The sequence below is a fragment of the Equus caballus genome, chromosome 2 (assembly GCF_041296265.1).
Source record: "Equus caballus isolate H_3958 breed thoroughbred chromosome 2, TB-T2T, whole genome shotgun sequence".
Classification (NCBI taxonomy): Eukaryota; Metazoa; Chordata; class Mammalia; order Perissodactyla; family Equidae; genus Equus; species Equus caballus.
The window spans coordinates 19,972,952-20,254,863 of NC_091685.1; the positions used below are offsets into that span (position 1 = coordinate 19,972,952).

Here is a 281,912-nt window from a genome sequence, read left to right on the forward strand (position 1 = left end):
TCACCTGTCCCCACTCTAGGCAGGCTGCACCCTTGAGACTTCTCTCCTTTGGCATTGGAGGCTCCACCTCAGTAGGAGGGGGTCCTGTCTGCAGGAGGAAGGGCAGCATCTCCCCCAAGGAGTGTTCCCTGGCTCCTCCAGTTTTCTTGTCAATGCCCTGAACCCTAAGGTTCAGGAGGGGCGCTGCTGGGTGGCAGGCCGTGCTGGTGATGCTTGGAGCTGCCTGTGCCCTCCAACGGGGATCCCTCCTCCCAACCACAAGGGGGGCAAGCAGGACATAAGCCCTCCTTCCCCTCCATTCCAAGGCCAAGGGTAGCACTTGCTGCTGCTGTGCTTTTAGCTCTTGCCCTTCTGCAGGGTTGCAGCCGTGCGCCCAGCCCATTCCTACCCTCAAAGGAGGCGTCTGCGGGCATTTGGGCTGGAGCCAAGAGCTCAGAGGGAGGAGAGGGGGTGAGGAGAGGGGCTCCTGCCTTGTTCCCCACCCCAGGCTTAATATCAAGTGGGAGGGGAGGGTAAGAAGTAAACATTTATTGAGCACCTACTGTGTGCCAGGCATTGCATCAGGACAATACCCATGTTGGGACGTGTCTACCAGAATGTAACTCCATGAGGGCAGAGATTTTTCTCAGTTTGGTTCCGTGCTATAACCCCAGTGCCTAGCCCCATGTCTGGCGCATGGTAGGCACTCAATAAATTTATGTTGAATAAATGAATTTGTACCCATCCTTCTCTCATAACTCTATGAGGCAGGTACAATTATTACCTCCATGTTACATTATCTTCAATGTATCAGAGAGGTTAAGTGACTTGCTCAAGGTCACACAACCAAGTAAATAGCAGAGCTAGGCCTATTTGGCTGTAAATCCCTTGCTCTGTCCACTTCACTCCTAAGCAGGCCCAGATGACCCCAGCTACTCTGTGTGTGGGTGCCCTGGCACAAGAGTGTCATATGTTGGGGCGCATTGCCCCCACAGTCTCATGGATGCACATAGAAGTTCTTATGTGTTCTTGTGCCTCAGTGTACCTGTGAGGGCTACCACGTGTGCTCTGCATTCAGAAGCCTGCCCCTCCGCCAGCCTGGGCATCCATTTCCCTGGACACACCCTGAATATGGAGTGGACTCGAGACAGGGTGGATGCAGGACAGGGCACCCCGGCCTCTCTGGGGCACACTGTGTCCTCATCGGTTTTTTCTGTCTCTCTTGGACCAGTGCCAGAGGACATGACTGTGTGGGCACATTTGCACTCATGCATGGTGTGCACATGTGTGCACACGTCTGTGCACGTGCCTGTGTCAGTTGTGTGTGTATGCATGTGAGCCTGAGTTGCTTCTGCCTCAGGAACCCTGGCCTGCCACACCTCAGGGTCCAACTCTTCACAGACAAAACAGAGTCCTGGGAAGGCTGGATGAAGAAGCTGGAAGAAGTCAACTCTGGGCCTGGTGCGCTGGGTGGGAGTACATCATGAAGCAGGCAGGGGGTGGGTACCAGCTCGGGGAGCCCAGGGCGGCGGCAAGGAGAAATGCCTGGGCTGGGGGGTAGCAAATCCCAACCCCCCTCACCCCTCCCAGAAAAGGATGGCGCATCCGATCCAGAGTTGTGTGAGAGCACACGCACACTCTGATAGACACCGACACAAACCCACACACCGTACCCACCGACTCCCACGTAGACAAACACACACGGGTGCACATGTGCAAACATGCATGTATGCTCATGTCCACACAGACACAGACTCATTTCACTGGTAGCAGGTGGACACACACACACAGACACGCACATGCACAACTGACAAGCACACAGACCCACAGACACACACGTCACAATGAACAGATTCAGTCTCCTCATAGGTCCTGCCTGACTCCTCTACCTGCTCCAACCAACCTGTCCCTCCACCAGGATCCCCCGTTCCCCAAACCTGAGCTCGCTCGGGCCCTGAACTGCACTGGAGGGCTGAGGGTCCACTCCGCGGGGTGGGGGAGGGCTCTCCATTGCCCGTCCCCTCCCCAGAGTCCAGAGGCCCATGCGCCTGAACCCAACTGACTGCCAGCCTGTTCTGTGTAGTCCTGTCTGGGGCAGACTGGCAGAAGGACGGGCCAGAACCAGCCCTCCCCGGACTTGAACTTAGGCGGGCACACACACATATACACACACACACACACACACACACACACACACGCCCCTGCCACCCTGCTTACGTAGCTCCATCTCTCCCTACTCCCACCTCACAGTGCACACTTGGTCGTCTCCTATTTCCTTTGGGTCTCTGATGATGACCTACCTTCAGCCTCCAGGACTTCCCACGCGCTCTGCCCTCCATGTGAACCCTTCCCTCCCACTCTTGGCCTAACCAACATGTGCTCCCTGGGCCCAGCTGAGAGTCACTTTCTCCGGGAATCTTTATGGCTCTGCTCAGAGGTCCCACTGCCTCTGATTCATGCCGAAGGAAGCAGCATTCCTCTGAATGGTGCCTGCTGCATTACTTGTCCCTATTCTCCTCTGGGCTGCCCTCGAGGGCAAGGACCAAGTCTGTCTTGTTTGTCACTGTTTCCTAGTTTTGTTTTGTTCTGGTTTAGAACTGGACAGGCAGTGAGTGCTTCATAAATACTAACTGAATAAACGAAATGAGTGAGTGAATGAAGGAGGGCGGGAGCCCGGTCTCCTTCTAAACACCCTGGATTGGCGTGGAGAGGCTCTGTGATTAGAAGATAGGGCCGTCAGCTGGGAGCTGGGACACCCGGCTTCTAATCTCTAAATGGCAGTGTGACCTTAGGCAAGTCACCTCCCCTCTCTGGGCCCCGTTCTCTCCTGTGTGAGGTGGCTAGATGTTTCCTGAGGTCCTTCCAGCTCTGCCACCTCCTGTGCCGGGCTCACAGGCTTCCCAATCGCAGGCCCTGCCGTCTGGGTGGGGCTGGCCCTTGTTTCCTGGGAGGCCCAGGGATGTGGGTGGGGAATCTGTGGAGCTTTTACCCTAAGAATCAAGTCTGACTCTGGTTTGGCATTCAAGACCTTCCACAATTCATCCTCAGCCCCAACTGCTTCCTTATTTCATTCCTTCCCCTCATCCCGTGCAACACACACACACACACACACTTATGGACACTGGGCAAAACAACGGCTCTGCTCAGGCTGTGAGTCCAACCTGCAAGAAAAAGGGGTTTGGGGCCTGTTCCAGCTGCGAGTTACTGCCCTGGGCTTTGCCAGCATCTCAGTGTGATGGAGGCAGCACAGGATACAGGGGCAGACGAATCAAGTCCAGACCCAGGTTTGGCCGCTCCCAGTCAGGATGCTCACGGGCAGGCCACTTCACCTTGCTGTGCCTCAGTTTGCTCATCAGCAAAAGGAAAATGGTAATACTTCCCTGCGGGGGAGCCTTTGATCAAAAGAAGCGAGAGTGTCCACGAAGTGCTCGAAATGTCGTGTGACGCTGAAGAATGATTGATTAGAAGCAGGCTCTGTGCTCAGGCCCCTGGCAAGGATCTGAGAGATACACGAAAAGTCTGAGGCGCAGCTGCTGCCCGCTCGTGGTCCAACCAGGAGGACGATGCAGACTGAGGAGGCCTGTGGCACAGAATAATGCAATCTGAGGCAGGGCAAACAAGCCCCTGGGAGAAATACTTGCAATGAATGAATATGACGAGCCAATAAGTAATATTTTTGCCACATAGCAATCTTAGACAATTTAAGGGGAAAAACCCCACAAAGACCCCAGCAGATTAATGGGTGAATGATATGGATACAAAATTCACAGGAGAGAAATTATAAATGTTTAGTGATAGACATTTGTAAAATATATTCCCTCTTCTCAATCGTCAAAGGCAGATTAAAGCAATGATAACATTTCTGCATGAGCAAAGCTTTCTTTCTTTAATGAGAATACCCAGTGTACATAATATCAAATGAAAAAGCCAGCCTTGGACTCTATTTCCTTTTCCGTTCATCAGTTCAATATTTCTCAGGCACATTCTACGTCCAGGTGCCGTTCTGGGTGCTGGAAAGCAGGTTAGTAACACGGATGGAGAGCCTGAAAAACACTCTCACCAGCAAGGAGAAAAGAAGTTGTGTCTGAACCAGCCCTATTGGCCTAGGGGTTCAAGTTCAGTGGTCACCACTTCAGCAGCCTGGGTTCATTTCCCAGTCACAGAACCACACAACCCGTGTGTCAGTTGCCAGGCTGTGGCGGACGCTCCCACAGAACTAGAATTACTTACAACTGGGATATACAACCATGTACGGGGGCTTTGGGGAGGGAAAAAAAGAGAGAGAGAATCCCACTTCTTAAAAAAAAAAAAAAAAGTTGTGTCCACAGCACTAACTGACATGGTTGAGCCAGGCGGTGGTTCACGCAGATGTGGATCCAAACCCAGAGTGTGTCATTAGTGGCTGTGGCACCTCAGGGGAGCTGCCTAAGTGGTCAAGCCCTGTGTCCTGGTCTGTACAATGAGGATAATAATCTGCAGCTCCCAGCGCTGTCCCAAGCACTAAGCGAATGACACGCCTGACACAGCCGGCCTCAGGTGGCTGCCCCACCCGTGCCTGAGCCTGTGCAGTAACGACGTCCGTTGTGCGCTATTTATCATCAGGGAAAAGCCCACCCAAGCGCCCAGCAGCGGAGGAGGGTAAATATATATTGCTGCATTCGCAGCTTCACCCACAGAAACCATTCAAATGCTTCTTCAAAGGATCTTTAATGCTGTAGCCCAGGACTTGCAAAATGACAATTGATACAGAGTGTACTTGACAGGTGACATAATCATGGCAAAGCAGCACACCCGGAAGTAAGAATTCTCCCACAAATGGGGGCAGCAAGATTCTAACCCTCCTCTGGGTTTTCTAAATAGTCGTAATCGCGCTTATAACTGGAAGCTAGTTATATAGAATTAATATTATAGAATATAATTAATGGTTAATGTATTGCAGGGAGTCAAAAGGCTATGGCAGTGAGTAACGCAGACCTGTCAAGAGACTTCAGGTTTTTTGAAGCCAGGAACCATTTCTTCATTATCTTTGTTTTCCTGACATATTGCTAGAACCTAATCAATCAATCGATCATTGAAAAAATATGTATATGACTGCTTTACAGGAATTATATCAGTTCTCACAACAACCCTGTAAGGCGGAACTATAACTAATATTATTCTACACATGAGAAAACTGAACGTGGCAAGTTCCAGAGACTTGTCAAACTCACAAAACTAACAAGCAGAGCTGGCATTTGAACCCAGGTGTGTCTGGCTTCAAAGCACTGGACTTAGCCACTCAGCCCCGCCATGCCGTGGGCCAGCAGGCTCACTGACTCTCTGGTGATGAAGACGAGAGGTAAGGAGGAGGCTAGCCACTTAGGGAGAGGACAGGAAGGCAGGGACCTCTTCCAAGGCCCTGAGATGGGTGATGGAAGAGGCAGGAGTATGGAGCTGGGCTGCCTGGAAGAGGTCAGCTGGGTCAGAGAAGAGAACTGTGGACATGAACCACTTTCTGGGAGAAGAGCAATCTGGATTTTTCTAGGTTGAATTTGAAGAGAAGGCAGGCAGCTTGAAGGATCGACTGGTGTGAAGATAGGAGAACCAAGCTGGAGATAGATAGACCTGGGGAGCCAGAGAACCATGGGCAAGTGGAACGGAAGGGCGGTTGGACAAGGGAGAATGTTTGTTGAGAAGCGTGCTAGGTGCTCTGCGTTGCAGCAGACGTCTTTTGGGGGTGCCTGCCCAGTCATGCTCCTGTCTTTGGAATTGTCCCCCTTGTACAATCCCTCCTGAAGGCACCTGCCCCGGCAGCCACATGTGCCCCATGACCTCATCATCCCGCCCACAGGTGACTGCACCAGGGGTCAACGATGGACTTGATTCAGGGCAATTGGCCGCTGTCTTCCTGGAACAGGCTGGCGACCCTGGGAGACAGACATAGACTGGGTAGCTGTGCTGTAAGGTAACAAGGAGTGGAGGCCATGTTCGGCCGTGAGTGGCCATGTGTAAGCAGAAGCAGCTGGTCTTCAGAGAGAAGACGTGATGGTAAAGGACCATGTGGCCCCATAGAAAGAGAGATAGAGAATGGTGACGGTCCCTCTTCCAGTTCCCAGGAAGCAGCCCGTCTCTCCTGCATTTGGATTCCTCTCCTTGGATGCTTACCAGACTCCGGTTGCAGCATTCCAATAAATCTCCTCCTTGAGCTGGCTTGAGAGGTTCTCTGTTCTTTGCCACCAAGTACCTTGAATGAAGGCGTGAACATGCTGTCTTAAGTGTGAAGTTCCCGGTGCACTGCTTGCCTCATTATCGGCAATAAAAAATGGTAGCTGTTATTATCTCGTTTACTCCTCAAAGTAAGCTGATAACACAGCAGGCATTATTACACCCGCTGGAAAGATGCGGAAACTGAGGCTCACCGATGCATTCAACAAACACGGTTGAGCTCCAGAGCTGGGGATACAGAGAGACAAGTTCTCAGCTTTGAAGATGCCTGTGTTCTGATGCGAGAGATGGACAACAAACAAATAAACAAGAACATGAAAACATCAAGCAGAGATACAGTGCGATGAAGAAAATAACTTGAGGGGCCAGCCCCATGGCTGAGTGGTTAAGTTCGTGCGCTCCACTTCGGTGGCCGAGGGTTTCGCCGGTTTGGATCCTGGGCGCGGACATGGCACTGCTCATCAAGCCATGCTAGGGTAGCATCTCACATGCCACAACTAGAGGGACCCACAACTAAAAATACACAACTATGTACCGGGGGGCTTTGGGGAGAAAAAGGAAAAATAAAATCTTTAAAAGAAAATAATATGAAATGGCCTCTTAGAGGTGCTTTAGACAACGGAAAGCCTCTCTGAGGAGGTGACATTGAGCTGAGACCTAAATGACAAGAAGGGACAGGCCACACGCAGATCTGGGAGAAGAACACTCAAGGGAGAAGAAACATCAAGAAGAAAGGCTTCTGGCAGGACTGGGTATGGGGCACAGTGAGAGGGCAGAGTAGGGGAGCAGGGCAGGCCACCAAGAGCTTTGTGAATCAGGAGGAATGTTTGGTTTTAATCCTAAGTGTAGTGGAAGGTTTAACAATGCTGTGACAGACAGCCCCTCAAAGATGTCTGCATCCTGGTCCCCAAAACCTGACATGGGAGCAGGGATTTTGCAGATATGGTGAAGTTAAGGATCTTGAGAGGGAGAGAGGATCCTCGGTCATCCAGCTGGGCCCAATATAATCACAAAGGTCTTATAAAGGGTAGGCAGGAGGCTCAGAGTCAGAGGATGAGATGTGATGACAGAAGCGGAGGTCAGAGTGATGCAAGGAAGGGGCCATGAGCCGAGGAGTGTGGTGGCCTCTAGAAGGTGGAAAAGGCACGGAATCAGATTCTTCCCCAGAGCCTGCAGAAGGAACCAGCGCTGACAACACATGTCGGACTCCTGGCCTCTAGAACTACAAGACAATACATTTGCGTGGTTTCAAGCCACTCAGTTTGTGCTAACTTGTTACAGCAGCCATAGAAAACTAATCCAAATGCTATGATCTGATTTATAGTTTTAAAAAATCACTCTGGCTGCTGTGGATTGTGTGGGCAAAAGGGAAGCTGGGAGACCAGCATTGCCAGGCAGGCGATGATGGTGCTTGGGCCACAGTGATGATAGAGGAGATGGAGCCTAATACATGGGTCCAGGATCCCCCCTGGAGGTAGGCGGGAAACAGCTCGCTGCTGGACCAGAACGATGGCAACCCAGGATGCCTTTTGGGCTTTGCCTACAGTGGTCAGGTAGCTGGATGTGCTGTTTATTGAGATGGCAGAGACCGTGGGAGAAGCAGGCTTAGAGATGTCAAGGGACTTAGACTATATCATCCGGCCAGCAGGTGCAGACCCGTGACTAGAACCTGCGTGTCCTGACTCAGGCCCAACATGCTTGCATCTGGGAGTGATCTCACTAAGGAAGGGAGTTTGGGAGGTTTTTAGTTACCACTTACTGTACTAGTTAGAGTTCTCCAGAGAAGCAGAATCAATAGGATGTGTGTGTGCGTATATATTTTAAGGAGTTAGCTCACATGATTGTGGAGGCTTGGCAAGTCCAAAATCTGCAGGGTGGGCCGAAGGCTGGAGACCCAGGAAAGAGCTGGTGTTGCAGTTTGAGTCCAAAGGCCGCCTGCTGGCAGAATTCCTTCTTGCTCAGGGCAGATCAGTCTTTGTTCTGGGAAGGCCTTCAACTGATTGGATGAGGCCCACCCACATTATGGAGAGTAATCTAATTTACTCAAAGTCTACTGACTTAAACGTTAATCTCATCTAAAAAATACCTTCATAGAAACATCTAGAACAATGTTGGTAGCACAGTGGACACATAAAATTAACTATCACACTTACTTTTCTTACTTTCGAACATTGTTCAAATAAAGATAAATATAGATAAAAAGACTCAGCCTTTTGTCTAAAGTTGGTGGTTGAAGAGAAGGGCAGAGAGTCAGGAATCACCTTGAGCTTGCCCACAGTTGAGGGCCAGGAGGAGAGGTAGGCAGAAGGACAGGAGCAGGAACTAGGATGGTAGAGAGAAGCATTCCAAAAAGGAGAACGCGTCAAGAGTTGCAAAGAAGTAGAGAAGGAGGAAGACAAAGGAGTTATGGAATATGGTAATTAGGAGGTTGTTGTTGACCTTAGCAAGGGAGCATGGGGCAACGTGAAAGCAAGAAGGGCTCTCTCACAGGCAGGCACTGGGAACTGAAGTCTGGGAGGGGAGCAAGCAAGTAAAAGATTACAAAATACAACGTCTGATAAAACAGAAAGGAAGCTGTGATAAGGAAAGATAGGGGAGCCACTTAGACGGAGAGGTCAGGAAAGGCCCTTCTAACAAAATGATGTTCCAGCCGAGATTGGAAGGCGCAAAAGAAGTCGCCCACCTGAAGAACTATGGGAGGGGCAAGTCAACAGGGGACCTGTGCAAAGGCCCTGAGACGCAATAGAGTTTGGAGCTTTCAAAGAACTGAAAGAAGCCCAGCGAGGCTGAAGCCGAGAGAGAGAGGCGATAGACGAAGCCAGAGGGATGTGGCCTTATAAGGGATGGTTTTTGGATTTGATTCTAAGTGCGATGGAAAATCACTGGAAGGTTTAAGCAGGGGGGTGAGCGATGGGATCTGCTTTACAATTTTTAACGTTTTCTCTGGCTACTGTGTGAAGCCCGTGTTGGTGAGGGGAGAGAGTGGAAGCCAGGGAACCAGTCAGGGATGCTTACAACCATCCGGGGAAGCAGCGAAGAGAGCTTAAAGCGGTACAGTGAGGGGAGCAGGAGATGGGTTTCGGAAATGGTCTGGAGGTCGACCCAACAGAATTTGCCAATGGCACGGACGTGGGAGGCAAGAGAGAGGAAGAATGAAAAAGCAACTGCTACTTTCCTGTCTGTCTATCAGGTTCACTCTCTTGGTTTACCAAGAGAGGGGAAATCTGGGGCAAAAGAGGTTCTGGAGAGGGATCCTGGGTTTAGTTTTAGGGGCAGGAAATTGAAGGAGTCACTCTTGCCTGTCTCAGCTGTCCCGATGAGGTGGGGCCTGGGTGGCTTAAGGGGTCGCCATGAGTGGCCGAGGGCGCAGTGGAGGCTGGCGCTGTCCCAGGGAGCTGGGGGACTCTCCTGCATGATTCAGGGGGCAGAGGCAAAGGTTTGCAGGGCAGTGGAGATGTTGAGGCGAGGCCGGGGCAGAAACTATTATCGCGCAGTTAAAACATCAAGAATCTGAATTAGGAGGGAGGGAGCAAGAGGTTATGGTGGGGGTCTGGGGGGCTCAGGGTCTCAGAGTCTACAATTTCAGAGATGGAGCAGTTTGCATGAGGCCAACGGGCTGGCCATGTGCACGGGAGGCTGAAGCGAAGCGGACGAGAAGAGGAGCCCCGTCTGGAAAGTCCAGGAGGTGTTGGGAGTGGCACTGACACGGAGGGTGAGGTCCCCGAGATGACGCTTGAGCCTGCGATGGAGACGAGGACCTTGAGACGGATGTCAAAGTCCTGTGTGAGCAAAGAAGGCACCACAGGGCACGTGGCAGACGTGGAAGGTGAGGAGAGGACAGCGGTAGAAGAGAAGGAATGGAAAAGAGCAGGGGCGTTTGCAGGACAGTGAAGGGAGGGTCAGGAAGGGAGGGTGAGGGGGAAAGAAGCCTCCTCATGTGGGTGAAAAAGTGGTTTCTCCAAACCCTGCCCGGGGAGGGCTGCAGGGTCCCACGTGTGGGTTGGGGGAGCTGGAGCTCGTTTACAACCCGGTGGAGAATCCAGGAGGGTGGGTTTATGGTGGTAGTGGGCTTGCAGAGGACATTGCCGGCCCCCTGGAAGGGAAATTGAGAGAGAGGAAAGGGGGAGACCTGAGCTCCCACTGGGGGTCCTCAGCCCCTCCAGTCTCTCCCCTTCAAATTCAGCCTTCACACGGGCTGTCAGGGCCCTCCTTCTAAAGCACAACTCCAACCTTGCCTCTTCCCCACCTCATAACCTCCCAGGGGCTGCCTGCCCACTGCCCTCAAGGTAAAGTCCCTGCTCTTTAGTCTGGTACACAAGGCCCTTCCAGAAGGATCTCATCTGCTGCCCTCTTCTCCACCTCTTTCGTCCTAAATCCCCATGAAGCAGAACTACTTATATCTCCAAGGGCACCATGATGCATCACACCTCTGGGCCTTTGCACAAGCCGTTCCCACTGCCTGGAATGCCTTTTTCATCTCATGTGCCTAGGAAATGCCAAGCCTTTCAAGCATCTCCTCCTTGGAGCAGCATCTCTGACTCCCTCAAAGAGTCATGGTCACCCCTTCCTCTGTGCTGTCACGGGACCCTGTCTACCTTGTCTCATAAATCCGTCTCTCCCCCAGACCAGGAGCTCCTTAGGAAGACAGACAGTGCGATATTCATTTTTCTAGCCTCCATTCCCAGCCCGGGGCCTGGGATACAATAGCACTCAGTTAATATTTAATGAATGAAAGGACAAAATCACAGCGAACGATAAGAGCCAGCACGTACTGGGTACTCGCTGTAACTCCCAGGGCTGCGTTAAGCTCTTTAAACGCATGCCCCTGTGTTACCCCCAGAAGAACTGCGGTGGGATAGACATTGTTGCTCTGCTCATTTCACAGATGAGGAAACTGAGGCTCAGGGAGGTGAAGTGACATGCCCAAGGACATGGAGTTAATGGGTGGTAGGGATGGACTTTGAACTCAGGGCGAATTCCAGTGTCCACGTGTTTGACCACTGTCCTATGCTGCCTCCATGGACAGAGAAGGACAAGATCTCAGGGAACAACAGGGTCGTGGAGACGAAGGTTTGCATGCGAGTCTGCGATAAACTGACAAAAACCAGGTCAGCTTTTCTTCGAGTAACAGTGATGACCACAGACACTGAGGGTCACCTGCCCCAAAGCCCATTTCTCCTTCTTCAGTGCCGACAGAATTCTGCTCTTGTCCGGGAACACCCTCCTCACACAATCCAGGTGAATCCTGACTGGTCTAAGCCGATCTTAGGGGCGTCATCCCTCTTGGCTGTGATTGGTTCACTGGTGGGCATGTGATCCAATTAGCTCCTGTAAAAAAATTTTAATTGTGGTGAAATATACATAACATGAAATTTAACATTTTAGCCACTCTAAAGTGCCAGTTAACTCTTTAAAAAGAGACAGCTGGAGGAGCAAGCCTGGTGGCACAGCGGTTAAGTTCGCACGTTCTGCTTCCATGGCCCAGGGTTTGCTGGTTCAGATCCCCGGTGCGGACCTACACACCGCTTGGCAAGCCATGCTGTGGCAGGCGTCTCACATATAAAGTAGAGGAAGATGGGCACAGATGTTAGCTCAGGGCCAGTCTTCCTCAGCAAAAAGAGGAAGATTGGTGGCAGATGTTAGCTCAGGGCTAATCTTCCTCAAAAAGAAAAAAGAGAGAGAGACAGCTGGACTTGTTGCTGGGACTTGGTTGGTGAAGGCTGAGTGCCTGGAGCTGCTGCAGCTATCTTGTGATCCTGAGGATAGGAGCCAACACACTGAGGATGATAGAATGAGAATATAGGAAGGAATCTGATGTGGTTGCTGAGCTGCTGGATCGTTCCTACCTCTGCCTTTCTTCATACATGAGATAATAAACCTCCTGGCTGTCTAGGCTATTTTGAGTTGATCTTCTACTACTGGTAGCTGAAAGTGTACTGATACAGTGGCAATGCAGGAGGTAGAATAGTTCTTGCCTGGAAAAGGCTGATATAAGTATAAGGAACTTTCTCATCTCTAGGGGCTACTATCCTGGCCCGGGTCCACTGACTTTTGGTTCTAATGAGAATGAAGATCTCGTCCCGGGTAAGTAGTGATTGTGACCTGGGACATCATTGAATAAGCTTGCAGGATCTACCAAAGGTACAGTCTTGGCCGTCTGGGGGTTCAGTTCACCAAACATTGATTAAGTATGTCCACGGTGCTGGGATCATCAGGACGAATCGGACGCAGCCTCCGCCCTGGAGGGGCTCACAGGCAGTGGGAGAGACGATCGCAGGCCAGCAATGAGTCCTGTGTGGGTCTACGCAAGGTCCGGACACTGACTTGCAAAGTAGCGGGGGAACTTCACGCAGGCAGTTTGAAGGATGATAAAAGAAGGGTCAGAAAAGCAGGCATTTCTAGGTGGAATGAACAGCCTATGCAAACTCAGGGCGACATGGCTGTCTCAGAAAAAATTACAAGTCTTTTAGCCTCATGGCAACAGGACTGGCCACTTACATGCCGTCTGTCTCTGAGCAATTTACTTGACGTCCCTGAGGCTCAGAATTCACATTTATAAGAAAAAGAGAAAAGAAAGAAAGTGAAATGGTTGCGAAATAAGGTAACAGAATCTATATGCCAACCACAATGCTGGCATCTATTAGGTGCACACGAAATGCTCTTTATTATTCATCCATGCTTGTCACATGGTTCTAATTCATTATCTTCCCTGACCCAGGTGGCTTCCTTCCCTTTCTCACTCATTCCTGAGCCTGGTAGCCAGGGCCCCAGACTCCCGCAGACTTGTCCTCGGGCAGGAAACCCGAGCCCGCTGCCTGGCCCGACGGCTTCTAAGGCTGAGTGGTTTGTGTTATTTCTTCTCTTTTCTTTCTCTCTCTCTCTCTTTTTCCCTAAATGCAACAAAATAAAACCAAACAAAAAGCCCAACGCCTGGCGTGGCTCGTCAGGGAGTTATGCAAGTGTGTAAAAAAATAAAATAAAATAAACACTGAGTTTTCAGCATTTGGGGCTGTTTGATTAGGCACAGAGCAGCCCCAGCGGCCGGTGAGAGCAGGGACAGCTCAGGGCAGAGGGGAGAGGAAAGGGGCCTGGGGGGTGGGAGGGGGCCCAGGACCAACTCGGAAGTGGCACTTTGCCTCCTGTTAACTTGGCAATGCTCTGGCTGAAGGAGCCCAGATGCTGGCATTTGGGACCCAACAGCTCCACTTTCTCTGGCCATCAGGACACACCAGGGGTCACTCCATCTTTTCCTCTGTCACTGTGAAAGACCCTGTGCCCTCGTCTCAATACTCAGGCTCCCCCTCCTCTCCTGAGAAGGAGATTCCAGTCTGCCCTGATTACTCACCACCCGCCAGCCCCCACAATCAGTAGAGCTTTTCTGCTCTAACTTAAACTCCTGCTAACTGCCATTTTAGCCCATTTTCCTTTACCCAATCCGAAAGGAAGCTGGAGAACAGCTGTTTGCCACCCTAAGACACGAGCCTCCCTCCCTCCCTTCTTCAGGCTTGACTTCAACATCCTCTGGGTCACTGCAGGTGTCTGCAGCCCTTCAAGACTCATTCCACAAACATTTATGGAGTCCCGACCATTTTCCAGGCATTTGCATCCTTCATTTCACTTGAACCCTCAAAACAGATGAGAACCCTGAGGCTCAGAGAAGTTAAGTAACTTACGCATGGCCACACAGCTGGTAAGTGATGGAGCAGGGATTTGAAGGGAGGTGTTATTTCAAGATCTCTCCTACTCCTCTTAGGGCTCTGTGGGGAGGTGTCCTCACCTGGGTTCCCGGGATGTTAGAGCCTCACATTTCCTCTGAACTGGAAGATGCTCTGAAGATTTGACCCTGAGAGGAAGAGGGCGTGGCCAGGACCACAGGCCCTGATGAGCCCGTCCCTTGTCACTTTTCAGGTTCATGATAGGGAAACTGAGGTTTTGCGAGGCTCCCTGGCCCTGTTCTGACGCCAAGATGCCTGGAGCTGCAGCCGGTGGCTGGCGGCATGGAATCGCCAGGGTGCAGGGTGGGGTAGGGGAGGAGGCAAGAACAGAGGGTCTGCGCCAGGGTCCAGTGAACGTGGGGGGCTGCCAGCCCTGCGCTCCAAGCGCAGCACCGCAGCTGCGGGCAAGGGCTTGCGGGAGGGGGCTACGGACTCCCGGGCCTGGCGCTCCAGTCCGTTTTTTGCTGCGGATCCCGGGAAGGGGGGCCGGCTCGGGGGTGGGACTGCAAAGCGGGGGATTCCCTCCCTCGTGCGAGCGGAGGACCGGCCCCTCTCCGGGCTGAGAGCTCCGGCCGATCGGAGGCGCGACGGAGAGCACGAGCAGCGGGCGGAGAGCGGGGAGCGGACCGCGGGCGTGGGGCATCGCGGGGAGCGAGGGCCGGACCGGGCCGCCCCGAGGACCGATGCGCCGGGTGGGGCGCTGGCCCCGGAGGGCGTGAGCCGCCCGCAGATTGAGCAACTTGGGAACGCGCGGGCGGAGCGCGGGCGCCCAGGACAGTCCTGCGGCGGGCGGGCGGGCGAGCCGGCCGCGCCCTCGCCCATCCTGGGCCTGCACCCGCCGCGGCTGGCAGCGCGGAGGTGAGTCCCCCCTGAGCTGCCCGGTCCTCCTCCCCAGCGCCCCCTCTCCCGGGACCTGGGAGCCGCGGGCCCTCCCGTCGGGGCTTGGCCGAGGTGAGTGCGGGGGTGAGCCCGTGAGAGCAAGGGAATTTCTGACCGCTCTCTGGTCAACGAGTGTGGGAGAGGGCACCTCCTGGACCCCCTCCTGCAAGCCCTGCCACCCCCAGCACCCGCCGTCATCCCTCAAGCCATTGGGCAGTCCCCTCCTGGTTGCTGCCTCGGGTTCCCCTCAACCCGGCAGCCCCCTGTGAGCGTCCTTACTCGTAGTTCTGAATTCTCCAAGTCCACCAGCCCTATTCACCAGCACCCCGAATCCAGAAGCTCTTGATTCTAGGATTGTCCCATGGCCCCTGGTTACCCGCACCCCAGTCCCGTAGCCTGGGCCCGGGTCCGACGTGGCAGGCGGCGTGCGCCGCGGGCCCCGGTGCGCTGCGAGGTGGCGCGGCTGACTGGCCCGTGGGGTCGGGCGCTAGGGGAGGATGGTGTGGCTTGGCTGGGGAGAGGCGGCGGCTGTGTTGACCCGGGGCTCCCAGGAGAGCAAGGACAGATTCTGGGTGCGCGCCCTTGGGGGCAGGAGCTTTCTTATGAAACCGGCCCCTCGGACTTGCAGAGTTGTCTGGATTTGGGGGGGGGGGGCAGTCACAGGGACTTCAGGCCCGCCTCCCCTCCCCCTGCACCTGTTGGCCCTCCCTGGCATAGTGGGGAGGGAAGAAGCCCTTGCGCGCTTGGAGCGATGATGGAGGGACGTGAAGGAGCCTCTCCCCGCTGCCCCTGGTGTTGGGGCGCGGAGAGGGGGCCCAACACCTGGCTTGGCTCTGGCGGACACGCTAATCCCCACGGGTCGGGCAAGCACGTAGTACTTGGTCCCACCCCCAGCCCAGCAATTCTTCGATCCCTGCCCGCCAGCCCGCTCCATGGCCCAAACTCTCCACCCGCATCAGGTCCCGGGGAGGACTAATGAGAAATTATCGGGATGGTTTACATTTTTGGGTGCGTATCCGGCCTCAGACGGAGTACCAATTTGTCCTGATAGTGTTGCAGGCAGAAAGGTGAAAGTTATTCCAGCCTTCTCCAGGGAACTGAGTCCCGCCCTCAGCTCCACCCCCAGCTGTGTCCCCCTCTCCAGCCTGTGTCCTCCCCTCCCTGGACCACCTAGCAGGAGCCCCTCTCTCCTTGATCTCCTGCCCCAGCTCTGGCTCTGTCTCCTGCAGCCTTCCCGACCTCTGTCGCCTATTCCCCAAGCTGCGTCATGCCCCACATCCTTCAGCTCCTGCCCCTTGCCGGGCCCTCCAGATACCCAGTCCTGAGTGGCAAACCATTGCTCACTGACTTGATTGTAACCCCAAGACCTTTAAACTCTCAGCACCAGTAAAATGGGAATAATTCTGCCTTCCTCCCAGAGTTGGAGTGAGGAGTGAGTGAGGGCCTAGCACGTGGCAGGTGGTGCAGGCACGTAATGAATGTGGATCCCTCACTCCCACCCTGGCAGAGACAAAATGCCCTTCCTCACCCCCACGGATGCCTGAGACCTTGATCATTGCCAGCACTTCTCCTCGCTGGCTCTGCCTGTGCAGGGGAACGGGCCTCAAAAAGTGGACTGCTCGTGCTATATAGCCCACGGGGCAGAGGAAATCAGACAGAGGAACTAATAGAAATGAAACAGGCTACTTACAGACAGTCAGCAGCTCCCATCTCCTCTCGCAGCCCGAGTCTGCCCGGCAGTCTGTGTGTGTGCCCACTGCAGGGGGGTGGGAGGAGGGCAAGGATGAACTGGAGAGACATGGATGCAGGGGCCTGTCACCTTCCAGGGCTTGGTACTGCAGGGTCCCTAGACTGAGACCTGTCCAGCTTTTAAAATCACATTTCACATAAAATTCTGAATTTTCAACTTTTCCTTTAATAAGTGAGACTATCTGGTAATATTGAGCCATTATTTCTGCCTATCAACAATCAGCTGGCGTTGAACAGTACATGCTCCCTTGAGGCAGGGCATTTGCCCTCGCGTTCACCCCTTCCGACACCCGGCTTCCCTCCTCTTTGTTGCTTGTATCCCTCGTAAAGTGAACTCCTAGCTCCTTTTCAGGGTTGATTCCATAGGTAGACCTTTCTAGGGGCGCTTGGATCGCTTCCTATCCAGCGATGAGTCGGGGAGGCCCATGTCGCTTGCTCCAGTGAAATTCAGATCCAGATCCTCCTCCCCATTTCCTAGCTGAGATCAGGGTTGGATAGTGATTCCTGGGGGAGTGGACCAGGAGACCCTCACTGGCCGGGTCCAGGTGAGCATGGCAAGGGCTCAGGTGAAAGCTAAGACCCAGGAGGATGGAGGGAGAATTTAGAGAAGTAGAGGGAGGAAAAGGAAGGGAGCTAACCTTTGCTGAGCACTAACCCCGATGTGCCAGGCACCATGCAGGGTGGCACAGGGAGGGCAGAGATGCATATGGGACTTTTTCTGCCCCCAGGACCTCAGGGGTGCTGATCACACGGTGAGACCAAAGTCTCACTGAGGTTTAACACCTGATTTGTCTCCCGTGGTCTTCACCAGTGTTTGCCCCGTGTAAGGACTCACGGCACCCTGAGAGTGAATCTGCCAGGGGTCCTCAGACTTCAGTTTGAGAAACGCTCCAATTAAAAGTTAACCCTATCACTGAGTGATCACGTTGGGGCCGAGGCAATCAACCATAAAGACAAATGCAAATATGGAAATTGCATAACAGTGCTCAGCAGGAAGGTTCGGGTCCAGATGGATACAAAAAAACTGTTTATGTTGCTTTTTAGATGACCGTTGGAATGTAGACACAAGATGAAGTGTTGGGCATAGAAAATACGGCATATACAATTGAGCCCTCACTACGTGCCAGGTACCATTCTAAGCAGTTTCATGTGTTAACTCATTTAAGCTATAAAAAAACAACAACCCTCTTGGGGCTGGCCCCGTGGCCGAGTGGTTAAGTTCGCGCGCTCCGCTACAGGCGGCCCAGTGTTTCATTGGTTCAAATCCTGGGCGCGGACATGGCACTGCTCATCAAACCACACTGAGGCAGCGTCCCACATGCCACAACTAGAAGGACCCACAACTAACAATATACAACTATGTACCGGGGGGCTTTGGGGAGAAAAAGGAAAAAAATAAAATCTTTAAAAAACAAAACAAAAAACAACAACCCTCTTGCAGATAAGGAAACTGAGGATCAGACCAGCTAAGCAACTAGCCCAAGGTAACAGCTAAGAAATAGCAGAGCCAACATTTGAAGCCAGGCCATCTGACTCTGAAGTTTCTGCCCTTAACCATCATTCTCTACGGCCGACCTCTGAGACTATATACTTGGAGCTGAAGACCCCAGGCCGATACGCTCAGCCGGACGTCGGCAGTTGGTGGGTGATGGGGGAGTGCAGTGGGGGCTGGGGAGGATGGGAATGCTTTGGCAGGTCACGCAGGGAGTACTGGAGGGGCAGGTAGGGGCTGGCATTTGGGGGTGGCTGGGGGCATCTCCACTGGCTCCGGCCGCAGAGCCAGGTGGGATCCATCAGCCTCATGTAAACACTTCTCACAAGCAGCTTAACCACTTGAGTGTGTCTGGCCTTCAAAGCTGGTGGGAGAGGCAGAGGAGGGAGGTGCTGAACTCCCTCGTGGGATAATGATTTATCTCCCATGCAGGTGGGCTCTCCTGGGGCCTCCCCAAGAGGTGAAGGGCAAAAGGACTGGGACCGGGGTTGGGAGGGGCAGCTCCACGCTAGCGTTTCAGATTTCTCATTAGTAAGCCAAAATGCAGCCAACCCTCAGAGCAAGCCTGTGAACTAGGCTATTTATCCCCACTCTATAGATGAGGAAACCGAGGTTCAGAGAGGCCAAGTGACTTGTCCAAAGGCATCTGAGCAGTGGGTGGGAGGGTGATGCCTCCCTGGCATCTAGAAAGCTTCCCAAAGGCTTGCTGGTTTCTCCCGTCCCCGTGTGAGTGTGAGTGGGTGCGCAGCAAAGTGTGTGGGGCAGTGTGTGGGCGGGCCTCTGTGTGTTTGCGACCCTGTGAGTGTGAAGTGGGGTTTTCGTCCCCTGACTCCCAGGTTGAGCTCCAACTTCCCAGACACATTTCCCTGGGGAGGGACCAGCTCCCCCTGCCCCCACCCCCCCGGGCCAGCGGGTCCAGAGACCTGGCCCTCGCTGGGCCGGGGGATTATCCCCATTCTCTGTGACTCTGGCCAGGGCGGGCATTGCTGCCTCTTTTATCCTCTGACAAAGGCCAGGCCCGCAGGGCCTGCTGTGTCAGAGTTTCTGTGGCCAGGGGAAGCCTTACTTCCTTTTCTCCCGCCAAGCCCAGAGGGCCACGCAGAGTCTGCCAGCTTGTCAGGGGCCACTGCTCTAGCTCCAGGACAGGTGAAAGGCACAGGGGTGACTCAGCACTGGGAAGAGAAGGCTGAGGGGTCACTCACAGAAAGACAGATAGAGCTCCTCTTCGAGAGACAGGCTATTACTGCAGCGTGAGGTCTGCAGGGCAGACCTAAAGAAGAACTTCCAGCTAGAACTGACCAACATTGGGCAGGGGTGGGGTCAGCTGGTTTCCCGTGATCCACAAGTTTTATTTGAGTGTCCACCGTATTCTAGCTACTTGGGTAGCCGGCTCCAGTCCCAGGTCAGGGAATTCCACAAGATAGGAAAAGCAGTAGATTTCTTCTACAGGGGTGCCAGGTGGGTAGCTTGTAATGTCCAAACATTCTGAGTTCTCACAGTCTCCTAGGTAGGGGACATGGGAGGGTAGGAGGCATAGGTTGGGGGGCCCTATGGTACCCCAGAATTAACCCTTCTCTCTCATCCCTCCCTCAATAGGTTGGTTTTTGGAGGTGTCCCTGCTGAAGTGACAAAGAGTTATCCCATGTGACACCCCGAGGTGCCTTTGAGGGAAGCTCTCTGGACTTCCTTATGGGCTGATGGAAAAGTGGGCTCCCCGCACCCTCTCTGTCCCCAGCTGAGATTATGGTGGATTTGGGATCCAGCCCAGGCCTGGGCCTCCTGCTGCTGACCCAGCCCCGGAGGCGTTAGCAAGAGCCCTGCGCCGTCCACCCCACCTCCCCAGAGACCACCCCTCCCACCAGGGGCCTGGAGCTGGCGAGTGACTATGCGGCTTGGGCTGTGTGTGGTGGCCCTGGTTCTGAGCTGGATGCATCTCGCTGCCGGCAGCCGGGGGATCAAGGGGAAGAGGCAGAGGCGGAGTGAGTACTGGAGCGGGGCTGGACCACTGAGGGCCTTGGGGGTGGGAGGGGGCCTGTGCTAGTTTCATTCTGTGGTGACCATTGCAGATTTCTACTTTATTACACCTTTGTACATTACTCGGTAGATTATCCTGCTTGTGGATTATCCAGTTTGTGGATTAATTTGTTGAGATTACCCACTCTATAGATCACTCCTTTTGCCTATTTTCCCCTTTGTAGACTCTGCTTTCTAGATTAACCCCTCTCTTGTGAGAATCCAGTTTGTGGATTATGCCCTTTGACATGACACCAGCTTTGTGTGGTATCCATGGAGATGATTGCTGGCCCCGCAGCCAGGGATGCGCGGTCCCCTCCGCACTGACGGGAGTCCAGGGCTCCTTTCTTTTACTGGTGGCTCCTTTGGGGCAGGGAACTCTGCACAGCTTGGCGATGGGCAACTGCCTTCCCTGCCCAGATCATGGTTTTTAGCCCAGCCCAGTGGTATTCAGGGAGCTGCATGGTGGGGGGGGGGGGGGGGGGTGACGGGGAGGCAAGTGGATGGCAGTCTAGCCCCCCTGCCCTCCCAACCAGAGCGGCTCCACTCTTCCCTGCTTTCCATAAGACTCCGTGTAAGATGTCATTGGAAGAAAGAGTTCTCACAGCTTAAAATAAAATAAATCGTATCATTGTACAGATGGGGAAACTGAGGCTAAGAAAGGAGAAGAGATGACAGGCACAAGGACACACAGTCAGTGTTGGAACCCAGGTCTCCTAATTCCTTCGAGCCCAGTCTTCTTGAAAACAGAGCTTGATAAGAGTTCAAGGTTAGCCTGTCTCTACCGCCCTCGCCGCCCCTCGCAGATTCCTGTCCTAGGCGGTCCTGAGGGAGGTCCTCTTGCCACTGCCAATGTCTCCAGGGATGAGGGTTCAGTTCACGCACATTATGTTGGAGAATGGCTACTCTGTGTGAGCGACCCATGCTAGGGAGTGGGCTGGAGGCCTGTGCTGCAGACCCCAAGGCCTGTCTGTCTCTCAGCATCCCCGGTAAGGGAGAGATGTCACGCCCACAGGCAGGCAGCTCCTCTGAAATCTAGCCCAACCACCTCTTGCTCCGCTTTGGAGGCCTGCAGACCGAGGCCTGCCAGGAAAGGTCGAAAGGCAGTGGCGTTTTGTTGGGTCTCCACGGGAGCGGCCAAGGCCAGAACCCAGCCCAGGGAGAGAAGCTCAGAGAGCTGGTGAAGCTGAAAATCCCTGGCTTAACGAACAATTAGAGACGGTTACGTTTAATCAGCAGCGAGCCCTTCATTTTCCTCCCTTCTCATCTGTTGTGGCCAGTGTTTTGGACTCCCCGGGCCAGATGCGGTTTAGCGGTTTATAATCGGTCTCCTCTATTTCCGAGATGAGAGAGAGGACGAGAGGAGCCACTCACAGCCTTGTGGTCCCGCTTCCACTCACACATGCAGAGGTGCACACCCACCTAAACTGGGGGGTCAGAAGACCTGGGTTCGAGTCTTTTGTACTGAAAAAAAAAAGTACCAGCCGGGCCATCAGAACAGGCCAGTCCCAGTAATGCCCAATCAAATGCAGCAATTTTGATGTGTCTGCTTTGAAAAGCCACATCCCACAGCCTCGGCAGCGTGTAACCCCATCTTTATTGCCAGGTGGTGTGAGTGACAGACATCCCTGATGGTGAGATCTGAGGCTGGAGTGAGGTGTGGGGAAAGACTCAGGATGCCATGAGGGTCCAAAATGGACAGAGGCTCAGAGAGGGATGAGGATAGAGCTTGCTAGGCAATACTTGTTAAATAATGACCATAAACCACAAGCGTACTTAGATAGGAATACGGTAAGGCTTACCTGAGATGATAGGGGTATCTATCGTGAAACCTTTGTAAAATACCAAGTTCTGTAGAGACTTTGGGATGCATGTCATTGTTATATAAACAATGTGTGCACCTTTTTGCCCTAGGGTTTTAGGGGGGTGGGGGAGGGAAGAAAGAGGACTAAGACACCCGTATGTGGCTGCTCTGGCCTCCCGACCACGTAGAGAGGCAGTGGGCAGCCTGGGGGCAGAGGTGGGCTTGCTGTGGATACAGGCCTCAGCTCTGTCCCCCATCTCGTGATGGCACGTCAGGAGGGCAGCTGGATGCCACCGAGTAGAGCTCCGATTTGGAGCCACACACCAGTTCTGAGCTCAGAAATGACTGTTCTCCGGTCTGAGTGATCATCTCCCTGCCTGTTGGGGGAGAAATTGAGCAAAGAACTGTTTAGTGATGAGTTACAAACACTGGCAGGGCATCCTCCTCCTCTTCCACTCATGAGGACCCCTCCCCACCCTGGAGCCCCTCTGCCCTCACAATCTCTTCTTTGCTCGCTGCGCCTCACCCTCTGCTGACCTCCTTCCCATCTGGATTTCCTGCCTTCACCAAGGCCTCGTTCCCTCACCATCCCTCGCAGAGTGCCCCCTCCCCTTACTGAGTCTCTTCTCCTATCTGATTCCTGGGCCCCCTCACTCAGTCCTGTGCCCTTTGAAACCCCCATCCTTCACTGAACCCTGACTCCTCCGGAAGCTGGTGCCGCCTCTTTGCCCCTTCTCACTGTCCCATCCTCCACCCGCGCTGACCATCTTCCCTCACTGAAGCCTCATTCGTTCCTTGGGCCATTCCACAAACGTCCACTGCGAACCTACTGAGCCTGGCTGTGGGACACAGAGATGAGTCTTGAGGAGTCCACGGGCGAGTGGGGAGGAGACCATTTCTATCTGGTTTGTGAATGCGGTGACAGGAGGAACCGTGGGGGGCTGGGAGAGCCCAGAGGAGTGACTCCTGGCTTGTGTTTTGAGTAGATGATCTCCAGGCAAGGGAGTGAGGGTGGGTGAGAGGGAATGGCATTCCAGGCAGAGGGAACAGCATGTCCAAAGGTGTGGAGCCAGGAGGGGGCAGAGGCTGTTCAGGTGATGGTGTGCAGCTGGGAGTAGCTGGAGGAATGGTTCATAGGTGGAGATCTGGGGAGCCCTCGGGTTGTAACTGGAGCGGCTGGGCTCACATCTGTTTTATGCTTGGAGGGTCTTTTCTATTGGAAAGAGAGGTTGTGCTGCTAAAACAAAAAACCTACCACGCCTTAGGATAGAGCCATGAAAGCTGCCTGGGGCTGAGGGAGCAGAGCCGTTCTGGGCGTGACGCTGCGGAAGTGGGCAGAGGTCAGACGGGGAGTGCTCTGTACTTGCCGGGCTGGGGAGTTTGCATTTCACCTGACTTGAGCTGTGAGTAATGAGGAGCCACTGAGAGGTTTTAGTCAGGGGGCAGCACGGTCCAGCCGCAGGAAGAGGTCAGGGGAGGTGGCTTAGGTGGGAGGCAAACTGGCCAGTTAAAGGCTATTTGGGGCCAGGGGAGAAAAAGTGAAGATCTAAGCTAACTCCCAGCTGAGGTAAAGGATGCTGGGTCTTCTCAGGGGGGCACACCGGGGATGACCCTGGGCGCCACGAACAGACGCATCTCCTGGGAGAGCATGTCCCCTGAGAGGGGCCCTTGCCCGCCCACTTCCATGCCTCCTCACTGAGGACCCCATTCCCTGTCACCACCTCCCCCGCCAACTGAGCTCAGATCACTTACCAAATCGCGATCCTGCAAGGCTAGATACCACCCCAAACCAAGGTCAGCCCTCCTCTGGGTCATGGCAAGTTCCTCTCCACCCCTCATTGACCCTCTCTGAACCCACCCTGGGCCCCTCACTCCTTTCCAATCCCACTCCCCGTGTTTTATCGAACACTCAGTGACCTTCATCCGCGTACTCCCCTCCCGGAGCCTCTGTCTCACCACATCCTCAACCCTACCTCTGGGGGACCCCATCCCTTTGTGGAGCTTCACCCCTTCACTGGGCTCCCATTCAGAAAAAAGACAGGCTCCACCCTCCAAAGTTCTTTCTAGTGGGCGACAAAGACCTCTTAGCAGATAATAATGATGCGAGGTGCTATCTACTGTGATGGATTCAAGTCCAGTACTGGGGGCGGGGGAGCACAGAGAAATGCTCCATCTAGACTTTGCTGGGAGGTGTGATCAGGGGAGACTTTCTGGAGGAGGTGACTTTGGTTCTGAGGCTTGAAGGAGTTCGTCAGGCTCAGGAGGAGGCAGAGAGTGCTCCAGGCAGTAGGACCAACGTGCACAAAGGCACAGAGATGTGAAGTAGAGTGATGTGACCAGAGAAACAAAAATAGTTCCATATTGCTTAGGAGATGAGCCAGGTGGGATCAGCTCATGGGAGCCTGTTAGGCCAGGTGGAGGAGCTGCGTCTTAATTCTGCAGGCCACAGGGAGCTATTGATGGATTTTAGGCAGGGGGTGTGACACCATCAGAGCTTTGATTTTAGTAAGATCCTTGGAGGTGAGAAAGCTGGGGGAGAAGGGACTGTGACCAGAAGCCATTCTTAGGGGAGGCAGTCACTGAGCCACCCAGGGGCAAGACCTAATTAAAGGAACATCGACTCGAAAGGGGTTTGGACTAGGATGAAGGAGCCGGAGAAGCAGCAGAGAAACGAGGAGGGCACAGCCTTGCCCTCCTGGCTCAGGGAAGTGGGTTTCACTGAGCGCTTGGGATGGAGGGAGCGGGGGGCGGGGGCAGAGCTGTGAGGGGGCGGGTTTGTGAAGAAGTTGGGAGGGAGGCTCCATCTCTACCCTGAGTGCCCTTCCCCTCACTGAGCCCACCCAGCCTCCTCAGCCAGGCTACGACCCTGCAGGGCTGCCTCCCCTGTGTCATAGGTGCGGGAGCCAGATGGAGACTTTCAAACTAAATCTGAACACGCCTTTCTGTGGTCTCTTTCCTCGCCCCTGGAATACAGCCCTGTTTGCCATTCTGTGGATGCACTAGCACTTTTGGTGTCTCAGAGCCTTTGCACTGGCTCTTCTCCTGGCTGGCACACCCTCTTCACCTAGCCGGCTGGGTGAGGGAGTGCCCTCCATTGCTCCTCCGTTCACCACAGGGCGTAGCCAGCCCTGCTTCCCGCATGCCTGAGTGGGCCTCTCTTTATGCCTCGGCATCCCCAGCTCCTAGCAGTCCTGGGCATGTATTAGGTGTACAGGGAACGTCTGTGGAATGAATGAACCTTGGTTTCTCCTTTTGAATCATTCTGTAACCCCCCCCACCCCCTACCATACTCCTTGGACCTCCCCTGCCCCCCCTGAGACCCCCCCTCCCTCTGGCTCTCCATCCCTTCACTGCCCATCCACTTGCCTCTCTAAGCTGAGAATACCTTGGCTTCCTGTCCCCTTCCTCATTGAACTGACTCCTCCCCATCACTGAGCCCCTCTCCTCTTTGCTGAGCCCCCTCCCTCTTCCTCATGGGGCTCAGCTCCCTCAGTCCTTGCCCCTGACCACCCCCACCCCGCTGTCCCTCCCTCTACCCCAGGCCAGCCTTACTGCCTGAGCTCTGACCCTTGACCCTCTGCATCCCTGGGTCTTCACTCCTCCATCACTTACCCTGCCTCTGAGTCTTGTGAACACAGCCTCTGCTCCCAGCTGTCTCTCCTCTCTGTCTCTTTCTGTGCTCTCTGACCCCCTCCTCACTCTACCCTCCACCCTCTGTGCCTTCTGCTCACTCTTCAGCCCACGGTGGTTTGGCTCTCATCCTCACCACTCCTCCAAAACTGCTCATCTGCAGGTCCCCTAGTCAGCTCCTAATGCAAGTGTGATGGGACCTGACCAAGTCTCACTGGCGGGGTCTCCTCCCGGCCCAACTCCTGCAGACGTCTCCTTTCCAGCTTGGTTTCTCTCCCCACTCTCCTCAGTCTCCTCCCGCCTCTCAACAATTCCTTCTCAGCTTCTCTCTGAGCCCCTCTTCCTCTGCTTGTCTGTGGAACGTGAGTGTTGCCCCAGCCTCAGCCCTTGGCCCTCTCCTCCAGCTGCACAGCTTCTGCCTGGGCTGCCTTCCACCCCGCGGATTCAAACACCAACAACGGCTCCCAGCACGGACCCCTGAGTTCTCTCCCCGTCTCCACCGCCAATTTCCCGAATGAGATGGCTCTAGTCCTGCACCTTCCTTGGACTCCTCCCACTGCCCTCTGCTCTCCACCCCACCATGGGCACCAGCAACCTGTTTGTTGCTGATTCCTTACACGACGTCTCATCTTGGCACGTTGAGATGCCTCCTCTGTAGCGTGTGCTCTTCTCTTGGCTTCCATGACTCCATATGCTTTTGAGCATCTCCTACCTGTCTGCTTGCCCCTTCTCAGCCTCTTGACCCTTCCTTTTCTGTCCTTCTCTTCAATGTCTGATTCCTCTTCTCACCCTTGATCCCCACTCTCCTTGCCATCTCATGGCCCTCCATGCCTTTGATGACAGTTTTCATGTTAAGGACTCTGAGTCTCAACCTCCAGCTAAGACGTTTCTCTTGAGTTCCAGACCCACAGGTTCAGCTGCCTAATAGACATCCTCCCCTGGGGGTCCCACAGGAACCACAACCTCAACACATCTAAAACTTAGCTGGGTCTCCTCCCGTGGTCCCTCTCTCAGTGAAGGGCCAACAGCTACCCCGCCACACAAGCCCAACACCTGGAGTCACCCTCGACTTGTGCTTCCCCACGCCTTCACCCCCATGGATGGTCCAATCCATCACCTAGCCTTGTTGATTTCACTACCTGAATATCTTACATGTGTTTCCTCCTTTCCATCCTCTTGGCTCAGCTCTGTCTCTTTGAACCTGGCAGTCCTCCTGCCTCCAGTTTTGTGCTCCCTGTGATCCATCCTCCACACTGCGGAGCGATCTTTCAAAAATGGAATCCTGACCACATCTCCTGTTTTAAAGCCCCCAGTGATTTCTCACCGCCTTTAGGATAATGTCTGAACTCCTTTATACGGGTTCAAGACCCTTCCTTATCTTGCCCCGTGCATGCCACACTGTCTCTTGCTGTGTCACTGATAGCTCTGAAGAAAAACACACACAGAGATCTGTTGGTTGAATGGGAGGTGGGCAATGGGATTCTGGGAAGACCTTTTGCAAATCCGTCCTTAACAAAAGTGATAAGGGGAGCTGGCCAGGTGGCACAGTGTTTAAGTTCGCACCTTGTGCCTCGGCGGCCAGGGTTCACCTGTTCAGATCCCGGGTGCAGACATGGCACCGCTTGGCAAGCCATGCTGTGGCAGGCGTCCCACATATAAAGTGGAGGAAGATGGGCATGGATGTTAGCTCAGGGCCAGTCTTCCTCAGCAAAAAGAGGAGGATTGGCAGCAGATGTTAGCTCAGGGCTAATCTTCCTCAAAAAAAAAAAAGTGATAAGGAAGGAATAAATAAGTCCAGGAACATAGCTACAGAGGCCTGCAAATGGGACACCTGCCTGACTTAATTTCAACAATGAATTAACCAAAAACTTGAGTTACAATTTAGTGTCTTTGAAGTAGAAATGGTACCTAAATCTACAGTCACTTATTAATTTGTAATACAGCTGAATAAAGGCCCAAATTGGGAAAATAATCCCCAGAACTTCCTTATAACTTCAATATGACATTTGGGGTACTTTTGACCTTGCAATGACCAAGCCAGCAAGAACGATATGAATTTTTTAATTTATTGATTAATTAAATGGCAACATTGACTCGATACAAATAAATCCTCTATTTAAAAACAATCAGCCTCACTATACTTTCAGCTTCCCTGTCATCTCATATTGTCCTATCCCCGGCCTTCATAAACTTTGTTCCCTCTGCCTGGAACGCATACTGGCTGTGAAGCTTGTTCAAGTCATTTAACCTCTCTATTTCTTCATCTGTAAAAAGGGGGATTAAAAAAATAATACTATCTACTTCATGGGTTGTAAGGAATAAATGAGCAAATGCTTGTAAGGCACTAAGAGCAATGTCCGCCACAGAACAAGTGTTCAATGTTTAGTAATCAGCTGCCAGTGTTATCATGATGATTTTGTTGTTATTATTATCGTTGTGATGGTTAATCTCCTCTTCCCATCTCTGCTTGCCTTCCTAGCTCTCACTTGTTCTCCTGTTCTGAAATCAGGGACTATTCCCAGAGCAGGTGCTCCTCCCAACAGGAGTGGGCATCCTCATCTCCCTTTTTCGGTGGTGGGAAGGGAGGCACGCAAGAGGCAGTGTTTTGCCCTGGGTCCCAGGCAGGGGACTTGGTTCTAGGCTCAGCCGACTCTGAAGTCTGAGCTGTGGGTCCAGCACGCTGCCTGTTCTCCTATGGCTCTGTTCTGATTCCCCAGCTCTCTGCCTCCAGCCTCTATCAACAGCTCCCCGCTCCCTGTTTCCTCGTGAGTGGCTTGTGACTACTCTCCTTCCTGTTCAACTCGCTTCTCTTCCACAGGCTTCTCTTAGTGACTGGCCCCACTGTTCACCCATATTCTAGGCAAGAACCCTGGGAATCACCTCCCCCCTCCTATTGGTCACTCTGGCCATACCGATTGTGTTCCCTAAGCATCTCTCAAATCCTTTTATCTCCATCTCCACTGAACAGAATCTGATTTAAGACTTTCTCATCTTTCTCACCTGGATGATCATGTCAGCCTCCCCCCAGATGGTCCTTCAGTCTCTGGTCCCCACCCAGGCTGCGGGGAGAACCTTTCAAACATGTAAATCAGACCAGATCTTGCTGCTGCTTAAAACTTGCTGATGGCTCCCTGTTGTCTAATCACCTCTGAGAAAGGTCCCAAGAAAAACTCTGCAAAACGAAGGTTCTGTGGCCAAAATGTCTGGGAAATGCAGCTCACTCTGTCCCCCTCTTGGAGAGTCACTCTGCACAGGAGCGTAATGAAAGGGGCAAGAAGCCCCACAGTGAAGAATCCTGTTTAGACTTGTGGGTCCCAGTGGTTCCCAGTCTTACCTGGTGCGGTGGCCTTTTCTCCACATCCTCCTATGAACATCTAGGGGAATCGTGGTCCGAGGAGTACTCTTGGGGAAACGCTGCCTGGCAGGATCAAGTTCGAGTCCTTTAGCATGATGTAAAGGACCTTTCAAGATCAGACACCTTATCTTTCACACTCTCCTCCCCACCCCTCCTGCACCCCAAATTACCTGCACTTCCCCTTGGGTTGTTTGACGCCTCTGTGGCCTTGCTGCTAGAGGGCCCTTATTTCTACTTCCTAATGGACAAATCTCTACTAATTCTTCAAGAGTTGGCCCCAAGGGAGGGCCCCTCCTTTGTGACTCCTTCCCGTTCTTCTTTTTGAGTCCACTGTTGCTTGGCCTTGTGGCTGTCCGCATTTACCTGTTTGCAGGTCTCTCTGCGCCACTGAAAGACCAGTTCAGAGTGGCCAGGCGTCTTTGCCTCCACATCCCCAGCGCTCGCCCCACACATGGTACCTGGGTGGGATTCAGTGAGTGCTGGTTGGACAAATGGTTGAGGGACCTGGACCAGAGGTCAGAGCCTCACTGCCGCGGCTGGAGAGGACACTGCCTCCAAGGATGATTCTAAGCCAGGGTTTCTCAACCTCAGCACCAGATAACATTTTGGACCAGATAATTTGTTGTGGAGGCTGCCCCATGCGTTGTAGGACAGTTAGTGGCATTCCCAGCCTCTGTCCCCCAGATGCCAGTAGCAACCTCCTTCCCCAGTGTGACAATCAAAAATGTCTCTGGACATTGCCAAGTGTCCCCTGGGGAGCGGAATCATCTCTGGTTGAAACCACTGTTTAGACCTAAGTGACTCTCGGTGTCTTCTTATCTCTGGACAGGTGGTCTTTTTCTCAGTTTAATCCATCATCCCTCTTGTCCTTAAAACTTCCTCAAGGAGAAAAAAACCCTCCTCCCATACCTGAGGCTGAGCTTCTCTTCCTCTGGGGAGGGTAGGGGTAAATTCCAGGAAGGGCGCAGCTTCAGTGGCCTCTCTGGGGATGGTGGAGCCAGGCTGGAGGGTGAGCTTGTGTTGTCCCTGGCGCTAGGGAGGCATTTAGGATGGATGGCATCTGTGCTAGTTCCCATGAGAGAGGATCCTGGGGAGGTTTATAAAGCAGCCTTGCAGACAGAGAGCTGCCAGCCTGGTCTGTGCTTTCTGAGAAGCGCATCCATTCGATAGTATGAAACTCCTGTCTACTTACTTCCCGTCCTTGCGGGAGCCTGGGAAGGAGGGAGGTCTCTCCTCCAGCTGCCTCTCACTCCTGTTCCACCCTTACAGTCAGCACCGAGGGGAGCCAGGCCTGTGCCAAAGGCTGTGAGCTCTGTTCTGAGGTCAACGGCTGCCTCAAGTGCTCGCCCAAGCTGTTCATCCTGCTGGAGAGGAACGACATCCGCCAGGTGGGCGTCTGCTTGCCGTCCTGCCCACCTGGATACTTCGATGCCCGCAACCCCGACATGAACAAGTGCATCAGTGAGTGTGGGCAGGGCTGGAGAAGGGCAGTAGAGACTCTGGACTCTGGGGGTGGGTGCTTTGAACTGTTGGTGGCCTGCAGGAGGAGTAGAGGGGACGCTGAGGAAAGGAGAGAAGGCTTCTGATTCAAGCACCCAGCTGCTGGCCAGACATCTCCCCCAGATATCCCAGCCACATTTCCAACTCCGTGTGTCCACATCAGAACCACGCCTCCTCCCTCCAAACCTGCACTGACCTGTATTCCCACAGGTCACTCTCGGTGTCCCAAGCCATCACCCAAGGTACAGACCTGAGAGCCAGCCTCTCATTTGTGCCACCCCCCATCCATCCAATAACCGAGTCGTCCCTGCTCCATCTCCTGTCTATCTTCACTCCCACTGTCTTGTCCAGGTTTCCATCACCTCTCTCCTGGACCATCGCATTGCCTGTTGACTGTCCTCCAACCTCATCTGGTTCCCTTTGGCCTTCCCTCTGCACTGTAGCCATAAATGAGATTCTGAAACACACAACGTACGCAATCACACTTCCGCTTAAAAACCACTGCTGCGTCCATTGACAGCATGGGAATTCAAGCCCTGGTCAGCCTTCTCTCCCCCCACCCCTTCTTCCCCAGGTCTTCTTACACAGCTCCACTCTCCCACACCAGCTAGAGTTCCATGTGCTCCAAGGCACATGCTGTCACACCTCCATCCCGTCTCAGCTGTGACATGGTGGGGGACACACAATGAACACACTCCAGTGAATAATGCCAATGCCCCCTCCCATCTGTTCAGTGCCTTGGTGTTTAGAATGCATTCCAGATCTAATTCAGTTGAGCCTCATAACAGCCTTTGGAGGGAGCTGGGACCTAAGTGATGGTACCCTTTTTACAGCTGATAACATTGAGGCCTGGAGGGGAAGTGACGGGCCCAAGCTCACCCAGCTCCGGTTCTAATCCCAACTCTGCTATTTATTCATTGTGTGGCTTTGGGCAAGTCACAGCCTCTCAAAACCTCATCTTCAAAATGGGAGGACTAGTTTTTATCTCCTAAGGTTGCTGTGAGAGGCATATGGAAAGCTCTTAGTGTCTGGCACTCAAACAATGGTAGCTGCTATTGTTGCTATTTTTGTTCATCTTTTACCTGCAACCAAACCGGGAGTCAGGAACCAGGAGGCACAGGGGAGGGAGGAGTGGGGGCAGGGAGCTTGTGAGGATGGACGTAGCACCCTGGGGCTGCCCTCTTGGTCCTCAGGGTGTTTGGGGTAGGAGTTCCTGGCTGTGCCAGCTCCTGGGAAACTGGCAGCCCAGGCTTCAGGTGCCAGAGACTGGAAGGCAGGCAGCCCCACCCACAGTCTGGGAAGGGAGGGATCGTGAAACACCCTGCCTGCTTCCAGCCTAGCCGGCAAGCCCCCTCCCCACCCCTGCTACTTCCCCTGAGGAGGGAGAGCTGGCAGGAGGGGATCAGAGAGGGACCCAGGAGTCGGACCAAGGTGGTTCCTGGAACTTGGTCTTGCAGAGAGAGAGGAATTTGCCCTGAGATTGCTCCTGCCTCCTCCAAGCTGATTCTTTCTGACCTGGGCAGGAGGAGGACCAGGGTTTGGGGTGTTGTGGATGCCCAGCAATGGGGGAAGAGGAGACCACATAGCCACTCTTGGGGGGTCATTGTGTCCCTCAGTTTGATCCTCTGGAGTGCCATGAGATGCTGGGACCCTCCTCTATCACCCCCACTAATTGCAGAGAACCCTGCCCCCTCCTGTGAAATCGGCTCTCTTGGTTCCAGGGCCTGGGATTGGGTTGGGGTTGTCTGACCATGGCAGGAGTCCCAGGAGGCCCTCAGGAGTGGCCCCTTCAGCCGCCCCTCCCCCACCCCATCCTTGCCTTCCTTCCTCTTCCTCCCAAGGCTCCTCTGCAGTAGTCACTGCTCCAGACCCAGTCCCGTCCTGTGTGGCGGGGTGTGGATGGGTGGGCAGTGGGGATGGGGATGAGAGGATGTGTCCACTCGAGGCTGAGCCAGAACCCCCAGTCTGGTCCTCCCCTCAGAATGCAAGATTGAGCACTGCGAGGCCTGCTTCAGCCACAACTTCTGCACCAAGTGTAAGGAGAGCTTGTACCTGCACAAGGGCCGCTGCTACCCGGCCTGTCCCGAGGGCTCTGCAGCGGCCAACGGCACCATGGAGTGCAGCAGTCCTGGTAGGTGTGGGGGGCGCAGCAGAGGGTCCGGATCCCAGGGGGAGGGGCACGGCCAGGAGATCTGAGCAGGGACAGCCGGGCTGGGGCCCTGTGCCAAGAAAGCTTACCCCACGACCACCCTCTGAGGTTTCTCTCAGGACTTTCCCACCCTCTGGACCAAAGATGCCTCCAGCCCAAGGCAGGTGGGAGGGGCTGCCCTGGGGAGTTCTGGGCCGGGAGAGGAGACGTGACCCCTCCTCCTCTTCCTTCTTTCCATCTTCCCTCCCTTCCTGCCAGCACAATGTGAAATGAGTGAGTGGTCCCTGTGGGGGCCGTGCTCCAAGAAGAAGAAGCTGTGTGGTTTCCGGAAGGGCTCTGAGGAGCGGACACGGAGAGTGCTCCACGCCCCTGGTGGGGACCACACCATCTGCTCCAACACCAAGGAGACCCGGAGGTGCACAGTGCGGAGGATACCCTGTCCCGAGGGTGAGCTGCAGCCTCTGCCTCCCTGGGGTTGGGGGTCAGGCACAGCCGCAGGAGGTCTGGCCACCTGTGCTTCCTGCCTGTGGCCCAGGAGAGGGCCTCAAGCCAGGGCCAGATGGGGAACCCCAACTCAAGACCCTCTGCTGTGCAAACCAGTGCCAAATCCTGGCAGAGGGCAACCCCCAGAACTCTGTGTGGTGGGAGCTGGAAGATTCTGTGTCCATATCCTTCCAGTTTCTCCATTTCTTCTGAGCCAGCAGATGTTGGCACTGGAAGGGCCCCCAGAGGTCAGGTAGGGGTGTGGAAGGGGGTGCTAAGATCCAGAGAGTTGTGGTGATCTGGCCAAGGGCATACAGCCTGCATTGGCAATGATGTGGTGGCTGGCCCCAGAGGCGGTAGTGTGGGGTGGAGGAGTGGCGGGCCACCCTGCCTGTCCTGAGACTTGCCCTGAACATCTGGGAAATGCTCTTGGTCCATTGGATCCAAGGTCTGAGGAAGACCTGAGAAAGAGGAGGGTGTCTGGTTCATCGAGGGGTGGAGGGTGAAAAGGCTCTTGGGGCCCCCCTCTCAGTGCCCACATCACAGGGTCCTCTGAAGTGGCTGCTGGTCAGAGAAGACCTTGAGGGGACCCTGACTGTGTAAGGAAGCATCTCCAGGCCCCCCCCAGCTTCCTCCCCCCTCCTCTCCTGGGGCCCTTGGCCGTGCCCAGGGCCCCTCTGCTATGGCAGGACGCCCTTTGTTGACTCTTCCTGCTGTTGGGGTTGCAGGGCAGAAGAGGCGGAAGGGAGGCCAGGGCCGGCGGGAGAACGCCAACAGGAACCTGAGCAGGAAGGAGAGCAAGGAGGCGGGCGCCAGCTCTCGGAGACGCAAGGGTCAGCAAGAGCAGCAGCACCAAGGGACAGTGGGGCCGGTCACCTCTGTGGGGCCCACCTAGGGACATTGTTCAGCCTCCGGGCCCATGCAGAAAGAGTCCAGCGCTGCTCTGTGTGATGAAAGCTTTACTGAACGCGCGTGCTGGGGGCAACACGGACACACACTCTCCTTACATCCATGGACAAAGACACACACACACAGACCTCGTGTCCAAACATGCAACCAACATACATGCACACACGTGCACATGCACACACACAATCGAGGCTGCTGGAAGACACTTCTATCCCTCAGACATCTCTGTGTGAACAGGGTGGGGAGCTGGAGGGCTCATCTCTGCCTGGCAGAGGGCCCAGCAGCACACGCTTGGTTTGCGAAGCTCCCTGTGGACGTGTCAGAGAACCTCTCCCAGCGTCCAAGCCCAAACTCTGCAGAGCGGAGCCTCCTCAGGAGCTGCTAGGATTGGCCCCGTGTGGCAGACAGGAGCCAAAGCTTGGGGACTGTTCAGCATTTCCAGTTGTGTGACTTTATCATTAGAGAGTATTGTTACACACCCATGATCCATATCAGGGCTGCCCTGACTCTGAAAACTGCTTAAAGGTTTATTTCAAATTAAAAACAAAAACCAAATGACCACAGTAGCCACAGACACCGCATTCCTTTTCAGGGTACAGGGGTTGGCGGGGTGCGCACGGGAGCTGGAAGGGACGGGGCTGAATTTTGAGAGACCCCTAATGGCCTCCTAGGTGGAAGGTCCAGAGCAGGAAGAAAACTTTGGGGTTACTCAGGGTGATAAGCAGCTTTTCTACATCCTTGCTACTCAGAGTGTGGCCCAGCATCAACGTTATCCCTGGGCACCTTGTTAGAAATGAGAATCTCAAGCCCCATCCCAGACCTGATGGCCTGCATTTTAACAAGGTTCCGGGGGACTGGCACACACATTCAAGTTTGAGAAACACTGCTTTGATCCCCTCTAAGGACTGAGTGAAGGGTCTCGGCCAGCTTGCAGCAGGAGGACTTCTAGTCAGCTATAAAGGAAGACTTTCCATCCGGGAGGGGTAGAATCTACATGCTGAAGGGCGCACTCGGGGAGGGAGTGCTGAGGCTCTCTGAGACGGTTGGGGGATGGTCAGATCCAGAGGCAGAACAGTGGATGGAATGGCCTCGGGTGGCGTTCTGAAGTGCCCACTGGTAGCCATCCGTGCACCAGGCTCTGGATGAAGTGTTTGGTTTCCAGAGGGGAGCCAGACACGGACCTTGCTCTCATGGAGCTTAGAGGTGGGTGGAGGTGACAGGTGTGAATCAAGTAGTCATCCAGATAAATGTATAATTACAAATAGGTGGCGTTCAGGGCAGGCAACTCCTGGCAAACAGCTATGAAAGTGAATGAAACGGAATAAAAATAAAAGACTCTATCTCAGGGAAGCAAAGAAGGTGATGTTTGAGCCCAGCTCTGAAGGATGAGTGGAAGGAGTTCAGACAGAGCAGGAGGAGCATTCTAGACCAGCGCTGTCCAACAGGAACATGATATGAGCCACTTGTATAATTTAAAATTTTCTAGTAGCCGCACTTAAAGAATAAAAAGAAACAGGTGAAGTTAATTTGATCTTTTATTTAACCAAATATATGCAACATGTTATCTTTTCAACACGTTATCAGTATAAAAAAGTATTTATGAGATCTTTTACCTTCTTTTTCTTTTACTGAGTCTTCAAAATTCTGCATGTATTTTTACACTTAGAGCAGATCTTAATTCCGACACTAAATTTTCACCAGAAATATTTGATCTGTATTTAGATTTCGTAGAAATTCAAGTTGCAAAGTAGATTCATATACCCAAGATGTTTAAAGAATAGTTAACAGTTTTCCAGTAACTGAATTAACAATTCAGTTCTTCAGTTGCACTGGCTGTGTTTCATGTGTTCACTAGCCCTATGTGGCTAGTAGCTATTGTACTGGACAGCATAGTCCTATACAGAGGGCATAGCACATACAAATGTCCTGTGGCAGAAAGGAGCTTCGTGTTCAAGGCGCTGAAAGAAGGCCAATAGAGCTGGAAGGTCTGGAGGGCAAGTCAGGTGAGAGGATTCCAGAAAGGTCACATGGAGTTGGATGTATTCTCAGAACCCAGGGAGGCTGTTGAAGGGTTTTAAACAGCAGGCCAGCATGACCAGGTTTGCATTTTGCAAAGATCATGTTGGCTGTAGTGTAAAAGACAAATGTCAGGCTCCGGGGGGAAGGATAACTCTAGAGAAGGATGGAGAGGTGGGACAGGTGTGGGAAGGCTGGAAGGTTTGGGAGGTGGCATCTCAGGTCTGTGCACCTGACCTCTGTGGGGCTCATCCCCCCATACCTGTGAGCCCCTTCACTGCTGGTCAGGAGCCTAGGCGGTCACGGGCTGTGGCGGCTGGCTCCGGCCTCTCCCCCAGCTGCTCACTTTGCCTCCTCTCCCTGACCCTGGCTCTGTCTTTGCCAGTCTCTCTGGCCCTATCAGTCTTCCATCTCTGATTTCTGCCTCTCTGCCTTTGCCCTCCTTGTTTCTCTGACTCTATCCTTTCTCTCTCTAACGAATACAGTGTCTATCTTTTTGTCACGCTGTCTTTCTCTGTTCCCACCTCCTCAGCCTCTGACTAGATTTGCGTGCGCCATTTTCCTCTCTGTTTTCCTCTTTCTTCTGGGTATCGATCCTCAGTCCCTGCATGTCTTGGCTGTCTCCGGTTCTGAATTGTCCCAGTCTCCCAGATCCTTAGGTCCTCACTACTCAGAGCGTGGCCCCGGAGCAGCAACCTCGGCCTCATCTGGGAGCTAGGGCAGAATCGCAGACCCCTCCCAGACCTAAAGAATCTCAATCTGCCTTGTAACAGATCCACCAGGTAATTCACGCGCATGTTAAACGTTTCAGAAGCATGGTCTTAAGCTTTCCTCTAAAACAACGTCAAAAGGAAAATCCAGAACCTTAGCAACATGGAGTGATCTGGATCCTCCTGTACCTCCTACGTCATCCTGGTGAAGCTGAGACATTCTGCTTTGCTGCATCGCCTCCTAAAGCTGCTCCTGAGGCTCTAGGCAGTGAAGGAAGGGACCAGAACATGGGCTGTAGGGGGGCCTGAGCTCCCACATGTGCGGAATTACTGGTGAGAGGGAATTCTCCTAATACCAACACACCGGGGCTTCCGGGTGCCGTCCCAGCGCATCCTTGCAAACAGCGCCGCCCGGCCTACCCTGTCTGTCTCACTCCGCCCTTTCAAGAGTAAGCATGTTTTTTTGAGCTGGAGGTGGGATGTGGGTTTCAAGATGGGGGGCAGTTACCTGGTCACAGCCCTAGGAGCAGCCCACATTGGATTGATCCCAAGCCACATGTGATTTTCAGAGCGAGCAAGTGCTGGAGCGAGGGAGTCCTGTCAAGATTCCTAATCCTACTCCACGGCCTAGGCGACAACAGCACGTGATTTGTATGTGGCTCTTACCTGCCCACATTGTCGTTTGGAAAATGTTAGCTCTTTCCTCTCCAGAATCACAGACTTATCCAGCCTAACACATTTCTGACCACCATACCCAGTGCCAGCTCTGGTATGTTTCAAACCAAGCCTCCAGAGAATGGATTTGTTTTCCATTTCAACATTTTGGGCGATGGGGTTGTGTTTTCTGGGCTTGTTTTTTGAAGTGTTTTTTTCTCCCTTCTGCTTTGTTTGGTTTGGTTTGGAAAGACTGAGAGGGAATTTAGGAAAAGGGTCAGCTCCCCGGGCCCTGATTCAAGTCCCTGACACAGGGCCACTAATCCAGGGGCTGGCTTTTCCGCCCCTGACTCCTCCAGCTGTGGTCTGGACCAGATTTACGCGAACAACAGGTGGAAACTCTGGTGAAAAGTGGTAAGGGTAGAAAAACCACAGAGGGAACAGGTTCTGTTCGGAAGGATTCAGTGGATTCATTGCAAAGAGGCTGGAGGACTATCTGGCTGGTAAAAGCGAGGAGGAACAAAAGCCTCGTTATAGGAAAGTAGAGAAGATCTGAAGATTAGATGCCTCGGTGGGCGGGGGGGGGGGCGGTGTTTGCTGAGCCCGGGCATACCAGAGCTGGGTGCACCTGCTTTGGTGTGGCATACCTCCTGGCTCTCCGGGAGGGAAGGAGCCGACACAGGGTGAAGAATAAACAGGTTTTGGCTAGAGGCTTGGTTGAGGCTCCTTGAAGCATTGCATAGACCCTGGATGAGCAGCCACTGGTGGGGATGGTGGGAAAGCTGCTGAAGGTAGGCCGTTGCCTTTCTCTGGCACCTCTAGCTAACCAGGTTGGTGGTGAGAAGGATAAGAGACCCAGGCCAGTGGCTGGAGAAGGTGGCTTGGGTCTGACCCCAGAGCCTTCCAGAACTTAAGTAGGAAGTTGCGAAACAGGGCTACATTTTGAAAGAGAAAGTATGTGAAATATGGTTCCTCCCTCGCCCATTCGCTCTCCCGGAGCTTGTGCAGGGAGGTGGGTAAGATGGAATCCTGGCTGGACTCAGTCTGCTGTGGGAAAGAGGGCAGAGCGGAGCCCTCAGGGAGCCCTCAGGCCAGGCCACAGCAGCTGCCAGCCTTTGGTTATTGATCATTGTTATTGGGATGCATTTTTCCATCTGTTGAGCATCAGCCTGGCCCACAGAGAAGGCCGGCTCCTTCCTCTGGCTGAGTTTCGTCTCCCCAAAGGGCTGGCTTCTGAGGGATCCTTCTGCAACCCAAAATGTGCCATGGGCTGCTGATTAAATACTTGGAATGTCTTCAGGTCGAGCCAGGCCTGTCCATAAAATGGGAGGCATTTTGGCAGTTGCAAGGGCCCTGGCACCCAGTCTTGGCACTGGTGCGGCTGTCTTCTTCAAGGAGCTGGGGTGGGCCTCCCGCCAGCATGCTTCCCTGGGAAACATCGAAGTGAGTTAAAGTCAACAATGAGTTCATCTCCAAAAGGAATAAGCCGGCAGCCTTCAGGGCAGGGGAGCAGGAGGAGGGAGGGGCAGGGATTTAGGGGCAGTAGAGGGGGCTAAGTGATGCTGGAACGGCCACACCAGATCCAAGCCTGTCAAACGAGCTGGCAGCTCAAGGAACAAAGAAAAGTTCTTTCCCAGGCCAGCCCTGGAAAGCTCACTTGGCAAAGGTGGTGACAATGAGGGTGTCACAATCCTGGGGACCATGGGAAGTGTTCTCTCAAGGACTGGGAGCTGGAGCCAGACACTGACTGGGAAAGAGGCTAGGGCAGTCGGCTCGGTGGATCTGGGAACTCTGGTTCTGCTGGCCCCAGGCCTGCCTGGGGAGCACATGAAGATGGCCATCCGGGCCACTGAACTCCACTTTCTCATCTCGAGGACTCAAAGGAGGAGGACTCGGGTGTCGAGGCCAAGTGAAGAGCAGGCTCCTGATTGCAAACCCAGCCTTTTTGGCTCAACGTCTCTATCTCTAGCTTGATCTCTGAGGACTTTCCATTTGGACAATGGTTCCTGATTTGAGCCAGTGCCTCACTTCTGTGCTCTTCACCGCCTGGAGCATGAGGAGACCACATCCTAAAGGACATCGGACTGCTCTCCACTCACCTGAGCTGATACACCGTGGGACACAGGAACCAATGGCAGAGCGAAACCCAAAATGAACCATACTCTGGGACCCGCCCAAGGGGAGCCACCTCGCTTTAGGTACCAAGCGGAATCCTGGGCTGCCCAGCCTCCGTTCAAGGACTGGGCTCTGAGTGGAGGGAGCGGAGCAGTGCCTCCCTGCTTTGGACAGAAAAGCCCAATGATGGCCTGGCAGCTGCTTGTGCCAATGGAGATGCACGTAACCCATCTGGTTCAGACTTCAGCTCTGCCCCAGGGGCTGGGAGACTGGCAACAACTGCCTTGAATATATACTTGGCCTTTCTCCCAAGGGCAGGACCAATGCGATAGGCTATGTTTGATTTCTCTCATGCCCTCCCATTCATTCTCACAAGGTATTTTATTGTACGAGGTATTTGCCTACGATGCATATTTACAATTCTTTTCCCACCACCAAACCAACAAAATGTCCACAGACATTGCATCTCAATTTCTCACAAACACATTCTCATTGCATTCCCATGGTTTACCCTTCTCCTATTTCCCTCTTTTTAAAAACAAAAAAAAAAACCTGCTTCACCCTTCTGTTCTTTCTGATTCCCCTCTGTGTTGACTGACTTCGGCTTCTCCGCTCTCCCAGGGAGCTTTTGCGGCCCCCTCCCACCACCACCCTTTGTCTTCCTCTGCTTTTGCTGTGTCTCCACAGGTTCTTCAGAGCCATGGTTTGCCCAGTCCATATTTCCCCTGTATACTGGGCCAGTTGCATTTGTCATTTTTTATTAAGGCTACATGGTTGTTGAATGAATGAAAAAAAGTGAACAAATGAAAAGGTCCTGCTTGAATGGATTTAGTCTCCTATTGTTCCTGGAGATCATAGTTATTAATAGCGCTTACTCCTTTTTCCTTCTGGAGAGAAAAATAAGGCCAGCATCAAAGTTCGTGAGGACCCAGGACCAAAAGCAACCTGACTTTGATCTTTTGGTCATTTGGCCACAACTGGTTGTGACAACCCAGCTTTCCAGAGTCATCTCCCGCCACTCGCATCCCCCACCTCATCTACTCTTCTACTCAGAACACTTCAGCGGTGCCCAATACAAATAAACTTCTAAGTTTCAATGCCTTTGTCCGTGCTGTTCCCTCCACCTAAAATGTACTTCCCCATGCTCCCATCTGTAGATATACTCATATTGCATACCCAGATCGAATTATTATGTGAAGGAGCTCCCCTCATCGGTAGTTGCCCCTCCTTCTGTGTCTCTATGGACCACCTGTACACCTTTATCACATCTAGGTCTATGCTCCCAGTCGAATGTCAGCTCCTGAGAGCAGGGACTGTGGGATTCATTATTGCATTCCCTGACCTTTCCCAAGTCTGATGAAGCTGTGAGTGCAGTTGGAGACATACTTATAATAATGGCGAACATTTATATAGCACTCACACTCTTCTAAGCCCTTTACTTGCCTCACTGAATCCTCAACAGGAGGTGGATACCATTATTCTGCCCATTTTACAGATGAGAAAACTGAGACCCAAAGAAGTGAAGGGATGGGACCAAGGACACGCAGCCAATGAATGGTGGAGCCAGAATTTGAACTCAGGTCGTTTGGCTGCGTTACTGCCTACCTGTGTGGAAACTCACATTTTGCATGTCCTTTCCCCACCTGCAAAACATGACACCCAGACTTTTCAGAGCCTCACTCTTTTATTAGCAAGAGGAGAGGGATCCAGGGGGTGGATCACATGTGCTCACAAATAATGCTATAAGGTCCTCACCAGCATCCACCGGGCCCTGCCTCTCCACTCCAGCCTGTCATCAGCATCCTTTGTTCCTGAAGCTGCTTAAGACCGCCTTACCACCACGTGGCTGCCAGTGTGTGTGCCAGCGTGGGGCCATGGTGGCTGCCTCCAGACGCTCCTGAAGCCACCCATCCCGCATGCAGCCCCTGAAGACTGCAATGTGCCAGGACCACCTCGGGCAAAACAGAGAGTCTCTCTTTTCTACCTGTGTAGATCACCAAAGTGGGTCTCACAAAGACCGTGGACAAAGGGCTCACTGGATTTCTGCGTGAAGTCCTCTTCTCCTTTGGGCTCAGAACAAGTCCCGAGGCTCAGCCAGGGGGCTGGCAGACCACTGCTGCTCCTCCCAGACTCCCTTTTCTTCTCTGCATGGGCTCCCTCTGCCCACTTGCCCTGAAATTTAAACCTCTGCAGAGAGCCCCCTGCTGGTCCACTGAAGCATCATCTACTCTCAGATGGGTAGTGGACCCCCTTCTCTGAAGTTCCAAGACAGAAAAAACTAAATGTACCACCATATTGAAACAGGCAACGCTGCCTCTCGGAGGTCAGTGGCAAATGGACAGTCCACTGGTACTCAGTTACATGCCTAGTCACTGCGCAGAACACATGCCGGAGCCCTCGGACGGGGTTGTGGGCAAGCTTCTGTAAAGGGCCAGGTAGTAAACACTGAAAGGCCTCTGTTGCAGCCACTCAGCTCTGCCATCATAGTGCAAAAGCAGCCAGAACCCTATGTAAACAAATGATGTGACAGTGCTCCTATAAAACTTTATTTATGAACCCTGAAATTTGCATTTCATTCATAGTCTTCAGGTATCACAAAATATTATTCCTATTTTGACTTTTTTCAACCGTTGGAAAGTATAAGGACCATTCCTAGCTCGCGGGCCATATGAAAACAGGCAGCTGGTTGGATCCGCCGGGCAGGCTGTGGTTGGCTTACCCCTGCCCTCGGAGATGAGCTCGCTTTAGTCCTGGTACTCGGTGAGGTGGTGGATGGGGGAACACAGCAGGAACCTGAGTCCTCAGGTGCTGGGTGCAGAGGTCAGGCACCCTGGGGATTTGCCCAGCTCTGGCTGGAAGCAAAACTGACAATTCTCAAGTCTCTCAAATAGATGTTTAAAGCATCTAGAAGATTCCTCCAAACTGGTTACACAGTGAGTTGGAAAGATTGCTTTTCCTGAGATGATGGGAGGGGTAGACTTACCCTTTTCTAATCAAGGCTCTAAAAAGCGACATAAGTCAAGGTCTTGCTCGGTTCTTCCTCTGCTGCTTGAAAAGGTATTCGTCCTACCTTTCTTCCACACCTCAGCCTGAGTCTCTACTTCGGAAGTAAGATTTTGTTCCCAGTCTAGACTAGACTGCAAGGGAGCAGGAGGCCAAAGAAAGCCTCAGTGTCTCGCTGGGCAGAAGCTGCCCCTAGGGCAAGTCTGACCTTCTGACAGACAGAGGTCCCCCTGCCACATTGATTTCAGGAGTTGACTCTTCAGATTTTTTAATGTGACATTGTTCTTCTGGAAGCAATCCAATGGAACCGGTTAACATTTTTAAAAAGTGTCTTCCTAAGGAAAAGGGGGAGGTGGGTAGAAGATGAGGGGGTAAAGAATTACACAAAGATTTAGTCTAACGGCGTAAAAATCAAAAAGCTCATTGGACAGATAGATATCGAGCGTAATAGGAAACACGCCGATCCTGGCGAGATGACTTAATATGGGCCCTCCAGCCGCCCTGGAGCTTAAACAATTATCTACGATTTGGAATTACTCTTCAAATTCCCACATCAGTGTGTGTTCTGGATCCACTTCTCAGGATGCAGCCAGCAATCTTGAGTTATCTAAACCAGGCTGAAAATTAGAGGCCATTAATAGCATCTCATAAAATTGCTTCTCAGATTTTCTTAAGCAGAATTTGATGAGGACCACAGGGATTCAATAAGAGGAAGGAGCAAAATGCTGCTAGTTATTTTTCCAAAGCTTAATCTAGGGATCTTTTTGAAGAGCTCCCTACCCAGCAATGAAATGAATGCCAAGACCAATACAGACTGTTTTTCCCACTTAGAAGTGGTGACCAGACACATCATCCATGAAGAAGTTTCTTGGGGTTCCCAGAGGTGAGTCTCTTAGCCACTTTTCATAGCCACCCAGCCCGCCATCTTGTTATATCCTTGTCCAAAAACTTCCCAGGCATCCTAGACTGAAAGCTGAGGGCAATTTGGCCAATGAAGCTCCAATTTAATACATTTATTTTTCTCATATTCTCTTGTAAACTGTTGGAGTTGTATGACCAAGGACTCTCTCTTTTTGTTTTCTACAAACCAAATTAAAAAACCAAAACCCCGAAAACATATTCCGAATGTTTCTCTGTTCTTCTAGGATCCAAGAGCGTCTGCTTGGGGGCTATAACTGTTTCACATTGAGCAACAGCCACTCCAGGGGCCCAGCAGGCAGGGGTCAATTCATCATGGACTTGCCAGAGGAGACTGGCTAGAGAAGCCTCTGCTCTCAGTTCAACTGAGAAGGATGAACCAACAAGCTGGCACTAATTAAGGGCTAATGGCTTTACAATGGAGCATTGCCAAAGGATAACGACCCTCTGGCTGCAGCATAAATATCAAGGCACTTGGGGTAGAGCCAAGACATATATTTCCAGAGTGCATTAGACACTGCCGCAGCCTTCCTCACCATGGCCCTGCTGAGAAAAAGGGAGGATTTAAGATGGGTGGAAAGAGCTAGGTCTTACTAGGGCTGCCTTCTGGTCAGCTGGTCAGAAAGCCTCACAGTGCCTTGTGGGAAAGACTTTGCTTTTCAGGAGATCTCAAACTTTTGTGCATACAAGAATCACCAGAGGAGCAGGTTAAAATGCATGTTCTTTGGGCCCCACCTCCGGAAGGTCTGATTTAGGGAGCTCTGGGGTGAAGCCCAAGATCCTGCATTTTCAACCAGTTCCCCCACGTGGTTCCGATGCTCGTGGTCCTCAGACCACACTTTGAAAAGAAGCTGCTGCTGCTTGCCCATTAGATCCCAGTGAAAACGTCTTTACAGAATGAAGAAGAAAGTGAGGTCAAGATTCTCTTCTCCCTGTGAAAATACCAGTCCATTCTTTCCCTTTAGAACTTGGCACAAGGCTGTTGCAGAAAGGTGGCATTTTGAGCCAACTCCTGCTGGGGTCTTCCCATTCACCAAAAACCCTGTGGTTACAAGGAGCAAGACTCCAGGGAATGAGGAGCCAACTATGAGTCGGGAGGAAAAGAGAAAGCATCCTGTCTACATGGGGTGTACCATTTCTGCTATGCTTTCTTATACCATAATTCATATGATCACACCACAGTCTTTCAGGGTAGTTAAATTAATACATCTGTTCTAAAGTTGAGGAATTGTAGGCCTGGAGCATGTCTTGCTTCCTCTGGTCACTATGGCATCAAGAAGGAGAGAAAAAATCTGCTACAATTGTGATCAGCAGGGCAGGCAAACCAAATCAATAACTTCAGCTTACCTATCTTGATCAGGCTTAGTATCAGCTGGTAGAACTGAGGTTGGTTGTCAGGATCAGCAAATACTGTCGTAAAAGGATTGATGGATCTGATTATAAAAATAGATGGAAAGTTCAGATGATAAACGCAAGCTGAGTCTGAGAACAGGAGAGAAACAACCCACCATATCATCTGGGAAAATGAAACTCCTTGGCAAGACTTCACAACAGCCTGATTCAAAATTTCATAATGAAATTATGTCTCTGATCAAAGCCTGAATGAGCTCATGGGCTGATTTTTGCCATTCGTGTTTATTCTGGTTTGAACCAAACTGAGGCATCAGAAACACATTATCCTCGTCTTTTCTCCAGGAGTGGGCCATTGCACCCTCGCTTAGGGGACCAAAGGGACAGTGTGAGGCAGAAGGGGATATCTTTGGATCCTCACTGGGCATGAAGTTGTTTCTGACTGGCTTTCAGAGACCCCCTCCGACACCTTGTCAGAGTCAGGGCCTTTCTAGCAAAATTGTGTTAAGTCTCACGATACTTGCCCTTGGGGCAATAAAAGTGAGTCTCAAGGGGGAAAAGATATTTCCCCCTCTTCTCTAGGACATGGCCTGCTTTTGCTCTAGAAAGAATGTTTTTCAGTTTGTTTCCGACTCAGAAAAATAAAGACTCACTCCCCGCCCCGCCCCCCCAATTAGAGTTCCTCACTTTATACCAAGTTGTTTGTTTTTACTGAATGAGCTACACCACAAGCTGGATTCCACCTTCTTCCTGCCTAACCACCTCTTCTCTGGACCTAGGCACAGTGATGGGCAACCCCTAACAACCTGAGGTGCCAACAAAAGAGAGAGGGCTTCTTGGTTGAAACACTGGCATCTAGAGAGTTTATTTTGACTAATAGAAACAGAAATCTTTGGGTCTTACCACCCTCGTTTCCCCTCAAGGCAAGAGGTATTCCCATCTACTATTGATTAAATGTTTGTGTTCCCCTAAAATTCATATGTTGAAGCTCTCCTCTCAATGTCATGATGTTTGGAGATGGGTCCTTTGGGAGGTAACGAGGTTTAGATGAGGTCATGAGGGTGGAGCCCCCTGGATGGGATTAGTGCCTTTATAAGAAGAGACCAGGGTCCTCCCCCGTCTCGCTAACATATGAGGACACAGTGAGAAGACGACTATCTGCAAGCCAGGAAGAGAGTTCTCACCAGGAACCCAACTGTGTGGGCACACTGACCTTGGACTTTCCAGTCTCCAGCACTGTGAGAAATAAATATTTGTTGTTTAAGCCACCCAATCTATGGTGTTTTTTTTAGAGCAGGCCGAGCTAAGACACCACCTATTCATCCTTCATTCAATGAATATTTATTGAGTCCTTACTGTCTATGTTTCAAGTGTTGTTCTAAGTCTTGGAGATATAGCAGGGAACAAACTTACAAGGTCCCTGCTCTCAAAAAGTTTATGTTCTAGCTTTGGAGAAGTAGCCAATAAACTTGTAAATAACAAAGTTCAGCTAGTGATAAATGCCATGAAGTAAATAAAACAGAATAATGTAACAGAATAACTGCAGAAGGATGGGAATTGGCTGATTTAGATAGATTAGACAGGAAAGACTTCCCTCAGGAGGAAGAGTCGCCAGATAAAATATAGGATGCCCAGTTAAATTTAAATTTCAGAGAAACAACGAATTTCTAAGTATAAGTAGGCCCCAAATATTGACATATTTATACTAAAAGTTATTCATTGTTTATCTGAAATTCAAATTTAACTGGGCATCCTGTATTTTTATTTGCTAGATCTTGCAACCCTACCAGTAGGTGACATCTGAGCTGAGAACTGAATGAGCAGAAGGAACTAGCCATGCAGATTTAGGGAAAGAGTGATTCAGCCAGAGGGAACATTCAGTGTAAATGTCAAAATAACCAGAGGGAGGGAAGTATGCATGAGGTCAGATAAATAGCAGGGGCCAGATCCTGCAGAATTCTGTAGGCATGGCAAGAAGTTTGAGTTTCTCCCTCTCTGTCTCTGTCTCTCTTGAACTCTAAGAGTGACAATAAATTATTGGAGTTTCAAGGAGATGGGTGACAAGATCTGATTGATGTTTGGCTGCGGTGTGGTCAGCCAGTTTTGGAAGGGCTTAGAGGATAAATTCAGAAGATAATTAAATGGACGCTTGTGCCATTGGCCTGGGAAGAGGTTTCTGCGTTTACGGGTGGGCCCATCTGGGAGCTCTGGGCCGCGCGTCCAGGGTGACCAGGCGGTTGCTATGGACGGGCGGCTTGGCGGTTGCTAGGGAGAGAGAGGGGCGTGGGCCCGACGCAGGGCGACTGCTAGGCTGCCGGGGCGGGGGCGGGGCCAGGAGTGTGGCGGCGCGCCGCGCGCGTGCGCAGGAAGTCGCGCAGGGGAAGGCTGGGGCGCGAGCGGAAGTGACGTAGCTCTGCACACGTGGTCCGGTGTGGTTCGAGCGGGTACCCTCGGCCGGGCCTGGGGCGTTACGAGCTCTTTCCCTTTACGTAGGCCGGACCTAGAGCTCCGGTCCCCGTCGCGTCGGCAAGATGGTGAAGCCCAACTACAAAGGACGGAGCACCATCAACCCGTCTAAGGCCAGCACAAACCCCGGTACAGGCGGCGGGGCTCGCGGAGGGTGGAGCTTCGAGAAAGCTTGGGGGGAGGGCTCCGGGGAGACCCAGGGGGAGGAGGGACACCCGGGTGGCATTGCTTGGAGTGACCTCAAGCCGAGTGGCTATTGGGGGTGAGAAGGGAGAAGCTGGTTGCTTCATTCGGGGCACTAAGGAGTGCTGACATGATGCTCGCCAGTCAGGGCCGGGTGCCAGGCACCGGGTCTAAAGTCGGGGAGAGTGAACACTCAGGCCTGGCCGGCATGGGGCGTCTTCGCTTGTGAGATGCAGAGACTGGGAAGCTCTGAGCTGGAAGGGGCAGTTAAACTTGACCTCTTCTTATGTTCCTGTGTGGGTCGTGTCGAAGCCCCTCCCCCAATATATTTCAGTCTTGTGTGATTCCAGCTCTCCAGCTCAAGGATTGCTAGAAGTAAATTAGATAAAGTCAGATTAAAAGTGGTGTAGGCCGACCCACCTGGCCTTCTACACTTGACCACACTTGCTCCCACCTTAGCTTTGACTGTTTAAGTGAGAAAGGGATTGTAAGTTTGGCTCTTGGAGTCATCCCTTCAGTTCAAGTGTATAGAAAACCCTACAGATAAATAAACACGATCATTTCAATAAAGATGTTTTTGGAGATGTTTATGAGTTTTGTCGGGGTTCCACCTACAGGAGGAACAAGATAGCCTTTGGGGGAGTCCCTTCCATTCGGGTTTAGTTAATAAAATTTTGTTTTTAAATATGGTTTAAGTTTTTTGTGACTTTAATTCACGTTGAATGTTTACCCTGGATTGCTGATAAACTATTTGATTTGTGTAGACTGGAATCTTAGAATGTTAGACCTGAAAAGCTCCTTAGAGATCATGATGTTATAGGTGAAGAGACTGAGCCAAAATAGGGGAAGTGGCTTGTCACAGGTGGCACAGTTAGTGCGAGTAGAGCCGCTGGTCCTGTGATTTCAGCCTGTTTTCTGCTGCATCACTTTAAGAGTAGACAGGTGATTTGAAGGGATCCCCAAAGGAGAACCTAGGCTAGTTTTACTGCATTTATTTGTCCTTCTCTTTCTCTCTGAGATGTAAGGCCAGAATTACTGCCTGTCTTGTTATTGACTAAACTAAAGTCAAACATTCGGAAATTAAGAAACTGGTACATCAGAAACACTTAGGTACCAAAATTGTAGTTTCTGTGGTGCCCTGCATGTAGCAGGCCCTCAGAATTTGTTAAAGTGAGACCCAGAGGTAGATGTCTTTGTGGTTAAGAGCACAGGTGGTGATCGAATGCTTTTGTTAGCATTCTGGCTCTGCCATTTGTGACTTAGGGCAAGATGTCTGGCCACTGTGCCTCAGTTTCTTAGCCTGCAGAATGGGGATAATGTATCCCTCTTGATAGGATTATTGTATGGCTTACATGAGACGATACCTATAATGTGGATAGCACATTGCCATAATTAGAGCTCAAAAATATTAGTTCTTATCGTTATCAAACACAGTCCTGTTGAGAATCAAAGGTTAGATCAGCTTTGTCATACCATGTAGCTTCTAGTAGTAATAGTTTTGTTGGAGGAAGTAGAGATTTTGCACTGAGGCGGCAGCTCGCCTACTTTGAGTGAACTAGTTGATGCGTTTGAAGCAATGACCATACTTAGATTTGTTGGTTATCAAATGATGTGCGGTCTGTGTCTGTGTTTCCTAGATCGAGTACAGGGAGCAGGAGGCCAAAACATGAGGGACCGGGCCACGATCCGGCGCCTGAATATGTACAGGCAGAAGGAGCGCAGGTGAGCCCTGGGCACTGGCATCCTCTCTTCTTCCTTCATGCCCTTGACTTGTAGCTGAGACCTATTAAATTTTTGATATTCCCGCTCCTGCTTTCCCCACAAAGGAGTGGTGTATTTTCAAGTATCATTTTATATAGGGGTTGTTATGATAAATTGTGAATTTTTGGTTAAAGACATGAGTAGTGGGTGGTGAAATCGTGATTGTGTCCCAGTACAACAGTTAGAGGTCTTGTTCCTCACAGCCTCAGCCTCCACCAACGACATATTAAATCTCAAGTATCCGTCAGATAGAAATCTGGTTTTCTTTTTTTTTTTAAGATTTTATTGTTCCTTTTTCTCCCCAAAGCCCCCCAGTACATAGTTGTATATTTCTAGTTGTGGGTCCTTCTAGTTGTGGCATGTGGGATGCCACCTCAACATGGCCTGATGAGCGGTGCCATGTCCGCGCCCAGGATTCGAACCGGCAAAACCCTGGGCCCCCGAAGTGGAGCGCGTGAACTTAACCACTCAGCTACAGGGCCAGCCCCGAAATCTGGTTTTCTTTAACAAAACATGTAGGACTGTAGTCCTGAAAGCAGCCGGAAAACTTGTTTTTGAATGCCGGACTTTAGATCATAACATTGGGGCACTTGGAAACTCAACCCCACTCTGAGTTCTGCTGAGGCAGCCTCTGCCACAGGGACTTGCTGAGCGTGGCATTTTGCTGGCTGCCCTTAATTTGTTTGGTAATTAGATTCTCCATCCGTTCTAAAAGATGTGTCTAAAACACGAATGTCGATGAACTTAATGTGCCTTAGTCACCTACCCTGCAGTTTGTTTTAGAGTTTTGAGTTCCAGCCTTACCCACCCTCTACTTAAAATTCATTTAGACCAGCCTTCAAATAGTTACCCAAAAAACTCAAGTATGTGATTTTTTTTTTTTTTTAAAGCAAGCGAACAGTAAACACATTTTTGAACATCAGTGTTATTTGTTACTCATCCAGCAGAAATCATTACGTGTGCTGTTGCAAGAGGTTAAATGGCTTTTGGGCAATCTGTTTCAAATGTAGAAGTACTTTTTGTTTACTGAAATCTGTATTTCATGATCATTTAAAAGGAAAAAAAAAAAGTCCTTTTGATGGAAAGGGTATTCTGTAAACCAGACTTTGCAGTTGTTGCCTTTCTTCTGTCATCAACCCAGATCCGTTATTTCCTCCATTTAGGAACAGTCGTGGTAAAGTGATTAAGCCTCTGCAGTATCAGTCAACAGTGGCTTCTGGCACAGTGGCGAGAGTGGAGCCAAACATTAAATGGTTTGGTGAGTATTGTCCTCTACTCCTTTTCCTCTACAGAATGTGTGCTGTGTGGAAAAGGGTAGAACGTTCAGGTGTCTAAAGGGCAGGGGTTTTTGAGTGAGTGGAACTGTCAAGGATTCTATGAGGAAGGGATGAGATAAGTACCCGTGGTTGAAAAAGGGCTGAGAAAAGTAGTGGATTTCGTAAATAAGCTCTTTTTAAAAGAGCTCATCATCATTAACTGTAAGAGAACCCTCTTAAACCGATAGGCATCCTTAATGACTAGCATTCGCAGACCTTCCAACTGTCCTCTCTTAATTTCTGGTTGCCTGGAGAGACCACTGTTTGAGAGGTGCCCTGCAGGTGTGTTTGTGCCCTTAGCTTGTGCCTTAGCATTTCCCTGAAGTTCCTCTGAAACACTTTTTCTGAATGGAGTTGTATTTGAATTGAGTGACAGTGAAAGTTTTCTCATTGGTCCTTCCCAGGAGTGATGGACTGTCTCCAGAGTCACAGGGGGTCAGGGCTCTTCCTTTGGAAACTCCCCCTTCATTTCAGTCTGGACTTCCAGCCTTTCCCTTGGCCACCGCTAGTTGTGCGGGCTCATCAAACGGGCAGACCCCAGTGCGTGCCTGGTGTTTGATCTCTGTGCTTGGGGGCAGATGGCAACTGCCTTTGAATCTCTCTTACATCTTTTGATGGGATACCCCCTAGGAAGCTGCAACACAGAAAAGTGTCAAAGAAAACGCCTTAGAGAGGCATTTAGCATGGTGGCTAGGTACTGTGACTAGATTCAGACCTCCTGGGTTTGAATCTTTGTTCTGCCATTTCTGTGACCACGAGCAAGTTAAGTCTGTTCATCCGTTTCCTCACCTCTAAAATGAAGATAAAAATAGTACCTATCTTGGGCCCAGCCCTGTGGCCTAGTGGTTAAGTTCCGCATGCTCTGCTTCTGCGGCCTGGGTTTGCGAGTTCATATCACAGACATGGACCTACACCACTCATCAGCCATGCTGTGGCTGAGACCCACATACAAAATAGAGGAAGACTGGCACAGATGTTAGCTCAGGGCGAATCTTCCTCAAACACACACACACACACACAAATAGGGCCTATCTGATAGGCCTGTTGTGGTAATTAAATGAATATCTCCATGTAAAGTGCTTAAATAATGCCTAGCTAATGGTGAGTACCATATAAGCATTAACTGCTATCACCATCACCATGGCCGTAGTCATTGTCATCCTGAGTTTTGCATTTGTGCTCAAGTTGCCGTTTAGTTGACTGTGTTCTTCAGGATCTCTCACTTACAAGGTGTTCTCCAGGTAGTGTTACATAGCTTTAATTCGTTCCCTTGCATGCGTTTATCGGTTAATTTAATATTCCCTTCAACCCCTCATAGCCCTAAAAACAGTAACTGTGACCCTGGGGTTCTGTGCTTCAGGATTCTCTGTTTTGCTAACCGATCAGCTGTGATTGGCTCCCAGTTTTCTTTGCCAGATCTGTCAGGAGGTAGGACATTTGTCAGATCTCAGTTCTCTTCGGTGATGTTTATTTTTCAGTTTCATCCAGTCAGGAAATTGGGCTTGGACAGCTATCGAAACCCTTTGTGTGTCTGGGCTGATGGATTAGCTCAGAGCGGATGAGTGCAGGAGAGGCAGTTTTTTTGTTTTTGTTTTTTTTTCCTCTTTTAAGTTTGGAGATGGCTACATGGAATGGATGTATCAGGTGTTTGGTAATTTAAAGTCTTGCCTTTTGCTGTTTCATTGGGAAAATGGATACAGAAGCAAAAAAGAGTTGGTTATTAAATGGGAACATTCTTTTGTAAAACAGGAAACACACGCGTGATTAAGCAGTCATCATTACAAAAATTTCAAGAGGAAATGGATGCAGTTTTGAAGGATCCATACAAAGTTGTCATGAAGCAGAGCAAGTTACCCATGTCTCTTCTGCATGATCGGATCCGGCCTCATGTAAGGTGGAGGACACCCCTGGCCCTGGGATTTCTTTGGCAAACTCCGTCAGATCCCTCCCTGACATATTTGTCTTTTGGTTTTCGGTAGGGAACGGTGGCTGTAATGACATCCCGATGAGCTTTCTGAGACTTCTCTCTCCCCGTTGTTTGGGTCCCACCTTTAGTCTGGACTGGGTTCTGTTGGGGACGCGGGGGAGCCTGGTGGATCAGAGCCCAGGCTTTGGAGGGAGACCTGACTCTTAGTCTTTGCTCTGCCTCTTCCTGTGGCCTTAGTTAGGTTTCTCCCTGACCTTTTCACTTCTGTGACTGTGAAGTCAAGACAACCCCCTCCTTGGGTGATTGGGTGGAGATGAGACGTCTGTGTGGCACCTGGCGTGCAGTGAATGCATAGCACGCCACCTATGAGAGCTCCAGAGAGCGTAGCTGCTACTAACATTGTTTTTTGGTAGGCAAACTTGTTTAAGTGGTGATTCCATCAAATTTTGGGGAAATGTAGAATTAGGATTGGGTGGTAGGAGGGAGACCTTTGGTGCTGTGTGCTTTCAGCCTCTATGAGATCCTTGGGGATTGTTTTCAGCTGAAGGAAAGGCGGCTGGTCAGATTCGCTGTTAATGGCTCAGGTTGGAAGTCCAATAAGGACTGAGTCAGCCTCGAGTGGAATATTTCACACAGAACCCAAGAAATGGCCTGATTTTGCCTGCACGTTTTTACTTGCGTTGAATAATAATTCCCAGAAATGTAGCTGGGACATAACCTCCGGTTCCAGTATAAGGAGGGGAAGAAAACATCGACATGCATCCATGGGTTAAACAGTTCAAAGAGAAGTGTTTACTTGCAGAACAAAATAAAAACCAAGGCCTGTTATTGCCTCAGGTTTTGTCAATTATGCTTTGTTCTATGAAGGACGAGAAGAATGGCGCCTATTAGTGGAATGACTGTTTTCTTTCAGGGAAACACATGAGCATAATTCATGAACCACAGACAAGTCGCTCATTTCCCTTGTGCTCTTTGTCTGTTCTCCCTAAAGCCATCTTTTAACAAACGATTGAATCCTGTTTATGAGAAGAACAGAGAGGTTCTATTATGGATTTAATGCCCGTTCCAGTTGTTCAGTGCTTCTAAAATTCAGTGCCTCACCGTCTGATGGGCGGGGAGAAGGGTCTGCAGCGCCAGCCTCGGCTTGTATTTCAGGGCAGATGGGGACTCGGAGTAGCTGAGGAGTTTCTGCTTAGGACTTGAAAAACCTCACCTGTTTGAATTTACTCCCGTCTCTACGCCTTGTTGTAAAATCTCGTTCTGAGATTGCTGCACAGTGGAGTCAACTCAGATAGGCTTTTAATTGTTTACATTCCGCTCTATGTGTTGTGTAATTAGTATGTAATATACTACAGTATAATTCTCTACTACTGTAGCAATACAGTAAACATACTGTAACTTATTCTCTCTGTGCACTTTATTATATACTGCGTATTACCACATTTTATTTACTAATGTATTGGTTTACATACACAAATCCATGTATACTGTACTTCATAGGTTATTTAACAGATTTTTAAGGATCTTTCTTTTTTTTTTGGTGAGGAAGATTTGCCCTGAGCTAACATCTGTGCCAGTTTTCCTCTACTTTGTGTGTGGGACGCCTCCACGGTGTGGCTGACAAGCAGAATAGGTCTGCACCTGGGATTCGAACTCGCGAACCCTGGGCCGCCGAGGCGAAGTGTGTGAAACTTTAACCACCCGGCCACGAGGCCAGCCCCTTTAAGGATCAGTTTGATCATAATTTTCCCAGTGACACTGGAGAACCTAGTTCCCATGTAAAATGTGACCCCTGTTGGAGGGTAGTGAGTAAAACTAAACTAAGGTGGGTTAGAGAATCTGAGAAAATGATACTGCCTTAAGGATCTTTGGGAGTTGGACGGGGGATCTGTTAACGTTCTGAAGCCATGGGGATTGCTGCGTCCGTGTTTAGTAGCTGGTGCTCACAGAGGAGCTGTACTGAGGGCCAGAGGCTGCTCCTCTTTGAGGCGCTTCTCCGCCGCTCTTAACATTCCGTTACGTGATAGATCCTCGCTCAGACTTAGGCTTTGATCCGGCTTCAAAAATTCCTGTGCCCGTAACTCCTTTACAGGCACGTCAAGTTCTCGTTAGTATCAGGTTCCTTTTATCACATCTAAGCTATTATTTTGGACTTTTGCTCGATGTTTTTCATCTGAAGACTTTCCATGTGCATTTAATAAAAACGTTACCTAAATTAGGGAGAATGTTATCTGAAACTAAAATGCATCTTACAAAACAAGCAGTTCCTTTTAGCCATGAAAGAAATTAACTTCCAAGAAAAAGTTGGCATTTACAGTTGGTTTAAAAAAAAACACAAATTTGAGCATGAGGCCTTGACAAAAATCTGTGAATCTGGCGAATTTTATGCACTTGTTTGAAAGCTCAAAAAAAAATGGTCAGAAAAGATAAGTCAGTTTTCATCACTGGAGGCTGAATTACATTTGACTAAAGTTTATGATAAATGAAATAAAGCAGAATTTTTGGCAAGTCTTAACACAACTGTTCATATTTACTTTGACTCTTTGGATTGCTTTCGCATTTCTCCAAGGAAGCTTACAGAACGTCCGAGTCAGAGAACAAGTGCTTTTGCTATGTACGTCAGCGTCTCTGATTTGAAACCCAGCTGCATCTGTGTTGTAGACTTTGGTACGGTCTGAGCTCTGGAGAAATGAAAGCAGAAAGCCTTCCTCGGGTAGTTATGAACCTTTGCTCGCTCTCAGTGCCGTCCTTAGTCTTACCTGTAATTCCTCTCTTTTCTCTTTAGAACTCAAAAGTTCACATTCTTGATACGGAAAGCTTTGAAATTACATTTGGCCCCAAGTCACAGAGGAAGCGACCAAATTTATTGGCGAGCGATATGCAGTCTCTGCTAGAAAATGCGGAAATGTCCACTGAGAGCTATGACCAAGGCAAGGACCGTGACTTGGTGACCGAAGACACCGGTGTGAGGTACGGTTTTGAAGTTCGTGCAGGTTCCGTCATTTGCGCCTCTGCCAGAAAACCTTTTCTTTGTGCTTATTTTACCTCAGAAGCTCGGGGATCTAACTCATAGATGGAGAGTTACCCTCTTCCCTTAGAGTAGCAAGATTAGTGAAACTGGGACCAGACTGAAAATAATTTAAGGTGGTTTGTTTACTATAGGTCTCTTTCTTTGTCCCCAAAATAGAAAGAAAGAACATTTTCTTCTTCGTAATAGTGGTGTATTCTATCGTACACAAATTAGAAAATATAATTGGAAAAGTTAAATTGGAAATGCAAGAAAAAGAAAACAAGACCTCTTCATCCCACTACCTATGTTAAGCATTGTGAATATCTTGATGACTATCAGGGCTTCCTTAACCGGAAGTCTCTGGACCGCTGGGGAGTTCATGGCTGGCTGTGAGGTCTCTGTGAGCCTCTGAAGATAATATGTGGAAAATTTATGTACCTGCATAAAGGTGATGAGGTTTTTATTTTGTTTTGTTTTGCGGAGAAGAAAAAGGATCCATAACTTTCATCATATTCTCATAAGGGTCCATGCCCAAAAGAAGGTTGAGAATCAGTCCCTGATAGATATATTCTTCTAGATCGTTCTTATACTCGATTTTTATTTCCAAATATAATGTGTTAAGACTGTATTTTAACTTGCCTTTTAATATATTTTCCTAAATTATCAAGAGTAGATTTCCACGTCAGTAGTTAACAACGATGTGATGTTTAATGTCAGAGTAGTATTTTGTAGTGGCCAGTCCCACTGTTGGCTATTCAGCCTCTTTATAGTTTTTCCCTATGATACACAGCGCTGGAGTAAAACATCATTGTGGCTGAATGTTTCTCATCCTTAATCTCCAAAGACTAATTCCTGTGGGGGAAGTCAAGTGTCAGAGGGTATGCGTGCTTTTTGATAGGCAGCTGCCCCATTACCCTCCAGAAAGGGTTTACCAGTTTAGTTTACCCCAGGCAGTACTGGAGGGCCCCCCGTCTCTCCCTAGTGTCCCTTAAATGCTTCCTTGACAAAGAGGCGTTGTCTGTTGGCCGCTGCAGTGCCACCGCGGTGCTGTCGTCAGCCTGTCTCAGGCTCTGGGCGTCCCAGACAGAACGTCAGGCCATTTGAGGCCGAGCAGAAAGGCAGCAAGTTCATTTATTTGTGGAATTATTTGGACTTTCTAGCTGGCTTTGTATTCTACTGATTTAAATTTTTTCCTCTTCCAAAAGGCGAAACTATTTTTGTTTCAAAGACATTGGGTAAATGTCATTGAGGCTTGTAAATAAACAAATTCTCAAGCTTATCAGAAAAATTTCTCTTTACACAGGAACTATGGAATGTAGCTTATGGTTCAGGTCCTGCCGGTTCCTTTTTGTAATTCTCTGTGACATATCGCCTGATTACAGTTGCTTTTTTTTTAATAATTTTTTTATTGTGGTAAAATAGACGTAACATAAAATTTACCATCTTAATCATTTTTAATCACACAATTAAGCGGCATCAAGTACCTTCACCTGGTTATGCAACCATCACCACTACCCACCTCTAGAATATTTTCACATCATTCCAAACTGAAACTCTGTACCGGTTAAACACCAACTCCTCGCCCGCCCCAGCCAACCCCTGGCAACCACGTTCTACTCTCTGCCCCTCGTTTGACTCCTCTTAGGAGCAGTACTTCCTGTAAGTACTGTCATACAGTATTTGTCCTTCTGTGTCTGGCTTGTTCTCTTACATAATGTCTTCAAGGTTGTCCCTGTTGTGGGGTATATCAGTACTTTAGTCCTTTTCGTTGCTGAATGATACTCTATTATGTGTACACCACACTTTGTTCCCTTGATCAGTCAATGGACATTTGGATACAGTCACTTTTTAAATTGTTTGTTTTTTGGTCCATCCGCAACTAGTTTTGATAGTATTTTCCTTTGGTATGGGGTTGATTTTTCCCTAAAACATCCTTTTAATCTTCCTAGTGCTTCACTTGCTCACTTTGGGTGCTTTCTTTTTAGAAACGAAGCCCAGGAAGAGATCTATAAAAAGGGACAATCCAGAAGAATATGGGGTGAGCTCTACAAGGTAAGCCTTTGAATGCTCTCTCGTTGAGTGGTTCCTTTGATTTTCGCCATCTTATAGTGAGAACGTGGATTCTGATGTGTTGAAGCTCTGTCAGACAAAGTCACACTCTGCTGCCCGTTCCATCTCTTTCCCCCACAAAGAAGTGGGGTCGATGTAGTCATGCACGTCCTACCATTGTCGCGGATAACTACATTTTGTAATTGCTCATATAATAGTCACAGCTCCCATGTGTACGTTCATTTATTCTCTGTCAGTGTTTGTTTGGATTACCTGCTAAAATGGCATTCCTGTTTAGATTGATCATACATGGTTAGAGCTCCGTGGGAAGTTTGAGTCCAGGCCTTTCATTTTATAGAGGAGAACACATGTCTGGAAAGGTTGTGCTTACCCAGCACACCCAGCGGGCTAGGGGAGGAGTCCTTGTGCTTCCTGAGTCCTGGTCCAGTGCTCTTCAGCTGGGTCAGGTTCAGCTTCACACGCTAGTAGTATTCTCAGTGGCAAAGACCTTCAAGCCTAGTCACATAAACAGTGACATAATAGGAAAGTAAACTTTGTAAAATATGCAAAACCTATAAGAGTAGAAACTTTTAGAAGTCTGAGAAGTACATGATTCTGCTAAATAACGTGCAGTAGTTATGAAATAAGATGGATTTCGTCTAAGCTAGTTTCCTATTTGAAATTTGACAAGTTTCAGATACCCACAGGATGGAAAAACTTTGAGTTCTGCTCCCTGGGCGTTGGGATTGGCTACAGCCTGCCCTCCTCATAAGACTGCTTTGAAGCTGTCTCCATTGTTACTGTATTTCCTAGCCTCCCTTAAGTGCCACCCCTTTCATCTTGCAGTTGTAGCAAACCTTCCTGCCTCTTTGAATTTGCAGGTGATAGACTCATCAGACATCGTGGTACAGGTTCTTGATGCTAGAGATCCAATGGGGACCCGTTCCCCTCACATCGAGACTTACTTGAAAAAGGAAAAACCCTGGAAACACCTCATTTTTGTCCTTAACAAATGTGACCTTGTTCCAACCTGGGCAACAGTAAGTATAGCTGCTTATCCAAAGCAGACCACAAGGCCACACAGCTCGTGTGGGCTTTGAGTTCTCCATAAATCGTGGCTTCGAGGATTCGGGGCATCATTAGAGTGTTGCACTCTTGAGGTTGTAGTCATAGACGCGTTCTCATGGAAAACAAAAGTGTGCTTCACTGACTGTGGCCAGAGGTACCGTTTATCCTCTGATGGTTGGTGAGGGGACCCCTGCAGGGCCCACAAGATGAGTGATGTGTGCCCTTCGGAGGGAGACAGGCCACAGCCACTGGCCTGTTTCATATTATGTTGCATTAATTGCATTTAGTAGCAATGAAGTCTTTTGGGGGTTATTGTTTTGTGAGACAAAGCATTAACTATCATACTTGAAAGAAACACTTCAGAGAATTACGCTTAACCTTTTCCTTAGACAGCTATGTATGTGAGGCACAGTTCTGTGATTCTCGCTCTGATTGTTCCCGTATTGGAAGTAAACAAGGTGCAGTTGACCGGCCTCTTTTCTTTTCTCCCTGCAGAAACGCTGGGTTGCCGTCCTCTCCCAGGAGTATCCGACCCTGGCTTTCCACGCGAGTCTCACTAACCCCTTTGGCAAAGGAGCATTTATTCAGCTTCTCCGGCAGTTTGGAAAGGTGCTGAGTCCTGATCTCTGTCTCCTGGGGTTGTGTAGCTGTGGGTTTGTGTAAGAATTTCTCTTGCCAGGGTGTCAGAAAGTTACTAGCCTCGCTTCCCACATCTTGGTAATGAGAAATGTGTGTGCTAGAGATGTAGAAACTCACGAAGCCTCAGGATCTCGAGAGATTCTGAAATATTTTTAGCTCAACCATTGCCCCCATCCCTAACCGATGTTGCTTCCCTCTCTGCCATATCCCGGGCATGTGATGGTCCAACCTCTGCTTGAGGATGGACCCCTTCCCCCGTGTTCCCCACTCTGGGCTTTCCAGGCCTGCCAGGCTTCCTCCACCCTCGGGGCCTGTGCGGTTTCTGTCCCCTCTGCCTGGAAGGCACCCTGCCAGACTCCAGCTTCAGATCCCAGGTAAGATGTCAGTTCTTCGGGGAAGACCTGCAACCAGATCGCCCTGGCAGATGTTCTCAAAGCTTCCTGTTCTGTACCTGCAACTTTGTATTTGTGTATTTTGATTAATTCTACCTGGCTTCTAACAAAAGATACATGTCCTCTGCCCGCCCTTTCCACTTCCCAGAAGTGAACACTTCCAACTGGTAACTTACTTCTGTTACTTCCTCCATATTTTTAATATATGCACGTGATTCTGTTTGTTGATTTTTCCCCATCAGTTTTAGATATTTATCAAGGTCCTACCATGGAAAATGAGGATGAGGTTTCCTACAGCCATCCTCCCTCCACGAACGCTACCCTCCCTCTGTTCTTGCCATGGTGTTATACTGCGTTTGGCTAAATTGTTACTCATTCACTGTTTACGTTATTATGACTAAAATACCAGCCACAGCTAATCCACACAATGCTATGAGTATGATTCCTTTCTAGTAGAATCTTCTGTTCTCTCTGATGTTGATAGCTCTATTTTATTTGTCACTAACGTATCACCAAATCTTCTGGTAGAGTGGGAACTTTCACACCATCCGGGGACCTCCCTTCCAGCCGGGCCTGGCTGCTCCCCTGCTGGCTGCAGACTCTTCTTCCTGGGGTTTCCGTTCATCGTCATCTCAAGAATTCCCTCAGCTGTTTCCTGTGTTGGATCCCTTTGTTCATTGGGTCCCTTTTTTTCTTTACTCCTTCCTTGTGATGGAACATATTTTCCAAAAGCTGAGAAGGAGTGCTTAGAAGGAACGTCTTTTGAGACTTGCATCCTGCATCTTGCATCCTGGGAATATCTTTGTTCTACCTTCATACCGTCCTCCTCAGAATGTCAAAGTCCTCGCTGCGTCGTCTTCTGTCTTGTAATATTGCTGCTGAGAAATCTGAGGCCATTCTGACTCCTAATCCTTTGTGGCTGGGATCCCTTAAAGAATTCCTCTTCTAAAATTTCACTGCTATGTGCTTTAAGATGGGTCTTTTATTGTTCAGTGAGCGAGGCATTGTGTGGGACTTTCAGTCTGATTCTGTCCTATTTTTTGGAAATTCTCCCTCCCATCATCTCTGTTCTTGTTCAGGAATTTGGTTTTATCTCCTTTTTTAATTCTTGAATTTTCCTATCTTTTTTTTATTTCAGTGTGTTTCAGACATTTTGGTCTATTTTCTGGACAGTTTCCTTGACTTCATCATCTAGCTGCTCTGTTGCAAAATTTATTTTGCCTCTCACTTTTAATTTTTAAATCCCGAGAGCTCTTGTGTAACTCTGAGTTGTCCTGCCCCCTTTCACAGCCTCTCTTGTTTCACAGATGGAACGTCTTCTGGTTCTCTGAGAATGTGATGATGATAATGGTATTCTGAAATTTCCTCTCTCCCTACATTGACTCTGTTTCCTCTCAGTTTCTTTGTGTTTTCCTGTCTTTTCGGCTAGAGTCACACTTCAAATGTCTGGTTATTCTTGGCTCTCCGTTCATATTTAAGAGGGGGTCCTTTAAAAAAAAGCCAATAGAAGTTTTATGTGGAGGGTGGGCTTGTTGACTGGCAGAGTTCTCTGTAGGGTGAGTGGACAGAGCCCAGCGTTTTTTTGGAGGCCACCCTAGATGGCAGTGTGTGTAGGTCTTTACTCTTGGGCCTGTGAATTTCCCCAGGAAAGAGTCTTCCAGTCTCCAGCTCAGGGCTGCCAGGGTTCTGGGACTGCAGTGGGCATAAGGGCCTGGGGGGGGTCTCACCGTTCAATATTTAGACTTTCAATTAATCACTCTGGGAACACTTGCCTTTAACTCCCGTTATCTCTAGATCTAGGGTCCATTTCAGGTCTGCAAATTGAAGATATTTTCAGACATTTAGGGTTTCAAAAAAATCACTGCCTCCTAAGGCTCTGGGGTGGAGGAGTTGGTGCCCGTGCTGAGTGGAGGAGGGGACAGAGTGTGTGACTTCGTACACACCTTCCACCAGTCTCCTGGATTTCAGTCCCGCCCCTAGAGGCATCTGTCCTGCCCACTCTGGAGGTCTTTTGTGATTCATTGGCAGTGTTTTTGCTGGACTTTTAGGTTTTCTACCTTTGCAGCCACTTAGGTTTCATAATTTGTGGTGGGCCAAGGTCGATACTACCTTTTAGCTGCTAGTATTTTGTTAACATCACATGTTGGTTTTTATTGTCTCGTCTCTAGCTTCTCCTTTGGTTTTATGTATTTGGTTCTATGGGTTGACATTTGTTAATTCTAGTGAGGTTCCCGGAGCGAGTGGGTAGGCATGGATGTTCAGTCCACCATCTCTAATCAGATGCCCCCATCCATTCTAGACTCTTCTAGAGCTCTGCCTCCTTGAGACTTGCACCCAGTGGTCTGACTTTTGAGGTTGCTTTTTTTCTTTTGTTGTTTATTTTTGGCAGTGAAAATGCAGACTGTCTTGTGCAGAGAAGCAGAGGAGTGGGGCATGGGATTGCCAGTTGTTGCATCGGCCAGGGTTGTCTTCCGTGAAGACATTTATCAGTGGATAATGTTCTCCTAAACTGACTAACAAGCTGTTTCTTCCTTTGTTTCTCGACCTACATACTTTTAACCTGAAAACATTCGAGAATAATTTCACGTGGATGACTGAGGAAATGACTCAGCCCTGGTTTATTAAGTATATGTATCCACCCCATGCAGACTGTGTGGGTGGTGTGTGTGGGCTTTAAATCAAGTCGTAGCAGCAGCTTTGCATTGTGTTCTTTATCTTCTCAAAGTCACACAGCCTGTTTGTCCGGAGAGATATTCACGAGTGCATGTGTGTTGTGTATCCTTCTGTGTGAACAGTTGCACACTGACAAGAAGCAGATCAGCGTCGGCTTCATTGGCTACCCAAACGTCGGCAAGAGCTCTGTGATAAACACGTTGCGCTCCAAGAAAGTTTGCAATGTGGCCCCCATTGCAGGTGAAACGAAGGTATGTCTGGCTCGAGGGATCTTATTTACTTCTACGTATTTCCATGGAAGGTGATTGTTTCAGATGTGGAGATTTCTGTCTGCTTCTCTTGAATGCAGACCACCATTGGGAGTGTAGTCTCCATATAATAGTTTGGAATAAACCAGCGTTGTTTCTTTCTCTTTTGATAAGACTACAAGTACTTTGTATGCCACTGTGTGGCGTTGGCATGATTTGATAAGTGCCATTCATACTTAAGTCTGTCTTAAATTGTGACTCCAACCTTTTCCTTTGATAAACAAAACTAACCCAGGAATATTTGATGCCTGGGTTAAGAAAGCAAGCTCAATGTTAGGGTAGATTCTGACAGTTGGGGGTCATACCCTGGAACACAGGATGTTTGGGGAGGCCAGCATGATTCTGCAGAAAAGCAGGGAGGCCAAACATTATCAATCTTCCAAGAATACTTTTAAAAATCAGGGAAAGATTTGCTGGGTCTTATTGCACAATACTGGATGGAGATCTTGCCTCTGCATTATTTTTAGACTCTTCGCTGCTGGAAACTATAGTTTATACTTAGTGCACATGCCTCATGCATGGCGCAGGGGGAGCAGGGGCTTCCTAAGTTCCTTAGGTAGCAGGTTGCTTCTCTTCGTTTCCCCCGCTTTCTGGCTCACGAGCATCAGGGGTTTGGGAAATTAGACTCTTGATGTTTGACCTGGGAGAGTTTCAGGCTTTTTCTGTCTTCAGGTCTGGCAGTATATTACCTTGATGCGTCGGATATTCCTCATCGACTGCCCTGGCGTGGTTTACCCTTCTGAGGACTCGGAGACGGACATTGTGCTAAAGGGCGTTGTGAGTGTTCTCATCCTGCTGGCCTCTTTGTTTGCCTTTTAGGGGAAGCGTTCTGTGGGAAACACTGGATACCTTTGCGTTTTACTCATCTGGAAGGCAGTTTGGGGTCAGCCTGTCTCACCAAGCTTCAGGAACATGATGCTGTGCAGGGCGGCCTCTCCATTCCACTTAAGCCTGTTTGAGGAGTTAGTGGAACCATGGGCGTATCTGCTCAGTGTCATCCCACAAAAGAGTTTGTAGTTTCAGGATCCAGAGGGAAGCAGGGCTTGTGTATGTTTAGTGACAATTCATCTTCGTGGGTTTCTGGGTTGAGTCGTTTTGGAACACAGTCATTTCCTCACTTGTTTCTGAATACGACCGAAGACTTTCAATGGTTCCACTGAACCTTGGCCAGTGCTGCTGGCTGTGCATCCCGTGTGTGCTCCTCCTCTCCTTTCTTAACTAGCCCACGTTCTCCTTGTGTCCTGGGGTTGGCAGGCTTTTAACCATTTCTGCAAGCGAGTAGCATGAAACATTCCAACTTCCGGCTGCTTACAGAAGCCACACAGTCAGTTTGTGGTGAGCTGGGATTAGAGCTGAGTTCTGGGCCCCACGGCTGTGCTTGGCCTTCACTGGTGCTCCTTTCAGCTGACCATGTCTAGTCGCCTTGGAGACGGGCTCCTGCCAGGCTCCACTTGGTTTGTGGCTTGGAAATCTATTTTCAAATATTGTTAACGAAGAACACTGGGAACTTCACTGCTTCCGTAATGAAATTTGTAAGCAGGAGATTTCCTATTAACACCTAGGTTCAAGTTGAAAAAATTAAGAGTCCTGAAGACCACATTGGTGCTGTCCTTGAAAGAGCGAAGCCAGAATACATCAGCAAGACATACAAGATTGATGCTTGGGAGAATGCTGAGGACTTTCTGGAGAAACTGGCCTTCCGGACGGGGAAGTTACTAAAGGTGAGCCGGGGTTCTTGAGCATCTAGCCTGGGGCATGCCGCAGGTGTGTGCGCACAGAGTGTGGACCTTGTTATGTATGCGTTGTGTGGGCACTATAAACTTGGCGAGTAGATGGTGGTGAACAACAGGGACGGCTGAAATACCTCCAAACTGGGAGGTGGTCTGGTTCTCTGAATTTAACTGGGAGTCTTTCTGTGACATTGCAGGGTGGAGAGCCCGACTTGCAGACTGTGGGTAAGATGGTTCTCAACGACTGGCAGAGGGGCCGGATTCCTTTCTTTGTCAAGCCGCCCAATGCAGAGCTGCCTGCAGCCCCCCAGGTAAGAACAGGTGGACCCACCAGTAAGCATGGTTACTGACCTTTCTAATTGTCTCCCTTTATGGAGCGTCTTTTTTCTTTGGGGTAACTATCTCGGCTGCAGTGTCCCCAGTTCCAGAGTGCCATTGCTGTGACCTTATTGGGAGGTAGCATTTGGAGACCAGGAAGTAGATGTATGATAGAAAGCCAAGTTGAAATACCAGTCGTTAGGGCCTTGCAAAAAGGGGCTCACTAAATGTAAGAGTTCTTCCGGTACTTGAGTCTTCCTCCTGCTTGAGGAGCAGAGGCATTGGCAAAATGCTTTTGCTTAGCAAACACTTATTAGACCCAGCTGTGTGCCAGGCACAGGGAATATGAGAATAAATATCCTAGCCCTTGCCCCCCAGAAGCACGTGATCAGGTGGGAAGGAGAGTGGTACCTGATGCTCAGGGGAAGAAGTCCTCGACTGGGGCCCCAGGCTGGACTGAGATGCTGTCCTCCTGTTCCGATCCCCTCCCCCTGCACCTGCCTGGGGCTCCAATTGGAGCACTTTGTTTTTCCATTTCTGGGGTCTTTTTCAGAGCCCAGCCAAGTTTCTTAAAGAGATGGCTTTAAGGATCACTTCCATGATCATCTTTTGGGTCCGTATAGCTCTGGTTTCCTCTCACCTGAGCTCTATTCCCAGAGTTTCAGTTGTCAGCTAGAAATTTCCAGTTGAAGATTTTCTCCAGTATTTCAAAAGCAACATACCTGAAACTGATGCTAATCAACTTTCTCCCCCCTAAAACCACCAAACAAGCAAACAAAGCAATTCCACTCCCACCTTTGTATGTTAAATTGTTCATTCATTGATTAATTCATTCAGCAAAAATGTATTGAGTCTCTCCCATGTGCCAGGCGCTCTTCTGGGTACTGGAGGTCCTGCCCTCTTGCATTTTTATATATATGTGTATATATGTGCCAATGGAGGAGTGTGTGGGTTTTCTCATATCAGATATGTTTTGGTTTTCAATACCAATTTTGCAATTCTCTGACACCAACTGTGTGTCCAGTAATTCAATTCCATCCTGACACAAACTCCCAGAGTTAGCGCAGACCCCACAGGTCAAGGGCTCAGCCCCACCAGACTACTCCCACTTCAGATGCCAGCTTCAGGTCGCGTTCCCAGGCTGCTCACACTTCTGCCCCACTGACTGCAAGTTCAGGGGTTCCCAGGTTTGATAATCTGCTAGAACTCAGCGAAGTGCTTTGCTTACGATCACCGTTTATTATAAAGGATATGACTCAGGAACAGCCAAGTGGAAGAGAGGCATGGGGCGGGAGTTTCCCTGCCCTCTCTGGGCACACCACCCTCCCAGCACGTCAGTGTGGTCACCAACCCAGAAGCTCCCCAGACCCCATCCTCTAGGGGTCTCTGGAGGTTTCATATTACACGGGCGTGATGGATGACATCATTGGCCGTTGGTGATTACACTCAGTCTCTGGTCCTCTAAGCAAGTGCTTGGGCTTTCTGGTGACCAGCCCCCCTCTGAAGGCCCCACCAGGAGTTGTCTCATTAGCATAAACTGGTGTGGTGGGAAGGGGCTTATTATGAATAACAAAAGAGACCCTTCTCTTTCCTTAGGAAATTGCAGGGGTGTTAGGAACTCTTGTGCCAGAAACTGGGGTCAGAGACCAAATACATACTTTTACTATACTGTAGGGAGACAGACAGTAAACGTGAACATAGAACGTCAGGAAGAATTGATCGCGGTGAGGACGCTAAAGCAGGGGAGGGGCTTGGTGGGAGACAGGAGCGTTTCTGTGTGTGGGCTGGTCAGGGGCAGCCTCTGAGGAAGTGGCATCTCAGAAGAGACTTGAATGACGTGAAGCAGGAGCCGAGCGAATGTCTGGAGAGGAGACCGCTCCCTGAAAAGGGTACAGTGCACCCCCCCCCCGCCCCCGCCAAGCACCTGGGGCGGGAGCACGGGCGGTGTGTCCATAGTACGAAACAGGTCATGGGGCTACACCCTGCCGGGCAAGTGGAGGGTGACGTGGTGGGAAGCTGCTGGACGATTTGAGTTAGCAAGCAGCTGGATCTGAGGACGTCCATCCCAGCTCTCTTGGGACCCTGTGAGGAAACGGTGGCGTGATCCTTAACTCCTCCTCCTCATCTGGTCGTTATGTTTAGATAATTACCTCCCCCAGCTCTGTGGTTCTTCTCTTTTCCTTTTCTCTTTCTGGTGGTGGCAGAACCCCCCTTGAGAATCCAGAAGCTGAACTATTTCCCTTACTAGAAAAGTGTCTAAAAACGTACATACAAATTTTGTGTACAATTGCCTGAATTTTATGGATTCCTGATTTTTTTAGCACCTCGCTTAGCCACTCTTGCCTTTGGAAAATCACTTAAGTTCTGTGAGTCTCAGTTGCAAGGATAAAATGATACTACGTATGTGAAGCACCAGTATAAAGCCAGGCACACACTCTCTGCAGCGTCACCTAAAACAGGCCAGTCATTTTGGTGCTCCCGAACTCAGTGCTCCTTCTGAACTCTGCTCACGAGGTTCCCCTCCTCTTACGTTATGCTCTTCCTTCAGGATGCCTGCTCCTTCGGGATGCCTTCTCCATGCCTCTCCTTAGTACTCGGACACTTTCTACACTGGTCCTGCTTCAGTCCCTCATTCCACTTGGCTTCGTTCTCGTGTGGCTGTGTGCTGATTTTGGGTTTTTTTGTTTGCTTGTTTTATGAGGAAGCTTGGCCCTGAGCTAACGTCAGTTACCAATCTTCCTCTTTTTGCTTGAGGAGGCTTGTTGCTGAGCCAACATCTGTGCCAGTCTTCCTCTATTTTGTATGTGGGGCGCTGCCACACCATGGTTTGATGAGCAGTGTGTAGGTCTGTGCCAGGGATCCAAACCCACGGACCCCGGGCCACTGAAGCTGTGTGCGTGAACTTAACTGCTATGCCGCCGCGCTGCCCCTGGATGTGTGCTGATTCTGTATGTGCTTATCCCAACAGCCCCCTTCCTACAGTCCTCGGAGAAGGTGGAGGGAATCCCATGTCTCTACAGTAAATAGTTGATTGCTTTTAATGATTAAATCCTCTCGTGGTTGGTGCATCCTTTGGAACTGCAAATAAATTTCTTTGCTCCTTGAATACTGGGTTCTGGATTTAAGGCACCTTGGTTTACGTAGATTAATGACGTAATGCGAATTTGGGTGTTTTCAGCACTTGCCCTTAGTGCTGAGGAGAGGACTGCCTCATGTGAGAGCAAGGTGTAAGTTCAGAAATTCAGTTTTCATTTTCTAATTCCATTTCTCTCCCCCACCCCACCCCTTTTTGGCTTGAACAGCTTCCATCCTCCTCATCTGTGCAAGTTGCCACAGAAACAACCCAGAACAACCCAGAAGAGGAAATCACAGACACTGGAGGTGAAGAGTCACAGTCTGTCACCGAGAAGGAAAAGGAAGAGAAGGGTCCCTGTGACGCCAACTCAGAAATGCAGCAGATCCTAGCACGGGTCCGGCAGAACTTTGGCAAAATCAATGTCGTGCCTCAGTTTTCTGGGGATGACCTGGTTCCTTTGGAGATGTCAGACATCGAGGAGGAGCTCGAGAGCGTTTCCACAGTGGAGGAGGAGGAGCAGAAGGAGGAGGAGCTCCAAGGAGACGAGGAGGAGGAGTCTTACTCAGAGTCCCAGGAGGAGCACGCTGGAAACGACACCAAGGCGGTCATTAAAGCCCTGGATGAAAAGATCGCTAAATATCAGAAGTTTTTAAACAAGGCAAAGGCTAAGAAGTTTTCAGCAGTTCGGTAAGTGCGCTCATCTTCTCACGAATTGCGGTTTGCTCATTCCTTTCCCAGGAACTTGCCACGAGTATGGGAGCAGCACTTTTATTCAGGGAGTCATTGCCATTTTCAAAAAGTGGTCTGTAAATTTTTAACATGGAGCTACAGCCTTTCCCGAAGGCCCAGGAGCTGCAAAGACTGCTGGACGGGGCCCTCCCAGTGGTGAAGGCTGCGTGAGGAGGATGGGGTTTCTGCAACCTGCAAGGCGCCTCGGTGTCCACGCGGCACGGCACGTGGGCAGGCAGGGACTGTGGGCCAGCTTCGTTACGTGACTTTTCTGTTTCAGAATATCTAAGGGACTCACTGAAAAGGTGTTTGCAAAAGCTGAAGAACAAAGGAGAACAGCTGAAGAAGATGTAGAAGATAGAGGTAAAGTTAAATTATTTCAGTCATTTAGATGTGATTGTATCTTCAGAACTTTGGGACATCTGACGTTAATTTCCAGCTTCTCTCTTGTACTATCATCCACATGGGTATTTATCATACTTCGCCGGTTACCCTGGTTCCACATACTATTTATCATACAAACTGGATTATCCACTTTTCATTCTGTACACTTCTTGGGTTTAAATGGGTAATTCAGGAAACTTCCTCTGAAAAGAGTACATTATTAACCTCATAATCCAAGGGTGGATCCACAGACCAATTTTTTGTCGTGGGGAGGGGGGTGGTGGCGAGGTGGTTCTTGTGCTTATTCTTTACCCTGTTGGACTGACAGGTTCTATATCGAGCGTGTTTTCCTGACCTAAATGCACACCCTGCTGTGGCCCACGAGGCCCTTCCTGGTCCAGCGCCCTCCCAGCCCCCTGCTTTACTCGGCGCTTCCCTCGCCGCGCTCCGCCCACGCTCGCTCTCTTCCCCAGCACATAGGCTCATTCCCACCGTAGCGTTCATAGACACATTTTAAATAGAAAACGTCTCTTTCTCTTCTGTGTGTTCATGTATCGTTTCCAGCACCTACCAAAAAGGGAAAGAAGAGGAAGGCACAGAGGGAAGAGGAACGTTCAAATAAAACTCGCAGGATGCTTACATCGAAGGAAGTATGTGTTTTTGGTCTTAAATGTCACCCGGGTGTAGAACGTAAAGAGGAGAAACGCAGTTCTTAAGACGCGCTCTTTCTGAAACTAATGGTCTGGAGTGGATTCCAGTGACCCCAGTTCTAAGTGACCTGGTTGAGGCCAGTGCAGTAGGATCAGGAGCTGGCCCACTGGAGGAAGTCATGTTGGAGGAGTTCCTGACTGCTGTCCTCGATGTGGCCCCAGGGAAATGACACATGGTGAGCTGAGCTGTTTAGGCGGACAGGTCGCTGCCCTCTGCGAAGTTCAGCTTTGTAACTGTGTCCTTCAGAGCTGGAGTGGCCCTCTCGGGAGGTGAGGAGTCTGTCGGCAGTGTTCAGCCTTAGAACGGAGGACCACTTGTCAGGAATGCTGCAGAAAGGATTCAGGCCATGGATGAGGGTTGGACCAAGTGACGATCTGTAACTTGGAGTGGTCACAGGTCACAGTGGAAGAGCACTTGGGTCTGTCGCTAGCACTGTCTCCAGTAGTTGTGGAAGCAGCCTGAGGAATGCAGCACAGAGAAACGGGGGCCTGGCTTATGACTCTGATTGGTTTTTTGTCTTCTTTTTTCTCCCCCATCTTTTGCAGCGGAGGCGAGCAGCCCGGCAGCAACAGTCTAGAAAAGTTGGTGTACGCTACTATGAGACACACAACGTGAAGAACAGGAACAGGAACAAAAAGAAGACCAATGACTCAGAGGGGCAGAAACACAAACACAAAAAATCCAAACAGAAGCAGTAATGTTTAAAAAGTTTATTAAATTATACAAAAATATGCAGTTAGAAATTGTGTTGTTTCTTCATGCCCAGTTGGCATTTCTAAGGTCATAATGCATTTGTTCTGAGGTTTGACAGTCAAAACTCCTCCCCTGTGCTAGCGAAAATAAAGATAAAGCCCGCTCACCCCCAAGGAGTTCAGTGATGGAGTCCGTTGGCACGTCCAACACTTAAATTAGCTCTTAGTTCCAGTGTTACTGTCCCGTAAATGTCTGACAGAAACAGGGATGAGGTCTATAAAAGGGGAAATCTGGTATTTCTTTTGTACTTGTAGTTAGCACTTTGGAACAGAAGCCATTGGGAACAGAACTGTAAAAAGAAAACTTCAAGGATGTAGTGTACGCGGCCTGGGCTTTAAAATAAGAAGCAGCTCCAGCAGCTTCTGCTATCCTCCCTTGAGTCTGTTCAGTGGAACCATTTAGGATGTAAGTGCTTTACTGTCGAGTCGTGGAACGAGCACATCTCGGGGAACAGAGTTCTTCTCCGTGAAATGACAGCACAGACAGGTCATGTTAGTGGAGTCTCAGAATTTCTCAGGACACCTGGGTGGGGGTGAAAGCGCTGCCTTCAAGCTGAGGTTGGAGTGTCGGGCTGTCTGACTCGGTGGAGCACAGCTCTCGTCAGACTGCAGTTCTTCAGGGAGCCTCAAAGCCCCAGCAGGGCAGGTGTCAGGTGAGGTCCCCGCAGAGGGGAACGGAGTCCTTCGTGCCTCCTGGGGGTACTGAGCCCTTGAGGCGTTCCACCTGGTGGGGCTGTTAGAGCCTTCTTCCTAGGTATGTTCTTGTGAGATGTGGCTGAATGATGGACGTCACCCAGCTTGTCGCCCTAGCCCACCCTGGTCTGCCCTGGATTAAAGGTTTATGTCGCTAATTCATATTCTGGGTCTACAAAACCAGAAGAGTCCCGAGCCTCTACACTTTGAGTCTAACCTAAGAGGAACAGTAAAGTGCAGTTGTCCACAGGCCGTAGCCCAACTGCAACCATCGGAACTGCATTTGAGTTTTGGGTGCCTCTGCAGTTGTTGATTAAACATAGCTAGTCGAGGGGTAGTGGTCGGGGTTTGACTTTCTGCAGAATAAGGCGACCACATGAGTGGTGGAAGAGGAGGTGAGGTGCAGGCAGCTCACACTGGACACTGGGACTCCTTTGCAGCAAACACTGACTTTCTCAAAAGCCAGGGGTTTGCCTCTGCCATTGCTTCCTCACCCAGGCAGTCTGAAACTGAGGAGGGGGTCCGGTTGACTTGGCAGGTGGGGACAAGATGATACAGTATAAAACCAAAGCTCCAAAATGAGTTACTAGAACTGCATTGGAGTGGGGGCGATGAAAAGACAGCAGATAAGGGAAAGACGGGCCTGAGAAGCCCAAGTTAAGGTGCAAGATGAATTGTAGACCAAAAATGCCGGGGAGAGGAGCAGCTTCATTTGGCCAGAAACCAGGGACGGTGTGGAGTGATGCTGAGAGAGCAGCTGCTTCACCTGAGGGATGCGGCAGAAAGGGGTGAATTCTAAGTCTTCCTATCTGAGTTGGCAAATCCCAGGGTGGGCGAGGAAGCCACATACTGAGACTACCTGGGCAACACCTTCCACTGCCAAACGAGGAGCCTGCCAGCCAGAGCTGAGGTGTTTCAAGGCACTGGGGCAATGGCGTGACTTCTGACAGACAGGTAGGTGGTGATCAGGGGAGGGGGTAGCTTGTTCACTCAGGAAACTAGCTTTTTATTACAGAGGGCTTATGATGGGGCAGTGGTGCTTGCTGAGACCCATGTGGAAATTATCACTTCTTTGGTGCAATAATGCCTTCCAGTTGGGCCTGAAAAACAAAACAAACTCTGTTAGTATTTGAAACTTGCAGCCTAATGCAAATAGCTGAGAGGTGATAAAAGCCTCTGGGAAGGATAATCTAAATGCTGCCACTCCAAGTGTTCTTTCCTTTCATTCCCAACTCCATATTTTCTAGATTAGCTGGTTCTGGCTTGGCATACAGTCTTGCTACATTATGAGAAAGCAGAGCTGTCCTGGTTTCCGTACAATAATGGCTCAGTGTATAACATAAAGCACTGAAAAGGAAATTGAATAAAACTTGTTGAAATAGTGGTTTTTCATGGCTCAGATTTCAGGCCTGAACACGTCCGCTGAGTTAAACATTTGGCTCTCTGGTTTGGGATCCCGGGAGCTCTGTGCTGGGACAAGAGGTTTGGGAAACAGCAAATTTGCAGCCACTGAGACAACTTGACGCCCAATTAGAGAAAATTGCTACCGGTGAGTAGGGAGCTGTCCATCTTGTATGTAAAGCTTAAGACGCTTGGGAGTTATTTACTCTGCTCCTCTGACAGCCAGTGAAATAATTTACCATCATGGTGTGTGGACAGATCTTTAAGTAGGTCTATCCTGGGGGTTGCAAACACTGCTTTATTTGCAGTACAGCTTTGAGCCAATAAAAATCACTCACTTCTAAAGAGTCGTTCACCCTGGGGATTACAGGGTTGCTTATAAATGTTTGAAAGATGCCAAGTTGTTCTGCTTTGCTCTTGCTGCCAGTACTATAGGAAGAACTGAGGAACTTGGGCTTGTGATAAAGGAACATGGAAGATAAGGGAGGCAGCTTCAGGGGCTGCTAAGTAAACAGATTCACATCTGGCTGTGAATGTTTCTAGCTTTTCTTTGTTTTTGTTAAACTTCTCAGCAACAAGAAAATCTATGTCATCCTTCACCAGCCGTTAATCCAAGCCCTTCTTTATCTCAAATGCCCGGCCCTCTTGGCTTATATATAGCGCCAACAAGCCTGCCAATTGCAAGAATGTAAGCGTTCTATGAGACTAGGGAGGAGAGGGAGATAAGACACGTGGTGGGGGGGGGGCGCCCCTTCTGGCCAGGGCCATGGGAGAAAGCCACTAAGTGTCAATAGGCCACATATCTAGAGCAGTGGTTCTCAAACTTCAGCAAGCATCAGAATCACCGAGACCTGGTTAGAAACAGACTGTTGGACCCCAGCCCAAACTTTCTGATTTAGCAGATTGGGGTGGGCCCGAGAATTTGTATTTCTAGAAGTTGCCACGTGATGAGAATGATGCAGGTCTAGGGCCCAGCCTTTGAGAAGCTTTGGACCAGAGAGCCTGGAGTCTGAGAGGCCCGGCCCTCTGCCCACTGCTTTTGACCTGTCCCCTCCCTCCCTTCAGATCAACTGGATAAAATACCACCAGCAAAAGGGACAAACACCTGTAGCAACTTCCTTTCACCGCACACCTGGGGAAGGTTCCCGATCTGAAATAGTTCTTCCCTCTCAAACGGCCTTCCCTGGGCGCCCCAAAAGCTGTGCCTCGGAGGGACTGCCCGGGGAAAGCACTCCTATGAGGCCCCGCTGAAGAGATCCAGCCCTCTAGGAAGGCTCCAGAACATCAGCCATGACGGGAGAGAAGTTCCGCTTTTTGCCATATCCACCTCTCCTAAAGGATGGGCAACTTTCCTCCAAGAGAAAAAAAAACTCCACTGGAGAGCCGGGCCGCCATGTCACGGGGATTCAGAGCTGAGAATAGAGACCCTCTCCAGAGCCAGATGGATGGAGAATCTGGGTAATGAACTCCCACCTCCCCCCCGCCCCTAAAAGAGTCAGCTTCCTCTACTCCAGTGCATGTGGACACGGTATCTAGAAGTCCTCTGTAGGGAAAGGACCCAAGTGCCGGGCCTGCCTGGCTGGGGGCGGGCGTGTGGAAGCACCTCCACCTGGGCCTGCGCATCAACTACCTTTAGCTGCTGATTCGTCCGCTTTAGGAACTGAATCTCCTCGTTGTGCTTCTTCTCCTCCACCTGCCTCCTCTCAGTCTCCCGCTTCTCGGTGGCCTCACATTTTGCCTTCTGCTCGTTCACTTGCCTCTCCAAATCTCTCTTCTCCGTTTCCAATTCTGTAATCTGAGGACAGAACCCCAAGTCATCCTGGGATGTCACCAAGTGGCAGAGTGATGCGAGTGCCTGGGTGGAGGGTTCTTGGGACACAGCTGTCCAACCCAAGACATTGCCAGGGTCTGTACTGCCACCCAGTGGGAGATCAGTGACTGGCATGGCATGTCCAAGGGGAGAGAACTCGGCCATGACCAGGGTGGCTGTTAGACTTTGACCCCTGGGGTCCTCACTGAGGTGGTGGGAGAGCACCCCAGGAGGCCAGACTTGAGTGCTGGAATGACAACCATGTGGCCCCGAGATTGACAGAAGAGTCACAGAGGACCAAAGACTCGTGATAAACCCCACTCACTTTCCTCTCCATGTCTGACTTCCCCTGTTCGGCCTGCAGCGCCTTCCTCATGCCAAACGCCACGCTGCTCTCATACAAGGTCTGGTAGGCAGCGATGGTCATGCGGATCTCGTCCCGGACCCGCAGCAGCAGCAGCCCCCTCTCCGCGCAGTTGATGGTGACCTCCCGGATCAGCTCATCTTCCAGTGCACATACACACATAGTGAGGTCAGAGAAGACAGACAGGAGGGAAATCCACCATGTCTACTGCAAACCACCCTTCCCACTGGGAAGGGCCTAGGGGCTATCCTCCTCACTTGGAGACAGGCCTCAAGGAGGGGCCTTGAATGGCCCCAGGAGCCTTGCCATACAGCCACTGCTCTGAACTTAACACTTGGGAGAACACGCAGTCGGCAAGCCCGGCATGGCCAGGGCAGAGGCAGGCAAGAGTCCCAGGTCTGCTTGCAGCAGGGGGCCCTTCTCTTCTGTCCTCAGCCAGCAACTGGGTACCATTCAAAGAAATCTGACTTTTTCAACTCGAAGATAGTGGCTGGGAAATCCTATGGGCCCCCTTGGCTGGACTGGTTTGGGGCTGGAAACAGTAGCATCCAGAGCTTGCCCACCCATCTCCTCCATAAATGCTGACCTGGAGGGCCAACCATAATCATACGCAGACTGAAGGGAGCTGCTAGACCCAGCAGCTGCCTCAGGGTTTGGAGGTGATTTGCATGTCGGCGTCCACACCAGCCAGTGAGATTGGGCCGAGGGACAGCCATCTGACACCAGCACTTGTGGAGTGAAACCTTAAATCCCTTGTGTCTGTCGGTTAACAACAAATTACCCTGAAATCTTTTTCTGGACCAAGGGCCGAATGTTGATAGATGGATATAAATATAGAACATTTTTCTAATAAAAAAATTAACACATGCTTATTATAGAAGTCTCTGAAAAAACAAAGATTTACAATGGCAGTTCTCATCTTACTCCAAACAACTGCTAAGGGGTGAGGGACCAGGTTGTCAGAGATACTAGGACTGGTAAGAGAGGGACTGGTAGGAGAGGCGCGGCTGGAGGGGGAAGGGGGTGCAGGGAGCACTTCCTGGGGGGGCAGAGAGGGAGGAACCAGATGATTCCAGGATGGGGTGGGCTGTGGCTCGGGGATACTCAGGGCTTGGGTCTGTGCCGAAGAGGAAGGGAAGGAGGCGGAACTGTACCGTACCCCACCCCCGGGCCACTCACCGAAACACTGCGAGTAGAGCTCCCGGCGGACAGGGCAGATGCCAGTCTCCCGGGCCTGCCGCTGCTGCAGCTTCAGGTCCAGCTGTTCCTGGAGATGCACCACATCCATCCGGGTGCTGGGGGTGCTGGACACCTGCTGGATCCATAGCTGCGTATCTTCCACCCACTCCCTGCGGCACAGACACAGCCAGGCTGAGCGAAACCCATTGACCAGAGAGGGTCCTCGAGACATGAGCAGAGATGGCCCTTTGAGCCCTCCGCCTGAGAGGAGTGAGGGGCAGCTCTGTCCTCAACCCACCAGAATCCTCCATCCTTCTCTCTTCCTTGGGGAGCGTGTGGTTCCAAGGCCACACCCACTATGCTGCCTCCACAGGGCCCCTACCTTGGGGCTGGGCCATCTCCACTCTCCCACAGCCCTCCATGAAATCATCACCCATGTTCCAGATCTTACCCTCCTAACATGGTGAGGACAGATATATGGTCGTTGCTGCTTGATCTGAACAGAAGGGACAGTGGGAATTCCCCCACCGACTTCTTGGGGGGGACACACAAGGCACCACAAATCTTGTGCCAGCCAGAAAGAGGCGAATGCATATACTGGGGAGTACGGAGGTTCTTGAAGGCGTGTGCCTCTATGGGCCTCCCCATAGTGAACCTTGTGTCAGAGGCAGGGCCAGGTTCCAGAATCACGAGGAGGGAGTCTGAGGGCAGAACCGCTACGTGGGGAGAGAATTTCCATGCATTGGTGGGAAGGCATCAATTGAAAAATCCCCCCTCCTTCGACCTCCATCTCAGAGGAAATCGCAGTCCCTCTTTTACTGTTTCTCCTTTCCATCATAGCTTTAAAAACTGTGCTATCAGCTTACTACATAAAAACAGAAAAGGCATGCCACATAGTGATGAACGTCACTGCAGAAGAAAGAAGCAGGGGAAGGGGATGGTGAAGAAAGGAGAAGGCGCTCTTTCATATGGCTTCTCAAGGAAGGCCTCCTTGAGGAAATGACATTTGAGCAAGACCTGAGTGAAGAAACGAAGAGAACCAGGTGGCTATCCGGGGAAGAGTATCCTCAGCAGTGAGAACAGCCAGTACCAAGGCCCTGAGATGGAAGAGTGGTGGAAGTGTTTCAGAAACAGCCAGCAGAGGTCCCTGTGGCACTAGCACAGTGAGCAAGGAGGAGAACAACATAAGGTCCCGGGTCTATCAGGGGCCAGATCGTGCCAGGTCTCCTAGGCACTGTAAGGACTTTGGATTTTAGTCTGAGTGAGCTGGGAGGCCGTTAAAGAGTTTCTGGCAGAAGACTGGCATGATCGGACTTATGATTTCAGAGCTGTGTGGAGAATGGATTGAAGGAGCAAAGAGTGGAAGCAGGGTTTTCAGATGGGAGGCCATTGCAGTAATGCCAGTGACAAAGAATGACTAGGAACAAGATGGTGGAGACAGAGGTGGTGAAAAGTGGTTGAATTTGGAATATAATTTGAAGGTGGAGCCAAAAGAATTTGATGAAGGATAGGACATGTGCCATGAGAGACCAAAAGGAATGAAAGGTGGCCTGAGCCAGCCCCAGCAGCCTAGCAGTTAAGTTCAGTGTGCTCCACTTTGGCGGCCCAGGTTCACTTCCTGGGTGCGGACCTACACTGCTCATCTGGTCAGCAGCCATGCTGTGGTGGCGGCTCACATACAAAAAGAGAAAGATTGGCAGTGAATATTAGCTCAGGGCAAATCTTCTTTAGAAAAAAAAAAAGAAAAGAAAGAAAGGTGCCCGAACCCCTCGTAAAAAGGAGAAGATTGGGGATGAGCAGGTTGGAGGAGGAAGAAATTGTGATTTATTGCGGACATGTTGAGTTTGAGATGTCTGTTAGACATCTTCATGAAGGTAATGAGGAAGCAATAGAACATACGGGTCTAGAGTTTAGGGGAGAGGATGGGGCTGGAAATGCACATTTGGGAGCCATCAACATACAGATGGGCTTTAAAGCCATAAGCCTGGGCGTGAGCACTCAGGAAATGAGGATGGATAGAGAGGAGGGCTCCTCCCACCCTCTCAGCATCCAGCCATCTGCACACTCTAGGAGCTCGGGGATGCTGGCAGGAAACCCCAGCCAGGAACAGAGACAGACTGCCTCTCCCCACATTCCCAAGCTGTGGGATGCAAAGGCCTTCTCCCAGCCAGTGTTCCTGCTTTGTTACCTTGGGGGCAGGATGGCATTCAAGATTTCTTCTGCCTGCTTTGTAGGATCCGGGACACAGGAAGCTGCGAGCTTGGTCTTTGGTGGCTGTGGGACTGGACCTGAGGGTCCAGGCTGCTGGGGGCTGACTTTCAGTGGCCGAGCCTGAGAAGAAGGGACAAGTCAGGGCAGGAGGTGATTCAGACATTCAGTTCCACACATTCTGGCCTTCTAGATTGCTCCAAGTCTCCTACACACCCTCACCTATTCCCAGTTCCCTTTCCCCATCCATCTTCTCAGCACAAGTTATGCCTCAGAGCTGAAGGAGGCCATAAAGAGTCTCTGATCCCACAGCAACCCAATGCTTGTATCTCCTTGAACGGATATTTCTGGTACAGGTGCTCAAGCCTCTGCTTTCACACCTCTAGTGATGGAGCAATCACTACCAGATCTATTTGGGACCCATCCACCATGAAAAAGAGCCCCATTCATCTCCCTGTGACTTCCTTCCGCAATCTAACTCTGCCCTCGGGGGTCACCCAACATCTGGGCTTCTTCTAACGCTCTCACACTCTCCTTCCCCCGGCCCAATTCCCTTTACTCCCAGTCTCTGTCCCTCGAGACTCCCGATCCTCAACGAGGGGATCTCTTTCCGCATCGGAGTTTCGCGGCTCCCCCGCCCCTTGAGACCCGTCCTTACTTTGGGACTCCGTTTCTCCGTGTTCCGGCTCACCAACACCGGCGTGTCATACTTGAGCAGTGAGTCCGCGGGGGGGATCATGGCGGCGGCGAGAGGAGTAGCCCAGCTGCTGCCCCTCCGGTCCCGGCCTTGTTTGCCGTCACCATGGAAACCTCCTCTCCCAGCCGCATGGCCTGGGCGGGGCTTCGCGGTGGGGCGGGGCCAGCGGCGCGCGAGTTTCTGCACAGCTTTTCCGGTGCTTAACTTGTCAGGCCTCCTGCTCCCCGGGTCGCCTCCGTAGTCTTGGAAACTGGGAAAACACGGGTTCGAGTCCCTGCGCTGCGTCTAGCTCACAGGTTGAATGAGGCGGCAGATGACCTTCTCTGACCTCTGATTTTGTCACCTGCAAAATGGGAGTCATCTGACTCCTCAGTGAAAGGTTGGGGAAAAGTCCCGGAGGAAGGCATCTGGGATTCCCAGGTTTTAAAAAGTATTTGTTTTGAATTAGATGGAGAAATGACAACATAACAGAAAGTTCAGGAATAGAAGGGAAATACCGATGATCTGCCCACAGGCTACCATCTAGGATTGCATTTGCTTCTCTTCTTTCCTAAACGTATTTCTAAACGTGAATGAAACCAGTTTGCGCACAATTTTGTATCCTGCTTCTTCCGTTTAACAAGTCAGGGTTTTTTCCGTTTGTCATACAGAGTTCGTAAATAGCATTGCGAATGGCGACATAACATCCATCGGTTCGGTAAACAGTTTCCTGCTACTGGGCATTTCGGTTGTCTCAGTGTTTAGTAATTACTAACAACGCGGCAAGAAGCAGCCTAGAGAGTAGCTTTTTCCCAGAAGTTTGCTTTTGAAACCTAAAACTCCCGCCACGGAGACGGCTCCCTACGGCCCCGCCCACTGCTGCGTCATGGTCACGTGTTCAGCCCCTCCGCCGCGAGGGTTTCTGGGAGAGCGCGCACCACGGAAGCGGAAGTCCAGGGGTTAAACGCGTCACTTCCTTCAGCCAGAGGAGTGCAACGGATCTCTTTTTGCTTCGTTCAGCCGATATCTCAGCATGAAGGAGGTGAAGAGCGAGCGGGAACGGGGGAGCCGACGACGGCACCGGGACGGGGACGTGGTGGCGGCGGCGGCGGCAGTGGTGGTGAAGCAGGAGCGCTTGAGCCCGGAAGCCGCGCCTCCCGCCCACCGCCGTCCGGACTCCGCCGGTGGGAGCCCGTCCCCGCCGGCCGGCGAGCCGGGCCGCCCTGGTCACCGCGGGAACCGAGCCCGGGGAGGTAGCCGGTAAGTGGGAAGCAGCCCGGGGTGGACCTTGGGTCGGGCTCGTTGAGAAGGGAGGACAGGGCTAGCGTCAGAAACACGCCTGGATGCTGGGCGCGGCAGCTTGGACTTCATCGGAGGGCGGTGGAAGTGACCCGCTCGTGCTTGGGTGAAAGGTTTCCTCTGGCACCTGTCACTGGTGTTATAGCGGGGCCTTAAGCGCCTAATGGGCAGGATCCGCCCCTTCCTCTCTGTGTGCCCAGCACTTCGCTGAGTATGGCCCAGCGGGTCGCACTGATCATTTTAAGTTGAAATGAAAGATTTTCCCCATCTGCCTGTCTTTTCAATCGTCTGCTCCAAAAGATTTTCACATCGAGGGCCTAGGTAATCTACCTGGTAGAAATTCTTGAAAAAGAAAATTGTCTCTTGCTAGACTCGTTCATTTATTCATTCATTCAGCATAGTTTTACTGAGTACTATAATGTGCTGAAGACTAGGGGCCGCAAGCGTGAACAAGGTAGATGGCCTTTACCCTAGCGAAGGTGACGTCCAGCCCTGAGACAAAATGGCAAGCAAAGAAAATCGTTTGCGTTAGTGATAGATATTAGGGATAGGTTAAAACATTCATGTGATAGTGAGAGACTGGAGGGAAGTGGGAGAAGGCCTCTTTGAATAGGAGCCATTTGAGCTGAGACCTGAATGATAAGAATAATCCAGCCTTGTAAAGATCTAGGCATAGGAAACAACACGTGCAGAGAACCTGAAGTGGAATTAATTGTGATCGTTCCAGAAATAGGAAAAAAAAAACTAGTGATCAAGCAGAGTGGTGGGAATGAGGTGGGAGAGGGAGGAGATGGAGCCAGAGAACTTGCTGATGGATTGTATGTGGTTATGGGGGAAAGAGTAGCGGGTGGTTGTTGGTGGTGAGGAAAAAAAGAGTCAAGGGCGACTTACAGGTTTGGCTTGAGGACCAGGGTGGATGGTGATGCCCGTTACCAAGATGGCAGAGACTGAGAGAGGAAAGGTTTTTGAGGGGTGGAAATCAAGCTATGTTCTCTAAGCAAGAAGGTTCAGTAAGCAGTTCTATGTGTGGGTCTGGAACTCAAGGGAGCTGGTAGGACTAGGCAAGGGGAGCTCCTGCCCCCTTGGTGTGTCAGCAGAGACCTTCACAAATGTGGTGTTGGTGTTAGCAGGTGAGCCTGATACTTGCAGCTAATTTATAAGGGGGAAGGGAAATTGAGATAAAATCCTGTGTGTCCCATGCTCTGAAAAGGTCCCCAGCCAAAAAGAAAAACAAGTCCTCAGGGAGAAGAAGCAAGTCTCCTCGGAGTAAGAGAAGCCGAAGCCCTCACCACTCAATGGTCAAAGTGAAGCAGGTAAGTGGATTGAGATGTTTTGATACTGGGTCCGAATCTGGAGCCTCTTCCCCTCCTAGCTGGAGTGTCGTGTACCTGTACCTGCAGTGGGCTTTTCTAAAAACTGGTTTTGGGTATTTTTTTTTTCTGCTTGCTTTTTGTTTTGAGGTAGTTGTCAATTCACACGCACTTGTAAGAAATCATACAGAAGTGTACTCTTTACCCTGTTTCTACAATGGTAACATCTTACCGAAGTATAGTACAATATCAAACCAGAATATTGACATCAACACAGAACACTTCCATCGCCACAAGGATCTCTCCTGTTGTCCTTTATAGTCACACCCACTTCCCTCCCACCCGTACCCGTACTCTTGGCAGCTTCTAATCTGTTCTCCATTTCCATAATTTTGTCGCTTCAAGAATGTTATGTAAATGGAATCATACAGTAGGTAACCCTTAGGGTTTGGCTTTTTTTACTCAGCGCAATTCTTTGGAGAGTCTTTCAGGTTGTTGCATCTATCAGTGTTCATTCTTTTTTATTGCTGAGTGGTATTCAATGGTATGGATTTAACAGTTTGTGAATTAACAAACATCTGAGTTGTTGCCCGGATTTCACTGTTATGCATAAGGCTGCTACATAAACATTTGTGTACAGGTTTTTGTGTGAACATAAGTTTTCATTTCTCTGGAATAAATGCCCAGAAGTGCAATTGCTGGATCATCTGGTAGTTGCATATTTAATTTTTTTAAGAACTTGCCAACCTGTTTTCCAGAGAGGCTGTATTAGTTTGCAAGGATTTCCATAACAAATACCGCAGATTGGACGCCTTAAACAACAGAAACTTATTTCTCACAGTTTCAGAGACTGGCAGTCGAAGACCAGGGTGTCAGCAGATTTGGTTCCCCCTGAGGCCTCTCTCCTTCTCCTCTCTCCTCCTGTGTGTCCTCACACGGCCTTCCGTCTGTGTGCTCATGTCCCTGGGGTCTCTTCCTCCTCTTCTAAGGGCACCAGTCACACTGGATTAGGCCCTCACTCTCATTTTAACTTCATCAGTCCTTTAAAGACCTTATCTCCAAACAATGATTATATTCTGAGGTTTGGGGGTTGGGATTCAACATAGGAATTTTGTGGAACATAGGGAATTTGATCCATAACAGTGGCTATACCTTTTACATTCCCACCTGGAATGCATGAATGATCCAATTTCTCTGCATCCTCACTAGCATTAGTATTGGCACTGTTTTTTATTAGCCGTTCTGATAGGTGTGTAGTGCTATCTCATTGTGACTTTAATTTGCATTTCCCTGGTGGTTATTGTTGTTGAACATCTTGTCCTGTGCTTATTTGCCATGTGTATATCCTCTCAGAGGAAATGTGTCTTCGTGTCTTTTGCCTGTTTTCTAGTTGGATTAAGAATTCTTTGTAGAGTCTAGGTACTAGGCCTTTTTGGGTGTGTGGTTTGCAAATATTTTATTCCAGTCTGTACCTTGTCTTTTTATTCTCCTAACAGGGTTTTTCTCAGAGCAAAAGTTTTTTAATTTTGATGAAGTCCAGCTTATCCCTTTTTCCTTTTCTGGACTGTGCTTTTTGGTGTCATGTCTAAGAACTTTTTGCCTCGCTGCCCTAGATCCCGAAGATATGTTTTTTCCTTAAAGTTTTACTTTTAAGTCCATGATCTATTTGAGTCCATTGGGCTAAACCTCATGAGCCTTAGGTCGAAGTTTATTTTTTGGCTTCTGAATATCCACTTGCTCCAGCACCATTTTTCCTTGCTTGAATTGCTTTTGCTTCTTTGTCAGGAATCATTTGGGCGTGTGTGTGGGTTTATTTCTGGGTTCTCTGTTCTGTTCCATTGATCTGTCTGTCATTCTGCCGATACCACACAGTCTTGATTACTCTGGCTATATAAGTCGTCTTAAATCAGATAGACTGATTTTTCTCACTTTCTTCTTTTTTAAAATTGTTTTAGAGCAGTCTTGTCGGTATCTATTTAAAAAAAAAAACCTTGCTAGAATTTTGGTAGGAATTGTGTTAAACCTGAATTTTGGAGAGAATTGGCTTTCTGATTATGTTGAGTCTTCCACTCCGTGAACACTGTGTGTCTCCATTTATTTAGATCTTTGATTTCTTTCATCAGCATTTGTAGTTTTCCTGGACGTGTTTTCTAAGACTTACACTCGTTTGGTTGGTTTTTTTTGGAATGATTATAATTGATATTTTAAATTTCGCTATCCACATGTTCATTGCTAGTATATAGAAATAGAATTGATTTTCATGTGTTTATCTTATATTCTTTGACCTTACGAACTCATTTATTCTAGGAGGTTTTTTGTAGATTACTCAGGATTTTCTGCTTAGAGTCATATCTGCAAATAGGGACAGTTTTATTTCTTCTTTACAATCCGTATGCATTTTATTTCCTTCCTTGTTGCACTGGCTGGGACTTCCAGCACTGTGTTCAATAAGAGTGGTGAGAGCAGACACCCTTGCCTTGTCCTCAGTCTTGAGAGACAAGCATTCAGACTTCTTTTTAAAGAAACTCTTATGTTACAAATGCCAGCAGGGTCACCCATGGTGCACAGGTTCAGTGGAGCTTCCAGACTAAGACAGACTAGGAAGAAGGACCTGGCCACCCACTTCTGAAAAAAACTGGCTATGGAAACCTACGAATAGCAGTGGAGCATTGTCTGATACAGTGCCGGAAAGTGAGAGGATGGCACAAAAAGACCAAGCAGGGTTACGCTCTGCTGTCCACAGGGTTGCTAGGAGTTGGAATTGACTCTCTGGCACTAACAGCTGTGTTTCAAAATGCCAATAGAGACACTGGCTTTAAGAAAAGGGATTTTCCTATGAATTTGAGAGACTGTAGGCCAACTTTCTACTACCTTGAAGATGTAAAGCCAGACAGTCTTGAGGGTCTGTCACATGAGTTGGTCAGGCACTGCTTTGGCTATCTCAGAATTCACCCCCTGGAACCACAGCACCCAGATTGAGCATCTCAGACCACTTGGAGTTGTTTGTTTGTTTATGTACAACTTGCAGCTGTTTTCCTCTGGTTTCTAAATCAGCATTGTACAATGACTCCTGGGGCCTTTAGCATGGAACTTTTCTGTGATTATTATTATTTTAAAGTGTTTTGGTTTGCTAACTTCCCTCCTGACCCCAAATTATGTCTTTAAACGCTGATTTCTGTGTATTACTTAGCTAGAAACTTGGAAATGGCTCTCAAGCAAAAGGGCTTGACAGGCAGTTGAAATGAAGTGACTTTCACGTGGATCGTAGGAGTGCACGCAGCCTCTGACTGAAGCATGACTTGTGCTGGCAGGTGTTCTCTTCTCCACCCCTGCATCGCCGCTTAAAAAGATTTATTGATTGCATGCTCATTGTGATAACACGGAAGTATGTAAAATAAAAAGTGAGAGTATGGTGTGTGTAGTATATGGTTACTCCTCTCCTTATCCCCCACATTGCACCCCTACCCCCAAACAAAGAATCACCTCACTCCCCAGAGGTAACCATTTTAATAGTTTGATATTTCTACTTCAAGGCTCTGTTATACTTATGTTCTCTTCTTTTCCTTTATGTTTTGGGGGGTGTGTGTGTGTGTGTTTATATGTATTCCATACAAAGATTTTAGTTTAAAAAAAGCCATGTTATATGTAGTATCCCACTTGACTTAGCAATGATTGAGAGAGTATATTGAAATCTTGGTTATTTTGTGTTATCTGATTATTTAGTTTGTCATTTTCTCTCCATAGTTTTTACTCATTTTGCTTGGCATACGCTTATTTAAAATAAAGACTGAGAATTGGCTGTTGGGTTTAGTGATGTAGAAGTCATTGGTGACCTTGACCGGCAATTTTAGTGGAGTAATAAGAGTGAAACCTAACTGGCGGGTTCAAAAGAAGATGGGAGAAGAATTGGAGGCTGGTTTAAAAAAACCTAACTCTTTTGAGGAGTTTTACTGCAAAGAGGAGTGAAGGTATAGAGTAGAGGCTGCCTTGGGAAGTGGAGTCTAGAGAAGAGCAGATTCCTGTGCTGATGGGAATGATCCAGTAGAGAAGGGGAGACTCTCGATGAGAGGGGATGGGATCGAGCTGCCAGTGTAGGAATTAGCTTTAGATAGAAGCACAGTTAGTTCACTCAAGGTGACGGGAAAGGAAGGCAGAGTATATGGGTGTAGGTACTGGTAGGTGGGGAGGTGTCACTCACTTCTGACTGAGTGAATAAGGAATGGGGAGACCATGTAGGAGATTTGAGGAGAGAGAAGGGGTGAAACTGGGAGAATGAATGGATCGGGGGATGTAGGGTGGTTGCTGGGTGTCATGGGACCAGTCAGAATGGTGTTTCTTTGCTCCAGGCATTTTTATGTGCTTCATTCTCGTTGTGGTTTTGCCAGGAGCGTGCAACAAAATGGCATAGGGGCAAGGGATTTGAATGTGTCTGCAAGGGAGAAGTCATGCCGCTTGACCATGAAACTTAAATTAGACAGGAAGGGAGAGAGGCCTGCAAGAGGGTGAGGGACTGTGCAAAGGTAGTCGGATCAAAGGCTTGGATGTTTTATTGGGATAAGGATTGTGAGAGCTGGGGAAATGTGGGCTGGAAAGGGGGCCAGAAAGAGGATTGCTTGAGACTGAAATTAGAGAGGGGTTGCAGTTACTAGAAACAAAAAGGTCTGAGCATAAGTGTGGGAGTGAGTGGTTGAGGTGAAGGGAGGAGACAAATAACATCGCTGGAAGAGAGGAATTCAAAGGACAGAGAGGCCAGCACAGTAAGGGCCACCTATGTGTTACTGAAATCACCAAGAGTAATGTTGGAGAGAGTGACTTGAGCTAGAAGTACAATTGGCAAGAAGTGAGGGGACATGATTGAGGGAAATGAAAGTAATGGGTCATAATGGTCTTAGGGGTGATTGAGAGCTGGGGTTTTCTAGGGAGAGAGGAGAGCTTGGGGAGTGTTCTAGAACTGGCAGTGAGAAGCAAGGAGGATGCCTGCCTTATGTCCAGACCCAGAGATGATGGGGGCTGGGGGAGTCTGGGGAAAAAATTGCTCCCGCTGAGAGAGCTGCAGGGCAGCAGTGTGCTAGGGCAGAGAGCATTCTGTCAGAGCACAGGGGAAGGGAACGCACAGAGACAACGTTAAGGATGTAGATTTCACTGAGCTTTCCATTCCAGGGGGCCTCATAAAATGGTTTCAGGAGTTGAAGTAGGGTGGGATTTGGGGACAATAGTGGATGTACAATGCCGTATGGAGATTAGAATACAAAGGAGGTGGGGGTGATGGCTGGAGTCTGTGGCTTCTTATAGTGACTCCTCTAATCAGGGATAAAGGGTATAATGAGATTAGTCCTGGTGAACTCAAGGCAGATGGTGGTGGCAAGCTTGTGAATATCTGACAGTAGGAGGGATGGGGGTCTGAGGCTCCCTCTGGATGCTTGTCTTTGCAGACTAGGAAATCTAGGAAAACTGAGTCCTGCTCCAAGCAAGCAGGCCCCCACTTGACTCCTGGCATGTCAAGGAGAAGGCTTGGTGGGGGAGGGTGTCTCAGTCCCAGTGCTCAGTGTTCCCTCTGTACCCCTTTCCAGAAAGGGCAGCCTTGCGCATAGTGTACTGGGCTCCCTCTTGAACTCTGATGCTTGGGTTATTAAGGATAAATTTATTTCGTGTGTTCATTAGATATTTATTCTTTCTGAAAATTGGTTTTGAAGATCCTTTGCTCATTTTTCTGTTGGATTGTTTTTCTTATTGATATATTAATATATGTTATGTGTTGCAAACATTTTCTACCAGGCTAATTTTCAGTGCTGTCTTTTTCAGTATTGAAACCATGGTCTATTTTTCCATTTTGTCAGATCTTTAAAAAGTAACTATTAGTACATTTTCACAGGTTTCTTCTTATATGTCCTGCATATTTCTTAAGTGTATTTGTAGGTAGTGAATAGTTTTTGTTACTGTCGAGATGAGCTCTTTTAAAACTCCTGTTACACTTTCACTTTGGGCATAAGAGACAGCTAGCTTTTTTCTTTGCATATTGGTCTCATACATGACTGCTTAACTCTCTTTGTTACTTCTGTTTTCTGTCTGTGCTTCCAAGTTTGCCTGTAGGCGCTTGTTTCTAGGGCTCAGCACACGGGCTTGCACAGTCAGAGCTCTGGTTGGGCAGCAGCATGGGGTATCTATACTGCGTGGCCTTGCAAGGGAACATCACCACCACTGATGACCTTGTTTCTGTGGGACGTTTTGCTCTGAATGCCAAAGTCCACATTACAAACGACTTTTTGAACGCAGCTTGTTCATAGATCGTGGACTGCCTTTAGTTGACTGAGTCTCTTTGAATTTCAGGAACGTGAGGATCATCCCCGGAGAGGCCGGGAGGACCGGCCGCACCGGGAACCTTCAGGACAGGAACACAGGCGAGCTAGGAACAGCGACCGAGACAGACACAGGGGCCACTCCCACCAGAGGAGAACCTCGAACGAGAGGCCTGGGAGTGGGCCGGCTCAGGGACGGGATCGAGACCCTCAGAACCTGCAGGCTCAGGAAGCAGAGCGGGAGTTTCATAACGCCCGGCGGCGGGAGCATCGCCAGAAGAATGAAGTCAGTGCTGGTGGTCTTGAGTCTCAGGAGTTGGTTCCTCGACCTAGTGGCAACAACAAAGACAAAGAGGTGCCTGTTAAAGAAAAGCCAAGCTTTGAACTTTCGGGGGCGCTTCTCGAGGACACCAACACTTTCCGGGGCGTAGTCATTAAATATAGCGAGCCCCCAGAAGCACGTATCCCAAAAAAACGGTGGCGTCTCTACCCCTTTAAAAATGATGAGGTGCTTCCAGTCATGTACATCCATCGACAGAGCGCTTACCTCCTGGGCCGACACCGCCGCATCGCAGACATTCCAATCGATCATCCTTCTTGTTCAAAGCAGCACGCGGTCTTTCAGTATCGGTGAGTTACATTTGCAGAAAGAAACTGAAGCGCAAACAGGAAGCTGAATGTCTCAGTTAGGATGACTGAGGTTTGTGTACATGTATGTGCAGAAGAATCCCCTACCCCTCGTGTCTACTATTAGTCTTAAGTATTCTTATTAACCTAACTGCCCCTTGAATAATCACTTGCATCTGCATAAGAGCAGTGAACTTGGTGTCAGAAATCCAGATTCTGAATCCCGCCACTGCCACTTACCAGGTGTTTGACCTGGGGCACGAGCCACTCTGGGCCTCAGTTTCTACCCACGTCATGGGGCTCTTATGAGGGTTAAATGGAAATATAACTGAGAATGCCTGGCACGTGTGTTAGCTGAATCTGTATCTTGACAGTTTGCCTAGTACATCTGTTATTGTTTGATCCGTGAGGAGGATAGGACAAGTGTTAACATCCCCATTTGACAGATGAGAAGACTGAAGCTCAGCAAATCAATGATCACCATAGTAGAATTCTGGCTTGACTCCAGCTCCCATGACTCTGAAGTCCAGATCTACTCCTTTATTCCCACTGGGACAGGAGCTAAATTATATTGAAATATAGGTGAAAGAAGCATTATATTGATGATAAACAACACAAAAAATGTATTTTCTTAACCATAGCAAGAGGCCTTTGGATCCTGCATTTTAAGCTTTTGATCTGCCGTGAACTCCCCGCTCCCCCACCAGCGACCAGTTCTCACCGTTTCTACTAAGTATATTTAACTTGCTCCCAATTTCCAGGTCATGCCTTACCCTTGATTTCCTAGAGTTTGAACTTGACCTGTGCTCAAGCCAGGTCTGCCTCATGCAGGCTGTGTTGGCAGAGAGGTGGATGCTCTGAGGCAGTTTGCTCAGCTCTCTCTCCCCTTTGTCTCTGCCAGGCTTGTGGAGTACACCCGTGCCGATGGGACGGTTGGCCGCAGAGTGAAGCCCTACATCATCGACCTTGGCTCGGGCAATGGGACGTTTTTGAACAACAAGCGCATTGAGCCGCAGAGATACTACGAACTGAAGGAAAAGGATGTCCTTAAATTTGGGTTCAGCAGCAGAGAGTATGTTCTGCTTCATGAGTCCTCTGACACCTCTGAAGTAGACAGGAAAGAAGATGAAGATGACGAGGAGGAGGAGGAAGTGTCTGACAGCTAGCAAACTAGGAAACAACCCAGACTCTTAGCGACCTTTTCTTTGTGCGAAGGCTTTGGGATTGACTCACGGAGCACCGTGGTGCTCTCCGTAACGCCTCTTATTGCCTTAAGTCTTTCCTCTGTTGCTGCCAGCTTATGTTGCAGTGTAAGAACACTGACTTCTGTTCGACTGACCTTTCTCTCTGGCACATCAGCCACATGCCTCTGGGCATTTGTTTTGAGAATAGTCTCACCAACACACCGTGTTTTAGTAGAAGCGTTGTGGCTTTAGTTGGTGCTTTCAGAACTGCTGCCTAGGAAACTATAAGCCCTTGGTTAAAGGGAAACTGTGGTTTGTTCTCTTTGTACAGTTCCTTTATTTATATAGCTGTTAAGCTTTGTGGACCGGGTTTGTTTGTGTTTTTGTTTTTGGGGCAGACCCCTGAACGGAGAATCTTCCTAAGCTTTGGTTATCGCCAAAACAGCCTCCAGTATATACCAAAGCTTTGACTGGTTGAGCTCTTGAGTCACAGAAGTTGACTTTGCACTTCGTTTTTGGGGGGTGGGAATCTACCACATGACCTCATTGTCGACTGTTGGACTTAAACAGATGCTTTATGGAGCCTGCTTAAGCAAACAACTGTCCGGGAACATCATGGCTACTGCCAGAGGGCGCTGATGTAATGTCACGAGAGGCTGAAGTGGGTCGTGGATCTGTTTCCTGTGGAAGAATTCTGATTTCTCCATGGAGCATGTACATAACAATTTTGTTCATCTTATCTGTTCTTCAACTTTGCATTTTTATTCAAATGTGATCTCCTTTCTGCTTTCTTTAAGAAACACACTGTCCTTTATGTGGCAGGGTCCTTGCTTTATTCTAACAACGTGTGTATGTGTCTAAAGGAGACTGTGTAGTTTACATGTTTCATCCTTTTAAAGAACATTAAGAGAGGTTGTATTTACCTTCTCAAGGCTAGAAAGCATAGAAATTGCCCAGTTTCCTAATTTTCCACCAGAGGAATGTGTGTAAGTAGAAAAGTCGTAACTACTTACATATATCGTGTGTGTGGGTGTGTATATATATGTATATAAAGTGGTGTGTGACAGAGCTGCATACTGATTTTCATATGAGAATGTTTTGTGATGTCAATGTAATACTACATTATAGGCAAAGGCCTCCCTGCATTTGAAGAGCAGGTTTTCATTTATATGTATTTTTGGGATAAAAAATAATAAAATTTGTAAATATAGCCTCACTTCAAAGAGTAATACTTTCCTAGCATAAAGGACCTTGTGTTGATAAGGCTATTTGCTGCTAACGGAATCTTTGTATCAATATTTTTGAGGTAACAATAGGTAGTTGTGGAGGGTGCCATGGGAGCAAGACGGGAAATAGTGAAGATAGGACCCACACTTGCATTGGAATCCAGATCTTCAAATCCCAGCGAGTGAGTGTTGGTCCTGTTGAGGCTGCAGTGTTTTCTAAATTGGCAGGGATGGGGTTTTTCTTCTCAGGATAGTCAGAGTTGGGGCAGGTTATACGCAGCGGGCCTCATCCCAGGTTACCCCTGTGGCTGTGGTGGTGGGGGCTGGGAGGAGAAGGGAGAGAGGACGCAACGCAGTCAGCGCTGCTGCCAGCTGCTCCTCTTGGGTTGAAACGTATGATGCTGTCATGCTGTCTTCTTTACTGGTGTTTTTCCTTTAAGGTTTCACGTACCCACGTGTACTCAGGGCTGAGTGTTGACTAGCGTGGGGAGGGTTCAAAAGAAATGGAAACATCCCCTTTGAAGAGTGAACATGAACGAGGTCAGTTAGATGAAAAGTAAGATGAAGGGAAGCTACAAGGATGTAAGAGCAGTTAGCACTCCCTCCCCCAATGTGTTCTCCACTGGCCGTGGTAACTGCTGTTTTCCTAATTTTGATGTGAGCCTGGATCACATGCTACATATATGCACATCTGAAAGGTAGGTTTTGTTTTAATGAATTTTCCTCTTAATCCAAACTGATGGTTTTCTCTTTCTGGGATCAGGCGCTAATCTGGCATCTCTCTCCACGGCCTCCTGCTGCAGTCTGAGCTCCATCTCCTGCCTGCCAGCCTTGGCTTGACTTCACACCCCATCGTGGGGGGCACTGAGCTACATGAGCACTTTTCCCGCGTGTTTCAGTAAGAGGGCCCAATGTGTCGTGCACTTTTGCCACCTGCATTAAGAGATTCTTCATGCCAAATACCTGGGAAAGTGTTCTCTCGCCCCCGCCCCCACCCCGCCTTTTCTTTTTTGAGAAAGAGTGTCAAAGACATTAACCCATCTCCAAAGCCGGATGTCGCCAGCAGACTTCTCATTTGAAGTTGACATAATCCTAAAGCTTTCTTCTTGAGTTAATTAATTGCTTAGAAACTCAAGTTTATTTTAGCTATTTGCAACTTCTTTTTCCTCCCCCCTGTGCAAATCATTGCTGTCAAAATCAAGCCACCTGCGAAACCGCCCTTTGCTGCCGAGCCCCTCCCCCAGACCCTCTGGTGGTCTGCAGTTCTGCTGAGGTATGGGACAGAATCTTCCGATTTTCCCAGCAAGCCTCTTCCCAGTCATCTTCTAGTTCCCTCTTCCTGACATTGACAAAGGACAGCTCATTCAGTGCAACGGGTGATGTAACTTTCAAATGCTTTTATTGTATTCTGGTGACAAGTGAAAGCAGAGTCAATTTTTTAAATTTTGTATTATTGTATTGAATACGCCAGTATACAATATAGCTTGGTTTTAAAAGGCTTAGAACTGAAAGATATATTGCAGGTTGATTATCATTTGGTGCACAGATGCTTCATATTTTTTAACATCCTTCTCTTTGTGGAAATTAGTTGTGGATGTGAGGAACGAAATGCTATCATGTTAATGAGAGCCTAGGAGTGACAGACACACAACACGCCAGCAATGCCTGCTTGTGTGATGTTCTGAGCCCACGATGTTCCTGGGTGTGTGGGTTTATAGCAAGTGAAGAGGCTTCTTGATTTAAATTAAAGCTTTGGAACTTAAAGCTTCATTTGGTCTCTTGGTAAAGTTTCCATTTATCAAATGTGAAACAGTTGAAAAAGACAGTTGATTTGTTCACATTTACTCTAAAGTTAAAGCAAATTAATCCAATGAGTCAACAGTTGCATAAGCTTATTATGCTAACAATTGGTTTACAATCTCCGGTTGGAAACAGGAACTGGTAATGTGGAGGTGGGCTGCACCTGTGCAAGAGATGGCATTTGAGGAATGCCTCAGAGAATAGGTTGATTCTTAACAGTAGTAGAGGAGGGCATTGTTTCAGACGGAGCAGTCCAGGAGACAGCAGGACTGGAGTGGAGTATGTGGAAAGGATCCTGTAAAATTAAGTTGTTTGCCTGAAGTCCCACAGCAACGCAGTGGTAGAGCTGGGATGAGACATCGCCTCAGTCCTGGTTCAGGGGTCTTTCCCTGGGCTGTTCCCTCCCGCCTCCTGTGCAGAGCTTAGTGGAGAGATCGGAGGAGGGAAAAGAGCTGGTTCATTAAGCTGCCTGATTCATAGTGGGTTCAAAGAAATCACAGTGGATGGGACTTCCGGAGGTAGAGAGTGGCTCAGGCAAATCCTCACCTCACCAAGGCATAGAGCTGCTTGGAAATCATGCTGACTCATAAAAATAGACATTCAATAATCGGGCGCCTAAGAAGTGCTGTGAACCGAGACCTCAATGATAAAACTGGCTGATACTTAGGAGGACTTTCTATGGACAAGGCACAGTTTTAAGCATTTTACATGAGCACTAATGCATACACTAACTTATTTCATCCTCACAACCCTATGAGGCAGGCTTGTATTATCACTCCGCTTTGCAGATGCAAAAACTGAGGCACAGAGAGGTTAAGGTCACAGAGTGGTAGGTCAGACCGGGATTCAAACTCAGTCACTCTGGTTCCAGATGCCACATTCTTAACCACCATGATATACTGCCTCTTACAGTCCTGAGATGTACAAGGTCCGGCCCTCCCAGAGCAATAGAGACAGTGCTAGATAGGAGAAGCACTGGGATTGTGGAAGCACGGAGAAATAGGATTTAACAAATCCTACTGAATTTTGTCAAATGCTTTTTCTGCATTAATTAACATGACCATGATTTAATGATTATGAGGGGTCACTGATGAGGAAAGAGGGAATGAGGGAAGAGGAAAGAGGAATGTTCCTAGGCAGAGAGACTAGCCCCTAGAAACGCCAAGGTGATCAACTAATGAGGCTTGGGAAACCCTCGTAGGGGAAAGGGGGTGAGTGAGCCTTCTGGTTTCTCATAATGATGGACAACGTTATTTTTCTGACTCCTCCTGAAAACAGCCAAAACTTCTGGATAAAATATAAGCCAAAAAATTTCTTAAAGCATCCAAGAACGGACAAATTAGTAAAAAAGTTATCAGGCCAAAAGTGAAGATAAATAAGAATCCAGAGAGAAATGGAGCAATGATGTCTGGAAACCACATTTCATCTAAAGGCAAACCGTATTTGATTCTAGCAAATCAGCCCTTACTCTAGGTTGAATGGGACAGAAATCAAAACTCAAAGCCCATAAACAATGGGTAGACTAATAGAAGTGCTTCCCACAAGAAGTGGGCATGCCCAAGGGCTATACTTTTCAGAAGAAAAGAGTGGATCAGAAATCGAATCCTAGGGGCTGGCCCGGTGGCGCAGCGGTTAAGTTTACACGTTCCGCTTCAGCAACCCCGGGGTTCACCGGTTCAGATCCCGGGTGCGGACGTGGCACCACTTGGCACGCCATGCTGTGGTAGGCATCCCATGCATAAAGTAGAGGAGGATGGGCACGGATGTTAGCTCAGGGCCAGTCTTCCTCAGCAAAAAGTGGAGGATTGGCGTCAGATGTTAGCTCAGGGCTGATCTTCCTAAAAAAAAAAAAAAAGGAAATCGAGTCCTCCCAGGGATTTGCAGCCAGGGCGCTCCAGAAAACTCAAGCCGTGAACTTGATTTAAGATGACCCTGTACTATTAGTGTCTCCAGGTGTCTCATAGAAATAAACAAAATTTCTCTTTGGAGGAAGGTACTTTTTTTCTCCCCCCCAGTTATTTCCACATTTTTTTCTGCAAAGATACAATTATTTCTTTAAAGCACACAAGAAAAGGCACTGTAGGTGAGAACCAATAGAAATAGATAACAGAAACTGATTCTCAAAGACTTCACATACTTGCATTATAAGATACTATAAAATGTTCGTGGCTCCTATTTTCAAAGAAATAAATGACAAATTTGAAAATACGCACAGGGAACAAGAAATGGCAACAAGTGAAATGGGAGTTATTTAAAAGAACAACTAAAACTTTTAGAAATGAAAAATACAATAACTGTAAACCCATCAATGGATGGCTTTAGCAGAAGCTTCAGGGAGAATTAGTGACCCAGAAGATAGATCAAAAGAAATTATCGGGGCTGGCCCCTTGGCCAAGTGGTTAAGTGCACGCCCTCTGCTTCGGCAGCCCAGGGTTTCCCTGGTTCAGATCCTGGGTGTGGACATGGCACCACTCATCAGGCCATGCTGAGGTGGCATCCCACATGCCACAACTAGAAGAACCCACAACTAAAATATGCAACTATGTACTGGGGGGATTTGGGGAGAAAAAGCAGAAAAAAAAAAAGAAGATTGGCAATAGTTGTTAGCTCAGGTGTCAATCTTTGAAAAAAAAAGGAAATTATCCATGCACATGAATTTAACAACTTAGCTAAAACGATAAAAACCGATTTCTCAAAAAACACAAACTAGGGGCTGGCTCAGTGGCATAGCGGTTAAGTTCACCTGCTCCATTTCTGCAGCCAGGGGTTCGCTGGTTTGGATCCCGGGTGTGGACCTACCCACTGCTTATCAAGCCATCTGTGGCAGGCATCCCACATATAAAGTAGAGGAAGATGGGCACGGATGTTAGCTCAGGGCCAATCTTCCTCAAGAAAACAAGAAAACCATAAACTACCAAAATTCTCCTGATATGAAAAAGATCATCTGAATAGTCCTATAATTATTTAATGTGTCATTAAAAATCTTCCAAAAAGAAATATACAGGCCCAGATGGTGATGGTTTCACTGAAGAATTCCACCAAACATTTCAAGAATTAGCACCATTCTGTACGATCTCTTCCAGAAATCAGAAAAGCAGAGAACACCTCCTAACTCATTTTATGAGACCAGTATCACTTTGATATCAAAACCAGAAAGGAGAGTACAAAAAAAGGGAAACTACAGACCAATATCCCATGAACTTAGCCACAAAAATTCCCAATAAAATATTAGCAATTTGAATCCAGGACTAGATAAAAAGAATTACACAACATGGCCAAGTAGGGTTTATTCTAGATATGCAAGGCTGGTTCAACACTTGGAAATGAATTAATCCACTGTATCAAGAAGGTCGAGAAGAAAAATCATGATCATGTGAATTGATGCAAAAAAAGCACTTGACAAAATTCAATGCCCACTCATGATAAAAATTGTCAGTAAACCAGGAATAGAGGGGAATTTCCACAACTTGATAAAGAACATCTGCAAAAACCCTCCAACTAACATCATACTTAATGGTAAAAGACTGAATACTTTCCTCCTAAGAGAGGCAACAAGTCAAAGATGTCCGTTCTGACTACTCTCACTCAACATAGAACTGGAAGTCCTAGCCAGGAGAGTAAGGCAATAAAAGGAAATAAAAAGCATACAGATTAGAAAGGAAAAAATAAACCTCCCTATTTGCAGTTGAAATGATTGTCTACATTAAAAAAACCCAAGGAATCTACAAAATTCCCCCCCCCCAGAATTAATAAGGGGGGTCAGCAAGATCCCAGGTTACAAGGTCAACACACAAAATTAATGATCCAGCATGCATGAGAGACAAAAAGATGGAAAAAAGACAATGGATAAAAAAATAAAGGATTACTATGTTTAATCTGGGTTCCAGAAGGAGAGAAAATAAGACAGAGGCATGTCTGAAGAAAAATAGCTGAGAATTTCCCAGAACTGGTGAAAGATACCAGTCCACAGATTGTAGAAAATGAAAGACATCCAAGTGAGGAAGGCAAAAAAAAGGAAAAATGAAAAAAAAACTCCCATTGATGATAGTGAAATTGCAGAACCCCGAAAAATGGAGACAGCTGAGGCTGGAGCAGTAAGCGAGGGCGAAATGAAAATAAAGCTAACGATGATGGACTTAAAGATAAAAGCTAATGCTTAACAGTCCTTATTACTTCCCAAGCCTCTACATTAAGTGATTTACTTCTCATAGCAATTCTATTAGGTGGGTACTATCATTACTTTCATTTTACAGATGAGGAAGTTGAGACAGGTGAAATTTAGTTACCTGCCCAAGGTGGCACAGCTTATCAATGGTAGAGGCAGGATTTTGAACAAGGCAGTTCTGGCTCCAGTTTGTGTCCTTAACCACTACACATGCTTGTCTCTCTAAAGGGCAATGGGAAGCCATTGAAAGTTTTTAACCAGGGAGTGACACCACCTACAGTGCCTTTTCCAAAAGCAAATCGTCTAGCACCACTGTGGATAATGGATTAAACGGAGCTAAGAGTGGAAACAGGAGGCTGTCAGAATAATGTAACCAAAAATGGGGAGGGACAGGATGAACGAGGGGAGTGGCCGACAAAAGCAAATGGATCTGCGGGCTTCTGGAGTCGAGTCCACCGGACTTGGCTTTGGATGGGGTTCAGGGCGTGAGGGGGAGTAAGGATGATACTCAGGTTTCTGACTTGGGCAACTCGGTGGACAGTGAAAGTCATTCACAGAGGCGACTCAGGAGGAGTCTGGTTTTGGACACGGTGAATTCGTGGTGTCTGTAGAGCACAGACTTCCACCCAGGGGCGGAGGTCATCTAGGACCAAGAGCAGAACGCCACCACCGGGGACCCTTCTGCCAGGCGCGCGAACCCGAGGCCCAGCGCGCGGCGCGGCGCGGCCCCGGAAGCCGGCGCGCAGGCGCAGTGCGGCGCGGGCGCCCCCTGGCGGGCGGCGGCGCGCAGGGCCCGCCCCAAGCCCGGCGCGCCGCCGCCTGCCTGAGCCCAACATGGCGATGCACAACAAGGCGGCGCCGCCGCAGATCCCGGACACCCGGCGGGAGCTGGCGGAGCTCGTGAAGCGGAAGCAGGAGCTGGCGGTGAGGCTCTGGCCCTGGAGCGCCCGGGGGCCCGCGCCCGCCCCGCCGCCCGGCCCCGGCCCGCCGCGCAGGGCCGTTACCCCGCGGGCGCAGCGCGGCGGCCCGGAGTCCGGGGCCCGAGGCCGGGCTGCGCATTCCGCGGCCCGCCGGCGCCTCGGCTTCCCGGCGGGGCGGAGCCGGCGCTGGAGCCGGGCGAGCCGGGCGAGCCGGGGCGGGGGCGGGCGCGGAGCCGGGGGGAGGGGCGTGGGGGCGGGATGGCGCCTGGGGTGCGGGTCGGGGTGGGAGCCGGGAAAGGCGAGTGTCCGTGAGCTCTGCGGGGTGGGCGAGAGCGAGCGGGGCGCGATCTCCGCGGGGTGCGGGCGGGCGTGTCGGCGGGCTGCAGGAGATCGGGTCGGGCTTGCGGGTGGGCTTTGGGGAGGGTGGGGCAGCAGGCGTGGGTGGGAGGGGCACCTTGTTATCCAATCTGGCCTTTGGAGGATGGAGGGGCGCATGTCCTTTTGGGGACTAGGAGTAGATCCGTTGGATGGGTGTTTTGATGGGCAGGGATGTGATGCGTTTGGGAGCATCTAGAAGGTGACAGGCGAGGGGAGCGGACTCAGTGTAGGGGATTGTGAATCGTGACATGCAGCCAGGGTCCCAAGCACTCTGGTGGCCAAGCCCTCCCTGCCCCCCGCATTTTGGCTTGGGCGTGGGGAGGCGCGTCTCACCTGAAGCTGCCCTTCCACGTTTCCATGGCAACTGGCAGCCCAGCGCAGGCGGCCTCTCTGAGCCTGCGGGGAGGGGAGTGCGTTGGCGCTGGAGGCTGCGCGCCCTGCCTTCTCCCCGGTGGCGGCACCTTGTATGCGTGGGAGTGGAGACTGCTCACGTTCTGCCTCAGCCGGGGTTCTTGACAGCTGGGTTTCCACGAACCCTCTGAAATGTATGCAAAATTTTGCATGAGTCTACATTTTTCCGGGGATCGGCTCTCTCTATCCCTTTCTGTTCTCAAAGGGATCCAGCAAACAGGGGTAGACTGTCTTCTTCTGGAGCAGCTTGCCCCTCCCCATGTCCTCCATCTCTCCACAACGGTGGTTTAGTGTCGTTGAGCTTGAGTTTTCGGTTTGGTCAGAGTTAATGTTTGTATTTAAAAGGCATTACCCGTTTGCCGTGTTTTTCATCTCTCAGGAAACACTGGCAAACTTGGAGAGACAGATCTATGCTTTTGAAGGAAGCTACCTGGAAGACACTCAGATGTATGGCAACATTATCCGTGGCTGGGATCGGTATCTGACCAACCAGAAGTGAGTGTCAGAAGCCTACAGTGTTTGTGTTGTTCCCTAGTAATATTTGTTTTAAGGACATATATGTTCTTGCTAGCAAGTTTGCGGGGAGGCACCAGTAAAGCGGTGGTGTGGAAAGAGGTCTGGGCTTGAACTTGGCCTCGGGCTCAGCCACTGCCTCACTGAGTGATCCTGGACAAATCTGACATCAGTGAAATAGGGAAAGTCCAGCCTGTGGCTCGGGGTTGCGTGAGACCTAAATGAAGTGCAACGTATAATACTTTACACAGCAGCTCTCTTATTTGAGTCTTTCACATTTTAATCCGTCATGAGTTCCCCCCTCACAATATTTGCCATACCTGTGTGCCACCTGTACCACTGTTTATTTAGTAATATCATACTTGAGAACTCGCTAAATTGTTTGAAATTTTCAAATCTGTAGAAAAATCGAAAGAATAGTACAGGAACATTTGATACCCTTAAAGGGCACTCACCAATTGTTAACTTGTTGCCATATTTGCTTTCTCTCTCTCTTTTCTTTTCCTCTCTCTATAATATGCATAAAGACACTCATCTATGTTTACACTTTTTGAAAATTTTGAAATCATTATAGATACATACGAAGTGGCAAAAATAGTAGAGAGAGGTCTCGTGTCCCCTTCACCCCAGTTTTTCCCGATGGTTGGGTTTTATGTAACTATAGTACAGTATCAAACCTGGGAAATTGACATGGATACAATGTGTACATGTAGTTCTGTCATTTTATCGTGTGTGTGGATTCCTGTAACCACCACTGCAGTCAAGACGCAGAGCTATTCCAGCACCACAGAGAGCTCCCTCAGGCCACCCCTTTGTGGTTCTCTCTCCCATTTCCCCACACTTGTTTTTCCCCCTAAACCATGTAAAAGTTTAAAGCAGGTATATCATGACAGTGCCCCTATTATGTCAGCTCTTCCCTCCTAAGAATAAGAACATTTTTCTTACCTAACCACAGTTATCATACCTAGAAAATTATCACTAATACCATCATCTAATACGCAGTCTTTATTCACATTTCCCTAATTGTCCCCAAAAGGCTTTGCTTCCTTATTTTGATCCCTTAGCATTCGTGCATTGCATTTGCCTGTTACGTCTCTTTAGTCTCTTAATCTAGGAGAGTCTCCTACTCTTATTGGTGGTGAAGTTGTTGTTTATGACATTGTCTTGTAGAATGTTCCAGTACCTGATTTTTTCTTTTTTCTTTTTTTTTTTTTTTTTAAGATTTTACTTTTCCTTTTTCTCCCAAAGCCCCCTAGGTACATAGGTGTGTATTTTTAGTTGTGGGTCCTTCTAGTGGGTCCTTCTAGGTGGGATGCCGCCTCAGCGTGACTTGATGAGTAGTGCCGTGTCTGCACCCAGGATCTGAGCTGGCGAAACCCTAGGCCACCGAAGCGGAGTGCACGAACCTAACCATTCGGGCCATGGGGCCGGTCCCCCTGAATTTTTCTTATTGTGACCTCATAAGAGATCCTATTTAAATTTTTGGCAAAAATGTCGCATTAGTGACTTGTTTCCCTCTATTTTCTCAGAAGGTACATAATGTTGGATTGTCCCATTATTGGTGCTGTTAAGTTTGAGCCTGTGATTTCTCCATTATAAAAGTTGCTTTTTTTTCCTCTTTGTAACTAAAAAGTAGTTTTGGAGGTTACAGTTTTGGACAGTGTGAACATACTGCTCCCCCGAAATTTTTATCACTGTTTTTAGCATCTATTGTTGATTCTTGTCTGAATCACTTATTTTACTGGAGGTTGCAAAATTGTGATTCTAATTTTACTCTTGCTTTTGCATTTATTACTGGCATTCTGAAAGGAGAGTCTTCCCTTTTGCCCTTCTCTCCCTTTCACTCTCTGTCTCTCTTTACTATCACTGTAGACTCAGGGATTCTTTAAAAAACAGTGTGTTAGGATCTAGGACTGTCACTTTTTTATTGTAGAGGTTTATGTTATTTTTTAGTATAAATTAATTTATTGAAATATATACAGTCATGTGTCGCTTAACAAAAGGGATAAGTTCTGAGAAATGTGTCACTGGGCGATTCCATCATTTTGAGTCATAGAGTGCCCTTGCACCAACCTGGATCGGATAGCTTACTGCACACCCAGGCCACGTGGTGGTAGTCTTATGGGACCACCGTCCTATATGCGGTGTGTCCTTGACGGAAATGTTATGTGGCCCATGACCATTCAGAGAAGTGCGCGAGTCACAAATAAGCAGTTCAGTGACTTTTCACAAAGCAAACACACCCATCATTATCCTTTTTGATGCTTCGTTTGTCCCAAACTTGGCCAAGGGGAGCCTCCTCAAGCTGATTCCTTTGTCCTTTTGACGTGACCCTATGAGTCTGAGCACTTGGTTGCTTTCTGTCACTTTGTCCTTTTCTTGTGCCAGAACTGATAGCAGCAGCTTCTCCAAGGAACCCTGGTTCTTTGTTTAAATTTTAACAGAGACGCTTCCTATCACTAGTCTGCGCTAGTGGTTTTTAATAATGAGCATTAAAATGAATACAATTAAAATGAAAGCAATTGTGAACCAATTAAGGTAATCACTTGTACCCCGGGGGGCACGTACCCTGCGCTGGAGAACGGGGCTGTCTCCATAGACGTTCAGGGTAAAGGGTGTTTCGGGCAATCCAAGTGGGATGGAGGCATTTCTGTATGGAGCTTGGTAATAAAAAGGAAAAGGAAAAAGAGTTCCTTGCATTTGCCCTGGAGCATCTTCAGCTTGAGCCCTGGACTCAGCTTGGTGCTGATAGTGAGTTTCTTGTGTGTGTTTTAGAAACTCCAATAGCAAAAACGATCGAAGGAACCGGAAGTTCAAGGAGGCTGAGCGGCTCTTCAGTAAATCTTCGGTCACCTCGGCAGCTGTAAGTGATGGGGCGCTCTCTGTGGCCCACCGTTGAGGAGGAGCTCAGATAAATTTCCGTGCGTTTTCTCTTTCTGTTCTGCCTGCGCGTGCTCTCCTGAGGGCTGTGATAACTTTTCTAGTAACTGGTGTTTTTTTTTAGGCAGTAAGTGCGTTGGCAGGAGTTCAAGACCAGCTCATTGAAAAGAGTAAGTTTATTTTTTTCACTTTTCTTCAATTTATTGTTAAGCTACCACAGTCCCTCTGTTCCACTCCGGTCCAACTGTGTCTCTGAAGACTACGTCTCCTCTACTCTTGCCTCTTCTGCTAGAAGTTAGGAATCTTTTTGGGTATCCTTAATCATGTCTTTCTTTTGAGGAAGAAACTGCCATGTCCTTTCTGCCTCTTCTATCACGTGAAGGTTGCCTTCAGCGGCTCAAAGACACAAAGATAACGTCTTCACTCCTGAGAAGTCTTAGGGGATTTTTTTAAAGTTAAAAGAATCTTTCAATGTGGAAAATTTCAGAGATATAAATCCCCATGTACCTAAGTTGATAATTCTTAGGAAATTCTGATCCTGTAAACAGAATGTACCTGTGTGTTCTTAAATATAAAATGGAGAGTGGGTAGTATTTACTTTGTAGAGAAATTGTATCATTCTTGGGGCCAGCCCAGTTGCAAAGTGGTTAAGTTCCTGCGCTCTGCTTCGGTGGCCTGGGGTTCACAGGTTCAGATCCCAGTCATGGACCTACATACTGCTCATCCACATACAAAATAGAGGAGGATTGGCACAGATGTTAGCTCGGTGACAATCTTCCTCAAGCAGAAAGAGGAAGATTGGCAACAGATGTTAGCTCAGAGCCAATCTTCCTCACCAAAAAAAAAGAAGAAAGAAATTATATCATTCTCTGTGTGTAAGCCATACAGTGTCATTCTGTTCTAATTGCTAGTGATGGGGTGTAGATCTGTACATTTATCTTTCTGAGTCAGACTCTGTGTGGCTGTATTGGGTGCTCTCCCTGTGCACTGGATCACTTTTTGAACTTGCTTTTTATATTGTGGCTGTGTACCTCTTTCAGGTGGCATCGCTTCTTATGGGAGCCAGTTCTTTTGTTTGCATTAAGGCAGTGGTTTGAGGAAAAGGGATTTTGGTAGTTTGGGAATTAGAACTACTCAGTGACTTCAGTTATTATCTCCACGTACAGATTTCTGGATTTTTAGGTCTATCCCTAACCCCTTTCCTGAGCTTTAGTCATGCAGTTCTAGAAAATCCTAGAGGGGCCAGCCCCATGGAGTAGTGGTTAGGTTTGCATGTTCCGCCTCGGTGGCCTGGGCTTCACAGGTTTGGATCCTGGGCATGGACCTACACACCACTTGTCAAGCCATGCTGTGGTGGGGTCCCACATACAAGATAGAGAAAGATTAGCACAGTTGTTAGCTCAGGGATAATCTTCCTTACCCTGCCCCGCCCCGCCCCGGCCCCAGCCCCCCAAAAAGAAAAGAAAATCCTAGAAAATGTCTTCTAGACATTTCCATTCACGTATTCAAACTCAAACATTTTGTCTAAAACTGAGGTGTTCTATTTCCTCCAAAACATGTCTGCCCACTTTTTCTGTTATAGTGCCCCCATTCTCCCTCATTCCCAACTTTGTAGGCATCTTTGACTCCTTTCTGCCAACCTAATCAGTTGTACCAAGGCCTTCGGACTTTTCTTTTGGTATGACTGCCAGTTAAACCGCATTTCTTTTCGGTTAAAGCCGCTTCTAGATTGTAGAGCCATTTCTTCTGCTTTGTTGAGTAACAAGACTGATTAAAGAACATTCTGGAGCTGAGTCCTTTGAGTTGAGACAGAATGATGTCTGATTTCTCAGTTTTCACAAGTCTGTTATCAGGCCCCTGGCTTAGTGGATCGTTTAGTATGTGGCTCTGTACCTAGTGACCCACACAGAACAGGTGCACCTAGGTTCTTGTCAGCAGACTCTTAAAGCCACTACTTTCAGAAGCTTGACTGAGACAAATACTTGCGTATTAAAGATTTTCTAAAGCGTATGCAGGCCATCCCTTCCCTTAGGAACGTCCCCTTGGGTTGAGCCCCCCCTCTTGACTACATCATATTGGTATTCCTCGGTCTTCCCTCTCAACTTGCATTTGCTAATTATACTTTGGTCCTGTAAAATGTGTCCCTCTATTTATCGTAAGAGGATGTTGCAAATGTTGTTTATTATCATTACTAATTATCATCTCCTTTAGGAGTAGTTGTTTTCCTTGCAAGACTAGTTGGTTTTTACAGAAAATCTGGTTAATTGACTGTTTCCCTTTTTGTGTGGGTGCCGAAATGCTTAATGCCAAATCTGTGGTTCCCCCTAGAAAGCAAAGAGGAATTTATAGCATGCATTTTGGGAATGACTCTTAGTACTGCATCCAGCTTGCTTTCCTCTTCCGTTCCTCTTTGTGTTATTTACGTCACTTTAAATTTATTTTATTGGATTTCATTATATGGATCTTGATAAGCTGCCTTGAATTCTTTTTGGAATAAAGCAGAGTGTAGAGAATTACTTAAATCCTGGAGTTCATTATTTCCAATGGCCAGAGCCCTTTTACAGTAATTCTGTGGGCTTCTGTCTCACCACTTCTGCCATTACCACTTCCCACTGCTATCTTTTAAGGTTTTATTTTTGTCTTGATTTTCTACAGTTAACTGCCATGTGTCTAAGTATGAATTCCTTTTTATTTATCTGGCCTGGGTTTCATTGGACTTGTTGAAACTGTGGTTTGGTATTTTTCATCAGTTCTGGAACATTCCCAGCTCCTACTGGGAATCTCCAGATACTGCGTTTGCTCCCTGCTGTCTCTCCTCTCCTTCTGGTACTCCGGCTAAGTGTTAAACCTTCTCATTTTATCCTTTCTGTCTGTTTTTTTTTTTTTTTTAATCTCTTCTGTATCTTCTTTTTGTTTCTGTGCTGCATTATGAGTAATTTTTTTTGACCTACCAGTTCCTCATTCTCTTTTCATTTGAGTCTGATTTGCTCTTAAACCTTCCCTTGGTTTTAAATCTTTTGTTATTACATTTTTAATTTCCAGAAATTCTTTTTTTTTTTTTAAAGATTGGCACCTGAGCTAACAACTGTTGCCAATCTTCTTTTTGTTTTTTTCTGCTTTTTCTCCCCAAATTCCTCCAGCATAGTTGTATATTTTTTTAGTTGTGGGTCTTTCTACTTGTGGCATGTGGGACGCCGCCTCAGCATGGCCTGATGAGCAGTGCCATGTCCGCGCCCAGGATCCGAACCAGCGAAACCCTGGGTCACCACAGCGGAGCGTGTGAACTTAACCACTCGGCCCCGGGGCCGGCCCTGATTTCCAGAAATTGTACTTTATTTTTAAAAGCTGCTATGTAATTTTTTGATAGCTTTCTTTGCAGTTATTTTCAAACTAGCCTTTTACTTCTTTAAGTATAGTAAGCATAGTGTTTTTGTAATCTGTGTTTCAATTTCTGAAGTCTCTAAGGACCTATTTCTGTTTGTTGTTTCTGCTGATTATTACTTGTGAAATCTAATTTCCCTGTGTACTGCTCATTAATAATGAAAAGTACAGTCATGTGCCGCTTAACGACCGGGATATGTTCTGAGAAATGCGTTGTTAGGCGATTTCATCGTTGTGCGAACATCATGAAGTGCACTTGCACAAGCCTAGATGGTGTAGCTGCCACACACCTAGGCTGTATGGTACTAATCTTATGGGATGACCGTCGTATAGGTGGTCTGTCATTGACCAACACCTTGTCGTGTGACACATGACTGTATTTGTAGAATAATTTGAGGGCCAGGACGAAGGTGCTGTCTTCCAGAGAAGACTTACGTTTCCTCTTGCTAGGTGCTCGGACCTCTTTAAGCCAAGTTCAAGGCTTGAGGGTCCCTGAAACACCCATGTGATTCAAGGCAAGCTTTAGTTCCGTGAGAGGAATGGTCTACTTTGCCTTTTGCGCTTTTTCCTTTGTACAGAGTCTCTCCAGGGTCTCAGAATTTCTGTATAACCAATCTCGTGGAATGATTTCTGTATTTTTGATCTTTGGTGGCAATGAAGTAAACATTCTTTATTTTTAAATTTATTTATTTCTTTGGTGAGGAAGATTGGCCCTAAGCAAATATCTGTGCCAGTCTTTCAGTATTTTGTATGTGGGATGCCGCCACAGCTTGGCTTGATGCATGGAGTGTAGGTCCACACCCGGGATCCAGATCCATAAAGCCTGGGCCGCGAAGCAGAGCGTGCGAACTTAATCACTACGCCTCCAGGCTGGCCCCAAAGTAAACATTCTTTCCTCTTAGAATTTTGACTTGCATATTCTTAGATCTCAACTGTTTTGGAGTTTTATACTTTTATCATTTTATTTTCAAACGATTCTGAAAATTTTCCTCAAAAAATGCATTGCTTTCTGCTTCCTTTGGCTTCTTATGTACCCAGACTGGAAGGAGAGTGGATTCGCATGGTCCCCAAAGGGGAATTGTATGCAAATTAGTGAAGGCTTATATATTTTTGTAAAAAGGAATAAAGTGAAAGAAAAACAAAACAGGCAGGTAAAGTTTCCTTTAAGGATCAGCAGCCTCTGCTGTTTATTTTCCTGGGCCCTCTGAAGCTTTCGTCAGCCCAGATCTCCCGGCAGCATTTACATCGCTCAGTGGGTAAGTAAACAGGAGCATGAGGTGTCGTTCTAGGTATCTGCCTTTACTTCCTTTGAACTTTCTGTGCTGATCAGAAGTTTGTTTTTCCCTCTATTTGGTAGCTATCGTTTCTTTTAATAGGTAGTGTCTCATTTGTAGATTTATTAAACTTAATCAAAATCTGATTTTCTTTGCTCTAAAGAATGAGTTGCTCGCTTTGATGTCAGTGAGAAACAACCTTATGTGTCTTTGCACAGTGGCAGCATCAGACGATGGAGTGACCGGCTGCTGCACTTAGAGATGTCGTAACCCACCCTTTTTGTTATCACTCCTCTTCTGCTTCTAGGAGCCAAGGAAGAAAATTGTTACTTTGTGGTCTCACTTTGTATTTTAACAATGTTTAAGCTAGTCTCCCTGTCTCCAGTGTCTTTTCTAAACCTCTTCCAGCCCAATAATCCTAAAACAGGGTTTTGCACAGAGAACTCAGTGTGTATTGTCTGCTGTTACTTTTCTGTTGAGAATTCTTGATGACTTCACCTTATGTCCTACTAGCAATTGTTTCACAGCAAGTAGTCTGTTTGTTTAGAATTTGACATGCGTGTTTGTAGATCTCAAGGATATTGAGATGTGAACACTGACTATGTTCCAGACACTAAGCGAACACTCTACTTGTGTTACCTCGTTTAATCCTTAAAGCTGCTCCTTGAGGACAGGTATCGATGAAAGCAGGAAACATTGCCGTCGCCCCAGCGTCTAGCCCAGTGCCTCGTCCACCTCGTCCATGAGGTACTCAACACGTGAGAGACAGAATTCCTATTCTCCAGATGGGGAACTGGGTTCAGAAAGGTTAGGCACCCTTCAGCCCTCTTGCCCATCCCCTCGTATTGTGCCTGGATGAAATCCCTTCGTTGGGCTTTGTGGCTCCTCCTAAGCTGTGTGTTCCACTTCACCTCTCGTTTCTCAAGCTCTGTTTGAGAGATGTTGTTTGCCTCATTTGTCCCAAATATCCCTTGCGTTTTCTCACCTCTGCACTTTTGCTTGTGTTATTTTTTGTACTTATTTGGGCTTCTAATTTTTCAAGGTCCAGTTTCAGTTCCACCCCTTCAGTGGAGCTTTTCCTGAATCGTTCACTCCTCTCTGACTCCCAGGATACTTGATATCTGTTTCAGCCCTCTGGGACGTTGGTTACTGCCTGGAACGTCACCTCTTCAGAGAGGTAACGCTGGTGCCCTCCCTATTCACAGGGCTTTGATTCGCTTTGCACGCTTGTGTGAGTTTGCACACGTGTGTGTACATGTGTGCTTACCTCATAGAATGTGACCTGCTCATCCCTTTACTTGATACTCTCATAGCAGCTGGCCCCAAATGAGGAGACGGTTGGTTTTGCTCATCAGTGTCTCTCAATAGAATTGAAACATACACAGAATTTGCCAGATCTAACTTGCCTTTCTTACTTGTCTCCCACCTTTTTGGTTAACCCTTCTCTCCCCTGTGCCCAGCCCTTACTCAGTTAGTCCAGTGCCCCTTCTGTCGTCCTATCTGTGATCCAAAGCTTTTGTGACCTCATGCCCTGTCAACCTGTTCCCTCCCCAGCCAGTGCCTCCACCATTTGCATTTTTAGAGATGACATTTTTTACCTAAATAAAAATGGAACCGGATATGGGAGAAGAAGGCTGTCCTGATACTGTTCTATCTAAAACTCATCTTTTTTTATTTCATTAGATGTTTTTTAAGAACTGGAAAAGTAATACATTCTTATTACAAGTCAAGTTGTTGAGAGGTGAGTTTGAAATAGGTTCATTACCTCCTGTTCTACTTCAGCCCCCCCTTCTGAGGTAGCCAACATTAGCAGCTTGGTATTTTCCTAACACATATTTCTGGATTCACACATGCACACGAACACACAAACACACACATAGAAGAGCTGGAGGTTTTCTAATAGAGAAATTGGACCCTAACTGTGCACATTATCTGCTTTTCCACTCCTTACGGCACATAGACCGTTGCCGGTTCAATGCCAATCAATGTTCAGTCAGTGAGATGCAGGATAGAGTGGTGATCAAGAGCGTGGACTCTGAGCCCAGCTGTCTGAGTTCGAATCCCAAGTCCACAACCTGTTAGCTGTGTGACCGTGGGCAGGCTCCTTAACCTCTCTACCCTTCAGTTCCTTTCTCTGTAAAATGGACATCGTGATTGTAGAGTTTTTGTGAGGGTTGTATGAATATATTTAAAGTCTGTGGAATCATCCCTGGCTTCTAGGAAGGACTATATGTGTTGGCTGTTGTTAGCATCTCACTTTTATTTTTGGTGAGCAAGATTGGCCCTGAGCTACCATCTGTTGCCGATCCTCCTCTTTTTGCTTGAGGAAGATTGTCTCTGAGCTAACATCTAGGCCAGTCTTCCTCCATTTTCTGTGGGATGCTGCCACAGCATGGCTCAACAAGTGGTGCTAGGTCCGTGCCTGGGATCTGAACCCCAGAATCCCAGGCCGTTGAAGCAGAGCTTACGGATTTAACCACTATGCCACTGGGCTAGCCCCTCACGTTCTTTTTTTTTTTTTTGAGGAAGATTAGCCCTCAGCTAACATCTGCTGCCAATCCTCCTCTTTTTGCTGAGGAAGGCTGGCCCTGAGCTAACATCCATGCCCATCTTCCTCTACTTTATATGTGGGACGCCTGCCACAGCATGGCTTGATAAGCGGTGCCATGTCCACGCCTGGGATCCGAACTGGCGAACCCTGGGCTGCTGAAGCAGAGTGTGTGCACTTAACTGCTGAGCCACCGGGCTGGCCCCTTTTTTTTTTTGAGAATAAAATACTTTATTGGAGTCCAGTGTGTGACTGTTCCATAAGGATATGACCAGTGTTTCTGCCGAAGGTGAGAACGTCACAGACAGTGAGGACACTGACAGAACTCCAGAGACCTTCCAACCATTTGGTACAGAACACGCTTTATTTTTTTCATTTCTTTTATTATTTTTTTTATTGAGGTTATGATAGGTTACAATCTTGTGAAGTTTCAGTTGTACATTATTTGTCAGTCGTGTTGTAGGTGCACCACTTTACCCTTTGTGCCCACCCCCAACCCCCCTTCCCCCTGGTAACCACTAATCTGTTCTCTTTGTCCATCTGTTTATCTTCCACATATGAGTGAAATCATACAGAGTTTGTCTTTCTCTATCTGGCTTATTTCACTTAACATAATACCCTCAAGGTCCATTCATGTTGTTGTGAATGGGACGATTTCGTCCTTTTTTATGGCTGAGTAGTATTTCATTGTATATATGTACACCATATCTTCTTTATCCAGTCATCACTTGACGGACAATTAGGTTGCTTCCACATCTTGGTTATAGTGAATAATGCTGCAGTGAACATAGGGGTGCATGAGTCTCTTTGAATTGCTGACTTTAAGCTCTTTGGATAGATACCCAGTAGTGGGATAGCTGGATCGTATGGTAGTTCTCTTTTAATTTTTTGAGGAGTCTCCATACTGTTTTCCATAGTGGCTGCACCATTTTGCATTCCCACCAGCAGTGTATGAGGGTTCCTTTTTCTCCACAACCTCTCCAACATTTGTTATTTTTTGTCTTGGTTATTTTAGCCATTCTAACAGGTGTGAGGTGATATCTTAGTATAGTTTTGATTTGGATTTCCCTGATGATCAGGGATGATGAACATCTTTTCATGTGCCTATTGGCCATCTGTATGTCTTCTTTGGAGAAATGTCTGTTTCACATTCTTTTTAAAGGCTGAAAAACAGGGGCCAGCCTGGTGGCATAGCAATTAAGTTCATGTGCTCCGCTTCAGGGGTGTGGGGTTCACTGGTTCAGATCCTGGGCATGGACCTAGCATCGCTTATCAAGCCATGCTGTGTCGGGCATCCCACATATATGATAGAGGAAGATGGGCACGGATGTTAGCTCAGAGCCACTCTTCCTCAGCAAAAAGAGGAGGATTGGCGGCAGATGTTAGCTCAGGGCTAATCTTCCTCAAAAAAAAAAAAAGCTGAACAATGCCCCACGGTTGGGTTGTGCCGCCTCTGTTGATGAGTATTCACCCTGTCTCCATTTTCCCCACTGTGAACCATGTCACAATAAACATAAGCTTTTTTTTTTAAAGTTCTGTCTGACAGTGTCCCAGAAGTGGCATTACTGTGTCAAAGAGTGATTTTCATAAATACAGCTCAATTATTTTCTGTGGCTTAATGGGAAATGTATATTTGGTCTTTGTCCCCTTTCCTATCCCAGAGCTCATAAAACCCTTGGAATCTCCAGAGTAAGAAGAATGGCTAGTATACAAAAAGATTGGGTGAAAGGGCTAGTGGCTGGGGGCCCCTGGATAGCTTCAGGATGGGGGCTGGTCACCAGAAAGACCTGTCCTCGATGAGAAGCTTAGAACTTTCAGCCTGACCCCCCAAACCTCCAGGGAGGGGAGAGTGGCTAGAGATTGAGTTAATCATTGACGGCTGATGGCTTACTTCCTCATGAACCTCCCTAAAAGCCCCTGAACGCTGGAGTGCCGGTGGTGGACCCAGGTGCTGGGAGGATGCTGCGCCCAGAGCGGCCTGGGGCTTCCCTGCCTTGCCCCGTGCGCCTCTTCCGTTTGGCTCTTCCTGAGTTGACGGCTTTATAATAAACCAGTAACAGTAAGTAAAGTGTGTTCCTGAGTTCTGTGAGCAGTTCTAGCAAATTATCAAACCTGAGGAGGGGGCTGTGGGTACCCCTCATTTATAACTGGTCTGTCAAGTATGGGAAGCCCAGGACTGGCAACCGATGTCTGAAGTGGGGCACTGTCATGGGACTGAGCCCTGAACCTGTGGAGTAGTTAGTGTCGGAATTAAATTGAATTTTTGGTGTCTGTGTTATTGGGGAATTGGTTGTTAGTGTTGGAGAGCACTCTAGATTTTCCAAAAAGACTCTTGCCTTCACATTCCTAAAAGCATACCTTGGGAGGGCCTGTTATAGATATCACTGGGATAAAATGAGAGGGGAAAAAAGATTACATTTTTACTTTGTATTTATTTGTTTATTTATTTATTTATTTAAAGATTGGCACCTGAGGTAACATCTGTTGCCAATCTTCTTTTATTTTTTTTTCCTTCTTCTCCCCAAAGCCCCCCAGTACCTAGTTGTATATTCTAGTTGTGGGTCCTTCTAGTTGTGGTATGTGGGACACCGCCTCAACACGGCCTGAGGAGTGGTGCCATGTCCGCACCCAGGATCCGAACCAGCGAAACCCTGGGCTGCCGCAGCGGAGCACATGAACTTAACCACTCGGCCGCAGGGCCGGCCCCACATTTTTACTTTTATTAAAGTGAATTTTGAATCTACACAGAGAGACAATAAAATAATGAACCCCTGTGTACCCATCGCACTGCCCCCAAACCGTCACACCATGGCCGACCCTGCCCTGTCCACGTCCCACCCATGCCCACCTCCACCCCCTGTACTATATTGGAAATCTCAGACATCAGACCGTTTTTTCCTGTATATATATTTCAGTATGTATCTCTAAATGGTAGGGGTTTTTTAAAATTGTGTTAAGAACACTAAACGTGAGATCTGCAGGTTTTTAAGTGCACAATACAATATTATTACTGTCGGCACAGTGTTGTGCTGCAGATCTCTGGAACTTACATTGCGTAACTGCACCGTTATGCTTAGCGAGCAGCAGCTCCCCCTTTCCCCGTCCCCAGCCCCTGGCACCCGCCGCTATACTCTGCTTCTGTGAGCTCGACTGTTCCAGGCGCCTCCTGTGTGTGGAATCATGCAGTGTTTGTCCTGCACCCAGCTTCCTTCACTGAGCACAGTGTCTTCCAGCTTCCTCCCTGTTGTAGCCTGTGACAGGATCTCCTGCCTTTTAGACTGAATAACATATTCCATTGTATGTATTTGCCACGTTTTCTTTATCCATTCATCTGTTGATGGACATTGCTGTTGTTTCCACCTTTGGGCTGTTGTGAATAATGCTGCAGTAAACATGAGAGTCCAGATAGCTCTTTGAGATGCAGATTTCAGTTCTTTTGGATAAATGCTCTTAAGTGGGGTTGCTGGATCATATGGTAGGTATATAAATGTTAGGCTCTTGATACTAATCACACCAAAAAAACTCAAAACAAAACATGTATTAGTACTTCATTTCTTTTTAATACTGAATAATATTCCATTGTATGGATAAACCACATTTTATTTGTACATCCATCGGTCAATGGACATTTGGCTACTATGAATAATACTGCTGTGAACGTTCGTGACAAGTGTTGCGTAAACATGTTATCATTTGTCTTGGGTATATATCTAGGAGTAGAATTACTGGATCATTTGCTAACTTGATGTTTAACCTTTTGAGGAACTCCTAAACTGATTTCTAAGGTGGCTGCACGTTTACATTCCCATCAGGAGTGTGTGAGGGTTCCAGTCTCTCCACATTCTCACCAACTCTTGTTATTGTTTGTCTTTCCATTATAGCCATCCTACTGAATGAGAAGTGTTGACTTTAAACAGAGAGACAGCTAGTTATTTCTCCAGCAAAAATAGGTTATTTGGGATCAGCAAAGAATTGCACTTCAGAGTCTGCAACCATGGGAAGCCATGTACAAGTCCCCCAACAGTGAGGGAGGAGAAACTCTCTTATGGAGCGAGGAGGAAGTCGGCAGGGTCTCTTGGAGGAAGTGGGTGTTCTCTGTGGACTGGCTTTGCATTGGCTGAGTTCTGAGTCTCTCATTGGCTGAGCTCTTGCTGGGCAAGAAGAGGAAGTCCCCTCCTTCCTTTTGGGGTCAGTGTAGAGGTAGGGCATGAGAACTCTCCCTTTTGTCCTCCCAACTCCAATTTTATGATTAGATAGAAGTGATATCTCATTGTGGTTTTAAAAAAATTTATTTTATTGAGGTAACAGTGGCTTATAACATTATATAAATTTCAAGTGTACATCATTATATTTCGATTTCTGTGTATATTCTGACTTCTGATCATGTTTCCCACTCAAAGACTAATTACCATCTGTCACCATAGACATGTGCCCAGATACCCCTTTTGCCCCCCTCCTTTCCTTCTAGTAACCACAATCTAATCTCTGTATCTATCTGTTTGTTTGTTGTTGTTTTTATCTTCTATTTATGAGTGAGATCCTATGGTATTTGACTTTCTCCATCTGACTTATTTCACTTAGCATAATACCCTCAAGGTCCATCCATGTTGTTGCAAATGGCAAGGTTTCATCTTCTTTTATAGCTGAGTAGTATTCCATTGTGTATATACACCACATCTTCTTTATCCATTCCTCTCTTGATGGGCCCTTAGGTTGCTTCCAAGTCTTGGCTATTGTGAATAATGCTGTGATGAACATAGGGGTGCATGTATCTTTATGCATTTGTGTTTTCATGTTCTTTGGATAAATACCCAGCAGTGCAATAGCTACGTCATATGGTAGTTCTATTCTTAATTTTCTGAGGAATCTCCATACTAGTTTCCATAGTGGGTGCACCAGTTTATATTCCCACCAGTAGTGTATGAGAGTTGCCTTTTCTCCACATCCTCTCCAACACTTCTTGTTTCCTGTCTTATTAATTATAGCCATTCTTATGGGTGTGAGGTGATATCTCATTGTAGTTTTGATTTGCATTTCCCTACTAATTTGTGATGTTGAACATCTTTTCATGTGTCTGTTGACCATCTGTAAATCTTTTTTGGAAAAATGTCTATTTGGATCAGTTGCCCATTTTTTAATTGCTTAAACAAATGATGTAATTGCTTCAACAATTCGTTAAACAAAATGCAACTTGAACAGCTATTGGGTCAGTGAAGAAATCAAAAGAGAAATCAAAAATCCCTGGAGATAAATGAAAATGAAAAAACAACATGCCAAAATTTATGGGACACAGCAAAAGCAATACTAAGAGGGAAGTTTATAGCAATACAGGCCTACCTCCACAAACAAGAAAAATCTCAAATAAACGATCTAACAGTGCACCTAAAGGAACTAGAAAAAGAACAACAAACAAAGCCCAAAATCACTAGAAGGAAGGAAATAATAAAAATCAGAGTGAAAATAAATGAAATAGAGACTAAAAAAAAAAATAGAAAAAATTAATGAAACTAAGAACTGGTTCTTTGAAAAGATAAGCAAAATTGACAAACCTTTAGCTAGACTCACCAAAAAAAAAGAGAGAAGCCTCAAATAAATAAAATCAGAAACTAAAGAGGAGAGATTACAACAGACAGTTTAGAAATACAAAAGATTATAAGAGAATACTATGAAAAGCAATATGCCAACAAATTGGATAATCTAGAAGAAATGGATAAATTCTTAGAATCATACAACCTTCCAAAACTGAATCAAGAAGAAATAGAGAATTTGAATAGACCAATCACCAGTAAAGATGTTGAAACAGTAATCGAAAACCTCCCCAAAAATAAAAGTCCAGGACCAGATGGCTTCCCTGATGAATCCTACCAAACATTCAAAGAAGACTTAATACCTATCCTTCTCAAACTCTTCCAAAAACTGAAGAGGAGGGGAGGCTTCCTAACTCCTTCTAGAAGCCAACATCATCCTGATATCAAAGCCAGACAAGGACAACACAAAAAAAGAATTATAGGCCAGTATCACTGATGAACATCGATGCAAAAATCCTCAACAATATCCTAGCAAATCGAATACAACAATACATTAAAAAGATCATACACCATGATCAAGTGGAATTTATTCCAGGGATGCAGGGATGGTTCAACATCCGCAAATCAATCAGTGTGATACACCACATTAACAAAATGAAGAACAAAAATCACATGGTCATCTCAACAGATGCAGAGAAAGCATTTGACAAGATACAGCATCCATTTAGGATAAAAAGCCTCAATAAAATGGGTGTAGAAGGAAAGTACCTCAACATGATAAAGGCCATATATGACAAACCTACAGCTAATATACTTAACGGAGAAAAACTGAAAGCTATCCCTCTAAGAACAGGAGCCAGACAAGGATGCCCACTCTCACCACTCTTATTTAACATAGTATTGGAAGCCCTAGCCAGAGCAATCAGGCAAGAAAAATAAAAGTGATCCAAATTGGAAAGGAAGAAGTGAAACTGTCACTATTTGCAGATGACGTGATTTTATATATATAAACCCTAAAGAATCCACCAAAAAACTATTGAAAATAATAAGTGAATACAGGAAAGTTGCAGGATGCAAAAATTACTTGCATTTCTGTATACTAACAATGGAGTAGCAGAAAGAGAAATTAAGAATATAATCCTATTTATGATTGTAACAAAAAGAATGAAATACCTAGGAATAAATTTATCCAAAGAGGTGAAAGACCCATAACACTGAAAACTATAAAACATTGTTGAAAGAAATTGAAAAAGACACAAAGAAATGGAAAGATATTCCATGCTCTTTGATTGGAAGAATTAAAATAGTTAAAATGTCTATCCTTCCTAAAGCAATCTACAAATTCAGTGCAATCCCTATCAAAGTTCCAATACCTATTTCACAGAAGTAGAACAAAGAATCCTAAAATTTATGTGGAACAACAAAAGACCCCAAATAGCCAAAGGAATCCTGAGAAAAAAGAACAAAGCTGGAGGTATCACACTCATTGATTTCAAAATATGCTACAAAGCCATAGTAATCAAAACAGCATGGTACCGGCACAAAACCAGACACACTGATCAATGGAACAGAATCGAGAGCTCAGAAATAAACCCACACATCTGTGGACAGCTAATTTTTGACAAAGGAGCCAAGAACATACAATAGAGAAAAGAAAGTCTCTTCATTAAATGGTGTTGGGAAAACTGGACAGCCACAAGCAAAAGAATGAAGGTAGGGGGCCAGCCCCGTGGCCGAGTGGTTGGGTTCATGCACTCCGCTTCAGCAGCCCAGGGTTTCACTGGTTCGGATCCTGGGCGTGGACCTAGCACCGCTGGTCAGGCCATGCTGAGGCAGCATTCCACATGGCTCAACTAGAACGATCTACAGCTGGAATATACAACTATGTACTGGGGGGTTTTTGAGAGAAGAAGAAGGGGGAAAAAAAATGGAATGAAAGTAGACCATTATCTTACACCATTAACTCAACTTACAAAAATTAACTCAGAAGGGCTTAAAGACTTGGATGTAAGACCTGAAACCATAAAACTTCTAGGCAAAAACATAGACAGTACACTCTTTGATATCAGTCTTAGCAGCATGTTTTCAAATACTATGCCTGGGCAGGAAAGGGAAACAAAAGAACAAATAAACAAATGGGACTACCTCAGACTAAAAGTCTTCATGAACAAAATGAAAAGACAACCTAACAATTGGGAGAAGATATTTGCAAACCATGTATCTGAAAAGGGGTTAATATCCAAAATATATGAAGAATTCCTACATCTCAACAACAAAAAGCAAACAACTGGGGCCGGCCCTGTAGCCGAGTGGTTAAGTTCTCGCACTCTGCTTCAGCAGCCCAGGGTTTTGCCGGTTCAGATCCTGGGCGCAGACATGGCACTGCTCGTTAGGCCATGTTGAGGCAGCGTCCCACATGCCACAACTAGAAGGACCTATAACTAGCATATACAACTATGTACCAGGGGGCTTTGGGGAGAAGAAGAAAACAACGACAAAAAAGCAAACAACCCAATTGTGGTTTTGATTTGCATTTTTCTAATGACTAATGATGTTAAGCATGGTCATGTGCTTATTGACCATTTGTATATCTTATTTTGAGAAATGTCCATTCAAATCTTTTGCCGATTTTAAAAAATTTGTTCTTTTGTCTTTTTATTATTGAGTTCTAAGATTTCATATATTCTGGGTACAAGTGCTTATCAGATATATGATTTGCAAATAATTTCTCCCATTCTCTGGGTAGTTTTTTACTTTCTTGGTGATGTCATTTACAGGTCAAGTGTTTTATATAAATGATGTCCACTTTATATGTTTTTTCTTTTTTCATGCTTGCTTCTGTGGTCATTTCTAAGAAACCATTGCGTAATCCAGTGGATTCTAAGAGTTTTCTAGTTTTAGTTCTTACATTTAGGTCTGCGATCCATTTTGAGTTAATTTTTGTGTATGGTGTGAGATAGGGGTCCAGCTTCATTCTTCTGGACGTGGATGTCCAGTTGTCCCAGCACCATTTGTCAAAAAGACTATTCTTTTTTCACTGAATTGTCTGGTCAACCTTCTTGAGAATCAGTTGACCGGAAATGTAAGGGTTTGTATCTGGACTCTGAATTCTGTTCCCTTGATCTGTGTGTCTGTTCCTACACCATTACCACTGTCTTCTAGCTCTAGCTCTGTGTAGTAAGTTTTGAAGTTCTCTTGCTGATTTTTGTATGAAATCGGTTGTCCTGAACTTTGGGAGGGCAGGACGGGTCAGTGTGCTTTTTCTAGCCTCTTAGTTCCACAGCTCCCTCTTCTGTTGCTTTCGTGAAATATTCAAAAACAGGGTTTCATGATTTGGGAGATGTGGTTCTTTTTCTCTCTCCTGCTGTTTGGGACTGCCTCTTCTACTTCTCATAGCCACGTGCTACTCACTTTGAAATCTCTTCCCAGCAGTTTATGATACAAAGACATAAAAAAGAAGAAAACTGGCCCCTGGTCCTGCTGTCCACAGTTTTTTGACAATTTTTAGAAACAGATAATGTACATATTTACGATCCTTGAAAAGTTCAGTAAAGTGAAAGTCTTCCCGCATCTTTTTCTGTTGAGAGTTTCAAGAAATTCCTGTCAGGGAAGAAAAGTATACATTTACCAAAATATATGTAGTTTTCCCTAAAAATTATATGTATACAAATTGTTCTTGAACTTGCTTATTTAACATATCTAAGGGATGTTTTAAAATTGGGAATATTGTGTCAGCTGAAGAGTATTATCATCACTTTTTAAATATTCTTAAGACTTTTCAGAGTGACGTAGCTAGTAGGCTCTTCTCCTCTCGAGCCCTTTTTCTTGATAGAAAGACAGGATTCCTGTATGGTTTGGGGAAGGAACTGGGGCCCGCTGTAGGATGTTTTCCCAAGGTCATCTCTCACCTCCCCAAGTGTTTTTAGTAACGCTTCTCGTATAATCATTAATCTCATTAGCGTATTCTATGTCTAAACAAGCTGTATGCGGTGAGGTTATCCTGGTTGTATGGTCCCATCTCCCAGCCGTCATTAGATCTCTTGCCTCTGGTTACACTGTTTCAGATTACATGTTTTTCAAGAATTCTGGTAACTTTGATGCTTTGACTGTATATATCTTGGTGTGAATCAGAATATTTGGTCCTCGAGGATAAGAAATAATCCTTTTCCATATATATTAGTGCTCAAAAAGTCTGTCCTCGTTGGTGAACAGATTACCTGAGGAGACTGATGATGTTTCTGGGGACTTGTGTTTCTTTCCTCCAGGGGAGCCAGGAAGTGGCACGGAAAGTGATACTTCTCCAGACTTCCACAATCAGGAAAATGAGCCCAGCCAGGAGGACCCCGAGGATCTGGATGGATCTGTGCAGGGAGTGAAACCTCAGAAGGCTGCGTCTTCTACTTCCTCAGGGAGCCACCACAGCAGCCATAAAAAACGAAAGAACAAAAACCGGCACAGGTCAGTGGCGGGGACCCCCACACTCCCCACCTCACACCACCCCCGCCCACCCGGAGCTTCTGTGACCATGGCTGGGGAGGGACTTTACTAGAAAAAGAATCTTCAGCATCAGTGCAGTCTTCCTATTTCTGATGGGAAGAAATCCCTTTGGTCCCAGTGAAACGGAGGAGTTTTTCTGTCTCTAAGGGGGGAATTGGTGGGCATCAGAGTGACCGTGAAGGAGGCCATCCTTCTCACTGTTTCTAGTGCAGAAGAATTTTATTCCATAGAAACATGTTTAGTGTGGTGGATTTGGCCTGCTTTTAGGAGAGGAAAAGGGGAAATAGAAACGGAATGTGTGTCCTAGCACGTGCTGGGAAGCTGCGGAGTGGGGCAAAGTCTTTTGCTCTCGGTCCTGATCCCTGCCCATTACTCCCTCGTGGATGGAGAGAACTGATCTCACGGGGCTGTTTTTCTTTTTCAATACAAGTGTTTTGATTGTCTGTGATTTCTGTTTTTATATATCTCTGCAATATGCTGGCTTCAGATCTCAGAAGAACAACGTAAAGTCTATCAGATGTGGGAGTGCCTTCCTAGATCATCTTTGCCACTGTGTGTTTTGCAGTACGTAATGAGATAGGAATGACCTCCGTGGACAGAGGGGCAGGTGCCTCCCAGAGAGGATTTTAGCGTTCACGCTGCGTGGCATTTGTACGGTAATGCTGAGGCCTGTTAACTGAGACAACTGGAAATCACACAGCTGCCCTCAGAGAGGGTGATGCCTAGTTTCCAGAGTGAGGATCTTGCTCTGGCCTCACACCTTCCTCTGGGAGGCATAAAAAGCGGGTCTCCGTAGGCTGGCTCTTGTCCCGCTCCTCCTGGGAGCCCGAGTGCTGAAAAAATGAGGGGCACGCAGGAGTGGGTGGGGCTCCTGGCCTCCGGTTTGCTTCTGGGCTGGGACGTTTTACACACGGGCAGCACATTCCTTCATGCACCCAAGGTGTGAAGATTGTTAGCTTTGTGGACGTGAGACCCGGGGATAATGGAGAATTAATCTAACTGGTTTAAGCCTCCTTGGCATCAACTGGTTCTTGAATTCTTTTAAGAGTTTTGCTTGTCAGCGGTGGTGGTGGTTTTTAGACTGCAGAAATAGTATTTCCTCCAAACAGCAACAAAGGACTGCTGCTGATGTTTTCTGCAAACCAGGAATCACCATGCCAATCTCATAACTGCACTAAGAAATAGCAAAAATTGCCTATCATCTCCTTTTTTTTTTTAAGGCTCTGCGTTATTTGACCACTGTGATGGGACTGATCCCAGCTTATCACAAACAGTAGCAGGGAACCATACTCTTAAAAATATTTTTTTAATTGTCAAGATAATTAAATATCATGCTCTGTGAAGCTTTTATTAAATTTGCTCCCGCATCGTTTTGAAGCAATGATTCTTTTCCTATTTCGGAGTGTCCAGAGCAGGGGGAAAATTCCTTGAAAGTTTCTGGGACATTTTTTCCATCTGTCACCGTAAGCTTTCTCGATAGCTATTGTCTATTTCGGGCAACACCTCATTTGCCTTAATGACGTCATCGGCTGACTGATAAAGGGAACCAGGCCTTGAACTTCACTTCCTTCTTGTAGGTTTCTAGGAGGTTTCCACAGGGACAGCACTTCTTCCTACCCTTCCTTCGTCTCCTGGCCCTAGGAGCTAACTCCCGGAAAAATATGAGGATTTATAAAGATCTTTGATGTTAGTTACTGCTTCCCACAAGTGGGGAAGAACTGTTTGAGAACAGGCTCTGTTTGTCATTCCCTGGTTTGGTATCTGGCTGGGCTTCTTGACCTCAGGCACTCGTCTGCCCCAGGGAAGCGGAGTGGAGCTGATTTGCCTTCTTGCTGGGAAGAGCAGTTCAGTGCACCTGCGATGGCTCCTCACGGCCAGTTACGGTTCTCAGGTTCTCAGGCTCCTGCCGTCTTGAGCCTGGAATTGTGTCTGGCCCCGACCCCTGACCCCTGACTGATGTCTGAGTGGGGCTGACAGATGGGGTGGGCGGTCCACACACACTGGAAGTCTGCCCTCAGCACAGTCCTTGTTTCTCCTCCCACGTGTCACACCCTGCATGGTCAGTAAAGTCAATAGGACATTATTTTAGCAAACGTCTGCGTACCTCCTATGTACCAGGCACTGTTTAGTGGTGAGTAAAGCAAAGTGGAAATAAATATGGTACTTTAGCAAAAAAGAATAGCTTTTGAATTTGTACTCTTCAGGAATATGAAAATTTATCAAATAATTTTTAGCATTCGTAAATGATTACAGTGTTCTGAATTCTTATGTTTTACATGACATCTGAATAAGTCCCAGTGTCTTTTTTTAAAAAAGTTGAAATAATAACTTATAGCTGCTCTTATAGGTTTTTATACTATACCAATGTCTAGAATTCTTCTAGATAGTTTGAAGTTTTTTGAAGATAGTTTTTAAGTAGGTACAGTCTCCTTTAATTTATGAACAAAGTTGAGTTAGGCTGAAAGTTAAATTTTTGATAGTTACTAGTTTGTACACTTACCGTATACTCTCCCAGATGTGTCAGGTGAAGCTATTGCATAAGGGATATTGAAGTTAAGCTTTCTTCCAGCTTCGCTCTTGCAAACATTGGCTAGGAGGGAAAGACAGCTATTCTGCATATTGTTTTACCACATGCCTACAGTCAGAAAGGCGTTGGAGCCACCTAAGGAGCTGGTGTCACAATCTTGGTTACTGTTTGCCTTGGAGGTCTGCCTGGACCACGGTCTGTTAGCAGCAATGGCCCCAAGTGGCCTCCTCCTCTGTGCTGCTCCCCTCCGGGTGCCGGAGGCTCGGGTGCTCGTGGATGGCAACTTTGCTTTGTTTTGATAGGGGCGCTGCAGACCTCGGTGCTCCGCAATTGCGGCCCTGACCTAAGCCGTTCACTGCCGCCACCAGTTCAGGGGGCAGAGTAAGACGGCTCTGCAGTTTCTGGAACAAGACTCTGCATTCGACCCTTGGCTTCTAGGATGAATGCTGTAGAAAAGGAGTGCCACGCTCCCTGGACACGCTGGAACATAGAACTCGAGTTAAAAGTTGCAGAATGTTTTCTTTTTAAAAAATTTGTCATGTTTTTATCTTTGACTTTAGTGAAAGTATATTATGCTGAGTTATTAGTACTGTCTTCAAAGCACCTTTCATTATATGACTAAACCCTCTTTCTCTATTTCTTCTAATGCCCTATTTATATTTTTCATTACAATAGAATATTTTGAAAGCTCTAACTCTGAATCGGGCAGCTAATAGAAGTCCTGCAGGGGTCCAGGTTCCTAATGACGTGACTTTTCCTTTCGTGGTCTGTCCTAATGTGAAATTCACTGAGGGAAGGGACTCTGCCAACCACACTGTCTTTGGTGCCTTGATGTTGAAAACTTTATGGCTTAAGATTCTTAAAGCTGATTTTGTTTCTATAAATCTTGCTAGGGTGGCTAATCAACTAATTTATTCAATTAGTATATTAATTTCTATTGCTTTCTTCCTTTCAAATGCTGCCCTCAGCCCGTCTGGCATGTTTGATTATGACTTTGAGTAAGTTTGATTTGAATTAGTATTTGTGCTGTGTTGTTAGTGTGTAGAGACCAATATGCCTTTTTGAGACCTTTCTAACCCATAGTTTATCTGTTTAATTGTAGGTATGTATATTAGGTTAGGCTGGGAAGTTTTTTTTAAAACAGAAAAACGTGATGGAGGTAACATTTTATTTAATAACTTAAGCAAAATTAAGTAAACTTCACTTTTATGCATTTTAATTTCTTTTAAACTAGATAACCTTTACTTTATATTTAAATTGATTTTCTGGCTTTGCTTCGTAAGGAGATTAATAGTTTAAGATCTTGATATTTGGCTTTGGAAAGATTTAAGAATTGAAATTCGTTTAATTTCTTTTGTGTTTCCTATCCAGAAATACAAAGTCCTAGTTTCCTTCCTGTTCTTAATCACTCTGTGTCTCAGTGACTATCAGGGATGTAGTTAAGAGCTAACACATTAACGTGGAGCATGCCTCTTAATCCAGTCTCTTTAACGTGTAATTTTGGAGTAATTTTAAAAAATGATTTGGCTTTCGTGACTGCTGTCTATTTCTTTCTTGAGTCGTTTAAGTTTGCCTTGTGGCAAGAGTATCTGCTCATGTTTTTAAATACTTGCTTAATAATATCTGGGTAAACAACTAAATATGACATAGTCTAAGGAAGAATGTGGATTTTACTTAACCAAATAGCCTTTGTTATAGCTTGTGCCCTGTACAGTAGCTGATTCTTGGACCCTTTTTCTGTAAAGTAAAATGCAAATATTTTTTATCTTTCCTATCGCAGGATTGATCTGAAGTTAAACAAAAAACCACGAGCTGTAAGTATCAGCCAGACCATTTCAGACAGCCCGGTAATTTTGTAGATGATTAGAAAAATGTCTTCGTCTTCAGAACTTGAGTGTTCCTGATCTGGAGTCACAACGCCCATTCTAAAGTCTGAGGGCCATCTGGGTACACTTCAAGTCTGAGGTGTTATTTACTGTTTTTATATTTTGGAGAGAGAGAGGGGTCACACATTTTTGTGGAAGAAAAATTCCCTTTGATTAAACAATCAATTATTAATACTAGCTTTTTATTCATTTATTTATTCTTAGTGACTGGTGAGCTCAGGAGGTCTCCTGGGGCAGAATTGATTGGGTTTCAGTCCCTTCATGGACTCCACAGGCCATTTTCAGATGTGAAGTATCGTCCATTGCATTTGAAATAGTCTCGGGCTACAGAGCAACCCCCTAGCAGACTTGTTTATGACATTTTTTTTCTTAGCTTCAAACCCATGTTCTGCTGAGAGTAAGCTGGGACTTTGTTTCTCTCTCCTTAGGACTATTAGAAGACTCCTTAGCACAGAAGCTTCCAGGCTGTAGAGCCCTCTCCCCTCCTCCGACCTCACCTGCGTGCGTGGCCGTCCACCTCTGCTTTCCCAGACCCAGTGCCTGTGACTCTGAGTAGTTTGTTCTGAAATGTGGTGACAAACAAGTTGTTTCTGTAAGACCGCATCGGATCGCTCGCCGTGTGTCATTTTTAGTAACAGAACCGCAGGAGGACCAAGACCTGGTCACAGCCCCAGCAAGTCGCCAACTGTGTTTCTCCCTTCCTGGAATGACTGTCCCCCCACTGGCTGGCGCCAGCTTCATCTGTGACACCCATCAAGAAACGCCCTCTGCTTTTGTTTTATGCTGAAAGTAGACGACAGGTCACCCTGCAGTGGGAGGCTGTAAATATCTGGCATTTTCTTATTTTGTTCATGTTTTATTATTTTTCTACTGTTGTTTTTACCATCTTATTTTCTTTTGGGACTTTTTGTACTGCCGATGTCCAGCTCGTACCTTCCCGCTGACAGAGCTGATCATCTGTTTCGTGCAGTTGCCAAAGTTCTTAACTGAAGATAATCTGGTTCACCATAAATAAAATGGGGAATTTGGCTCTGTTTGTTTGCAGGAGGAAGGTAAAGAGTGTCTATTTAATGATTACCTATCTTAAATCTTTCTGAGTTGGAAGCAGTTTCATGTTCAAGGAACAGGAAAAGCTGAAAAACATAAGTTTAAATCAATCCTTTAAAAATAGATATTTTTATTTTTTTGTATAAATAAATTTTCACGGGCTTTGACTTCTCATGCTTTGCTTTTAAACCTGAGATCATTTTTTCACTTATTTTAAAATAATTTATTCATATCATGCCTTATGGAAATTTCTTTCTTTTTCCATCTTTTCTCTCTTTGCTGGTATTTGCCTGATTAAATGTTGCTCTAAAAATCACTAAGACAAATAGAAAGGCTCAGAATTGCACCCAAAGCTGATACCGTATGGAAGTTCTTGAGCAGAGTGAAAGATAGGATCAAGGAGAGCCAGCGAGGCCCAGCAGACCGCCTCCTCACAGGGCTTGACGGGCTGAGGAACGCGGCGACACTGGCTGCCTGCCTCCCGAGCAGTGGTGAGCTGCCTCGGCTGCACGTTGGAATCACCTGGGAAGCTTAAAAAACACTGATGCCTGGGTCCCACACCCAGAGACTCTGCCCGGGGGCCGTCTAGTTATTGGGATTTCCTTTCGAGGAGTCCCTGGGATTCTGGTCGGAAGCCAAGTTGAGAACCACTGCCCTGGGAGACGGGCTGGTTTCATTTAAATCCTGGGTTGTGAATCAGTCCAGGGGAGAGATTTGGGGCCTCACCCTTCCTTTGACTCTATTTAGTCGTAGTCCTTTACTTATGCCCATATCTTTGTTAGAAAAGCTGTTTCCTTTGTGATAATCTTGGTAGAGCTGAATATGGATGGCATCTATTATCAAAACAAGTCTACTTGTCAAATGTGCAAAAGCTTTCACTCTTTTCTCAAATAAACTTTTTTTTTGACTCTGTGGCTGTTTAGATGTCTTCAGGTGTGTCTTTGGTGGCAGAACTCCAGTGTCAGGGTTTTAAAGGAAATTGTTTCGTATATTTAGACTGTTCCTTAAAAAAACAACAAGAGCAACTAAAACCAATGGGAACCAGAAGCATCTGCGTTCTTCTCTGTTGGTTTGTCTCCTCTGGGAGGGAGGAGTGCCTGCAGTTTCCTGAGCTCTGAGGAAGCACAAAGCAAACCAGGAGACATTGCTGACTCTCATAGTTTATTTCCTAGAGCTATGGTAGGACTGCTCTTGAGAAGACGTATTGTTTACAGGCCTATCTATGTATACCAATACACCCACGTGTGTATGTAATCGTAGTTAGAGACAGGCTGCTGGCTTTATGCTTATTTTCTCTATGAAGTTTAATTACTGATTAGAGGACCTCTCAGTTTTCCTGTACGTCGGCCAGGCGTGCTGGAGATACTCAAGTCCTGAAGGACCGCCTAGGCTCCCTACATCTGGGTGGTCTGGGAAAGGGCGCAAGGCATCCCTGCCCGCGTGCTTGAGATGTTTGTAACTTCTGTTATAAACTAACTGGCTCCACTTTCAAAGAGGATAAGGTAATGACTTTGATTAAGTCATCGATCAAAAGAATAAACGTGCCAACACAGAGAGACATGTTCATTCAGGTGGCACTTGCCCTCGCAGTACCCACCTACAACATTTGGTAGAGGTCTGCTGGGTGGCCTGTGTCCTCCCATCTTTGCAGCCCCCACCAGTGGTCCCTGAGCTGGACCACCCCCAGGGGCACTGAGAAGGCGTTCCTTCTGGGCTGCCTTCACTAGGTTAGCTGGGTTTGGAACAGTACTTGGCTTCAGGTCTTAGGAAAAGAAGATGACTTGGTTTAAAGAACTAGAGCCAAACTGCAAGATGGCTCCTGTGCTGTGTCCTCTTCCCTCTCCAGTAATCCAGGGGACAAGAGGGGATGGGAGGGCTGAGGGCAGTCCTACTGGTTGGTTTCTGCCATCTGGGTAAACCTGGTTTTCTGTGCTTGAGCTTTCTCATCTCCACGATGGGAGCAGGTTGTCCTATTGCTCCTTTTGGTAGTTATAAGATATTAACAAGAAGTCCAGGCACTTTGTAGTTAGGTTTTATGTCTTATTCTGGGAGTTGGCTGCCTGTGTCCTGGGGAATCTCAAGTATGCTCTTCCAGGGAGCTGGGGAAAGAGGATTCAAACTCAAAATGTTCCAAACACCACAGACCCTACAAATTGAAGATGGAGAGTGGGAACAACCACAAAGTAAAAGATTGGAAGCTGCTCGGGGTCCAGGGGGGTCTGAAGGGCAGCGTCGTGAATGTGGACAGGGCCCCTGTGGGTTGAGAGAGCGTGGACTTGTCAGAGCTGCTGGGCATGTCTGAAGCTGAGGGCCTTCAAAATGCGTTAAAAAAGGACCAAGAAATAGATTAACTGTTCTCTCCGCGATGAGTTTATACTGTTTGCTTAGAAGAAAGCCCCCTGCTTGAGTAGGAAGTAGGCATCAGAATTATTTCCAGCTCCAAGCTTGAGCCTCTGGGTTTTGGGGTCATGTAAGTCCTCTAAACGTCCCAAGGAGGACTCCTGCCATCTTGATCTATACGGTCAGTGAGGGAATGAAAACAAATGCTGAACGGCCTCAGCTTGAAGGCAGTAACATGTATGCCGTTTTGAAACACTTTGTGACTTATTTTTGGCTTTTATTCTGACTTCCCTGCCTCTCAGCCTTATTCCAGATTACTGAGGCCTTGTTACGCTTAAAAACGCGCGCCCAAAGCCGGACCGCAGGGGCTGCACCGGGTGGGTGCAGCGTGGACGCAGAGCAGATGGTGCTGCTTCCCGCACGTTCACTGCTCCCAGGCCGCCGGCGTCTGTCGCGCCCGGGAAGGTGAGGTGTGCGGAAGAGGCAGAGACCACGAGAAGAAGGAATTGGGATTCTCGTTCCTGTGTCCATCTAAGTTAATGTTATCCTGTCTGGAATTTATAAGGGGTGAACTTCACGCTTCGAAACAATCTTCACTTTGAAAAACTGCTTCTGTAGAGCGAAAGTTTCGTCGCTGGGATGGGCTTGGATGTTGCCGATTCTGATCCCCACTTCGTGGGGCAGTGGCCCCCAAGCTGGGGAGCGTGGAGGATGGCTCATGGGGGCAGGAGGAACAGTCAGGCCTTCGATTTATATTTACTTTCAGGCTCAGCCTTATTTAGTTCCTCACTTTGAATGTTTATATAATAAATGTAAATATTAGCTCACGAGTACATGTAGGTAACTTATGAATAAATGTTAGGTTGAACCACAAGCAGTTGCTGATATTCAACCGTTTTGATCTTCAAAAATGGCAGTTCTCATGGCTTAACAACTAATGCATGATGGGGGTCGGTATGCTGCAGGTTTTCACTGTTCATGTACAAGAATAAACTTTGGAGACCCCTGGCCAATACAGCCCTCCTTCAGATCCCCACCCCCAACCCTACAACTCATGTCTGACCCCTAGGGGGCTTTACAATATTTAATTTGAGTAAGTAATACCTGCCAGTGGCATCCATTCAAATGTACTGAACGGTCAATGAATAGTCCACCTGCCCCTCAAACACCGGTTGTCCTTCCCAGAGCCAGTTTCTCGTGTGTCCTTCTAGGGGAACTGTGTACATATATGAGCAGTATGCACACATACGTGTGTCTATTACAAAAGTGGTAGCATACTTTTTTCATCTAGTAATACAGCTTGGAAAACCTATAAATGCAGCTGCCTCGTTTCTATTGGCTGCTTCATATTCCCTTCCACGTGTATACCAGAACCGATTTCACCAGCCCCCTGTTGGTGGCGTTGATCTTGTTCCCCATCTTTTGCTGTTTCAGACAGTGTTGGAGTGCGTTGCCCAACATCATTTTGCAAGCATGATTCTTAGCAGTGGGATTGCTGACCCAAAGGGTCACAACCCATGGATCTCATTGTGACTTTATCTTCCAAATCACTTTTTAAATGGGAATGCCTGCATTATTGTCTCCTTTTTCTTTCCTTCTTATTCCTCCAGTTCCTGAGAATTTTTCTTGGGTAATCTGTTACCTGGAACACTTGGAATCTTCTGGAGCTTTAAACTTTGCAGAAGGCATGACTGGGACCTCTGGTGTTGCTTTCCAGGGTGGAGCCGCAAATGCCGTTAAGAATACCCTGTTGGGGCCAGCCCGGTGGTGCAGCGGTATAAGTTTGCATGTTCTGCTTTGGTGGGCTGGGCTTCGCCGGTTCAGGTCCCGGGTGTAGACATGGCACCGCTTGACAAGCCATGCTGTGGTAGGCATCCCACATATAAAGTAGAGGAAGATGGGCACGGATGTTAGCTCAGGGCCAGTCTTCCTCAGCAAAAAAGAGGAGGATTGGCAGCAGATGTTAGCTCAGGGCTAGTCTTCCTCAAAGAAAATAAAGAAGAATCCCGTTTTTGCCTTAGTGCTTACTTCCCGTAAATTCTCTTTAGATTCTCATCTGTGGATCCTGCTGGAGATCCTTGCCTCTAGGCCCTTCCCCAGGCAGGGCGGGTGGCCGTGGGGGCCGAGCCTGCCCCCTGCTCTACAGGCGGTTGTACCAGGATGCGCCAGCAGGTGGCAGGCAGAGCGCCACCAGCGCCTCTGGCTTTGGCAGGCTCTCAGGAGAGCAGCCAGAATCAGAGCCTTTGGACCCCTCCCAGTGACCTGCTTCCCAGCAATGTGCCCAGCTCAGGGTGGGGTGGGGTGGGTTGTCCGATCCTTTTCTCCCACTGAGTTTTGTAGCCATTTCTTAACTGGGTGAGTAGTTGAAGATGCTGGCAGCTGCCTGGAGATGGGCTTCAAGAGGCCACACCCCAGGATGACAGCCTGGGGCCTCCTCCTGCTCCAGGAACTGGCTGGGAAGATTTACATACCGTGGCCCGGGCTGGCTTGGGTTTCCTTAATTGTAGGGCCCTACTTCCTGTCTCTTTCAGCCAAGTCTCCCACACCCATCCCGTGAACTAGGAGGCCCCCAGAACAGGCTCTTACTCACTACCCTTTACTCCACCCATTCTGGAAAAAAAAAAAAAAGAGCCAGGTTTGAGAAGCCCTGGGGCAAATGTGCTAGGATCCTCAGACTGCCTTCTTGCGGGGCAAGAGCCCCCCGGGAGCAGTTGTGCCCAGCGCTCGGGCTGACAGCACCCCCACCTCCCCCCAGCTCATAGCCTTGTGTCCCACGAATCCCAGTTTCTCTGTTGCTCACTCGCTCGCTGCCTCTGGTGGAGACCCGCCCGGCACCTCCTTCAGGGCGGGGGGCTTGCCCTTCTGTGCAGGCGAGACAGACTCTGGCTTTTCCAGGAGACATGGGGGCAGGTGGAGGGCACAGAACTTTGCTGGTGGGAGGAGGGAGGAAGTGGCAGCTAGGTGGTAAGCGTTGGCCTCGTCCCAGCCACTCCCCAACACCACCTTGCAGGTGACAAGTGAGGTTTGGGGTGTTATAGCACTTGGTGGGGGGTGCCTGGGAGAGCCGCTCCGCTGAAGCCCCAAGGCCCTCATGTTCCTAATTTAGGTCCCCAGATCTTTGGAGACTGCTGGGTTTTCCTCAGGCTGGCAAAGTGGGATGGGGACAGAGTGGGCGGGGACATCCAGGGCAGGGAATTTCATCCCGTTTTGGGTGGTTCCGTTTCCACCAGGGATGCCGAGGTTTCCTTAGTCACTGTGCACCCCAAGCCTGGTTAACCCATGTGTGCGAGACAGAACTTGCAAGAAGACTGGGTCAGTGGGGGCCTGTTGGGGTTCAGGGAAGGGCTGGCAGGAGGCCACGCTGGGGAGCTCCAGGATCATTTCCCAACAGTGCAGGAATTTGCATACTCGCTGGTTTCCCCGTCTGCTTCTCAGCTCCTGGAACCAGGAAAACAGAAGGAGGAAAAGGCTCAGGGCGGCTGCCGAGTTTGGTCCCCTCCAGCGCCTCGGTGGCTTGAGCTTGTCTCAGGATCGCGTTCTGGCCCCGCCACCCTCTCCTTCATGAGAACCCGGAACCTCCTGGCTCTCCAGTGGGGGCAGGCTGGGAAGCTGAAGTGTGGAAAGGCAGTGAGCTGTTCTAGGCCACATGCCAGGAAGGGGGGGGTATTGAACCCAAGTCTTCTTTCCTCTTGTGCTGCCACCACACAAACTGAGGTGTCCTCTTATCAGATCTAGAGAGATGCAGGAGTCCTTGTGTCTCTTGTATGGGTGGTGACAGTGAGGCCCCTGTGAGTAAAGGTACTTCAGCAGATGAGGCAAAATGTGGCAGAGAAGACTTCACAGTTAAACCCCTAGTCGTGGGAAAGACACATCCTTGGGTACTGGGCCTGGCAGCCTTTGAGTGGCTCTACCTGGAAGCCAGATTGAGAAAAAGGCCTGGAGGGGAGACTCCAAACCCTGGATGGCCAGGCTTCTGGGGGAAGCAGGGGATGTTTGGGCTGAGTGACAGGGCACTGAAAGGACTCAAGCCGCCCCGGAGCCCAGCCCTCCCCCCGGCACCTGCCACGTGGGCTCTGCTGCCCTTGTCAGGGTGCCTGCCAATGAGGCAGCTGGGCCAGACACGGCCTCTTGACCACAGCCAACCTGGATCTTCTGCCCACTGTCCCCCTGCCTGTGGCATCCCCTCTCTCCCCCACACTCCCCAAAGCAGAAGCAGCAAATGACCAAGAGTTTGGTTCTGGTCAAGGAATGTGAGCCCCGAAGTCTACGGACAGCTGGCTGGTGCGATGGGCAAGAGCACTACTGCTCCTTCCACGCCACCCCCCAGGCCTTGCGGCCTTCACGCTCCACCGTGGGCTTAGACAGAGGGGGCTCGGTGGGTGGGGGTGGGGGCGCGGGGGCGCGGGGGCGCGGGGGCGCGGGGGCGCGGGGGCGCGGGGGCGCTGGGGCACCGACCGCTGAGCAGGTGGAAAGGGGGTCATGTCAGCTGTCGTGCCGGAGGGACTCCTACGTGGACGTTGTAAACCTAAGAGGGCTGTGAGGTGTGGGGCTGAGGGCACTCCTGCTCCCAGCCCCTCTTGCCTCCATCCCTCTCCGGAGCCTGAGAGTCCCTGCAAACTAGTGTCTGGGGCCCTCCCTTCCTCAGGTCTGTGGAACCTGGGGACCCACACTCGAGGCCCTGCCCCGATCTGGCCTCCTCCGTGGGACCTTGGACAAGTCACTCGGCATTGCCAGTGGCTGATAATGAACCGGAGAGTCCGGTATTTTAGCTTCCTGTCCCGTAAAAACAAAGGCCCATAAATAGCCTCTTAATCTGGAATACAGTTCTTGACTGGAAAAAATATTTTATAAATAAGGCAATGACGTTTCTTTGGGCAGATAAAAGCTCCCGACGAGGGTGGAAGCAACAGGCACGGGACACCTTGAAGAGCATGTAGTGGGGGCTTCGAGGTAACATTGGCTGACATCATTTCCATCCTGGTCACCCTGAAGAATGTTCAGGGGGAATGGGGCAGGGGCTGACATGCAGGGAGATTGCCAATGTGGCATTTTTCCCCAACGTGCTACACAGCTGTTCTGTGGTAAAGCAGTTTCTAAAAAAAAATACAGACACTATGAAAGCTTCATAAACAATAAATACAAATTAGGTGAGATATTCAAAGACAGAATTATTAAAACGGTATTTTTTCCATTTTCCCCAGCTGATGGTGTTTGTTTGGGGATCATATGACAGCCAAGCTTTTCACTTAAAATATTTTACAGTTTTACCTCATTTTTCCACCTGCAAAAAAACGAAAAAAAGGATGCATATTCTTGCCTGGGCCTCATTCCTTCTAGGGGCAGACGAGAAGGTCGATGGGTGGCTGGAGGTGAACACAGCCCACGGAGAGCCACCCAGAGGCCATTTAATGAGGACTTACTATGTGCCAGGCCCAGGGACTCCTCACAACAACCCTACGAAGTAGGTGCTATCATTATCGCCGCTTCACAGAGGAGGAAACTGAGACCCAGAGGGGGGAGTCACTTGCCCCAGGTGACAATAGGTGGCAGAGCCAGTTCTTGAGTTTGGGACCAGGACCCTTAACCCCCACTTGGAGGTCACCCTGGCGTTGCCTCCCCAGCCTGCTTCTGCTCCAGCACCCCACTCCACCAGCGACTCTGGGCCTAGGACACAGCCATGTCTGAGAGGACGGGGCCAGAGCCAAGCACCCAAGGGCCCCCCACTCCCGCTCCCTCAGGCTCTCCTGGAGCCTCTGCTCAGCCAGGTGGTTTCCTAGCCCCGGCTTGGGTCACAGGGCAGAAAAGGAGAGCAGCCCAGTCCCTCCAACAGTGCCACCCCATCCCTACGCCGCAGCCTCAGGGCTCCAAGCCCTTCCATACTTCTGCGTCCCAACTGTCCCCCAGCCCCATCCACATGTCCACAGCCTCCTCTCATGGCCTGGCCCAAGGCCTCATATGGATGCCTCGGCCCCACAGGGCCGGAGCACTGCCGGTGGAACTGGGTGGGTCCTGGGTGCCCACCTGCTGACCTTCTATCCCCCAAAGGCCAGCTCAAGCCCAGCACAACAAAGACCATCACCTCTTAGAGGGGCTCATGTTGTACTTTATTGATGTGTTAAGGAGACAAGGACTTTCCACTTAAAATATTTAACATTACACCCGTACACACATAACATGCGTCCCCTCACCCTTGGGGAAGGGCGAGGCGACTCCAAGTACAGAGGAAGGGGGAGGAAGAAAGGGTGGGGGCACAGGGCCCTTGACCCCGGCAGGGGCAACGGGCTAGGCAAACAGAGTGAGACAGAAGGTGGGTTATTAAGAAGCATCTTGCTTACTGACATGAAGCCTCGGGCCCAAGAGAGCACGGCCGAGGCCTCATTGGCTTAGAGGAGGGGCCCTTGGAGGGCAGGCACACGGTGCCCAACTAGCCAGCCGAGGCCGGCATCCCAGGGACGGGGCGGAGGTGGGGGGCCTGCACAGGGCCCCCAGCCCAGGCCTCTGTTCCCCCTGCCTCCCTCCCCGCCCTCCGAGAGAAAGGAGGGTTTGGGCTTCAGCCATGGACTGACGGCCGGTACCGGCAGCGTCTCCTTAAACTAGAGATACAATGTGTATCAACAGGGCGATCGCTCCTGGCCTGCGCAGGCAGCGGTGAGGCGCCACGCGGGCCAGGACCAATCCTACAGTATCTTTGGTTTGTGGGTTCCCTTCCCTACTTTAATTCTCCCTCTGTCAAGCCTCCAGGGTGGGCCCCGGGCCTGCAAATGGGCTGCTTGGTGGCCCAAAGCCCAGCCTGACGACCCTCAGAGGCTGGAATACTGCCCATGAGGGCCGCCAGGGCTGCTTACTCACTGAGGTGCTGGGACTTGTAGGAGAGGATCTCGGCCGCCAGCTGCTGGGGGTCCAGGAGCTGCGGGAAGCGCCCCATCACGGCCTCTACCAGGTGTGGGGGGAAGACGCCACACAGCTTGGTGTACACACTGGCTCGCTCCTTGCCCAGGCTGCCTGCCCCACCCCACGGGCTCCTGTCACTCCCTGGGCCCGGCAGCTGGGGCTCCCGCAGGACTCGGGTGGGTGGGGGCAGCTGGTACGGCTCAGACCAGTACTCTCGAGGTGGGAAGGCAGCTGGCGGGGGGGCGTAGTCAGCAGGGACACTGAAGTGGCCGGCACCCACAGCCCGGCCAAAGGCAGAGAAGGCCGGAGTGGCTGGGAGCTCAGCCCCGTAGGGGTTGTAGCCAGCGTAAGGGCCCCGAGGTGGGCCTGGCTCAGCAGGGCCTCCTCCTCGAACCCCCCACAGTTCTGACATCTGGCTCTCCAGGGAGCCAATGCCTGAGTCCAGGCAATCCTGGGAGGTGTATGGCAGTGAATCGAGGGTCTGCGCAAACCAGTCTGTGGGCCCGAAGCTGCCGCCACTGCCCGCACTGGGCGGGAGGCTCCTACCCGCCGGGGCAAAGGTCTGGGTCGGACCCTCCTGGGGAGGCCCCGGGGATGCCTGGGCTCCCAGCTTCTTCCCATCCAGGCTGCACTGCTCCTGCTCTGTTGGCAGAGAGCCGGAATGAGGCGAAGGTGAAGGACGCCTGCCACTTTTGTCCTTGCTCGGGGCCCTCTGGGGTGAGAGGAGGGCATTGGCACGGAGCTCGTCAGCCACAGGGCGCTGCGGGCGGCTCGGCCGCTCGGGGTGGAAGAATCGGCACTTGATCCCATAGGTGCACTTCCTCCCTGGAAGAGAAGTGAGAGGGACCTTAGGGAAGCTGTGACCAGGGGTGGGTGGCGGAAGGGGGAGGCTCAGGAAACTCTGGGTTGGGTGGGACCCAAGAGGAAGAACTTAGGGCCCAGGCCGACTTAGGCGAGAGAGGAAGGGGGAAGAGTGAGGAGGGCCGTGGAGGGTGGACCTGGCTGTCTTACCATAGGGACACGGCTGCTTCCGGTGCTCGGCCGTGAGCGGCTTCTTACGCAGGAAGTTGTCCAGGCTCGGCCCGTGACGGCCCAAGGGATCATCAGGGGGCATGAACCTGCAGAACAGGAGGGAGATATGAATGGAGACTTCTAAGTGCTGGGGGGCACCGAGCCTCACCAGGAAGAATAGGAGGCAGTTCCTAGAAAACTCGTGCCGGGCCAGCAGGACATCCCTGGGCTCTGGGTGGGATCGCCCCAAGGGAGGGGAGGAGGAGGTCCCAGTTCAGAGGGCCACAGCCGTGGGCACCTCTCGTGCTGGGAACTCTCTGAGGCCAGAGGGAGGCCAGCAACCTGAAGATCCGAGGCTCAGTCTGCGTCCACTGGCCTCTGGTCAGAGACTCAGGGCTGGGAACTGGCGAGGCTCTCGGGGAACCACTGACCATATTCCATCACAAAGGCCACTGCTCCATCCCCTAAATGAAAAAACTCCTGCCCTGGCCTGGTCCCAGCCCAACCCTTCTCACGCAGTGCCATGTCTGTCTCTCTCCCAAAGCAGCCTGGATGCAAGGCCGTGGCCCCCAGCAGAGCCCCGCCCCTCCCGAGGGCACCCCTGCTCTCCCCCCAGACACCAAGCCCCCCGGGCGCCCCTCGCGGGAACATACTTGTCGTTGACGAAGGAATACATGAGCAGGCGCTCCTCGATGAAGCGCTTCCACTCCTGCCGCTCGCCCTGCAGGTCCCGGTACGTGTCGTTGGAGACCACGACCCCGTCGGACTCGAAGGCCAGCTTCACGATGAAGCGGTCGTCGTAGCACACCACCCGCTTGCCGCCCACGCGCCGCGATGGTGTGAACACCAGGATCTTCTTCTTCTCTAGATCCCGCAGGATGTGCTGGTCTGGGAGGCGGCAAGGGCCCAGTCAGGGCCCAGCCTGGACCCAGAGCTAGGCCCATGTGGCTCCCCAGCCTCCCGGTGGTCAGTTCATGAGGGCAGGAAGTGGCTCTGCTGAGGCCAGCGCCACCCCTCAGCCCCTCACCTGGGCCAGTCACAGTTTGCTGCCTGGAAACCAGGAACACCTAGGGGGCTTGCAGGTCCCACTCAGCAAGGGCTCCCGAGCACAGAGCCGGGCCTTCTCCTTCCCTCTTCCAGACATCAGGCCTGCTCAGGGCAGAGGGGGTCTTGGCTTGGCTCACCCGGCCTGTTCTGTAGGGGTTTGTGAACAAGCCCCAGGGAGAAGTGTCTTGCTCTATCCATAACCAGGACACAGCTCCCAGAGCCACTTTTCCTGGAGCAGATGACCCCAGCCAGCCTGCCCCCAGATCTCAAGACATCTAGGGAGATAAACTCGGTTCTATCCGCAAAGGCTGGGGGCACTTGTAAGAATGAGGGCAACAGCTAGCATCTACTGAGTACTCACCACGTGCCAGGCCCTCGTCTGAGCATTTACCATGGGTGGACTCACAACGACCCCGTGAGGTTATCACACCCCCAACCCCATGTCTCAGATGAGGAGCAGGTGGCTCAGAACAAGTGAGCCAGAAGGACCCCAGAGGCCACGGGCTCAGCCACTATGTTATGCTGCCCCTGTGCCACGGGGGTGTGGAAAGAGCACCTCACCATTCAGTGAGGGAGGAACCCGGTACTTGGAGGCAGAGGCTGCACAAGGTGACCTCCAGTGACCACTGTTCAGAGCAGAGATGCTGAGGGTAGCAAATGCTGGGAAAAGAAATGCTGCTCCCTGCTTGAGGCCTGGAAGTTGTCAGTCACATCCAAAGGGCCTCCCTTAGGGAGAACCAGGGCTCCTGGGGCAGTGGGATATGCCCCACCCCAAGATGCCACTCACCTGTGATGGGCACATCCGGTCGAGGCTGTTCCTTCCTCCAGGATGGCACAAATACTGTGATGTCTGTATGGCCCCGCTCCAGAAACCAGTTCACTGCCAGCAGGATGCCCCGGCAGGAGAAGACCTCCTTGTTCCCATGGCTGGGAGGGACAGGAGGGACACGGTCAGCCCCTGCCCTGGCCTGGGTGGCAGAGCCGCTGGCTCAGCCTACTGCCTCTGGCTGGGGGCCCAAGGCCTGCATTCCCTGCTGGTTCCCACAGCACCCCGAATGGCTGACCCGGGACTTTCCCTGAGGTCCCATCTCCCGACAGTGAGGAAACGCCCAGGAATCTGGCACCACCCACTCCCCACGTGGGGGAGGGTCAGGTCGCTTGCAACACACCTGGGGGTGGGGGAAAGGCGGCTGGAGACTTCTGGTTCCTGCCCCACCCCGGGGGGTGCCGGGACCACGGGGACAGACTACACATGCAGACTGAGTCACCAGCCTCTCTCACCCCGCTAGGCAGGGCTGTGGGTGGGGGTGGGGGAGGCACAGCTCCGGCTAACCGAAGAGAAACCAGATTGCTCTGGACTGGAGCTGGAGTAGAGCTGAGTCCTGCATGAACCCCTTGGGGCTGGGACCTGAGGAGGGTGAAGGAGAAGGGGCCAGGATGCCAGCCTCCAACACGGGGGCAGGCAGTGACAGAGCGGAGGCGGCCGCTCAGGGGCCTTTCCTAAGTGGAAAATGAAAGGACACTGCTTTTCCTCCCAAGAGGACCGGTTCCCCCAAACACCTGGACAGCCCATCCTCTCCTCACCCCTCTGGAGAGGGCATGCCTCCCCCGGCCCCCACCCCGAGACAGAAAGATGGTCTGCAGGATGCCGGGGATCCTGTCAGCAGGAGAGCGGGGAGATGGGCCATCCCCTCTGTAGTCTGATGACCAGACCTCACCCACCCAAACGGGGCCAGATCCAGAAGCAAGCCCTGTGATGCTGCTAGCTCAGTTTCTCTATCTGAAAAATGGGCCCAGTCTGCAGCCTCCTTAAGAAGGGCCCATGTCAGTGGGACAACTTTCCTGTTGCTTGAGGCCAAAGGCAGTCCAACCAAGTGAAGCTTCCAACTGCTCGTGGGAGGATGGGAGGGGGATGGGGCTCCCAGGTAACACTGGGGTCATGGGAAGGCTCTGGGTCCGGGCTGGGGAGGTTCCCTCCCCAACAGCCCCCGCCCCTCAGAACCCCTCAGTGAATAACTCAGACTCTCATATTTGGCAAATAAAACAGAATCAACGTTACGCAAAAGAGGCAAGTCCACGGTCGACCACATCCTGTGGGTGGCTTTAGGGGGTGAGAGCTGGAGCCCCAAGAGAAGGCAGAAAGGGAGGTGGGGCAGTGAGGGGGGCACGGGGGCTGCCTGGGGGTGGGGCTGGGGCTCCCGGGTCTGAAGGTCCCTGGAGATTGTAGGGGAGGCAAAGTCCAGCCTGAAGGCAGTGCTTGTCCCTGCCAGGTGGGGCCACCCTGCTGTCCGCCAGCTGCTTATAATAAAAGTTAACATTTACTATGAGCTGCGAGCCAGGCCCTGGACTAAGAGCGTAAGTGAATCATCAGCAAGCCTCTGAGGAGGGTCATATCATTAAAGGCCCCTTTCCCCTTTATTCAGAGGGGAGACTGTGCTCCACAGTGGGCAGTTAGTAGCCAGGGTCAAACAGCAGTAATAGTGGAACAGAGATGCAATGCCAGACCTGTGCTCATAACCACCACAGGTGTGGATGTCGGACAGGTACAAAGACAGGTGCCAAGCCTGACGGCAAGGACAGAGCTCCTACTGGAGACTAGGCGCATCGCACACCTCCTGGCTTCATCCTTACCAGGCTAGCCACAGTGAGGAAACCAAGGCTCCGAGACTCATCTAAGCTCCCCTGGCTAGTGGTAAGAGACAGAACTGGAACCCACGTCTGGGGGCACTGGATTGCCTTGCTGTCCCTAACAGCAAGACCTGAAGTTTATCTAGGAGAAAAAAAAGCTCCCCAACTTGAGCGTGAACAGTGTTAAGAGGGAGGAACAGGCTGGGAACAGGAAAAATGAGGCATCTGGCAAACTCCTGCTCCTCTTTCAGGACACCCGTGTGAGGTGTCATCGCCTCTGAGAAGCCTTCCCTGACCTTCCAGGAAGGGTCAGGGCCCTGGTCTGTCTTTACAAGGTGTACTGCTTCCCTCATCACATCACTCCCTTCCCTGGGCCTCCTGCTCTGCCTGCTTGAGACCGTGGGGAGGTGTGAGCATCTCTACTTGGCTCCCTATCTTAGAGATGCAGACTGCACATGCATCCACCTACTTCCTTCTATACACACGTGTGTGCATGCGTACGCCCCACCCTAGGCCAGCATCTGCAAGTCCTGGGACTTCACTGGACACCAAGGCTTCCAGGATGCCCTCTGGGCATCAAAAACCTTGGCTGGGGACAAGTCTGCTCTCAGCTGCCCTAGCCCCCAGAATATTCCCCAGGCAGGTGGTCAGAGCCTTACTCTTGGCAGAAGGAGAACACACACATATCCAGTCCCTCAAGTGGATCCCGACACCCCCTCCCAGGCCCGGAGTCTCTGCACAGCTAACTTTGGTCCCTCTCTCTGCAGCAGAGGAAGCCCTGCCAGCACAGGAAAACCAGACACCCTCCCGCCCCCACTGCAGTCCGGTCTGTCCCCTAGCCTGGCTAATCAGACACTGGGAAGATGTGTGAGTCTAGGAGACTCCAGCTCAGCTGCTCCCACCCTAGGACAGAGGGCAGGGCAGGACCAGCTGCCCAGGTGAAAAGATCTGCCTGGGCTGGGCCCAGCTAGTGGAGAAAAATTCCCTTAGAAGGAAACAGAGGTGAATTTCCCCACAATTTGCATACGGTGGGGGCTGGCCCGCCTGCCCTCAGGGAGGGGGGAGGGGGCGGCAGGGCAGGAACCCAGTAGCAGCTGAGACAGGAAGTTCGAGGCTGGAATTCCCCTCCGGCTCCTGCCCCAGCTCAGAAAGCCCCGGCGGCTTGGCTTCTCCGGCCACCACCTGCCCCTCCTCCCTCCCAGGCCCCTCCTCCTTCTGCCAGGATACAAACACACACAGCACATGGTTCCCCCGGGGGCTCAGCACGCCAGCCCCCACCCCCACCCCAGGAAGGAGTCCCAGACCCGTCCTGACTCCTTGCCCAGCCGTACAGGGTCGGAGGCTGAAAGGGGACCCCCTAACATTCAAAGCACATGATGCGATCAGCCGCCGCTGGCATGCGGGCCTCAGCTTTCCTCAACCTCCCACCCAGGCTCAGCCCGTTTCAGAGATGAGAAGACTGACCCGAAGGTGGCCAGAGGAAGGCCACCTGCACTCCTGCTGAGCTGGGCTGGGACTAGCCAGACAGCTGGTTTGGCCCAGCAGGGCCAGGAGTGGGAGGGGCCAAGGGCATCCAGGCCTCAGGCAGCCCACCTGGGAGATCCCTCAGGGCAGCCAGGAAAGGAGCCCTCCCCACTCCCCACCCCAGGTCTGGGGTCTCCCCAGCCACACCCACAGGAACTTTTCCTTGTGAATGATCCACCCAGCCGTGACTCACCAGCCCGCCCGCCCCGTGGAGGGACTGGAGAAAGCAGGACCAGAGGGCGGGGCCTGGATTGAAGGCCTTTGGGGTCTGTGGCAGCCCCGGCCCCACCCGACCTGCTTCCCGTGAGAACCTGCACAGTGGGGGTGAGCTACTGGAGCTGAGTGCTGACTCTGGCCCCGGGCAAGCCACCAGAGCCCAGTCCAGCCCACAGGGCTCCAGCTGAATCAGACGGGACCCAAGTCACATCTCACACCCCCCAGGTCACACACCCCCCAGGTCACTCCTGGTCACAGCTACAAAGGCCTTGGTTGCTGGGCCTGCTTCCACGGCAGCCCAGATCTGGGACAACAAGGCCTCAGAAGCTCCAGAGCCTGAATAATAATAACAACAACAACAACTTCTCCGACTGTTTACTGAGCACTCGCTTCTCTCGAGGTTTTGTGCATTCACTCCTCATAACCACCACCTCGGGGGGCCGAAGAGGTCCAGGAAGGAGGCTCCTCCACAAGTGAGCTGGAGCCCACAGTCGGATCCCTAACGCTATACTGCCTCATGTCACAGGAGAGGAACTGAGACTAAGAGCGCTGGCCTTCGGGGAGAGGCAAAGAGCACAAGCCAAGCCCCGGAGACAAGACCTGAGTTCCAATCCTTGCTCCACTCCCTGCCAGGAGTGTGACTTTGAGCATGTCCTCGAGCCCCCGTTCTCACCCCTAGAACATCCCCAACTCACTTCCAAGAAGCCACGAGGATTAAGGGAGCCTCCTCACACACAGTAGGGCCTCAGTAAAGGGTCTTCCCTTCCTCTAGCCCAGTCTGCGAGGAGAGGTCCAACTTCTCCTGGAGGCCGCTCGACCAGACGCTCAGACACACAGGGCCACCGTTCCCAGCCGCTGGCCACGGTCTTGGCCACACAAGTGACACGTACCTCATGGCCACATTGCTCCCGTCGATGACCACGGGCCTCAGGTCACTGCCATCCTTGTCCTCCTCTGGGGGAGAAGGCTCCAAGGTGGGAGCCTTGGGGGTGCCCCCGCCCCGGGGAACCAGAGGGAGCTGCGGGCAGGGGTCCGATGGGGCCTGGCGCTCCCTCTCGGTTGCTGACCCATGTTTCACCAGCTCGCCCAGCACTGTGTTGGTGTCGGCCTGGACGCCCAGCTTCTGCAGGACACTGTGGATCTCAGAGGACGAGTAGCCCAGTTTCCGGAAGAAGTCCACTTTCATCTGCAGCTCGGCAGCTGATGCGTCCTCAGCAGGGGGCTCCTGGGCTGGCCTGGGGGCACCCTGGCAGCAGTGGCTGTCTTCAAGTTCCCAGCGACTCATGGCTGGGCTGGCTTCCAGGGTGGGCCTCTCTCAACCGGCCACTCACAGCTCAGGCTCACGGAATGCACCTGTCACAGCTCCTGTGGGACAACCACAAGGGTTAGGCATAGAGAATGGCTCTCTCCCACCCCTCTGCCACCTCCTCCCCACGCAACAGGATGGGCCAATAGGGCCTAGCGGCACTATGCAAAACCACCTTCACGTGTTATCTCTGTCAGTCCTCTCAGAAGCTCTCCCAGCTAGAGATGATCACATCCCATCATACAAAGGATGCAACTGAGCCACAGACATTAAGAACTTGCTCAATGTCATCCAGCTGTTAGCTGGTGGCGCAAGGATTTGAACTTAGGCAATCCGACACCATTTCCCACCCCATCCCCAGCCCCACAGCCAACCCAGGGAACTCAGAAGTCCTGGGAGGCCTCCGAGAACCTGGCCGAGCCCCTACAGCTCCGGGGCGGGGCTCTTAGGTGGAAACCCGGGGTTGGAAGTGCGCTGGCGGGTGGGGGGGCCGGGGGCTTCCCCGCAGAGGCCATCGCAGCCGCGAGCTCGGAGTCCAGGCCCAGGAGGCGCAAGGCCCGTAGCTAGACTCCTGGACCGGGGGAGGGGAAGTTTCCGGGGCGACCCATGAGCGAGAAAAGTTGCTGGGAAACTCTGGTTGGCCCTCGCGCTCGGTGACGCGGAGGTTGTCCCGGCCCCGAGCCCCGCGCTCCCCCTCTGGATCTTGGTGCCCCTTCCCCCAGGCTCCCCCAACTTGAGTTAAGTTGAGGAGGGGGGTCCCGAGGACCGGCGAGGCCGAAGGAGACCGGCCCCACGTCCTTCCCGCTCAGGCCGGTCCCAGCCGGAGCCCTCCCCACCCCCTCCTCCGCCCGACCCCGAGGCCCGCGCCCCTTGGCCGCCGCGCGCGCTCACCCCGCCGTGCGTCCGCCGCAGCCGGCGGCGTCTCCATGGGGCCGAGTCCCGGGGGCAAGGCCGGCGGCGTCTTTATACGGGCCGGGTGGGCGGGCAGGTGGTGGTAACGACCATGACGCGGAAGCCGGGCCAGGGCGGGGATAACCGGCCCGGGAGGCAGGGGGCGGAGCGGCCACCGCCCCTTCCTGCTCCGCCCCCGCTCTCCGGCCCCGCCCCCGCAGCCCGAGCCAGCCCGGCCGGGCCCCGCTTCCTCGCTGGGGGCGCGGGGATGCAGTCGCCTCCGCGCGCCCCGACGCCCCGGCGGCTGGGGGACCCGGAGGGCTGGCGTGCACGGCCCGCATGGGGAAGGTAGACACGCCGAAGCGGTTATGCGCACCGAGTCAGGCACTGACTGCCCAGGTGCGTGCTGCGACCCAGGGACAGGTAGAGCCAGGTACGTTCAGACCTAAGAACGCTGGACAGGTACGCCTCCACTGACGGAGGTCCAGTCAGGGGCGCATTGAGTGAATCAGGGCCTCAAAGCCCGGTCCACGCACCGCTGGAGGTAGGTCCATGGTTATAAAGACAGGGACACCCAGACAGGCACTTTTCAGATTGAGACAGGAACACTCAACAGGTACAGCGTGACAGGAGCAGGCGCACAAAGGTGGGGCCGCCCCCAGGGCCAGACACACTTTTTCTGAAATAAGGCCCTTAGCGGAATAGAAAGGCAGGTCCAGCAAGCAGACACACAGCGACTGAAGCAGAAAACCAGGCAAAGGAGGTACGTTGACACGAATCCCCACAGAATGCTCTCTTACCCAGCTCAGTATGCACCCACCCGCCCCTTGAGGATGCTTCTAGGTTCCCGGGTCAACCAGGCAGGATCCCTCACTCGAGCACACACCTTACAGTGTCTACCCGTGGACGTGGGTGAGGACGACAGAGGTTATGATGCCATTTTTCCCCTTGAGATGCTCAGAAAAAGCTTGATTGTCACAGCTGGCAAGACTTGGAACCAGGACCAGGAGCTCCATTCCAGGGCACCAAGTGCCACCATTGCCACTTTTGAAACCACCAGTGGCCTAGGGCAGAGGGGACACTCTTCTGGTGCAAAGATGAGGCCTAGCACCTGCTCTCAAGTGTATTTGTGTGTGTGTGGGAACAGAGACCCAGAACCACGTGCTAGAGGACAAAGCTTCAGCAGTGCCACCAGCTCACTTTAAGATGGGTAAACTGAGGCCCAGGGAGCCAAAGCACTGAAAACTGAGTGTTTGCTGTGTTGCAATACCTTACTGACATCTCCTCTGCCTCATAGGAATTAGGGTTCTAGCCTCAAATTGTTTATTGTGAAAGATGCCATATGCACTATCTCTATACATTTATGTATTTATATCTATATACAGCTGAAGGGATGCCAGTAATGATAATAAAACCTCCACGTTTCCGCCACCCAACTTAGAAAACAGACCCGTGCCAGTCCTTTTGAGGCCCACCGCAGCCTGCCCCGCGACCTCCGGAAGAACCACTTTCCTGGATTTTGTTCTAATGATGCTAATCAGCTCCTCGATTTTCTGTTAGTTTTACACCTTTGTATGAATCCCTAATATATCGTTTAGTTTTGATTTTTTTTAACTTTGTGCAAATGGAATCACTCTCTAATTATGTGACTTCCTTTCTTCACACAGCATTATGTTTTTTTAAAAATCCATTTCTATTGCCTGTGTACCTATAACTTATTTCACTATTGAATAGCATTCCATTTTAGGAGTCTACTACTAGCTATTTATCCGTTCCCCTGCTATTGCATGTTATTTCTAGGATTTTTTTATTTTTTGCTATTACAAAGCCGGGGCATTAAATATTCTTGTAAATATCTTAATGTTAATTGTAGAGTTGAGAAACCGACGCTGAGATTCAGGAAGGTGAGGTCTCTTGCCCAGGGTCCCGGCGCTGGTAGAGCTGGAATTCACACCTTCCTCAGGGTGTCCCTCTCCACATCTACATCTGCTTCTTCCGGGAGGCCACCGAAGTCCCCAGGGAGGAGGGAGCATGTATTTCTAGTCGGTCTCAAAGCTGTTCCTGTGAGCTTGCCCAACCCCACCTAGCCAAGTCCCTGCTTTGTTGCTTGGTCACCATTAAAGACCCCAAAGGGTTCCCTCTTCTGTAGCCCCCAGGCACAGCAACCCCAGGGGCTGGCCACCGAGGAGAGGGGAAAACAAGCCCCCTCCCTGTGCCAGCTCAGATCCAGTGCTGGGGTCGTCCTGCTCACGACCGCTCCCACTGAGCGCTGCGTATGCTGCACCCCTCATCTTTGCAATAGTCCCTTTTATAGTTGAGAAAAGTTCGGTGACGTTAGACATTTATTCACTGTAATAACTGCCTCTAAGACGGTAACAATATTAAGTAATGAGTGCAGGTTGGTATCGTAAGGATGAGAAGTCAACCACAGCGATAATGCCTCACTTAAGGAGTGCTCACTCGGTGCAGGCACTGCGCCAGCACTGGTGACACTTCCGTGCCTTTGTATCTGCTTCCCCGGCCCGGGAGTGCCACCCCTCCCTCCCACCCCAACGCTGCCTGGCCAATTCCCTTCCTCTTTGTGATGATGTCAACTCCTGGGTGCAGCCCGCCGAGGCTCCCGAGATGCTGAGTTACTTCCTCAGTGCTGCTGTGTCCCTACGTGCCTCACCGTGATCGCCTGCCTGGGACCTCCTCTGGGGCTGGCACTGGGAGAGGGACTCCGCCCGTGCTCCCAGGCCCCGGGCTGCCTAGCACCGTGCCAGCGGGAGCCGGCAGGACTGGGCGATGAGTCACGCAGCTCTTCTCTCCCAGAGTGAGCCGCAGTCTCCCTCTCTTCCGGCTCTGGGAAGCATCTCTTTCCTGGGAAGCTGACTCTCTTCTATAGAACCCAGGGCTCCGGGGAACCCCTGCTCCACTTAAAGCTGGATTTTGCAAACCTTGTCGCCCATTTCCAGGAACCCTCTGGATCTCACGGTGCGCAGGCACCCCCCTCTGCCCCTTGCACGCCCGTCTGGGTGGCTGGGCTTGCCAGCTTCCTTCCTGGAGCCTGCCTGCTCTCCTGTCACCTGCTTTCCTACCTGGGCAGCCTGGGGGTGGTCTGCAGAGCTCCAGGGCTGGTCACCCCCTGGGGGAAGGGTGGGGGGTGGTAGGGGGTGGTGGGAAGGCTGGAGAGGGAACGGTCCCAGGAAGTACCTTGGCCTTTCGCTGCTCCATTGGGCAGCTCAGACTGGGGAACACACAGGAGCTAGGTCACCTTCGTAGAAAGGGGGGGCAGGCCACCCCCAAGCTTTGGCAGAGTGGCAGCAGAGGTTAAATTGAACAAGGTCCCCTGGAAGTGAAGAAAAAGTCAGGTGGCTCCCATGTTTTGAGGCTCCTGGTATATTCAAAAAAGACTTGTTCCCATAGAGCCACAAAAATTGAGGTATGTTTTAAACTGTAATGGAGCAAAGGAACTCTTTTCATCACATATTCAAATGCAGTGCGATATATTTGGACTATTGACAAGGTAATTCGAAGATTTGTTTTAAAAATATATGATTTCCTTGGAGAAATGGCTGGTTCTAGGGCTAGGGCAGGGAAAAGGTGAGCCTGGAGCATGTGGTGCCTGCGGTAGGAAGTGCTCCAAACACAAGGATGGATGTGTCAGAGGGACCCAGGAGCCCAATGGCTCCAATGGCCAAAGCTGCAACAATTAGGCAATAAGATAAATAACAGAGTATTCGATTGTATCCCAAAGTACAAACCATGCATTTGTTGAGTCTGTACTCATGGTATAGAAATAAATTGTTGAGTAAATAATGAGCTGGGGAAGAAGAAACAAATCTTCCCTACCAAAGGATTCCAAATAATATATGGAAATTCTCCCCGCTCCAGTTTAATTATCCCCTCCCCTCCCCCTGAAAGTGTGCTGATCTTAGTGACTTGCTTCTAAATAATAGAGTAGGAAATGGGAAAAATAGTAACTTTACGGTGGAGGAACCTGGCAGACACGACCTTGACCAAGTCACTGAGGTCAACATCACCAGTGTAGTCAAGTGGATGTCATGTACCCCGGATATTATGGGATAAGGGGTCACTTCAATTTCTGTGACATCTTCCCCGAAACCCATAACCCCACAACAGAACATCAGACAAACCCCAACTGAAGGACATTCACAAAATATCTGACCAGGACTCCTCGAAACTGAGAGTCACAAAAAGCACTGAAAGAAAGAGTCACAGACCAGAGGACACTAGGAGTCACGCCGCCTGGATGCCATGTGGTACCCAGGGTTGGCTCCTGGAACAGAGAGAGCATCAATGGAAAAGCTGGTTCAACCCAAATAAGGTCTGGACTGCAGTTAACAGAGATGGGCCAAGGTTGTTTTTTTTAGTTTTGACAAGTGTCCCACAGTCGCGTCAGATGATAACATTAGGGGAAAGTGAAACTGGGGGGAGGGGCAAAAGGGATACACGGGAACTCTCTGTGCTATCTTTGCAACTCTCTGTAAATCTAAAATTAATTCCCAAATTATAAAGTTTATTTAAAAATAAATGTGTAGGGCCGGCCTGGTGGTGCAGCGCTTAAGTTTGCACTTCCGCTTCCATGGCCCGGGGTTCGCTGGTTCAGATCCCGGGTGTGGACATGGCACTGCTTGTTAAGCCATGCTGTGGCAGGCGTCCCACATATAAAGTAGAGGAAGGTGGGCGTGGATGTTAGCTCAGGGCCAGTCCTCCTCAGCAAAAAGAGGAGGATTGGCAGCAGATGTTAGCTCAGGGCTGATCTTCCTCAAAAAAAAAAGGTATAATTTCATGGGCCTTCCAGGCACCATGTTCTGGTAATAGGGCCAGGGATCTGCTAGGTTCTGTTGGTATAGATGGATCCTGTGACCGAGCTTGATCCCACTGGGAGATGGTGTCCAAAGTCTAAACTTGGGGCTTTTGTGTCTCTGGGGCCCTGGCCAGATGGGCCTCCTGCCCCCCGATTCAGCTACCCCTGCTCCCTCGTTTCGGAACCTGGAATGCTCGCAGTCTGCACTGTTAGAGCTGGAAAGCCCCAGGAGATCGATTAACCTTTGTTTTATAGATGGGGAGACTGAAAGAGGAAAAGGGCTTTGCTCCTGGCCACACAGCCCATTAATTTAGGCAAAGCCGAGGAGGGGACCAGCCAGGCTCTCTCCATCCCAGGCATGCCTGGCCCCATTTGCTGCAGACAAGGGGATCAAACCCACAGAGGCTCAGAAGTACTGGTCACTTCCTTGGGCCATGCCTAACTCAGGGGTCTGTTGGAGAGCGTAGTTGCTGGGGACGTTTGCCCTTTGGTCTCACTGTGCACTCCCTTAACCAGTGACCCCATCTGGTTGAAGATCCAGGAAGACCTGGGGTCTGAAGGTAGGCGAAGGGTGAGTGGGCCTGCCCCGCTTCCCTGCCCCAGAGCCCCTGCAGCGAATGACCAGAGACAATTCCGCAGAGCCCTGGGGGTGTGCAAAGGGGCTGGGGCCCCAGCCTTGGGGTTGAACACCCCTCCTCTGTACCGGGGCACACGACCTTGATGATAATCTTGAAGCTGCTAGAGAGGCAGCTGGCCTTTCCTAGGGCCAGGAAGGTACAGGCTGGGCTGAGGTGGCCCTGCTGCTGAGTGTGCTGGGGTGGACATTCACCTCCTCTGGCCTGGGACAGGGAGGGGCCTGCGGCCCAGGGCACCCCTGCAGCCTCCCTCACTGTGTTTCTACAGTGAACTGTAATGGTCTGGGGCATCCCCCTCTCCCCACCTAACTGTGGTGCCGTGGAGATGGGTCCCTGGGACAAGATCTGGCACAGATGCTTGGTGCGTCAACGCACGAGTAAGCAGGAGTCGTTCGGGCTGTGTTTTGTTGTGGCCATTTCTGTTGCATCCTCTTTGCCGAGTCCAGCTCTTGGAGGTCCCCTTGTATCTGAAAAGGGCAGTCACAGGCCTGGGAAGTCACCTTGAGATTTACTCGCAATCTCCAACTGAGCCATCTGGAAGATTCAGACGGGAGCAGAGAACTGGAAGTGGGACAGGGATGAACTTGCATCTAGGCCAGATCTAACCACAGAGTCAGGAGCTTGCTGCCGGCCCGGCTGATGTCAGCTCACGTGATCAGTCTGGCCACCCACAGATGGGGTTGTCATTGCAACCGGCTCAGAAGATCCTGGAGGTCACTCATGTGCAGCTCAGTTGCTGATCAGAAGTTCTGATGAACTGTTCCAGAGATCGTTGGCTAATAAACACGCCACCGGAAACTGCTGGTTGTCTTTTCAGCACCCTTTGCCCCCTTCTCCCTTCCTAATAGTGCCTGGGAATTTCCCAGCCATGTGATCTGGTCAGAAATGACCCCATTCCAGGGGCAGGGCCTAAGTGGCATAGGCAAATGAGACTATCTCGTCCTCCAGGCTATCGAAATTGGTCAAGAAAAGGCATGTGACCTAAATCAGGCCAACCAGAGTTAATGAGTCTCATTCCACATCTTGTCTTTGAGCTAACGGGGAAGCAAGCTCTCTACTTCTTGCTCCCTGATTCTTGTACAGAATCACAAATGAGAAAAGCAAGTAGTGCCAGGAGCTTCTGGAAGCCACCTTGCAACACAGCATAGGAGGCAGAGCCAAGAGACTGAAAGAAGACAGATCCTTGGTAACAGCTGCTGGCTCAAACCTTGCCTGAAGCTATTCCTAGTTGTAGACTTTTTGGCTATGTAAGTCCATCAATTCTGTCACTCACAACCAAAAATATCCTTTATAATGATAACAATAATTAATAATTATTAAGTACATATATATAAAGTAATCTAAGTACAGCTTAGGGAATAAAATCTTACAAAATATGAGGTCTGTGGAGATGGCACATAATGGCATAAGGAATGGCAATAATCCTCTGCATTTTGCAAATAGGGAGGCAGAAGCCCAGAGAGGCTTGAAGACTTGCCAAAGGTCCCACAGAAAGGCAGAGTAGAGCTGGTCCTGGAGGCCTAATGTCCTGAGAGTCACTGAAGGTCCAGCCCCCTCCACCCAGCTCCTTGTGCTAGCTGCCTCTGCCTCCGTTAGGGTAGGAGCAGAGATGAGGGCATGACAGAGTCCCCTCTTCTGGTCTTCCTTCCCAGCTGCCGAGTGACTGAAGAAGACTGTGAGTTGCACAGGCCAAGGAAGTGACTATGGGCCCTGGCGGATGGTCCTTCCTCCCCGACCTTAGGAAAATCAAGGTTATGAGGCTCAGAGAAAACTTAGGTTATTTCTTTTGCCAGAGCCTCCAAAATCAAGGCCAACCGGAGGTTGCATGAGGTCACAATCCATGTAACCCGAGCTCTGACACCTACCCTCCCCTATCCAAAAGCCTTTCACAGCTCCCCAGTATTTTCAGTAGCCCCAGGGTTGATATGCACAGCTGCACAGTCGGTGCACTGCACAATTTGAATTATGATCTGAATGGTCCCCCCTGGAGTTGTGCTCTTCGCAACTTGTACAACCATACACGGTGAGCCTCGGGAGCACTTCTCAACGTGTTTGGACCCTCAGATTGTACGCACAGCAATTGATGACCTCGCAAACTCTTTTTTGAATAAAAAAAAATCATTTCATCCTTTTTGCAAGGTATTTTGAATAAATTTATTTTATTTTAGATCAGTCTGATCCCAAAGATTGTATTAAAAAGTTCATATTTCATCAGAAGCCTTATTTTTAAAGGTGACTTTTGACCCTTTTCTATTTAGTAAGTCAGGCCTACTCTTCGATAGAATTTAGATTAATTTTAGGAGGAAAAGCAAGATTTATAGGCAAATGAATTAAAAATATTTTGTCAGGCTTGGTTTAGGGCCTGCGTATCTGCTGAAACGATCGTTGTCGACTGAAATTTACATGCTAGGGATTAAAAAACAGATATGCTTGCTTTCAATCCATGAGAGCGTTAGAATTCTTGCATCTTATGCTTCATTTTTATGATTTATTTAGGTATTTTAAAAACAAATTTTGTGCTTTGTTTCGAAACGAAGAGATAAGAGAGAAGGTATCATCTCCTGAAATAACCTATTTCAGGTATGAAGAGCTGTTATGTCCAAAAGATGAAAAGCCAAAACGCCTGTATTTTCTCTTTTCAGTGTTGGGTTTTGAAGTACGAGAAACATCTTGATGTTCCCCATAAGACTTTTTTTTCTGAACAGGTAATACATAAACAGTGTAAAAGGTTCAAAAGGGACAGGTGTGTTTATAGTGGAAGCAGAAATCTTTCTGTGAGCCTCAAAGAGATTCTGCAGGCCGGGAACGAGTGAATTCAGCAGCTTCGCCTCTATCTTTCCAATAGAATGTATGCAGCTACAAGCAAATATTTGCACATTTATTTTCTGCTTTGTTTCTCTGTATTTTCCTACAGATGAGGCCCTCTCTCTCACCACTGCATCTTGCTTTTCTCACTTCATAATCAACCTTTGAGATAATTCCCATCTGCACATGCTACGCTGCCTCCTCGCTGAAAATATCCCCCCGTCAGGATGTCCCATCACGTATTGAGGCAGCTGCTGACTGACGGAGATTTGGGTTGCTCCAGTCTTTAGCGATGACAAACAATCCTGCCGTGTAGACCCCGGTCTCTGCCCCACTTTGCAGCTGTGCACAGACGCAGTACGATAAATCCACCTCACTGCATCGCAGCGGCTAAGTCACTCGGGCTGCCATCACCAAGTACCACACGGCGGGTGGGGAAGCAACAGAAATGTATTATTTCACAGGGAATTATTTCAGTTCCAACAGAAATGGATGCAGTTCTGAGGCTGGAAGTCCAAGATCGAGATGTGGGGCCGCGTGGGCTCCTTCTGAGCGCTGTGAGGGAGAATCTGTTCCAGGCCTCTCCCCGCGCTTCTGGTGGGTCGCCGGCCCCTTTGGGGGGTTCCTTGGCTGGTAGACGCATCAGCCCATCTCTGCCTTGGTGTACACGTGGCCTTCCCCCTGTGTGTGTCTGCGTCCCAATTTCCCCTTTTGATAAGGATAACAGTCATAGTGGATACGGGGCCCACCCTATGCCAGTGTGACTTCATCTTAACTGACTACATCTCCAATCAAGGTCACATTCCAAGGTCCTGGGGGTTCACACGTCAGCATAGGAATCTTAGGGGACATAACTCAACCCACAACAAAGGGTAGATGAGCATTTACCTTTAGGAAGATATTGCTAAAGTGCTCTTCACAGAAATGGTACCCTACCTTCCCATCAGCGGTGTTGAAAACGGCCTGTGACACCGCAACCTCGCCAGCACCGTGGGTCATCAGACATTGTGATCTTCGCCCGTCTAGTCTCATCGTAGTCCAGCTTCTATCTCCCTCAGACGTGAGGCGGAGGGTTGTTTTTTCAAATATTTAAGACCGATTTGCCTTGTTTTCGTGACCAGCTGTTTACATCCTTTGCCTATTTTTCTATTGAATTATTGGTCTTTTATCTTTATTGATTCATCGGAGCTCTTTAAAGATAAGGGAAATGAGCTCTTTGTGATCTGTTTCAAATATTTTCTTTTCCTATTAGTCAATTGTTATTTGACTTCGTCCATGAGTTTCTGTTTTCCTTACCCAGGAAAGAATTTTCAATTTGATTTAGACAAACAGACCCTTTCCTTCCTGGTTTGGAGGTTTTCTGTGAGACTTAAGAAAGCCCTCTCCACTCTAAGCTTATGGCACAAATTCTCCCATTTTTTTCTAACTCATTTATGGTTTCTCTTTTAATGTGTAGTTTTTTAATCTATTGGAATTAATTTTGGCGTAGGCGTAAGGTAGGAACCCAACTTACTGATTTTGGGGGACACTTGGTCCCAACGGCATTTATCAAATCACGTGTGAGAACTGTGATCAGATGTAAGGAGTGTTCAGATAGGAGGAATTTGCAGAAATATTCTTGCGAAAATTTTTTCCCTATTAATTTGTATTTCAGCATTAATTTTTTTTTTTTAGAATTTTTGTTTTTAAACAGTGATCCATTATAGGTATAGACTCTAAATTTGTTATTCTAATAAAAAATAATTTAAAACTGTTTCATAGCACAGCTAAGCCAGGGGCTGGCAGTGTTCAGCCAAGGGATAAAAAGACAGTAGGGGCTGGCCCTGTGGCCTAGTGGTTAAGTTTGGCATGCTCCAATTTGGCAGCCCAGGTCCAGTTTCCAGGCATGGACTTACGCCACTCGTCAGCAGTCATGCTGTGGCAGCAACCCACATACAAAATAAAGGAAGACTGGCACAGATGTTAGCTCAGGTCGAATCTTTCTCAGCAAAAAAAAAAAAAAAAAAGACTGAGTAACTATGAATCGTCATTTGATACATACTTAGTGTCTCAAACAATTTCCTTTAAAAAATTAATAAATAAGGATTTAGTCATGGGTTAAAATGTAAAAATAGAAGCAGAGGCTACTGTTGCATTTCAAGACACGAATCCCCTGGGAAAATCCCTCGGTCACTCAGGGGTCATCTGAGTGCGTTAAGAGTTTGAATCCTGACTTCAGCACCTCCCAGCCCTGCCTCCTCGAGTAACCTCCCTGACCTCTCTGTGCCATATTTTTCTTTATCTATAAAATAGGGCTAATAACAGGAGAAGGTTTTGGGGGGCCTGAAGCGTATGCAATTTGAGGGGCTCTCTGAAGAATTACAGGTGTGAAGTTAAGCACGTCCCCTGCGGGATCTGGGAAAGGGCCTCTTAGTTGGGAACCCAGAATGAGCCCATGCGTCTAACTCCTTGGCGCCGGGGCATTGGGGGGCTGGCTCCCAGACTCCAACTCAGGTGTGTAAGAAACACCACTTTCTTTACGTTCCACAGCCTACCTGAAGTTCTGACGCCAAAGTGCCGGGTCCACTGAGCTGGCCAACACCTTCGCCACAGCCCTCTTGAAGTTCTGCATCCTCCGCGTTCTGGAGCAGAATCAAGGCGTGGGCTGAGGGGAGGGCCCGTTTTTCTGGGATCATCCTTCTCACATGTGCTGATCCTCGTGGCTGAGGATCTGTCATGCCATTCTCATGTCCTCTTAACCCTCCAGCTCTCCGCTGCTTCCGATCCACGAGTGGGACTTGGGGGTGCTCGAGGGCCCCCAAGGAGCGCTGGTGAGCAGCTCGTGAGAAGTCACTATTGGTGGGCCTCAGGGCTCTCTTCCAGGCCGTGTACCAGAGATCCTGCTCCGGGGCGGGGCCATGAACCACGGTGGCTAAAAGCATTGGAGTGGGTGCCAGACAGCTGGGTTCAAATCCTGCAAAGCCTGTTTTCCTCATCTGCAGATACCAGAGGATGATAATAACACCTCCCTGGGAGAATTGGTGTGAGGAGTTAGAGGTCATGCTGTTTGCAAAGGGCTTGGCAGAGCGTCTGACACATAATACGCAAACTCTATTAATAGACTCCTCACTTCCCTTTTGTTTGTAATTGGATGAGGAAACTGAGGTCCCGGAGACACGGGCTGGCTGGGTCAGGATCGTCATGCGACAGGTCTATAAACAGCTGGGGGAAAGGCACAGAAAGCGTATTCAATGTGCTAGACTCAGTGGCTGGCATTTTCAAGGCCCAAACTAGCGTTCAAAAGCACCTAAAGTGGATGAAATGATAGCCTAAACCCCCTGAAGTAAAGTGGAATAGGGATGGATGTAAAAGGAAAAGATTTTGCACGAAAAAGGTTTGGGCTGAAGGTTCAATATAATCCCGTGTTAAGATGACTGCCCCATACTAATGTGATCTCAGGTTGCATCTGTAGAGGTATAGGGTTGAGAATGAGGGAGGTGATAGCTGGAGGGTTGTGTTCAATTGTAGTTGCCATACTTTTGAGGGGACAGGGAGAGACCACAGTCCAATTTGTAGAGGGCCAAGGATAGTGAAGAACTGGGGATACTAACCTTGGAGAAAAGAGACTCAGGCACACAGGGAGGAGTAGTAATATAATCCTGCCTGGCTCCAGGGGCAGAACTGGGACCCGTGGAGATAACGAGGGGCTGAGAACAACCTCTGTGTCTGTCAGAAGTGTCCCACAATGAAAAGGATTGTGTTCGGAGGTAGTGAACACCCCATCTCCAGGGGTGTGCAAGGAGAGTGAGGACAGACTCCTGCTTTGAGCTCTCAGGTAGTTTCAACACAAATACTAGATCGTGCTGATAAAAATCTTTGTCGGCGGGCTGCCCTGATGGCATAGTTGTTAAGTTCGTGTGCTTTGGCAGCCTGGGGTTCATGAGTTGGGATCATGGGCACCGACCCATGATCATCACTGCTCATCAAGCCACACTGTGGCAGGGTCCCACGTACAAAATAGAGGAAGATGGGCACAGATGTTAGCTTAGTGACAATCTTTCTCAAGCAAAAAGAGGAGGATTGGCAACAGATGTTAGCTCAGGGCCAATCTTCTTCACCAAAAGAAAAAAAAAAACTGGTTGGCTATATATACACATATTATAGTCAACAAATATGTAATCCACATTTCTTCCATTTTAAAGCACACTTTAAAAAATGAATATGACTGAAATTGGGACTGACTTACAATCAATCGTTCTTTCCTGAAAAGTTGTTATTCAGGCATTTTTGAATCAGCAGTGTATGAGTGGGGAGGTTTTTTGACAATCTGTGTCTCATCTTACAATTGTCCCGTTTGAATGAATGTCCTGAATTAAAAGAAATGAATCAAAATAAAGAACATATTTTAAAAATCCAACCTTCTCTTCTAAGTGGCACCATACTCAATCTATTGAATCCATCAGCGGGTGACATTCCACCTTGTCACCGCCATCCTGTCATCTGAAATGGAACCGAGACAGGCTATTAAACCGGTTTTAACAAATTCAGAGCAGCAGGTTCTTGGCCGGAGGGGAAAAAAAAATTCCACTTACCAAGAGATGTTATTCCTTCAAAGGATGAGAACCTACTTGATAAAGAGAATTTGGAGGGAGCTTTTCGAGCTGCGGGGACCACATCTGGATTTGAATACGTCCCTCCTCAAAAGGAGATTTCTCATAATGGACCGAACTCAAAACACTCAGAACTCAAGGACCCATGTGTTTTCAAAAGGGGACACTTCGGAGACGCGGGGCCCCAGGCTTACCATCATCTTCCGCCTCCCCCCCCCCCCCCCCCCCCCGGGGAATTTGGGACCTGAATTCATTTGAAAACATCTGTGGTTTCAGAGGCTCCTTTTTATTATAAAGCTGCCAAGGAGATCTTACCGTGAAAGACCATTTTAGAGACAAGAAAGGAGGAAGCTAGGCCAAGGCCGTTCGGGCTCCAGCTGTGGGTTCGCCAGGGCGGCACGTGGAGCGCCGCCACCTGCACCCTGTGCCGGCCGGCAGGCGCGGGGCCCGCGTGGCAGGCGCCCAGCCACCCGGGTTCAAATCCCCGCCCCGCCGGTGACTTCCACCGCGACCTTGGGGAAGTTGTGTAACCTCTGCGCCCCGCGACGCCCTTTCCTGGAGCCCGCAGCTGGAACGAAGCCCCTTGAAGGCCTGACATCAGAGGTGACGCGCGCCTTTGCAGGCGATGACTAGGCAGAACGCGATGCCGCTCCCTTTCCCGTGTCTGGGCGCGCGCGGGGCGCGTCGCCTGCGCCCAGGGGCTCCCGGCTCCTCCGACGGCTCCGCCTGCTGCCCCGCGCCCGGCGCCCCCAGCGCCCCCGACCCTCGCTCCTGCCCGGCGCGCGGCCCGGTCCTCAGATGGCGCGGCTGACGGCTGGCCTGCGGCGCCCTCTCCTGGGGACCGCAGGGAGCGGGGCACCGGCGCGCCCTTGCCACAGCTCTGAACAGGAGGAAGCCCTTTCTGGGGTCGAGCCTCGACCTCTCCTGGGGCTGTTTGAAGCATGAGAATCATGTCCTATGGAGTCCAAGCAGTTCTTTTTCTAGGTTGGGCTGGGCCATCCTGAGGTCCCAGGGGAGGGGACCACTGGAGGGGGACCCATGCGGAGTAAGGCAGTGCTGTGGCGCAGGTGGGTGCCAGAGGGGGCCTCTCACCTGGGCGTGGGAAGGGCAGAGGCACCCCCAAAGGAAGGATTGTAGGTTAGGGCTTGTGAGAAAAAAATAAGGATGGGGGTGGGGGTGGGGGTGGGGGTGGGGGGGAGGAGTGAGAGGGAGGCCTCTGCCTGAGGGACTGTATAGGTGCAGCCCCCAACCCACTGACCTGGGCGGCTTCTTCCCACGCCTCCTCCAGGACAGATTTTGTCAGTGTTTCAGCCATATTGGTGAAGGGGCTCAGTTAGCCATTTCTCTTAAGAACAGAGAAAGCAGGGGCTGGCGGGGTGGTGTAGTGGTTAAGTCCAGGGTGTGCTCTGCTCCCGTGGCCTGCGGCCTGGGTTCCCGGGTTGGGACCCCAGGTGCAGACATACACCACTGCTCAGCCATGCTATGGAGGAGACTCACATACAAAATAGAGGAAGACTGGCAATAGGTGTTAGCTCAGGGCTGATCTTCCTCAGCAAAAAAAAAAAAAGAAAAGAAAAGAAAAGAAAAATAAATAAATAGAAAGCAGGAGGGGTCAGAGTTAAACTCCAGGCAGAACTTCTCAATTATGAGGGATGTCAGACCTCAGAGAGAAAAGCAGAGGGAGGAGCCTTGCATGGAGGGAGCCCCCAGAGGAAGTGAGGTCTGCCCAGAGAAGTGAGATGGCCCCCTGAAGCTGCCTGACCATCCCGGGGATGAGCAGGTGAGGATGGGCAGGGGGAGAAACTGAGGTCCAGGCTCATTGCCACCCCTGGCCTGCCGCCCTTCTGCCAACTCATCTTCCTTCACCTCTTAGCTTGTCTCCTCTCTGCGTGGTTCCTGAGCCCCCGTGAGAGGCCACGCAGCCCCCCGCCATGTGCTCCCATGGCTCCCACTCTGTACTGCTGGGCTCCATGTCTGTCCACCTGCTGGGCTATGTGCTCCCTCCCAACTCTCTCCCCAGCACTGAGCAGGCTGCCTGGCACATCACTGGTGCTCAGGGAATACTCGATGACTTGAGTGTCTTCCTTGGCTTCGGAAAGGACTTGGGCAGGTGGAAAAGAGGCAGAGGCCTGAGACTGTGCTGATGGGTGATCTGGGCAGTCCCTCCTCTCTCTGTTCCACCCCCTCTCAGGCTCTGACCCCCCAGACAGGGTCACCCCCTCCCTCCATTTAGATACCCTGCCTCCTCCCTCTCCCAGCCTGGGCCCCCTGTGGACCCCTCCTCATCCAGCTCAGCCTCTGATTTCCCCCACTGGGCCCAGCCCCCCACATGGCTGCCCTGCTAACTCTGATTGGGGTCTGACACCTACACCGGGCTGACCCATGTGTGGCTGCCCCCTCAGCCCATTTGTACTCGGACAACCCCCAGCCAGGCTGCCCTTAGATGAGAGACGCTCTCCTCGCGAGGTCGGGGCTCTGAGCCTGTGCCTGGCTGCCTCCCCCCGGACCCCTCCCCACCCTGCTCTGGACCGCCACGCAGGTGTCTGCCTTGCTGTGCAGCAGCTGAGGGCTTCAGGACTGAATGGTTAGGGTTGGGGCTAGGGTACTGGATGGTTCAGGAAGGGAGGAAGGAAGAGAAGACGAGGAGCAGAACAGCGTTTTTGAAAAAATCTTTTAACGGTGGAAATTTTTGTGCAAGCAGAATCTTGGGGAGAATATATAAAATAGAGCTGCTCTGGTTGGAGAGAGAGCAAAGGGAGAGAGGAGGGAGAGAGAGGAAGGGAGGGAGGAGAAGAGAGGGAGAGAGAGAGTGTGCCTGGAGCCCCACCACTTGGTCCCACTGTCTCAGAACTGTCCTTAAGTCCAAGGGGTTCCTTGGTGCACAATTTGGGAACCGCTGGCAAAGAATTCTGCCTAGAAAAAAGGGTGCTGCTTTCAGCCACTGAAACATCATCTCTGAGCTTCGCTGAGAAGCAGCCCAGGAGGCAGCTGGCTCATCATCTGCCCTGAGGTAGTTCTAGCAAACGGTGGGATAGAGTTTGGGGGCAGCGGTGGCTCCTGCTTGGACGAGGGATCTCTGAGGGGGTGCAGAGGGTCCTGGGCAGGTGTTGGGGGCCTATGGGAAGTGGGTCAGAGTCTGCAGGACACTGTGTGTTGTAGAACTTACATGTGCCGAGGCACGGGGCTGACCGTCTCTACCCCATCCGTGCCCCTTTGTGACTCTCTGTGTGCCCATCTCTGGTCACGTCCAGGAACGGAACCTGGGAATTCTGCTTGAGTGGCTGGAGCAGCGGTCACTGACCTCATCATGGTCCTCGTCAGCCAGTGAGCAACGCTTTGCAGTTTACAAAACACTTTCACGTCCATTCGCTAGTTCGATTTGGTCTTCGCAACCCTTGGTAAGATCATCCCATTACCAATTCCACCCCCGGAGAGAAGAGGAAGTTAGGATCCGAGGTGGAGGTTGCGTAAATTGCCCTCAGCGCCAAGAGGAGGCCGGGAATCCCACCACCTTCCCGGCACCTAGGCTTTCCGCCGGGCCTCTCCCCACCCCGACTCTTTATCATGCTAATTGAGAGGAGTGAGCTGCTTCAGTCGGAGCCAAGCTGGAGCTTAGGGCCGGAGGTTAGGACTGAGTAGGCAATCAGAAAACAGGTCAAGGGGCGGGATCCTGTCCCACCTCCCCCGGGGCAAGCTCTGAGGCCCCCCCCCTCCCCCCCCCCGCCTCGCTGGTGTGGGGGATTTGAATAGCATGACCATATGATTGCTCATCCAGATTAGGACATTTTTGAGAATGAAAGGGAGCGCCCATAGTAACTACCCCACGGCAAGAGCCGAGAATGGGAGGCGAGGTCGCCCTATTATGGAACCACCTGCCTTGCCCCTTCTCCACCTCTGCAGTCACTCGGCGGCCACTCGCTGGGCATTTAGTTGTGCTGGGCACTCTGCAGAGCTGGTGTTATTGGATCTTCAGGATAACGAGTGGCCGATCCAGTTATTGTTCCCATTTTATTGGTGGAGAGACTGAGGCCCAGTAGACTCTTGCCCACGAACTCACAGCTGGTAAGTGGTGGAGCTGAGATTTGAACCCAGGGAGGCCAGCTTTCCTTGGAAGGATTATACATTTTTTTTTTTTTTTTTTTTTTTTGCTGAGTAAGATTTGCCCTGAGCTAACATCTGTTGCCAATCTTCATCTTTTTGCTGAGTAAGATTCACACTGAGCTGACATTTGTGCTCATCTTCCGCTTTTCGTGTGTGACCCATGGCACAGCATGGCCACTGACAGATGAGTGGTGTAGGTCTGTGCCAGGGAACCAAACCCGGGCGACCAAAGCCGAGTGTGCCAAACTTAACCATTTTTAATGAATTGGTTTAGGAGTGGGGGTTCCCCAAGCCTCTCCTCAGACCTTCCCCCAGCGTCTCCTAGCTCTGTTTTGCTCAGGGGCATCATTAAAAGGACCTTTGAGTGGGGAAGCACTGTGTAGATGAGGGAGGGAGGCAGGTGCACTCAGCAGAGGGGAACGTGTTAGAAGCAGCCAGCTGGGTGAGAATAACAGAGAGACCATTTATTAAGCACTTACTGCATACCAGGCTCAGTTCTAAGTATTTTCAAGGTATTAACCTACTTAATCCTCACAACAACCCTATAAACTAGGTAACATTGTTATTCCCATTTTGCAGATGACAAAACTGAGCCACGTGCCCTCCATTATGCACCTGTTAGAGCCAGGGCCACCAGTTGGTTTAACCATCATGCAGTTTGTCCTTGAGGAAGAGGATGCTGCTGGCCCGGGGGTGGCGTCCCTCTAGCCTGCTTCCTCTAGGGCACCCAGTGGGCCAATTTTCGGGAGGGGAGATAGTCCCTGGTCCAGCCTTTTGGGGGTGCCAGCCAAGAGCATCCACTGGCTCCCCTCCGTCTCGCTGTCTCCCTGCAGGAGGCGCAGGCCAGCGAGGTGCAGCCGATCCCAGCCGCTCTCTGCGGCGGCTCATTTTCATTCATTTTCTTTAAATGCTTCTTGCTCTGTTTTTAAATCTAATTTTTCAGCTTCTTTTTTATCTTGACTCAAGTTGCTTTAATGAAACGAAAATGTGTCTGTTTCCCTCTGCTGGAGCTGCCCGGGGAATTTCAATATAAAACAAACAAGTTGGCTTTTAAAATTAAAATTTTATGGGTGGCATTTCCTCATTTAATGGGAGGCACAAAAGGCTGGAGTAAAACCAATTAACACGGGGTTGGGACTCGGTGTTCAGCAAAATTAAAGAACAGGAGCGCGGTGCGTTGGGAGCCACTAGTGTTGGGGGGGGCGGGGCCGGGGCTGGGGGAGGGGCAAGGACGGGAGCACCTGGAGGGTCCAGGAGGGCGGTGGTGGTCCGGCCTGGGGTCACTTGCAGGCTTCACCTTCCCGGCCGCGCTCCAGGGCCCCCATGCCCAGGTGTCCGTGTGCACACCTGCTCTGCACGTTCCGATGGCAGGCGATTGTGGGGGAGGAGCAAATAGGGTCGGCTGCTTCGGATTTCTGGGGTCCTGGACGCTGGAGTCCAGAGAGGCATCCGGGAAAAGTTGCCAAGAGCCAGAATTCACTTGGTACTTATCTTCTGGGACAGTGTGAGTCCCATCCATGAAGGCGGGGGCCTCGCCCTGATCACAGCTGTGCCCCGGGGCCCAGACAGTGCCCGGAGCGTGGTAGGCGCTCCCCAAAAGTCATTGAGTGAACAAATGACTTCATCCCAGCAAACAATATTAATGGAACTCGGGCGTGAATTCATGGAACTCAGCAGTGAGTCACTCAGAGTGTTTATCGCCCAGTGCAGGGGTTTTTTGTTTTTTGGGTTTTTTTTGTAGAAATGGTGAAAATAGCACTTGAAATGCAAGGAGGGAGGGGCAGACCTCGTGGGATCCCAACGGGAGAGCAGCTGTGTGAAACCCGCAAGGGCAGAGCAAATAGCACCAGTAGAGGAGGCAGGCCAGGTGGGGGGTCTGGCAGGAGAAAGGGGTGGAGATGAGAAGTGGATGTGGCTGAATCTGGCTGCAAAGAAGCATGCGTGCCAGCAGATGAATTTGGAGAGGTCCATGGGAGCCTGGTTGTGAAGCACTGGACAAGGAGCTTCATTCGAGTTTATCTCATGGGCAGTGGGGAGCCATCGAAGGTTCTGAAGCCATCGATACAGGCAGAGGTGGTTTCTGGGAGACTGATTCTGGAGGCTGGTGGGAAGACAGAGTCTAGCTCAGCATGGTGGCATGAATCCAGCCTGAGTTGAGGACCTCAGGCTGGGCAGTCAAGGTGACCTGTGGGTGCTGGGGGAGGGGAGAGAAGGCTGGGCAATGGTGGGCCCTCCTCTGAACCGGCTGGGAAGTGGAGGCATTCAGTGTGGCAACACCAGCCAACCTCCAGATGTGGACCCAACTGTGCTGCAGACACGGGAAGTCGGCTTCACCCTGACAGTTACAGCCAGACCCTGTGACCTGCGCCATGGTGTCCCAGGCCCCAGGCAGCCCAGGGGAAACAGGCCTCACAGCTTCGGTGAGAGGGCTGGGCTGCCTCTTCTGATCCCTCCACCTCCCTCCTCCCCTTAGTGACTCTTTCTGTCTCCCCCTGGGGCAGCTTTCTTCCCACGCTTTCTGCCCTCTGACCCCTGAGTTCACGGAGAGGTCACTCTGGTTACTGGAATCCCCAGACTGTCAATAAGATGGGGCAGGCAAGGCTCCCCCGCCCCCAGGCTCTGAGTCAGGAAATCGAGCTGGAAGTCACGGCCACCACCAGCGTCCTTAGTCCTCCCCAGTCAGGCCTTCCGACCCACAAAGACACTCCCAGACGGAGCCCTGCAGGCCCCAGACAGGCCTCCAGCAGGGTCGCCGACAGTGGGTGCCAGGCGCTGGCTCTCTCGGGAGGGTGTCTCTGAGGCAGCGTCTGGGGTTGGAGGGGGGGCCTGCTGTGCAGGGCTGTGTTCTGACTCAAGCCCGTGGAAGGGTCCCTCCGAGGGACCTCTGGGCATCCAGGTGAGGGTCTCTTTGAGACCAATTTGAGAACCTATCTGAGCCTTATTTCTAAGTCTCTTTGAGGCCTGTTTGAAGGCCTAATGACTGGTTGGGTTGGCCTGAGGGCCAGTAACATAAAACCAATAAGAAGGGCCCGAGGCCAAGGCTGACATTGGCCCTTCTCCTTCCATCCAACAAAGAGAGCAAGTGTGGCCAAGCCTGAAGTAGGTTCTTGTGTCCAGGGGGCTGGAAGCAGCTGGTATCTTCCCTTTGGTGGTGGATGGAGTTTGCTGGAAACCACAAAACAGGCAGAGCCCCCCCTCCACACCAACAACCAGCTGGCTGACCTTGACAAATCTGGCAAAGGCAACACACTTCTTGAGGACCACACCACCTGCCCACCTTCCTGGGGAGAGAGACATGATGTGCCCTATCTGAAGTGGGGTTTTTTTTTTTTTTTTTTTTGGTGAGGAAGATTGGCCCTGAGCTAACATCTGTTGCCATTCCTCCTCTTTTTGCTTGAGGAAGATTGTCCCTGAGATAACATCTGTGCCCATCTTCCTCTAATTTTGTATGTGGGATGCTGCCACAGCATGGCTTGATGAGCAGTGTGTAGGTCCATACCCAGGATCTAAACTGGTGAACCCCAGGTCGCAAAAGTGGAGCCCATGAACCTAACCACTATGCCACCAGGCTGGCCTCTGAAGTGGGTTTTTAAGTATGAATAGGAGTTCACCTGGTGAACAAGGTAGGAAGGACAGTGTTCACTGACATAAGTGAAGACACAGAAATGTGGAACAGTTCTCTGTGGGCCAAGAGGACTACACATACTTCAGTTTTCCTGGACTCCAGAATTTGCAAGAGCTAGGTACATGAGTATCACACAAAATGATGTACAAGAAAGAGGCTTGCAAACTGTCAAGTGCTGTTCAAAATGAGGCTCTGCTGTTACCACACCATCTCTCTTGTTTGTGGTGGGAACCAAATGAGTTGAGATGTGTGAAGCTGTATTGTCAACTGGAAAAGTGTTTACAAAATGTTAATTAATATATTTAGAGAAGAGGTAGATTAAATGTGAGAATGTGGAAATGGAGTAGACAATTAAAATATTTGTGAATTTGATTCTTGAATTTACATTTTAGGAAATGTTTGTAAACTGAGAATTCTAATTACTTTTTTCCCTCACACCTCTTTTCAGATAAATATGCTGTAAGAGAGTTATAGTATCTATTAAAATTATTGTTAATTTCTTGGTGTATCAGTTGGGACTCTATATAGCGAGTAAGAGAACCCCCACTGCAAACTGGCTTAACGAGTAAAAGGAATGTGTAGGTTATGGGATTTGAAAGTCCAAAGGTGGCATGGACTTCAGGATGGGTTTGATCTAGAGAGCCTTACCTCTGATGCTCGGGCCAGCTTCTCCATGTTTGGTGCCTGTAGCTCCTAGGTTTCTTCCTCTAAATCCTGGGAGAGAGGGGGCTTCCCTTTGGCCAACCATCCCACAAAATTTCTGAGCTTCGCTTATCATTGTGCAGCTGGGTACCTGAGGGCTATTGTAGATCTTCAAAAAGGACAAGATTGCCTTTCAACCCTGTTCCCAACGCAGACGTAGATAGATCTTGTCCATTTGCTGTTTTCTTGTTTAACCTGAGGGGTGACTCGGGCATCTCCAGGATTTGTGAGCTTGTTTTGCAGAAGAAAGAGAATGCCTTGGGGGAGGTTTCCATCCCTGGATGACCAGCCCCCAGCTGCTGTTGACGCCCAGAAGTCAGGTTGCCCAGGGGCTTCTCTGGAGCGAAAGAAACACGATGACTCCTGTTTCTCTGAAAGTCCTCCTGCCAAGCCCCTTAGCTCTATGAACCCCCTGCTTTCTTCTCTTGTGAAGGCAGATTTGAGAGAACCCATCCTCCTGCCTTCTTGTTTTGGCCAATTCGAATAAAACCTTTCTCCTATCGCCGAGGGCTCAGGGATTGGTTACCGCACATTGGACACACGAACTTGAGATTAAGAGGTTGAGTATCAATCCGACCAACTTGGGTCACGTGGCTGGGGACTGCCAGGGCCTGTTTGGTGTGGGTCTGGATCAGGTGCCCACCCCTGAAACAATCGCTATGGTACAGGAGTGGGTGGAACGGGTGCCCACCATACCTGGTCACTCAGGGGACCGCTGGGCTGGAGTCATGTTCCATCTCTGCCCCTCATTGCTGACTCATCGTCTGAACTCTCTCTTCCCTGTTGCTCTTCCTTTGCAGGCATGATTCTGGTCCACGCCTCCCCCCATCACCCCATCACCTCACACTCAAACGATGACGATCCGTTTTTTGGGGCTGCTTACTCAGTCACTCTCCTCTTTGCTCACCAATAAATTTTTCTCTATAGCTGCTCAAAAGCACAACACATTTAATCATAGCTAAGAACACATACTCCAGTTGATGCGATAAGACAGAAAACATGATTACAAAATTTAGCTATGGGAAAATTATCATCATTTGCCAAAGACAGTTTTATCACTAGAAAACCCAATAAAATTAACTCAAAACAATTAATTATGGCAAATAAAAGAGTTTAGGAGGATGTCAGATACAAAATTAAAAAAAGAAACAAAAGCTTTTTTCTGTAACAACACTAATCAGTTTTAAGATATTGTAGCAGGTTTATCCAGAGAAAAGGGTTTTTACTATTTTTTTTAATACTTAATGAGGATGCTCCCCTGGGGATAGCTGGGTTCTGGGAACCATGTTGTTTCTGGAAACACGTGACCTTGAGTTAGACCCCTCCCCCACCCTTCTAAAGGAAATCAACCAAATGGGTCCTTTATACAAGGCAAATACCACCTGTTTTTCTAGGAAGAGGCCTGGGAGAAGAAATCTGAATGCAGGAAAGGCAAACGGAGATGGTAAATATTCTGTTTCGTAATGACTACATTTCAAGCCAAGTTTGCTGTGGATGTGACCTGGTTTTATTGCCTGAGGTGGGAGCAGAGGAGAACAGGGATTTTCAGGTGTGGGGAGAGAGAGAGAAGGAGGGAGAGCGAACGGGGGGGGGGGAGGAGTAGGGGGGAGGGAGGCAGACAAGAGGAAGGGGACCAGGAGAAGGAACAGCGAGACAGTCAGGGGCCAAGCAGCCCCCCACGACTATGTGTGGAACATACGAGTGCCTATCCTGGTTCTCCAGATGCCAAAGTATAGTTGTCCAAATGTGAAAAACCTAATTCTCCTGCAGCACATAGTGAGCACAATCAAAATGTTATTTAACTCCATGAGAGAGAATCTTTGAACAAAGCCAGTTCAAAGGAGGATATGAGAAACTCCTATGGAACACAATGACTGAATAAGATTTTGACGTTAAATACAAAATTGGTTAATATCCCATAGGGCCGTGAAACCACAACCTTTGGGGTTATTTTCTCTGCTGGATGGGACTCATTTGCACCTTATCAGTTTTCTACGAAAGAACTTCTAACTTTACACAGCGTGGACCCCAATCAATAGGAATTAGAACACCAGACCAGACCGTGTGCCTGGAGAGTCAGCTGACTCTGGATGGGCTTGTTGGTTGGTGCACGGAACGTGGGACGGGACGGGCAGAGGACTCACAGCCACCTTGTTGCCTTTTTCCAAGCTTTGAATAGGACCAGGGGAAAGGAGCCTTCTAGAGGAACATGCTCTGTGTGGTTTGAGTTTCAGGGGTTCAGAATCATTAGATGGACCCTGAAAAGAAATATGAGCCAAACTTGGATCCCAACATGGTGAAGAGGGGCATATAAAATCGGGGTTAGTCGGTGCCAGTGGCTTGGTGGGCTCCACATGGGGTGGGCAGATGGCCCGTCCCTGTCCCTGTGCCATGCTTTGAAGCATTACTCCTTGGACTCAGAGTCACACCAACCTTTTATTTTCTGCAGTTTTGTTTTTGCTTTTTTTTATTTAAAAATTTTTTATTGTCATAAATTATACATATATCTAACATAAAAATCACCACTGCAATAATTTTAAAGTGTAGAGTTCAGTAGCATTAAGTATATACACATTGTCATACAACCATCACCACCCACTGTCTCCAGAACTTTTGTTTTGTTTTGTTTTTTGCTGAGGAAGATTTGCCCTGAGCTAACATCCGCTGCCAATCTTCTTCTTTTTGGATGTGGACCACTGCCACGGCATGGCCACTGACAGACGAATGGTGTAGGTCCACGTCCAGGAACCACGCTTGGGCTGCTGAAGTGGAGCATGCTGAACTTAACCACTAGGCCACTGGGGCTGGTCCTCTAGAAATTTTTTATCATTCCAAACTGAAACTCTGCACCTATAAAACACCAAAGCCGCATTCCCCCCTCTGCCCACTGCCTGGCAACCACCCTTCTGCTTTTTGTCTCTCTGCATTTGACTAGGAACCTTATATGAGTGACACCATATAGTATTTGCTCTTTCGTGACTGGCTTATTTCACTTAGCATAACGTCTTCAAGGTTCATCCACATTGTAGCATGTATCAGGATTCCATTCCTTTTTAAGGCTGAGTAATATTCCCTGTTTCTATGTACCATATTCTGCTTATTCTTTTGTTTATTGACGGGCACTGGGGTCACTTCTAGCTTTTGGCTGTTGCGAATAATGCTGCTATGAATGTTGATGCACAAATATCTGTTTAAATCCCTGTTTTCAGTTCTTTGGGCAATATACCTAGAAGTGGAATTGTTGGCTCATATGATAATTCTGTTTGAGTTTTTTAGGGACCATCATACTATTTTTCATAGCAGCTGCACCATTGTACCTTCTCACCAGCAGTGCACAAGGGTTCCATTTTTCCACATCCTTGCTAACAATTGCTATTTTGTTGTTTCTAAGTAATAGCCATTGTAACGGAGGTGAAGTGAAAACTTTTGGTTTTTAAAATAATTGCTGAGGAGGCCGGCCCCATGGCCAAGTTGTTAATTTGCTCGCTCCGCCTTCAGCGGCCCAGAGTTTCGCCGGTTCGGATCCTGGGTGTGGACATGGCACCGTTCATCAGGCCACATTGAGATGGTCTCCCACATGCCACAATTAGGAAGACCCACAACTAAAAATATACAACTATATAATGGAATTGGGGGAGAAAAAGCAGGGGAAAAAAAATAATAATTGCTGAGGTGCAGGCCCGGGTGTCAAGGCAGTTAAGTTCGCACGTTCCGCTTCCGGCGGCCCGAGGTTCGCCAGTTCGGATCCCGGGTGCAGACATGGCACCGCTTGGCAAGCCATGCTGTGGTAGGCATCCCACATATAAAGTAGAGGAAGATGGGCATGGATGTTAGCTCAGGGCCAGTCTTCCTCAGCAAAAAGAGGAGGATTGGCAGCAGTTAGCTCAGGGCTAATCTTCCTCAAAAATAAACAAATAAATAAATAAAATAATTGCTGAGAGCCACTCATTATTAGAAGAAAGTCCGATTGAGAATCTCTCCCCTTGTCTTGATTGGCCAAGAATCTCTGTGGCCGATGCAGTCAAAATGAGGTCAGTCCTCCTTCCAGGACCACTCCGGGAAGAAACAAGAAAGCCCACGGCGGCTGTTGCTTCTTCCTGCCATATGGTGTCGCTGTTGGAGGCTAGTCCTGCACGGTCTGATGGACATGGCTTGTCCATGGCTGTGCTGGCCTCTCTGTTGCTTCAGGTCCTTGGGCGCCGCTAGACCGTCCAGAGGAAACAATATGCCTTGGCGTCATTGGGAAGACCTTGAATAGGGTCTGGAAAGAGGTGAGTTGAGATGGGCCAGCCCTAAGGCAGGAATCTGTTGGATATGTTTGAGGTCAGAGGGAGTGGGAGGGATGGGGAGCAGGAGAGGAAGTGGCCCTGGAGACCATCATGAGGCTTTCGGCTTTCGCTCTGAGTGAGATGGGGATCCATTGCAGGATTCTAAGCAGAGAAGTGACATGATCAGACTTTTTTTTAAAAAAAGTATTTATTATTTTTTAAGGGGCATTTTAAAGACTCTTTTTTAGAGCAGTTTTAGGTTCACAGCAAAATTGAGAGGAAGGTGCAGAGATTCCCCATATACCTCTTGTCCCCACACATGCACAGCCTCCCCCATTATCAGCAGCCCCCGCTCCTCCCAGAGTGCTACATTTGTTACAACTGATGAGCCTAGATCGACACGTTGTTATCACCCACAGTCTATAGTTTACATTAGGGTTCACTTTTGCTGTTGCACATTCTGTGGTTTTGGACAAATGTATAACGACCTGCATCCATCATTATAGCATCATACGGAGTATTTTCACTGTTCTAGAAATTCTCTGTGCCCTGAGATTAATGTTTTGAAGCTTCACTTCGGCTTGCGCGCTGAGAGTAAATGGAAGGGTGGGGGCAGGGACAGAGGTGGGAGACCCGTTGGGGGGCACAGGCAGCACGGTTCACGAGAGCCCCACAGCCTGGAGGGGGCCCCCTCCGCAGCCTCCTCAGCAGAGCCTCCTGCTGCACCCCATGCCTCTTCTGCTTCAGTCGAGCACGGAAGGGAACCCCTGGTGCTTGAGGGCCTACTAGGTGCGGGGCTTGCTTTAGGTGCTTCCTGTTGCTCACGTCATTTAACCTTCAGACGCGTTCCTGAGGGAGGGATTGTTCCACAGGTGTTTCAAAGCCCATGTTCCGGGTTGAATGGTGTCCTCCAATTCGGTGGCGTTTGGAGGCAGGACCTTTGGAAGGTAATCAGGTTTAGATGTGGACATGAGGGTGGAGCCCCCGTGATGGGATTAGTGCCCTTGTAGGAAGAGACCCAGACAGGTTGCTTCCTTTCTCTCCTCTCTCTTCCCCTCCTCGCCCCCTGACCATGTGCATGGAGGAGGAAAGGCACATGAGCGCACAGTAGGAGATGGCCTCTGCAGCCAGGAAGAGAGCTCACACCCGGAGCGGAATCTGTTGGCCCCTTGACCTTGGACCTCTCAGCCTCGAGAACTGTGAGAAAAGAACGTTTGGTGTTTAAGCCACCTAGCCTAGCCTGTGGTACTTTATTGTGACAGCCCCAGCTGATTAAGCTAGCCCATTTTACAGACAAGGAAACTGAAACTCTGAGGTTGAGGTGACAAGTCACCCAGCTGGGGTGTGGCAGTGCCGTTACCCTGGGCTGTGATGGGAGATTCGGCTTGGAGGAGCCCTGCCTGGGGGCTGGGGAACCTGGCACTGAGGAGTCACAGAGGGACAAGTCTCAGGGTGATTGGGCCTGCTGGGCTCCTGCCTGGAGGCAGCACTGTCTCTGTGCAGGTTCTCAGAGGCCTGGCTCCAGCTTTTCCAGGCAAGCAGGGGGTCTGTCCGGGGTCCCACTGAGGCTTCCTCGTGGCCTCCCAGCCTTGCTGGCGCCTTGAGCTGTCCAGGCTGGTGCTCCCGGAGGCGGCAGGTGGTGGTGGTGGTGGTGGCGGCGGGGGTGGGGGTGGGGGGTGGGGTGGGGGGGGAGTGCAAGATGAGGAGAGAAGGCACTCGGGGTCCAATCACGATGCCCCAGGGCCTGTTCGCTGCTCACTCTCAGCGAAGGTGGTGAAGAGGGCAGAGTGTTAATGACAGTAATTGCTTTAATTATTTTTTTGGTTTGGAGAGTCGTAAAATGCGCAGCTCGCTCAATGCTAATCATGGTAATGAGGAGGGGCTGGGGCCCGAATGGCCGGCAATTAACTGGTGAAGCATCAGGCTGCAGGCGGAGAGGAACAGGCGATCAAACCCGCTTCTCTTCTCCCCTCCCCTCCCTTCCCTCTGCCTCCTTTGGCCTTTATCCCCCTCCACCACCTCACTTCCCCCCTCCTCCCTCTGCACCACCCCCTCTGAGGGAGGCCTCTGTGATGGTGATGGCGGTGATAGCAGGGATGGGGGAGTCGCCGTGGCTGGTCTCAGGGATTGGTCTCCGGCCTGGGGGGCGTGGCTGTCCTGGGGGAAACAGGAGCAGGGAGAGCCCAGCCACAAGCAGAGGTCTGTGCCTGCTCTGGGCACGCGCCTGTGGAGCTCCTCCAGGGCTGGGCAGCTGCACACAGTCTGCTCTGGACCAAGCACCTTGACCCTTACAGATGAGCCAGGAGACAGAGGGCAGAGCTGCATCCTTAAATGAAGCTGGGGGAAGCCTCAGGGAATAGACATTGACCACCTTCTAGCCAACCAAGCATCACAGGGTCAACCAACATTTTCTGAGCGCTCGCTGTGTGCCGGGCTGGAGACCCTGGGGAATCGGGCTCTGCTTGTTCTCAAGATGCTCCCGGCCAGGTGGGGAGCTGGACATGGAAGGAGTAATGACCCTCCTGGGGGCGGGGAGCATCTGAACGCAGCATTCAGGCCGAAGGTGCCAACTCTTGAAGAATCAGGGAAGGCTTCCTGGAGGAGATGGCAGGGCCATCGCGGAGGACTTCCTGGAGGAAGCAATGTTTTCTGAGTCTTGCAAGGTGAGTAGCAGTTTCCAGGACGTGAGAGGAGGGCAGATTCCTGGCTGAGGAAAGGAAAGACAGGAGACATAGTTGGAGAAATCACTTTGGGCCAGATTACAAGGGGCCTCAAAGACCCCACTTCGGAATGAAGAATAGATGAAACCACATAGGTAAAACATGTGGCACAAAGTGAGGACTCGATGGGTGATAGCAACGCTGGTCCTGGCAGTGATAACAAAGTGTGCAGCCAGGGACAGTGTCCCAGGGACACAGATGCACTCATGTGGGTACCTAGAGACACTGTCATACACGTGAGCTCCAATTACACGAATCACAGAGACACAAACGCACAGTCACCCTGTCCCCTACCCCAGATACGTCCAGACACACACGGTCATACACACTCAGATAGACACACTGACAAAGTGCACCTCTGGACACACTCAACACACCAGATCCACAGGTGGCTTCATCTCTGAGGGGCTTGCTAAGGCCAGAGCTGTGCCTGACCCCTCACCTTGGTACCTGCTCCCTGGGACCGTGGGCAGGGGTGGAGTCAGGGAAAACGGCCTCTGCAGACCACCCAGCAGCCTCTCTGCTTGGCCAGCATGTGATCCTTGGCACTGCAGCTGGAGAGCCTGAGGCCAGCTGCCAGGAAGAACTGTCCAGCTGGGAAGCCAGCTTACTGCAGTCAGGGGTGCCACATACTGCCTGGGCCTGAGGGATTGGTGAGGTGCATATACCTGGCTTGGGGCAGGGAGCCGTTTCACCCCAAGCCAAACTCCAACCCTCTTCCAAGATCAGGTCTCAGGGCCTCTGGAGACCCTCCCCCTGTGGGCTTAGGCAGAGGACATGTGAGTTCAGCGGGGAGCACACTGTGCATGGTACATGCAGGTGTCTGCTGTGATGATCAGAAGAGACTTGCAGCTGGAAGCATGGTGGTTAGACCCTGACACTTCTGGAGGTGAGGGGGTGTGAGGGACGACAGAGGAGCAGAGGAGCTCCCAGGATTTGGTGAGGAGCCACTATTCTAGGATGTGGATGTGGGCAGAAGGAGCTTGCTGTGTGCCAGGCACTGTAACCAAATGAGTTCCACGTGCGAACGTGTTTAATCTGTCTAACACCCAACCGAGCGGGTGTCCTTAGCATCCCATTTTACAGCCGTGGGGCTTAAGGGCCTTGTGCGATTCACAGCTGGAAGTGGTGGAGACTGATGGGGACCAGGCAGCCGGGCCTCGGAGTCCTGCTCCATCAGAGCATCTCATGCCAGGGTCCCTGCCGATTCCCCAGACTGTCCTTCTGGAGGATGCTGGTGACTACTTCGTCCTTGTGTCCTAGTAGCCGGCAGAGGCCCAGCACATGGTAGTCGCTCATCAAGTCTGGATGGAAGGAAGGGAGGGAGGGAGGGAGGGAGGGCAGACTAGAGGCTGGGGCTCGTCCCGAGGGTATCTGGGCATCCTGGAACTCCCCCTGCACCCCCACTCCCTGTCAAGAGTCCTCCTGCTCCTGGCACCACCCCAGGAGTCTCCAGGTCCCCCAAAGCTCAGCTGCCTCCTTGTCTGATTCCATTTTCTCACCAGACAAACAAGGGCTGGATCCGCCTTCCCTGTCACACCGGCAGGCTGCTTGTCAGCTGCGGCGGCATCTGTTCTCGTCAGAAAAATGAAGAAGGAAGTGAAAGAGCCACAGCCCAGGACTGCCGGCTGGGGAGAGAGTCTGGGCCTGGCCTCTCCTGGGAAGACCCCTTCCAGTATCCCACGGGAGGCACCTGGGGGCAGGCCGGGGCTGGAGGGGCATGGGTGCTCCACCGACATCCTCTCCCCTTAAGAGGGAAGTGTGGTGAACAGCGTGGTCTCTGGCGCTGACTCCTGGGCTGCATCCTAGCTCTGGACTGCCAAGCTGTGTGTTTGGGCAAGTTAGTAAACCTCTCTGTGCCTTAGTTTTCCCATCTGTAAAATGGGGATAATCCTGTTGTTGTGAGAGTTAAGTGAATTAATAGAAGGAAAGCACTTGGAACCAAATACACAGCTGGCATTAGTAAGCATTTTGTTGGTGTTGGTATTATTGTCTCTTCCTTGTCTTAAGGATTGCTCCTGAGTGAGGGGCTCAGCCCATAGGTGTGAGGGAGCCAGAGCTGCCTATGGACCAAGCAGGTGGGAGAAAGCTTCGTTCATTCTACAAACCTTTATTGACCCCAAGACTCTGACTCCTGCCCTTAGGGACCCCCCAGTCTGGTGGAGGAAGGCAGGCGTGTAAACAGAATTATTATAAGAGGTGGTATGTACTGTTCAGGAAAAAGAGGAGGAAGCAACTAACGGGTGTGGGGAGTGGTGGGGCCAGGAGGCCAGGGAAGGCTTCCCAGAGGAGGTGGCATGAGCAGAATGTGGAAGAGTGAGTAAGAGTTTGCCAGGCAGCCCAGGGTGGAAGACCTTCCAGGGAGACTAGGCAGCAGGAGCCAGGCTGTGAGGGGCCTGGTCAGCCGCGTCCCCGAGCCTGGGCTTTATGGGAAGGGCGGTGGGAGAACTGGGGGATGTGGGGGAGACAAGGATGCCTTGGGCTGGAGGGAGGCGGTTCAGGCAGCTGTTGGAGGACGGGTGGGTGTCGGGGGGACTGGAGGCGCCTCCTCACTTGGTCCCTTTCCTTATTCATCTCCGTAGCCCCAGCTGCCACAGCCGGCCTGGGTCATGGGCATTACTGGCTACCACTGAGTGAAGGTGATCACCCAGGCCTGAGATGGTCGGGACCACAGAGGTGCTGGGCCTCGGCAGGAGGGCGCAGAGCTGCGGGTCTAGGGGCTTCTCTCCAGGGCCCTGCCCTCCTGCGTCCCCTCGCATCTCAGCCCGGCATCTTAGGCCGGAGTCAGCCCTGGCGTGGAGGGAAAGCGGGTCAGGAGGCGGCCGGGTGGCAGGGCCACTCCGTCCAGCAGGGGGCAGCCGCAGCGCGTGGATGGCTGCGCCCCCCAACACGGCTCGCTCTGTGCCACCGGCACTTCGGAAAGGGCCTTTCGGAGGATGGGGGTCAGACCCAGGGTGTCAAGGGCTTCCTGGGCGAGCTGAAGGGCAGGTGAGGGACCCGTCCGCACCCTCCAGATCTCATTTATTAGGGCAGTCCTGCTGGAAAACGAGGATGCCGGCAGGACCCTGGAGGCCAGATGGGTCGCTCCAGGAATTTCCAACCCTGGAAGTGCACTGGGATCACCTGGGGACTGTGGGAGCCACACGCACCCCTGGGGCCCTCCCCAGAGCCGGTGCATCAGAGCCTCTGGGGCTGAGGCCCAGGCATCAGTAACTTACAAAGCCACCCTGGTGGCTCTAATGCACCCTGAATTACTGGGTTGCAGGGCTTTGAGAGTGAGCTGATCAATGCCAGGATGGTCTTTGCCCTCCTGGGGTAGGTCTGCATCATTTACATTTCGAGACCATGACAGTCACAGGAGTGGGTCCAAGGGCCCTGGGTTCCTGACATCTGGAGGCTGAGAGAAGGTGGGCAGGACACACTGTGAGAGTTACGCGCTCCCACCCGCCCCAGGACGAGGCGTTCAGAGCGGGTTGCAGTGTGTGTGTCCATGAATGTGTACGAGCATCTTTGTGTGTGTGTACACAGGCACATTCTTGTGTGAAGACACTGGGCAGCTATATGCATGGGCACACGCCTGTACTTTTGGGCTTGTTCTGTCTGCACAGAAACGTGTACTTTTGTGTCTGTGCTACACATATGTGTCAGTACATGTGAGTATTGCTCTATGCCTGGGGCTGTGGGCTGTCTCCGTGTGTCTCTGCGTACACACATGTGTCTCTGCATCCCTGTGTCTCATGTGTGAGGCTGTCTCAGGCTTGCCTGTGTGTGCTCATGTTTTTGGGTCTTTAGAAACCAGAGGTGGATTTAAAGCTCTGTTATTTGAAGGTATTTTTCCTCTTTCTCTCTCTCCTTCCAGCCTGATCGATATGCGGCTCCCAGGCAGCCTCCCCAAAGACCACACACAGGCGAGTTCTGTGTGGACAGAGTCAAGTGTGGGCTTAGAAAAATCCACCACAGCCCCTCCAGGCGGAACGTCTCCAGCCGGCCTCCAGGTGGGCAGCCGGTCTTGCTGGCGAGGACCTCCTCAGAGCTGATGCGGCCAGCAGCAGGCACTATGTGCCCCTGAGTGTGCCGGGCCCAGCGCCCCTCCCTGCCCAGCATCTCGGAAAGCAGGGAATGAGTTAAGCAGGGCCAGGTGGGAGCACGAGGGCCTCCCGGGCAGGCTAATTCTTCAACACCACTTTCTATCAATATTCCTTATGTATCTGTTCAGCATTTATTTGGTGGAGCGGGTACAAGTGATTCTGTTAGTAAAGATGGTGATCTGCTCATGGTAAAAAATGAGATTTATTGCACACAGCGAGCATAACATACATTTTAATTTATTTGGAGTTGCCTTTGATATTGGAGTTTTCTCGTCATTTATAATTGGAGGGGCATGGTCCCTCCCTCTAAGGAGGGAGGCGACTTACCCAGATATGGTTACAAAGTTTGTTCCCGTAGACAGGACTCCATCAGGCATTGTTTGGTTTGAGAATTTCAGCTGGCTCTGCCAGGCCATGTGTAACCTAAGTAAACACTGCCTTTTGTGAGTTAAAGAAAGGAGCCTTAATCGGGCTGCCCCAGCTCTGTGGACACACAACTTTGCGGGCGGAGGTTGGGTGGGACTTCAGCCCCGCTCACCCCCTGGGCCTCACTCAGTGCTGAGTTGGGTGATGTGGGGGGTACCTGCAGGTGCGTGTGTGGCAGGGCAGGCCGGGCTTACACGTGTGAAGGTGGTGGTGTGTGCTGGATTTGTGTGTGTTAGTGGTATATCTGATGTTTGTGTGATGCAGTGTACGTTGTGTTTTGTGTGGTGGGTGTGTGAGGTGTGAGTCTGAGTGGAGTGTGGGATGGATTGAACGTATGATGTCTGGGTGTGGGGGAGGATGGGTGTGGTGGAGGTGGTGGTCCTTGCTGGAGGATGGAGGTGGCTCTTATATACTGAGTATTGAGCTGGGTGGGCTGGTTGGGGGTGGGGGGGTGAGGCAGGGGCTCTGCGTGTGTTTGTGGTATGCACCTTCCATTGGATTGGGTGAAGTGGGTGTGCCTGTATGTGTGGGGGTGTGTAGTGTGTGGTGTGCATGTCCATGAGTGGGGTTCCTGGGGACAGGGTCAAGATCTCAGCCCCAAGCCTAGCTCTGGAGCTGGCCCAACCTTGGGCAGGCCTCCCCAGGACCCCTCCCCAGCCTCAGGCTGCAGTTGAAGGTCGGGGAGGGTTGGGGGGGTTTCCATTCTGCTGGTGTCCCAACTATGCTGCCGTTGGGGGACCAACAGGGTCCTCTCTGTGGGCTTGAAGGAAATAGTCCTTCAGGTAGGAGGGACAGTGGGGGGCAGTTTGCGTAGAAACTTTGCCCTGGCCCAAGTCCGCCCATCTGGAGTCTTCTTCCCCTAGCCCCACCCCCGGCCCCAGTTTGGGCCCCTATCATCTGACGTCTCTGAGCTATTGCAGTGGCTTCTTATTTGGCCTCCCTGCCCCCACCCCAGTCATTCCCCACACTGCAGCCAGAATGTTTTTCCAAAACTCAAATCTGGGCACATCCCTCCTTACCTCAGACCCCTCACTGCCTGCAGGAGGAAGGCCAAGCTGCTTGGCCCAGGACCCCAGACCCCTGACTACTTATCTGCCTCTCTTCCCGCCCCCCTGCCCTGCCTCCGTGCTCACTACCACACTGGTTCCTTGGCACCAGTGCAAGGTCAAGCCTCCAGCTCTTCTCTCTGCTGGACCTCTCACCCCTCCAGGCGGGTGCCCTCTCCTCACCCAGCCCGGCCAAGCTCACAGCTCCCCTCCCTGGAAGACTTCTCTGCCCTTTTCGTGCAGAATTGATGGCTCCTCACTCAGCAATAGCGTCAAATTCCCGTTAGAGCTCCCTGCTCTGCATAGTGATGGTCAGCTGGGGGGTGTGTCCCCACGAAACTGTGGCCTCCTTTGGGGCTATTTCAGGGATGCTCCTGGGCCAGCCTGGTACCTCAGGGCCAGACTCCAACTTCTAGGGGATCCATCCTGAGCAGGGTTCCAGTGCCCGCCCCTACTCTGGTGGAGGTGACAGTTGGGGCTAGTGATGTTTTCTGTGTCTTTCATCCACTTAGGTGGGCAGCGGTCTGAGCGTCCTCAGCTCTGGGGAGATTAGTGGTTTGTGACTGGGAAGGAAGACACATCTGAATGACCCTTCTCTGTGGGGTTATGGGTCCCCAAAGCTGGAGTCTCTTCAGGGGATTCAGTTGGGTGTCCTGGTGGGAGAGGGGAAAGAAAATTGAAAAGAGAGGGAAGAATTCCTCCCGACTAAAGGAGAATCTTTATGGACAGGAGACAGGGAGGTGAGGAAATCTGGGGTCATCCAGGCAGAGGGGACTCGTGTCTGTTCCCTGGCAGGGCCTTGGAGAAAGTAGGATCTCCGGGGGGCTGGGTGGTTCCAGCCTTGCCACGTGTGTTGGTGGGGGAGCTGAAGGAGTCCTGGGGGCCAGGACGGTGGTGTCTCCACAGCAATCCTTGTTGAGTAACGGCCATGATGAGCGAGGCCTCTTTGGATCCTCAGCACGACACCACCAATTCCTAGACCCTGGCGAGCAGCGGCGATGGCAGGATCACGAGCAAGTCATTGTGCCTCGTCTGTGAAATGGAGATAAGAACAGCATCTCCCTCTTGAGGACAAGATTAAGTGAGATAATAATGATAACAATAATAATAATAGTCAACTCTGAAAAGATTCTATCTATCAAGTACTGTTTAGTCCTCAAAACAACCCTGTGGATCAGATACTATTATAATTCCCATTTTATAGACGAGGAAACAGGGAGTGATGTGCTCAGGGTCTGGAACTGCGGATTGGATACAGGTGGTCTGGCACCTGAGCCTGAACTTGTCCCCACTGCCCCTCCTGCAGAGGCTGCCATGTCCTTAGGACACGGACGTGAGCAGTAAGTGTTGGCATCACACAGGGGACACGTCCACTTGAGCAGCGCTGGTCTAGGAGGTATCAGAGCTGAAGGCTGTTGTCATACGTGACACATGCCAGACCCTTGTTGGACCAAGCTGGAGATTTGCTGGACCTGTGAGCCAGTCCTCGGTGGAGTATTGGTTCTCATCCTTAAGTAACAGAGCCACCATTGGCTGCCACTCCCTTTTCTGGTAGAGAAAACCCTGAATTTTCCCCTTCAGCAGACTGCTCAGGGAATATCTTCCCTAGGGTACGGACCCTTGTCTGGCACGTTAAAACTCTCAGGTTTGGTTTTGTTTATTTGTTATTTAACTTAGTTCTGCTGGCTTTTGTTCTGCTCCTCGATGGTTCTCAGTAGATGTGAGCTATGATATAGGAATCTCAGTCCACAGACTTAAGTGTACGAGAAATACCACATTTTCCCCTTCAGATCAATTTCACCACGTAAGATCGAGCCCCCATTTTTTCCTCGGGGGATCTGGGAAATTCAGCCTCAGCCACTTTTGGGGCTAAATTGGAGGGGTGTGTGTGTGTGTGTGTGTGTGTGTAAGAGGGGGTGGTGGTGGGGGTTCCTGCACCATGGTAGTGTGCAGCAGTAGGCCCAGCGGGAGCAGGTAGGGACCAAGGGGGCATCATGAGGTGCCCCACTGGGAGGGCAGAGCAGCCAGGAGGCAGAGAGCTGGTGCAAGGAGTGCTGCTTGGAAGAAGGCGCCTGTGCTGCCCTGCTCATGTGCCCCTGGGGTTCTTCCTTGGGGATGCATCCTGGACGCCTGTCCTGCCTTATCCATCAGAAGCATCCTGCTCTCTCTGACCAACCAGAGCCCTTTATTTGGGCTCTGACCACAGCCTGTCTTGGACTATGGTGTTGATTCTATTTGGTTCAATTCAGTTGGAGTCTACTCAGTTCAACATGGCTGGACTCGGTGCTGGATGCAGAAGGTGAAAGAACGAGCAAATTAGACTCACCTCCTGCCGGTAGTCTAGTGGGACCACAGAGAGCAAGACCCCTGATGAAAATCCATGCTGCCGTGACAGTGGGGGACGGGGGACTTCAAGTGAAGATTTCTAACCCAGGCTGGGGTCAATGGGCCTTCCCAGAAAGATGTGATGCTGAAGCCAAAACTGAAGGAGGAAGGGGGAAGGCCACGGGTGGAGAAGGTGTTTCAGGCGTGGATGGCGTGTGGTGGTGGAGACTGGAGGCCAGAGAGTGTGGAGCCTGGAGATGACTTCTCCGGGGCACAGAGACATCTGGAAGGACATGGGGAGACGGTAAGGATGGAGCCCAGAGTGGTGGGCTGGGGCTGGCTGGGAGGCCTCACACTGAAGAGTTTGGACTTCACCTGTGGGTAGCATAGAGCCGTTGAAGGAGAGTGACACCATTCAATATCAGCCTTAAAAGAACATCTGGTCTGGAGTGTGGAGGGTGGGTTTGAGGGTGTGCTGCTAAATGTTTAACAGCCCTTCTGCCAGTCTCGTCTCCCAGCACTGAGCACAGGCTCTGCACGGTTAGCACCGAGGCCCAGAAATGTTCTGGGAGGAGAAGCAAAGCAGGAGAGCCTTCAGGAGCATCCTGTCCCATTCTGAAGGACCCCTGAGAACCAGCTCTCGGGAGGAAGTCAGAGGCAGGAGAGGGTGCCCCACATGATCGGGTTTCAGGGCCAGGCATGGGAGGCGAGCATGCCAGGATGGGAGGCTGATGAGCTGATGATAATAATTATGACAATTATGCAAAATACACAAATAATAATTATAGAAAATCATGATCATTATTTGTGGGTGTGAGATGTCTCCAGCTTTTTGGAACCGTGCAGAAACATCAGATGCCCCTTTTCTCGTGGGTGTGTGGGTGTCACAGCCAAGCTCAGGGCTGTGGGAGCTGGGGTTTACACCCCTCTCTAGACAGCTGTCTCCTGCCCTGGGTCTTGGTGGGATCCAGCCTTCCTCAGCCAGTACCACTCCTTGTGGGCCAGACAACAAGGTCAGGAAGGCAGGGTGCCCACTTCTGGCTCCCATCTCAGAACATCAGTGAGGACACAGCCCTGGGTGGGGGTGACCCGAGAGAGGGCGATGATTAACGTAGGGGAAGAATTCCAAGGCTTGTGTCTCTCCCAGGAGCTGGTTCCCTGGTGCATGGCCAGTTGGCTACCTGACCCAAATGGGGTCAATCAGATTCTCTTTTCTGGAAATTTAGAACTGGGCCTCGGAGAAGGCAGGACTAGGATCTCTAACTGGGAAGCTGGGAGTTGGCCCAGTGACAGCAGAGGGAGAGAGACAAAGGACTGACTGATTCCTGGTGGCCTTCTGCATTCCAGTTCTGGTCCTCTTCCACGAAATTCCCTGGATCTTTGTAATAAAAGCCCCAACCCTGCCAGCTTGAGGGGGTTTCTGTTGCTTGCAGCCAGGATTCTGAGCAGGGCTGTATCGCGAAGAGCCTTGAATGTGTTGGTTTTATGGATCAGAGATCCACTCAAGCCAGCTCACACAAGACCCTCGTGGCATAATAGGGGCCTTCTTATGGAAATCCCACAAGAGGAGCTGTCACAGGGCTGAGAAACTGAGGCAGACTGGTTTAAGATGGCGCCAGGAAGTCGGCAGCTGGAGGGAGTTCATTAGCTCTGTTAACACCATTCAGATTCAGTTCCCTGTGTCGGCTTTTTCTGTCCCGCTATCAGTTAGGCAATTCTTCTCCTTTTTCTTCTAGTTCCAACTCCTGAGAGAAGAAATCTGATTGGCTCAGCTGATGATCATTGTCTCTTCGTAGAGCTTTTTGTGTCGGGCCGTGGGATAGGCTATTAGGAAATCTATGAATGGGCCTCTCTTGTGTCAGGTGCTCATGCATCGTCCAATCAGATGGCAGCTCTGGGCTGGCAGCCTTGGCAGGGTAGATTCAAGCAGAAGTTTGTTGCCTGGTAGCTGAGTTGTCCTGTGGGAATGCAAGGCTTGGTACTTAATTCAATAGATGATGGCAAGTCCGGGAACATTCTTGAGGATGTGATTTGGTCAAAGCTGGGATTTGGGAAGATTAATCTGGCCACAGGGAAGAGGATGATTGGAGGTAGAGAGGGGATCAGGGAGGCTGGGTAACTGCTGCTGCCTTAGCCCAGGGAGATGATGCTGAGCTGGCCTCATCCAGGGGGCGGGGCTGGCCTGGATGAGGGTGGGCTGGTGAGGCTCCTAGGGTGCCAGATTTAAGGAGGCGCTCCCTCTCAGGGTCCGCATTTGCAGGGGCCTGAGAGAGGCTCCTTAAATTCTGCCTCACTCCCCTCCCCCTAGTCCTGCCCTGTGTGAGGGGATGGAGAAGGCGGCTGGATTTATAAGGCTTGGTAACTGGCGGGTTGCAGGTGGTGAGGGAGTGGGACCTTCCTTGCTCAGGTGATGCTCAGGCTTGTGATGTTATGGCCTAGAGGAAGCCAGGAGGAGGAGGGGCCTATTTGTGGAGGGGGCTGCTAAGGTCATTTTGGGGTGTGCTGAGTTTCAGGTGCCTGCAGGACATTGAGGGTGAGATTTCTAGTGAACAGATGGGAATGTGGGTCTGCAGCATGGAGGAGAGTCCAAGCTGGAGAGGTAGCCTTTGATAGTGCCAAGCACAGAGTTGACCATGAGGTACCGCGTGTGCCAGGCACAGTGCCTGGTACCAAGCACGTGCTCAGAAAGAGTTTGGTAAATAATGCTGGGTGTCCTGGAACTGGACCTGGTCCCCCGGGTAGTGTCACAGGGTGTGGCTGTCTAATGGTGAAATTTTGCATCTAACAATATCCTCTGGGTTAGGGGACATTTGTGGATAGCAGGAGATTCTTTTGGGGCCATTTGGATGACCCCATGCGCGTATTCATGTTTCTCCCTTGTCCTCAGGGATGCCTGGAGCATGAATGCCAGGTTGAAGGGTTGAGGACCGAGCGTGAGGGGACCTCCTCCCTCTTCTCTGACTGTGAAGGTCCCTTTTCTCCTAAGAAGTGGCTTCTTGTTAATCACATAGGCATCACGCCTGGTCATGGGCGGAACTGAGAGCATCGCCGTCCCTACCCACACGGGGTCTTCCACATTCACGAATTTGTTTGAGTTCTATTATTTCCTCATGAAGGAGAACATGTGGGGCTCACCCTCCCCATTTGTAGATGAAGCAACTGAGGCTCTGAGAGGCTGAATGACCAGCTGAGAGCCACGCAGATGGTCAGGGAAGGCTGGATTGCAATCCAGGTCTGCTTTAGAAAAATACAGTCTGCTGAACCTAGAGGTCTTCACTTACCCTGGGCTTTCCTTAGACGTATGATAATAACGTGACACCAGAGTTATGTAAACGGCTAATACTTATTAAGGACTTATTATGTGCTGGATACGGTATTTCCCATTTAAACGTCACGCATTCCATGAGGCAGGCACTGTCACCCATCTATTGGCAAGAATAAAGAAGACAGGTGACGTCCATTCGGGCCACAGTGTGGGATGAGGGCTTGCGCATGCGTCCCTGGGCATGAGAATTGCTCTAAATGTTAGCAAACAAAATCAGCAGGAGCGATTGAAATTTAAGATACGAATGCCCTCTGATTCGCAATCCTTCTTTTGGGAATCCATCCTCTGGGAATAAAACCTCAGAATCTAAGGACAAATGTACAGACATTCATAACAGCCCTGCGTGTAGTGATGAAGATGAAACAGGTAAACATCCATTGAGACGGAATGGTGAGGCAGCTCCCGGCCCAGCGAGGCTTCAGACGGTGACACAGGCAGAGAGGGAGGGAGCGTTGTCCATGGTACCTACCCGGAGCGTTGTCCGTGATACACGAAGTGAACAAAGAAGTTTGGAGTAATGTGAATCCTATTTTTTTAAATTAAATAAATAAGTAGAAATAAATAAAAAGAAAAAAAAAGCCCACATATTTTTTTTGTGTTTGTGTGGGCCTAGAAAATTACATGAAAGGATATGTACCATCTGTTGTGACCTTGGGGAAATGAGACTGAAAGCAGGGAGAGGGAGAAAATGAACTTTTCATACGCTTTTGTATTACTCAACTAGTGTTGCCTGCAAGAGTCACAGGTGGCTTCCTAGAGGTGGTGACCCTTGAGTCGGGTCTTTTTTTTTTCTTTGAGGAAGATTAGCCCTGAGCTAACATCTGCTGCCAATCCTCCTCTTTTTGCTGAGGAAGACTGGCCCTGAGCTAACATCCGTACCCATCTTCCTCTGCTTTATAGGAAGGACGCCTACCACAGCATGGCGTGCCAAGCAGTGCCATGTCCCCACCTGGGATACGAACCGGCGAACCCCGGGCCGCTGAGAAGCGGAGCGTGTGAACTTAACCACTGCGCCACCGGGCTGGCCCCTTGAGTTGGGTCTTGAAGGGTCGATGGGGGGTTTGCCAGACAATGAGTTTGGGAGGGGATAACATTCTAGGCAGAGGCACGGAGAGGTGGAAGGGCGTGGGTGTGGGGATGGACGATAGTCCTGTGTGGCTGCTCACTTACGACGTGTCCCTGAGAGTGGCTTTGAAGATCGAAATGAGATCATGTATGGGTGGTACCCGGGGCACGGTGGCCCTTGGCTCCTGCTGCTGTGGACTGGACTGTCTAATTCTTGCCATATCCTGGAGTGTGGATTAAGGACCATGTGTGGCAAACACTAGTACAAGGATGGAGCAGGGGTGAGGATGAGGGCGGCAGATACCTGGCAGGGGACCTCCTCCTCCTTTGTCTCCTTTATTCTTCCCTCCTCTCCTTTAACTTCCCCTCTGTTCTCTCCCCCAATCTCCTCTTCCTTCTCTTTCCTTCCTCCCAATTCCCTTCGCCCCTTCTGCTCTCTCTTTGAAGTCTACTCTCCACAGACACCTGCAGGGAGGGGGGAACAGACAGATAAGCGAGTGTCTTACTGCAGGACAGTCGCTGGCCATGCCATGACCCTCCTCAGTCCCTTTGTACCTCCCTGATTTGGGCAACTCGGGCAAGACTATAGCCTGTGGTGCCAGATCAACTTGGGTTCAAATTCCAGCTCTTCTACTTACTGACTGTGTGACCTCAGGCAAGTGGCTTAACATCTCTGAGCCGCAGCTTCTTCACCTCTAAAATGAATGTGCGTCATGATTCTTCTCTCACAGCGTTGTTGTAAAGATTCCATGAGAAAATGTTTACGTCTAGCATTGACTTCATAGATCTAGACGCAAAAATATGTCCTTATTTCTTAATCTTCTTTCCGCCTGGTTTTGGAGGGGTTCTGGTGAAGTCTTCGAATCTCCGCTGTGTCTTTTGTATAAGGGGCTTGCTTCTTGCCTAATACTGGAGCTTGAATCGTGGATTATCCACAGTCAGCATTCAATTCTCTGTAGGTTATGGGGTCCTGCTTGCCTTCTCTTCCTCTCAGACCCAAAGAAAGGAGAGAATCCAAACAACCCCAGGCAGCAGAGCCTATAAGGAGGGGAGAGCTCTGGGGTGGGCAGAGCCATGGCCATCTCCCTGTCATGGATAAAGGGGCAGGTAGCTGGGGACAGACAGCAGAGGACTGAGTCCCTCCTCAGCTCCGGTGTATGTGTGAGGGGCCCTGGAAAGCGCCCGTTAGTGGTGATGGAAAGAGCGATGAGTTATTAATGGTGTTTGTAGTTGTAAGCTAACAGCTGCCATCTCGTGCATTGTAATAACGTGTGTAATGAGAACTCTAACAATGAATTAATCAGTCGTGACTTTGATGACCGTGGCGAGGGAGCTAGAGCATTCTATCTTAACAGAGCTGGGCACATCCTGGCAGAGAGAGGGGCACATGAGGGCAGGCGAGGACCTGGAGTGGGCAGACCCAGGTGTGCATCTCTCTCAGTATCTCCAGAGCTGTGTGACTTGGCACTGCCACGTTACCTCTCTGAGCCTCATCTGTAAATTGGAGATGATGATAATCCTATTCTACGGAGACTCAAGGATTAAACGAGATGATGCCCCTGACAGAGGCAACAGCTCTCTGCCCCTCCCTTGCTTCCTTTCTCCAGCTGTGCTGGCCACTTTGCTGCCCCTGCTGCAGGCCCTTTGCACGTTCTCTCTGCCTGGAATGCTCTCCTGAAGATATTTGCGTGCCTCGCCCCTCCTTCTGGCAGGTCTCTGCTCCAGTGTCACGTCATCAGGGAGGCCTTTTCTGATCCCCTTATCGAATACAGCACTCCCACACTTATCCTCTTTGCCTGCTTGATTTGTTTCACAGCTATTGACCTTTTATATATGTAGTGGTTTATTACTTTATTGTCTGTCTCCCCCTACACTGTAAGTGTCACAAGAACAGGGACTTCTGGCTCACCGTGGAATTTCCGGTGCCCAGCACAGCAGCCAGCCCTTGGGGGGCACTCAGGGAATATTTATTGCATAAGTGAAGGGGTACCCCCCGACAGGCATGGGGTCTGTGCTCTATAAATGGTGACCCAGATAAAAACAGACCCCCGTGAGTGAAGAAACTCTATGGGGAAGCTCCTCTCCAAAGGCTGCCTCTTTGTAGAGAAATTCAGAGTCCCTGGTTTTCTGCCCTCTTCCTTCACTCGCCCCCTCCCGAGTCATCAGAGGGAGAACAGCGGAGCTGATAGTGATCTTGGGCGAGGCTTCAGACCACACCATTGAGAGCAGATGCGTCAGACCTGGGGTGGCGGTGCGTCAGCGCAAAGGGCTTTCTTAGCAGCCGCGAGACCCCTGGATTCTATCTGGAATGTCTCCAAAAGTGGTGTGTGCCCCTGAGTGTGTTGTGAGGTGTGTGCTTTGTATGACTGTGATAAATCCTTGGGAGTGAGCTGGGGTGTGTGTGTGACACTGTGTCCTTGGTTGGCTCACTTGCTTGTAAGCGTTAAGTGAACAATTGTATGTGTGGCTGTATATGAGTGTGTTGGGGGTAGGCTTTGTGTGAAAGGTACGGCAGTGGATGTCTGTGTGAGTGTGTGTGAATTTGCTGTGCACCTTGGTTTGAGGGGGTGTGTGTTTGTGAAGTTCACGGAGATGTATGTGTGCTTGTAGGAGAGTGTTCTCTGTGTACATTCTAGCTGTAAGAGGGTGTGAATGATGAGTGTGCACATGTGGATTGTGTGTGTGGGGGTTAGTGTGTGAAAATGTCTATGATTGAAACTTTGTGATTGATTGGTCAAGGATTTCTGTGGCCCGGTGCAGTTTTAAAACATCCCCTGAGACTTGTGCTACCAAAGATACCAGTTGTATCATTTTGCTTGTGCTTGTGTGACAAGATATACGGACTCAGAACTATGGAGAGAGGGGTGGGTCTCTCGGGAGGATTTTTGCTGATTGCCGCTGTTTCAATGGAAACACAATTATTTCGTAAGGCCGGGCTGACGGTGTCGGAAATCCCCCGAGCTGGAGCGACGGGGACCACATCCCATTTGATACTAATTGGTTTGATGATGATAATTGTTGTATTGCAGACAGTGTGACTATCTCCTAATTTAATATAATCAATAAGGTAACAACAGCTCAATGCAAATGAGATGTGGGGAACCGTGAGGCCATTTGTAAGTCGCGTTCTTAATGTATTTTCCTAATTAGCTGTAGGTGGGCTCGCCTACCCTGGAGTGTGGAGAAAAGATATCTGAGATGCCACACTTCCTCCAAACCTTCACTTTCAGAGAGGCGCAGGAAGGCCTTACCCTGGGGGTCCCGGGAACCCCAAAGACTTTCTTAGGATCAGCTGACATGGAGTCATGGAGCTAACAATTTAGCAAGACACTTTCCTCCAGATTCATGGCACCCCCAGCTCAAACCCCTGTAGTTTCGCTGCCTCTTCCATCGGACTGGGAGGTGCTCCAGGGCAAGGACTGAGCTTCTCCCATCAGACTGGTCACTCCATTGCTCAAGGGCCTGTGCCTCTTTCAAGGCTCCAAATGCTACTACTGGTGTTTTCTTCATTAGACCTGGGCCTTGCCAACGTCATAGGGGTTTCTTTTCCATTAAATTAGGGTCTCCCTCTGGAGCTGAGCCACAATTCCCCTCTCAGCCGGGTGCTTACTTAGGCTCCTTGCTCAGACCTTCTGTATGTGCACACGTGCATGTGTGTATATTGCAGTGTGCCCCAGATTGTGAGGCAGGAATGCAGCATGCCAGCAGTGAACGCTTTGGAAAAGACTCTGGACCCAGACTGCCTGGGTTCAGTTCTCAGCCCCAACACCTACTAGCTGGGTGACCTTGGACAAGTTACTTGACCTTTCTGTGCCTCAGCTTCTTCATTCTGTAAATGGGGGAAATAATAGTACCAACTCATAGGTCTTGTGAGTTTTAAATGAGCTAATATCTTAACTCATTTAAATATTTATTAGAATAAAACAAATTAGTTCCTCAGTCCCATTAGTCACACTCAAGTATTCAATAGTCACATGTGGCTAGTGGCTAAAGTGTTGGACAGAGCAGACATCATATATCAGTTAGACATCATTGCCATCATCACAGACCATTCTATTGGAGAGCGCTGCTCTAGATCTGTGATGTTGAATAAGTTGAGCTCCAAGGTGGTCCCAAGCTTCTCCAGATTTTGATATGGGTGCATCTGTGTTTTCTCCAAATTCTAATTCAGTGTATTGCACCAACTCCTCTCCTGCTGGCAGAAAGAGTCCAGCCCTGCAGTACCTCTCGTCATGTCCCCTGCACCTGACGACCAGGCCTGGGAGCCCTGGTGGCTTTTGCACCAGATGGCCTGGGAGTTATTAAAGAGAGACTGTGCGTGTGGGCTGGGGCTGTGTGCTGTGATCATCATTTTGAGCCTTCCTCAGGGATGTAACAAATGGCATCCCAGCCTGGGAGTTCTCTGGGGGGGCCACCTCATAAATCAGTGTGAGAGGCCCCCTGTCCCTTCCGAGTCTTCTGGTGGCCCCACAGCTAACACAGGCTGTGGGGCTGCCATGCTTTCCTGCCTGCCATCCTTGCCCCGGCTCTCCAGGCCTCATGGATGGCATGCTGCCTTGACTTGTCAGCAGCCCCAGGCCCCTGTCCTGGTCTACCAGGAACCAGGGGTGTGATCTTGAAGGAATCACCTTTTCCCTCTAGGCCTCAATTTTCTCATCTGTAAAGTTGGGGGGTCTGGGGAAGAGAGGGAACATTACACAACCTCTGAAGCCCCTTAGAAATGTAATATTTGGGGTCTGCTCTCAGTTCCACCTTCTGGCCCAGGGAAAGGACCGCAGGACTGCGAGTGCAGGGCAAGGAGGGCACTGGAGTCACCTTGTTAAACACTCAGATGTCTGGGCCCCGCTCTGGATCTGCTGCTTCAGGATCTCTGCGGATGATGACTTTGCATTTTTCTTTGCATTTTCCTAGTGATTCTTCTGCATAATAACGTTTGAGAGCATTTGGCTGAGGGCACATGCAGTATTTCCAGTGTTTCTGCTTTGAGAGAGGAAGTGGCCAAGGGATGGGGTACAGGGAGAAGGTTGAGTGAAGAGCCTGGGTGCTGGCGAGGCGAGGAAGGCTGTCTCTCGCAGGGGACCCCCATCCAAAGCCAAGATCCAGACAGTTTGGAGTGAGCTCTGGCTCCGAACAGAAGCACAGCCTGGAGATCTGATCTGAGGGGCAGGTGGCATCACAGGCCTTCCTTCGAGGTGAGGCTGCTCCTCTGGGTTCCTGGGAACAGGGTCTGGCCCTGATGGGAGGGGCTATAGTAACGAGGTGTGAGGGACGTGATTAGGGTCATGGTTAGAGTGAACAGGCTTTGGAGCCAAACAGAATGGGGTTCAAATCCTGGGTTGGTGATACATTAGCCATGTGACCTTGGGCAATTAGTTTAACCTCATCTGTAGAATGGTGACAGTGCTATCTGCCTCATGGGATTAAATAAGCAGCACATATGAAAGCCCCTGGCACGTAGAAATACTTGCATGCTCTCCTTCACTGACCAGCCGCCAGAATCCTCCTCGACAAGGCTCAGAGTGATATGGAGGCATGGATAGCATTTGGATATTAAGAGTAACTGCCCCATGCACCAGTTTCTACAATTTACCAGCACTCTTATGTCCGTTATCTCACAATGGCCGTGTGGCAAACTTGATGGGAAAACAGAGACTCAGAGAAATTCAGTGACTTGCTCAAGGTCGTTTGCTGGGACATAGGAAAGGGGAGGGTACACATCTGTCCTAGCTGAGGCCCATTGTCCCACGGTTGGTCACCCGATGGCTGCTGGTGACAAAGCTTTTGTGAACTCCTTAAAGACAGTGAATTTGTGGGGGCACAGTGGGGTGAGGTAGAGCCATAGGCAGACTCCTGGGGAATTTCAACTTGGGGTGGGCTCCTGCTTAGCCAGCTGACACTGGGAATGAGTTTCTGTTGCCAGAGAAGCTTTGCCCTGCCCTCTGTTTAGGGTGCGCTGGTGGGAGTAGGGCATGGGGAGGAGTGAGTCTGTTCCCCTGCCTCTGATCTTGCAGCCTGGCCTTCTTGGTGTCGAGCCAAGCCCCAGTGTCTCTCCCTGTGACTTATTCACCACCTGCAGCTGTGTTTTCAGGAACTAAGTGGAGAATGAGGCTGCCAGCTTGGGAAGGGCTAGGGTAAACAGACCACACGTGTAGGCAGTGGTTAACATAAGTAGCTGCATGGTTCTGGGCAGGCAGGGGGCAGAGCTGTCAGCCCAGGGCAGCCCAGGCATGATTTGGGGCAGGCTGGAGGGAGTCATGGTCAGGCGGGAAGCAGAGCTGGGCAGGCATCTGGCTATGGAGTCAGCGGAGGTCAGACAGGACGTGGTGTGAGGCGCAGCCTCAGGCAGAGACTTCAGGACCATGGACAGCTCTACAGGCGCTCTGTTCTCGCACACCTCTGCAGACGTTCATCCTCAAACTCACTTGATCCCCCCCAGCTCTCTGGTTCTTAAAGAACCTTTGCAAACCCCCTTCTTACCTTGGTCTCTGAGCAGCCCCTGCAACACTCCTTCTCAAGCTCTGTTTCCAGAGAGATGCCCGTGACTTTGACCTACCTGGGGGCGTTCTCTGAAGGTTCATATCCTTCAAGGGTCCAGTTTGTTGGTGAGTGATTCTTGTCATCCTCTGGGGCTCCAGTATTTTTAGCCCAGGGCCTGGGCCCAGACAGGGACTCAGTCTTTACATGAGCAGGCCACCAAAGTGTGCCTGAGTTGTAGGGACTCTCTGCTTCTTCTCAGCCAGTCATGCTCCCCACCCCAGGGTCCCTGATGCCTCCTACTGACACTTCTCCCCGCTCCTCTTTTCCTCTCCTTCTGCTGTGACTGCTTGAGTGAATCATGGCTGAAGATCAAAAGTCACAAGTGGAGAAGCTTTTCCCACTAATGAGCTCTCCGAGGGCCCCAGACAGCTCCTCCCTTTGCCCCGCCCTGCCCTGTTCACTTATTTATAAGGAGGAAGAAGGAAGAAGGGCCAATCGGCTCGCAACACTGCCAGTCAACAACCAGAGGGAGGAAGGGCAGAAGAGGATGACTCAGTCATCTGCAAGGGGGCAAATGGAGAATTATTAAACTTTCTATTTTTCTCAGCATAATATCACAGAGGCCAATTCCATCATGTTGCACATGAGAGCTGAGGGGCAGTCTGAGGCCCCAGAGAGGTGAAGTGACCTCTAAATCCACATGGCCAGTGATGACCAAGCCAAGAACTGGAATCCAGGTCTTTTGATTTGCAGCCCAGCGCTAGTCCCACCATAAAACTTCTTTAGAATGTGTTTATTTTGAAAACCGGAGTGAGGTCTCTATTTTAATTGATAGCTTGGCATTTTTCTGTCTGTCGACACTTTGATAAATTTAGAAGAAATGGACTTATTTTGGGACATCTGGGGACTTGCAAAAAGATCAAGATTGCCACTATGATGATGTCTTCACTCTGCCACCATGAAACGAAATGGCAGTTGACACGAACGTTTTCCAGGAGACATGCTGTCTTTAATTTGTAATGAGTTTCAACATAATTTGGCTTGTGGGTAGAAGTTACTATGGATATGCCTGCACTGAACATGACCTGTAAATCAGAGACATTATTCCTTACGTAGGTGCATTGCTTGTTCCACTATTGAAAAGGCAAGCAGAGGAGGTGGCTAAGGCAGTGTGTGTTATGAGTGGTTGTTACCCTTCTTATTTCTGATAGGGGGTAGGGAAGCATTTGATGCTTAGTGTTTTGGTGGGATGTGGGTTGGGAGAAGCTGAGTGTGGGACAGTCCATATAAAGTCTGGTATCTTGAGGTTCCAATAGTCCTTTCCAATCCATCTTGCCACTTCCCTCTCACCGCCAAGTGTGAGAGGACTAGAGATACCCAAATGTCCCAGGACTGAAGAATCCACTCGGAGTGTTTGAAAATGATCTGAATCCAGTTTCCTTTTCTACATAATCAATCCCAAAGGCCGCAGGGTAAGTTTCTCTTGCGAGACTAGGGGCTGCCTCTGGGGCAAGCCTGGCAGACTCAATGTGCACAGTCCTTGCAGGACTTAGGAGGGAACAGCAGGGGCCTGAGTTCAGTAGCCTGAGCGCAGAGTATGGACCACTTGGGTCAGGAGGACTCTGAGAGTGGCTTCTTCTCACACCATTTTGCTACATCTAGTGGAGAATTGACTATCCTGAGCAAGATTCGGCTGATTACAATCTTCTTCCTGAATCCAGGCTCCCCTACTGGACACCACCCTGCAGATGCCCATAGTCACATCTAGAAACCAGCTCATTTTCCCCTAACCTTGCTCTCACCCCTGTGTTCCAAAAAAGTCACTGTTATCCAGCCCTAGTCAGTACCCTTCATAGATTCTACACCAGGGTGACCAGCAGCATCTTATAAGGCAACACTGAAGGCACCACTTCCCACTGTTTGCTTTAAATCACTTGCTACCCTCTGCGTTCCTTTGCCTTATACCTAGATTCTTTGTATTTGTTTAGCTTCTTAAAATTTACTGCCTTGTGCTTATTATGTGTCAGGTACCAAGTCCTTTAGATACATTATCTCACTTAATCTTCATTGTAACTCTTTGAGGTAGGCACTATTATTATCCCTGGTGAGGAAACGGAGGCACAGAGAGGTGAAATATTTTGCCCAAGGTTGTACAGTAAATGAAGAGCAAAGCTGAGATTGAATCTTGGCACTTTGACTCCAGAGTGTGTTCTCTGAGCTGTGACTCCACATCGCCTCCCAAATGCCAAACCAAAGAGACATTGGAGTTAGTTTTTCTTCAAGATTCTACCTCTCAGATGGATCACCTTGGACCACCCATCCATCCATCCATCCACCCACATTTTCATTCAACAAATATTTATTGGATATATCTACTACGTGCCCAACATTCTGCCAGATGACTGTGGGAGCGAAACCAGACCTTGCTCTCCTGGAGCTGGCAGACTTCTCATCAGATAGATAGATAACACATTGGTACACCAATGAATGTGTGTTTACAAGTGGACATAGGTGTCCTGAAGGAGAGGGACACAGCTCCTGCATCAAAGCCCAGGACTGGCAACCCAGGTTCCTGTATCCCATTTCCCAGCCATGACCCAGACCCCTGGACCCCCATCTGATACCATTTCCTAAGCCTAATAGTTTTCAGGGGCTTCCACCAGTCCAAGTTCCCAACATAACGTCCAAAGCATCTTCCCCACCTGCCACAGTTTCCTGGGGTGGACAGTGCCTTCAAGGGTGGCCAATTCTAACTGTTCTTCCAGAACAATGAAGGCAAGTTTTTTTTTTTTTTTTTTGCCTTTGTTGGCCCCACAAACCTCCCTGGTTATTTGATTATAGATAGCATTATTTTCCTTCACCTTGACCAGCAGTTGAAGCCCTTTTGTGGGGCATAGATCTCCTTGAGGGATTGACAAAAATAAGAACATTCTTTGAGGAAAAACTGCCTCCCTGGATTTCCAAGCTACCCAGTACTCAAAAATAACCCCGAGTTTGCATCCTAGATTGGGAGGATACCTTTTAAGGCTGAGTGGGTTGTACTAGTACACAGTACACTAATATACTCAGTATACAGGTGATACCCCTAGAAGTTCACTTCCTACCGAGATATAGATGCTTCCGTCTTCCTCACCTCAGCAGAATTCGCTTGCATCTCATTACTCTCCTTCATCTTCAGCAGTGATTGAAGGCTTTTTTTTTTTTTTTTTTTTTTGCCATGGTTCTCTTTGAGAGGTTGATAAAAATTGAGAGGTTGATAAAAAGACTTCCTTTGAGAAAAATGCACATGCTTAGAACAATTTGCACACAACTTCAGGGGGTTTGCAGTCTTCTTGTAGCTCATCCATGGGTCCCAAGTGGAGAATTCCAAGCCTGAAAGATGCCCTTTCTTAGTTTTGATGGCTTCTTCCTCTCGGCATGATCTATGAACACTTGGGCATTATTAATGGTCCAGCAACTGGTCAGTATCTGGGGCATTCCATCAGTTTCCCAGGACAGTCTCTAAGACACCATTCAGGGTGCCAGGGACCAGTCTCAGGGATGGAGATGCTGCCTGGTGCTCCTCCAGATTCCACTAACTGGAGGTCCAAAGAACACAGGTTGTCAGCTTCATGGCTTCCAACCATAAATACCCACTCGGATGTGCACTATCTGCCTTCTGTTAACTGGGCTGATAGAGAGAGACACCCAAGACTTATCTCAATAATTCTTGGCAGGGAATCTAAGTATGTAGTGCAGGGAAAACAAGTATGAGCACATGTACTACACCCCACCCCCACCCCAACCCAACGCCCGTGATGGATGTTGCTAGTCAAACAGAGCTTTCTTTCCCATTAGGCCCAGATATGGTCTTACAATCCTTTTCAGATAGTAATTTAGGTAGACACCACCAATCCATCAGAGTTGGCATGTGGGATGAAATATTTTTGCCCTCCTGGATGCAGGGGAATATGGGCTGGTCATTTTGGCTCTTGGTCCACCTCTTTCCAGTCTAGGGTCTCAGATCCCACAGCCCAGCTGTCCTAGAACTCCAGGCCTCTGATCTTGGAGAATCCTCAGACACTGTCCATCAGGTTCACCAAGCTGTAACCCGAGGGTGACCCAAGGTCCCCTTCTGCATTCTCCTGTATTAATTTGTCCAGTCCTCAGCTAAATGTCTTCAGCATCCTTTGTTTTTCCCCAGCTTCACTTCAGAGACCTCAGGTTGGACCCTTATTACCTCTAGTCTAGAAACGTCAAGAATGTCCCCATTCTTACAACTCCTGTAATCCATGCACCATGCTTCCTCAAGCATATGATGCACCATATCATTCCCTTTTTTGAAATTCTTCAGTCCTTTAAAAGAGGAAATCCACGCTTTTTACCATGGCATATACAGCCATTTACAGACTGGTCCCAACTTCTTTATCAATTTCACTTCTCACCACTCCCCTGTACCGTAGCAAGTTCTTTCAACACATGCCCTCATATTCTGGGCTTTCACACACATCATTGTCCTAGCTCGTGCTGTTCCTTCTGTTTGGAATGCCTCCTCTGTCCCACTCCCAGCCCCTTTCTTTGCCTGGTGAACTCTTACTCTTCTTTCAAGACCCTCCTCAAGAGCCGTCTGCTCTGTGAAACCCTCTCTGTCCCATGCTGCATTTGTGATTCCATTTTTCGCCCCCTACTGAGCTCACTGTGCGTTTCTCTATCCTGGTAACTTTGACTCTGTCTAGTAATTGCCTGTTTACTATGGGACAGTGTCCGACATGTCCCTGTGTCCTAGCACTGAACCCAAGGCAAGCACAGAGCAGGGAACTTGTTGACATGCACTGCATGTAACTCACAGTGGGTAAGGACCCCAGCCTTCTCTTTCTGACCCCAAAGGCAGCACGTGCTCTTTCCTCATACCTTGCCAAGCAAAAGCAGCCTTCATTTTTTAAATGGTGGCTTTCCTCCTCCTTGCAGAAAGGGCACTTCATTGAAATTCACCAGGAACGGACAGTTTGTGACATGAGTCTCTTGGCCAGCCAGAGATACAGCTGCCAACACCCAGCACTCCTGGAGGCAAAAGGGATTTTGCTCATGAACTGCAGGCACACCTTTTATCCCTCCCTTAGAGTCCTGGGGGAAAACAACTCTTCCCCTTTCTCCACTGGCCTCTCTCAGGCCCCTCTGGCTTCCCTTTTCCTGTTTTGTGATGCTGGGGAAGTGAGGGGGCTGGAATCCCCTTAGCGATGGTGGAAATGGGGGTATGTGAGAGGCCTGCTCAAAGAGATTTGGGGAAGAGCTGGTTGAGTGGGAGGGGGCTGCAGGCTTCAACTTAGAGCTTGGTTAGTGCATGTGACTCTCATCTGTATCATTGGATAAGCACAGATGATGGGGTCCTCAGTGAGTCCAAGGTAGTCCATGGGCTCATGGCAAGATAGTGCCCTTGGGGGTAATAATAAAAATAACATTACTAAGAATAGCGTGCCACCATGTAGCCCTGAGAGGCACTGTGCTCAATGGTTTTCATGTATTAACTCCTTTAGGTCCTTAATACAACTCTTTGTGGTAGGTTTTATTATTATCCCCATTTTACAGATGAGAAAATGGAGGCCACGGAGAGATTACCTTACGCTTACTGTTCTCTGAGTAAATGGGGAAACTGAGGTCGACCCAGACACCACTGGAGGGAGGTCATGGATGAGACCGTATTATAAGTATAAGAAGAAGAGTGTTGGAAATCCCGAGGACATTCTGGCTGCAGCCTTGAGAAAGTTATTTTGCTTCTCCAAGCCTGTCCATTCTTATTTAAGCAGTAGGATAATTACATCCCTTGGAAGGTTCAACATAAGGATTGGATGAACTCATAAGTAAGATGCCTAGCACATTATAGATAATCAATAAACAGTAGCTGTCATTATTAATTACCTAATTGCTCCCTCCTTTGTGTTCTTTCTGTTTCATAGCTTCCCTTCTGAGCCTTATCAGATTATTTTAATTATCTTATCATATATCTGTCTTGCTGCTACACTTTAAGCCCCTCAAATGCAACCATCAGCTCTTATCTCCCTCTGGGATCTCTAGCTGTTGATGGGAATTTTCCTAGGAGGGAAGTGAGGCTTTGAAAGGAAGCTATTTGCCCAAGTGGACAAGCTAGTAAGTGGAAGAGCCTGGATCCCTCCCAGGACGTAGTGCAGACTATTTTCTGACCCACAATCAGTAGGTGAGTGACAGAAGATCACAGTCCAGGGCCTGCGATGGCCTGGGTGGGAAGCTGCAGGTCCCTGGGCCCTGCAAGAGGGGAAAATGGGAATAAGAGTCAATGACCCCTCCTGGGTCTGAGCTCCCAGGCCCAGGGAGGAGGGGGCCCACAAGAGATGGATGAGACAGGGCTTGGTGGGTGATCAGATGTGAGGGTGAGCGACAGGAAGGAGTTGAGATTGACTTCCAGGTGGCTTTGGAATACAGCAGGGATACGAGAGTCTGTGGATAACAAGGGAGGGTCATGAATTAGATTCTGGAAACACTCAGGGGCAGGAGTTCACTGGACAGCCTCCTAAGGGTCTCTAGCAGGCACTTGTGGGCAGGGCCCTGACATCTGCCACAACATATGACCCCATGATGTGGTCGTCTCCTGAGTTGGCAAAAGTACAGCACTAGAATTGGATGATAGGGCTCGAATTCTGGCTCTACTGTGACTTGTAACTGTACGACTTTGGGCACATTAATGAACGTCTCTGAGTCTCAGTTTCATTTTCTGTAAAAGTGGGATGATTAGAAATTACTTCCTAGCATGTTGATGAGAAGGTCAAATGAGATAAAACAGCTCAACGATGAAACATAGTAAGAGCTCAATAAATAATGACCATTTTCATTAGCTGCTCCTTATGCCAGGATGCTGACACCCCTTGTCTTGGCACCCTCCTCCCTATTTCAGTCTTGCCCATCCCACCGGTACTAGATACCTAACTGTTCATGAAACGTGCTCTAAACCTCTCCATATTTCAGAGACCCTTGTCCCTTAAGCATCCCCTCCAGCCCTTTTGGGCAACTGGCAGAGAGTTGTGAGTTGTTGTGCTCCCCCAATGAGATATCACTTGCATTTTAACTGTACCTTCCATGCCTTGACCCCTAGGTGTGACTAATGGTGGGAATGTATCAACTGATGGGGTCAAGGCAGCTATTTTGGGGGCACACGGATCTTTCTGGTGCTGGTTAAACCAACACATTCAGCAGTTGTCTGCTATGCCTTCATGTATGGACGTCTGTAATGAGTTTAAAGCTCAGAGTGAGAGAGGATCTAGAACTTCTCACTGGGGATTAAGTGGGAGTGAGGGACTACATGCCCTTTTGCTTGAGCCGTCGTTTGGTGACATCAGCAGTCCTCTCAATAGAACCAGGATGTCCTGGCATTATTCCACTTCTCCCTGTCTCTTGCTCCCAGGTTCCAGCAAGGTAGGGGAGGTAGTGGACAACTACCTGACGTTTGCCATGTGTTCAGGAAATGTGGAAGGGAGGGAGGAGAAAGCCATCCCCTGAGGATGAGGAAGCCCATGTTCAAGTCCTGCCCCTCCCTTCCTCAGGTGGGTGGTCTTAGATGAGCAACTGCCTTTCCTTGAGCCTCAGTTGCCTATAACGTGGGAATGATGATACCTGACTCTTATAGCAGACCAACATTTATACCAAAATATGTTCAGTTGTTTGATGCAGAAATTGAAGCCCAGACTGCAGACGGGGCTGCCAAGCTCATAGAGCCAGAGTTTGGCTGCAAACCCAGGTCATGAGGTAGTGCTTAGTCAAGTGTTGCAAGAGAGTAAGGGACGGTGGTGTATCATCAAGGGAACATCTTGGTCACACCTGATTACTTGTTTCGGCTCTCAGACCCAGGGAAGGAAGGAGAATTGCCCTCTGCTGGATCATTTACTGCTGCACTTTCAAAGCCGGGGGGTGTTCCTGGAGGATCCTGTAAGGCTCAGAGACCTTGACAGTGTGTATGTGTCTCAGGGGTCACAAGCCCTGGTCACACACAAGATGTAGGCTGCCTTTAAGCTCATCTCAGGGACTCTGCAAAGTTTTAGGTCTCAACTCAGCTGCAAAATGAATGAACTGCTCATCTCACCAGCACAGAGCACATTTGAGCCAAACTCCTCGCTCAGTTTTATGGGGCCAATACATCTGCAGAATCACTTACCCGTCACTCTGCAGACGGAATGCATTATTTCGGAAAACTTTCTTTTTCCTTTTCCCCAAAAAACTTTTATTCCCTGGCGGAAATGGTTTATCAACGTCTTTAAAAAACCGCTCAGATCTTCTTGGCAACCCCTGATACCATAAAAGAGTGGCAGTGTGAATGCAAATGAATTGGAGGGCATTAAAAAACCCTCTTGCTTCAGCAGCTGAAGTGGAGAAGGGCCGGATGATGGATAGCGCTCGGCTTTCTGCTGAGCGATTTTGCTCTTTTTACGGCTGCCGATGGCTGACATATTTCATCTTTTGTTTCCTTTACTGCCGCTTAAGCAACCACCCTCAGGCTGGGGGTATGTCCCTGGGCGCCCTCTCATCGTGCCCCCTGGGGAGGGCTCCAGCCAGCTGCTTTTTGCACTCACTGCCTGATTCAGGGAAGGCACGGGATGGCCCAGCTGGGTGGGGCCCCGAGGGAGCTCCCTCCTCCCGTAATTGCTGAGCTCAGTTGCAAAGACTGCTGAAGGGGCAGAAATTTTCTCCACTCGCCTGAGGGGACACACGCCCGGGACACACGCCCGCTTCTATTCCACTCGTGTTTATTGAGGCCAACAGCATGCCAGGCACAGTGAGGACCCCAAGATGTGAAGGATACAGCCCTGGCTTCAATGCTCATACCATCATGTTGGGGAGGAAACTCGTCCCTAAACAGTTGTATGCACAGACACGCGCAAAGCGAAACCTTCCCGCAGGCACTCACACTTATCTGTGTGCATGCGGGCACATGCTCACACTCACGTACACAGAGGGGAAACGTACGGGGAAACACAGTCACCCACACAAATGCAAGCGCACACATACCTGAGTGTGCATAGAAACACACACACGACCAAGCCCCATCAACTCTCAAACCCGTGTTTATTTGCACACATGCACACATGAACACAAATACATGTTCCTGCACACCCACAGATGAGGAAGTGAAACAATAAAACAAGACTGTGTGTCATCTGAAGCCAGAATGAGCGGGCAGATGAGAAAGAATTCAGAGGATGTTGCAGTGGAAATAATGCTGATGTAGGAAATTTGCTTTCTAGGTTCCCTTTAGCTGTGTGACCTTGCTCAAGTCTCTTAACCTCTCTGAGTCTCAGTTTCCTTATTTGAAAAGGAAACCCTTCTGGATACAAGAACTCATGATTTTGTGAAATCAGAAGTTCAGAAGTCCCCGTGGGCTGAAGTAATCACATTAGCAGCAATAATAATATTGAGCACTTCCGATGTGCTGTGCTCTGTGTTAAGCACTTGTTATACATTATCCCTTTTATTCTCCACAACAAGCCTAAGAAATGAGTACAATGATTAGCTGCGTTTTACAGGTGAGAAAACTACGGCTCAGAGAGGTAAAGTTGCAAACCCAGGGACACACAGCAAATAGTGGTGGAGTCTGTATTTGAACCCAGGCAGGTTGACTCCAGGCCTGCACTTTTGGCTACATTGACCATGTGCTGGGTTGGACTTGAGCTGGGCGCTGGGGACCAGGAGAAGAAGGATACACACTTCCCGCTCTTGAGAGGCCCGCGGTCCAGTGGGGAGGCAGCCGCGTACTGGACAATTGGAGCGAGCTGTGTTGCTTGATGCCGGGGAGCTTGGGCTCCTGGACGCTCACATCCACATGCCTGTGACACCTCTCGCTTGTGTCTTGTGGGCCAGGGAAGCTCAGCCTGACCCCGAGTGGGTGCTACTGGGTGGGGTTTCTCTGGGTTGGGTGGGGACTGTGTATCCAGATAATGAGCTTCCGGTCCAGCTTGCGAGGCCAGAGCACTTCAAGGAGAGTATGTCGTGTGTGTCTTTGTGTCCCTGGTGAGGACACGCAGTGCTAGCCTCTGTCCTGGCTGGGCCTGGGCCTGGGCCTGGGCTGGGGCCTCCACAGCTCGCTGTGATGGCCTTGGGCAAATTAGTTAAAGAGCTTTTCTCCAGAGGGTTGCAGCCCGGCACCAGGGCAGGGCTGGGACTTGGTTATGGAGTGTGGGCTGGATTTTGGTCCCCTGCTCATCTCTCTATGTGGTGACCTTGGTAGGGCCAGAGGGAGGGAGGATGGCCCGGCGTGGGGAGATCAGAGGTCCCCACAGGGCTCTCCCCTGCAGGGGGAGAAGAAAGGCTGGGGACCTTCTGTTGGTCCTCCAGAGAGGGGCCCGCTCCACCCTGGGCGGGCTGCAGACGTGGAGGAAGGCGTTAGGAAGACAGGGCTGCAAACCACAATAAAACCACAGGGAGCAAAACAGCTGTTCAGGATCACACGTGGGGGAGTGAGGGGCAGGCGTGTGATCTGCATGCAGGTCAGTCTGACTCCAAAGGTCAGACACCCCACCCTGGCCCTGGGCTGTGCCCCTACATCGGCCCTGAGCACCTACCGTGTGCTTGTGGGATGGGGCGAGGCCGTGGGACAGAGGGAGTCAGAGGATGCTGAGACAGCTGCTGATGCAGAGGATACGAACTGGTCGGGGAAACAGGAAGCAAACGTCTGAGTTCACACACGGAGTGAAGGACAGTAAGTTTACCTGATGGAACTTTCTAGATACAAACCGCTTCCATGAAAAGTTGGCCTGACTTTCAGCTTTGCCTTCCTTGTGCTGTTGGCCTCCGTCTAGTCCACCTTTGGGGCTGTGCGCTACATGGAGGCAGGACCCCTGTCCCAGGGCCTCAGGCACAGCCTGTCCCCAGGGGACTTGCAGTAACTATTTATAAAGTGAGTAAGTCCTTCCCAGCTGCAGACCCCCCGGCCCGGGGGCTGGGTGAGACCCCTCAAGCCACACGCTCCTGTCTTTCCTCCCACTTTAAATCTGTGCAACTCCAGCCTGCGTCCGTCTTCCCTATCCCTTGGGCATCCTCATTCTTTTCAAGGACAGGTGGTCTAGGTCACCTCCGAGGGTCCTTCTAGAATCCTTTCCCCTTTCTTCCTGTAGAAATCTCTTGTTCTCCAAAGGCCCAGGTTCTCCTTGACTGCGTTATGGGCCCTAAAGAGGCCCAACCATGTGCCATGGGGACCCAGGAGAGAGGACTCCTCTCTCCCCTGAGCCACGTGGAGAGGTTCGTTTCGTCCATCCTGGTGCTGGGGCAGGGCCTCAGGGAAGGAAGGCACGCCATACTTGGGTTTCCACCCTGATCTTGGGTAGAGCAGCCCAGGGCTCCCTGGCCAGACTCTGGGTGCTGGGATGGGCGCCTGGGGACCACAGAGTCCTGTCTTGTCCTGGTGTGTTCAGGACAAAGACTGCCCAGACAGGGGCATTGTTGGGAACATCCCCTTATTGCTCTGTGAGTGGTCATCACCACCTCTGTGTCTCTGGGGTTCTCTCTGCCCTCATTCTCCTTGATTCTCTCTGAAGCTGGAGAAAGCTGGTGGTCCCCTTCCTCAGGCTTCGTCCCTCTCCCTCCGCTCCCCACACGATCTGAGCCGACCCTCCTCGCCAGCTGTCCTCACAGCCTTCTTGCCTCGTGCTCCCTTTCCTGCCGCCTCTCCACTGCCTGCTGACCGCTGCTCAGTCCCCTCCCCCGAGACTCTCCGTCACCACCGGACACCCTGTCTTCGGAAAATTTTATTGAGGTGGAATTCACACAACCGAGAGTTAACCATTTTAAAGCGAACAGTTCAGGGGCGTTTAGTACATTCACAGTGTTGTACAACCATCACCTCTATCTAGTTCCAAAACGTTTCCATCGCCAGAAGAAAACCCCGGAACTATTGAGCCATTGGTCCCGGGTCTCCCTTCCTCCCAGCCCGTGGCAACCACCAGTGTGCTCTGTCTCTGTGGATTTACCCATTCTGGATATTTCATATAAACGGAATCATACACTATGTGACCTTGTGTCTCGCATCTTTCACTGGGCCTAATGTTTTTGAGGTTCAGGTGTGTCGTAGCCCATGTCAGTATTTCACTCCTTTCCGTGGATGAGCATATTCTATTGCATATAAATACACCACGATTTGTTGTCTCTTCATCTGTTGAGGACAACAGGCTGTTCCCACCTTTTGGCTGTTGTGACCAGCACTGCTCTCCATGTACGGGTGTTGTTTGAGCATCTGTTGTCACCTCTTTTGGGTAGACACCTAGGAGAGGAATTGCTGAGTCACATGGTAAGTCTGGGTTTAACTTTTTGCTGAGTCACATGGTAAGTCTGGGTTTAACTTTTTGCTGAGTCACATGGTAAGTCTGGGTTTAACTTTTTGAGGAACCGTCAAGCTGTTTTCCATTTTCCATTCCCCCCAGCCATGTGCTTGCCTTTTTTTGGGGCAGGTCTGACTTGCCAATGCCACCCAAAGCCCGCCCGGAGTGCCTCGTTACTTACTGCGGAGGTTCTCGAAGGCCTGGCCAAAGGACTGCAAATTTAATACGTAAAACTGACAAAAGAGGAAAGGGCCAGCTCAGAGAGACGCAGGGACAAGCGGCCGCAGCCCAGCGGCCTCTCACTCTGCACGGCCGCCTCAGAACCTCTGAAAACCGCTGTCTAGGGCAAGCCCCCATGTTCTGTGGAAGAGGAAATGGAAGCCAAGAGAGGGCAAGGGATGTGGCTGAGGTCACACAGTGAGTTAGTGGCAGAGCCAGGATGGGAACCAAAATCTCTGGCTCCCTGTAAAGTGCTCTTCTTTTTGAAAGGCAAAAATTACAAGCCATATGTGCTTGCAATACTAAACTCAAACACTGAAGAAATGTAAACTAAAAAGTCAGTTTCTTCATCTCTATCTCCTGCCTTCCCCTCCAGAGACAATGTCAAGTTTGCGGCCTTCCAGGCTTTTTCCTGCATGCACACACTCACACTCATACACACCCACCCACACACACCCGTCCACTCACCTACATACACATACACACCTACATCAGTTTTTTTGCTTGTTTATTTTTGCAAAAACAGGATTGTATTAGACTTACTGTTCTGCGATTTGCTCTTTTCTGGGGGGAGCTCTTAAAATCTGGAAGGACCAAGCACTTCCCTGGAGAGCTTACAGTTGGAGTGACATGCCATGGAAAAATGGATCTCAGTTATATGAGCAAAGAAGGGACACGGGCTTAGGGACCCACAGGCTGGGGCTGGACTTACACAGGTGCGGTGGTATGACGGGGGGACCAGCTGAGACAGGCGTCCCAGAGGGGACAAGGGAGCTGAGCTGGATCGTTGGGCTGGTGTCAGGGAGGTGCGAGGGATGCTGGGCTGAGAGAAGGGGCCGAGCTGTGGAGGGCCTTGAATGCCGAGGAGAGGAAATGGCAAGTTATCCACCAGGCAGTGGGGAGCCACTGGAAGAGAAAAAAGAAGTGGTGCTTCTGGAAGAAGGAAGAGCCATCTCCGTTGTGCGTGCATGTGCATGCGCGTGCGTGTGCGCTTGCGTGTTTGGGTGTGCGTCTGTCTCGGAGGTGCCAGAGCACCGTCTGGGAGTTTGGATGGCACTAGCAGGAAGGAGCCGAGTGGGAGACTGTGGACCTAGCGATGCGATAGGTGTGAGTGGATGTGATGGATGGCTGGGGCAGTCTATGAGAGCGGACAGAGAGATGGCCTGGAGGAAACTTCAGAACCGGTGGCCAGTTGGCAGCAGGAAAGAGGGAGAACCAGAGAGATGTGAGGACTTGACCTTGTGTAAATGGGAGCAGAGGTGAGGCCGCCAGTAACTGGAGGTCAGGATGGGGTGGGGTCTTGGGAGTGTGAGGCGGAGGGGCTTGGGGGCTCCAGATCTGTATGCCCCAGGTGGAGGTGAAGGTGAGACCAGGATGTTGAACCATGGCTCATGCATTTTCAAAGGGGCAGGGCCAAGCCTGGCTGCCTTGCGATGCCCTCAGTCTGCCCACTCTCCTTCCTGCCCCCCCCTTTCCACTTTCCCCTCTTCTGCCCTCTAAGGAGCATCCTGTCCTGGCCAATCTCATCCTCAGGATTCTGTGAGCCAGAACTGGACCATGAGACGGAGGGAATGGCAGAAGAGTCAGAGGTTCTGGCTGCAGGGTCATTTCAGGGTTCTTTTTTGTTGTGGAAAATGAAGGTAAGGGAGGAAGGAGAGGGAAAAAAGCCTAAAGCCTCAAACAATTAGGGAATGAGTTGCTGGCAAAGAGGTGGAGAGGGGAAGAGACAGGAGAGCCAAGAGAGCTGGGAGTGTGAGGGGAAGAATTTTAAGTTTTGGAGGATGTGAGGCTCTGGGGAAAGGAAGAGAAAGGAGGAAAGGGGTTTCTAAGAGTCTGCAGGGTTTGAACGGGATCCTTTTACAATGCTTTGAGAGATTCAAGTACAGATTGGAATTCCTTTTTAATTGCCTTTGGCCGACAGACTATGTCCTTTGAATGTAGAACCAAGGCGGGCGGGCCACCTGGGGCAGAGGAGTTCATCCGGATTGCATAAGAAATACTTTCTCCTCCCCGGCTTCACGTTTTGTTTCTGAAAATGGGATGCGTGTGAAAATGATGTACGCATTGTTACTAAATTAATGATGGAATTTAGGATGAAGGGCGTCAGAGACAGTAGGAAACATAATAGTTAGCATCTCAGTTGAAGGAACAGAAAGCCACTCAAAGTGGCTCAGTCATAAAGGGAACTTTGCTCTAAAGATATTGAGCATCTCCTGGAGGGATGGAGCTGGTCCTCAGGACAGGACTGGAACAGCCAGCTGGAGACCACCAACATCCCTTTCCATCTCTGCTCTTCACACAAATCTTCCCATGTCCATCTTGCTGGGTTTTTTTTCTCTGCAGGCCAGCTTCCTTTCCTTTTCTGGTCCACGCGGCGGAGAACTCCTCTGTGGTTTTGCGGGTTCCATGCAACAATGCCAAATGCCTCAGAAGGAGCTGAACATCCCTCTGCTCCAGCTCCACATTCTTGGAGAATGACTCTGATTGGCTCTGACAAGGTAATGCCTCCTCCACCCCATGCTGACTTGTGGCTGGTGGAGTGGAGGGCGCAGAATCCTGGTTGCTGGAGGCCCCCAGCAGCCCTGTGGCAGACAGCAAAGTGCAGCCCCTGGAGACGAGCCGGCTGGGCAGACAACCCCGAAGTTGTTCTCAGCAGACCTCTCTCCTTTGGAGGGCTTAATTACTATACCGATCCAAGAGTGGCTCGAAAAATCTGATGTTCCCCACGCTTCAAGACAGAGCTAAACCCCCTGCGTTTCTTCTGCCGCTCTGAGGGGGACCCGGGAGCAAAGGAGAGAAGGGTCTCTTTTTTGGGCTGCAGTCCTGCAGCTCCTCTCCCTTGGCTGTGCCCTGGCTGAGCCCCACCCCGCTGGCCTGGGCCAACCCTGCTCCCAGCCCCGAGGGATTGAAGCCGGGCGCCCTTGGGCGGCTCTGAGTCCTCCTCCCTTCATTGGTGCTCCAGAGCTTTGTTCTGGCAAACGGACCCCCACCAGACCCCCATCGGGGGAGCCTGCCTGGCCCTGAGGCCTGTCTCTGAAGGACTTTCTTCCTGCCACTCCCTGTCCCTTCTCTGTGACTGGACACTGACCCTCAGCCCTGGCAGCCCTGCTAAGGCCCCCACCCCACAGCTCCTTGTAGCCCTAGTTCTGGCGCCGTGCCAGCTGCTGGCCTCAGAGGTCACGGTGGTGCTGGCAGGGCGATTATTCCATGGGCAAACCCCCACGTGGGGGCACCATGCAGGGTAAACCCTTCAGCTTCAATGACTTATCCAGTCTTTTGCAATTGAAAAACCTGGAAAGCAGGTATTTTCATTTTAAAAAGCATGATAATAATACCTTTAATAGGCTTTCACGCCGTGACAGGTTTTGTTCTAAGCACTTAATTTGTATTATCCCCTTAATCCTCACAACCACTTTCAGAAGTGGTCATCACCTCCAGTCAAAGAGGAGGAAACCGAGGCACAGAGAATTCAAGTCACGGGCCCAAATTCTCCTTTAAACCCAGGCATCCTGGCTCAGAGCCCACGACCCTCCCCACCATGCACGCTGCCTTGTGATTGCTGTAAATTCGTGTCATTTCCGAAACCCAATTTTACTTTGGATTTTGTAGTGGGCGAGGAGGACGTGTAGCGGAGGGAGAACAATCCTCTACCCTCTGGGTCCTTCTGGTCGGGCTACGAATTAAACTGACGTGAGACAGAACAACGGGAGAAAGTCAAGCTTTATAACCTGTGTACATGGGAGAAACCCAGGAAAACGGGAGCAACTCGTCAAAATGGCCAGGCTGCCAGCTTAACACCATCTTCAGCTAAAGACAAAGGAGGGTGTGGGGTGGGGCGTGGTTTGGGATTTCAAAGGGGAGGAAGGCAATTCACACGGAAATGGGAAATCAAGTGTTTGGTAGATAGAGCTTTGAGAAGAGTGGGCCCAGCAGGGACCCTCCCAGTCTACCGATACCCAGAGTCATCTGTGGTGACGGCCTGTGCTGGGGCCAGGTCTTTTGTCTTAAATTCTTTTTGGCAGCTAGGGGGAAGGTCAAAGCTTCTTTCAGAGTCTTTTGTTCTTAAAAATAATCAAGCTAAAGAGACACTTTTCGAGGTGGCCAGTTCTGATTCCCCACAGATGGTACCAAAATCTTTTCATTTTTAGGGCACCTAAAGATGCAATCTCTGCTTGACTGTAATTGCTTTGAGGTATCTGTTTGTCTTGGTTAGGGGGAGACTATGGGTTCTCCCTCTTGCTCCACCCATCTAGAATTTTCTATGGGTCCTGGCATAAGGCACAGGCCAAGGCCCCATCCCTTTCTGCCTGAGGCCAGGGGGTTGGGCTGGCAACTCATACCTCGCTGAGACCGGCAGGGGGCCTGCCTGGGCCAACAGGTGGGCGGTGGTGAATGCCTGCACCAAAGGGGTCTGCGCCCTGCCTCCCACCCCTCCCCGGCAGGGGAGACAGCCAGCCGAGGCCCCGAGGGGCACCAGCCCTCACGCCCTGCTCCCGCTCGCTCCGCTCCGGCTCCCTCCCTACAGCCCGGGGCTGGTGGCAGATGGCTCAGCCTCTCCATCTCGGAGCTGCTCCTAGGAGGCCCCAACACGAAAGCAGATTTGACTCCAGGCTTTGGCGGGGTGAGGGGCAGCGGTCTGCAGGAGGGGCTGAGCGAGCGGAGTGTTTATTAAACACCTCCGGAGCCAGCTGCCTGCTGGCCTCTGGGAAGGGGAGGTGCTGAGGCCGGGAGTCCAGGGGTGGGTCCTGACGCACCCATCCAGCGGGACTTTCCTGGAAAGCCATGGCTGGCCTCAACTCCTCACCTGAGCAATGGGGACACTGATCCCTGAGGAAGTGGGCAGTGTGAGAGCTGTACCTGCTAATAGTAATAATGGCGAGGAAGATGATAATAACAGCTAAAACTTCTCCAGTGCTGGCCACGTACTAAATTCTTAGTACTAACAGCTGTGTCTGTATTATCTGCTCAAGAAACACTGTCAGGTACTGTTTGAGGAATTTGACATAAGGCTACAACCAAACAACACAGTGCTTGCTATTCTACTTTATATATAATATTTAATTCTCACAACAACCCTGAAGGTAAGAACTATTGTTATCCCCATTTCACAGATGTCAAAAACTGAGACACAGAGCGGTTGAGTAATTTACTCAAAGTCACACAGCTAGTCGGTGGTGGAGGCAGGATTTGGACTCAGCAAGTTTGGCTCTGGTGTTTGTGCTCTTAAACCATGTACACTCTACCTGTGAAGGAAGCTGCCCTCAAGGATTTGCTAGCTAGTGTGGGAGGAGGTGTGCGTTAAACAATTTTAAATATATACACAATGCATAAATATATACAATGTATTTTCAGATTGTTGTAAATGCCGGGAAGGAAATCAGTTAATACACTAGGAGAGAAATTATTTTAGAGAATGTGGTCAGAACATTTAGTCCTCGCCAGAACCTTATGGTGGGTCCGTTTGCTGTCCCCATTTTCCAGATGAGTATGGCGAGGCTTGGAGAGAGTAAGCAGGGAGCCTGAGAGGGGCTGAGCAGGGACCCGTGTTCAGGGAACGGGCATCCGGTGCCTGCGCTCTTGCTCTCTGCTCTGAGGCTCCCTGCGCTGTGTTTGGCCAGGAAGGGGCGCTTGGGCTACTTACAGGGCTTGGGGTGGGTGGGGTCTTTGGGTCTCTCCCAGAGGGTCTGATCTTGCCACCTTCTCTCATGCCCCCCCTTTTATTTCATTTTTTTTAAAGATTGGCACCTGAACTAACATCTGTTGCCAATCTTTTTTTCCCCTTCTTTTTCTCCCCAAAGCCCCACAGTACCTAGTTGCATATTTTAGCTGTGGGTCCCTCTAGTTGTGGCATGTGGGACGCCACCCCAGCATGGCCTGATGAGCGGTACCATGTCCGCACCCAGGATGCGAACCGGGGAAACCCTGGGCCACCGAAGCTGAGTGTGTGGACCCAACCACTTGGCCACGGGGCCAGCCCCCCTGAAGCCCTTATTGTGGGCCTTTAGGGCCTGATGAGCAGCCTGTGTGCAGTGTGGTGTGTGTGCTCTCGCGCCTGCACTCGCTGGTGTGATTGGGGGGGCTGCCTCCCTCCCTGCAGCCTCCTCCTCGCACCGCCCATGTTACCCTTTTATTAGGTCACTTCGTAATTGATTGAAATATCCCAGGTACCTTCTCTTAACTCCAGGGTGATTATGACAATTATGATGATTATTAAGTGAAAAAAAGAGAGAGAGAGAGAGAGAGAGAGAGAGGCAGAGGGCTGGGGGCTGGGAATCAGCGAGCCGGTGCTGTCATTAAGCGACATTGTGTGAGATTGTTCGCCTTCAAAAGGCAGCTGTGAAAAGGAGAGAGTGTCTTTTAAAAAAAGGCCCATTATGCAGGCGGCGCGGGGTGCACGGTGCTGGCGGGAGGACCGTGGGGTGTAATTAGGGCAGTGACAGCCGGAATTACACCGTGTCTCCGCAGTGGTGCCACCTCTCCCGGTTGGGGGGGCGGATGGAGGAGGGGACAGGTAATGGCTGGGAAGTTCTGGACCCTTGCCAGGAGCTACTGGGTCCTTTGGTGACCCGGGGATTGGGCAGAAGGGACACGGAACGTGGGGCTGCCAGAGCTATTTCTCTCTCCAGCGAGGAGGGGGCCCCTTATTTTTGGAAGGCTTTTATGATGGCTCCACGCCCCTTCTAGGCTTTTCGCTCATTCCCACCCCTACAGGGAGTTGGCAAAGGAAAGCCAATTGTGTGGAACAGAGGATGCAGATAAATAATTTCCCAGCCTCCTCCACTCAGGAGGTCCCTGGCTGTGCTACAAGGAGGGGGAGCTGCAGCCTCCTGCTGGCCCGCCCCGTCCCTGCGGGCTGGTGCTTATCTGCAGGGCTTGCTCCAGACACCATCTGGTGTCCACAGGGCAGGCAGCAATGTTTAATGCCCCAGGGGTGCATGAGTCTGTCCACCCCGCCCCCCACCGCCTCTCATCTCTTCTGCTCCAGTGCAGGGCTCCCCTCCAGAGCATCCTCAGACCTGGGGTCCTCCAGCCTCTGCTTGCACACCCTCAGGCTGGGGAACTCACTCCTTCTCAGAGAGGCTCCGGAGCCTGGCTGTCTGGGTTTAAATCCTGCCATTTATTACCGAGGTGACCTTGGGCGAGTTCTGTCACCTCTTTGTGCCTGTTTTCCCACCTGTGTCATGAGGATAATAATCATCCTTATGTTGCAGGATTAGGCGAGGCACTTGATGCAGAGGATTTAGCCCCGTGTCTGGCGCACAGTGAGGTCTCCATACGTTTTCTTTGGGGTCTGCCCAGGCTGACTTTCCTGGAAGACAGTCCTGCTCTTGTAGGGAGCAAAAATCTGGCAGTTTCCCAGTTGATCGTCGCTCTGCATCCTAGGGCCGCGCAGTGGGTCATTCATTCATTCCTTCGATAAATGCGTATTGAGTGCCCACGGGTGCCAGGCGTGGTGCTGGCTGTGAGACGTGTGCAGAGAGTTGCAGGCGGAAGTCCTGGCCCCCGGAGCCTGTGCTTCTCCAGGGCCTGGTCGCCTCCTCTGCACAGATATTCTGGTCTGTACCTGCCCAGAAGGAAGGGGCCAGATGTGACCACAACCGCCACGTGCGACGGGACCTGAGAGCGAATGGGGAGGATGGGGTGTTTGGGGTGGGAGGGGCAGTCAGGGCCCTAGGCCTGGGGCTTGGTTCTCCCTCTGAGAACAGCCATCAGGGGGTCCTCAGCACCCTACTCCCCCAGGAACCCAGGCAGCCATAGATGGGCAGCTGGCTGGAGGAGGGGTGAGATGTCACCACTCCTGGTTCGCCTCTCTGATGCTGGGAACATTCCGGCTCCGAGCAGACCTCAGCCAATGGAGCAAGGGGTCCCTGCTACCCACCAGAGGGGACTTTTCTGTTATCATTCCTTTTTTTGACTCTAAGGAGCAAAGTCAGAACCTCTGTTTCCTGGAACTCTTTGCGCTGTTGTTTAGATAAGTTTAAATGAGCTGTGATTAAGCTAATTTTGAGGTAATTAACTTGGGGAAGGAATCCTTCACTTCTTAAAATTCTAAGTGACTGTTCATTATAAGAGGGAGCACTCGCCACGGAGCCACGCGGCTTTCAGGGGCCCCGCTTAATTAAAACATAGGGAACTCAGCCACAGAGCATCATTAATGAAAAATGAATATTCTTTATCATTACATGGCATAATTAATCGCAGTCTCCAACCACAGAGGCGGAGGGGGCAGGGGAAGCCACACAAGGCAGAGCTTCCTGTTCCCCGCGGACCCCAGGGAGGGCTCAAGCCCGACTCTGGGGGCCTCCTCAAAGCCCGGGGCGCAGAAGGGCAGAGAGCAGACTCCTCACAATGGCGGAGGCCGGCGCCTGCCTGGTCCCGGGGTGTCTCTTTGGTGGCAGTTTGAGCCCACGCCAGCCACCCTAGGTCCTCTCATTCACATGGAGATTCAGGAAATTTATCAAGAGCCTGCTATGCACTAGATTGTGAATAAAACAGACATAAGCCCTGCCCTCAGGAAGCACACAGCTGTGAATCTTGGCTCTGCCGCTCGCTAGCTCTGATCATCTCCGGCAAGTCAGTTAGCTTCTCTGTGCCTCAGTTTTCTCGTCTGTAAAATGGGATTAACAACAGCACTCACCCCGTAGGGCTGTCATGAGGATTGAATGAGCTGATATGTGGAAAGCACTCGGAATAGTGCCTGGCTCTGGCAGAAGTGTTTGTTCTGTAAATCCCTAAAGAGAAAATGAGTTGGGATGGGTGCCATGAGGGATGAGAACGGGAGGTAATGGGACAGAAGGACCCGGGAGGACTGGTTTTAGACTCAGTGTTCAGACAGGGGGGTGGGAAGGGGACTCAGCTGCTTGGCTGTGCTCCCCTTCCCTCCTCCCTGCTGCCCCCCCCCCCCCCCCCCGCCCCAGCTTCACTGTTGCCGCCACGTTCTTCCTCTCCATCTTCCTCCTGGCAACTTCCTAGGTCACCAGCACACTCTTTGGTTTACCATCTGAGCTCCCCCAGGACATTTTACCCAGGCAGGACGTCTGTCAAGACCCCAGCTCTCCAGAGGTGAGGCGATCACAGGGTACATGTGAGAAGGTGTCTTGGAGCTGCTATCATCCGACCCAGTGTACCGATGAGGAGAATGAGGCCCAGGAGAGACTAGGGGGCGGGGGCGGTGGGGGGACTGGAACCCGGCTTTCTGACTGACAACCTGCAGCTCTGGCTCCATCTGAAGGTCAGTGTCTTGCTTTCTCTGCATCTGCGTGGGCTGTCAGTCTGGGGGTCGCACTGTTCCTCCGCTCAGCTTATAGCCTGAGCTCTGCCTCACGGCGCTTTCTGAGAAGTTCTTTTTCTTCCCGACCTCCTGGCTCTTTTCACCTCGCCCTCTCTTCCTCTCACCTGCACAGAGGAAGCAGCGGGGTTTCAAAAAAGAATATGGTCCCACCCCGTTCTGGGTAGGTGCGTCCCCTCTAGTCCAGTTCTCCGCATCCCCTGGGACCGCCGGACCCCCGCACTGGACTCAACCTGTCAATCTAGTTTTTGGGTGGATCAGTCGCTGCTTTTGCCTCTGACAATCACCCGGGGGCACTGGCTCCAGGCCACACCCAAATCGCAGACCAAGCAAAGCAGCAGGGGGAGCATGGGGTGCCAGTCACCAGGGAGGCCACCTGTCTCCAGGAGGGTCACCTTAGAACCCTGCACACCGGTTACTCCTCAACGACCCCAGCTGCTCCAAAGTGACAGTGATGGAGGTTCTCAGGATAATGGCTGCTCCCACCGAAGAGGCCATCCCTGGGCCTGCCGGGCCACTGCTCTGGAGCTTCACCCACTTGTCCCCCGACCTGGCTGGGAAGGTTTCTTTGGCTTGGGAACTGTGATGGTGGAAGGAGGGGCAGGAGGCTTCTGGCTGAGCTAAACTCATCACATTCTGGATACAGTTTTCCTTTCATCTTTCAAGTGTTTTGACGTTTTTGGACAAGAGGGAGAAGTGGCCTTGGGGAAGGGCCAGGTGACAAGGGAGAGAAAAGAGTGAGAGTGTGTCAGGTGGGGACTTATGGAGCTAAAACAGATAGCAGCTCTGGAGAAGAGGCTGATGGAAAATACTGTTGGTTCTCCCCAGGAACCCACTGCTCCAAAAGCATGATTTGGGATGTGCCCAGCACTCTGAAAGTTTTTCTCTCTTTCTAGGGGACCCAGAGCCTTCCCTGGGGATGATTCCCTGGGACCGGGTCTCAGATGGGCCAGGAGGGGACAGGAGGGATGAGTACGCTAGTGGCTGTTGTGCAGAAACAATGCCAGGAGGGGACATTTCCTTGGCTCTCCATGTTTTCCCTGCAAAAGCAGCCGCCCAGGGTCTGGGCACCTTCCTGGCGTGGTGTTTGTGCAGTCAAGTCTCTTCCCCAAAGCCATGGCCACTTTCACGCCCCAGTTACTGCAGAAAATGCATGAATTTATTTCTGCAAACCTGCAACCAAAGGTGTAATATCAGCTGGAAGAGAAACCTCCTGGAGGGGAGTCACTGGTCCCTGGTCCCGAGAGGCCCCTGCCTTTTCTGAACTGGCTGCAGCCAGAGGCTGGGGCTGAAGCAGACTCTCTGGTTCCCTGTCAGCTCCAGCTTCTCCTTAATTTGGTGATTCTTGAGATAGCGGTGAATCTCTCAGCTTCCTTCTCACAGGGGCGGGTTTGAGCGAAACCAAATCGACTTCTAGCATCGTTTCAATCACCTGTCTGAAAGGCTTGATTTAACTCTCTGGTCAGGAAGACGGGATTCAATCAATGTTCATCCAAAAAAGTGCATTCTTCCAAAAAAATTACTTTGCATGTTATTAAATAATAGCAACACGCCCCATCTCCCAGGCAGCCCCAGGTTGCTCTTTGAGAAGAGGCACACCAGGTGTGGGAAAATGGTGATTTATCTTGGCAATTTCATTTGGAGCCATTTTGCGGCTCTGTTGGCAGATGGAACAAGTGACATTCGACTTTCCCGAAGGTAGAAGGAGCAGGTGCTGGTGGCAGGACTAGGGGGATGGTGGTCACGCACTAAAGTGGCTTTAATAAAACGGGTCCAGGCACTCTGGGCTGGCCGTACAGTCCTCCCCCTGGGAGACACAGCCCCGGCTTTGGACTTGGTTAGAACAGGGTCTGAATCCTGGCTCTGCTGGCTCCTGGCTGTGTAGCCTAAGACAGGTCACTTTGCCCTGCTGATCCTCAGTTTCCTTAATGGTCCAATGGGGAGAACGCCACCCCCTGGTCGGGCTGTTGTCAGGAGTAAATGGGACAACACCTGTGAAGTCGCTGGCTCGTAATAGCTGCTCAGCTAATTTGATGCCCTTTCTGGAAGGTGGTGGCGACATCTTCTTCCTTTTCATGTATTGAATGCCTGGTGCAGAGAAGACACTTACTAACTTGTTGAATAAATGGAATTTTATATAAAAGAAATTGGTTTTGCTCTGAAATTTTGATTCCTTTGGTTAGAGAGGTGAATTGGGAGCTTCAGTAATGCACCCTGTGGCGTGCACACCTTTGCTGAGGCCAGGGGTTGGCAAACCGCGAGCCAAACCCGCCTGTTCTTGTGGTGCTTTACTGGAACACAGCCACGCCCGTTTGCTCACACATTGTCTTCGGTCGCCTTCTCGCTACAACAGCAGAGCTGAGTACTGACCACAGGGACTGCGTGGCCCGCAAAGCCTGAAACATTTACTATCTTGTCCTTTATGGAAAAAAAAATACGCTGACCTCTGGCTTGGGCCAGTGGGTCTCAAACTTTAGCCTGCAGTGGAATCATCGAATGAGCTTGTTAAAACACAGATTGCTGGGCCCCACCCCTGAAGATCTTGGTTTAACAGGTCTGTGTCAGGGCCTAAGAAAGGGCACTGTTAACACGTCCCCAGGTGGTGCTCATGCTGCTGGTCCAGGGAACACACTTTGAGAACCGCCAGCTTAGGCTGTTTCTTATGCCTGCAACACCTTTTCTCCCATCTGCTTTCCAAATTCCAACCCTCCTTGAAAGGTCAGCAAACTATACAACCTCAATGGTGCTTTCCTTGATTCGCTCAAATGTGGGTTGAGTGCCTATTATGTGGCAGTCACTGTCCACGGCGTTGGGGATGTGATTTGGCGAACAAAACAGACACATTGTCTTTCGTTGGGGAACTTACAGTCTAGTGGGGACATAGACAGCAAACGATTACAAAATCAAATGCAACTACAAATTGTGATGGTTATGACGAAGGGCAATGTGAAAAACGATAACGATGACCCTACTGTAGTTGGGAGTTCTGAAAGGCTCTTTAAGGAAGTGATATTTAAGGAGAGATTTGAAGGAGAAGAGAAAGCCATCTTGCCGAGAAGGAGGAAAAGACTCTTTCAGGGAGAGGTTCTGGAATGGGGAACAGTTTGCTGCATTTGAGGGAGTGAAAAAAGGCCAATGTGGTTGGAGCAAAGAAGGGGAAGGACATGGTACAAGGTGAATCTGGAGCCGTAGGTAGAGGAGAGGTCATAGATGGCATTAATGGCCCCAGTTCTTGCCCCTCCCTGCATCTAAACCCTTGCCGTGGGGTCACTGCGGGTAGAATATCCTCGTTGCCCCTTGCCTTTGGGCTTGGTCGTGTGATTTACTTTGGCCAGTGGTATTTGTCCATAAATTCCAAGTCTAGGCCTTGAGAGGATTTGTGCATTTCGCTTGCTGTCTTGCACCTTGCCGTCATCATGAGAAAAACATATCTGGGCTGATCTTCTGATTCAAAGGCACATAGAACAGAGTCAGCCTAATCATCCGAGCCAGGTGATCCACAGACACATGATAAGACATTGTTGTTTTAACCCACTGCATTTTGGGGCAGTTTGTTATGCAGTTACTGCTGTAGGAGCTGGTGTTTGTTACTCAGTGGCAGCAGCTGACTAATACAACAGTGTCAAGAAATTTGAGCTTTACTTTTAAGTGTAATTGGATGTCACGGAAAGTTTTTAACTGGAAGAGTGACATGATCTGATTCACGATTTTAAACCATCTCTGGCTGCTGCGAGGAGGGAGAGGAGTGTGGAGGAAGCAGGAGAATTTCTAAGCCATGTGTATGGACTTCGAGCCCAGCACAGTGCCTGGCCTAGAGGTGGCGCTCAGGAACTGCTGTTTAGCTTTCCCCAGGCTGGAATGAATCACACCCTTCCCTATGCTTTCCTTTTTTTTTTTTTTTTGAGGAAGACTGGCTCTGAACTAACGTCCATGCCCATCTTCCTGTACTTTATATGTGAGATGCCTGCCACAGCATGGCTTGTCAAGCAGTGCGTAGGTCCGCACCTGGGATCCGAACTGATGAACCCCGGGCCACCGAAGCGGAGTGCGTGAACATAACCGCTGTGCCACTGGGCCGGCCCCTCCTATGGTTCCATATGCCCTCTATGGGCCCCTCTTACCTATGACTTGGCAGAAACTGTGCTCATTACACTCCTCCCACTAGATTGTGGGGTTTGTGGGGACAGGGACCTGGCCCGACCCTTCTGTGCATCTCCTGGGCCCCTGGGCCCCTGGGCCCTGTGTAAGCGCAGCTCAGAGCAGAAGTCAATAACTGCTAAAATGAATTAATATAGAGGCTCCCTCCACAGCTGCTACAAGCTGGATTTTCACTTCAATGGTCTCCAGTGGATCCACATGTTTAAGCGACTTCTACCAGGTCATGGGGTGGTTTTCTTTCAAACCTCATCAGCAAACAGGGATGGCTGGAATGGCTCTCCTTTAATCCCCCGACCTGTGGAAGTCAGCATTGTTGGGGGAGAGCTCTGAGCCTACGGGCAAGGAGTCACTCTTACCAAGCCCTGAGGAGCTTGGAAAGAAAACCAGCTGGGACCCATTCATCAGCCTCTCTAAAAAATTCACGTGAATGCGCGCACCGTGCTGAGGAACACCTGTTCCGTGTGGATGTTTTCTAACACGCTTTACCTTCAGATTCTCTAGAAAAAAAGAAAAAGTAGTCCACAGATACGCACTCCGATTTAAGTAAGGAAATCTATTTTCTTTGATTAATTTTGACCACTCTGCTTCTCACAGTATTTACCCAAGAGGCTCCGAGTATTTAAGGGAAAGGTTTCAGGACTTATGCTAGGATTACCTCCCAAAAGAGCAGGCCAAGAATGGGGATGGACTCCGGATCCTTCTGGGCCTAGGAATTTTACAAAAGACAAAAGCTGTGATGTGTTAGCTGGTCTGGCTCAAAGGCAGCAACATTCCCCAGGTAGACCCTGTCTACCTGCCTGTTTCAGAAAAGGAATTTTAACCAATTCAGTAGCTCAACTCACAGATCAGAAATTGCCGAGTGCCTCATATGCACCCCTCTCTGGGCTGGGCAGCAATGGGGACGAAGACGCCCAAAGGCGCTTCCCGCCTCAACAGTAGTAAGCTTGGGAAGGAAATAAGATCATTCTTTAGAGCAATTATTTGATTAAAGTCAGTTTCTTTGACCAGACTGAGCAGGGCTGGGTCTGTTTTTTTCTACGGTGTGGTATTACCACAGCCTAACGTGGTGTCCAGCACCCCAGAGTAGGTGCTCACTACAATTTTTTTTATAATTGAGGTCTAATTTACAGATAGTGAGATGCGCAGATCTCATGGGTGCATTCTAATGAGTTTTGACAAACGTGTACCCCCGTGTAAGCAACACCTTAATCAAGATCTGAGCTGTGCGGCTCTGTAGAAATATAATGGGACCCAGGGAGGGCATTTACAGTTTTCTAGTAGCCTCATAAAAAGGTAAAAGGAAACAGGTAAAATGGATTTTAAGAACATATTTACTTAACCTGATATATCTGAAATACTATCATTTCAATATGTACTCAACATAAAAACATTCATGAGATGCTTTCCATGATTTTGCTCATCTTGGGTCTTTGGAAACCAGGGTTATTTTATCCTCACAGCACGTTGCAGTTCACACTGGCTGTACTCCGAGTGCTCGTCGCCATGCGTGGCGAGTGCCTGTCATTGGAAGGCACAGAACTGGGACATTTCATCACCCTGGACGTTCTGCGTTCTGCCCACCCCATTCCAGTCAGTGCCCCCATCCCCAAAGGCAGGCCCTTGTCTGAGTTCTGTCACCAGGGGTTAGTTTTGTCTGTTCTAGGACTTTGTACAAGGGACTCACACAGTATGTGCTCTTATGTTTGGTTTCTTTTACTTAGCACACGATTTTTGAGATCCATGTTGTATGTATAAGCGATTGGTTCCTTTGTATTGAGTGCTATTCCATGGTACGCTTATGCCGGCTTCTTGATGCACCCTCAATAATGACGGTTTTTTTTTCCTTCTGCTTTTTCTCCTCAAATCCCTGCAGTACATAGTTGTATATTTTAGTTGTGGGTCCTTCTAGTTGTGGCTTGTGGGACGCCGCCTCAATGTGGCCTGACGAGTGGTGCCATGTCCGCACCCAGGATCTGAACCAGCAAAACCCTGGGCCACCATAGTGGAGTGCACGAACTCAACCACTCGGTCATGGGGCCGGCCCCAATAACGACAGTTTTGAAGGAATGTTGGGGCCATGGGGAAAGGTACACAAGAAGAACCCAAAGGACAAAATGTCCTGAGGATGTGGGGGTGGCAGGACGACAGTGGATCGGGAAGAAGGCCTTAGGATGGTGTCCTGGGAAAGGGGCATTGGAGTTGAACCCGGCAGGATGAGTAAGAGTTTTCCTGGGTGGAAAGGGGGGCAGGGAGGCATTCGGAATGGAGCAAAGGCCTGGAGGGGAGTGCTGGGCTGAGTTTGGGGAATGAGGGTGGCCCAGGGCCAGGTTCGAAGGGTCTGGGAAGGCCGCGTGAGGGAGCCTTCCAGGAGGGGGGTCAGTGGCTACCTTGGGAGCAGGAGAACCACCAGAGGTCGGAAAGATCTTCCTGGAAGAGCAGACACTTGGCCTTGAAGGACGATCTTTTCTACTATGCCCGCCCTTCCCTGGCCCTGCGCCCCTGCCTCTGCTTGTCCCCTTGTCTTCATCAGGGCGGTTTCCTCCATCTGGACGAGCCTCACCCCTCCCGCTTCAAGCATCTCCCAGTGGGAAAGTCCCTTGTCACTCCCGGGCCCTCATTCCCACCACATCGTCTCCTCCCAGTCAATCCCACGTTAACGTGCCTCCATCACAGCCCCGCATTAACCAGCAGCTGCTTTTACGTGGCTCATACATCAGCACGAGCCTGTCTCGGTTGAAGAGGTGTGCGTGCCACGGGGCGCCGTTCATCACACCTGCCCGGCTCCTGGAAGCTTCCCTGGGCTCTGGGTGCATCAGACCAGAGCTGTGATGGACATGCCAGATTCACGGTGTCCCTGCAGAGGGAGGGACATCCAAGTGGTCTCTGGCCTTGGGAAACGGCCCAGATGTTCCCTCGCTCGAGCGATGATGTCTCCGTAAGATCACAGACTACGCAGCTGGGATGGGGAGAAGCTATGGGTTACGCCATCAGATCTGATTAAAATTCATCTTCACTCAATCGTCTTGATGTATCAGGAGCCAAACTGGAAGCGCCAATATATGTGGCTTCATTTACTTCTCACACCAACCCAGGGGGGCCCGGAATAGCTATCCACACTTCAGGGATTAACAAATGGACTCTGACTTGCTCAGGGTTACTTATGTCAAAGAGAAGTGACAGAACCAGGGTCTGGAACCCAAACCTCTGGACTCCGACTCCAGTGCTTGTTCCACAAAGCCTGGTTGTCTCAGTGAGTGGCTTCCTGGTGTGGCATCCGCTTTCTCTCCAGCCTTCATTCCTCTCCCATCCCTGCTCCCTGGACCTCCCCAGAGGGTGGCTTATTTCTTTCAGCTGTGAGAAGAGAAAAAAGAAAAAGGGAGATGGTGAAATAAATTTATTGCCATGTTAGAAACATTGGATTGAAGAATTGATCCCTACGGCTAAGTAATTTCCCTCTTTCGTGCAAAATATAAATAAATCTGTATGGCTTATGCTGAGTGATGAGTCTGGGCCGCCGGCTGGATTTCACGACATGAAATGCCCTTCAGAGTCTCTGGCTTCCTCTCCTTGACCCCATCAACGAGCTGTTCTAAATAGCCCTTGTGTTCTCCCCGAAGTGGGAATGTGGCAGCTCCCGCGTCCCGCCACTACACTCAGGCAGACGGAGGGAGGGCTTGCAGAGTCTTTCCACAGCTCCGCTCAACCCTAGCAGGTGTGGCCCGGAACTGCTGATTTTCAGAACCATAAATAGACCAGCTTAATTATTATTCTTATTCTTATTCTTTCGGCTAAAGGGGAGGGGGCAGAAGAGGCAGGGGGCTGATGTCTCAAGTGTGTGATTCTGTTACACAGATTGCTCCTCTTCCCCAAGGCTTTCACCTAATTTCTGGGAAGAGATGGCTGGAGTGGCGTGTCCTAAATTAATCCTGGGGGTGGAGGGTGGGGAGGGGGCGGCTTGAGTCACTCTGCTGTCACTGTAGCTTAATTTTAGCATGTCTTCCCTGGGGAAGCCCTCCTTCCAGCCACTACCTGGTCTTTGGGAGGGACCCGGAAGGACAGGGATGGAGTGTTGGCGGGCAGACGCCTCTCCCTCCCAGGCCGGCGTGGAGACAGAACACTGGCCTCGGTGTTCTGCTGCTGGCCAGTGGGATCCTCTGGGCTTGGAATCTCAGGAAAGGATTTTATAAGGTTCAGGAGTTTTCCAGAAGACAGATGGCCTTGCCTTGTTGGTTGGTTTTCCATCTTTGAGGGCACCAGAGTGCAGACAGACCAACTCTAAGGGGTTGGGGCCCTAGGACTCGAGGGAAAGGACGAAGTCGGCTGCATGGTGGGGCAGAAATGGTTGCTTCCTGTGTCTTGGTGTGGGATTGCAATGGAAGGAACAGAAGCTTCCAGGGCATATGTAGGGGGCAGACAGGGCGTCCCTCTTAGCCTTTGTTTACACTTTGAGACAGGGTCTTTGCAACGTTTTTTTTGGAAGATTAGCCCTGAGCTAACTACTGCCAGTCCTCTTTTTGCTGAGGAAGACTGGCCCTGAGCTAACATCTGTGCCCATCTTCCTCTACTTTACACGTGGGACGCCTACCACAGCATGGCGTGCCAAGTGGTACCATATCCACACCTGGGAGCCGAAACTGTGAACCCTGGGCCGCCGAAGCAGAATGTGTGAACTTAACCACTGTGCCACCGGGCCGGCCCCTCTTTGCAACTTTTGTCTTCAGGTCCCCAAGACTGACCACCTTGGGGAAGGGAGGTCACTCAGCTCATCCCACAGATTCGGCCTGTGGCTTTGACCTTCTGCCTCCACGGAGAGTGGATACTGGGTTTAAACATGGAGGGTCTGCTCAGGTAGGACCCACAAGTCCCTTCCCTACTTTGCCATCAGGAGTTCATGGGGGTCCTAGGTCTTGTGGAGTCTTGGGATCGTAGACCCTAAGGGGTTTGCCTGTGTAGTGGCCCCCACCCCTCTGTTCCCGGAGCCTCACAGATGCCTTATAATCCATCCCCCACGACTGCTAGTCTTGAGCTTGCTGCTGCTTAAAACTAAGAGGGTGTTGGTGAGGATAGAAATTGGTACTAGGAGCTGGGTTCTGCCAAACCTCCTGCAGAGGGCACAGACCATACTCTCTGGTCTCCCAGCATTGGAACCACCTCTCCAGCTTTGAGAACGCTTCCAGTTTTCGAGTCTTGGTGGGGACCAGGCAGCCTCAGGAGAGAATCTGAAAACTCGCTCTCCCAGCTTCCCTTGCTGGCAGGGCACAGGCTGGGACGTCGTCTGCCGACCGAACACATCCATCCTGGACTTTGCCAAGAGAGTAATGAAGCAGAGAGCTGCCGGGTCCATTCCGGTGAGGGTGCCAGCAACGGTGACTGCCGCATTGGGTTTCTGCAGGCGCATGTGGCAGAGGTTCCCGCAGCAGCATCGGGGAACGTAAACAGAGGGGCCCGTGGAGGTGCGGAGTGAGGGCGGTGGGACCCTCTCTCCTCCGTGTCCGGGGATGAAGTGACAGTAGCCTGTGGTTTGCTGCAGCGAGACGCGTGCAAGTGCCCCTGGGGACTCAGATGTGTGCTCAGCCTGTGGTGGCCCCGGAGACTGGGCTGTGCCGCTACAGGAAGAGGGGGGCGCGGTGTTACTTCTTTTGACTTGAAGGGAAGTACAGCAGGAAAGACATGAGCTCTGGTCCCAGTTTTCTGCAGGGCGAGGCCAAAAAAAAAAAAAAAGTGTAAATCATGTAATTCTGCTGCAGACAAGCTTTCCTGCCAACTGCTGGTTCTCTGAGATCCCTGAAGGCCGGCTCCAAAGTGAGTGCAGCTTGCCGAGGGCAGCTTCTGCTGGGGTCTCCACAGGGCCGTGTTCTCGTGGTCGAGGTTCAGGGCATCCTCCCCTCCTGCTCCTTTGAAACGCTTCCCATACAGTGTCCCATGGTGTGTGTGTGTGGTGTCTGGGACTTAGCCCACTGTGGGTCCCTGGACAATACGGAAGAAGAGATTAGGGCTTCTTGCTCTTGGAATAGAATCCACACTCTAGGAGCTGGCCCAGTGGCATCGTGGTTAAGTTCACGCACTCCACTTTGGCAGCCTGGGGTTTGCGGGTTCAGATCTCAGGTGTGGATGCACACACTACTCATCAAGCCATGCTGTGGTGGCATCCCACATATAAAATAGAGGTAGATTGGCACAGATGTTAGCTCAGGGCCAATCTTCCTCACCAAACCAAAAAAAAAAAAAACCCCAAACTTTATATGACCCACAAGACACTGCAGGTGTGGCCACCGCCCACTTCTCCAGCCTTGTCTGGCTGCACTTGCTTTCTCTCTTTAAGCCCTGCTGTCCTTTCTCGCAGGTCTTCAGAAGCAGTTATCGTTTGTCTCAGATTCTTTGCAAATATTTCCCTCTTACGTGGAATACTCTTTGCATCCTTTCACTAGCTTTGCCCAGTTCTTTCTCCATTCTTAAGACCAACTTCTGCACAAAATCCAGTTTGTTTTTCTGATCCCAATTCTCTGTTTGTGGCTTAACCAGCATCAAGCAGAACAGGTCTATCACCGCCTTTTGTGTGGATGTTATACCTCTATTAATGCAGCCTCTGAATCCTAAATTATTTTTGGTAGCGGGTTATAGGAATTGACTTACCTATCCTTATAAGCCTTCTAATGTCCCTGGAGCTGCTCCCTCTTTTAAGGGCTATAAATTCAAGTCTGCTCATGTGCAGCTGGCCTCTGGAAACAGATGAGTCTGGCTTCATCCTCTGCAGAGCCGCTGTCCTGTGCTTCTTGTGGTTCACTCTAGCTCCCCTTGTGAATATAATTGAAATTTCACAGTCACCAGTTTTTAAAATGATTTTTTGAGCTTTGGAAGGCAGTAGGATCCACAAGATGGCTTCAGAATATTCTCCTGAAAGCTCCTTGCAGAAGCAAATCTGCTTTTTTCCCACCTTCCCAGGAGGTTCTGCTAAAGTCCTACTGCGTGTCAGGCCCTGGGCTCAGTGCCCGCAGGAGGGGCGGGGGGAGGCAAAGGGGGATTGTGCAGGGCCCCACCCTTGCTGCGGCCCAGTGGGGGCCCGGGGCTCAGACTGGCGCGCTCACTTGCATCTAGAAGCAAAGGCGGCCATGAGAAATGCCAGGGGGAGCGGCCAAGTGAGGTGGGAGCACAGAGGTGGGAGGGGGTGGGGAGAAGGTGGGATGCTCCACTGGCTTGATTTTTTCCTCTCTGGGAACCATTGCTTGAGCTTCTATGCTGTAAACGTGGAGATGTTTCCAAGGGGCTGGGAGGGTTCAGAGTCACGCTGCCTGGAGACGGGGGGTGGCTAGGATGACCTTTTGTAACTGTAGTTCAGTCATCGCCTCCTTACTTAGACTGGTCCCTGCGTAGGTGCTGCCATCCTGGGCAGCCTTTCTCCATGATTCCAGCCATGGGGAGAATGGATGCTCTTTCCTGATGCTCTGAATGCCCTGTGGGCAGCTGACACTTCGGCCCCGCCGTGGGCATCTCCAGAATCCTTGTGTTCCGGGCTTTCGTCTCTGAGCGCCCCGGCTGGCCAGCGCTCTTCTTCTCCAGCACCAGTGAGTTGAATGAGAGGCGTTAGAGTGTGGTGATTAAAAGCAACTGCAGAAAAATAGTAACTGTGGTGGAGAAACCTGGAAAGCCCCAGGTTGCACACCTCAACCAAGTGATCGATGTCAGCATCAAGCAGTCACTAGTCCTGCTGCTCTCACGTGGCCCGGGTATCACGTGATGACACGTGTGCTGCGCCTCTGTGGTGTGCTTCCCCAAATCTGAACCTCAGACCGTTCGTAAGGAAACACCTGACAACCCCAAACAGAGGAACATTCTGTGAAATGCCTGACCGCTACTCTCCCAAAGTGCCAGGGTCGTGAAAGACGAGGAAAGACGGAGAAACGGACACCAATTAGAGGAGATTCAAGCGACATCAAGACTAAAGGCTATGCGGATGCTGGAGGAGGCCCTGGAACAGAAAAAGGACATTCATGGAAAAACTGCAGAAATCTGAATAACGTCTGTAGTTTAGTCAATAACATTGTACCAATGTTAATTTTTAATTTTCTTTCTTTCTTTTTTTTTGGTGAGGAAGATTGGCCCTGAGCTAACATTTATGCCAATTTCACTCTATTTTGTATGTGGGACACTGCCACAGCATGGCTTGATGAGTGGTGTGTAGGTCCATGCCCAGGATCTGAACCGGTGAACCACTAGGCTGGTTCTGTGTTAATTTTTAATTTTGATAAATGTACCATAGTTATGTGAGACAGGAACATCGGAGGAGGCTGGGTGAAGGGCATATGGGAACTTTGTGAACTGTCTTCGAAACAGAACACGTGGGCTCGAAGCTGCTCCACCACTTCCTGCCTGTTTGACTTTGGACGTGCAACACCACTCTCTGAGCCTCAGTTTCCCCATTTGGAAAACAAGGCTAATAACATGCCTACTTCATAGGGTGGTTGTAAGGATAAATGAGTCAATTACGAGATACACACCTAGGAGGTGCCTGGCACACCGGAAGCAGTCAACAAGCTTTAGCTATTATTGTTGTTACTGATGAAGGAGGAAGTCCAACTTCTAGAGGCTGGGAGGAATGGGGACTATGCTGGGTGACAGAAGTCAATAGGATTTGCATAATTCAATGTGTTTCTGTTAAATAAACATCTACGGTTCTCTTCTGCGTGCCTGGCCTTGTCCTGGGGGTTGGAGAGGGAATCAGACCTGGCCCTGCCCTGTGGGGCTCAGACAGGCCTGGATGCAGGTGACAATCATGTAGGGTGACAGGCAGCCAAAGAGGAGCATGTTTAAGTGGCTGTGAGGTCGGAGGCAGGAGCGCTGTCGGAGTCTAGAAATGGGCTAGGAATCAGGAAAGGCTTCACGGATGTGCCAACCCTTGAGTTGGGTTTTGGTATATGAATAGGAATTCTCTAGATGTATGGGATGGGGGCATACACTCCTAGTAAGCACATTATAGGCACCTATAGGCTTTGTGCTTGATGCTGTAGCTAAGTTATTTCAGATCCTCTGCGTAGCCCTGCAAGGTGGCTGCTTTTATGACCAATTTGTAGTTGAGGCCACAAAGGCTCAGAGACGGAATGGGAATTCTCAAGGTTATAGACTATTAGCTGGCAGAGTTAGCATTCACACCCAGTCTGTCTGGCTCCAAAGCTGCCTGCCATGATGGAGTGAGAAAGGCAGTGCAGGTGGAAGGAGCGGGCTGAAGTGTGGCATCGCGAGAACAAGCGCCGGGGTGTGGCGCGGGGTCCTCTGCCAGGCGTGGAGCAGGGACACAGGCTGGAGGTGAGCAGAGTAAAGCGTGAAGACCCCACTGCTACTCCCAGGGGTTGGGACTCTTTCCTAGAGGTCGGGGGAGCCATGGAAAGACTTTCCCAGGGGTGCAGGGCGGTCAGATCTGAGTCTCAGGATGTACCTACAGTCTCAGTGTGTGGTGGGATAGGAGGAGAGTCAGGGCAGGGAGCCCAGGGAAGAGGGGATGGGAGCAGATGGAGAGGGACAGATGATGAGAGGGTAGCCCCTCGGAAGACCTACTCCAGTGAAATGAGGAAAGTGAGAAAAATATGGCTTTACAAAAGCAGCCATGAAAAAGCACAGGGGTCTTAGCGGATCTGAGCTTCATGTTAATCAACCAGGTGGCATGGGGGACACAAGGCTAGTGGGCTTGGGCTGCAAGACTAGGGGTGTGGGGAGGTGCTGGTCCACACCACATTATCACAGCTGCTCAGAGCGCTTGAGCTCCGAGCTCTGGTTGAGTTCCAGGTGCTCTGCTTCACAGTGAGCAGAGACTCCCCGGGTCTATTGGACATAGGATGGCCTCCCAGTTGAGAGGCTGTTGGAGGACCTAAGGATGTTTAAACCAGAAGAGAAATCATCCAGCAGGAGACGCAGCAAACATTTCTGCGAGCCCCCGAGGACCAGTGAGGGGACATTCCACAGAGCCAATTTTTCATTTCCTCAAACTCTGGATCGTTCACCTCTTTTCCTTTCTGTTTCATGCTTCTTTCTCTGAAGCCAGAATTTCTTTTCTTCTCTGGTCCACAGGGTGAGTGGAAAAGGCCCCCTCCCACAGTTTCTAAGCTCCGGTGTCCACTGAAACTTAGTCTCCTCCTTCCTCTCTCTCCACCTCCATCACCAGTTTCCCACAATCCTCAGGGAAGGGACTCCAACTGGTCCAGCTGAGACCAGATGCCACTCCTTGGCCAATCAACAGTGGCCATGGGACGGAGCCATGGTGGTCATTAGGGACACTACAAATGGGGTGGAGGGAGAAGAGGGAGGTTCCTGGAAAAGGGGGGCTGGGCAGAGGACAAATAGGTGTGGCACAGTTAACCTATTCAAAGCTCTACGTCTGGGCTCTCCCCAGGTTAATAGTCTTATTCACCAGCCTGCGGTGATTCTGGGTCTGGAAGTAGAGGAGTGTCTTTTCCTTGAAGATTCGTCCTGCCCAGAGAGGCTGAGACCCCTCCTCTCATTCCAGAACAACATTACGTCCCGTTTTCCAATTGTTTGGCCACCTCCCAGGGGCGGAGACATTTTTGGTGTTGGAACGCTAACCCTGTAGTCTTCCCAGGGTCGGGCTCCATGTTTGGGGAGCGGCTCAGCTGCCGGCTCTGTGGCTTCTGTGCCCCTGAACTCTCCAGGGTATGGGGTTGTGATGCTAATTGACTATAAAGAGTGGGCTTGGAATTGGAGTTTTCTGGGCTTCCGGGTCCCTGGTCACAGCATCTGATGCTCATTAAACCACAGGTAGATGAATTGGCTCTGTGGATGCTGACGGTGCAACCTCAGGGAGCGACAGCAGCAGCTGGGATTCCAGCTCAGCAAGGTGCTGACAATACGCTGGACAGAGTTGCTGGCATGAGACATTGGCATGGATTCGTTCAAGGGCCCGAATCTCAGTCTCTGTCTCTGTCTCTGTCTTTTTCTCTCACACATACACAATCCCGGGAACCAGGCATGAGGGATCCTACTTCTTGTTCCTCTCCAGCTCCTAACCAGCTGTGTAACCTTGGACAACCCAAACTCTCTGGGCTTCAGTTTCTGTAACAGGAGAGCTTGGCTAGGAGCATTCCAGAAATTTCTTAGGTTAGGGTTTCCCACTAGGTTTCGATGCCACACATTGGGCCAGTCCTGTATAGGAAGCTCTAAAACCCAGACCATCCAGACCGTACCAACCTGTAGGTAGGAAGGCAGCCGCGATATCTTTAGTCCTTGACTGTAAGAGCTGCAAACTCTATCTGCTTTTTGGGAGGTCCCCTCTCCCCGCTGAGGTCTTCCCCGCTTGTGTTGGATTGCTCAGGGTGGCAGGCTCTCAGACTCAGGCCTCTTCCTCAACTCTGCCCTCCCAGGGGAAGTCCTCTGCCCACCATTTGAAGGTGGCAACTAGTCACTGCCGTGGCCGCTGATGCTCTTGGTGAAAAGGCCACTTCCTGGGCACTCTGCCTGGTGCAAGTGGCCTGGTTGTGCTCTTCTGTTGCTTCACGTCCCCCTGAACTCTGCCACAGGAAGCCAGAGCTGAGATGGAGAGAAGACCCACTCTCCTTTTTCTTCACCATGTCGAACCCTATCACATGGGCACCAAAGCAGCCCAGCCTGGACCCACAGTCTCACACAGTCAGTCCCTCAGGAACGTAGTTCCTTCATCTTTGGGGCTGAACCCCTCTCCACTGGGTTCAACCTCAGCCCCTGAGGCTGAGCAGGGTGACAGAAGCCATCTCATGCCATCCCTCTACTGTCCTCATTTCAAACTTCCTTCCAAGTCGGGAAAACACCAGAAGCTCCCAAGCATATCATCCTGTGGTGGGGTGGGGGTGGTTTTGGGCGCCCCTTGCCAGAAGCATCCAATATCCCGCTCCAGCTCCTCCAGTTTCTCCACTTGATTTCCGTTCGAGTGTTTACGTCAATCAAAATTAACCAACGTTTATTGAGTACTTATTGTATAGCCTGCACGGGGGAAATTACTCTTTTCTCAAAAAAAAAAAGTTTTCTGCTCTCTGGTTTTTTTCTCCCAGATTTCTCAGCCTTCTGGAAGGGAAGCCTTGAATTATTCAACCTGCAGTACAGATCTCCGGAGAACGTTGCCTCCCGGCTACTTTAATCACTAGAAAGGTTCAGAGTCAGTTATAATCAAGCCCTGAGTCAACGTGGAAATGCTCATCTCTGGCTGGAAAACAAGATCAAAAGGAAGACCAAGGAGGAGATAAAATCGGAGAGGAGAAATGGATGTTGGTGTCCAGAGGCTCTTAGGTTCTTCTTGCGTTTCCGAAGGGGTGCGGACCGGAGACCCCAGCCCGGCAGGGCGGTGGCTGCATCCTTCTCTGACCTTGCCTAACGTCACTGAGAAGTCTCTCACAGCCCCCTGCCAGTCCAGGGGCAAACTGGTCAGGGATGGGACCTCTGTCTGATGCGTTTTGGGGGACAGCTGTGACCTTTCAGAACGTGAGGATACAGGGAGGGGAAGAGGCAGATCGGGGAAGGCTGGTTCTGCCCTGAGCTGCCCTGGGAATAGGCACATTTGGGAAGGGGCTGGGGGGTTGGGGGGCTGGGCAGAGGGTATCTGTAGACACAACCAGGGTGGGAAAGCATCCTTAGGGAGGTGAGGGTGGGTCCCTTAGCTTTGTCTCGGGGAAGCGGTGATTCTGTGCTCATCTGGGCTCCTGTCTGAGTTCTGGGAAAGTGATGGGGCTGGAGGTCTGTGAGTAGAATTGAGGAGGTGTCTTTGGGGTCCAGCTTGTGTCGTCTGTGTTAGGCTCTGTGGCACAGAGGGTGGAGGGCGTTTGTGCCCAGGTTAGCACAGGGGCGTCAGAGAATGCTGAGTGGCCTTGGTGTGTTGGAGGCCCAGGGTGTCCCACTGATGGCTGACAGTGACAGGGCCACCCCCTGCAGCAGTAGTGGAGCACTGAGGCAGCTGCAGTGGGGTTCCCCTCTCCCTGACGGCCCACTATACCCGCCCCCCCAAGGCTGGGTCAGCACTGAGGGTAAGAAACAGCGCTCCTCCCCATCCCCAAAGCAAGAAGGATGCCTACTGCCTAAGTTCAGGACCCCAGGAGGCCACCTCTGGGGCTTGTGGGCGTGCTCTTCTCTCTTCCATCCCCATGGGAGATAGGATGGAGCACTGGTCAGGGCTTCTCTGAAATGGGAGACAGTCAGAGTCTCTGCCTGCCCCCTTCCCCAGTTGGACGGCCCTGGTAAGGTCTTGTAGGGGGTCAGCCTGCTCAGTCGGGGCCAGGCTCTGGGGCTGTTGCTCTCTCTTCTTGACAGTCTCTCTGTTGTTTGTTCCCCGGCCGTTGGTGGCAGGCAGAGAGCGGGGCTGGAGTCGGTCTTGCGTGAGAGTAGTGAGATCTGAGACGAGGTTGAGGAAGGGCAGTGGCTCAGCCTAGGTTAGGAAAAGGGGCTCTTCCGGGCCCAGCCCAGCATGGTCGCACTGGGGCTGGCAGCAGAGACCAGCTAAGAAGGTGCTGGCCCTGCGCTAACCCTTGGGGAGGCTCTTTTCCCTACTCACCTCTTAAGAGGAGGCAGGCGGCCAGGCCAAGGAAGGACTTGGGAATTCTGGGACTGGGCTGCATACTCTCCCAGTAATTCCATCTTGGCAGCACCCTAGTCACACAGCCACAGCCCAGCGGTGGTGGAGGCTGCTGGAATCTCAGGGGCCTTGGAAGCAGGGTCCTCGGTCCCCACATTGCCCTCTGTGGTGGGTATTGGCTGCCACTACAGGGTGTGGCTTGTTCCTTCTGCTCAGTGGGCAGCAGAGGCCTTGGCAACGGATATTACTGATGGGACCGGATCATAAAATGGGGGAGATGGCAGATGTCAAGGTGGCAGCCGAGAGGGTGTGTTTGCGGGCACACACGAGTCACCCACGGGGTGCCCAGGCTGCCTGGGTCAAGCCTCAGCTCTGTCCTTGACCAGCTGTGCAACCTCCCCCTCTTGATGCCTCAGTTTCTTCACCTGTAAAGTGGATAGAAGGTTGCGGTAAGGGTTAGCTAGCTGACACACGCAAAGCGCTTAGTGCCCTGCCCCGCGCACGCAAGCATGCAGGGAACACTCTGAGAACAGCTCTTCATGCTCAGTTGTGTCTGTGTGTCCTCCTAGAGACCGGAAGTCCTGCCATAGCAGATGGGGGTGAGAGCCACAGAAACAAGTCTCGTTGCTGTGGTTGTGAACTCCTTTGTACCCCAAGGGCGTGGGGGTCTAGGAAAATACTGGTTATATATTTTTTTTCTTTTGCAGAAGAATGAAGCCACACAAATGGATAGTACTCTCCTGCAGCCTTCCCCCATTTCAGTAGAATCAGCAAAAAGCCGATTACATCCTATTATAAACATGTACTGCACAAATAAAAAAATGAACAATATAGAAGAGTATAGGATTGCTCCTTCTAGACCGACCACTATGCTATGCAAACATATGCATCATATATATACACACACCCTTGTAGTTCCCACTGCCCTACCCCCATTCCTCTCTCTCTTTCTCCCCATCTCTCTTCTTTCAGAGAGGGAATCACACTACATATATATTGTTACATTGCTGAGTAATCTGCCTTTTTTCCCTCTCATTATTGTGTGGGGCACATCTTCCTCTGTCAGTGCACACACTTCTATCAGAATCCCCCACCTTGTCATGTATTGCAGTTCCCAGAAGCTTTAGAGAATGAAAAGGGACAAAAGATATTCTAATAGCCCCAAGGGAGAATCTAAGAAAGGAGGTACTTTTATAAAAGATTTAAAACAATTATTTCCCAGGTTAAAACATTAATATGTCTTTAAGGAAAAAAAACCCATATGTACTTCATAATCTCACTTCCCGGATATAGTCATTCTTAACATTTTGGTATAGTTCTTTCTAGTCTTTTTTCTATGTCCACTGTTTGTGTGTGTGTGTTTTTAAACAAAATTAGAATCATACTACAACATATTTAATTTCTGTTTACTATTTAATATTATTTCATAGATATTTTCACTCACCGCTATATGTCGTATAGGCCTCAATAATATGGTAGCCAAGAATATAAGGCCCATTTACCCAAATGCAAGATTCAACGAAAAGTTTTGGGGCCAACTTGAATACACAAACATTTAGAGAAATCATCAAATGCTTACTCATAACGTTTACTGTATAAATTTAGTTTCACATAGATATTTAAAACCACATATAACATGAAATACGTTAAATTTAGAAAGACTTGTTTTTCTGCTATCACGTTTTATCGCGACCAGACCAGCACCTCCGACGTCTGCATCTTCATCATCCCGGGAGCTGCCTTGTGAAGTACCCACCATGGCTGTCCAGAGCCCGTCACTTCCATTTTTGTCTAACTTGTCTGAGATTGAGATGCAACACTTTTAAAATCCGTGTACCATGTTGTCTCTGGAAATTGGCTTCCAAGCCACACGTACCTATTTGCATAACCTTAGAATAGCCTTTTCTTTGTCCCGCAAGTGAGCATTAGTGACCTCCACAACGTGACTGCTTGCTGGATTGCTTTTAAAAGTGCTCTTTAAAGGCTTGTTTACAACAACATCCAACGCTTGCAATTGCGAGGTGGTAACCCCTGGAATAATTACTAAATTCCTGTTAGATTTCTTTGCCTCTTTTTTGCCAATTCCGGCAGGTGACCTCTTTAAACATCCCAAACTAGCCTTGATTGAGGTCAGGCAGGGCTAATGTGATTTCCCCAAAGAGTACTTTGTTTTGTTTAAAATAAAGTAGCTGAGAGAGAGTGTGCTTAATAGGAGACTCTTCATAAGAACTTGAATTTAAAAAGATTTTCTCTTTTCTAAAGAATAATTGTGGGAAAAATCATGTTATGTTTAGACATGTGGGTTTTTTTTGGAAGACAAGATTAATGAAAGCATGGTTTTCCATCTTTTGGCTGTGCCCTAATTTATTTAATCATTCATCTATTCTTGGACAGTTCAATTATTTCCACTTTTTTGCTATTATAAATAACAAGCCACGTTCTTATACTTAGATCTCTGGGCATGTTACAGATTATTTCCTTGGGAAAAAGTCCCACAGGGTCAAATAGTGTGGGAGTTTTTAAGGGTCTTGATACATTGTGCCAACTTGCCCTTCAGAAAGTTTGTGTCAATTTATAATCCCACCAGCAAAAGGAGGTAGACACATATTGTATATAAACATGTAACAGTTTTGAAATTGATGGAAAAATGTTTCTCTGTAAACTCCTTGAGATGTTTGTAGAGTCATAATTTATTGGAGTTATAAGAGTTCTTAGAACTCACCTACTCCAGCTGATTTCCCAATGGGCTTACACACCTCTTGGGATGGGAAGCTCCCTACCCCAAGGGGAGCCCCTGCCAGGGTCGGACAGTTATGGTGCTAGCCTTCCTTTAGTTCAGCCAAAATCTGCCTCCCTATAACTTGCACAAGTAAGCATATATTTATTGTGCTCCTCCATTATGTCCCTAGCCTATCTCTATGTTAGGCACAACCATTCACTGGAATGGGGGGAAAAGAAAAATGAGTGTAATGAGTACCAATTTTGGTGCCAGAGACTGCACCAGGTACAACTCCGCAAAGCTGGGGTTATTGTCCCCAATTTTTTTTTGTTTTTAAAGATTTTATTATTTTTTTCCTTTTTCTCCCCAAAGCTCCCCAGTACATAGTTGTATACTCTTCGTTGTGGGTCCTTCTAGTTGTGGCATGTGGGATGCTGCCTCAGCGTGGTGTGATGAGTAGTGTCATGTCTGTGCCCAGGATTCGAACCAACGAAACACTGGGCCGCCTGCAGTGGAGCGCGCAAACTTAACCACTCGGCCACAGGGCCAGCCCCTATTGTCCCATATTTTTTTTTTTTTTTGCTGAGGAAGATTGGCCCTGAGCTAACATCTGTGCCAGTCTTCCTCTATTTTGTACGTGGGATGCTGCCACAGCATAACTTGATGAGTGGTGTGTAGGTCTGTGCCCAGGATCTGAACCTGTGAACCCCAGGCCACCAAAGCAGAGCACACAAACTTAACCACTATGCCACCAGGCTGGCCCATCTTCCTTTTTTTTTTTTTTTTTTAATGTGAGCTGCCTCCACAGCATGACCACTGATAGACAGGTGGTGTGGTTCTGTGCCTGGGAACTGAACCTGGGCCACTGAAGCAGAGCATGCCAAACTTTAACCATTAGGCCATCAGGGCTGGCCCTGTCCCATATTTTAAAGATAGAGAACTTGAGGTCCAGAGAGCTTGAGCAACTTGTCCAAACTCACACTGTTGGTAAACTGAGGGACTGGGATTAAACCCAGGTCTGTCTCACTTTCTAAGGCCCCATGCCATCTTCCTTAGGTCGTCCTTTTTGGAACTACTCAAAACAAGTGTGCCCTGCAGGATAGGGCTCCCACCAAGTCCGGAGAGCCCTGCTTTCATATCTTCTGCCCTGTTGTCCCACAGGTGCACCAGCCGTGGTGGTCTGCACAGAGTTGACTTGGTTAGTCTGGGGATCCCTTTCCCTGTGAGGACGATGGTGAGAGTCGGCCAGAGACGAAGCTGCGGGAGGTTGGAAGGTGGAAGGAACACAGCAGCCATTACCCTTGGAAGGTGGTCATAGAAGGAGTAACAGATGCAGAGGCGCCTGGTGTCCTGGCTCTCCTCCCTGTGTCCCGCTCTTCTCTCTGGCTCCCCGCCCTGCTGACCAACAGTAGCTCAGGCCCACCGCCAGGGCTTGGCTGCAGACCAAGGAAGAGCCACTCGGAGGCAACGGCTCTGCACGGCCCTCTCCGCCAGCTCCCCCTTCACCGTCCCACTTTGATGCTGGACACGCGGGCCTCTCTGAGTGACCAGTTAGTGCCTCCTTCTCTGGTCCTTCAACAACTTTTCTGGATCTTCGCTTTCTCAGCTCCTCCCACAGTTGTGTACCATCTGACTCCTGTAATAAACGCCTATCTCAAAGGACTCAGACAGAGTCTGCTCCCCTGGCCCAACCCTCCCACATGGTGGAAGTGACATCACATGACTTCAAAACTAGGCCTTAAGAGGTCTTGCAACTTCCCCTCCTTTCTCAGCGTGCTGAGACCATTGTGCTGTGAAGAAACCCAGCCAGACCCACCAGAGGCTGAGGGGCTGCCTGGAGGAGAATCGAGGAGCCCTGGTCAATACGCAGAATCATGAAAAATAATAAATCATTGTGGGGTGTTTTTTTTTTGGCAGAGAAAATATTTTTCTGTTAGTTGATTGATCTGCCATTATACTCCATTGCATAGTCGGTTAAGATATCCTAGGTAAAATTCAGTGTAACCTGATTAGAATAATCTAAATTTAAAAATATTTATCAACTTTATTAACTTATGTGAAATAAAATTCACTGCTTTTATATTGTGATAAAACATATATAACATAAAATTTTACCATTTGAGCCACTTTGAGGTGAACAGCCCAGTGGGATTAAGCACATTCACACTGTTGCGCAAACATCACACCGCCCATCTCCAGGCCTTTGAAGCCATCCCAGACTGAAACTCTGTGTCTGTCACCCAATAAGCCCCCATCCCTCCCTCCCCTTGCAGCTTTAAGCCACTAAACTTGGGATGCCCCATGACGCAGCAGTGGGTAACGGAAATGCTCATACTTGCTGAGGTCGTGCATCTGAGCTTTTAGTTTAGAGACAAGTTTCCCAGCTTCTGTGTCTCCTCTTCACCAGCCTAAGCAGCACATCCTCTTCGGTGCCCCCCCCACCCCCCATCAGCTCCCAGGTCCCCTCAGCCCTGGGGAATCCACTTGGGGCCTCGCCTGCTCGTCTTAAAGTGGGGTCCACAGAAGGAACACGACCCTCCGGGGTGACGGGAGCAGTGGAGTCCAGGGCAGAGTCTGTAAACTGACAGCTTGAGGTCACATCAAGCCCACAGGTAGGTTTTATTCAGCACACAATGTTGACTTGCACAGTGTTTGAAAAGAATTTGAATTAATTTCCTGTGTTTGGAAGTCTGGAGATTCACATACAAACCTAGATTTCTGGTTTCTCTTAAGAATAGGAAGACTTGGCCACACGAGGCCCACATTCCCACAGGCAGGGCTCTTGTCTGGACCGAGTGGAGCCTGCCCCTATTGGGGCAGAGTTGTGCTCTCCAGAGCTCTGTAGTCCAGACCAGGCCTGGCTGTGCTTACTTCCCAACACCCTACAACCAGCCCCTTTGCTCACTTGCTCTATGTGCTGCTTGGCACCTGGGCATTTGAGTTTCAACCTCTGGTCTAGAGGGCAATCACCTCCCACGAGTGGGCCTATGCTTCTGTTAATACAACCTTAGGGTTCTAGCTATTTGGCTGCTACACTCTGAGCTCAGAATCTCCTAATCTTCCGAGCTTTTCCTGGGAACTTGTCCCAGGACATCTTTGGCATGATGCTTATGGGATGCCATAGAGGCCTTGGTAGGCTTTCCAGCTCTTCTTGGAGCTAAAGAGAGAAAGGAGGTTGTAGCAGGTGAGTGCCTGCTTCTGGAGCTCATGATGAGAACAGGGCTTTATTTTCAGGACCAGATTATGGCTCAGATCTTGGCCTGATGGCTTCTCCCACCGTGTTGTCAAGCCTCACTCCAGGTGCTGATTTCTCATGGCCTGGGTTGCTGTTACCGCGTCCAGGTCCTCCCTGGCCCTTGGACTGCAAGCTCTAGGAAGGCAGGGCAGTTTATGACCCACCTTTGATGCCCTAGAGCCTGGCATGCAGTCGGGTCTCAACAAGTGCTCACTGAATCAAATGTTTGAAGGAGGAAAACCGGAGCAATTAGAGGGGAATTTTGGCGTGACACAGGAGTCAGGATGCCAAGAGAGAACGTGCTGAGAGACCCCACGAGGAAGCATCTCTGAAGGAAGCCGGGTCCAGTCTCTTAGCCCTGGAGAGGTCAGGATCACACGTGAAGCCGGGATGTAAACACAGGTTTCGCTAACTCATTTGTGTTTTCAGATATTCGTATGGTACCTCCTGGCACTGAACGTGGCACTGAGCCTTAGTGATGGGCGGGAAAGGGTCCCCTCTGACTGGAGTCGGAGGTCTGAAGGGGCAGGAAGTGGCCCCGTTGGCTCCAAGTTCATGGAAGTGCGCGAGCTCTTTCCTGGGAGGTTCAGGGCACCGGTGGACAGCTCGTCCGGGGTGAGCAGCCCTCCCTTTGGAGTTAAGTGGCATGAGTTAGAATCCTTGTTCTGCCACTTCTAAATCTATGAGCCTCGGTTTCCTCACCTGTCAAACGGGGAAAGTTCCTACCTCTGTGGTAATTGTGAGGGTTAGCTGGGATATTTATGTGAAACCCTTAGCTCCGTGCCTGGCTTGTCCTGGCCCTTCGATACATGATGGCCTTCGTGTTACTGTCACTGGAAGATGGGGGAAGAAGCTGAGGGACTAAGGTTGGGTGGCGGGTCGCAGCCTCCTGGGGAGGATGAAGGAGGGAGATGTCCTGGTGCAAATTGTCATGTGGGCCCAAAAGTGGGCCACACAGAGACGGAAACTGCAAAGCCCTGGACACTTGCTGGCCATCTCATTTGGTTGGACAAAGGGGCCTTGATGAGATCTTGCCTGTCTTTGGTTTCTCTGAGGGGAGAGGGAGTGGCCCGGGGTAATTGCTATCTGGGGTCTAATTCTAGCCAAGATGGGAGGAATTAGTGAGGCAGAAAGGGTGCAATCCTTGGAAAAACCTGAAGGAGTCACAGCAACTCCTGGAAGGGAAAGGTCAGCCTTTCTGGGCGCACGAGGGCGCTGGGCAGAAAGTTCAACCAAGTCACATGTGAGCCCACGGCCTGAAGCGTGTAGAGGGAAGATGAATAGAGGGAAAAGGCGGTGGTCAAGAATGGGATTCTGACCACACAACGGAGGATGACCTCACGGTGGTGTTCGGAGTGACTGATGGTCCCTGCAGAGGGTGGTCCCAGGCACCCGCCCTGGGGCGCATCTGTCAGGTGTTGTGATCACTCTTGGCTCAGCAGCCAGCATGTGTGGCAGCCCTCCCAGAGCCCTCTCTGGGCCTCTCCAGATCGCTTTCCCACTAACACAGCTGGAGTGGCGAATGGACAAGGAGATCCAGGGGTCATCCTGTAGATCAATGGCTCTGTAATTTGCTCCTGCTGGTCACTAATCTGTAATAATGCCATCTCCCGGGCCCTCTGCAAGTAGATGCTTCACACAGGCGCACTCTGAGGTCCACTCTTGCAAAGAAAATACGCGGCGCAGCCCTGGCTTCTTGTCGAGCTTGCAGCTGCTCCGGGTGGGGATGTCTCGCATTGGAGATGGTTGGACTCGGGCTAAGGCATTTTCTAGACGAGGCACATGCAGAAGGAATAGAGCCGAGGGTTGTCGTCTTGTCTTCCCAGGGTGACCTTCTATAGAGTGTGGCACCTGCTGTTTGGAAATGAGGGACCAGCCTGTCCCCTTAGCACGTGTTCTCTGCAGAGGGCTCTCCTTTCCCTCCCTGTTCTCAGTGGATCTCGCCAGCTCTTGGCAGCTGTGTCCACCTCTTCGCTTGTTCCCGTCTCTTGCCCTAAGCCCCTAATAGAGGCAGGAGGAGCAGGGGTGCGTATCAAGTCGTCGTGTCTATACGTATCACTTTTCTGGCCCCACAGCACACAGCCTCCCTTCGATGCTGATCTCCCAGTTTTCTCAGGGCCCCACCAACCTCAGCATACCAGGCTGCCCATCTGAGCGGATTCTTTGTCAGCGGCTCACAGGACACGTCCCCTCTCTCCTGGCATTACTAGTATTGACTGTGGCATTTGAGGGGCGGGGGATGGTCTCCAGACGTCTGGTCTTACTCTGTGTTACACACTGTGGTTTAGCTTTTGGGGATGGACTGGGCTCATTCTAGTCCCAGAAGCCCTGAGCGTTACGCATATGCCCTCCATTTGAGAGACACAGTTACACCACACCTAACGCCAAGGCCTGAGCCAGGCCTTAACCGCCGACTCCGCAGCCGGGTATTTTTTTCTCTAAGCGGTTATGCCACCTCCTTCCCACCCTCCTTCCCGATTAACTTCATTAGCAGCAGGAATTCAAGGGGTCGCTCTAGGCTCCTGTGCAGCCGGCTCATCCGCAGCAGCTTTTCATTGGGAAAAGCCTCCGTTCTCTCTTGCTCCGCCTGCACCGTTCACGTTCAGCCAGTCTTCATTCTAAACACAAGAAGGCTGTGGAAGGGTTTCTCCTGCCTTTGAATGCCTTTTCAGAAATTTAGCTTCCAAGTGTCTGCTAATTTATGCAGGAAAATAATACCCATTCGGGAGCTCCAAAGCAGCTGCCACAGGTGAGGAGGACGTGCCCTTGGGTCCCTGGGTGAGCTCCGGTTCAGGGTCTGGGAGAATTTCTGTTTCCATCAGTTCTCAACCTCAGGGACCTGCTCCTCTTATATTTGGGTGCCTGGTGGGAACTTCCTCTCGCAGGCATTGTGGCCAGCCTCTGCTATGGATGCCCTCAGCTTTCATTGCCCTGTGGATACCATTGTGGCTTTACTGCTTCTCTTTCCAGAGTCTCTTTCTGGACTCTTTCCTTCAGGGGTCTTCCCCCCATCCTGGGGAGAGTAAATCTCACTAACATTGCTTCCCGTTAACCTGAGCATGCGACCTGCATCCCTGCAGAGGTCCCGCTGGGCTTCTTCCTCTCCACCTTCATTAGCACCAACACTCCATCACCCCGAAGAGGGTCCACTCACTTTGCCTTCTCTCAGCTTTCTGAGATCGCATGACTCTCTAAACCGCCCTGTCTCCCCATCATAGCCTCCCCTCATCCACATAGCCCTTGGCTCCAGTGGCAACCCCTAAATACTCTTTCTAAATTTTTAGTTCAAATTCCCTTATGCATGACTATGGCCAGCTCACAGGATGGCTGGGCAGCCAGTGGAAGGGCTGTCTTTGAGTCAGATGTTCCGTCCTCCATCAGTTAGCTGCGACCAGGTGGTGACGGGGTCAGATGGTACAGGATGTGGCTGGTCCACTCAGTCAAGGCCAATAATGACGGATATCTTTAGTAAAGGAACAAAGGCCAATCATGTTCTCCAGACCCCACCAAACCAGCCCAGGGCAGATGCCTGGATCCTGTCCCCTTCCTACTCACGAAGACAGGGCCTTGACAATTCTGCGCTCCCCAGATAGGAGGGTAGCAGAGCTGAGCGGCCAGCTGCCTACCCAGAAGCATTAGGCGAGATCCCCGCTCCAAGGACTCAGAAGGAGACATGAAGGCGTGATTTGGGGAGACCCTGAGCGATGCCACTCCTGCAGACAGGGCCTTTCACAGGCAGGGCCTGTGGCCGTGGTCTTCTGGCGTCTATGCAGAACACCTGCAGAGGCTCATGCCTGCTTCATTCCTGAAAACCAGCGGTGCCTCCACGGAGCTCCGAGCAGGAGAGAGCTGACTTGTGGAATGGAGTTGAAGACGGCGGCAGCTATCTCATTTGGGGAGGCAGATTGGGTGGAAGAGCCGATGACCCACCCAGAATGCCCCTTGCTGACTTCTCTAGGAATGGAGATGCCTGACGTGGGCAGGTGTGATTCCAGACCTCACTCCTGGCTTTCTGTCAACCATTGCCTCCTGCAGAAGCCCCGGGGCCGATCCCAGCTCACCAGGCAGCCGAAGGGGAACTCCAGATTGGCCGGTGGAACAGGACATCCTTGTCTTTCCTTGTCCCAGGCCTGGTTTCTTCCACAGAACTCACATGGAACGTTCTTTACATTTCTGTGATATTCTCAGAACATGACCAGTGTGTGCAGTGGAGAAAGCTTGGTCTAAGAAACAGACAAGTGTTTTAGTGTCAGATCTTCCAACTTGCTGTGTGATCTTGGGCAAGTCCCTTCCCCTGTCTGGGCCTCAATTCTCCCATCTGTATAATGACAGAATTGGATGAGATAATCTGTAAGATGCTGGCTGGCTCTCAAGTAATAATCATCACCACAAAATCACGAAAGCTTACTGAATGTTTCCCTGTGCTGTGTTTTACCTGCTTCATCTCATCGAATCCTATAATTATTTATCAGTCTTTTTCAGAGGAGGAAATGGAGGCTCAGAGATGTTAGGTAACATGCCCAGGATCACACAGCCGGGAATTGGTGGAGCTTGTCCGACTCCAGAGCCTCGGTGGGCCCTTGCAGAGGAAGGAGACTGCAGACTGGGGGCCTCTCATTCCTGAAGGCATTGACAGCTTTCAAGGCTGCTCGCGGGCCCCAGTGCTATCCCCACACTTACAGCAGAATGGAATCAGCATTTAATAAAACCTGGTAGGTTTCGAGTCATCTCACCCTGTCATAAGGTAATGGATAGTCCATGGGCCCGACAGTCAGCCATCATGCTGTCCCTGGGCTGCATTTGTGTCCTTTAAATGCCAAAGCTGGATCAGGTCTTCTTTCTTTCACGGGGAGGCCCAGCATCCCAGGAACTGCGGTCAGATAGGTATTTCTCAGACAGCACTTTCCTCCCAACACCCCCGACATACGAAATGGCCCTTTCACCACCTGCAGGCGCCGGGGATTTTTTCTTAAATTAAGAATTTGATACATTGCTTCCGTTCCCCTCCAGGGGTTACAGAGAGCCAGGAAAGTGATGCCTTGTGTTAATGTGCAGGTGTGGTTATGCATTTTGAAGGAGATCTTGACAATCTCCAGGAAAAAAAGGTCCCCAAATGACCCTCCGTTCTTGGTGAGAAATGCTAGCTTCTGTAAATGCTGAAGGGCCCCGTGTCCCCTGGATATCCAGAGCCTGTCCAATAACAAAGTGGAAGGGTGTGTGTGTGTGTGTGTGTTGGGGGGGCACAGGAGCACTGGAACTCATCGATGATGAGCGGGTGCTCTGCAGAGAAAGAGCACTGAACAGGGAGTCTGGGAGTCTCCTTTGCTGGCTGACCTTGGAGCCTCCCTCACAGGGCTGTTGTCAGCCTTCATCAACAGGGCTCCCATGGAAAGGCATCTGGCATGCCGTAACCTGCAGGCTCCTCTGGGCTGGGGATGTGGGCTCCTCACCTTGGTGAAGGCAAACTGACATGGAAGGTGGAGAGAGCAGTCTTGGGGAGAGAGGTTGGTGGAAAGGCAAAGAAATGGGAGCTTTGTCCTGGCTTGGGCAAGTCACTTGGCCTCTCTGTGCCTCAATCTCCTCATCTGAAAAATGGGATAGTAATGATATCGGCACCATAGATTGTTGGGAAGATGAAGTGAGTGCTGATCAAAGTGTATGGTATATGGCAAAATATTAATTTTTTTCAACCATGAGTTTTTATAGAAGATATATATGTATATTTAAATTAATAGACTTTAATTTTTAGAGAAGTTTTAGGTTTACAGAAAAATTGATTAGAAAGAACAGAGGGTTCCCACATACCCCCTCCCCCTGGTTTACCCTATTATTTACATCTTGCCTTAGTTTGGTACATTTGTTACAGCTGATGAACCAATACTGATACTTATTATTAACTAAAGTTCTGCGTTTACATCAGGATTCACTCTTTGTGTTGTACATTCTGTGGGTTTTGACAAATGTCATCATTACAGTTTCATACAGAGTATTTCACTGCCGTAAAAACCCTTTATGCTCCACCTCGTCAACCCTCGCTCCTCCCCCCGAACCTCTGGCAACCACTGATCTTTTTACTGTCTCCCTGGCTTTGCCTTTCCCAGAATGTCGTATAATTGGAATCACATAGTGTGTAGATTTTTCAGATTGGCTTCCTTCCCTTAATAACAGCATTTATGATTCCTCCATGTCTTTTCATGGCTTGGTAGCTCCTTCTCTTTATCTCTGAATGATATTGCATTGTCTGGATGTCCCACAGTTGACTTGTCTGTTCGCCTACTGAAGGACATCTTGGTTGCTCCCCGTTTTGGCATCATCAATTTTATAACATCTGGAAGGCGAGTGTCACCGTTTGAGGGCAGGGATTTTGGGGTCAGACTGAGTGGCTCCAGACTCTGTCCCTGGCTGGGTGATCTTGGGAAGTTATTTAACCTCTTTCACCTTCCTCCTCCAAGAAATGGGTACGTGAAGGGCGACGCTGCTGTCACACAGACGTCTACCCTGGGATGGCTCAAACAAGGGCAATTTCTCTCTCAGGTAATAGTACAGGTGGGGTGGGCTCCAGGCCAGCAGAGGGCGATGCCACACTGGGCGAATTCAGGAACCCAAACCCTCCCTTTCAGCACCAGGCTTCCACAGTCGCTCTGGTGGTCCTGGTCCCAGCCAGAGACGGGGAGGGAAAGAGTGTGGAGGGAGCACTCACTCCCATAAGCACCCTGGCCTGGAAATGGTGTGCGGAGCCCTTGCTCACATGCTATTGGACAGAACCTGGTCACATGGCCTTACCTCACTGCAAGGGACGCTGGGAAATGTAGTCTAGCCATGGGTCCAGCTTCCATTCTAATTAGAGGAAGTGGAGGACAGAGTTTGGTGGGCAGCTAGCAGTCTCTGCCATATGATAGAACCTACTTTGTAGGAGTGTGATGAGAAGTTAATGAGAGGATTTGCGGAAAGTCCTTAGTTTCATGCCTGCTGCATAGTCAGTGCTCAATATGGTCTGTGGTTATTCACCAGGAATTAAAGGGACAGAGCATTTCTGAGCTGGGGGCCTTTCAAAGGGATCTAGCTCAGGGGGTTTCACACTGTGTTCAGCAGACCCCTTACAGACCTCTCAGGGACCCCTGGTGGGGGGTGTTGGAAGACCAGGGGGGAGTCCAGCCCCAACCTGGTTTCAACCAGAGACACTCCTGCCTTACTTAGTTCACATACTGGGTTCTTCATAAGATTTCAATTGAAGACAAGGGTCTGCATCTTAAAAAAACGTAAAAACCCCTGACCCAGGGCCATTACCTGATGTCACAGTGGGCCCTTCCATCTCCCCAGGAGCCCCCACCTTGTCTCTTGGTTGGGGTGGTTCAGGGCTGGGCTCCAGCTTCATCACAGTCACCAGAAGAGATACCAGCAGGGATGGCAATGAGGATAGAAGAGACGGAGACCACGGTCCCTAGAGGCCGTGGGCTGAAGGCAGTCTGGAGCTCACCCCCGTCAACAGCTGCCCCGCACCTCCCGTGGGATGGGGCCTCCTAGCCTGGCTTTCCTGGCCCAGAGTCCTGGCGGGCAGAAAGGGCCTCGGGGAGCAGCAGGGTGTGCAGGGCCTGGCTTAGACACCGTCTCCCACCTGTCCTTGGGCAGGGCTTTGCTCCCAAGTCCAGGACTTCACATCTGCACAATACATTCCATCCTGGCACGCTGGTCCCGTGCCCAGCACACCAGCGTATCCAGCTGGTTTGAATCCAGCGAATACGCTATTGTCCTGAGTATTTGCTTTGTCTCCCGGCCTCACAGCATCTGTGAAAGGGATGAACTTGCCTCTCTGTCGTGTGCGCCACCATGAGGCCGAGAAGCAGCGGGTCAGGAGTGCGGGCTTGGGGCCGGCAGATCCAGGTTCAAATTCTGCCTCATGAGCTCATTTGAGCGTGCGGCCTTCGGGGCGTGTGATCTTCCACGTCGCTCCGTCTCCCAGGCCTTCGGTTTCTCATCTGAGAAATGGGGGTAATACTACCTTCCTCAGAGGCTCAGTGTGAGGACTAAACAAGAGAGTGTGCTCAAAGCCCTCGGAGGGAGTGCTCAATAAATGGCGCTATTGTCAATTATTTGTGATCCCGGTCAAGAGAGAGAGTTAAAATACTGAAAAATATGTTATAATACCAGTACAGACTTGCTACAAAAAAGCCTGAAAGATATAAGTAAAAATCTCATCCCCATCTTGTCTTCCTGTGTCTCCCCACCTCCATCTCTCTCTCCAGAGGTTACGCTTAAAATGATCTTTAATGAGCCGCAAGCCCCCAGGTTACAGACCAGAAAGCTCATCACACTTCGCCTTGTAACCCCCTCACCAGCTGGCCCTCACCGACCGGCCCTCTTACTCCTCCTGCCAATCTCGCTCCCTCTCCTCTCCTCTCCTCCTGCCCGTTCCAGCCACACTGAACGGCCGGTCCAGATGCCGTATCTTTGCCTGGACTGTTTCCTCTGCTTGAAGTGCCTGTATTCTCTTTCTTTTCATCAAACTCCTACTCACTCTTTAAAACCCAATCCATGGGTCTCCTCGTCTTTGTGAAACTGTCCTTGATTCCCCACTTGCATTAGGTGCCACACCCTCCTGCTCTGGAGCGATCTGATACAGGTCTCCCCACCCCCGTGTGGTTGAGAGCTGCACCAGGGCAGGGAGCTGGGTCTCAGCCTCTCGCCTTCCCCAGGTCCCGGCACCAGCCCTGTCCCAGAGCAGGTGATGGAGGAGAGTGTTTGAAGCACTAATTTTTGCGTGGTTTACATTTACAGACTAACCCAAACCCTTTTCGGGGGTCCAGCCTTGTGATTCTAATTTCCCGTCTACCGAAGGAACCACTGAGGGAGGGCCAGCCCCAGCCATGTGGTTCTGATGGGGCAAATTCTCCCTGGAGGTAGGTTGGGTGGATTTAAGGAAGTTAATGGCCAGGGAGATATAAAGGGGTTTGCGCCACAGAAAAACCGGAGCATGGACTCCGTGTCCGAGACGAGTGCAGGGCTCCCGCAAGTCGAGCCCCGGAGAGAGAAAGGCAATGTTGGCATTTCTCCTCCCCGTGCTGTGTCTCTGGGGAGACTCAGTTGGACAGGCTGCAGGCTCCTAGGGGCCCTTGCCCACGGACCTCTTGGAATGGGACTGGTGCTTGTGACTCTGGAGTTTGGAAGCCATATGAGCAGGTTCAAAGGTCTAGAACCTTCTGCCAGAAACCCTGGGGTTCATTTGCAGCCAAATAGACCCTTCTGCAGCTCTTCTGACCTGGGAATGGAGAAAACCGGGTAGACACGGGCTCGCTTGGCCTGGGTGCCTCGGCTGAGGGCTTGTGCTCCGTCTACCTGTGTCACCCTGACCCCTCTTTGGTCCTGTCATTCCTGCTGTTTCTCCACGTCCTGATGCAGCTGCTGTTTCCAGCCCCACTTCAAATGCTGTCTCCTCCAGAAGGCTTCCCTGACTCTCCCCTGCTCTCTCCAAGCTAGGATGGATTTTCCCTGTTCCAATTCCCAGGATGCTTTGGGCATTGATCACTTCAGGTGATTATTTGTTTAATTTGTAAGTTATAAAAGAGATGCCTATTTATTTTAGAAGTCAAACAAAATAGGGATCCATACCAAAAAAATAAAGAATTTGCTCCTCCCGCTTTTGCTACCTCTCCAGTCCTGCCACTCCTCCCAGGAACCCCTGTTAAGGTGTGGAGTGTTCTTTTCATAGCTTTCTTCAGGACTCATGCTTACACACACACACACACACACACACACACACACACAACACACTGGCACAGTGGTAACAGCGTCAGGCATGGCTCCCAATAACCCCACCTCCTGTATTCTTGCCCTTGTGTATTCTCCTCGCTGCGAGTATGAACCGGACCTAGTGACTTACTTCTAATGGGCAGAATCCAGCAAAATGAATAGGATGTCACTTCTGTGATTAGGTTACAAGAGACGGTAACTTCTGCCTTCTTGGTATTCTCTCTCTGGCCCTTCTTTTCATGTGCTTGCTCTGATAGAGAGGGGACCTGGCAGGGAACTGAGGGTGGCCTCTGGCCAGCCACCAGCGAGGAACTGAGGACCTTCACCCAAAATCCCTGGAGGGACTGCATCCTTCCAACAGCTATGTAAGTGAGCTTGGAAACAGATCCTTCCACAGTCCAGCCTTCGCATTACCGCAGCCCCAGCAGGCACCTTGATCACAGCCTTGAGAGAGACCCGGCTAACAAGTGCCTGGATTCCTGACCCACTGAAACTGTGAGATAATGCCTGTGTGTTGTTTCAAGCTGCTAAGCTTTGGGACAACTTGTTACACAGCAATGGACAACTCATACACCTTACATGCTGGGGCTTTTATTTCTGTGGGGTAAATTCACAATAGTGAAACTGAAGAGTCAGCAAGCATACACATTCTAATTGTTAGCAGATGGGGCTCTATTTCTCTCCAATCCTGTTCCCATCAGTCCATGCTCCCACGTCTTCATCAGAACTGAATATTACCCATCTTTTACAATTTTTGCCACTCCAATGGGTGAAAATGTCATCTCATTTTGTTATAGTTTGCATTTCCTTTATTACTAGGGATTTTGAGCCTTTTTTCTTATATTTCTTGTCTATCTATATTTTATTAGGCAAACATTTATTGAACCCCAACTGTGCACAAGGTCCTGTTACACTATTAAACCATTGTAATAAGACATGGACTTTACCCTCAAAGAGTTCACAGCTTAGTGGCCAAGATGAACATATAAAAATATGTGAAATAGAATGATAAATGTTGAAATAAACATTTGCATCCAATGTTCTGGAAACACAGAAGTTTAAGAGACCAACATTTGCTGGGGTTGTTTCAGATGATAGGTAGAGGAGTGGGCATTTTGAAAAGGGTTTTGAAGGATGCATAGAAGTTTGTCAAATAGCGAAGCATACAGCATGGGCAAAGGCCCAGAGGCATGAACAAGTTGGCATTCAGCAAGGCTGGAATAGAGGAGGTAAATTGATGGAAGAGGAGAAGGAATGGGGCTGGAGTTCACACAGAACAGGTCAGTTATGGCTGATCGTGAGAGGATTCAGATGCTGTATTCAGGTGTTTGGACACCATCGTGCAGGCACTGAAGGGCTCCTGAAGATTTTTCACTAGAAGAGTGACATGACTTGGGTTTATCTGTGCACCTGCCACATCTCATTGACGAAAGGACGTGTCCCCTGAGGATCTGTATCAGTTTCGTCTCTGTGTCTCCCCCAGCACACACCAGGCAACCACACAGGTTTGTGGGCTGAATGAAAAAATGGCTCTTGACCTGTTGGGGTGGACCCCAATGTGGGCTGAAACATCAGTGTGGCTGTCAGTTGAGAGCCATGGGCTGGGAGATGTGGGATGCAGGAAGCCAGAGGAGAAGTCCTGGTGCCAAAAGATGGTGGAGGGCCATGAAAGCGCCCCAGATGTCCAGTAGCCCCCCGTTACCCAACCTGGGTTCCCCACAGCTGCCTCCTGGCTGGAGCGCTCCTGCTGCTGACCACACACGTGGCTTCTCTCGTGCAGCTCACTAGAGACGTCCTGAGGCATCGGCCTCACAGTCAGATGGCTTCCTCCTTCTTCTTGGCTGTGGCATCTTCTGCTTCCCAACTAGCCATGATGGAGGTGGCAACCGCGCTCCTTGTTATATTTAAATAAGGCTGGATGTTCTCAGGGGGGAAAGAGGATGGGCTGAGAGGGGCCCTTCCTATTTCTCTTGTGCAGCCACCCTCCCCTGACGAATGGAGCTCTTTCTCCCGTGCATGAATCCCGATCGATTTTCCCTCCGTCAGAATCCCTCAGGCGTTGCCAGCCTCCTAATGGTAACTGACGAGGACACACGGGACTCCTGTTGCTAGCAGGCCTGCCAATGGCCTCGGTGTGTCTATGACCTGCCCGCTGCAGGACCAGAACAATTCTGCCATCGATAATAAAAACTGTTATCGATTGAGTGCCTACTGTGTGCCAGGCACGGTGCTGAGGGCTTGACAGGTGTCACCTGGTTCAGTCTTCTCGCACGTCCTGTGACATCGGTGTTATTATCATCCCCACCTTACAGGTGAGGAAACTGATGGGCAGGGAAGTTAAATAATCATGCCAGTGCAATACTAATGCTAGGCACAGGGGCCAGGACCTGTGGCCTCTGGATGGAAGCCCAACGCCCTGCAGATTCACATCCAGGCTTTAACCAACTCAAACCCTCCGTTGTGGGTGCTCATCACCAGCCTTAAAGGAATGTGTCTGCAGGTGGAGCCCAGCTGGCCATTGGTGTAGGGTCTCCATGTGTCTCCCCTCGCGGGCACCAGGGTAAGAGGTCGGGCTCCTGCCCTGGTGTTTTGTTCAGAGCAAGATGAACAGAAGGAGTTGGTTTGAGCCAACAGTCTTGATGAGCTCTCTAACCCCTCAGCCAAAGACAGGACGGGGGTTGACATCTGGAGGTGGAGCTGGGCGTTAGACGCTGGAAGGAGTCCGGTTCCTGGAGGAGGGGCTGGAGGCAGGAGACGAGGGCCCGGGGTGAGCGCTGGAGTCACGATCAGAGCGTCTTTCCTGGGCAGCCAGTGGAGAGGAGAAGCTCGGAGCATCTTTTCGGGTGGTTATCTTTGTCTTCATCTGCGTCTGATTTATCTCTTCCTCTTCCTTCTCTCTGCCCTCTCCCCCCTCTTCTTTCAATATGAAAACAGCATTAATGTTTTTCTGAACATAAAAATTCACGCTCTTTGTAAAAAAAAGTCAGAGCATAAAGTTTGAAGACAAAAGTAAAAGTAATCCATGGTCCTCACTATCCGGAAAGAGACTCCATGACATTTGGGTGTGTAGCCACTCCGACTCTTTCCGTGTTTGCCAGAATGGAGTCGGATCGTACAGACTGGGTTCCATCCGAACCTCTCACTTTACAATAGACCACGGTCACTCAGCAATAGCCATAGATCTCTGCTGTCATTTGTTTCTGGATGGATCATCACCTGTCTAGATCTTATTGGTTGAACTTCTTTCCTACAACCTGGATGTGTGCGTCTCAAGGAGCTAGTTATGGTAACATCTCACGCCCTCCTTGTAGACTTCCTTTGTCTTGTCCTCTCTGACTTGCCCATGGATGGAGGACCTCAGGATTCAAGGTGGACAGAAGAGAAAAGAAAAAGTCTCAATGTCCTCCCAGACCAAGGACAGGGGACCACGAGAGAGAGAGAGCTTCCCAGGCACCAAGCTGGCAGGACGCCCGGGCGTGGGCGAAGGGGACGTCAGGAGGCATTGCTGATGCGGACAGTGGTGCTCTGCGTGATGGACAGAGCTTTCCTGGGTAACTTGACATTCTAGACGAAAACAAATCCTTGGCCCACGAGAGAATGAGATGTCAAACTTCCGTTCATCCATCAAATATGCATCTACATCCATTCCACATGTCAGGCTCAGTGCCAGGCACTGGAGATGCGGCATCGAATAAATCATGGTCTGTACAAAGCGCCATGAAAAGATTCATGGGAACGGAGAGAAGGGAAGGATTATGACCTTGCTAGGGTGTTTGGGAGGAAGGCGTTTGAACCAGGTCAGGGTGGGGAGCGGAGACCAGGGGAGAGCTGGAAATTTCCAGACTGTGAGAATAGCATGTCCTGGCAGTGAGGTGGAAAAGCAGAACACGAGACTGACATGTGGGTGGAGTGAGGAGGAGGAGGGTGGTGCATGGAAATTCATTGATTAAGGTTGATTAGGATCAGGTCTTGAAGGGTTTTGAATGTCAGCTGTTATGTTAACGGATTTATCCCATAAGCCTTTGGAAGCCAGTGAGGGGTTTGGAGCACGCAAAAGATCTGATCCAACAAAGATCCTTCTGGCCACTGTCTCATGGAGGAGAATGGGGCCAGGGGTCCAAGGCACACGCCCTGGGGGTGGAGATGACGGGGGCCAATGTAGGAGGAGTTAATGAGATAGAGGGGACTGGGTTTGGTGTGGGGCAGAGACGCGGGGCGGAGTGAGGGAGAAGGCAAGGATGAAGGCAGGTCCCTGACTGCCCAGGGCGGGAGGCTCCGCGTGCTCAGATGGCAGCCGGGGTGGTGGGAGGTCGGGGTGAGACAGACACGGACGCGGCAACAGGGATTGTTATTCTCCTCTCGTGTGCTGCCAAGGGCAGGAGTGAGCCAACGACCAGTCTTGGTCTGCGTTTTGCTTTTTGATTCTCGCAGACTCTGAGGCTCACGGTCCAGGGGGCCTTGGAAATCATCCCCCCATGCTTTCATTTCATGGATGAGGAAACTGAGACCCAGACAGGGCAACGATGGGCCCAAGGTCACACAACAAGTCACTGGAAAAGCTGGGGCCACATCCCCGGCACGGTGGTTTCCAGGACAGGCAGGTCCCACCACACCCGGCACCAGGAGCAAGTGTAGTAGCCGCTGTGGGCTGTGAGGCCAGACACACCTGGCTTGGAATCTGGGCTCTGCTACCAGCCAGTGACCGTGGGCAGGTCTGTCAGTCCCTCTGATGGGGACTCAGTGTCCTCGTCTTGAATGGAGGAACAACAAGCCTCGTCCTAGAGAGTAATCATGAGGACTGAATGGGACCCAGGAGGGAGAAAGATACCTTGTCTTGGGCCTCAACAAATGTTGCTTTTCTGTCCCCTTTCTCTCTTCAAATCTTGACCTCATCATTTCCAATCTCTCGTCTCAGGGCCAATCTTTTACTGTTTAACCAAGATCTTACAAATTTCCTGAATTGGCCAGGATTCGAGGTGATGTAAGCTTCATACCCTTAGCAACTTTCTTACCTTCTCTGGGATGCAGTGTTCTTATCTGTGAAATGGGGAAAGTGGTACCCAGCTCCCAGGACTTTTTGGTAATTAATGGAGACAGCACTGATTAGGCGTCTAACACAACGCCCGGCCCGGGGCACCTGCTTCACGTCGTCTCAGCTGTCTCTGAACAGTGATTATCTGAGCTCCCGGGATGCATCGGAGAGCCCGTGGATGTCCCCGCTGGGGCCACACGGGCATCAGAAATGCCGGCGAGCCTGAGCCTGGCATTTCACAGGCCCCTCCAGGGTGCCCCGAAGCAGTTCGAAAAGGCTGATTTAGGAGGAGCATTCTCTTTGCTTTGTCTCTTTTTAACTTATTTTGCTTTGATTTTTTTCATTTGCTACTAACCACGTCTGAGTTACCTGCCTCTGTGATCTGTACGTGAAATACGACTGATCGTTCAGTAAGAGGAGGCAGCTGTGTTCATTTATGGTTTTCTTCTTTCTGTTAATGAATATAGAGTTTTTAACATGCATTGGGTTACTATGTAGTCTGTGGTTTTTTCTGTCTCAACAGGATTGGAAGCAATCTCAGTTAGGATGGTGAGTGACCTTGAGCAGGATGGGTCAACCCACCGGACTCCTGGATTATCACGCATTTTAATTTAATAGGCATGATTGACATCTACTATTTTGTCTACTCTAAAGAGCAATCTACCTTCTCACACTGAGAGAAGTCCTCAGCTTGTTCCAGTCTTCAGCTTGTCCCAGTCTCAGGGCCTTTGAACATGCTGTTTTCTCTACCAGAAAGTTCTTCACTTAGATAATCCTCTAACTTGCTTCTTTATTTCTTAGTAATATTGTTTATAACATTCCAATATCATTTTTAAAGTTCTAGTACATTTTTATTGGTTAGAGTTGTGTGCAGTTTTAATCCTCTCATCAATACATGTAACATACAGTGATATTCAGACATCTGAATGTCTGAAAATTTAATTCAGGCCATTACTTCACAACTTGGAAAGCTGAGCAACCCAACCTTGAGATGACTTTCTTGTTGTTGAGGTTCGCTCTGTCGGTGTCTGACCATGCATCTTGGAGAGAGGACCTTGCAGCCGTCCTTGCCCCGTGCCCCAGTCAGCACTCTGCACCCAGCCTTCCAATCCCAGCTTTTTACCCTCAACCTGAGTGCGCTTGTGCAAAAACACCCTTGGCATGTTTCCCCAAATTTCATAATCCATTGACCTCAGGGTATCCCCTTCTGCCATGCTCAAACCCTCCTTGTCTTCCTCCCAGGCTGCCAAGATCACGTGGGTGACCACCACGCCAACACTTCCCCAAGATGGGAAAATCGCCATGCTCAGAAGCTTAGAGTGTGCAGACATTATTTACCGATGATAAATACTTGGTTGTGTCTCTATCAGAGAGGCCTTCCCAGCCACCTCATCTAACCCTCCCCCAGCGCCATCGCTCACCCTGGCTTCTTCTCCCTCATAGTGCTTACCACGACCTGTCGTCTCATCGTAGGTATGTCTATGGTCTGTTTTCTAGACACACAGGGACTGCGTCTGTTGTCTCACCGTGGTAGCCCCCATGCCCTGGCCAAGGCCTGGCCCAGAGTGTATGGTCAATAAACAGCAGTTGAACGAATTCCAGCCTTGGGACTCAGGGGCTGAGCAGCTGGGGGATGATGGGAAAGGCACCAGGAAGGGGCCCTGGTGATTTTTCATGAAAGCTTCTCCCTGGGCCCTGGAAAGACAAGGAAGTAGCAGCTGACTCCCACTTTGCCACCAGCTGTGAACAAACTACAGGACAGCTGTTTAAGTTTGACACGGCGGGAGTCAGAGAAAGGGTTGGACTGTGTGGTTCCCATCAGATGCACTGCTGCGAGGCGGGGGTCCTTGGGGTCGCCCCTCAACCCTCCTTCACCCTCATTTTTATGCAACAGCATCTCGTCTTTATCGAGCACTGCTCTGTAGCGGGCTCTCTTCAAGTCCCTTGTCTGAATTAACTCCTAATCCTCCCAACAATCCTGTGAGCTAGGCACAAATCATGTTCCCACTTACAGATGAGGAAACTGAGGCACAGGCATGCGAGACAACATGACTAAGACCTCACAGTTAGTGAATGGAAAACCAGGATTGGACCCCAGGTTGCTCTGGCTCCAGAGCCCTTGGATGCTGGCGTGGCCCCCAATGGACTAGGAAGGTGCCCACGTCGAGCGGCTCCTTCTGGAGAAGCTGGGCTAGAACTCGGGCCTCCTGACCCCAGGCAGTGTGGCTGCATGGGAAGGGTGTGGAGGTGGGAGTCAGCCTGGATTCGAATCCTGCCTCCAGTTGACCATTGGGTAGCTGACGGCAGAGTCCTGCTGGGCCCCGAGGCCTGGGAGTGGGGCACCTGCTCCGGGAGCACTGGGCATCGAGGAAGAGGCCAGGGCTGCCGTGTTCCCAAGTGTCTGCCCCTCGTCTTCCCAGAAAGAACTGGGGGCACCATCCCAGCCTCCCTGTCCTCAGCCTCTGGGGCTGGGGCTCCAGAGCTGACAGTGGCTGATCTGGGTAACGTCAGAATTGCAGGCCCTGCTTGAAGCACCTGCTTGCCTGTGAGTTTTGAAGCCAAGGGTTTTGGGGCAAGGACTCTACAGAATGGAAAACCATCCCCCCAGCCCTGGGACCCCCACTGCTTGTCTCCAGGGCCTTTTGCCCTTAGTGGCTCAAGGCGCCTGGCAGGACCTTGGTGTGGAATGAGCACTGGGTTGGTGCTACCTGGACAACCTTTGGGCTCTAGCACCTGCTTGCTGGGTGACTTGGGGCAAGTTACTCAGCATCTCTGAGTCCCCATTCCTCCATCTCTAAAACTGCCTTGCTTTTTAAAGGGCTGTTGTGAGGGTTTTATGTGATAAGGTAAGTCAGAGTTTCTCGAACTTTTCCACCAAAGCAAAACCTAACAGCAAAACAGAGTAATCAGGTGCCCCGGGGGTTTGAGGGTGTAGCTTAAAGCCACCCGCCACCAACTCGTGCCTTATTTGAAGTCTTACTGTAGCTTAAAAATGTATGTGCATTTTGCATTCTGCTCCATAATATATCCACATTGTGGCTTTTAACACAAAGACAGTGTTTTAAGTTACTTACTATTGGGTAATTTTAATGCCAGCGAGACGGGCCATGTTTGTCACGTGGCTCTACAAACTCCCTGGCCCCCAAGGTGTTTGCACCCTTGTTTAAGAAGCATTCAGGGGCTGGCCCAGTGGCGCAGCGGTTAAGTTTGCACGTTCAGCTTTGGCGGCCCAGGGTTCGTGGGTTCCAATCCCGGGTGTGGACATGGCACCACCTGGCAAGCCATGCTGTGGTAGGCGTCCCACATACAAAGTGGAGAAAGATGGGCACGGATGTTAGCTCAGGGCCAGTCTTCCTCAGCAAAAAGAGGAGGATTGACGGCAGATGTTAGCTCAGGGCTAATCTTCCTCAAAACAAATTAGAAAAAAAAAAGCAGCATTCATATAAGAAAAAGTGCTCTGAGAAGAGCCAAAAATGCTACGTAAAGGTCAGAGAGTTTTAATGTGACTGTTGGCAGAAATAGGGAGAGGAGCAGTGAGCAAGATGGATGGAGGCAGGAGAAGAAAGAAGGGCAGATAGAGGTGGAGGGTGGAGGGGGGATGGGGTGCTGGGCGGCAGTGAATGCAAGGATCCCAGACCTTGCCCCTCCTCCCCCCGGGCACCCCCTCTCTCCGTCCTTGACTTAGAGGACTGTGAGTCCCAGAGGGTTCATGCAGAAACTAGGGGGATGAGGGCCCAGTCCTGGGGACTGGTCAGTGGGCACAGGGCCGGACTCTGCCTGAGCACTCCTGGGGCCTCCTACCTCCTCCTGATGGGTGAACAGGGCTCTCAGCACCACCGAGGATGCTGTCTGCTCACCATCACAGTCAGCCACATACTCATTGACTCCTTTGGCTTAGGGTGGCTTTCCTGCAACTGCCATCCTTCCCAGAGCGTCCTCTTTAGCACTGGGGGTCGGCTCTCCCTATTCCTTTCACGGCTGTGGGGTGTAGTGTGTGGGATCCCTCCAGCAATCACCCAAAATTCTCCTTGCAGGTCCTTCATGTAAATGCTCCCACAGGAGCCATGGCAGTGTCCCAGAATTCCTCAGGTGGGTATGCAGATTAGGCCCCACTGTGACCCGGGCTACTGGTACAAACCTTCTTTAGTCTCCTTTCTGCTCTTTTTGGTATCTTTCTAAAATTGCAAAGCTCCCATGCAGAAATACGCACGCTTCACAATATTACAAAATGTCTGAAAGCAAATATTTCCAAAGAATTGTGGGAGCACAAGCAAACACCTTCCTTTCTTCCTCTGTTATTTCTGGGCGAAAGCAGATAATGAGTTACCCCGCTCACAATCAATGTTCAGTGGATTTTTTGGCTACATTATTCGGAGCAAATATAAACAGGGTAAGTTAAAGGCATGGATTATTGCAAAATAAAATTGGGATACATGAAGCTTAAAACTCTTAATTTTAAACTACTCCTCACAATAGACCAGAACTTGATCCTCTGTAATTCTTTGCAAACAGCGTTTGCATTTTATTACCAAATGTGTTTTATAGTGGCGTAGGATGAGATTTGGCTCATGTTTTTGCATAAATATAATAAAAGGAGGCTTCCCAGCGAACATAGATTTGGGAAATAGTGTTTGCTTATTTCTCTCAATTCAAAAGAGTGTGAACTGGAAATTTTTTGTTTCAGTAAAATTTTTTTTTTTTTAAACACAAAGGCTGTGTATTGTTTCTTTCCACAAAGAGCACAAGCCAAGCTGGGGACAATTATGGTTCTGTATTTCTCTCTGGGGAGCACAGGCCCGTACTGCAAACTTGCCAATGAGCAAGCAAGGCTCCATGCTGCCCAGATGGGCTGGACTTGGCAAGGAGACCACAGGAGACCGCGGCTCCAGGCTTGGGGCAGGCAGCCAGTCTCCCCTGGGGCAGACGAACCTCTGAGGGGGGGGGGTGAGGCATCGTGGAATGGAGGGGACGAGAGGGTAGAGGAGAACCGAGGTACAAGGCAGCCATTGTAGCACTGTCCTTTGTGCTTATTTACTCCTTCCAGAGGAGGAGGGGAGAGATGTTTATTTGGGGTGGGCCCCAGAAGCTCAGAGAGGCCACTTTGGGTCTAGCCTGGGTGGAGACTGCAGAGAAGTGGCAAAGAGTCCGGAGTCAGCCGGGCCTGAGCCGGGTCTGTATCCTTTCTCTGCTACTCACCAGCTCTTTGACCACAGGGATGTGACTTCACCTCTCTGAGCCTCAGTTTCCCCATCAGCAGAATGGGATAATAATAGGACTTACTTCAAAAGATTGTTGGAAAGATTTCCTGGAGAAAAAAATATACACAGAAAACACTGTGCTTGATGCCTGGCCTGTATTTCCAGCTATTGTGGTTAGTTGAAGCTGAGTGGCAACACCCACACCCAGAAGGACTTGATGGTTCCAGACTTGGGCCCCAGTCCACCTCGATTAGAAGTAGTTATTTATGTCCGTCTTGATTATGGCTAAGAGCTCCCAGAGGGTTGGGTAGTCGTAGACTGACACAGGTCACCTCAAATACTCAGTGGTTTCAATTACACTAAATTTAATTTCCCTTTTAAACCAGTCGTTTCTGCCCTATTTTGTGCCTTCCCTCTGTCAAGGTTGTTTCTGGCTGGGAGGGGGGTTCAGGTGTCTGAAAATTTCTGTGCTGCTTCTGGCAGTGTTTTGCTTTTAGAATATTCTTCCTGCAATATGTACTCATTACCACCAGGTGGCAGTAGAGGTCCAGGCCGGCTTTAGGAGTCAGGACACAGCCAAGAGGATGTCCATCCTTGGGAGACATTTAAAACGGATTTCTATTTATTAAATCGGTTCAACGAGATTAACCTACTCACCACCCTTAACTTTAAGCATGGCAAGCATCACAGCAGCTAATGAGACAAAAGGCAAAGTGTTTGGTGCACTCAATTATCTTTTCTTAACTAATCCCTAAAGGGCGTCTGATCCGGCGCCCCCATTCCTGTGGGGAAGGCTTTCTCTTCTCCTAACACCCAGGTTCAGCCAACACTCACCATTCCTCGGCTCTGTGCCAGCTTCCTGCAGGATTGGCTTTGACCCCAAAAAACTCTTGGTCTGGGGTGGGGGTGGGGTGGGGAGCAGGGTTACAGGAGGTCACAAATGCAAATGCCTGCAGTGTCTGGACTGGGAATGGAGATGAGTGAGGCAAGAAGAACAGGGAATTGGGGGCCCCAGCAATTTGGAGACTTGGGACCCATCTAAAGTGGGGCAGCTGCCACTCAGCTCCACCTGCTGGTTGCCAGGTGGCTTTACATTGCCACATCTTCCTATTCTTCCAGAGAAATTAATACCTAGATTTTTTATATAAAAACACTTACTTTAAACCTGTTACTGGGTCACATTTGGCTCTTGGGCTGTGAGTTTGAGACGTGATGGGACAGTGAAGCAGTGTGTCCAGGGGACTGGGGGAACCCAGAGGAGGGGTCCCCAACTCTGCCCGGAGCATGCATGCATTCATTCATCAGCAAATGTTTGTTGCCTTCCTATGGTGTGCAGAGTTCTGTGCTGAGTGCTGGGGATTCTTAGGCAAACAAGATAAGTGCAGCCCCCTTCATGGCGCGCACAGCCTCGCAGGGCAGACAAATATCCGACCCAGCCTTACGCTATTTATGGTTAGGTTGTGAATTGTGCTGAGTTATCTGAGGCACAGGTGTTTGTGCCACGAGAGTCTGGGGACGGGTCAGGGAGGGCTTCCCTGAGGCAGTGATGTTTGGTCTGTGATCTAAAGGATAAATAGGAGTTTCTCTTATCCATTTACTGGGCCAGCCACTTCTTCCTTCAAAGGTGCACTAAATGTCTGTTGGGGATGGGGCTCGCTCAGACAGGGTCCTGATCTGGAGAAGGGCCATTTCTCAGGAAGGAGTCCAGATGGTCGGTGTTGGATCCTTTTCCTGCTGTGGAACATGCTGGAACAGAGCAGAAATCCACTGGGCATGAGATGACGGAGGAAGAGGTTTCTCCCGCTCCGACCTGGGGCACGTACTGTGGGAGAGAGGGTGCCCAGACCAGCAGAGGAGAGGCCCTGGGAGGGGGCGGGGAGGAGCAAACAGCCCCTTCAAAGGGCAGAGAGAGCATCCCAGGCCAGCTTTTTGGGGAGGAGGACAGGGGCACAGAACGGAGGCACTGGAGCCCGGCTCCCGGGGCAAGGAGACTCCAGGTTCCATCTTTGGTGCTCAGAATGCTGAGTGGTACTCACAGTAGGGCTGAAAGCTGAGGACATGGAGGGTGAGGATGCTCAGGGCCCACAGTTACTCCAAGAGGGCTCAGAAGTGGGGTGCACAGTTGCCCCAATTTTGATGTATGGGGGAAAGAACCCACCAGATCTGGTTCATATCCCGTTTCTTCATTGATGCGCTGTGCGATCTTGGGTAAATTGCTTAAATTCCCTGAGCTTCAGCATCCTCATGTGCAGGATGGACTTTTGTGTTCTGTGTTACAGTGGGGTCATTACAGGGGACCATCACTATAAGGGCTCAGCACCGTGCCTGGCCCACATTGGTCTTCAATACATCTGATTCTGTTCCTCTTCCCTTCTCAATGGCATAACTGCCAACAGGAAATTCCTGTCTGGGCTATCCTCGCATCCACCAACCCAGAGTTTGTCCCCTCTAAGCTCAAGTCCTCAAGGTCACAGGGGACATCCTCAAGGTCAAATTTCCCCTCTCCTGTCTGCACCTCCTCTCCCTCCTCAGCCTCATCCGGGCCTTATCCTGACGGCTCCTTTTGCACACGTCTCTTTGGAAATAGACTCAACATTCTATGATAGAAGGAGGTGGGCCTGCCTCGTGGCCCTGACATTCCCTCGCCGTGCGACCTTGAGCAGGATGATACGTATGAAAGGGAAACACTTTACACATGCCACCGTCTGTAGTTTGCGAGATGTTTTATGATCAGCAGGTTTTCCTTGGCGCTTTCCTATTTTTTTCTGTTGAAGTGGAGGACTTGAGCAGTTCCCACCGATCTGATTGTTTAGTGACTTTGGCACCGTCTCCATCAATCACCGCACAAGTGCATCCTAACCTTCACCTTCTGCTTGGCCGGTGTGGGGCTCCAGGGTGAGAGCAGAACAAGGAGACGAGCTTGCTGGAGACTCCCCTCACCAAGGCTCCTTGGAGAGAGGCCAGAGTTCAGTGGGTCCTCTGCTCATTGGTGGTGGGGCCTGAGCCCTTGGCTGCCCCACCCTGACCCCCACCTGCCTCAGGGAGGTCTTAATGTTATTGTGGACAAAGCCTTGCTCCTGGCACAGAGGAGGCTCACATGAGGGGCTCCATGAGCCGTTGTTATCACTATGAGTTGCTGTTTATGAATGAAATCACGTGTGTGAAGCGCGTACACACACCTGATGCAGAATGGCTATTTATGATAATCATCGTACATGATGCGCACAACACGCTTGGGGGCACAGAGTCGGGCCTCAGGAAAGAGAGTTTGGAAAGTCCCAGGGATTCTGATTGTCAACCAGTGTCGCAGGGCCTGCGGCATGCTAGGGACCGAGTGCGTGGTGTCAACACCAATGATGAGGACATGGCTGGCACAGGTCGAGGTGGGGCATGCTCAGGTCACACTCCCTTCCGTCGTCACCCTCCAGCATCAGGGGCACATTCCTCAGATCAGAAAGCCGGGGAGCCCCAGGCAGCAGGGTCCCTTTTAGTAACTCCCAGGCATGAAGCTGCCCCTCCTCTCCACCATCTGCGTCCCCTCTGGTCTGGCTCGTCCGAGCCCCGGTCTGGGGTGGGTGGGCGGCTCCTGCATTGCCAGCGACCTCTCTGGGCTGTCCTCAAAGCTGCCTTGCTCCTCCCACCCCACAGGCATTCTCAGATGGACGTGGCTCTTGCAGTCTGTGGCTTCAGCCTGGAACTGAGTGCCCCTTCTCAGACAGTCCCCATCCCGAGCACCCCTGAGGCCCTGACTCTGCACCCAGAATCTAGGCTAGGTGAGGGCACTTTTGGCCTTTGAACCCCACTCCATCCCCACCCCCAACCCCTGCTCAGGGTGAATCCCCAGCCTCTCAGGCAGCTCACAGGCGTTGGGACAAGCTCAACAGGAACGATGAGGAGGACGTAAGGGCCTGTGCTCAGGGCCCCCATCCGTCTTCCCAGGAGGCCTGGGGAAGTTGGTTATGCCGTTAAACCCTACTCTGTCCCTCTGCAGGTAGACACATGAAAGCTCACCCACAAACACTCTCCATCACATCATGAGAATTCAAGCCTGTGCACACACAGGTCTTTACTCAGACACACCCACCCACAGCGAGGCCCTTCAAGCAGGCACGCACACACCCAGCCTTCATGCCCAGGCACACACACACATAGACCTAGGCGCACACACACACACACAGAGCTCCTGTTGTGCACTGTGGCACACTTGTGGAGGCGCCAAGTATCCCGATACACATATCTGAATCCACACGCCCAGGCACTTGTTCGTCCTCACACGCTGCAGATATTACACCCTCTCCTGTCCTCACTCACAGACGCGCATTTGCACTCACACACACGCACACACAAAGGATGTGAGTCCTCCCAGACATGCCCCACGCCCTGCCTAAGAACAGACGCACGAAGACACGTCCCCACACGCCTGTGTGACCCCCCCAATCACCCGAGACCCACATGCCGTGTCACACCCCTTCCTCCTAAACTCGGCTCTGGACCGGCCCCAGCCCCCCAAGAAGCGCGCAGACACCCGGCTGGCGCACCGGCGTTTGGCCCCTCACACACGTGCCCTCAGAGAGCACGCTTAGAAAAACATTCCTCCTCGTGATGGAGTGCTTCCATCAGGCCTCTTCGGCTTGTAACAGATTAAAGGCGAACAGGCATTTGTCACGGGGAAGTGTACCCAGTTGTGCTGGAAAATGGACTTTTCGATGAGCGTGAGAGCTTGAACCTGTCACAGAGGGGCGAGCCTCTGTTATTGCAGCCTGCCGGGCTGCGGCAGCCGGCGCGGCCTTATCGGCTGTGGCAGGCATCCCCTCCGACTGAAAGGATCCCATTACGGTAAGTAATGGCTTAATCACAGCCAGTTTGTAATGGAGATGACCTCCCCGCGTCCTGCTGGCCTCCCCCGATGGATTGCACCCCTCCACGCCATGACTAACAGTGCTCCGTTCTGCTCTCCTGCCGAAGGAAGGGCCACCTGGCCCAGCTGGGACAGGAGTCACACAGCTCCCGGGGGAGGCGGCAGCCAGGATGCAAGGGCAATGGCAGGGCGAGGAGGCAGGGCACCTGAGGGGGCTGACCGGACCCTCTGGTGCAGGTGGGGAAGCTGAGAGCTCTGTCTTGACCTCACTTTGCTCCGTGCCTTTTCACAGAGCCTCACACTTTAAAGCAGAGTATTCACGACAGTAGGAGCTTCCGTTTGACGGGTACCAGGATCTGTGTTTGGCACTTTCTACGCTATACATTGCTCCAGCCCTGGGAGGCAGGGTATTTTCAGTGTCCCACTTTATAGATGAGGAAGCTGAGGCTCAGAAAGAACGTGTGGCTGGCCCAAGATCGCAGAGCAAGTAAATGACAGGTCTGGGACTCGACCTCGGGGCCGTGCGCCTCTGAAGCCAGTGTTCTTGCCTATTACGTCCAGAGAGACTCCATCAGCCTTGGGTGGCCTGGCGCCTTCGAGGGTCTTCACGTCACCCTCCTTCCTCAGCGGGGGACATGGGGTCTTCTGCACCCACGTGGTCGTGGGCCAGGGAAACTTCCCTCCTCTGCCCGGAGGCCCTGTGTGTCAGACGTTTGACTGCCCACCACAGCCAGCCATTGTGGGGGCCTGAAGGTCACTTCAGCCTCAGCCCAAGGTCAGGAGTTCCCCGGGGGGCACTGGAAGCCTGTCTTTGCTGCTGCCTAGACCGTGTGTCCCTGGGGCTGACTTGGGCGGAGTCCTGGGGCGTCAACCCCTTCCTTCCATGGACCTCCTGCTCCAGCCACTGGGCCGATGCCCCAGCACAGCCCCGGACAGAACATCGGGAGACGCAAGTGGGAGAATAAAGGGCATCTTCTCTCCCTGCTCATGTCTTCAGGGTCACGTTCAGTGCCTGGGAAGAAGTTGGAGCTTAGGAAGATTTGGGGTTGAGTCCCGGTTCTACCCCTTACCAGCAGTATGACCCTGGACGAGCCCCCTCACCTCGCTGAGCCTCAGTTTCCTCACCTGTATGATACCTACACCTACCTCGTGGAGGTGTGAGGATGAAGTGATAGCATTGTGTGTGAAGTATCTGAAAGTGAGCCTGCTCTCTGGCTGCGACTGGCTAAGACGTGAAATACCTTCAGCAAAGCTTCCTGGAGACAGGCCAGGCGGCGGCTGAGTTGGGTCCAAGAGTGTGGCCCCTGTGTGGTCTTGATCATCCACAACAGGCTGGTGATGAGGATGGCCGTCAACATTAGTTAAGATGTCCTGTGTGACAGGCATCAGTGCCTCCCATGGATATCTCATTTAATTCTCCCCAAACTCTAGGCCGCAGGTAATATATTGTTGTTCCCATTTTATAGACGAGTCAAATGAGGTTAGGGACCTTGTCAATGTCACACAGCTGGAAGATGGACCCCTGGATGCAAACCCAGGCCGTCTGGCTGAGAGTCTGTGCCTTAACTGCTGCGTTCCATGGCCTTTGGGACATTTGGAAAGCCCCAAAGCCTGTCCTCCCTGCCTTTGGGATACAATGTGAACACCTCCCCATTGCCTTCAAGCGCCAATGTGCTCAACGTTCCAGTTCAGGGCTGGGGTGCGGGACTGTGGGCAGCCGGATGGGCTAGAGCTGAACTGGAGGGATGTTTAGAAAGGCTCCTGGGCCACAGAGGTGAGGGGACATGAGGGAGAGGCCCTGACTCTGAGGGGCTAGCTGATGAGACGGCAGAGAGAGCTGCGCTGGGAGTCAGGAAACGGGGCCTGCAGAGGGAGCGCTTCTTTGCCAGCTGGCCTCTGCCACGGGCTTGTCGGCAAGCCTGCCTGAGACAAGGATGCTGCCCCAGGACAGGAGGGAAGCAGCCACTGAGTTTCATTTACTTAGAAACATTTGTTCGAGAAATCTTGATGAAGTGCCTACTGTGTACCAGGCACTGGGCCACGCAGCCCTTGAGTCTCATTTGCTTAGCAGCCTTATTCAACAAATATTTATTAACTGCCTACTATGTACCGCCCAGGTGCTGGGAGTCAGTGGTGAGCAAGACAGACAAGATTCCTTCCTTCCTGGAGGTGAGCCAGGGAGGCGCCAAGAAATCCTAGATCAGCGTCCTCAGAAGCATTCATCGAGGACACGTCATGTCGTCCTCGTAACAACTCCATGAAGAGGTACTGGAGCGACGCCGACTTGTTCAGGCGAGGAAGCTGAGTCTCAGAGAGCTTAAGTGATTTGCCCAAGGTTGCACAGCTGGTGAGTAATGAAGCTGAGCCTTGAGCTCAGATCTGCTGCAAGCCTGTGCTTTTAACCTCTACCAATGTGGCTCTGCTCTCTCGTCTGCTGGCAACGTCCCTGCCGATCTGGGGCCACACCAGGAAGTGGACTTGGGGTTGGGGGCGGCCCTGTCCTCTCCACCTGGAGGGCTGCTTTCTTCTCTCCCTCATACCTTTCCCGCCTGCCAGCTTCCCCCAGCCCCCAGTGTCTGGGAGTTGCCTTCTCTGCAGTTGGGGAAAGCTTATTCTCATGCTAATTGCAAAACTAATTGTTCTTATTGCAAAATCCATTATATAGTATATTTATATTGCAGATAATGAGCTGTTTGGATTAAATAGCTCACTAAAAGTCAATAAAAAGAAATTTGCTTCACTGTTTCTCCCCTCATTTTTCACTGGCACGGTTAACACAGCCGTCCTTCTCCCCGAAGGCTGGAATTCATTAAAACGCCTGGAGCGGCAAGGGAGTGCGGCTGTGTGGGTTTTTCCCTTCCCTTTGAAAAGGCATTGGGAGGAGAAGCTTGGAAGACAAGAAGCAGATTCTTTCCCCGGTTTTTAGTGACGCGGGGGTGACTAACCGAGGAAAGTGCATCTTAATTTCTAGCAGAACCAAACAGCGTGGTTTCCCCAGAACAAAACCGGGAGCTCAGTGGGGCGGGGTGTGTGTTGGGGGTGTAGCTGGGGACCAAGGAATGACTTGACAGCCACTGCCATCCCTCAAAGGGGTGGGGGAAATAGCCGAAGACCCAAGTGCTGGGCTCTGCAGAATGAAGGCAGGCTATGGGGCCTGGCTTGGGGCCTGGAACGAGGGGGTGGCAAGACAGCCCGGGTCACGCTCTGAGAGAGTAAATCTCAGGTTTGAAGTCAAGAGTCTGGATTTCCACGTTCTGGCCTCTTCTAGCACCGCGTCTCTGTGGCTTCCAGAATTTTCCCGGTCTACCTATGTCTCTGGCCTCGGTTCTAAACCTGAAGGTGGCTTGTCCACGCTGAGTCCCGCCAGAAGGAAGGCTGGGCTGTGAAGTTCTGGGGCTGCTGGCTCAGACTCTCCTGCAATCACTGTATTTCATTTCGTAAAGTGTAGATTTCTCAGGAAGGGCTGGAGTCAAGACTAGAACCCTGGCCCATGCACGTGACCTGGAACTCAGAGGTAGAGCCTGTTTCTTATTTCTTTTCCTAGGAGCCAACCTCACACTTGTTCTGATAAAATGGCATGATCTGAGAGCTGGGATGATGGCCTGGTCGGGGGCCACCACTCCCTCAAACCCACAGCAATCAGCCTCTTCTTAACCAATTCATTCATTCAATCAATAAATATGTACTGAGTGCCCATGATGGTCTCGGCCTTGGCAATGACTCTGAATAAAAATACACAAAATCTTTATTCTCTTGGAACTTACAGTCTAATGGGAGTACGGAGGCAGAGATTAGTCAAATAGTCACACAGATGAGTGATTAATTAAAACCGGGGCAAGTGCTTGGAAGGAAATAACAATTTTAAGAAAGTAATCTGTGGAGGACCTAGCCTGGATGGTGGGGTCAGAGAAGACTTCCCTGGAGGATGCAACATGTGAGCCGAGTTCTGCGGGGTGAATGCATTAGACCAAGAAGGGGCGGGGAGAGTGTGGACAAAGGCCCACCCCAGGGAAGGAGCAGGGGACAGAAGTGGGACAGTGGGATGAGGCTGGGATGCTGGGTTGGGACAAGCGCATGCACGGCCTTGTATGTCAAGAAGTTAAGGAGTTTAATCTTTCCTGCAGGAGCAATGGGAAGCCACTGAGGAGTTTACAGCACTGGGGTGACGTGACTTGTTCTTTGAAAAGTTCACTGTGGCTGCCAGCGACAGAGGTAACACTGGAAGGTTTGAGCTGCAGAGAAGGGTGGTGGAGCTGGTAGAGACAGCAGGGAGACGGAAGAGCAGGATGAAAGGCAGAACCTCAGGAAGGATGGGGAGAGGCAGTTTGCTCAGAGGAAATTAAAGTTGTATTAGCAAAGAAGGAGAGATGCTGGCCATCTTCCCATTCGTTGTGGTGCTGAGCGGACCATAATTTGGGGGGCTGGTTTTAAACTCTCAGCTAACAGTGGTGTGGGACCTGGCTCCAGCACCATGGAGAGTTCCCCAAGTCGCTCTTGGGAGTGTTGGGGACCTTGGTGGCTTAGTGGTTACAGGGCCAGTGAAACCATCGCAGAGCGTCTCCTGGGGGCACGGAAAACAGAGAGATGCCAGGTCACTCCTGCAAGAACGCCCAGGACTTTTGGGAGGGGGAGGCTTGGCTTTGTCCAGCCTGGAGCAGAGGCTCCAGGCGGCCCCCAACAGAGCAAACAGGCTAATAGCCAAGGGAAGGCAGCCTGAGAAGGTCCTGCCCCAGGCAGCTGAAATGGCTGTAATCTAGAGCCATCTTTACTTAACAACTTCAAAGGGAGATGGGAAGAGAGAGAGGCTGCTGGCTGCTGAAGCAACTTCAGTATGACTGAGATCAAAGGCAATGGGATGTGGTACCATGCACCCCCCCATCCCCCTTCTGGGCCCCAGCATCCACAGACACTGGAATGGAAGGGCTCTCCAGGGAGGAAACAAAGGCTCCAGGAAACTGAGTCCATCAGAAGGGGCATGAGAAGCCCCTTGTAGCCCAGCCAAGCCCCTCTGGGGTTGGGGGTCTGAGGAGCTCAGGGTCCCTGCATTCTTTTTTGTTTTTTTTTTAAAGATTTTATTTTTAGTTTTTCTCCCAAAGTCCCCTGGTACATAGTTGTGTATTTTTAGTTGTGGTCCTTCTAGTTGTGTCATGTGGGATGCCGCCTCAGCATGGCTTGATGAGTGGTGCCATGTCCGCGCCCAGGATCCGAACCGGCGAAACCCGCAGCCACCGAAGTAGAGCACGCGAACTTAACCACTCAGCCACAGGGCCGGCCCCGGGTCCCTGCATTCTGATGCCCCTAAAACCCCTTTGGCAGATGATAAGGGACTCCCAGGAGGAAATAATGACATCTTTGAGCCTCAGTGGCTCCCTCTGTGTGGGTTTGTGTGTGTTCTAGGTTCTCATCCAGTCCTTCAGAAAGTGATGAAGTTGGCATGGCCTTTGGTATGAGGTGTGTAAGTGGAGAGCCAACAGACACGGTCAGGAAGGGCTGGATCTTTCTGCTGCATCTCTGGGGCTGCTCAAGAGCTGGGGATTGCCCCCCTTTCACCTGGCAGGTGTGAGACCACCATACTTGGGAGCAGGGCATGGACAGGTTGGCCCTCTTGTTGCAAGCTCCTCTTCTTGTGTCTCAGTGGGGACCCTGGGTCTGGGCAGAAGTCATTGCCTGTTGACTTGCAGTCAACAGCATTCTGCTCCTGCTTCGAGGTATCTCTCTGCCCTTGGATTTGGTTCTTCTGTGAGTCTCTGGGTCTCCACAGATGGCAAGTTCTATGTGGACAGGCCCTCAGTAGAGGTACTGCCCAGCCTTTTGGACATAGCTCAGAGCAAGCAGTAATTAGTATCTGCTTCATAAACAAATGACTGGATAAGTGCATGAATAATGACTGACATCCTTATTGGGTTGTCACCGAAGCAACGAAGGAGTAGCTCCCACTGGGAGTAGGCAAGGACCTGGGGGCCTAGGTCCTTGGGATTTGGGGAAGGTGAGAAATTTACAGGGTTTAGTTTCTAATAACTAGGAGTCAGGATGGGAGCTTGGAGGAGGGCCAAGGGCGGTGTTCCTGGAAGCACAAGGTAAAATCTCAGTGTTTATGCTGATGACCAGGATCGGGAGTGTGGGGGAACCTGTGGGTTAGGAGGGCCTCAGAGAGTGACCAGGGCACAGCTGAGGGTCTTCAAGTGCTACTGAGGCAGACAGAGCCCCAGGAGGACCCCACAGACTCCAGGGAACATGGGGTACTCACATGGCTGGTGGGTCTGAGATTGGAGGAATCTGTGTGTATGTATATGTGTGTGAGTGTGACAATGGCTCCACAGTTTGCCGAGATGCATGAAAACTCTGGGTCTGAGACCCCAGAAGGCATTTTGGGGGGTCTCTGGGAGGTGTTGGAGTACAGGGAGGGCTGTGGGGGGGCTGGGGTGGGGCCTATGGGATGATGAGGGGAGAGGTGTTCCTTCGACCTTTATCTTCTTAGCAACAGCACTGGCCAGGGAGGCTGGGGATGGGGGCCCATCCCCTTTCAGCTGGGATAAAAGAGCGTCTGTCCCTTTTCAATTTCCTCCTCAGCAACTCTGCATAAGACAGCAAGGAACTCAGGGGATGCACATGAAATCACGTGTGTCCAGCTAGCAGGGTGAGAGGTAACCAGGGGCCTCAACCGGCCTTTCCTCTGCCCTTCACCTACGATGTGGGGGATTTGACTCAAGAATTATGGGCATGGTGCTGGCCTCACTGGGGTGGGAGGGGGCTCCTGGGGAGGAGAAGCTCAGGGGCTGAGCCTCAGGGAGCTTGGAGAGCTGATGTCTGGGTTCTCCCCAGAGGGAAGGGAGGAGTGAGGCCTCAGGGCCCCGGCCTCAGTCCCAGAGGAACCACTAAGGCAGACAGATGGAAGCTTGGGAATAAGGTGAAAACAGTCAAGATGATGAGAGGAGACTTGTGAGTGTGTGTGTGTGTCAGAGTAAGTGTGCACTCCTTTCTCTGTGTGTCTATAAGAGTAAGTGTGCACTTCTCTCTATCAGAGTTAAGTGTGTATTTCTCTCTGTGTGTCAGAGTGTGTGCTTCTGTGTATAACAGTAAGTGTGCACTCCTCTGTGTGTGTCAGTAAGTGTGCATTTCTCTGTGTGTATCAGTAAGCATGGACTTCTTTGTGTGTAAGAGTAAATGTGTATCACTATTCATGTGTGTGCGTGTGTGTGTGTATGCTAGGTGGTTGGGAAGCTGTGAATTAAGATTCAGCTCAGAGCACGTGTGTGAATTTGTGCATCTGAGGGTTTTTGTGACGTGTGAACTCGCATGAAGCATCTCTCTGAGTGTGTCTGTGTTGTCATGTATGTGTGAGTGTGATGTGAGTGCATGTGCCCCTGTCGTGTGGTCCAAGGGCAGCGTGAGTTGTGCTTCTTCACGGGAGAGAGGGGATCCGGGGAGGGAAGGCGCGTGTGTGCGTGAGCGTGCCGAGTGGCAGGAGTGACAAATGATTAATCCAAAGAAATCTATATTCTATTCTTCCCCGCGTCCACTCCGCCCTCCTCTCGCTCCTGTGCATCACCTCGGGAAATCCATCACCCGACTCCCAGCCAAGGACAGGCTGCGAGGAGCGAGCGCTTGCCTTATTGATGGACTTGCCCATGCTCTTACACATTTGGATATACAGAGAAGGAGGGCTCACTCTGGCCTCATTGTTCATTCGCGCACTCATTTATTCACTCAGTCGGTCGTTGGTCCAGCAAATAGTTCTTGTGTGCCTACTGTGTGCCAGGAATGGTCCTGGGTGCTCTGGGTTCAATGACGAATAAGGTAGATACAGTCCTTATTTATCCTTTCTTTCTTTCTTTCTTTCTTTCTTTCTTTCTCTCTTTCTCTCTTTCTCTCTTTCTCTTTCTCTCTTTCTCTCTTTCTCTCTTTCTCTCTCTCTCTCCCTCTCCCTCTCTCCCTCTCTCCCTCTCTCCCTCTCTCTTTCTCTCTTTCTCTCTTTCCTTCCTTCCTTCCTTCCTTCCTCCCTCCCTCCCTCCCTCCCTTCCTTTCTTCCTTTCTCTCTTTCTCTCTCTCTCTCTTCCTTCCTTCCTTTCTTTTTTAAAGATTGGCACCTGAGCTAACATCTGTTGCCAATCTTTTTTTTTCTTCTTCCCCCCAAAGCCCCCCAGTCCACAGTTGTATATTCTAGTTGTGAGTGCCTCTGGTTGTGCTATGTGGGACACCGCCCCAGCATGGCCTGATGAGCAGTGCCACGTCTGTGCCCAGGATCTGAACCAGCGAAACCCTGGGCCATTGAAGCAGAGTGTGTGAACTTAACCACTCAGCCATGGGGCCACCCCCCCCCCCATTTTCTGAGGTACAGGCCAGTGCGGGTTCTAGATAGCATGCTGGCAATTTCAGTAGAAGGTGATGCAGGAGGTAGGGGGGCTCTGGAAGAATTGAGGGGGGTGGGGAATTGACCTGGGTGGGGGTTACAGAGGCTCCTGAAGGAGGCGACACCTCAGGGAAGTCCTGAAGGGTGATAGAACCAAGTGAGAGGGAGAGGAGAGGTTCACCAGGAAGAGGGAATGGCTTGTGCAAAGGGCTGAAAGCAGAGAGAATAGGGGAAAACTAAGAGTGGTTCAGATAGCCGGGGCTGGAGGATGCGGAAGGAAGTGGCCAGAGATGAGGGTACAGAGGTGGGCAGGGGCCGAGAAGGGCCTCGGGGCTCTGTCAAGGAGGCTGGATTTCACCCTGAGGGCAATGGGGAGCCATTGAAGGGTTTAGATGGGGGTAACAGGACGTTGCATTTTGTAAGGCAATCTCTGGTTGCTGGAGGGGAGACTAGCCTGGAGGCAGGGAGCCCGGCCAGGAGGCTGCTGTGGCAGGTACAGAAAGGGTTGGCGGTGGCTTGGATTAGGGTGGTGGTGGAGATGGACAGACGTGGGCTGAGCTCAGACATTTTGGAGGTGGGACTATGAGCTTGGTGATAGACCGGATATTGGGATGAGAGAGTGGCGAGCATGACCCTAGGTCCTGGGCAAGTTATGCTACTTCTCTCAGCCTCAACTTCCCCATCTCTAAAATGGGGATGACAATTCCTGCTTCACAGGGTTGATGTGAGGCCATTTGACTCAGGCTCCACTTCTGATCACCATTGGAGTCCTTTTGGCAATGGGGTGTCTATTCCTCCTCTCCCACTGGATGAGCTGTCTCCCAATCCACTCTTCTCTAGGAGGCATTGGGCTGATCCACCCACAGGTAGGTGTTCCTTAACCTACACTCCGGGCCATCCCTGCCTAGTGGTGCCAGTCCCAGAAGCCCGCTGTTTTTAGTCCCTGAGGTCAGCCAGGCAGCCTCCTGTCTACAGTGGGCAGACAGGCACTCTGAGGAGAGGCCCGTCATCCACTCTTGCTAGTGTCCAATCCTTAGGCAGCCTGATTCTGAAGTCACCACGTCCCACCCTCTGCCTTCGGACCCAAAGCATCTCCTCTCAGCGGGCTCTTTCCTGCTCTTAGAGATTCTCGGGGGGACGATTCTCAGGGCGGCTTCTTGGCTCGTCGGCCAAGGCCTGAGGTTCCAGGCTCTCTGGGGGGAAAGAGCAGTGGCCAGGCCCCAAGGACGCTCCCAGGGCTGCAAACTTTTCAACTGGCCCTATTGTGACGTGCTGAAACATCGTGAGCTTTTACTCTGATTCTCCCCAGGGGCAGCCAAACAGCTCAGGATGGAGGAAGCGTGCTGGCTGCCATGGACCTCCTCTGTACCTTTGGATGGTGTTCCGTTTAGCAAAACAACAGTCCTCTTTAGACACAGCCAGAGTTGACACTTATCACAACAAAAACATTTTTTCCCCCTTTCTTCCCTCTCCCTTCGGAGTTTGCATCATAATAATACGTAAAGTTCTCTGGGGAGTGGCAGCGAGAGGCCGGCCCCGTGGCGGGCAGGAGCAGCTGTGCGAGGAAGGGGTGGGGGCAGGAGGGCGGTGCGGCTGGCGTTCCCGTGGGGGTCTTTGAGGCGCTGCTGCACCTTCGGAGGAAGTGAGAGGCTGTGGACAAAAGGGGACCAGGCTCTGCTCAGGAAGAGCCGAGAAGCACCAAGGAGAAGGCCCCGCACACTTAGAATATTTTCAAATGAAGTGACAGCGGGCACAACACGAGGGGGGAGACGGCTTGTGTTTCTCTGGAGCGTTCAGTCACAATTTATCATTATCCAATTTTTTTTTCCCTTGGGTTTTCTCCCTCACACATTTTTTATCCTGATCTGACAGCTAAATGAGGAATCACACTGCCTACGTTATCTGTTATGTTCAGGAATTAATCCTGTCGTCAAGCGCGGACTGCCAAGTGGTTAGTGTGAGCAGAGACTGGCTGCGCCGGCCCCCAACGGCCCTGTGTCAGTGGGGCCCTTCCACCTGGCCATCTTGAGGACCTGCCTGGAAAAGGCCGCCTGCGGGAGACACACAAGCTTCTTGAGAAGTTCTGCATGTTCCTGGGGACTGGCCACAGGCTCCTTGGCTGGAAGATCTCTCTGGGCTGGTTCAGTCAATATTTTGTCAAGTCCATGGGGGTCATCAGGAATTAACTCAGTGACTAGAAGTCACGCTGCCCCTCTCTCTGCCTCTGGCAGCTTCAAGAAAAGAGGCTCAGACCCATGGCCTCTGCGAGGGGGTTGATTCAGCTGACAGTTGTCTTCTTGGGAAGTCCTTGAAATACTTGACTTTCTCCTTGTCTCACCATCTTGGCAGGTTCCCGGGAACCAGGTCAAACTCGAGCCAGAACGAGAGGAAAGCAGGGGGCTCTCGGCGTGCATTTGGTCTTTCAAAAGTGGCCCAAGTTTCTTCCCTTTCTCCCTCCTTCTCACCGCCTCCTTTCTTTCTCCTCTTATTTCACCTTCTCTCCCTCTCCTGTCTTTTCTCCCTTGTTCTTTTCCTCCCTGCCTTCTTGCTTTCCTCCTCCCTAAATTTTTGTTCTCTACTACAGTGATGAATAAGATGCAATGATGGATAAGACAGTCCTGGTCTCTGCAATCAGATGATCGTGAACAGGCTGAATTCTGGGGTGGAGAGGCACAGGGCGATCCCAGGCTGCACAGGAGGGTGCCCCAGCTGAAGGACAGCTGCAGGAAGTGAGGTGACAGAGAGGGCGAGGCTCGGGGATGGAAAGAGGACACCAGGCAGAGACAGCTGTCCCAGGACCCTTGGCTCGGTTTGCAGGCCCCCCCTCTACGGGCGTCACCGTTTGACTGATGTCAGCCTCGCCTGTAAGACTGGCCGCTGTGTGAGAGAGGGACTATGCCTGGTTTTGTTCATCCCTGCAGCCCAGCTCCGAGCACCGAGCAGGTGGGGTGGTCACAGGTACGTTAGGCATGAGTCCACGAAGGGGTAGAGCAGAGAGGTGGTGGCTGTGAGCTGATGTGCTGACCCCACCCAAATCCCCGGCCTCCTCTGTGGCTAGCAATTTCCTGCCAAGGACTGGTTCTTCCAAAATATTCTTTTCTCTAGATGTCACCTTGAGCGGTCCCCAGCTTGTGTCGAGGAGGAGAGGACCACTGCTTAATGCAGGGAAGTGACAGTGCAGCCAGACGCTGAGAGCAGACTCTGCCGCTGGTGTCCTGGCTCAAGTCCGGGGTCTGCTGCTCCTATTGTGAGACCACTGAGCCTCAGTTTCCTCCTTTGTAAAACACGGACGATAAGAACAGGCTCCGTGCCTTAGAGACGCGATGAGGATGAAACGAGAAGATGCGCAGCTGGGGGCTTGACACATCGCCCGTGCGCTTACGGCCGTTGCAGCCCTGTGTTAAGAGGGGGCAGGGAAAGCTGCTGCTCCAGGCCCCCGAGGGTTCTTGCCCTTGTCCTTCTCCGGCCAGCACAGTGACCTAGATGTCCGCATGTTCTCGCCTTCCTTCCAGCTTGGCTAGGTGGGGATTCTGGTGAAGAAGCAGATGGCAGCTGGGGCTGAGAGTGACAGTGATTATGCTGTGAAAGGGTGATAATTTATTCTGCTCAGCCTCGACTGGGAGCTGGAAGGAGAAATCTATTACTTCTGGAAGGCAAGGCTGAGGGTGACCTCCACTCGCTGACCTCTAACAGGCAGCTGGCCCTTGCTGTCCTGGCTCTGTAGCTGGGGGAGGGTGGAGAGCAGGTCTGGATGGAACCCAGGAGCTTTCCTGGGCAGGGACCTCCAGCAGGCGTTGGAGGCAAGAGGTGGACTGCAGATCTGGCTCTGGAGAGAGAAGGTGGGTGGAGCAGGACCCCGGCCCCAGGCAGCAGGGCTGGGGGCCCAGGAGCGGTGCTCTCAGTTTCCCTGACTCAGCTGGGGGGCCAGGCCCAGCCTGCACTTAGACCTCTCTCTCATTAATCTACTTGTCTTCCTGGTGAGTGGTGGATGTCTTCTAAGTAGTGGAGAGAAAGATGTAAAACTAATCCCCACTCTAATAAAAACAGCCTCCCGATTAAATATGTATGAACACATATTGATTTGGGGATTAAACAGAAAAGAAAATTGAGCCTGTAATTGAGCTGGGGAACATGTACAGGGTGAGCCTGGGGATGGACTTCTCCAAACACACCTGCTGGGGCTGCGCCTGGGCCCGGGGCTGCCAGGGACGGGGCGGGGGCTGCAGGGTGGAGCCACCCAGGGGCACCTGGGGCGCTCCTCAGCAGGAGGTACTAGGCCGCCATCTACTTTTGGAGGAGCCTCTGCTCGCTTCCTGATTTGGGGAACTTCCAGGGGAGGGCTGGATCATTTGTATAGAAGTTCAAGCATGAGGCTCTGGCTGGAGGGCAGCCGACGAGGTGGGCATCCATCCGGCCCCAAGGGAAAATGGTTGGTGGTTCACCTGCTATGTGCAGGTTCTGAGAAAAGGGAAGAAGCTGAGCTGGGATCCAGCCCACAGCCTTCGAGTCCAGTCCCAGGTCGTATTTAGTATAGGGCAGGGCGAGGCAGTCTGACTCTCCAGAGCTCGCAGGGTTGTAGAATTGTGCATCCTCCAAGCTGGAAGGGCGTTTGGCCTTGAGTCCCCTGCCTGAAATTTATCATCTTCCTCCACTGACACAAAGCCATCTAACTTCTCCTTGAATGTCTCCATGAATGGGGAGTTCACTATTTCTCGAGGGGCTGAGAGCTCTTGGAAGGAACCCGTCTGTCTTCCTACCACATCCATCTGTAGGTTCCATGTCTGCTCACTGGGTCTGAAGGAGGAGGATGTGGAGAAGGGACTGATGATTGTTGAGCACCAATCGTGGCCAAATCCTGTGCTAGGCGGTCTCCCACAGACTATGACCTTTTAGCTTCCCAAGGACACTGTGACACAGATCTGATTATTTCCACTCCATAGCCTAGGAAATAGACTCACAGATTTTAAGTAACTTGCTAATCATCATCATCATTATCAAATGGAAACCATTTATCGTACACCTACTATATGGCAGGCACTTCACATACATACCCATCCTCACAGCAGCCCTGAAAAGTAGATATATTTTCCCGATTGTACAGAAAGGAGACCAAGGCTCAGAGGCTAGAGATGTGGTCGTTGCAGTGCATAGCCTGGCCACAGCGTGCCTGACCCTGGCTGTTTGTTGCTTTGTCCTGGAGAAGTGTGGTCTCCTGGTTCCCTGCTGTTAACTCCTCAGGATTCCCCAGCCCCGTGTGGTCCAAGCAGGATACCCACTCTGTCCCTGGGTCTGGCTCCGATTCTTCTGGGGCAGGCTCCCATCCCACAGGTCTCTGTGCTCTTCTCTCCCCTGGAATCGGCTGGGACTCCTTCCTCCTTTCCCAGCTCACATCCTCTCCCTTCTGCTCTTGTCTGCTGCTCCCTAACCCCTGTGCTAACATCTGCTGGGATCCGTCTTTCCCCACAGCTCCAGGCCCCCACTTCCTCAAGGTGCACCACACTTTACAGTGTATAGAGCAATTCCACATCTGTTATCTCATTCAAGGCCCACCATGACCTGATACCCCATGTGACTGATGAAGAATTTGAGGCAGAGACAAGTGAGGCAATTTGCCCCAAATCATAGAGCTAGTGAGCATCATTGCTAGGAGCGTCTGCCCAGGAATTGGTGCCTTTTTCAGGGCCCATACAAGACACACTGAAGCTGTGTGATGGAGTGGAAAGAATATATGGACTTGAGTCCAAGGCCCTGTGCTTTCTCTAGCTGGCTGTGTGACCCTGGGCAAATTATGTAACCTCTCTGAATCGTATGTTTTTCAGGCTTAGCTTGACTCCATCTCTGGGGCAGCAGCCAGAACCCATATGGGCATACCTTTCAGAAGTGCCTCCAGGACTCAGGGTTTGCCCACATGGCTGATTGTCAGAGAGGCACCTGCCAGGACAGCTACGCCCTAGGTGTGGCTCCGGGAGAGAGAAGGGAGGAAGGCATCAGACGTGGAGCAGAGGGACAGCAGTGCCCAGTGCCCTGTGGCAGTGCCCCGCTCATCAAGACCCCTGGGGACAGCTGAGAGCCCAGAGGCCCCCAGCTGTACTGCCTCTGCCCTGTGGTTATGAAAGCAATGACTTAATTTTAATAAGAGTCTGCAGAGTTCTTCAGGAAGCGGCACCACCACTGCCCGTGATTAAAGGAATGAATCAGGCAGAATCCAGCACCCACTGAGCGAGGCCGGGAACGGGAGCATCGGGCTGAGCTCTCTCCGGAGACTCCGGCATCTGCGGAGGGAGCCCAGGCTTTGGGGCTGCATCCTTCTCCCTGTGGACGGGAGGGCTGGTGGTAGAGGGCCCAGACTTTCACCACCAGAGACCCGGGCCTGCCTCCTGGCTCCACTGCTGACGAGCTGCAGGACCGGGGGCGAGGGACTTATTCTCTCTGAGCCTCAGTTTCTTCTTCTGTGAAATGAGCAGAATAGCACCTGGCTCAGGCTGTTGTTGAGACGATGTGAAAAAGGGCATAAGGGGCACATGCAGAGCCACTCCTGGCTCACGCACGGGCAGGATGAGAACCCATGCGGTATTTTCTTAAACATTAGTTCTCTCCCGTTGCCTTAAAACAATGTTTCTGTGCGCCCATTACATGCAGGCTATGATTCAAACCCCGGGCTTTTGAGTCCAAGTCAAGGGATTTTCATGACCCCAGCACTCAGGCTACGGAAAATTCAGCCCCCAGATCCTTCCAGAAATTCTGTAGAATCTTGGGATCATAAACTACAAACACCCACAGGACCCGAGAGAGGTCGTTTGGTCCATAGATTATTCCTGTCTCGCACTCGGATCACTCCCCCAGACAGAGTGTCCTCGGGTATCACCGCCTTCTTTCTTCTGCATCCCTGTGTTACCCCTCATGATGGCTGGAAAGAGAAACGTGTGGGCAGGCTTTCAAAACCAGCTGTCCCATTTCTCAGTCAGGCAAACATGGGTCTGGGGAGGGCTTCTGCCTCCCTGTTGGGCCCCCTCTGCAGTTCCGCAGTAGCCTCTCAAGCAAAGCCGTGGGCATTTTCTCATCTCTTAGAGCTGCCTCCCTGGGGAAAGGAAACCAAACTTGTCATATTCAGGATGGTCCTGTACGCCCAGCATGTGGGTTTGTCTCCTGCAGGCTGGAGGTCCCTGGGGTTCCTGAGCTGGTGAGTCTGCCACAGGCCTGCCCGGTGGCTTGGTTCCCAGGACATGCTGGTAGCTTCCTCCTGCCTCCCAGTCACCATCATAAAATGCTTCTGGGAGATGTTTGGTCCAGGCTGTCAAGAGCAAAGCCCGTTCCATCACCTCCCTGTGGATCGAAGGAAAGGGTCCAAGGGAGAGTCTGTAAGTCTCATTTCCAGTATTTTTCCACCGTGCTTAGCCTGAAATCCAAACCTCATACTGTGACTTTCAAGGTCTTACCTGATCCGAGGGCTGGATGTTTCCCATTTGCCTCTTAAGATCGAGGCTTCACTCTTTTCCATGCAGTTCTAGGTCTGAGGAGGGTGACCCGTAAGGATGTTCTCTGGCTCCCGGGTAGTGTCAGCCACAGGTGTCACCAGCAAGAGAGGGAGGAGAGCGAGGGTGCGTGTTGGTGTCACTGGTGCCACCCACGGGGCCACTGCAGCTTGGGCGTGTCCCTCAACAGAAGGTCCCAGCTTCCTTCGAGGTAGCCCTCTCTGCACAGCTCTGTCTGCTTCTAGGAACGGCTGTCTCCCTCACTCTCTCCCTTGGGATTATGAGAATCCTAGAGACCTGTGCTTTCCTTATGACTTCCCTGACCACACTCATACAGAGTTCCTTTGCTGAACTGCCCTCATATCCAGCTGAGACCGCGGTGGACACACCCTGCCCACCTGTCTGCTCATGCAGGGTTCTTGTCCAACAGATGCAACCACGCTTTGCATCTGGGGGTCACCTCTGATGGGGCAGTGCCTGTGTCAAGCCAGTTGTTAAATACTTTGAATTTCACCCTTGACTTCATCTTCTCTCCCTCGCCCCTTCACTCAGTCCATTCCAGGCCCATTGACCATCTTTCTGTTCCTTGAACAACCCAGGCTTGAACCCGCTTCCTTGACCACCCCCTGTCTTCCAGCACCTTCCATCACATCTGCCCGTATCAGTCAGGGGCTGGCAGGAAGGGCAGGGCATGCTCAGCTGGGAATTGAAGAGGTGAGACAAGGACAAGGGAACCCAGTGACCAGCAATTGTGGGGAGCTGTTAGCACCCATGGGCCTGGGGGACCCTGAAGGAAAGGGTGCTGTCAGAGCCTGGAGACAGCTGCAGCTGGCGTCAGAGAAAGACCAGCCCGTGCCAGAGCTGGACAACAAGGCATGGAGGGAGCAGAGAAGAAACACCTGGATCTCCCTCCTTGGGGCCTCTCATTCCTGTGGGGTTTCCCACTGTCCCAGCCCAGCTAGAAGCCAGCTAGCTTGGGTCGCAGTCCGTGGGGCTCGGGCCCCCAGAGCACAGAGCAGATCATGGAGGAGAACGGAGTCGAGGTCAGGGAAGAAACAGGAAAACCAGCACGCCTGTGTGTTGTCTTTTTGCTGTGTTTAAACCCACCTGAAAAATTCCTATTTCTTTGGTTGGCTCATTGCCTAATGGTTTTCTTCTCTACTAGAATGTCAGCTCTGCAGGGCAGGGACCTTGCGGCTTGGCCACTGTGGCACCCCCAGCGCTGAGAAAGGCGCCCGGCACAGGGCTGGTCCCCAGTAACTCTATTGAGAGAAAAAATCTGGAAAGAACGAGAACCTGCATTAGGCTAGAGGTTGAGCAGCCGCTCTGTTGCTCAGGGCTCCCTGGCCATCTTGGTTCTTTGTGGGTTCAGGCTGGGGTGGGGCACTCCCGGACAGGGAGAGGCCATGTGGGTACTGCCATGTTGTGGCCCGATGTGGGCCCCAGTAGCCTCCGCGGCCGCTGCAGCCATGCAGGGATCAAGCCTGATGGGAGGCACGGAAGCCCGAAGTTCCACTCCCCCCGCCCCCACCCCCATCTTCGGTGCTGAGCTGCTGGTCCAGCTTTGGGAGGACGTGGGGGTGGACAGCTGGTGCTCGGGGAAGCGCCGGCTTAGTGGGAGGGTACCGGCACAGAAGAGGAAGAAAGAGGAAGAGAGAGCAAGAAGGAGAGACGGGATTGGTTCCTCTCTTTGGGTCAGATGATCCATTTCCATCCTTTCTGAGGTCCCGATGTTCTGGGAGCAGTGCTAGAGGAGTCCTCGGTGATGTGGGTGCCTTTACTCAGTGCCACTGGGTGCCGTGTTATTCACTCAGCACATCCACTCATTTGCTTCATTGACCACCTACTATGTGCTAAGCCCTGGAGATAGCCAGGAAGGAGGCTCAGGCCTGCCCCATCTGCACACTGCCCACGTTTCCAGGGCCCCTAACAATGGCGTCGCTCCCATCCCCCAGCCCTTCCGACATAGCGTGGTACTTGCTGAAACCGAACCTACCAGGACGGTGGACCCTGCCGCGCGCATTTTTGCACATTACGGGGTCATAGCAGCTCCACGTAGAAACCCAACTCGGGATGTGTCGGCTTTACTCAGTGAATCCCACTGCGGCTGTTGCTTACGTTATTCTGTGTGCCTCCCAGAGCCCTGGTGGTCCCGGCTCAGGGCGCCCTCCCAGACGCGTCCCTCAAACCGCTGCTGGAGCTTTGCTGGGCGCGTCTCCCAGCACCTGGATCGTGCATGCTCTTTGCATTTCCGCGTCCATCCCAGGGGAAGTGATGCAGTCCGCTTCTACCCGGATCTCCCAAACTTGCGCAAAAATATTGTCCATGGCTGCTAGTGGCAGTGGAAGGGGACAGAGTAAAGGGCAGAAGCTGGATCAGAAAAGACAGAAGCGAAAGCCCAGATGTTCTTGGAGCAGGAAGAGACTTTGCAAAATGGCTGCAGCTCCTTGCAAATGATGTATGAAATGCAGAGCATATGCTGCGAGCGGTGCGTGCGCAGGAGCTTGGCTGGCCTCCCCAGCCTCTCCCGGCAGAGCTATTTGCTGCGGCCCCATGCTCCCAGCCCCCTCCATTCCGGGAGGCCCTCTGCAGACCGTGGCAAGCCCATAGCCCCTCTTTCCTCTGGGCTCTTCCCAGGACAAGGTGCAGCACACAGTAGGTACTGAACCCATGCGGCAGACTGATTGTTTCTACCCACCCTGATCCCCGAACAGGAGGAACGGGAGTGCTAAGAGTCGGGGAGATGATCCAGCCCACTCTTGGCATTTCCCAGATGGGGAAGGCCAGCACGGAGCAGAAGGTGACCTCAACCAAGGTCACATGGGAGGCGAGCGGCAGAGCCAGGGTTGGACCCCATGTCCCTCGACGTCCTGCCCATGGGTTCATAATGACACTTAGGGGGAAGGGCTTCATTTCTCCTGGGTGGCTCCCAGGTCTTTCTATCTGTGTGGTTTGGGGCAAGCCCCATAATTTCTCTGAGCCTCTGTTTCCTCATCTGTAAAATGGAGACAAGCACACTGATCAGATAGAGTTTTGTACACGATGAGCCCGGCCTGGTGCTTGGCTCGTTGAAGACGTGCAACAGATGGTAACTGATTTATCTCTAGCCCTGAGCCTCTCCAAAGCTCCAGCAGCTGGTGCCTTACATTCAAGATGCCGAAGAGGAAAAGTCATATACTTGCTTGAGCCTGTACGTCCCATCAAGGAGGCGGCCATACTCCTAAGCTCCCGGGGTGGAAACCCGACTCCTCTTTGTGCTGAGACCCCCTCCTCCTGCTGCAGCCACGCAGGACCTGCCTGTGTCCCTTCCATCTGTCCCCCGCTCTCCACTCCCTACCCTGCTACCTCTGGCCTATCTGTTAGTCTCTGAATTAGTCAAGATTTTTCTTTTTAATTTCAAGAGAGAAAACTCCAGCTCAGCGGGCTTCAGCATAAAAGACAATTTATTGACTCATAGCAGCTCCATTCTTCAGGTTGTTCAGGCCACAATTCCTGGCATCGTACTTCACTCTTCTCTTTCTCTCCTACCCCACATTCAATCCATTAGCAAGCCCCATTCGCTCCATCTTCAGAATACATCCGAATCTTCTTCTTCCCACCTCTAGGTCACTCTTCTAGTCCAAGCCACCACCATCTCGCATCTGGACTGTTACAGTAGTCTCTTAAGGGATGGCCCTTCTCCTGCCCTTGACCCTGCCGCTGGGCTCGGCATGGCGCCCGCAGCTGTCCTTTGGAACTGAAGTCAGAGCACGTCACTCCTCTGCCCGTACCCCTCCAATGGCTCTGCACCCCCCTGACCTCCTCCACCGCCCCTCCCTCCACATCCAGGAGCATGCCAAGCACGGACCAGCCTCAGGGCATCTGCAGCTCCGTTCCTGCGGCATGGAATGCCGCTCCTTCAAGTCCCGATGTGCCTCCTTCCAGGCTCTGCTCAAACCTCAGCTTCTCAAAGAGGACCCCCAAATAGTAGATCTGAACTTAGTGCTCCCTGCTCCGTGGTCCTCCTTGCCCTCATCACCACCTGGCATACGTTAGTGTTGGGTATTCATTCCTCCTCTGGAGTGAGGGCTCCGTGAGAGCCAGCATGCTGTTGGTGTTTGGCGTGTAAGATGCTCAACAAAAAGTTTTGAATGAATGGATGAATAAATGGCAGGCACTGTGCTAGGTGCTGGGAATATGAGGGTAAACAAGGCAGAGTGGTCCCAGAGCTTTACAGCCTTCTCCCTTGGAGGTGAAGCATATTAAATAAGAACACGAATAAGGATTTAATTACCATTGAGAAGTGTGCTCTAGGAGGACAGCACAGGCTGATATGACAGTGGAGTAACCAAGGGCCCTGAGGCGGAGGAGAGGATGTACGGAGAAGCACTATCTGGGAGGGCTTCCTTGAGGAGGTGATATTTTGGGTGAAACTTGAAGGATGGGGAGTGAACAGTGAGGGGAAAAGCATCCCAGAGTGAGGGAAGGGACTGTTCAAAGTCTCTGGGAAAAATTCAGTTCTTTTATAGACCAATAGGAAGCCAGGGTGGCTCAAGCCGAGTGGAGGGGGAGGAGGCTGGAGGGAGGAGGAGCTCAAGATGGGCGTGAGGCTGTGAGTTCCCTGAGGGCAGGAACCACTGCTCCTGCTTCATAGACCTCCAGCCCAAGCTCCGTCCTGGCACACTGCTGGCAATGGGGTGCAAGGCAAAGAGCACTGGACAAGGAGTCCAGCAGAACTGAAGGCTAACCCTTACTTGCTGTTCATCCTTGCACAAATCCCGTTGCTTCTCTGAGCCCATCAGTCCTTCATCTGCTGCTACAGGGACAAATGACAATACCACTCCCCTCTAGGAACCTGCTTTATACCCTGTGGTGTCCATACAGCTGGACAGGCTGCCGGCAGTGAGAGCGTGAGGCTGGTTCTGGAGGCTGCCATTGCTGCTGCAACCCCAGGAGCAGAGGCCCATGGAGGCGATCTGAACTTGACATGTCTTTTCCTGGACATCTCCCAGGATGGGAGCCATGGTCCTTTGACAGGGCTGGGGCTTCCCCACCCATAGACAGAGTCAAAACCAAAACAAAACACCCTTCGGCTCGAGTCACCTTGGATCCATTACCGTTCTCTGTGACTTGGAAAGTCAGGGAACTGGGTCATGTGTGGGCCCTTCCCGTTTCCCCCAGAGGCATCTGCCCGAGTCCACTGCCCGTCTGGGACACGGTTTGTGTCTCCTGCCGTTAAGCGTGATGCTTACAGCGAAATGAGAGGCTCGCATCTTGCAAGGCTCGATCATAAAGGAGGGTGATGACAGGCTGGAAGCAATAGGTCATGTTGATATTTTCACATTAGTTTTCTATTCTTATTACATTTTGATGGATGGAGAAAGCGAGGATTTTATCGTAATCTCATTCCTGTCTTAAACTGCTAATTCATGCCTGAGTTGCCGCTGCCATTTTGCTTCTACAAATTCAGTCGAGTGCTGATGCGATGAAGATTTAATATGCAGCTGCAGCAGAGGCATGCTCCTAGGAAAACGGGCGCCGGGGAGCACCGTTTTTAAGAGAACAGTCTAATCAAGTCATTTTGTTATGAAAGTGCCTGGCTACCCCAGGAGGTTGGGCTCCTGTATATAATAAGAAGAACGGCATGACAACAAAACAATAGCTTACGTTCATATGGTGCTTTTCATTTTTCCAAGTGATGCATTAAAATTTTTTTTTTAATCCTCCCAGTGGCCCTATGAGGCCTGGAGGGTATTATTATTCCTGTTTTATAGATGAAGAAACCGAGACTCGGAGAAAGGAAGTGACTTAGACCAGTGCCTCTCAATCTCACAGGAAGAGATGAAGCGCCAGCAGGTCTGGGCAGAGTCTGAGTTTCCAACAAGCTCTGACGTGATGCCCACTTTGAGTAGCAAGGATTCGGGACATTTGTATACGTGCGTGTGTTGCTCTGGGTCTTCTCGTATATTCTGTGACTTTTCAACTGTCCTCCCCCTGATGATACACTTAGGCAGCTGACACCTCCTACTCACTCCTTCCCCGGGATCCTAGAGTCTTCACAGGCTGCTTCTCCCCTAGGGTCACCTGGCCTACCTCCTCCCTCTCTGCCCTTGGTCTTTCCTATTCCCTGGGGTGAGTCAGTGGATGCCTCGTCTGTGCCTCGCTGACAAACCCACATTGGTCCTCCACTGTCCTGCTGCCCCTCTGCTCAGTGCCCCCAGAACTCTCAGCAGGGCCTCCTGTCCCACCCCTTGGCATTTGGGGTCATGCGGGCTGGGGCTGGATCCCAGGGGCTGCAGCGGACCAGGGAGCTGTGTGATGGGAGGAGGAGCCCCACACATCAGGGAACGATATAGAGACACAGATGTAGGCATCTGTGTGTCCTTCTGTGCCCACAGTCCTTTGCGGTTCCAAAGTGCCTAGACAGCCACCCACCCCAGATGCTCACAATCACACCTGGACGTCCCTTTTAGGACATGGGAAGAAACCGAGGCTCCAAGAATTTCTGTGACCTTGCCCAAGGTCACAAGCCACTTGGGGCAGAGCCTGAACTCACAGCCAGGGCTTCTGAGCCCAAGTCCAGTGCTATCTGTAGAGACCATCCTGTTGGCCTTGAAATTCACTGGGGCCGCTCTTTCTGGGGGCATTTGTACCGTGTCCCACATTTTGGACCAGCAGTGGAAGTCACACTGCAAAAGCCTTTCTGGCTGCTCCCCGCCAGCCCGCGGCTCGCAGCATGAGTTTCATAGATGTTAGCTGAGTGCGTGGCTGGCTGGCCACGAGGCGTGGATGGC

At 50.6% G+C, this 281,912-nt stretch overlaps 6 protein-coding genes and 1 pseudogene across 17 annotated transcripts; 4 read left to right on the forward strand and 3 right to left on the reverse strand.

The window, feature by feature from the left end:
* The first annotated feature begins 14,618 nt into the window (after positions 1-14,618).
* On the forward strand, positions 14,619-41,920 carry RSPO1 (R-spondin 1). 7 transcript variants are annotated; one of them, XM_070245700.1, is made up of 8 exons: positions 14,640-14,756; positions 17,571-17,653; positions 17,968-18,167; positions 19,615-19,997; positions 30,090-30,281; positions 32,302-32,451; positions 32,728-32,916; positions 40,852-41,920. In XM_070245700.1, the coding sequence occupies exons 4-8, from the start codon at positions 19,904-19,906 to the stop codon at positions 40,908-40,910; spliced, it is 684 nt and encodes a 227-aa protein (XP_070101801.1). In that variant the 5' UTR covers positions 14,640-14,756; positions 17,571-17,653; positions 17,968-18,167; positions 19,615-19,903; the 3' UTR covers positions 40,911-41,920.
* A 5,041-nt stretch (positions 41,921-46,961) lies between these two features.
* On the forward strand, positions 46,962-70,098 carry GNL2 (G protein nucleolar 2). The gene is made up of 16 exons (XM_001503591.5): positions 46,962-47,222; positions 48,914-48,998; positions 50,201-50,295; positions 52,103-52,242; positions 55,066-55,250; positions 57,276-57,342; positions 58,221-58,379; positions 58,903-59,016; positions 62,234-62,362; positions 63,092-63,196; positions 63,982-64,140; positions 64,347-64,460; positions 67,770-68,230; positions 68,553-68,635; positions 69,221-69,306; positions 69,913-70,098. Exons 1-16 carry the CDS (start codon positions 47,159-47,161, stop codon positions 70,063-70,065), a joined length of 2,199 nt encoding a protein of 732 aa, XP_001503641.2. The 5' UTR covers positions 46,962-47,158; the 3' UTR covers positions 70,066-70,098.
* On the reverse strand, positions 70,063-79,373 carry DNALI1 (dynein axonemal light intermediate chain 1). Its single transcript, XM_001916831.6, has 6 exons — positions 78,433-79,373; positions 77,755-77,897; positions 75,567-75,736; positions 74,349-74,527; positions 73,844-74,008; positions 70,063-71,912 (listed from the first exon to the last, which is right to left on the reverse strand). The coding sequence occupies exons 1-6, from the start codon at positions 78,511-78,513 to the stop codon at positions 71,877-71,879; spliced, it is 774 nt and encodes a 257-aa protein (XP_001916866.3). The 5' UTR covers positions 78,514-79,373; the 3' UTR covers positions 70,063-71,876.
* On the forward strand, positions 79,103-90,382 carry SNIP1 (Smad nuclear interacting protein 1). Its single transcript, XM_023633232.2, has 4 exons — positions 79,103-79,710; positions 80,960-81,062; positions 87,387-87,985; positions 88,884-90,382. The coding sequence occupies exons 1-4, from the start codon at positions 79,484-79,486 to the stop codon at positions 89,146-89,148; spliced, it is 1,194 nt and encodes a 397-aa protein (XP_023489000.1). The 5' UTR covers positions 79,103-79,483; the 3' UTR covers positions 89,149-90,382.
* Positions 90,383-97,087: 6,705 nt separating this feature from the next.
* On the forward strand, positions 97,088-125,059 carry MEAF6 (MYST/Esa1 associated factor 6). 5 transcript variants are annotated; one of them, XR_002805304.2, is made up of 9 exons: positions 97,101-97,281; positions 98,446-98,561; positions 101,355-101,442; positions 101,584-101,629; positions 118,456-118,648; positions 122,183-122,212; positions 122,317-122,373; positions 122,995-123,028; positions 123,529-125,059. XR_002805304.2 is itself a non-coding variant. In XM_023633240.2 (8 exons), the coding sequence occupies exons 1-8, from the start codon at positions 97,192-97,194 to the stop codon at positions 123,535-123,537; spliced, it is 606 nt and encodes a 201-aa protein (XP_023489008.1). In that variant the 5' UTR covers positions 97,101-97,191; the 3' UTR covers positions 123,538-125,059. The 5 variants fall into 5 exon arrangements, 3 of the variants coding, with proteins under 3 accessions (XP_070105206.1, XP_023489008.1, XP_023489014.1); XR_002805305.2 differs by lacking the exon at positions 122,183-122,212 and having other exon boundaries at positions 97,088-97,281; XM_023633240.2 differs by lacking the exon at positions 122,317-122,373.
* A 7,510-nt stretch (positions 125,060-132,569) lies between these two features.
* Positions 132,570-142,161, reverse strand: ZC3H12A (zinc finger CCCH-type containing 12A). 2 transcript variants are annotated; one of them, XM_005607196.4, is made up of 6 exons: positions 142,002-142,161; positions 140,695-141,169; positions 136,224-136,363; positions 135,043-135,277; positions 134,390-134,496; positions 132,570-134,203 (listed from the first exon to the last, which is right to left on the reverse strand). In XM_005607196.4, the coding sequence occupies exons 2-6, from the start codon at positions 141,087-141,089 to the stop codon at positions 133,329-133,331; spliced, it is 1,752 nt and encodes a 583-aa protein (XP_005607253.2). In that variant the 5' UTR covers positions 141,090-141,169; positions 142,002-142,161; the 3' UTR covers positions 132,570-133,328. The 2 variants fall into 2 exon arrangements, with proteins under 2 accessions (XP_005607253.2, XP_023489037.2); XM_023633269.2 differs by lacking the exon at positions 142,002-142,161 and adding an exon at positions 141,286-141,999.
* Positions 142,162-250,212: 108,051 nt separating this feature from the next.
* Positions 250,213-250,475, reverse strand: LOC111770325 (acylphosphatase-1 pseudogene; annotated as a pseudogene).
* Positions 250,476-281,912: the final 31,437 nt, after the last annotated feature.

Excerpts from the sequence above, each read along its gene's own strand:
- DNALI1 (XM_001916831.6), bottom strand. The coding sequence starts at position 78,513 with ATGATCCCCCCCGCGGACTCACTGCTCAAGTATGACACGCCGGTGTTG. Across the intron at positions 75,737-77,754 it reads AATGCCATCCTGCCCCCAAG|GGAGTGGGTGGAAGATACGC; the intron begins GTAACAAAGCAG and ends TCTGTGCCGCAG. Across the intron at positions 74,009-74,348 it reads AGTCAGACATGGAGAGGAAA|ATTACAGAATTGGAAACGGA; the intron begins GTGAGTGGGGTT and ends TTCTGTCCTCAG.
- SNIP1 (XM_023633232.2), top strand. The coding sequence starts at position 79,484 with ATGAAGGAGGTGAAGAGCGAGCGGGAACGGGGGAGCCGACGACGGCAC. Across the intron at positions 79,711-80,959 it reads CGAGCCCGGGGAGGTAGCCG|GTCCCCAGCCAAAAAGAAAA; the intron begins GTAAGTGGGAAG and ends TGCTCTGAAAAG. Across the intron at positions 87,986-88,883 it reads CACGCGGTCTTTCAGTATCG|GCTTGTGGAGTACACCCGTG; the intron begins GTGAGTTACATT and ends TGTCTCTGCCAG.
- ZC3H12A (XM_005607196.4), bottom strand. The coding sequence starts at position 141,089 with ATGAGTCGCTGGGAACTTGAAGACAGCCACTGCTGCCAGGGTGCCCCC. Across the intron at positions 136,364-140,694 it reads GGGAGCAATGTGGCCATGAG|CCATGGGAACAAGGAGGTCT; the intron begins GTACGTGTCACT and ends TGTCCCTCCCAG. Across the intron at positions 135,278-136,223 it reads ACCGGATGTGCCCATCACAG|ACCAGCACATCCTGCGGGAT; the intron begins GTGAGTGGCATC and ends GCCGCCTCCCAG.
- RSPO1 (XM_023626553.2), top strand. The coding sequence starts at position 19,904 with ATGCGGCTTGGGCTGTGTGTGGTGGCCCTGGTTCTGAGCTGGATGCAT. Across the intron at positions 19,998-30,089 it reads GGGGAAGAGGCAGAGGCGGA|TCAGCACCGAGGGGAGCCAG; the intron begins GTGAGTACTGGA and ends CCACCCTTACAG. Across the intron at positions 30,282-32,301 it reads CGACATGAACAAGTGCATCA|AATGCAAGATTGAGCACTGC; the intron begins GTGAGTGTGGGC and ends TCCTCCCCTCAG.
- GNL2 (XM_001503591.5), top strand. The coding sequence starts at position 47,159 with ATGGTGAAGCCCAACTACAAAGGACGGAGCACCATCAACCCGTCTAAG. Across the intron at positions 57,343-58,220 it reads TATGGGGTGAGCTCTACAAG|GTGATAGACTCATCAGACAT; the intron begins GTAAGCCTTTGA and ends TTGAATTTGCAG. Across the intron at positions 69,307-69,912 it reads GGATGCTTACATCGAAGGAA|CGGAGGCGAGCAGCCCGGCA; the intron begins GTATGTGTTTTT and ends CATCTTTTGCAG.
- MEAF6 (XM_070249105.1), top strand. The coding sequence starts at position 97,192 with ATGGCGATGCACAACAAGGCGGCGCCGCCGCAGATCCCGGACACCCGG. Across the intron at positions 98,562-101,354 it reads CGGTATCTGACCAACCAGAA|AAACTCCAATAGCAAAAACG; the intron begins GTGAGTGTCAGA and ends TGTGTGTTTTAG. Across the intron at positions 101,443-101,583 it reads CTTCGGTCACCTCGGCAGCT|GCAGTAAGTGCGTTGGCAGG; the intron begins GTAAGTGATGGG and ends GTTTTTTTTTAG.